The sequence below is a fragment of the Sorex fumeus genome, unplaced genomic scaffold (assembly GCF_029834395.1).
Source record: "Sorex fumeus unplaced genomic scaffold, SorFum_2.1 ptg000002l, whole genome shotgun sequence".
NCBI lineage: Eukaryota > Metazoa > Chordata > Mammalia > Eulipotyphla > Soricidae > Sorex > Sorex fumeus.
The window spans coordinates 10,674,721-10,963,078 of record NW_026606059.1 but is presented as its reverse complement, the minus strand read 5'-3'; the positions used below and the strand labels follow the sequence as shown (position 1 = coordinate 10,963,078).

Genomic DNA, 288,358 nt, shown 5'->3' with positions numbered 1-288,358 from the left:
GGGACACAGCAAGAGCTGTGTTAAGAGGAAAGTTTATAGCTCTGCAAGCATTCCTTAGGAAGGAGGAGAGAGCCCACATAAGTAACCTAACTTCACAGCTTAAGAGCTTAGAAAAGGATCAACGAAAGGAGCCCAACCCAAAAAGGAGGAAGGAAATAATAAAACTAAGAGCAGAGATTAGCAAGATGGAAACCAAAATAAAAATCTGAAAGATCAATGAAACCAAGTGCTGGTTTTTCGAAAAAACAAGCAAGATTGATAAGCCTCTAGCAAAACTCACAAAGAAAGGAAGAGAGAAACCCCTAATAAACCAAATCATAAATGAAAAGGGGGTCATTACAACAGAGAGTACAGAAATTCAAAGGATCCTCAGGGAGTAGTTTGAGAAGCTTTATGCCACGGAACATGAAAACCTCGAGAAAATGGATAAATTCCTAGATTCCTATAGCCTCCCAAGGCTGAACCAAGAAGACCTGGAATACCTGAGAAGACCTATCACCATCAAGGAAATTGAAATGGTAATAAAAAGTCTCCCCAAGCACAAAAGTCCTGGCCACAGTTAGTTCTTCCAAATCTTTAAAGAGGACTTACTCCCAATCCTCTTTATGCTTTTCCACAAAATTGAAATATCAAAAACACTTCTGAACAGTTTCTAAGAGGCAAATATCACCTTGATACCAAAAGCAGACAGAGATACCACAAAGAAAGAGAATTACAGGCCAATATCCCTGATGAACACAGACGCACAGATCCTCAACAAACTATTAGCAAATAGAATCCAACGACTCATCAAAAAGATCATATGCATGACCAAGTAGGATTCATCCCAGGGATGCAAGGATAGTTTAACATTCAGAAATCTATCAACATAATCCATCATATCAACAAAAGAAAAGAAAATATCAAATGATCATATCAATAGATGAAGAGAAAACATTTGACAAGGTCCAGCACCCGTTTATAATGAAAACCCTTGCCAAAATGGTTATAGACGGGACTTTCCTCAATATAGTTAAAGCCACCTACCACAGGCCTACAGCAAGCATCATACTCAATGGGGAAAAACTGAGAGCCTTCCCTCTAAGAACAGGGACAAGACAAGGATGCCCACTCTCTCCACTCTCTTCAATATAGTACTGGAAGTACTTGCAATAGTGCTTAGGCAAGAAAAAGATATTAAGGGCATTCAGGTAGGAAAGAAAAAATCAAGCTCTCACTATTCGCAGATGATGTGATATTATACTTAGAGAACCCTATAACCTCTACCAAAAAACTCCTAGAAAAAATAGACTTGTATAGTGAAGTTGCAGGCTATAAAATCAATACCCAAAAGTCCTTGGTTATCCTGTACCAAACAGTGAGAGAGAAGAAAGTGACATGAAAAAAATCCTGTTCACAATTGTGCCCCAGAAAGTCAAGTACCTAGGAATCAGCTTAACTAAGGAAGTAAAGGACCTGTACAAAGAAAACTACAAAACGCTACTTCAGGAAATAAAAGAGGACACGAGGAAATGGAAAAATATTCCCTGTTCATGGATGGAGAGAATCAACATTGTCAAAATGGCAATACTTCCCAAAGCACTGTACAAATTCAATGCAATCCCTATAAGGATACCCATGACATTTTTCAAAGAAATGGAGCAAACACTCCTGAAATTCATATGGAAAAATAAGCACCCACGAATAGCTAAAGCAATTCTTGGGGAAAAGAAAATGGGAGGAATCAACCTCCCTAACTTCAACGTCTCCTACAAAGCAGTAATTATTAAAACAGCATGGTATTGGCTCAAATGCGGAGCTGCAGACCAATGGAACAGGGTTGAACATACTGACATCTCCCCCCAAACATGTGATCATGTAATCTTTGATAAGGGAACAAGAAATGTGAAGTGGAGCAAGGGAAGCCTCTTTAACAAATTGTGCTGGCTAAACTGGACAGCTACATGCAAAAAAACGGGCTCAGATCTCTGCCTAACACCATGTACAAAAGTAAGATCAAAATGGCTTAAAGAACTCAACATCAGACTGGAATCCATAAGGTTCATTGAAGACAAAGTTGGCAAAACCCTCTATGACATTGGAGCTAATGGTATCTTCAAAGATGTCACCCCACTGTCCGAGCAAGTGAAAACAGAGATTGACAAATGGGACTATCTTAAACTAAGGAGCTTCTGCACCTCAAAAGAAACAGTGACCAAATACAAAGACACTCTACAGAATGGGAAAGTATATTCCCCCAATACACATCTGACAAGGGGTTGATATCAAGGACATACAAATTACTGGTTGAACTCCACAAGAAAAAAACATCCAACCCCATCAAAAACATGGGGCAATGAAATGAACGGGAACTTTCTCAAAGAAGAAATTTGAATGGCTAAAAGGCACATGAGAAAATTTTCTACATCACTAATCAGGGAGATGCAGATCAAAACAACAATAAGATAACTTCTCACACCACAGAGACAGGCCCACTTACAAAAGAACAAAAGCAACCGGTGCTGGCACAAATGTGGCGAGAAAGGATCCCTCCTTCACTGCTGGTGGGAATGCTGGCTGGTTAAGCCCTTTTAGAAAACAGTATGGACGATTCTCCTAAAATTAGATATTTAGCTCCCATTTGACCCAGCAATATCACTCCTGGGAATATATCCCAGAGAGGCAAAAAAATATATTCGAAGTGACATCTGCACTTGTTTGTTCATTGCAGCACTCTTTACAATAGCCAGAATCTGGAAAAAACCCGAGTGCCCCAGAACAGATGACTGGTTAAAGAAACTTTGGTACATCTACACAATTGGGTACTATGTAGCTTTAGAAAAGATGAAGTCATGAACTTTACATACAAGTGGTACTACATGTAAAGTATCATGCGAAGCAAAATGAATCAGAAAGAGAGGGATAGGCATAGAAAATTACATTCATCTGGGGAATATAAAGTAACAAAATAGGAGGCTAACACCTAATAATAACCGGTATAAATACCAGGAGGTTTACTCCATGGCTTGGAGGCCAGCCACACATGCTAGGGGAAGACAGCTCAGATAGAGAAGGGAGTACCAAATAAAGGATGTTGGGAGGATCCTCCTAGGATGGGAAAAGCATGCTGAAAGTAGACTATAGACCAAACATGATTGCCACTCAATGTCTCTTCTGCAAACCACAGCACCCAATAAAAGAGAGAGAACAAAATGAAATGTCCTGCCACAGATGCAGTGTGGGATGGGGGAGGGGAGTGGGAGGAATACTGGGACCCATGGTGGTGAAAAATGGGCACTGGTGGAAGGATGAGTACTTGATCGTTGTATAATTGAAACCCAATTACAAACATTTGTAAGTCTTTAACTGTACCTCATGATGTTTCACTAATAAAAATTAAAATAAAAAAGCAGTTTTATTGGATCACCAGTAGATACAGTTACAAACTCACATGATTGAATTTCAGTCAAACATTTCGTGAGCAGTCATCCCTCCTCTAGTACACATTTCCCACCACCATTGTTCTCAGTGTCCCACCCTCCACCCCCACCCCATCCCACTTTCTGCCTCTGTGGCAGGTACAAACCTTCTTACTCTCTCTTTAATTTTGGGCATTATGATTTGCAATACAGATACTAAAAGGCCTTTGTGTTTGGTCCTTGGTCTACTTTCAGCACACATCTCCCATCCTAGGTGATCCGTCCCATCATCTGTTACTTAGTGGCTCCTTCTCCATCCCAACTTCCGTTCCCCCCAGCACATGGGTCCGGCTTCTGAGCCATGGTGTGATCCTCCTGGCCCTTATCTCTATTGACCTTAGGTGTTAGTCTCATTTTATGCTACTTTATATTCCACAGCATACTGTTTTCTTCTTGAGGTTGACTCATTTACATTCCCACAATGTAAAGGATTTTCTTTTCTTTACCCTGATCTTCACCAACATTAGTTTTTTCCAGTCTTTTCCCAACCATTCTCACCAACTTGAGTTATAATGTCATTTTCATTTTATATTTTTATTTGCCTACGAAGTGATGCTGAGTGATTTTTATGCCTTTTTGTCTTCTTTGGAGAAATGTTTATTTGCTCATTTTTTGTTACTTCCTGTTTTGTTCTTAACTGTGACTTCTTTGAATATCAACCTTCTATCAGACAGAGGATATGCAAATATCTTCTCATAATCGCTGAGAAGTCTTTTTATTTTGGTAATAAGTTCTTATTGTGTAGAATTTTTTTTAATTCTGTGGGGCTTGAGTGATAGTACAGCAGGTAGGCAGTTTGTGTTGCACGCAGCTGACCTGGGTTCGATCCCCGGCATCCCAGATGGTCCTGCGAGCACCACCAGGAGTAATTCCTGAATATAAAAGTTAGGAATAACCCCTGTGCATCACCGGGTGTGACCCAAAAAGCAAAAAATAAAAATTAAATTAAATTAAATTTTTTTTTAAATTCTGTGTAGGTCCATTTATTTCCCTTGCCAATGGAATGGTATCTTTAAATTTAACACTGATGAGGAAGCCGAGGAAGACATTATCTGGGTCTTCTTTTACAGATTTTATATTTTGAGTATTTTGAGACTAAGGGCCAATACTTTTATCCATTAATTTTGTGTAGGGTATTAGCTATCTCATTTATCTGTGGTGGGTATTTTTCCCAAAACTATTTATTGAAGTCTTCTGCCCCCGCGCCTGGGTGTTCCTTCCTGGAGCCCCTTGGAGGGGAGCGGGTTGAGCTTTCCTCCCCGCCCCGACCAGGGCTCCGGCAGTCGAAGACCTCCAGGACCAGCCACCACCATGCTGAGACCACTCTCCGCACACATGAAGGTACTGGCAGAGGGACAAAGCCATGCGGGTTCCGGGGCCGAGACCTCCAAGCCTACTCGAATTGGAGTCGAGCATCTTCCACCCAGATCCTCCAAATTCCAGTAGGCGGGGGTCACACCCACCACCTGGCCCCCTGGCGCCGTGTAATCCCATCAGCGGCCAAGACTCAGAGACTATAAAATCCAGATCCCGGAACCGCGTGGCCGCATTCGCGGCCGAGCGACATCTTATCAACCTTTTTTTTATGACATCTTATTGTCGCATTCCTACTTTGGACAAACTTGCAGGCTATCGAATGTAGCCTGCCCACAGGGCAGAGTCTGGCAAACTCCCCGTGGCGTACCAAATATGCCAAATACCAGTAACAATGATGGGTCTCATTCTCCTAAGTAGCCTTGAATATAATCTCAGGGCTAGGATGAAAGAGACGTTACTGGGGCCTGCTCGAGGCAATCGACGAATAACAGGATGATGAAATGAAAATGAAATGAAATGAAATTTATTGAAGAAACTTTATGCATGTCATGAAATTGACTTCTTTGTCACACAGTAGATGTTGATGTATGTATGAAATTAGTTCCAGCCTCTTTATTTTATTCCATTGTTCTTTGGACACATTTTTGTTCCAATTCCATCTGTTTTAACTGCTGTCATTTTGTTATGTAGTTGGAATTCAGAGAACATGATACTGATGTTGGTGGACCCCATGGGTGACTCATATGAGTTGGGAGGAGAGAAAGATGGTCACCTTCTCCCCATCTGCCTCTGCCACCTGGGACTCAGGCTTATGGGGTTCTTGTCTCGCCTCACAGAAAAGAATTTCAGGAGTAGACGGGCAGTGAAGTAAAACATATTTATTTGGAGGTTTTGAAGGGAAGGAGGAAGAGAAAGTGGGAGAGAGTATCATAGTCAAGAGAGAACCCGAGCTTCTCCAAGGCCGGAAAGAGCCCCTACACACATCCCAGCATTAGACAGGAAACCATGGAAGTACACATGTCAAGAGGGGAGACACGGGTGAAACATTTGCTTGGGCGCCACATGCGCTCAGCCATGTGGGCATAAGAAGCACATGGGCTCAGCCAGCATATGTTCGCCCTTCCTTTGTTCAAGGTGGCCTTTATAGGGTTTCTCCAACCTGCCATGCGGGGCTTCTACCTAGGTCAGAGTCTGTTGCCAAGGAGGTTGTCAAGGGGGTAGAGTTGGGAGTGGTGATGGTCTTCTTTGAAATTCCTTTCCTGGCCTTTTGTTCTTGATGGAGCTTCTGTTGGAGGGGGAGTCCTGCCTCCTCAGGATCTGTTATGAATTGGCACCAGTTCTCCATGAGGCCAGGGCTATGGATTCCCAGGAAATTTACTGCCATTGCCTTGGGAGAGGGCCTTCCCTATCTGCCTGCCTGCCTACTTCAATACCTCCACTTTGTTCTCAGAATTTCTTTAATTGTTCCTTCATTTTTGTGGCTCCACACACATTTTATGGTTATTTGTTCTATTTTCTTGAAAATGCTATTGGGCTCATAACTGTATCAATCACAATAGCCAAACATAGAATAATCATAAAATGTTTATTGGCAGGTGACAAGACAAATAAACTGAGATAAGCTGAGTAGGAATACTAACCAATGTAAAAAGAATGATGAAATTGTGTCATGTGGGACAGAATGTATACTTTAATGTATCTTAACGTAATCATGCTAAGTGACATAAAAAAGGAAATAAGAGATAATTATGAGATTTTGTGGGGGTTTGGGGGAGTGGTTCTTACATAGTGCTCAGGAGTTACTCTTAGCTTTGCACTCAGGAATTAGTCCTTGGAGTGAGGGACCATATGGGGATTGAAATTGGGCTGGCCATGTGCAAGTCTGTACTTGGCTCTAGCCTCAGATTTGGTGGCTTTCTAGCTGGTAGCTGCAGGGGTAAAGAGAGAACTGAAAAGAATGGGTTGTGGGGTCTTTCTGGTGCATGGGTAGCACTAGACGTTTGGTACGTTGTGGTGAATCCTATATACATAATGTGGTATTAATTCTAAATCATATTTAAAAAATCATCAAAACTGAGTTTAAAGCATGTCCTAGAAAAGTAAATTCACATATAGCTTAAAATTGGGGGGAAATAAGTTGGTTAAATTACTAAATTGTGGATCTCAGAATTTCTGTGTACACAGTAGCCACTGACCATTTTTTTTAAAATTCTCAGGTTCTACTTACTCATACTTTTATTTTAGTAATTCTAGGCAGAGACCAGGACGCTATCATTTAAGGAAATATTCCAGGCATTTCTGATGCAAATCTTCCATAGGTCATACTTTGAGAATGTTTGACTGCAGAGTATATTAAGATATTTCCAGAGAAGCGCTTGAAAGGTCACTCTGGAGTGTTTCCAGACAGTGCTGGTTTGTGGTTATTAAAAAAAAAAAGGTTGAGAATCATTGGAAACCAAGGGGGAGTTTCCACTTCTTCCAGATCTTTCGCATTTACCCCAGTAAAGGATTGTCAGATGCTGAGTGGGTGTCAGTAATTCCATTTAAGTCTGGAGATGAGAAAATAAAGAACCAGAAGTACCATGGCCCTCACTATTTAGATTGTTCTATTTTTTATGTTTTGTATATTTTATGGGCTGGAGCACAGTGGGTAACAACAGTAACAACAAGTCTCCCAATTTGTTGTGAGACGTTACTGGTGCCTGCTCGAGCAAATCAATGAACAGCAAGAGGACAGTGACAGTATATTCTATATGATTCTCTGTTTTATATATGTATATATGCATATATTTTCTGATTATATATGATTATATGATTATACATAACCAGAAAATATATGCATATTTATGTATATACATATACAGAAAAATATATACATATTTATTTATATATATATATGGGCTGGAGCGATAACACAGCAGTAGGGCATTTGCCTTGCACGTGGCCGGCCCAGCTGACCTGGGTTCGATTCCTCTGCCCCTCTCGAAGAGCCTGGCAAGCTACTGAGAGTATCTCATCTGTGCCTCAAAGCCTGGCAAGCTTCCTGTGATGTATTCAATATGCCAAATACAGTAACAACAAGTCTCACAATGGGAAGTTACTGGGCCTGCTCGAGCAAATCAATGAACAATGGGAGGACGGTGCTACAGTGCTACATATATATATACACATGTATGCAAACAATTTTTAATTTTTTTTATTTTATAAAGTAGTTCCCAATATCTGATTACATTTAATATTCCAACACCAATCCATTACACCTTCCCACCACCATATTTTGGATGTTTCCATCCTGAACCACAACCCTGGCCCCAAAGGAGAACTGAAATAATTTATTTCTTATTGTTGGTTATGGAAAACCACTGAAAATATTCCATAAAAGTTTCCTTAGGGGAAAGAGTGTGAAGATTGTTGTATTTCACCTAGGGACCTTTAAGGCCTTCTATAAAAGATCACTAACATGTTGTTAACGGTTGAACCTTGCAAACACACACACACACACACACACACACACACACACACACATATATGTAAAAAAAATTTTTCCTCTAAGATTGGTTGCCTCCTACTTTAAACCCCATGGTGTGGTACTCTTGGAGTATGGATGGTGTGAGGTATGATTCAGGCTGCTCTATCACTGTCACTGTCCTCCCATTGTTCATCGATTTGCTCGAGTGGGCCCAGTAACTTTGTGAGACTTGTTACTGTTTTTGGCATATAGAATATGTCATGGGTAGCTTGCCATGCTTTGTCGTGCAGGCGAGATACTCTCGATAGCTTGCCGGGCTCTCCAAAAGGGGTGGAGGAATCAAACTCGGGTCAGCCATGTTGACTGTGTGCAAGGCAAACAAACGCCCTACCTGCTGTGCTGTCGCTCCAACCCAATTCAGGCTGCATGTTCCAGAAATACATTCCCATCTGGGTGAGGCTCAGCCGAGCATGTGGAGAGTAGATGTGAGTGTGGCAGCGGTTGAGTTCTGGAGGTTTTTGGCTGCTGGGGCTGGATCCCTTGAGGCCGGGAGGGGTCTTACCCATCCCACTCCGGGATGTCCCATGTGAAACAGCCTGATGCATGATCTGGCAGCATGGCTATGGCCTGTCATGTTATGCTCCCTTCCAGGAGAGGAGGACATGCGACTCCACATACAATTTTTTGAGAAGAGTCTTCCAGCTGCGTTCAGGAGGCCCAGACTGCCCTGTGAGCCTCAGCCCAGCCCTCAGTTCAATGCAAGTGTCCAGGGATTTGGTGTCTCTCAGCGTGGTGGTGCTGGGGCTTACCCAGGCCCCCGTGGTAGTGATCAGGGGACTCCTGATCTGCATGTGGCAGTGACTTGAGACCATACGGTGCCTGGGATAAAACCTGAATTAGGCACATGTCAAGAATGTACCCTAACCATTGTACTGTCTTCTGGTCTCTGTTTTTCTTTTTTTATGGTTCATTCTCCTGGGCTGTGCCGACTGGCGGTGCTGAGAGACCCCTTACCTTCTGCAGCAAAACATATTCCGCAACCTTTGGAGCTCTCTCTGTGGCCCGTTTGAGGATATATTAAGCAACTTTCACATAAATGCATAAGATTACTAAAAATGAATCACAAGTGCTGGAAATCCACTTGCTCAGAAATTACCTTGACAATCATGCTTCATATTTTAATTATAGGTGTTTAATTTCTTTTCATTATTAGTTCCTTTCTCAAGATATCATTACAGATTAGAATTTTTCTTCCAAAAACACTCAAGAAAACATAATCAAGCTGCTTGAATTTGAAACAGTTTTCTGAATTGTAAAAGAGTTATCTTTGTGCTGCATAGATAAATATGGAATTCTTTCTCTCTCTTCTTTATTTTTTGGTTTTGGGGGCACATCAAGCAATGCTGAGGGTTTTCTCCTGGCTCTTCACTCAAGAATTACCCACGGTGTTGCTTGGAAGACAATATGGGATGCCAGGGGTGAAATGGAACCCAGGTTGACCATGTGCAAGGGAAACCCAGATTGCATTTGGGCTTTAAAATGAATCAGAGTACAAAAAAAGGTCTCCATACTGATCAGCGACCAGTTTAAGAAATCAGAAAGAGGGCTGGAGGGCTGGAGTGATAGCACAGTGGGTAGGGCATTTACCTTGCAAAAGGCAGACCGGGGATTGATTTCCAGCATCCCATATGGTCCCCAGAGCACCGACAGGAGTATTTCCTGAGTGCACGAACCAGGAGTAACCCCTGTGCATCGCTGGGTGTGACCCAAAAAGAATAAAAAAGAAGAAAGGACGAAAGAAATCAGAAAGAAATTCTACTTTGAAGCACCACTAAGGAGATATCAGAAATTATATTATTCCCGAGTCCACTCTTGTTGTGAGAAGATTGTATCTGTCATAAAAATTGAAGTAGGCCTTTCCTGTGGGAAATATCATCTTCCCCACCCAATCCATTTGTGTTAAGACTGATGATGCATCTGGTTTTGATGCTAACTGGGAAGACATATAAGAGGTCTGAGCCAAAGTTTCAGAAACTGTTCTATCTCTGCTCATTTTATCCTCTGCTTCTAAGACGACATTTGCCAGAGACAGTTCTTGCAGTATGGATTCTTTAATAAAAAAAAAGACGTTTGGAGCAGACATGGAGATAATCCCAAAATGCTATGCATCATAGGAAGTAAATCTTGCAGCTCTAAGCACTTAGGTGTAAGTAAAAAATCACTTTGCTATTGTGTTTTTACTATAGTCTATCTTAATGAAAGCTAAATGATGCAGAGTGAAAACTTCAATCGTTATGCTTTCTGCAGGAACATTAAAGATGAGAAAAAGGAAAGGAGTAAGACAGAAATTCCTCTGCCAGCTACTTTGTTCCCTCAAAGGAGGACGGATACTTCATAGTACGATTGGCTTCCAGTTCAGTGCGCCCATGTCAGCTATGGCTGGATGAGTGGCCTGGGTATCTCAGCTTAGATGCCTCTCCCCTTGTCCTTTTGAGTTTGCAGTGTAAATATCTGGAGCTCAGAAAATGTGTTTGGCCAGTCATAGGGCACAATCGTCAAAGCAATGGGAAAATACTTGAGTCCTCTGAACTCTGTAGAAGGTATGTAGATATTTTCAGTTAGAATGTTGTTTACCTTGGCAAGCTTGACAAGCTCTTAAACATCTTCTTCGTAGGATAACACTGTTTTGTCCTTCCTCAGGTAGCTTACGTTTAGTGAGTCACACCCCTCTAAGGACAGTGAACTTGTATTGTAAGCAATGTCCTTTCTGTATGGACACAGGAAGACAGTTAATATTATGCTTTGTAACTTGGGAGTTGATTGACTCAGAATAATATTTACTCCTGGGTATCTGATTTCTTGACTCAGTTGCCCTTAGTTCCTAGCACCCCAAGAGCAGGGTCCCAATGATGGACTGAATGGACCCAGGGCAAGCTGTGAGCTACCCTGGCATCAAAATGGGCCAGGCCAAAGTGCCACGATACTCAACTATAAGTTGAGGGTATGATCATGGACAAATGCTGTCATGATCCAAAGTAAGTAACGACGAGACTAGGACCCGACTAGGGCTAGGAAAACTAACCTGGCCTGAGGACTGCGGAATGTATGATGAGATGTTTATATCTCTTACTGTGCTCACACAGAATGACATTGCTAGAAATATTAGAAGTAGATTTACTACAACTATTTAATTAGATTACTAGCTGAGGAAAGAACACACCTCTGTTAGGATCCCATCTTTGAGCGGATCTCCTAGTAATCTGGAGTAATCTCTTTAGATGAGATTTTATCCTTGAGTTAATCTCCTGGAGGAATGGTCTTACCTCTCATTGTTTATCTGTCAATATTCAACCCACCTTATGTCACCCCTTACGTGATTGCTATATAAACTAAGACTGTAAGCTCAGAGAGGAGAGTCAGAAGCAAGAGGGCTCAGACTCCAGAGATCCAGAGTCAGAGCCAGAAGGAGAAAGGTTTGAGATTGAGGCCCAGGAGAGAAGGAGGCAGAGGAGAGACAGGAATGAAGAGGATTGGAATAAACTATTATTGATATTGACCAGCCTGGCCCTCGTTTCTTCTTCTGTCTGCCCTTAGCCAATAGCGGTCCCTATCCAGGCCACATACTGCGGCTCAAGAGCACCCAACGCGGGTGTGAGACAGTGCCATCCAGTGAGCCGCGAACACACAACCTTTGGAGTGTTAATATTTTACATTCTTAACATTATCTGGGTATTTCCCACTTGCAAAAGTAGTGAGACCTCAAACTTGGAGAGCAGAAGGACGTTGACATAGGTCAAAGAATACATATGAGAATACATATCAAGGACCAGATAATAAATCATGTAAACAAGGTTTGCATGCTGGTCACTTAGGTACAACTACTTAACTTTGCTATTGTACCATGAAGGCAATTGTAAATAATATGCATGTGTGGAATAAATAATTGTGTTTCAGGGGAATTTTATTTGTATAAATATATAATAGACTGGATTTGACCTGTAGATAATTTTCAGCCCACCTGGATATAAAGGGGAAGAAAATAGAATTTTATTCTATCAATATCACACTTTGAGTAGCTGCTGTGAAAGCGAAGTTGTTGTACAGATCACACCCAGAAAAACTTAAAATGACCTTGCTTATTTAAAAAGTCGTACTGAAGGGCTTTACCTTGGAGAAATATTTGAAATTCTCAGTGGCGAACATTGTATCATCAAACACTATGAAAGATTGGTATCAGTGGTCTATAGACTACAGAATTTGAAGCCGTAGAATCACTAAAGTATGCAAGAACAAAAAACACATCATGGCAACCATTAATACAGGTTCTGGAAGCATGAAAATACAGAGGTTGAAAAGTCAGTAAGAGATCACCTGCCTGCCCCATATCACTGTGAAATGTATGTGCATATTCTATATAGGACTTGTCAGAAAGAACATTGACTCAGTACGTATCAAGAGAGTAATTTTGAGTTGATTTAGAAAAGGGACACTAAAACAGAGACTGTTCCACTGTATCTTAGCCTGTTTCAGTTCTTGAGAAAAAAGTAATTTTATATTCCAAGGAAAGTTTCTTTGTTTACTAAGAAATAATTTCAGGTTTGGGGAGACGGTTCAAAGGGCTGCATGCCTTCCATGTAGGAACCCCTGGTTTGAGCCCTGTGTGGCTTAGTTCCCCCGGCACCCCCAGAAGTGCTCCACTTTTCTTTTTCCAAGAAAAAAAATGGAGCTAAATTTTTTTTGGGGGGTCATACCCAGCGATGCTCAGGTGTTACTCCTGGTTTTGCACACAGGAATTACTCCTGGTGGTGCTCAAGGGACCATATGGGGTGCTGGAATTGAACTGCGTCAGCCGCATGCAAGGCAAATACCTTACCAGCTGTACTATCGCTACAGCCCCAGGAGCCAAATAGTTGATATCAAAATATTCAAATACAAGTTTTTTGGTGGTTTTGATTATAACTCTATTGCCATTATGGACAAAAATTGGTTGGTCTTTGGTTTCTTTAGGAAGAATGCTATTTTTAAAGAATCAGAATAGTATTTTCCATTCTAGAGATCCACAAATAATAACATGGGAGCTTTTGTTTTTGAAAATTGTAGACTTAAGGCCTTTCAGAGGTTCTATTACTTAAGGCATTTGGTTGGAAGTATGCACTTGCACCAGTAGAACAAGCTTTAGAGGTGCAGATCATCTGCCAGGCCCGAGAGAAATGTAGAAACACGGATTTGCTCTTACTGAGTAACTGTTAAGTTACTCTTTCCTGAGTAACTGTTAAGTCCTTCTTACTGTGTAGCAGCAGAAGCTCAGAGATAAAGTTCTGCATGTTAAGAGTGTGATTCAGTTGCAAAAAAGGCCAATAAACCAATAAACCACATGAAGTTATCTTTGATTTATTTATTGGATTTTATTATCTCCTGCTGACCAGAGGTCTTAGAATTAATTTAGGAAAGTAAAGTAAAAAAGTAAAGACCCTCCCATTGATCATCGATTTGCTCGAGCAAGCCCAGTAACATCTCCATTGTAGACTTTGTTGTTACTGTGTTTGGCATATCGAATTTAGGAAATATAATTTTAATTATAAATGGATAAGTTGATCACTTCATCATTTGACATTCCATTACTCATCGATTTGCCCAAGTGACAGACTGTAACGTCTCCATTTGTCCCTGTAGCGTGCTAGTGTAGCCCAATGGTGTCTGTTTGTTCTAGGTACATGAAGACCCTCAAACTGATAATTCAGAGTCTTGACGAAGAAGTCTGACCATCTCGTAGGTGGGCAGCCACACGATCTTTTGACATCCCGTGGAATCCAGTCAGTAATGGTTCTAGTCCAGCGGTCATCTCCAAATCTTATTATGTGCCCAGCCCATCTGATTTTCAACGCCTTGGCAAATGAGACAGTGTCCCTGATTCTTGACCATCAACAGAGGTCAGAACTCCAGACTCTTTCTCTCATTTGAGTAAAACGTGATACTCCAAGCATAGCTCTTTCAATTCCTCTTTGGGAGATCCAAATAGCGAATAGTGTTCTCATCCTGTTTGCGTAGGGCCCAGATCTCTGAGGCATATGTTAAGGCAGGAAGAACAGTGGAATCGAAGAGATGTGCCCAGAGCTGGAGGTTTTTCATCCTCTTAGCTATTTCTTCGACGCTCTTGAAGGTGTTCCAAGCTGCTCTCTTTCTCCTGCACAATTCAGGTGCCAGGTCATTTGTCATGTTGACTTCTTGACCTAGGTACACATAACTGTTGCATTCAGAGATGTTCGTTCCATTGAGAGTGAATGGAACATCAGGAAAAAGACTGTTTCTCATAATCATTGTCTTTGTGAGATTTAGCTGCAGTCTCACCTTTCCACACTCATGGTTGAGGTTGGCCAGCATTTGTGCCGCTTGCCTGATGTTTGGTGTTATTAAAACAATGCCATCAGCAAAGCGGAGGTGGTGTAGTTGCTGACCATCTATCATCACTCCCATTTCTTCCCATTCCAGTCGTCACATGACTTTCTTGAGGGTGGCACTGAAGAGTTTTGGTGAAAGGGTATCATCCTGCCGAACCCCTCTCTTGACATGGATGATCACTTCCTTGTAGAATGGTGAGATCCTGGTAGTGAATCCATAATACAGATCACAGAGTATCCTGATGTATTGAGTTTGAATGCCCTGTTTGGCTAGGACTTCGATGACTGCTTCTGTCTCGACAGAATCAAAGGCCTTCTTTAAATCAATGAACATTAGACAAAGTGGTATCTTAAACTCCTGAGAAACCTCAATGAGCTTGGTTATCATGTGGATATGGTAGATCATGCTGAATCCTTTGCAGGACCCAGCTTGCTCACATGGTTGTCCTTCATCTAGTGTTCTGCCAATCCTATTCAGGCTGACTCAAGTGAACAGCTTGTAGATGACAGATCATGGGCAGACTGGGCGATTGTTGCCAATGTTGTGGATATTTCTCCTTTCTTGTACAGTAGCACAGTCCTGCTAGTACCGACGGCAGATTCTTTTTTTTTTTATTTTTTCCCCTTTATTTTATTTTATTTTATTGTTTTTAAAGTTGTAGATTTACAATTTTTTGTGCTTTGGTTTCAATCATACAATGATCAGATACCCATCCCTCCACCAGTGCCCATTTTCCACCACCATGGATAATATCCCTCCCACCCCCATCCCCCCATCCCCCCTGTCTCTGTGGCAGGGCAATCCCCTGTGTTCTCTCTCTCCTTTTGGGTGTTGTGGTCTGCAAAAGAGGCATTGAGTGGCAAACATGTTCAGTCCATAGTCTACTTTCGACATGCATCTCCCCTCCTGGGAGGATCCTCCAAACATACTTTATTTGGTGCTCCCTTCTCTATCTGAACTGCCCTTTCCTCTAGGATACCTGGCTGGCCTCTAAGTTATGGAGTAATCCTCCTGGTGCTGATCTCAGCTATTCTTGGGTATTAATCTCATACTTTGTTACTTTATATCCCCCAGATGAATGCAATCTTTCTATGTCTATCCCTCTCTTTCTGACTCATTTCACTTAGCATGATACTTTCCATATTGTACCACTTGTATGTAAATTTCATGACTTCATCTTTTCTAAGAGCTACATAGTACTCCATTGTGTAGATGTACCAAAGTTTCTTTAACCAGTCATCTGTTCTTGGGCATTCAGGTTTCTTCCAGTTTCTGGCTATTGTAAAGAGCGCTGCAATGAACAAACAAGTGCAGATGTCACTTCGACTATACATTTTTGCCTCTCTGGGATATATTCCCAGGAGTGGTATTGCTGGGTCAAATGGGAGCTCAATTTCTAATTTTTTGAGAATCGTCCATACTGTTTTCCAGAAGGGCTGAACCAGTGGACATTCCCACCAACAGTGAAGGAGTGTCCCTTTCTCGCCACATCCACGCCAGCATTGGTTGCTTTTGTTCTTTTGGATGTGGGCCAGTCTCTGAGGTGTGAGATGGTATCTCATTGTGGTTTTGATCTGCATCTCCCTGATGATTAATGATGTAGAGCATTTTCTCATGTGCTTTTTTGCCATTCGGATTTCTTCTTTGAGAAAGTTTCTGTTCATTTCATTGCCCCATTTTTGGATGGGGTTGGATGTTTTCTTCTTGTGGAGTTTAACCAGTATTCTGTATATCCTGGATATCAACCCCTTGTCAGATGTGTATTCGGTGAATATCCTTTCCCATTCTGTAGACTGTCTTTGTATTTTGGTCACTGTTTCTTTGGAGGTGCAGAAGCTTCTTAGTTTAAGATAGTCCCATTTATCTATCTCTGTTTTCACTTGCTCGACCAGTGGCGTGGCATCTTTGAAGATACCATTAGCTTCAATGTCATGGAGGGTTTTGCCAACTTTATCTTCAATGTACCTTATGGTTTCTGGTCTGATGTTGAGGTCTTTAATCCATTTTGATCTTACTTTTGTACATGGTGTTAGGCAGAGTTCTGAGCCTATTTTTTTGCATGTAGCCGTCCAGTGATGCCAACACAATTTATTAAAGAGGCTTTCCTTACTCCACTTCACATTACTTGCACCTTTATCAAAGATTAGATGAGCATATGATTGAGGAGAGATGTCAGTGTATTCAACCCTGTTCCATTGGTCTGCAGTTCTGCCTTTGTTCCAGTACCATGCTGTTTTAATTATTACTGCTTTGTAGTACAGTTTGAAGTTCGGGAGGTTGATTCCTCCCATTTCTTTTTCCCAAGAATTGCTTTAGCTATTCTTGGGGGCTTATTGTTCCATATAAATTTCAAGAGTGTTTGCTCCATTTCTTTGAAGAATGTCGTGGGTATCCTTATAGGGATTGCATTGAATTTATACAATGCTTTCGGTAGTATTGCCATTTTGACAATGTTAAGTCTCCCGACCCATGAGCAGGGGATATCTTTCCATTTCCTCATGTCCTCTTTTATTTCCTGAAGTAGCGTTTTGTAGTTTTCTTTGTACAGGTCCTTTACTTCCTTAGTTAAGCTGATTCCTAGGTACTTGATTTTCTGGGGCACAATTGTGAATGGGATTGTTTTTTTCATGTTGCTTTCTTCTCTCTCACTGTTTGCGTATAGGAAAGCCATGGACTTTTGGGTATTGATTTTATAACCTGCAACTTTACTATACGAGTCTATTGTTTCTAGGAGTTTTTTGGTGGAAGTTATTGGGTTCTCTAAGTAGAGTATCATATCATCTGCGAATAGTGAGAGCTTGATTTCTTCCTTTCCTACCTGAATGCCCTTAATATCTTTTTCCTGCCTAATCGCTATTGCAAGTACTTCCAGTACTATATTGAACAGCAGTGGAGAGAGTGGGCATCCCTGTCTCGTCCCTGATCTTAGAGGGAAGGCTCTCAGTTTTTCCCCATTGAGGATGATGCTTGCTGTAGGCTTGTGGTAGATGGCTTTAATTATGTTGAGGAAGGTCCCCTCTATACCCATTTTGGCTAGGGTTTTCATCATAAAGGGGTGCTGGATCTTATCAAATGCTTTCTCTGCATCTATTGATATGATCGTATGCTTTTTATCTTTTCTTTTGTTGATATGGTGGATTATGTTGATTGATTTCCGAATGTTAAACCATCCTTGCATCCCTGGGATGAATCCTACTTGGTCATGGTGTATGATCTTTTTGATGAGTAGTTGGATTCTATTTGCTAGTAGTTTGTTGAGGATCTTTGCATCTGTGTTCATCAGGGATATCGGCCTGTAATTCTCTTTCTTTGTGGTATCTCTGTCTGCGTTTGGTATCAGTGTGATATTTGCTTTGTAGAAACTGTTCGGAAGTGTTTTTGATATTTCAATTTCGTGGAAAAGCTTAAAGAGCATCGGGAGTAAGTCCTCTTTAAAGATTTGGAAGAATTCACTAGTGAATCCATCCGAGCCAGGACTTTTGTGCTTGGGGAGACTTTTTATTACCATTTCAATTTCCTTGATGGTGATAGGTCTGTTCAGGTATTCCAGGTCTTCTTGGTTCAGCCTTGGGAGTCTGTAGGAGTCTAGGAATTTATCCATTTCCTCGAGGTTTTGATGTTCCGTGGCATAAAGCTTCTCAAAGTATTCCCTGAGGATCCTCTGAATTTCTGTGGTTTCTGTTGTAATGACCCCCTTTTCATTTCTGATTCGGTTTATTAGGGTTTTCTCTCTCCCTTTCTTTGTGAGTTTTGCTAGAGGCTTATCGATCTTGTTAATTTTCTCGAAGAACCGGCTTTTGGTTTCATAGATCTTTCGGATTGTTTTTTGGGTTTCCATCTCATTAATCTCTGCTCTGAGTTTTATTATTTCCTTTCTCCTGTTCGGGTTGTGCTCCTTTTTTTGGTCCTTCTCCAAGCTCTTAAGCTGTGAGGTTAGGTTACTTATGTGTGCTCGCTCCTCCTTCCTGAGGAATGCTTGTAGAGCTATAAACTTTCCTCTTAACACAGCCTTTGCTGTGTCCCATAAGTTTTGGTAACTCGTGTTCTCATTTTCATTCGTTTCTAGGAATCTTTTGATTTCCTCTTTGATTTCCTGTCTAATCCACTCGTTGTTCAATAGTGCACTGTTTAATTTCCAGGTGTTTGATTTAGTTTTCTGTTTTTGTGTGTGATTTACTTCTAATTTCAGCGCATTATGGTCTGAGAAGATTGTTGATACAATCTCTACCTTCTTAATTTTATGGAGGCATGTTTTGTGGCTCAGCATGTGGTCTATCTTGGAGAATGTTCCATGTACGCTTGAGAAGAATGTGTATTCAGCTTTTTGTGGATGAAGTGTCCTGTATATATCTACTAAGTCCCTTTCTTCCATTGTTTCCCTCAAATGAAGTATGTCCTTGCTAAGCTTGAGTCTGGTTGATCTATCAAGAGGTGACAAAGCAGTGTTGAAGTCTCCCACTAGTATTGTGTTGCTATTGATGTCTTTTTCCAAATCTATGAGTAGTTGTTTTAAGTACTTTGCTGGTCTCTCATTAGGTGCATATACATTTATTATTGTAAGTTCTTCCTTTTGTACAGATCCTTTGATCAATAAGAAATGGCCTTCACTGTCTCTTATGACCTTCCTCACTCTGAAATCGATGTGGTCTGATATAAGGATGGCTACCCCAGCTTTTTTATGGGAACTGTTTGCCTGTAGGATTGTTTTCCAGCCTTTGACTCTGAGTCTGTGTTTGCTTTGACTATTGAGATGCGTTTCTTGCAGGCAGCAGAATGTTGGGTTCAATTTTCTAATCGATCCTGCCACTCTATGTCTTTTAATTGGTGCGTTTAGCCCATTGACATTGAGAGAGATTATTGTTATGGGATTTTGTCCCATTGTTCTGTTAAAGTTTGGTGTATTTGAGGGCCTTTCTTGCCTTAAAGTAGCCCATTTAGTTGTTCTTGTAACCATGGTTTTGAGTCTATGAAGTTCCTGAGCTGTTGTTTGTCTGTGAAACTGTGTGTTGTTCCTTCTATTATGAATGAGAGTCTTGCTGGGAAAAGTATTTTGGGGGAGGCATTTATTTCATTGAGTTTTTTTACGATGTCCCACCACTGTTTTCGGGCCATGAGGGTTTCATCAGAAAAATCAGCTGTGAATTTTAAGGATGCTCCTTTGTAAGAGATTTCTTTCTTCGATCTTGCTGCTTTCAGAATTTTGTCTCTGTCTAAGGTTTTGGTCATTTTGATCAGAATGTGTCTTGGGGTATTTTTATTCGGATTTCTTCTAGCTGGTACCCTTCGGGCCTCCTGAATGTGGTCACAAGTTTTCTTCAGCTCTGGAAATGTTGTAGCAATGATTTCTTTGCCAGTTTCTTCTTCATCGAGGTTTTCTTCCTGTCCCTCTGGGACTCCAATAATTCTTATGTTACCCCTCTTGGCTTCATCACGATCTTCTCTTGCCATCTGTTCCCGAATTGTGAGTCTCTTTTCCATTTTCTGCTCTTTTCTGGAGAGTCTCTGAACTTCATCTTCGAGCTCACTGATTCTGTTCTCAGCTGCTCTTACTCTGCTGCTGAGGCCTTCCACTGAGCTTTTCAATTTGCCTACGAGATTTTTCAGGTCTGACATTTCTGATTGCATTTTCCTCATTTCTGCCTTCAGATCCTCTTGTCTTCTATTGGCATTGTTTTCCATTGTTTCTTTTAATTCCCTAAGCATCCTAAGTAGCTCCCTTCTGAATTCCTTGTCAGAGAGGTTGTCTAACACTACAGTACTGTTGGTGTCATCTGTGCTAGACTCCTCAATATGAAAGTTTGATGGGCTTTTGCGTTGCTTTACCATTGTGAGAGGTGTGGTTTAGTCCTTCACGTTCACTGTTACTATTCTGCTTGATATGCAGTGTGAGTTAAGATAGGCTTATGAGTTATTGGCTACTGTGTTTCTAGTGGCTGAGCTAAAATAGAGAAGTTTCCATCTAAGAAGTTAGCTTATGGTTCCTATGGCATAGGTAGTGGGAAAATATTTCGCGGCCGCGTTAGCGGCCGCGGCTCCGGAAACAGTCCCTGGCACTGGGCGAGGAGTTGGGAAGGTCTCCTGTTTGGAATTGGAGCCGTTCAGCTTTGTTGCCCAGAGCTGGGCCTCTGTGCCCGTCCCACGCAGATCAGGGGTTGAAAACCGGCTGTCTAGGGGCTGTTTCTAGCTGCGCGTGCCCAGAAAGGAACCCAGGCCCTTGGGGGCGGGCTGTACCTGTTGGAATTGGAGCCGACGGCAGATTCTTTAGGTGTTCGGATCTGACCTTGTCTGGGCCTGGTGCTGTTTGCTTCTTTACCAAAGAAATGGCATGCTGGATTTAGGAAGGGAGGTTGTTGGGAATGACATATTCGTCCCGCAAAATTTCGTATGTGGGCAGATAGACTTGGCTATCAAAGAGATCTGAGTAGAAGTCATGGAAAATCTTCTCCATTGCTCTTCTGGAAGATGTGATAGATCCATCAGGACGTTGGAGGGCAGTCATCATGATTGTGAATGCTTTTCCCAGCTTCTGCCGCATCTGCCAGCACTGCTGCTCTTCTTTCTTGAGGTCTTCCTTTATTGCCTCTCGGAACTGCTTTGTGAGCTCGGATGTTTTCTTGGAGTTGCCTGAGGCTTGCACCAATCCATGTTGGCAAATAAGCTAGAGAGTTTTCAAAGACAGTCGTCTTTTTGTGGCTATCTCTTTCTCAGCATTCTTCGCACAATCATAGAGGTGCTGAACCAGTCGATCATATTCCTCGTCAATGTTGTCAACGATGGCGTCTTCCAATGTTGCCGCAATAGTGCCAAAGAGATCCCAGTTGGTGGTCGTTCTGGGAGTTCTCTTCTTAAACTTTTCAGCCCTTTCTCCCTGCTCTGTGAAGTAGAATTTTGCACAAAGGAGACGGTGGTCCGGTCCTGTTTGGAATTTTGGGACAACAGCGACATCAGTCAGGCAAAACCATGACCAATGATGTCGTTCTTGGTCTTTTCTACTTGTACCATCAGGTCCTCGATGGATGCATCCAATGCCAGCATACATACAATGAAAGTACAGACAGTCCTTTTTGTCTTTCTTTGTTTTAGCAGCCTAGTTCAGCCTTGAGATTTTATCAGCCTCTCCTTCCTCATCCTTCTTAATACTGCTGTATTGGTGGCTTTTTCAGGGTCAGGTGAATGAGACCCATTGTATTTACTGGTTTTGGCATATCAAATACCTCTACTACCAGCCGCTGCCTTGCTCCAGGATGCTTTCTGGATGCTCTAGTGGAAACTCACGCATGAGTAAAGCCCCACAGAACCAGGTAAGTGGAACTCTGAGACTCTGGATTCCAGGCTCAACGGACCCTGGAACAGAGATCCTCTGCCTGCTTCCACCAACCACAGATGACCAAGGGATTAAAACCAAAAGCCCTACCCTACCCTGCCCTGTCTGCTTCCACCAACAGCCAGTGACCCAGGGATTACACACAGAAGACCCACCCTACTGGTACCAGATAAATACCTCAGTGGCAGACCTCCACTACCAGCTGCCACCATGCTCCAGGATGCTTTCTGGTCACATAATAAGACACTTAATACCCATCTTTGATAGGTTTAAAATATGGTTTGAACTATGGGAACATCTGCAAGGGTGATTAGAGGCCACCCTAAAAGCTTCTATCCCTCTTGGAGAGCCTGGCAAGCTATTCATGGCATATTTGATATGCCAAAACTGGCGTATTTGATATATGAATAACAATTAATATAATACAGACTCATTGTGTGTATTTCGGTTTTTAATATGAGAGAGGGGCTAATATTCTTAATTTATACTGTAACCAAACAAAGCATTTTGGCTATTTTAAAGGAGAGTCACATATTTCAGGCGAGAAAAATGTTACCTGCTCACAGGATTTTTATGATGTTTGATCTTATATTAAAGATAACTTGATCATAAAACTAAATCTGAATTGTGCTCCTTTTTATGTTTTTTATTTTTTTGTTTTTTATTTTCTAATGTTACATCATTTCTATTGTAGCCTTTGAATAGAGCAAAAGCCAAGACTTTAGATCAGAGTATATATATACCATAAACTTTAACATATCAAGAAAAAATTTAACTGGAGTCATATACTATTCAAATACAATTGCATTTGAATGAAGTATGCTTTATATAAATAAAGTTAGAACTAATTTTTATTTATCTGTGATGCTTTCCACATTGATATAAAAGTGGTATCTCATTATTAGTAAGGTGAAACCCAAACGTGACTGGTTCCAAGAAGGAAAATTGGCTGTAAAAACAAAATAAAATCACCAGGAGGCTTCAAATATATACAGACCTGCTTGTTTATTCTGTCATTCACTATGAAGACAGTGAATGACAAAATATTAACTAATAATATAATTTAATAGTAATATTAATTTAAATTAATTTAATTTTACAAAGTTCTTTGGCTCACACAGCAGTGCTCAGGACTTACTCCTGGCTCTGTGCTCAGCTCTGATAAACTCAGAGAACCTCTAGGGGTTCTGAAACTCAAACCTTGCAGCTGAATTCCTTTGTTTCCCCATTGTTCTTAGAGTTTTATAGGTTCTGACAGTGGAGTTTTAGGTTCCGGATCATCTGAGTACTGACTGGACTCATTATTTCACACTAACAAGATATTGCTTATGACACTATTGTTCTATCTCCATTACCATGGTCTAACATTTCATGAGAATATGCAGGTGTAAGCCGATTTTTTTTAATTGAATCACCGTGAGATAGTTACAAAGCTTTCTTGTTTGAGTTTCATTCATATAATGATCAAACACCCATCCCTCCACCAGTGCACATTTTCCACCACCAATGTCCCCAGTGTCCCCCCTCTTCCCCGCCATCCCAACCCTTCCCCTGCCTCTGTGGAAGACAATTCCCCTAATACTCTCTCTCTACTCTGGGGCATTATGGTTTGCAGTAGAGATACTGAGAGGCTATCACGTTTGGCTCTTCATCGACTTTTAACACTCATCTCCCATCCCAAACGATCCCTCCAACCATCATTGACTTAGCCTTCTCTATACCAGTTGCCTTCTCCCCCAGCTCATGAGACAGGCTTCCAACTATGGGGCAATATTCCCAGCCCTGTCTCTGCTGTCCTTGGGTGTCAGTCTCATACTATGTTATTTTATATTTCACAAATGAGTGCAGTCCTTCTATGTCTGTCCCTCTCTTTCTGACTAATTTCATTTAGCATGATACTCTCCATGACCATCCAATTATAATAATCAAATGTCATGACTTCATCTTTCCTAACCACTGCATAGTATTCCATTGTGCAGATGTACCAAAGTTTCTTTAACCAGTAGTCTGTTCTTAGGCACTTGGATGAAAGCCTATTTCTTTACTTTCAGTTGCCTGTGCTTTTACGGGGATGTTCTAGCACTGACTAGACCTTGTAGTTCCCTGTCAGCTCTTAGAGTGTGTGAGGTGGTGGCCTACAGCTCTGTGGAGGCATGGCCGCTCTCTCCCCAGACTGAGGCAGTTGTCCTGCTTGTCTCTGCATACCTGAGGAGGGCACAAGGTGAGCTCTGACCCTGAGCTGAAGTGACCGGGCACATGGCCTAGCCAGTGAGAGCAGCCGCAGGGCTGTGGTGCCTCTGAGCAATGAAAGCATTTAATTGTTAGGGTCCAGCTATTCATTCTAGAGGGGAAGGGGAGTCAGACATGGGGTAGCCAGCAGGCCCTGCCACTCAGCCCAAGACCATTCTATAATTATTTCAGTTGGAATATTGCATGACTGACACTCAATCACAAACAGCCTCATAACTGTACCTCATGGTGATTCAATAAGAAAAAAGAAAAGAGATTGTGAAAAAGAAAATAAAATTACTGTCACGTTTATTTGCAGGTTCGACTTTATTTGATAAATCTCTGATATCAATATTTAGATTATTTATTTATTTTTGTTAGCAATATACCACCATTTGTGTCCATCTTTATAAACCTATTTCCTTGGTTTGAATTTTTAGGTGTAGAATTACTGCCTGAATTCCAATTCACCATAAGCTTTCATACAAAGCCTCCTATCCAATTTTCCCACTAGAGTCTTGTTTTCTTTTCTGCTTCTTAAAGCACAACTAAACAGATGCCAATTCCCGACAGGAAGCAATGCAGACATGCACTATGTAAATTCTTTGTAAATTCTTTTCCCACTGTTAATACTTCAGAACACCAACCTCCAGTTAATTCTATTAAGACTTTTTTTTTAAAGGTTGTCCAAAATAAAGTTAATCACTATTTATTTGATTATTTATTAAAACAGTAACTGAAATTCTAAACTGACCTTGTCAGGGAGGAAAAAAAGAAAAATGTACACAAATTTCACTATCAGTTATGACTTATGTGATGGAACATGATTATCCTGTAGGTCTGTGAGAGGGTTTCTGTGAAGGTGAATTCTCCATTGAATATCTCCATGGCCTTTGAACTAAATCTTCCACCCGATCTAGATTCTAGAGATTTCCCTGTCAGCACAGTGCTGGGTATCATGTTCATATTCCTAAGCCTTTGCCTGTTTGTTCCCAGCAGTCTTCATACTTGGCAGCTTCTAGAGTTTCAACCTTAACTGACCTTCTAACTGGCTTTGTATCATACTGGACTGGCTTTCACTCTGTTCAATGCCTTCCAACACTCAGCCTTTAATTAATTTTATCAACATTTTTTGTAAACAATAGTAACTGTCACAGAGTTATTAAACTCCTTCAGCTCCTTAATCCAAATCACTGACTCATATAGCGAGATCTCTAATACGGAGAGCATGAGGTTTGCTTGGACAAAATGGTGACCAGAACCAAATGGAGACTGCTGATGAGAGCACAATATTCCCAGAATCAGAGACTACCCTGTCCCCAGTGAGATAGACAGGACTAATAGTCCACCTGGTGACAGCAAGCTACAGGCTGCGTTCCATGTTTCCTCACATAGAATTCCCTTCAGATAACAGGCTGGCCCAAGCACACTGGCTCCCCTGGTCTTTGTTCTCTTCTCCTCTTTTCTTGCCCAAGGAAACTCAAAAGCCCCCTTAGTCTCTCCCAGAGCATGGCTTTACCCCAGCCTCACCCAAGGTTCATAGAATCCGGGGCGTCTCCCAATATACTCCCCCTATTTCCCTCACTTGAGCTGTCTCTGTCTCTCTCTAGCTGAGGTCACAGACCAATCAGAGAGATCTCTGATTTGGGGCCACTTGGGCTACAAAATCAGAAATCTCTCAATCTAGTCCATTTCCTTCTTGGAACTTGCATTTACATATCCATTCTTAATAGAACTTTTTTTTTCATTTAATTTTCAATACATTTTCAGGGTGTTTGCCTTACACACAGCCGACCCTGGTTCGATTCCTCCGCTCCTCTCGGAGAGCCCAGCAAGCTACCAAGAGTATCCCTCCCTCACGGCAGAGCCTGGCAAGCTCTCCATGGCGTATTCGAGATGCCAAAAAAAAAAACCAGTAACAACAAGTCTCACAATAGAGATGTTACTGGTGCCCACTCGAGCAAATCGATGAACAACAGGAAGACAGTGTTACAGTGCTACATTTTCGAGGATACTCACTCTGTGTTAGGTGCAGAGTGAAGAGCCCGGGGGGGGGGGGGGGGGGGGAGGATATCTCCCAAAGTTACTACATCATTTTAAAGCAAACAGTCTCAAAGGGAAGAGATTCTTGCTCTTTTGGTCGCCAGCACCTTTCCCCCAAGAATTTGTCAACTGCAATGGTCTCTAAAGTTTGCCTTGCAGGAAGAGCCAGAGAAGGAACGTGCCTTGCACGTGGCAGTGAAGGCCTGCTTTCTGGCACCATATGTGGTTCCCTGAGCACAGACCCAGGACTAAGCCCTGAGCATTGCCAGGTGTGACCCCCAAACCGAAGGAGAGGACAAATTAAAAAGAAGAAAAAAGAAAAGCACCTTACAATGCCGAGTATGAAGGTCTGTAACCAACAGCACAGCACGCAGATAACGTAAACTACTGCCCTCTCACTCCTGCTCCTCTCCGTCAGATTCAAATGATGATTTTGTAGCATAGAATATTGTTGGCTGAAGGTGTGTGTGTGTGTGTGTGTGTGTCTGTGTATGTGTTGTGTCACACCCAGAAGTGTTCAGAGGCTATTCCTGAATCTGTGCTTGGAAATGACTCCTAAGATGCTAAGGGAGCCATATGTGGTTTTTGAGATTCAAAATAGGGTCAGCCATGTGCAAGGCAAGTCCCTTAAACCCTGTGCTATATTTCTGGGAGGTTTTATCTCCTAGAATTATCAACTTATCATACTTTACTCTCTTAGCTTGAAGGTTTTCTGTTGAGGATGCTAAGGACAGAGGCAGGAAAGATAGGACAGTGAAGAGAGCACTTACCTGGCCTGCGGCCAACCAGGGTTTGATGATTGGCAGGATAGTATGGTCCAGTAAACTTTGCCTGAAATGATCCCTGAGCACAGAGCCAGGTATAAACCCGACAACTTCTAGGTGTGGTCCAAAGTCAGAAAGAAAGGAAGGGAGGGAGGGAGGGAGGGAGGGAGGGAGGAAGAGAGGGAGGGAAGGAAGGAGAGAGGGAGGAATAGCCTGTCTAGGTCCCTTTACACACCATGTCCCCCACACCCCCAGTCTCTTAGTTGTTTGGAGAGGGGTACATAGAAAGATTTCCTCTCAAGGAAATCCTGAGAGGAAGGCAGGCTTCATATAAAATACTTTGCTCCCTCTTCTCTGATGACCAGATCGTTTCTCTCTCTGAACTCCACAGACCTTTTCTCCAGGCCCCAACAGAGATGTCTGTTGCTGTATTCTACTGATAGACTTGCCTGGATTTTCAATAAAGCAAAGAGTTATCTAAGACTTCCAAGTTTTTTGCCAGCTCATCTCTATAGCACCAATTTACAGGGTGGATTTCTCTGGCCCAAGATTCTGGCTCTGCTGATTGCAGATGCTGCTTCTCAGTGATGGTTAGCTAGTAGGAAGAGGTTTCTTTTGCCTGTGGATTCATCTGAAATTAATAGGACTTTTATATCCCATAGATTCCCACCAGATTCCCACTTCTGGCATGCTTTGGAGACCATATGGGGTACCAGGGATCGAACCAGGTTCGGTTACATACAAGGCAAGTGTCCTGCCTGCTGTATCTCTCTCAGGGTCTCATGAGTCATCCATTTCTGAAGCGGTCTTACTTGGCTATTAACTATCTGCTAAGGGGTATCAGAATCTCTACACAGTGGGCACAAATCCTACCTGTGATGAATCAGAGAGACTTGCTTTTAAAGAATGCAGGGAAGTGATGTAAGACCTTGATGCCTGGAATTGAGTTACAGAATCTAGGACAGTCTTTGCAGTAACGCCAGACTCTGATCTGTTTGCTGAAACATCCAAATGAATATGTGTGGAATCAATGCTGAACCAACCGATTAGTAGTGCTGATGTCAACTTTTGGCACAATGTTGCATAAGTCACTGCTTGTCTCTCTTTAAAAATTCATAGGACAAAACTTCAGTGATTTATAAAATATATTGAAGCAACAAGTCTTTTTAAATTTAAAGTTAGAAAGTTAATAGCTAAACATTTCAATTGACTCTCCCATAATCCAATCTATATTATGTCTTCTATGACATTTTTGTGTCATAGGAGACATAAATTATAATTTAAATTAAAATTTTCTTAACAACCAAAGTATTACCATTATGGCTGTATTTGTTGGACTACAGTGACTATCATTTTACGTATGGAAGGTAGTATGAAATATTGGTCTATATATTGTCAAGAAATAACAAAGATGTATAGAAATAACATTCTTAAATTTAGCTAATGAATGTACTACTTTCATCAATACGAATTTCTGAAATATTTGAGTATAGAGCAAACAATGTATTTGGATCACTGTCACTGTCACTGTCCTCCTGCTGTTCATCGATTTGCTCGAGTGGGCCCAGTAACATTGTGAGACTTGTTGTTACTGTGTTTGGCATATCGAATACGCCATGGGTAGCTTGTCAGGCTTTGCCCTGTGGGCAAGATACTCTCAGTAGCTTGCCGGGCTCTCTAAGAGGGGCAGAGGAATCGAACCCGGGTTGGCCATGTCGGTCGCATGCAAGACAAACAAGCCCTACCTGTTGTGCTTTCGCTCAATTTTAAAAGTTTTTACATGGAACAAATATACCAAATTTTATGGGGAATACTTGTAAGAGGGAAGTAACTGTTACATTATTTTTAATAATTTTAATGCTTTTTAATTTCCTAGGGCTGGAGCGATAGCACAGTGGGTAGGGCATTTGCCTTGCCGGTGGCTGACTCGGGTTTGATTCCTCCGCCCCTCTCGGAGAGCCCGGCAAACTACTGAGAGTATCCGCATGGAGAGCCTGGGAAGCTCCCCGTGGCGTATTCAATATGTCAAAAAACAGTAACAAGTCGTCTCACAATGGAGACATTACTGGTGCCCGCTCGAGCAAATCAGTGAACAAAGGGAGAACAGTGCTACAGTGCTTTAATTCCCTTTGGGCAAATTTATTTGATTTCAATAGAAAACTTCTCTATTCAATCATAAAAAAGAGTAAAGTATTTGTATTGTCATATCCACCAGAAAGAAAGTATGAGCCAAATGCAGAAATTATTTCCTCCTTCATCTTACCTTTTAGTGAAATTTTTATCCATCTTTATATTTATTTTTTTATTAATTCAAAAGTATTTACTGAGCATCAACTATATTTCATTCTCTTAGGTTCTGGGCCATTAATGATGATAAGCTAAAACATAGGTGTGATGACTATTCTGATGTTGAACCATGTTGATATTCTTTAAACTAGTCAGCAGATAGTTACCAATTATCACTCTTGCCAAAAAATGAAGTTGGGATCTCATCTGAGGGAACAGGAGATGCTGGCAGCCAGGGAGTAGATCTTACCACAGTCCTTCAAAGAAAGGAGGAATCTAGGTAAAGCAGAGCAAGAAACCAAATAATCTCCTCAAAAATGGGTGAAAAGATAAACAAAAGTTTGCTCAAAATAAAACATGCAGATAACCAGTAAGTGTATGAAAATCTGCTCTGCATCATTTGTCATCAAGGAAACGCAAATCAAAACAACCATGAGAGATCACCCCAACCCAGTGAGATTGGCACATGTCAAAAGGAATGAAAACAACCAACATGGGGAAGAGAGAACCCTCCTCCACTACTTATGGGAATATCAGTTGGTCTAATGGTTCTGGAAAACAACGCAGACACTTCTCAAAAAACTAGGAATCGAGCCTCTGGAGGACCCAGCCACCCTACTTCTTGGCATCTCCCCAGTGCCCAAGTCTATTCAGAAGAGACATTTGCTCTCTGCTATTTATTGAGCATTATTCACAGTAGCCAAAGTCTGGAAACAATCTTTTGTCGAAGAAGAGATGACTGGATTAAGGAACTATAGTACATAAAGACCAATGGTATACTGCTTAGTTTAAGAAAAAGATGAAACCATGCAATTAATTTGGGGATGGATCTGGAGAGTATCGTGCTGAGTCAAATTAGTCAGAAAGAGAGATTGATCTCTGTAATACACGGCATATAAAGAAACATAGTGAGAAGATAACAAATTTCCAAAGGCAGCAGAAATTCAGAATTGGTCTTCAGTAGACAGCTTACCACAGAACAAGGGAGATAGGATGTTTGGTGGAGGGGTGGGGGAGGAGGGGACAGGCGGGAGGGGGGGGGCATACTGGGAGAATGGTGCAGGGAAGTAGACACTTTTGATGTGTGGTGCTGGAATATTCTATGCATAGACCTTATTGTTGACAGCACTGTAAATCATGGGGCCTAAAATAAAATATGGGGGAGGAGGAATTACCAAGGCTTCTCTTTTCACCAGACACAAAACTGCTGGAATCTGTAAGTTTTGGCATTTAAAAAAAATCTAGCTTGGAACATCACTATCAACAGGAAATGAAAATGATTCTCTAGACTGATTAGTGATTTTTAACTTCAATATTCTCTTTTTAGGTTCCAGAACACCTCTTTTAATCAGTTTGGTACTAAGAGTTCTATTCACTCTGGGTGTGCAGAAATCTCTCATACATTCTATATAAGAAAGTAATATTTAGCTAAATTCCTTTATATCTCAGCATATGTTCATTATATTTTTTAATTCATGGTTTTGTAAGTTGAGGGTTTTTTATTTTTTGGTTTTGGGTCACACCCAGTGATGCTCAGGTGTCACTACTGGATTTGTACTTAGAAATTACTCCTGATGAGCTCAGGGTGCTGGGGAGTGTACGTGGGTCCCTGCATGCGAGACAAGTGCCTTCCCTGCTTGTTTCCAGCCTCAGTGCTCCTCAAACTTTTAAAGTGAACATAGACCTTAGAACATCAAGCAGCTGTCTCTCTTGGAAGGAAATTGATTTATTTTTGTTCCTAAACAAAAAATATTTCTATGTTTGTATAGCCAACAATTCTTTTTCTCATTTTTAAGGATTTAGAAATTTTAGAACCAGGTGGGAAAGAGAGGTGTGAAGGATAGGTTATTCTTGTCTTCATTAAATAGAAATGAAATAAGGTAAATAAAAAGTTAACTGTATTTATAAAGATCACATAATAAATCAATGGCAGAGATGGCATTTATTTATTTATTTAGAAGGCCACACTCAGTAATGCTCAGGGCTTACTCCTGTCTCTGCACTCGGGGATTACTCCTCGCCGGTTCCAGGAACCGTATGGGTTACTGGAGATCGAACTTGGGTTGGCCCTGTGCAAGATAAGTGCTCTACCCACCATACTCTTTCCAGTTCCCAGAGATGGTATTTAGAACCACTTTGGTTTTTTTCATAGTTGAATTTTATTTTTATCTCATAATTCTGGTTTTATTTTTTTTTAAATTGAACCAACGTGAGAGACACAGTTACAAAATTGTTCATGATTGGGTTTCAATCATACAATGTTCCAACACACATCCCTTCACCAGAGTGTATTTCCCACCATCAATATCCCAGTTTCCCTCCTGCCACCCCTCTCCCACACTCCTGCCAGCCTGCCTCCATGGAAGACACCTCTCTCTCTCTCTCTCTGTCTCTGTCTCTCTCTCTCTCCCTCTCTCTCTCTCTCTTTCTGTTTCCTTTTGGGCATTATACTGATATTGAAAAATCCAAATTTATTTACTCCAAAACTTGTATTTATTTAATAGTTCATCCAAATCAATATTTATATCTATATTAACATTATATTTTATGCTTGTCTAGATTTATTCAAGAATGCTTCGGTCTACCTGTGAAATGACATTTTGACAAAGGTTTCCTTCCTGCTACACTGAGCTCACTTTATGTGATCAAACATCTATAAGTAGCTAGTTTAAATTTTTATGCTTGATGTGTGAATAGATACTTGCATCATAAGTTAGATGAGTAATGTCTCTGAAATAACAGTAACGTACTAACTACTGATGTCAGGTATTCTCAAATAGTAGAATTATATTTAGACCAGAAGAGGGCATAAGAACCATAGCAATGGAAAATTGGACACAACAGATCGTGATTTTCTTAAAGAATCGTGTTGAGAACTAGTGTATGCTCTATATAACTCTCTTTTTTTTCTGATAAAGAGTAGTGGGTTTTCACAGAAACATTTTCTCTATGAAAATCTCTGTGAGTAAAGAAAAATTATACCAAGATATATGAACAAAAATTAAATTAAAATAACTCCAATGTGACATTCCAAAGACAACAAACATAATGTTTCATGCCTGGGTGTCCAAATTTTGTGCCCTGGGTTATTTGTCTCCAGTCCTCTGTGGAGAATCAGATCTTATGCCTGGAAAGATAAGATTCATAACCAAGAGTCAAAAATCAATCCTGACAGTACAGATTTTTCTCACTGAGTTTCTGACATTGAGTGTTAGTTCCTAACCAGGTTGTATACTTGGAGATCAACAATCCACTTATGGATTTTCTATTTCTGTGTCAAGGAGACAAGACTCTGTTCTAGGTGGATGATATTCCTCTACAGAGTAACAGCTTTCATAATTGCAAAATCATGTTCCACTTTTAAAGACTGAGAGTCTATACATGGAATGCCAAATTTCAGGCTTAGTAAATAAGGCTCCATGATTTAGGGTGGCATAATCTAGTGGATTAATTTAAGGAATGTGGGACTTATAAGGAGATATGATATGATATTTCCACAGAAAAGGTAATAACTCCCAACAAACTTTATTGTGCAGTATTTGGACAGTTACATGACAATAGAATCTCTTCCCATTGTGAGTGCATCCAGAAGTTTATGATGAGTGGACCAGTACCCAAGGGGGAACCATACAGTGAATTTCCCTGGAAAGAGGGAGAGTGAAGCAGGAAGTTATTGGAGTCTCTAGGCGATGTCACTCAGTAGCATGGCAAGAAGTCTCTGGGTTAGGGATCTCGAAAACCAGCTGGGACCTTGCAAATGTATGAAACACAAGGCAAACATTTTTCTTGCATGTGCTATTTTATAAAAAGAAATCTATGTGCAAAACTTAAATGGGATACCAGTGGGAATTTGAGCTCAGCCTATAGTGAAGAAATAAATAATGTAGAATCTCAAACCCAGGGGCTGTCTATGCTGTTGTTTACATAAAACAACATGTCTAACTGAAATCTTGGTTCTATGTCTAAAACACTAAATTCTACACAAGTAGGACCATATCTTATCTTATGTTTGATTCTGGTCATGGAATTTCACAATCCATAGAAGCCCCTTTTACTTATAATAAGGATTCACATTTTATGAAACTTTCTAACACTGAACAAGCTCATATCAAATGTGGAGCATGAAATTCCACATTTGCAATGTCACCTCTCCATATGTAGTGTAGTGCATGCCACGTATATAGGAAATTTAACATGTATAAAACTTGAGATGTTATGAAAAGTGCTAAGCTCATATTTTGATAGTTCCATACTTAGAAATTGAGATTCCACACAGGAACAACGACTGTTCCATGCTGAAGATACTACGTTAAGGATGGCTAATTTCACTGTCTGGGGAGAGGTTTTTCTAAACTCAGAAATTCAGGTTGTCACTATATATGGTCAGTTCCAACCATGGAGGATCAGAGGCCACATCTAATGTTTGAGTGTTCTTTATTGTTCATTCTAAGAAGCTCCATTCTATAATTTCAGTCTGAGATGAGCAGATTTCATTTAGACTGCATCTTCTTTAGGTTTAGTTTTTACTTCCAAAAGAGTAAAGAACCTGAAGTCTGAAGATATATCATATGGGAAAGAAACTGAGATTTGGCTGGAAAACAAAATTCCATGTCTTGAGAGTCCTTATCCAGTTAGAAAAACCTAAGTTTCGTTCCTAAAAAAATGATACTATGTAGGGAGAAATGACTTACTTTTGTATTGCCTTCACATGCCTGTTATAGCAGATTTTCTACTTAAAAAGTTAGGACCCACATTTTTATAGCTATAGTCAACACTTGAGGGTGAATACTCATTTACTGAGGACTTACTTCTATTGGGCTGATCGATAGCACAGTGGGTAAGGCATTTGCCTTGCATGTAGTCAACCCAGGTTTGATTCCTCCATTCCTCCCACACAAGAGTGTGTACCAAAATACTACACTCTTGGTAGCTTTTGGAGAGCCCAGAAAGCTACCAAGAGTGTCCCGCCCAAACAGCAGAGCCTGGCAAGCTCCCTGTGGCTTATTTGATATGCCAAAACAGTAACAACAAGCTTCACAATGGAGATATTACTGGTGCCCGCTTGAGCAAATCGGTGAACAATGGGAGGACAGTGCTACTGTGCTACTTCTATTAGAATATTTAGGTTCTAAGACAGTAGGCTCAAATGATAAGCCAATATTTATGCCAAAACAGGAAGAACATCCCTATAATTAAATTGATGGGCTGATTGATTCCTTGTCTGAATTTTGTTGGAGTACACGGAGCTTAGGTTTATCAGATTGTACCCATCACAGTGCTCCCGAGTCACTCCCATTACTTTGTCTGTCTGTAACCTCTTCTATGCTCTCTTCCCCAACCAATTTGTAAGGTCTCATCCTTCTTAGACACTGAAGCTGTACTGTAAGTCAATATTGCCTTTCTCCTCTCCTTATGTCTTTGAGCAGTTTACTTTAATGCAATGTCCTTTTGTATAGATACAGGAAGACAATTAATTAATATTATGCTTTATAACTTAGGAATTGATTGGCTTTGAATATTATTCACTCCTGGGCATCTGCCTTCTCAACTTAAGCCTCAGTTGCCCTCACTTCCTAGCACCCCAAGGGCAGGGTCCCGACGTGGGACTGGATGGAACCAGGGCAAGCCGGTAAGTTATGTGCTACCCTGGCATCGCGATGGGCCAGGCCAAGGTGCCACGATTCTTAACTATAAGTTAAGAGTTTGATCATAGGCAAATGATGTCATGATCCAAAAGTAACGACAAGACTAGGGCCCTGCTGCTAGGAATAGGAAAGATATCTGGCCTGAGCACTGCAGTCTGAGATCGAGATGGCCCTAGGAGAGCAATTCTATAAGCTCAAAGTATTTCTTACTGTGTCCATACGAAATGATTAATATTATGTATGCTTATATGTTGGTTGGACAAGGAGAGGAGAAACAAGGAGAGGAGAAAACAGCAGTTTTCTGTGTGTCCTGACTAGCTTGGATGAGACTGCTTTTTTGGAGATGTAGATTCCAAGCTCTAGCAGACTGGTCTTTGTTGTGCTAATCTAAGTACTTGTAGCTTGTGAAAAGGTGAGGCCAGGATTACTGGCCTGCGGATGTAAGGAAACAATGTATGGTTTTCCGCCTCAACGTTCTTTCTGTAACTCCTTCTGATGACATCATTATATTGCGCCCTTTAGAGGTACTATGATCTATATAAGGGAGATTCCAGGGCTCTCTGGGGGGACACGTGCACCAGAGAACGGGGGGACACGTGCATCAGAGAACCTGGGAAGATGGGGCTGAGGATAGAAGCTGAGAGAACAAAGGCGCACGTGCTCGAGGATTCCTGAGGCCTCCATGACATACATCTCTTCCTTGTAATAAACGGCTACTAAGACCAACCAGCTTGGCCTCGTTTCCTTCCTTCGCCTGACCATCGCCATCGACCTCCCTGGAGTGGGGAAACGGCAAGACCGCCGGCCGTTTTATTTTTTGTGTGTTTATACAGAATTTCACATAAGTAATCTAGGTTACAAGCTTGAAATACGTAGCTCTTTCTAACGTCAACTTCTATGATTAAAAGACCAGGTGACAATCTGGCTGTTACCGTGTCCTATACTCGAAAAACAATGTGTAATGCTTAGTGGATAAAATTCCATGTGTGAAGCACCAGGTTTTATTCTTGTACAGTCTTCATGCTTGGAGATTTGAGATTTTAGAGATGCAGTGCCAAGTTGCTGCCAAGTTGTTATCTTAAAGATCCAATTTTGGGTCTGCTCTTTTTTCTCACATTAAGGGAATGTTCCATGCTTAAGGAATGGAATTGCACAACACAAAGGATTTTAGTTTTATTTCTTGCAAAACTGAATTCCTTTTGGGGCTGAAGAGAGTATAGTGGGAAGGGGGCCGCCTTACCCACTGCCAACCCAGGTCCAATCCCCAGCACCCATGGTAGTCCCCCAAGCCTGACAGGAGTGATCCGTGAGCCAGGAGTAAGCCCTGAACACAACCAGATGAAACCCCCAAACAAATAAACAAACAAACATGAAAACCAAAACAACCCTAAAACTGAATTTCTTTGTTAGTAACTGAGACTCCATCATACTCTAGACTTCTAGGGTGGGGGTGCACGTTGTGAAATACTCCTCCTTCGTGAATTGGCTGCATGGAAGGCCAACGCCTAATCTGCTGGACTATCTCTCCAGCCATTGATTTATCTTTTTTATTGTTATTGGGCCATACCTGGCTATATTCAGGGCTCACTTTTGGCCTTGCACTCAGGGATCATTCCTGGCAGGGCTCGAGGAACCATGTACAGTACCAGGAAATGAACCTGGGTAGACCAGATATAAGGCAATTCCCTTAATTCTGCACTACCTCTCTGTACCCTACTTATTATTTTTTTAATGAGTACTACCTTTCTGACTTGTAGATAGCTTTAGTTTGGTTATACTTTCATAGGACATTTTATCTGTGCATACATTAAGAATGATCTCTCATATCCCTTTCTTTGTCAATGCTACTGCACTAGTGTCTTACCATAAGACTCATTTAGTCCCAAATGGCCTTTCTTTCTTTCTTTCTTTCTTTCTTTCTTTCTTTCTTTCTTTCTTTCTGTCTCTCTCTCTCTTTCTTTCTCTTTCTTTCTTTCTTTCTTTCTTTCTTTCTTTCTTTCTTTCTTTCTTTCTTTCTTTCTTTCTTTCTTTTTGCGTCATACCCAGCGATGCACAGGGGTTACTCCTGGCTCTACATTCAGGAATTACTCCAAACGTTGTACAGGGGGACCATATGAGATGCTGGGAATAGAACATGGGTCGGCCCCATGCAAGGCAAATGCTCTACCCACTGTGCTATCATTCTAGCCCCCTAATGGTCTTTTTATTTTATTTTTTTATTTTTATTAGTGAAACACCATGAGGTACGGTTGTAGACTTACAAATTTTGTGCTTGGGTTTCAGTTATATAATGATCGAGTACCCATCCCTCCACCAGTGCTCATTCCCCACCTCTAATGCTCCCACTATCCCTCCCACCCCCCCACCGCCATCCCACCCCACCCCTGTGGCAGGGCATTCCCTTTTGTTCTCTCTCTCTCCTTTTGGGTGCTGTGGTTTGCAAAAGAGGCATTGAATGGCAATCGTGTTCGCTCTATAGTCTATTTTCAGCATGTATCTCTCATCCTGGCAGGATCCCCCCAATACCCTTCACTCGGTGCTCCCCTCTCTATCTGAGCTGCCTTCTCTCTAGCATGTGCGGCTGGCCTCCAAGCCATAGAGTGAACCTCCTGGTATTTATCTCGGCTATTCTTGGATGTTAGTCTCCCAATTTGTTACTTTATATTCCCCAGATGAATGCGGTCTTTCTATGTCTGTCCCTCTCTTTCTGACTCATTTCGCTTAGCATGATATTTTCCATGTAGTACCACTTGTATGTAAATTTCATGACTTCATCTTTTCTAACAGCTGCATAGTATTCTGTTTAGTAAATGTATCAAAGTTTCTTTTACCAGTCATCTGTTCCCAGGCACTCGGGATTTTTTCCAGATTTTGGCTATTGTGAATAGTGCAGCAATGAACATAGAAGTGCAGATGTCATTTCGATAGTACCTTTTTGCCTCTCCAGGATATATTCCCAGGAGTGTTATTGCTGGGTCAAATGGGAGCTCAATTTCTGATTTTTTGAGAATCGTCTCAACATCAGGCCAAAACCCATAAGATACATTGAAGACAAGGTCTGCAAACCCCTCCAGGATATTGAGACTAATGGTATCAAATGGCCTTTTTTAAAGGCCCTATTTTCAACCACTCACTTTGGGATTAGGGATTCATCCCAGAATGATGAAAACGCACAATTCAAGCAATGGCATGGCAAGTGTGATGCCTTGGAGAGATGTTTCCATGTTTTGGAGAGCTGTTTTCTCTGAAATACCAAGTTCCGTATCTGGGATGTCATATTTTAAGAATGCCTAGCTAAGCCTCATTCTTATAAGCCACACACTTACTGCCTGCTTCCATGCTTGGAAGTATGGCCTTCATGCTTAGAAATCAAAATTTCATGCCTGAAATATCAACTTCAACATTAGTAGGACCATAGTCTCCTCTTGGAAGTTGAGATTCCACATATGGAATTCCTGGTTTCTTGTTAGAAGACCAAATTCCTTCTATGGAGATCCAAAAAATTTTTGCGAAGATACAGGTTTATGTATCTTATTTATTAAACCCACATTTTGAAGTGGGTCATATAAATTTAGGATTTTTATATGTTGTGCCATTCTCCATGTTTGAAAGACTAGGGTTCCTGCTGGAACATTCAGATTATATACACAAATCCATGGATTCACTTTTAAGATGCATAATAAATATGCAATTTCCCAGGTTTGGGGGAGTCCATGTGTATGTTTGAAATATAAGACACAGCTATGTTCCACACTTGAAGAGCCAAGTCCCATGTTTTGAAATCAGTGGTCAGTGGAAGACACAAATTACATAGTTGCCTATACCATTATTGTTGTGACCATTCAATTTTGTGGCTACACCAACATACTGAACACTAAATATGTACCTGAATTATTTAATTTAATTCTGTTGCCTATTTCTCATATCTGACAGATGAAAAAAGTGGCACAAAGAGTTTTGGGGGATTCCCCAAGTCTCTTAGTATAATAACATGAACTTTTTAATATGTGTTTTGCTCGAGCGGGCCCAGTAACGCCTCCATTGGAGACTTCGTTGTTACTGTGTTTGGCATATCGAATACATCACGGGTGGCTTGCCAGGCGCTGCCATGTGGGCGAGATACTCTCGGTAGCTTGCCAGGCTCTCCGAGAGGGGCGGAGGAATTGAACTCGGGTCGGCCATGTTGGCTGCGTGCAAGGCAAACGCCCTACTGCTGTGCTAATAAAATGGCTTTCTTGCACACTTCAATGAGACCAGAACTAAAGTAGTGCTAATTTCCTGTCTGTACAACCAGCTCAGCTATCTCTGTGGTATAATATACACAACCTGTATTTTGAACTGTGTATAAATTCTAAATGGTACATAAAATAAATGGTATGTCAACTTCAGTAATACTTCTTTATGGAGTAAAAAAAATAAGTTCCATTCAACATCAGTGGTAGAAACTCATGGCATGCACATCAATGTGATATTCATAATTAGTTCTTCTAAAGTAATTTTCATTCCTGAAGCATTTTATGAAATTAATTAATCTTCCTCCTATCCTTTATAGGGAGATAACTACTCGCTCTGCAAGAGCCTCTAATCATGAAACTCAAAATGCTTTATGAATATTATATATAGTGATAAGCAGACCCCAGGCACTTCAGAAATACACAAGCTGGCACCAAAGAGATTAGGGTTCATTCATTGACTAAGCAAATGTTTATTTAGTGGCATTACTAGAAATCTTATCTCTGTGGAGTGATATTCCCAGGACACACATTGTTGGACTGAATGGAATAGACATTATATAGATGGGATTTTTTTTCCCTAAAAGACAACAAATTCCTCTTGACTGCTTCCAAGTGTAGAATTGGTCTCTTAAGGGTAATTCACCCAAGTGTAAAGGTTTTCACTTCCTTCAGTTCACATTTTTTTGAACTTGGAGTATCTATTTCTGGCTCGTTGCAAGTCTTGGCATAGTTTATCTTAAATTTATAGTTCAGTCTACCAGTGTTTGCCTTTGGTACACACTGTGGCTACTGCACTGTTGATCACCGTATCTCTATTCACTTTCAGCAGTAAATCTTGGTCTCCAACACCAGGCTGTCATCTAATTTCAAGAGACCTAAACAGCTCTGGCTCAGAAGTTTGAAATTCAGTTTTTATTGGTAATGCTAGGCAAGCATTAGTTGCTTTTCAAATCACTGATTTTTGGGGTGCCATGCTCAGCAGCATTTAATGACATCTAGGTCAGTGGTGGAACACACACACATACACACACACACATACATATAGTGGTGGAACCAACAGACTAGTCACATAACCAATGTGTGTAGAAGGCCAAACCATGTAGGGTTGTATAGTTACATGCTGTGATGCTTACATAATGAGAAAACCACTCAAAGATTCATTTCTCTGAATGTATCCCAATCATTAATGCTGTATGACCATTTGATGATTCAGTATTAGCAGGGCCTGACTGAAGAGGCCACATAAGTAGCAACAAGAACAATGGAGTGTGTCTAAAAGCAATTCTGATGAAGCTAATTAATCTAGTTGGGAGGCGGGAATATTACTTTGGGCTCTAGATATTGTCAACATGGGAGACTCTCCCAATAGCCAGAACTCTATGCCCTAAAAGAGTCCTGTCAGACAGTTCTAATAAAAGGATGCTTAAGGCTGGAGCAAAGGAATGATGGACATGAAAGCAAACATGGAGGGTAGAACCACTGTGATGCAGATCTGCCTGGATCAACCATGCAGCAAATTCAAAGAGCGCTTGAGATGATTTAGCTTTCTGAGTGTTTATGTTCTTGTGAGTAAGTTAGGAATATAATAATAATAATAATAATGATAACAAATACTACCTAACTCAGAGTGTGTGGATATTAAATGATTATATATGTAAAATGGGCTGGAGCAATAGCACAGCGGTAGGGCATTTGCCTTACAAGCGGCCAACATGGCCGACCCGAGTTCGATTCCTCCACCCCTCTCGGAGAGCCCGGCAAGCTACCGAGAGTATCTCGCCTGCACGGCAGAGCCTGGCAAGCTACCCGTGACGCATTCGATATGCCAAACACAGTAACAACAAGTCTTATGATGGAGACGTTACTGGGCCAGCTCGAGCAAATCGATGAACAACAGGAGGACCGTGACCATATATGTAAAACATATTTACTATATATGAAAAGATATATTTTATGCACAAATTATATATTATAATATATTCAAATATGTATTTTATATATGTATATGTCTTCTGCATAGGGTGTGGAATTCTTTTGGCAGTATATTTTACTTTATCACTTTTTAAAGAAATCTCTGACGTAGACTGAATGTTGCTGCTTCCGAATACTGCCTTTTCTTAGATTCCTCACTACTTACCTTAATCTATGTGTTGGAAATCGAAGTTTTTCCACACCAACTTCATATTGAATCAGTGACCTTGACTGTCTGTGAGACTCCCGGTTTACAGCTGACTTAGCACCAGGTTTAGTTCTAATCCAGTCCTCTCATCTGTCTATTACTTGCACCCTGCCTGCATAGGCAGAAAGTGAACCTGCCTCAGGGGGAACGCGATGGTGGTACTAAACTCTCCGTGTCTTGGAATAACTGCATTATCAGGCATTCAAAGATAGTAACAACTGTCAACATGGAGATGTTATTTCATCTATCCAAACTTAGTGCTTTAGACCATAATTTTATTACACCACTGCTTCGTTTCACAGCTGAATATCATTTCAAACAGGATTTTTTCCCTGTCACATGAAATGATAAATCTGTATGTTTACAACTGCAAATCTAGTTATTCATGCTTTATGTAAGCAAATTAAAATATTTCCTAGGGAGGATTGACAATATTGAATATTATGAATTCTCTTGAGATGCTGAGGAACTGGTGTAACGGATCCAGTGACTTCAGGAGTAAACAAGAACAGTCTTGAAAGGTATATATACATCATGGAATATTACTTGACTATAAAAAAAAGGTGAAATGATGCAATTCCTTACTGTGTCAATGGAACACCATGCAGAATAAACTCAACCAGAAGGACAGGTACAGAATGATCTCACTCATATGTGTGATGTAAAGAAGCGTAGTGAGGGAATAAAAAATAGCCAAGGGGAATAGAATTGATAACCGGTCAACAGAACTAGTCTTGCAATGAGGAGAGGGTCAGAGTGGTAAAGGGGAGACCTGAGACAATGGTAGCAGGGGGAGCAGAGGTATTGGTGGCGGGTGTGAGATTGGAACGATGTAGTAGAAACAGTAGCAGAAATGGGAAGTTCCTCCATTCCTCACACCTGAACTGTGGCTCTTTTCTCTGGTGCCGTTCCCAAGTGTGGGGAAACCCAGCTCAAGGCAAAGCCCTCTCTGGCCCCTGTGGGAGAATCAAGCCCATTGTTTCCTTTCTGCCCTTATCCCCCAGGGCCCTGCCATCACGTCCATGAGATGGTGCCTTTCCCACACTTTCTTGCACTTTCTGCTGCTTTTTTCTGCAGAGGTCAAATCCTCCTCAAAAGCTGTTGCTTCGCTGTTTATTGTAAGTGTGGGGAGGAGGTGACTCCAGGATCTGCTTGTTCACCTTATAGAGATTACTCTTAAGCTTTCCTTTTCAATGGAACTGTGGCTGGCTTTGCAGTCACCCCATCTCCTTGCCCTGGGGAGTCTCTGGCTCCCCTGAAAACTGGAGTTACCTGGAAAGAGCTTTGACAGGTAAGCCAGCCCTAGCCGGACTCGATATGATGTGCAGAGAACCTGACTCCTTCCACCATTTTCCAATCCAGTTGGTGTGTAGTGCGGGGGCTCTTCATGGAGAAAAGTTTAACTCCTTCCTAGGCTGTACCATGAGCCAAGTAACTCAACTGTGAAGCACAGGAGGACTTAGCCTCCAGGGGATGAGAGGAAGTTGTGTGGAAAGACAGAAGATTCTACAGTCAAATCAGACAATTAGTATGAGACACTGATGCTGTGATTTTTTTGTGCATCAGTGTCCACCAGTTCACTAAGAACCACTTTTGATGTCTTTCCTTTCCTCCCTACTTCCCCTTCCCATCACTTTTGCCTTCTAGGGAATTATACTCCAAATACAGCTTGACTGTGTAAATTTTTCCTAAGACTCTTTTCTAGCCAATATGGGCCAAACATCTTTATAATATTGGCTGCTTATTCCCCAAAAGAGAAGTGCTCAAAAGTGAATCCACTAGGGTAAAGGGCACAGAGAATGAACGATTATTGGAGCTTTAATTTTTTCCTCTTTTTTGCAGAGTTTAATTGACACTGGCATTTCTTACACAGAGTTGTTTCTTTGAGTCTAACCAACTCCCCTTCCTTTTATCCATCAGACAAATTTGAAGCCAGAAGGAAATTGGAAGGAAGAAGTTATTGCTGTTGCTGAGCTCTGAGAACTTTCTCAAGTGTAATTCAGTTTGTAAATTGCTTTCGTAAATTTGACTTGAAAATCTTCTAAAAGATGTATGTAAAATGGTATCTTTTATAAGCCAGTTAAAAGGTTTGACTTTTCTTCTATCAAGAATAGACCCTGGTTCAAAAGGGTTCGTTTTCTTCAGAAAATAAATTAAAAGAGGTTTACATTGTGGATTCTGAAATGCTAGCAGGAAGAGCAGCTCTATGACTAGAATATGATTTCCAAGTCTTCTGCAACAAAAAGCAGTTTGATAAATTGAATAAAATGATTTCTAAATTTGTTTCTGATAACCTTGAATTGGGGCCAAGACCATAACTCAGGCATGAGATTATGTTGTATCTCCCCACAGTGCATACACGAAAGCTTCAAATAACTCGTTACACACAAGCTAGGAACCATTTAAGCTTCGAGTGGGTCTCTTGTAGAGATGTTCTTGATTAACCAGATAATTCTTACTTATTTCCCCAATTAGAAACTAATTTGCACTATTTTTAAAAATTGGGATTAATGAGTTTTTTCCATCTTCTAGCCTGTTTTGAATTTATTTTCATTTATTTTTGTCATTTTTAAAATTTAGGTTCTGGGCCCTACCAAGGTCACGAGTTGCCCCCCACAAGCAGCTCTCGGGAATGGCCAGGGCTCTAGAGGCACACAGACTTAATGCAGAGCCCAGCAGCTTGCAGCAGAAAAGTGAATGGACTATGCGTTAATCCATGGTACCATGCCTCCCCGGGAGGGAAGGTGTGTCGCTCCCTTCCGCCTTTTCCCCCCAGGGCAGCAAGATGGCAGCTGCCTCGCAGCTTTTTGGAAAGCCAGGTATGAGCTGGCGGTGACGGGGCAACTGCAAACTCATGGGAAGGCGGGGCATTCCCAGCTCGTCCTTCACATCTGACCTAGGTCACGAGTTGCCCACCACGAGCGGCTCTCCGGCACAGCCAGGGCTCCAGAGCCACAGAAACCAATCTCATAATTATCTGGCTCTTGGCAGAAATTCCTCCAGATTTAATAAGTAAAATATCAGAAATCCAAAATCGCGTGGCCGCTATTGTGGCCACGCGACATCATATGGTTCTCATAACCAGCTATAGAAAAAAATTATTTCACAATGCCTTTTCAGCAGTTCTGATTGTTGGGTGTAAACTCTAAACAATAATGGTGCATCTTTTGTTGAAATAATGAATGTAATCAAAGTAGATAGAGAGTTAAGTGAATTCATCTTCCTCACAGGCATTGCGAGGGGTGAGAGGGGTGTATATTGGGGTTCTTGGTGGTGAAAAATAAGTACTGGTGAAAGGAAAAGTGTTTGATTATTGCATGACTGAGACTTAAACCTGAAAGCTTTTTAACTTTCCCCACAGTGATTCAGTGAGTAAATATAAAAAAAAACATAAAATGTAGGTTCTGTAATTTACAATACTGTTAATGTGGGTTCATGTATACATAATTCCAACACCACATCTATTACCTGTGGATACCCACTTTCCCTATCAAGATCCCCAAAACCTCTCCCTTTTAACCACACCCCCACCAAACAAAACAAAACAAAACAAAATTTCCATTCTGTACAGCAATTCTCCTGTTCTGTTGCCTTTGACCCTTTGTTGCTCTCTTATTGTGTATCTCATATTTTTCACATATGAGAGAGATCATTATGTACCCACTCTTTTCCTTTTAACTAAATTCTAGTTCTATCCCTGTCAAGGCAAATTTCATAATATTGTTATTCTTTAGAGCTATGTAGTATTCCACTGTGAATATATTACCACAACTTCTTGATTCATTCATCTGGAAGTAATTTCCATATCTTGCCTATGGTATTAAGTGCTGTAACAAACATAGAAGTGCATATATTCTTTTAAATGAATGCTTCTGTGTGTGTGTGTGGGGGGTAGGTGCCAAGAAGTGGTATTGCTGATTCATATGTGAGTTCTATTCCTTTTCTCTCTCTTTTTTTTTGTTTTGGAAAGACCCTAATATTGTCTTAAATATAGAGATTGACCCAAATGACATTCCCGACAATGGATGAGAGTTCCTTTCTCACCACAACCCTGCCTACTTCCAGACCTCTTGCTATGTGCCGTTCTCACTGTTTTGAGATGGCATCTCAATGTTCTTTTGATTTGCATTTTCCTAATCTTGAGTCACTATGAGAACTTTTTCATATGCCTAATGACCATCTGTGTGTCTTCTTTGGGGGAAATGTATGTTCATTTCCTCTCCCCATTTTTGGACTGAGTCGGACTTTTTTTTGCTAAATTTTGTGCGTGCTTTATAGATCTTAGATATTAACCCTTCATCTGAGCAAGTGTGTGCAAACATCTTCTCCCATTCAGCTTACCATTTTTTATAATAGGTTGAATTTCTTTTGATGCACATATTTTTATTTCATGCCTTCCATTTGTTCATGTTTGTTTTTGTTATCTTTAATTCCTGACAAATTTCACCAGTATCACTGAGAACTTGAGAGCTGGTTTGGAGGTTCTAGCAGGGGAACGCAGCTACTCATATACCCTCGATTGAAGACCGGTCCATCTCTATTCAGGGAAGGCCGTCCACTTTGACCTAGCCTTGCAGCTTAGGGACGGATGCAAATGGCACATGACTGACTCAGCTGACCAGGGTTTGATTTCTCTGCCCCTCTCAGAGAGCCCGGCAAGCTACCGAGAGTATCCTGCCCACACAGCAAAGCCTGGCAAGCTACCCGTGACGTATTCGATATGCCAAACACAGTAACGACAAGTCTCACAGTGGAGACATTACTGGGCCAGCTCGAGCAATCCATGAACAGCAGAAGGACAGTGGACAGTGGACATTGAGAACTTACTCTGTGTCATGAACAGCAGTAAATGCTGGGATTCACTGATGAGCAAGGCCTTTAGTATCTGCCCATGATGGGCCCACAACCTAATTCCTATCTATTTTCGATAATCAATCTTTACTGAATCAATGTCAAATCTCCTAAAGATGAAATGATTTGCTCTGGTCTGCGTGACAAATATAAGCGACAAAACTGAATTTTCCAACTCTCTCCTACTGGCTCCCCAGGAACTAATGATACACCCTCAGGAACTCATTTTGCAATCCCACAATTTAGAGCCTGAATAAAATACTAGGCGTATCAATACAGTCATCAAGACCCATTTCTCACCTCACTGCAAGCCTGACATTGCGTGTATGTATGTGTACAAGTATGTACACAAAGCTTCTTGAGTGTTTTCCCCCCGCAGATTGGAAATTCTCACTAATATTCCTGCATTTGACAATAGTAACAAAATCTTCAACTGTCTAGCTCACATTAGACAAAGAGGGTGTGTGTGTGTGTGTGTGTGTGTGTGTGTGTGTGTGTGTGTGTGTGTGAAAATTCCTATCTAAGAAAATGGAAATTGAGGACCTGAGCAATAGTACTGTGGGTAGGGTATTTGCCTTGCATGTGTTTCACCCAGATTAGATCCTCAGAACCCTATTTGCTCCCCAGAGCCAACCAGGAGTAATTCCTGAGTGTGCAGTGGTAGAAGCACTGCCCGGTACGGCCAAACAACAACAAAATGGAAATTGAAATGGGAGATCAAGTGGGAGATCCAGAAGTCATGCACAATGGCAAATGGTGGGGGTAATCATTTATCTTGCTCCCCCCTGAAGGTGAACCTCACCTTCATTCTCATTCTCATTTTAACATAATTCATGGGGACCATGAACCTGTTTTTTGTTTGTTTGTTTCTTTTTTAACATACTGATGGTTACTAAAATGGAGAGCTGCTTTCTGTATTTTCTCCTTGTGAAACAGTAGCTGAGTTCATCGAAGACTGGCCTTTCTGTGGTGAGGGTGCTCCTCTGTCAGTGGTGCCTGGCTTTTAATATTATTCACTACTTATTATTCTGCTCCAGGTTGTGAGGTTCTCTCTTCTTTCTCTCCGTATCTGTTTTAATCATCGACTTATGTAATTGAATATTATGACAAGGAAGCAGTTACCATCCTTCACTCTCTCACTCTGATTCCACACTCGGGTCAGAATGTATTTCATCCTTCCTTCTTGCATTCATTCCGCATTTACTGAGTGCCTTTCATGTGTCTAGCAACTGATGAGACATAAAGTACAAATGAAAAATATAGTTCTTATGCTCTAGCATCTTAGAGTGTAGATGGGCAGTCAGAAAGGATACTGAAAAAAAATTTTTCCGAAGTATAATAAGAGACATGAAAGGGGTGTGTGGAGAGTGTTATGAATATGAAGGCGGAAAAAATCATCCTACCCTAGGGATTGGTGGGGGCAGAAAGAAGAAGCAAGAAAAATGCCTGAGCTGATTCTTAATACTCAGCTGAGGGGCAGGTTGACTGTACACGAAGACCCTGTATTCTAGGCAGAGAATGTCAAGGGCAGCAACGCAGGGTGAGCAACACACTTTCAAAAATCTGCAAAAATAATAGTCATAACTCTGCGCCATTACTTCCGTGCAAAGTAGCTGCTAAGTGTTTTATATGCATTATTTAACTTCTGTTATCCAAACCCCCATCTGTGCAGGCAGAGAACATTATTATTTCTATTTGAGAGTCGAGAAAAATAGGATCTAAGTAGCCTGCCTTAGCATTGACATGATTTAGTCTCCACGGATAATTAACAAAAAGAAAGTCTGGGACCTGAGCCCAGGCCTTTTCCATATCAGAATTTTTCTGATTATTCACTCTGGTCATTCTGCACAGCCAGAAGGTTGAGGTTTTGGGGAGACTGGGGTGGAAAGGGGGGACGAATGGGAAGAATGATAAAATTGAAACAGCAAAGGTGATTTTTCTCTTGAAGGCTCCAGTGAGTGTCTGAGATTTGGGACGATGTGCAGGGTGTCCAGACGTACATTTTAAAAGGCGTTTTAAAGGAGCATCGATCGGAGGACAGACCCAGGCCAGGAAACCAAGAAGAGGGTGGGGCACTGGTACAAGTGATCAATGGCAGTTTTCTGATCTCACGTGACATCGAGTTTGAAAGATGGTAGCTTCCAAGATAAACCTTGCCATTGCAGTGAGGAAAAGGTCAAGGCAGGGGAGGGACATGGAGGAAATATTCTGCTTTTTCTCAGGTTCTTCTTTTGGACGGGCTGGAGTGATAGCACAGCAGGTAGGGCATTTGTCTTGCACACGGCCAACCTAGGTTCGATTCCTCCACCCCTCCCAGAGAGCCCAGCAAGCCACCGAGAGTATCTCGCCCACATGGCAAAGCCTGGCAAGCTACCTGTGATGTATTCAATATGCCAAAAATAGTAACAACAAGTCTCACAATTTTTTGTGAGACGTTACTGGTGGCCACTCGAGCAAATCAATGAACAATGGGAGGATAGTGCTACAGTGCTTCTTTTGGATGAACTGATAAAGGAGAATACTCTTCAACAGGCTGTAAGCGAATGATACAGGGAATTAGGAGAGTTTATGAAGTCAACCAAACAGAATAAACACAGCCAGTGCAAGAAAAGGGAGGCAAATGGTCATTTAGTGGTGTCCAGGCTGTGAACTGCAACTTCAAGTAGCCTGAGCAGCACTGCTCACCAGATCCCAGGGTCAGACATCAGCCTATCCAAAGGTACAGAATCTTTGCATCTTACAGGGTTTCGAAGTGCTGGTGCTGATAATGACCTCAGGTGCTGAGCACAGCTCTGAGTCCAGAATTTGCACACAGTAGTTCACTGTGAGAAGACTACAGATGAGGCACACTGCCTGGAGCAGTGCATGATTCATGGAGCCTTCTTGGTGTGTGACTTCGCTTTTGCCAGCAAGATACCAAGATAGAAGAGTCCAAAGTTCAATAAACCAAGAAGATTTTAGCTTTATTACTCATACAGTTTAAAAGCTCTCTCTCTCTCTCTCTCTGTATCCTAAATGTGTGACCATGTCCTAACGCATAAAATATAACATGCAGTATATGATAAGTCAAAATATTACAGATATCCAAAAATATGTATGGGGCTAGAGCCATAATATAGTGGGTAGAGCATATGCCTTGCATACCTGGGTTCGATCCCCAGCATCCCATATGGTCCCCTGTGTACCGCCAGGACTAATTCCTGAGTGCAGAACTGGGAGTAACCCTTGGGCATCTCTGGGTGTTACCCAAAAAGAAAAACAAACAAAAATATGTATGGAAAAATAGCCAATACTGGTTAATTATCTGGGCTCAAGGTACTCACCTACCCTTGGGACTCCTTCTGCCTGCTGTGGTTATGCAAGTATCCGGCAGACCAGGCACTAATAAGGCGCTGTGCTCTGCTTTGCCCTCCCTTAGCTCTCTCTGAAAATCACTTGTCTTATTGCATTAAAATTATCTACTAAAATAGTGCCACTTAAGTCACATCTTCTTCAAGGGCAAGGACAATTCCTTTTCATCATATCCTGAACCATGCTTGTCCTGAAGCAGATACTGCACAAATGTCTAAATAGGGTATTTTTTTTGGTCACACCTGGCGATGCACAGGGGTTACTCCTGGCTCTGCACTCAGGAGTTACTCCTGGCGGTGCTCAGGGGACCATATGGGATGCTGGGAATCAAACTTGGGTCGGCTGCGTGCAAGGCAAATGCCCTACCCGCTGTGCTATCTCTCCAGCCCCAGGGTTTTTTTTTTTTTAAATAAAAACAAAAACCAGTTTTCCCAAAGGACAGATTTCTTGGTCTCCCTGTCTGTCTGTCTCTGACTTTCATTATTGTTGTGGGACCAGTCCTGGCAGTGTTCAATCCCCAGCAGTGATCAGACCTTATGGTACTCAGGATGTGGCAGTGCTCTGGAAGGGGATGAAAACTGGGCCTGCATGTGCAATGCCTGTGCACCCCCCACACAGAACCACCCTTGGGTCTAGCCAATGGTTGTCTTTAACAGATAGAAGTTTAGTTTCAGTTACTAAGAGTTTGGGTATAAAAACTGACTCAATAGTTTCTGTCATTTTCTAACTTTTCTACTTTAGAAAACAAAAGGGAATTTCCTGGAAAATTAGGAACAGAATTACCAAATGGCCTAGTGATCTCAATTCTGGGTATATAATAACAGAAAAGGAAAATGGGATCTCAAAGAAATATACACACTCTGGTTTTCACTATAGAATCATTTGCCATAACAAGGAAAGGGAACAATCTAAGTGTCCTGCAATAAATGGATGGAAAAAAATTAGATGGAGAAAAATATCTATGTATATACATACATATGGTACATATATCATTTCATGCAATCAAATTCTCAATCGTGAGAAAGAAGAAAACCTTGAGGACATTATGCTAAGTAAAATAAGCTAGACAGACACAGAGGGTCAAACTCCTAACAACAGAGTAAAAAAGCAGCTAGGAAAGTAGCTACCAGAAGCTGGAGGAGGGATAGAAAGCTGCAACTATGAAAACACAGAAAAGAACAATTCCAGAAGGTAGCCTACCTGTGACTCCGGAAGTTGCCAGGAAGCTGGAGGCCAGATTGCTGCAATCATAGCCATCATTTGGATCTCTTAGTCTCCACATGATCTATGAAGTCCCAAGTGAAGATCTCAGCCTCTCCTGCAGCTGCCCGGGACCAAGGTTTTGGTGACGAAAGGTTCTGTTTTCCCTCATTGGGATATGTGAGTCCAGCTCTCATCAGAACCTACATCTTTTTTTTTTTTAATGAATCACCATGAGACACAGTTACAGACTTACAAACTTTCATGATTACGTTCCAGTCATACAATGATCGAGTACCCATCCCTCCACCAGTGTACAGTCTCTACCACCAATGTTCCCAGTATTCCTCCCACCACCCTCCATTCCAATTTCCCTCCCCCCCCCACTGCCTCTATGGCAGGCACATTCCCTTTCACTCTCTCTCTCCCCTTTTGGGTGTTATGGTTTGCAATACAGGCTGTGGGTGGCCATACTGTTTGCAGACCCTACATCTTGGTCCCAATATGAGGAAAAGATTTAGGCTGCCAAGCAATGAAATTGTCCTCTAAATTAACTGAAAGGGTTAGGAGTCAATACCCAAAATGATGTCCTGCAGAATCAGAGAGGGAGATCGGGAGAGGAGGGAGGGAGGGAGGGAGAGAGAGAGAGAGAGAGAGAGAGAGAGAGAGAGAGAGAGAGAGAGAGAGAGAGAGAGAGAGAGATTCCTGGCTGTCAGAAACACTTTAGATAATAGTTCCTCCATGGAATATAATACCTTCCCACATGGGTATCTTCTCCCAGTATCCTAGAAATACCTTTTATGTCAAAATCTTATCACAAGAATCCTAAGAGCTGGAATCTAGAATTACGTTCCCCTTCCTCCCGCCCAAGACTGAGCTATAAGGAAGTTGGTAAGAAGATCTATTTTCTCCCTCAAGTCAGCTGTCTCCTGTCTGTGACTGATACTACACACAACAGTGAAGCATCTGTGTTTCGGGGAAACGATGTGTGAAAACAGTTTTCAAAAATGCAGACTGTCTACAGAAAAAGAAAACCCCAAATATGGTGGGTTACCACTTTGGAGAACCGACTGAATTTGGCTGTGAATGGGAATCTAATTGCCACCCATTTCTCTGGGAGCCTTCTACGAATATTGTGTTTCATTTAACTAGAGAAAGAGCCACATTAGCATGATGTCCTTGTGGAACTTGTTTTTTAAAAATTAACTGGTTTCTTAATAATTTGCATTTCTTCTTGACAGTCCATTAGAGAAAAATAAGTAAAGCCACAAGTACAAAAACTGTCATTTGTTTTGGCAGAGAAGAGAGGAAACTTTATACTCAAGTGTTACAAATAGCTACTTGTATTTGAATTATGACTACTGATGATTTCTCTTATTCATTTATAATCAGAGAAAGCTTTCATCTGCTCTTGCTACCATGGATTGCATAAAAATATCATCAGCAGAGCTGAACTTAAGGGTTGTCGGACCCACGGGGCTGGGTTGTAGGAGCTAGAATCACTGTGCCTGTTGCAGAAAGTCTTTTCAATCCTCCATCTCATCACGCAAGAGCAAACAATGTATTTCTGTAAACTGGGGAGCTTGATATGATGGGAAAAACCTTGCAGTTTTTCTTCTTCGATAACTTAAGTCACCAGTTTCCATCTGATGGTCTGTTTTTGATGATCTTATAAATTGTTTTGATGAGCAGCTGTCAAAGAAAAGTTTGGCTAATGAGAGTTTCTATCATTAAGGTAAAAAACACACAAAGCTGCCAGATTAATATTTCTAAAGTGCAGCTCCAATCAACATTTGCTCTGATTAATTCTAATGTCCCTGCCTCCGTCTCTAATTAACGCTTGAGTCGCATCCTTGGACTTCAAGTGTCTTCACCCTATAGCCTATTCTCTGTATGTTTAGTATAAAGCAGGTCAGGGGTAGTTAATCCAGGATGCACATAAAACCACCTGAAAAACCTTTTTTTAAAAGATCAGTGTTCAGGGCCCATTATGTGCTAATTAAAAATTAATCTGGGGTAAAGCATAGGTATTATTTCATGTTTCTACTGCATTTAACTAGTTCAGTCCACAGTAGTTAGAAAAAAAAAGCTTATTTATTTATTTATTTATTCTTTTTGGGTCACACCCGGCGATGCTCAGGGGTTACTCCTGGCTCATGCACTCAGGAATCACTCCTGGTGGTGCTCGGGGGACCATATGGGATGCTGGGAATCGAACCTGCGTCGGCCATGTTGGCTGCGTGTAAGGCAAACGCCCTACCCGCTGTGCTATCGCTCCAGCCCCTATTTATTTATTTTTGATGTCTTTAGATTTATTTGTACAGAACACTGACTTTTTTGCTGGGGGAACACCCTGCAGTGCTCAAGAATTACTTTTGGCTCTGCACTCTGGAATCACTCCTGGCAGGCTCCTGGGACCATATGGGATGCCAGGTATGGAACCTAGGTCAACTGCATGCAAGGCAAACGCCATTCCTGCTATACTCTCTGTTTGGTACAGTGAACATTTTTTTTCAATACTCCCAAATTCTGAGTCAAAAATTCAGACAGGTTGGACGAATCATGCAGGGGTTAAGTCCTTTGCTTGTACATGGCTGACCTGGTTTGATTCTTGGCACCCGAATATGGTCCCGAGCACTAGCAGGAGTGATCCCCGAGCATGACTGCTGTTGGTCCTCAAATAAGCAAACAAACAAATTCAGACAAGGTACATAGCAATGAGGGAAATTAGAGTCCTGTCTACATTTCAAACAGACTAACTAGAGGAGCAAATGCTTCCAGGGATAACTGAGTCTAGGTGGCATGATATAACTACTGATTGATTCTGAATGTCATAGACTTGCCATATAACCACTGTGAAATGTCCTTCAAATGTGTTCATGTCCTTGAGCTAGCCTAATCCTTGCTTCTTAAATGGCACTGCTTGAGAATTTCTGTTCTTGGTCTTCCTATCAACTACCTGCAAATTCCCCTCCCCCATCAGATACCCTATAAAATGATGTTCTTTCCTTTCCTCTTTCTTTTTACTTTTTCTTCCTTTTTTCTTTTTCTTTCTTTCTTTCTTTCTTTCTTTCTTCTTTTGGGGGAGGGGTACCCCAGGCTCTGTGCTCAGTGATCAGTCCTGGCCAAGCTGAGGGGATCATATGTGATGCCAAGGGTTGGCTGCATGCAAGGCAAGTGCCCTGCCTGCTGTCCTATCTCTCCAGCCCTAAGGTGAAACTTCTGATTTCTTGGCAAACCAGTCTTTGGAACAGGAAGTCAGCTGGGTCATCCTGAGTAAGAAACCTAATTTCTGCCCCATTCTCAGAGCTGGCCGCTTGGTTTTAGCTGGCACATAGTGAAAACATCCTTGACAACAGCACTGCTGGTGTGTGGCTTCGCTCTGTGCCAGCTGGGGTCTTAACCAGGGTGGCACAAAGAGCTGGGCATGACTCCAGTGGTATTGAGATCACCTGGAGAATGGCTTCATCAATCAGGTATTCGCTGCATAGACAAGGACTCAGGGTTGGACTCAACTAGGCTGCCACATGCCACATGGTCTGGAGAGGAGACTGCCTTCCACACAGCAGGGGCCAGGGATCAAATTTCTTGCAAGAAACCCCACACTCTAGGAATAAGCATGGTCAAAGAGGGTGAAATGGTGAGGCCTTTCACCCACCTAGCAGTAGAAGAGACTCACATCACTTTTGTTTTCATTCATCCCAACCATCACAACAATCCTTCAGGGGCAACCTGCCTATTCTCCACTGGAGAGTGCCACTGAATTTCTGGCCGGGTGTTAAAATTGTGTGGTCATCCCTCTCTGGCCTTTTCAACTACACAGATAGCACTGAAAAGTGCCGGGTGCATTTCCTGCAAACAATTAGTGTCCTTCATTTTGTGCCTTAAATGCCTTCCTCTTTCTGAGTCCAGGTGAGCTGCCCTGCAGCTCCTTGGGGTCAAGGCAGGCTGGAATCCTTGGGTCTCCTTCTTGAAAGCTCTGCTTTCAAACCTGGGGTGAGGGTGTGGGACTTTGCATATTCACAAAGACTCTCCGGGGATCCATGGCTACAGGTTGGAGGGGGCGGGGGAGGGGAACAGCCACATTCCAGCCTGGACCCTCTGAGGTTATCATCATTTTCCCCGGTAAGGAAAAACGGCTGCTTCAAGATTCAGCCACTTGTTAGAGCCCAGAAAACAGATGAAGTCAATCCCAGTGGTGGCTCGCCCAGAGCTTTCCAAATTCCTCGCGGACCTAAGGCCGACCAGAACACAGCCCTTAGCCCACCGGCCTGTCTCCAACAAGTCTGTTTGGGGGTGGGGTGGGGGAAACGCTCGCTCTTCGCTCTTTCATGCAGTTTCCAGCACAGTTAGCGCAGGGCTGCCGGGGAGAAAGAAACAGTTGCAGGTTCCCCCAAACCTCCGTCTCCACACGTTTCTCTCCAAACGCGGCTCCCTCGTCGCCTGTGGCCTTGCCTTGGGGTCGGCTGGGCCCCGCGGCGAGGCCGGGGGTCGGAGCCGCACCCCAGCGCGGGGGGCTGCGCGTTGCTAAGAACCGCGCGGAGCCCGGCGCGGGCGAGCAGGGGCGGCGCGCGGAGAGCGCGGGGCGCGCGTGGGAACGCGGGGCGCGCGGGGCGGGCGGCTCGGCGGAGCGCGGCTCGGCGCCTGCTGCAGCGGCCGCACCCTCGCCCGGCCGGCCCGGCTGCAGGATGGAGGACTCCCGGGAGACGTCGCCGTCCTCCACCAACTCGTCGCAAGAGCTCAGCTCCGCCCTGCAGCTGTCCAAGGGCATGTCCATCTTCCTGGACGTAAGTACCCGAGCGGGCATCTGGGTTCTGCGCTGCGGGGAGGAGGGTGGCCCCCCGATGCTCCTCTGCCAGTGCTGGCCTGGGGTCCTCACCCCCTTAGCCCCCAGACCTCCCCCCGCTCACCCTCCCGGCCCCTGTCTGGCCCCCGGGACCTCCCCGAGCGAACGCGGGCGCCGGGCACCCGACAGCCACGCAACTTGGAACCCGGCTGTCCCGCAGCTGCAGCGCGGGGCAGAAAGTTCCGATTCCCCCCCATCCCCCCACCCCCGCTACTCCCAGTCTCGGAGCCAGGCCAGAGCTGCTCTGTCCGTGAGGGTCGGTTCCGAGGACCCCGCCAGTTTGCAGGGGCGAAGGTGTCCTGCGCGCTGCCCCCAGCCCCTTCCCTGCGCTGTTGTTACTTTGCAAGCAAGCACGTTGACCGTCTTTGCTTTGCTCGCCTTTTATTTTATTTTATTTTATTTTATTTTTTACACCGAGACGGCCAGGCTCTCCTTTAAGATGGTTCTGTTCTCGCTGACACCTCCTTCCCTCCTGTTTTTCTTCCCTGTTCCTCGCCTCCCCGGTCCCCCTCCTCCGAAGTGCAACGACTAGTGTCACGTTCTTCACTCCTGCCTTTGGGCTGCTCCTCCACGGGTCCTTCTGTATCCAAGACTCCTTCCTTCCATTTGTCTGATCTGAGGATTTTTCTTTCTTTGACCGCCCCACCCCAGATTTCTTTCTGTGCTGTGGTTTCTAGCCTTGGAGCATATTTTTTTCTTTCCTCTCCACCGCCCCCCCCCCCCCCCAACCTTTTACTTTCCTTCGCTTCCCTGCTGTTTCTGTCTTATTTGCTCTCTCCCGCCCAGGTCTTTTCTTTACCTTTTGATTCTGTGTTTTTTCTTGCCTCCCTGGGCACCCCCAGTTATCCCATCCCCGCTATGTCCAGGAGGGCGAAGGTGGGAATAATTCTGGTCACTTCTTAGAATTCTGTTTGGGCAACATTGGGAACTGGTGAAGGGGATTAAGGAAAGGAGTATTGAACGTTTGTTCCTCCCTGAGTTATGTCCTTTGAAAATCAAGATGAGGACCCCAGAGGCTATGCGTATTTGTGGAAAGACAAAAATTATGGGGAAATACGATTCTCAGTATCAGTGGGTGAAGCAGAGCTGAGAGGGATGAACAGAGAGACCCTCCTAAACCTATTTTCAATGTTTTTTTTTTTTGTGGGACTCTTTTTGTATAGGGAACAAAACCTAAACAAAAAATTAAAACCTGCTCTAAAGCCAGGGTTAGTTAATGATGGGGATAATGCAGAGTCAAATCACCTAGAAGATGTGTCTGGATATCCCGGCATTCTTGAACTGCCAAATCTTCCCACCCAAATCCAAGTGTTCATTCCCATTTTCCCATTCCTTCACTCTGTAGGATGGATTACATTACACAGGAGCAATCAACTCTGATTTGCTTGGGTCAATTAGATGGTGTTATTGGTGCTAATGGTTTAACTGTTCCCTTGAATTCTGGCCATTCCAGATCCAAAGCTCCAGGAGAGCTGAACCTTTGCTCTCCTGGGAAGGAAATCCTCCTGGGCCTGAATCCCAGCAGTTTAGGGGGTCAATAGCTAAACTGCTGGGAGTTGACTCTGAGACCACCTTCCATTCTTTCTCACTTCTGACACCAACTTCCCTGTGGCCCCTAGATCACGTGCTTTTTAAAAAGTGGCTAGTAAATAGTAAATTCTGGGGATGCTGTGAGGATGAATGCGTTGTAGCTATCTCAGTGAAAAAACATCTTCCCTGAAACACATACTAAGCTTAGCCCGAGGGTCCAAACTGTGACTTTTTTCTCTTTCTTTCTTTCTTTCTTTCTTTCTTTCTTTCTTTCTTCCTTCCTTCCTTCCTTCCTTCCTTCCTTTCTTTCTTTTTTTCTCTTTACCATTTTTTGGATGAGATACTGTGATTTACAATATTGTTAATTCACCTTTTTGGTCATGTCATTCCAACACCACACCCATCAACCAAGCACCCAGAATTTTGTCTCAATTCTATAGAAATAAACTCAAGATCTGAGGTCTTTTTCCATTTATTATTCCATTACTCAACTGTAAAGAGAAAATAACATCTCATTGTATATTCATGTATATAGGTTTTTGGACCACAACTAGTGATATTCAGGGAATATTCTTGGCTCTGCCCTCGGGAATTACTCCGGGCAGAAATTTGGGGACCATATGGGATGATGGAGGCCCAACACGATTGGCTACATGCAGGGCAACCAGCCTACTCACTGTTCCTCACTCTGGTCCCTCATTTCCTATTTTATATACATTATTGTTCCCAAATTTTGCAGTTCTAAAGCATGAAATTCCTGTCCTGAGGAGATGAACATTCTCTAAACTGGAACTCTTGCTTTTCTATATCTATTTCTAGAATTCAAAAATAAAAATCTGGGTTCATATGAGAATGAGAAGTGTTAACATGCTTGTATGTTAAAGTCTAAAAAAAAATAAACCCTGCTGTTGGATGTTTTTCTCAGATACAAAAAATTTTGTTTACACTTTTCTTCAATATACTTTGTGAAAATTCTACAACTCTAGTGAAATAAGGAAAAGGTTTTTTAACCTAGGAATTTTGGAATTTTTATTTCTAGATCATATTGCTTTTAGCAGAAAAGAAAATGTAAAATGCAATTTTATTTGATTACTTTTAATGTATTCTAATAGCATCGCTAAGGAAGATTGCTTTTTGAATTCTATTCTGATTATAATAAATAGGTGACAAATATTTCCTATTCCAAAGAGTAGCACAAATGTTACCAACTAGAATTTTCTTTGTCACACAGACCAGTGTCCAAATTTCAGCAAAGCTTTGATTTCCAGGGTTTATATTCTAATTCCAATGAATAATTAATCTTTCAAGACATCTTTATGGTTACTATTATTGACATGAGTAGACATAGTCAGCTGGTAGAAACCAGCCATCACCAGAAAGTCAGAGAGATTTACCATGTATACGGCCTTTTGCTTCTTTTTTTTTTTTTTATCTCCAAATCCTTACCAGTAAGAAGTGTGACACGAATTCTAAAGGTGGTTGTTGTGAATATTAAATAAGACTTCTTAGGGTAGGAAGCTGGAAATGTACATTTCCATTTCCTCCTCAGCTTCCTACTATATATATATATATATATATATATATATATAGAGAGAGAGAGAGAGAGAGAGGTCTTTATCCATATATATGACCTTTTACCATTATATCAGTGTTCTATGCCAAATCCATAAATAACCAGACACAGTAACAACAAAGTCTCCAATGGAGACGTTACTGGGCCCGCTCGAGCAAGTCGATGACCATAAATAACAATAGCCAAAATCCAAAATCAAAACTAAATATGGGGCCTGTTTCTTTACTTGGCCATTTTAATTGCTTTTTCTTCCTAAAAGAATGATTTCATTAAGTCCCAGTTCACGTGAATATTCTCAAATATCTACGGACGCATTTGGTAGCCTGGTGCCATCACCAAAGCTTGTCCCTGTGTTAGTGCAAAAGTGGATTTTCCAGCGCTGGTGGATCCTTGAGAATTGCGTGAACATCTGCATACAAAACTCTGAAGATTAAAAGCATTTACGGCACAGTTGAAGAAGCTGGGAAGGGTCCCTCCCCACACGCCCGGGCTTCCCCCTGGCCCGTGGGCACCATCGCTTGCCCTAGCACTGCCCCGTCCTGCCCACGCGCCCACTCTGCTCCAGGCCTGCGCGCTCTAGCCCAGCTGCGCGCTCCTACTCTGGAATTGTGTCTCTGGGACCTCCCTGGCCTGTGTCCCCGAAGCCGTGTTCTAGCTTACCCTCACCGGTGGCCTCGTGCACATGGATGAGACTCCTGGCCTCGCCTGGATCTGAACTTCCCTGGACATACTGGCTTTTGCCTGGATTCTGTCTGGGCCTCTGATGCCTGCTGCCCTCGGCCATTCTGTCTGGGTGCACAGCCCTACGGGGTCCTGCAGTCTGCAGGCAGTATGGGAAGAGAGAAGGGGGGACAGGAGGGGAGAGAGAGACAGAGACAGAGAGAGAGAGAGAGACAGACAGACAGACAGACACAGAGAAAGAGACAGAGAGAGACAGAGACAGAAAGACAGAGACAGAGAAAGAGACAGAGAGACAGAAATAGACAGAGATAGACAGAGACAGAGAAAGAGACACAGAGAGACAGAGAGACAGAGCCAGAGACAGAGAGACGGAGACCGCTGAGTGTCTCCTTTTATCTGTTGCCATCGCCCATGTGCAGCCCTCAAATTTGGTTGACTCCCTGTTCCCGGGTGACATTGACGGTGACCGATCAAATTCACCACTGTCCACTCTGGGCCCCTGAGTCCAGAGAGCAGCTTCATGGAAGGACGAGGAAGGTGACAGTTATTTTCTTCTTGCAACTAGTCCCCAGGTTGCTGCCTGGCTGCATATCAGGAAGAGCCCCTGTGGGTGTTTAGACCCAAAAGGGGCAGCAGGGAAGAACATTCAGCCCATGTTCCAGCGCAAGGGACATTCCAGATCAAGTTCACTGCAGCTTTGCCCACATCTCTTCATTGCCTTTACCCAGACAGTGGGCTGGAGTGATAGCACAGCAGGTAGGGCATTTGCCTAGCAGGTGCCCAACTGGATTCTATTCCTCTGCCCCTCTTGGAAAGCCTGGCAAGTTACCGAGGGTATCCTGCTTGCAGGGCAGAGCCTGGCAAGCTCCCCATGGCGTATTCGATATGCCAGACACAGTAACAACAAGTCTCACAATGGAGGCGTTACTGGACCTGCTCGAGCAAATCGCTGAATAACGGGAGAACAGAGCTACAGTGCTACCCAGACAGTTTTGCTGTGTTTTTTCTTTCTGTGGAGCATTTGTCCTGAACTACCATACCTGGAGGTGCTCAGGGACTATTCAGGGCTCTGTTCTCAAGGGTCATTCTGAAAGTGCCTCCAACGTCACTGTCACTAATCACTCAGTCACTCCGCAGGTACCCTGACACTTTTCCTATCTCCTTGGTCTTCTTTTGACTTTTAAATGGAAGGGGTAGGTGAGTTGCTGGTGGTGCAAAGCTGTTTGGGGAGACTCTATGATCTGTCTTTTTCTTCTTCCCAGGTCCAAACATGCATGCCCCCCTCCCCCCCACACACAAAAGGCATAAAGGTAAAGGTAAAGGTAAAGGCCCTCCCGTTGATCGTCGATTTGCTCGAGCGGGCCCAGTAACGTCTCCATTGGAGACTTTGTTGTTACTGCGTCTGGCATATCGAATACTCTCGGTAGCTTGCCGGGCTCTCCGAGAGGGGCGGAGGAATCGAACTCGGGTCGGCCATGTTGGCCGCTTGTAAGGCGAACGCCCTACCCGCTGTGCTATCGCTCCAACACAAAAGGCATAGAACTGCAAAACTAGGGATTTCCTGAAAATGAAGCCCAGTTCTCTGTGCAAAGACACTTTGTTCCAATGTCCGTAATATGCTCATATGTGTGCTATGTAGGTGGACCAGAATTATGCGGTGGAAACAAATTTCCAGGCACACTGGTTCTGGGATAGAATTCAGTTACAGCCACGTACCCGTTTCACTTCCGGCACACTTGCTGTCTTGAGAATCTTCTGTTGAAAGAATGAGTGGCAGTGGAGCCCATTGTTTCCTCCTTATTGACAAGGCAGAGGTCACTCTTCTACTTTGCACCAGTTGAAATAAAGAAAACATAGTTGGATTGTATTATACATTCAAGATTGTTTGACCGAGGGAGGGAAAAATAGAGAAATGGAGAAAACGGAGGCCTGAGAGGTAGTACAGCAGGGAGGGAGTTTGCCTTGCATAATTTTTTCAACCCTACTTGCCACTTATTTCCATGCCTGTTTTCCTACATTTTGTGCCATGATGCCGAGTGACCTGGAAATAAAACTACCCTCTGGATATGACTATACACTTAGTTGGAGTTTACTTCCCTGTATTTACTCACCTCCAGATTCTCTGGAGTCCTCTGACTGGTCAGTTATCTTTTATTTTAATAAGATTTTTAAAGTACAGTTTAAGTAATAGTATTACGGTAGTGTTCAAGTTTATAGAATTGATGTACAAAGGTCCTGCACCCCACCACTCCCAAAATGCCCTTGACCTTATCCCCTCATTACTTTATCACCTCTTGACCTAGACTGGATTATTATTATTATTATTATTATTATTATTATTATTTTGTCTTGGGGCCACACCTCACAGTGCTCAGGACTTACTCCTGGCTCTGTGAATAGGGATCATTTGTGTCTGGTTCAGGAAATCATATGAGGTACTGGGATCAAACCCGGGTTGGTCGCAAGTGCTCTACCCACTGTACAATCTCTCTGATCCCTCCTGAACTAATTTTAATGGTACATGGAAGTGGTGTTTAGCAAATACTAGTTTAGTGAGTTATGACTGCATCAAAATTTTATAACACCTACCTTCAATAACTTCAGGTAGGAACTAAGTAATTTTAGTTCAGATTATCAGTGAATATATTTTGAAGTCGGAGAGTGGTCTCAGCATGCTGGTGGCTGGTTCTGGAAGTCTTCGGCTGCTGGAGCCCTGGTCAGGCCGGGAGGAAAACTCAACCCGCTCCCCTCCAAGGGGCCCTGACGAGGACAGCCAGGTGCAGGGGCAGGAGACTCTGCGCTGTTCTCTTCCGGGAGCTGGGTTTTATAGTCTCTGAGTCTTGGCCGTTGATGGGATTACACAACGCCAGGGGACCAGTTGGTGGGTGTGAACCCCGCCTACTGGAATTTGGAGGATCTGGGTGGAGGATGCTCAGCCCAGATCCGAGTAGGCTTGGAGATCTCAGCCCCGGGACCTGCATGCCTTTGTTCCTCTGCAGGTACCTTCATGTGTACCTTCAGCCTACTCGGATCCAGGCTGAGCATCCCCCACCTAGATCCTCCAAATTCCAGTAGGCGGGGCTCACACCCACCAACTGGCCCCCTGGTGCCGTGTAATCCCATCAACGGCCAAGACTCAGAGACTATAAAACCCAGCTCCCGGAAGCGCGCGGCCGTGAATTATGACATCTTATTATCTCATTCCTACTTTGGACAATCTGGCAGGCTACCGAATGTAACCTGCCCACACGGCAGAGTCTGGCAAACTCCCCATGGCATACCCAATATGCCAAATACCAGTAACAATGAAGGGTCTCGTTCTCCTAACTCTGAAAGAGCCTTGAATATGGCACTTTTTAAAAAAATCTCAGGGCTAGGACGAAGGAGACGTTACTGGGGCCTGCTCGAGGCAATCGACGAATAACAGGATGGTTGTGATTGATTGCGATTATTATTTTGAAGTCAATTATATTATCTAAAAATTGTTGTAGGGGCTGGAGCGATAGTACAACAGGTAGGGTTTGATCCCTGGCATCCCATATGGTCCGGTCCTCCAAGCACCTCCAGGAATAATTCCTGAGTGCAGAGCCAGGAATAACCCCTGAGCATTGCTGGGTGTGACCCAAAAAGCAAATAAAATAAAATAAAATAAAACTTGTTGTAAAGACACAGCATCAACTGCATTCATAATAGTCTGATAATATATGTAAGCCTCTTTACTATGTATCTTGTGATAGCAACCAGTGAGATAATCCATGGTATCATAATGTTATTAATTCAGTTGCTATCTGCAGTGCACTTTTTTTTTTATATGACTCTGTGGACACAGAGGCAAACTTTGCAATAGCGGTCTTTTTATATTTAATTACAAAGAACTGTCTTAATTGCAAAAGCTTCTGTCTTAATTTCTTCCCTCACTAAGAGTCTGAATGCTATTTAAGATTGCTCTTGATGAAAAGAAATGATAGAAGTGTGAAGTCCAGGTTTCAGTCTGTGTTTTTCCTATTCTTGACACTTTCACCCCATAAGGACACAACAGAACTTGGAACAGAATCAGCATTTGTCAAAGATAAGGAATAGTGTGTTTTGGTCTCCCTGATTTAAAACAGAGACTTTATATTTTTGAGGGAGAAATTGATAAATAGAGGTTCTTCCCCTAGATTCCTACAAGAAATTGTCTGTGTTGTAACAAGTGTGTGTTTTCGGGCCGGCAGAGATAGTACATTGGGTAAGGGGCTTGCCTCACTCACCAGTGATGCAGGATCAATCCCTGGTACCCCTTGTGGTCTCCTAGGCTCTACCAGAAGTGATCCCTGGGCAGCGCCAGGAGTAGTGGCCCTCCCAAAAATGTGTGCTTTGTTCTGCTTTAAACACAGACATTACTTACTATTGAAAACAATCCTACTGCAATAATTAAATGAATTATTTCCCAAAAATGGCCAACTTCCTATGCCACATGTACAGTCAGGGTAATAAAAGGCTATTGTTCGAAAATTTTAACAGGTGAGATTTCTAGTAATAATAGTAGTATTTTTTTAATAAAGCACACTGTAGTAGTGAATTCATCACTCTTCTCCATGAAGTGAACAGAAGGAAGGGAATATTGTGTTTCTGTAGTAGCAGGCAGCAAAACAGCACTTTGGTAATGAAAGCTCTTCGTGATTCATGCTGGCCACCAAGAAGTAATGAGTTAAAAGTGAGCAGCTCTTGTACTTATTCATAATTCCACATAGTTTAGGTAAAAGATCCTCAAGTGTCCCTTTTACCCCGTTTAAAGGTTGTACTTACAATGTGGTGAAGGAACGTGTTCTTTGATGTTATATAAGACATCATTGTGCATTTTATTACCATATTTTCCCTATAATTAAGGACCCATTTTTTAGTTACCAACATAGAAACCAATCTAGCTTCTCTTTGCAAAGATTTCAAATAACAGTTCATTCCCTCCTGTAGTGAAAGGCGGAAAGCATCTTTTCAGATGTCCTAAATAGGGATTCAAAAAGTGTCCCCCAGGATCTACCTTCCTGTAGTTTCTGGACACAGCTTTCTCCAGAGATGTATATTTCCAGGTTATTAGATATTGGATTAATTTCCTCAGGGTGCCATAACAAAGTGCTACACAAAGGGTGGTTTAAGCAGTAAAATGTATTCTTTTGACAACAGGTGAGAGAGAGGGCTACAATTACGATGTGGGGAGAGCCATGCTTCCCCTGAAGCTGCAGTGCTAATGTGTCCCTCGCCTCTCTCTAGCGTCTGGGGAGGCTGTTTGCCCCTGGAATTTCTTTGTTTTTTAATTTTTATTAGTTAAACACCATGAGGTACAGTTGTAGACCCTGGCATTTCTTGGCTTGCAACTCCAGCACTTTTTCATCTACCTCTGTCATCACGTGACCTCTTCCTTTCTCTCTTCTACCACATCTCTGAATCTCACCTTAGAGAAATCGTAAATGCTTGAATTTAAGGTTCAATTCAGTGAGATCTCCTCTTAGTTTAATATTAACATAATTTCTATTCCTAAACCAAGTCACATTCAGAGTTAATGGGGCTTTGGGTTTCAACACAGTTCAACCCAATAAGATAGCAAAAAGGTAAACAGCTACTCATTCACTGTACCAGATTCTGAGTCAACTGGTAACTCTATAACTCCAGGAAGACCACCAGCTGCGGGGGCCAGAGAGATAGCAGAGCATGTAAGATGCAGCCAGTCTGGGTTTGGTCTTCGAGACTGGCCAGGAATGAACCCTGAGCATAGAACCTGGAGTAAGCCTGAGCACAGAGCCAGGAATAGGCCCTGAGCACGGATGAGTGTGAGCTCCAAAGCCAACAAAATACATGCCTTTTTATGTGCTTTTGCTTGAGTAGAGACTATGTAGCCAGGGGGTGATGAAAGCTTGTTGACCAGGCTAAGCTCACTCTGCTTAACTTTGATAGCCTTAGATGGAGAGATAGTGCAGGAGGTAAGACACTTGCCTTCCATGAGAATGGAGCATCTGTGATAGGTTTTGAGTTTCTGTTTGCATATGGTCCTCCACACACCACTCCTGAGCAAAAGAACCAAGAGTACCACCTCCCAGGATGGGAGATGCATGCTGAAAGTAGACTATAGACCGAACATGATTGCCACTCAATGCTTCTTTTGCAAACCACAGCACCCAAAAGGAGAGAGAAAACAAAAGGGAATGCCCTACCACAGAGGCAGGGTGGGATGGGGGGGGATGTGGGGTGGGAGGGATACTGGGATCCATGGTGGTGGAAAATGGGCACTGATGCAGGGATGGGTACTCGATCATTGTATAGTTGAAACCCAAGCACAAAAATTTGTAAGTAAGTCTACAGCTGTACCTCCTTGTGTTTCACTAATAAAAATTTTAAAAAATAAAAAAGAAAGAAAGAAAGAAAGAAAGAAAGAAAGAAAGAAAGAACCAGGAATATCCCCTGACACCTGCTGGGTATGGCCCCCAACCCCTCTTCCCTGCCAATACAAGTAACAGAGTAGGTTCTAAATAATATAGTTAGTGCATAGAAGCAAAATCATAGTGCTATACTTACATACAAATACTTGTTAATCCACAATAGATTTTTTGACTTTTTTTAAGTTTTATTAATATATGATTAACTCACATATATGATTGGGTTGCACATATTTAATCTGGTGATTTGTTACATAAATGTATCTATAAAGTCATCATGTAGCACTGTCCTCCTGTTCATTGATTTGTTCAAGTGGGCACCAGTAACATCTCCATTATGAGACTTGTTGTCACTGTTTTTGGCATATTGAATATGCCAAGGGGAGCTTGCCAGGCTCTGCCATGTGGGCAGGATACTCACAGTAGCTTGCTGTGCTCTCCAAGAGGGATGGAGGAATCGAACCTGGGTCGGCCGTGTGCAAGGCAAATGCCCTACCTGCTGTGCTATCGCTCGAGCCATCATCACTATTGACTATAAATCTAACATGGATAAAGTGTCTTCATGTCCTCTGGTAATCTACCACTTTGCCTGCTAATTCCTAAACAACTCTTGATCTATTACAATTTCCCATATTTACATAAGTGAAAAGCATTTTGTAGATATTATTTTATCTAGATTTTTTTACTCAGCATGACTACTTTGCAATCTATCGAAGTTATTATTTGCACCCGGAGCTATTCTTTTTCATTGTTCAGCTCTGCTCCACTGTGTGGATATATCAAAATTTGTTTGTATATTGATTTATTAAAAAGGCCGGAGCGATAGCACAGCGGTAGGGCGTTTGCCTTGCACGCAGCCAACATGGCCAACCCAAGTTCGATTCCTCCGCTCCTCTCGGAGAGCCCGGCAAGCTACCGAGAGTATCTCGCCCACACGGCAGAGCCTGGCAAGCTCCCCGTGATATATTCGATATGCCAAACACAGTAACAACAAAGTCTCCAATGGAGACGTTACTGGGCCCACTTGAGCAAATCGATGATCAACGGAAGGGCCTTTACTTACTTGATTTATTAATGGGCATTTGGGTGAGTTTCAGTTTTTGACTATTATGGTAATATCTTATTTGGTAGATTGATACTTATTTAAAGTTGGATTTTCTCTTATTTGAAAATGGGTAAGTAATCTGAAAGTGGAATGTTTACTACAATATCTTTTAAAAAATCATGATTAATTTTTTTATTTTTCCTTTTCAGATACTGAGGCGAGCAGACAAAAATGGTAAGAAGAAAAATATATAGCTTTTGTTCATTAATATTTTACCTTTTAAATCAGTTTTTAATGAATAATAAGGCAGAGTGGAGAAATTGACACATAAAATGTTAACTTTTTCCACCAAGAGATTTAGGCAAGTTCATAGCATCAAATATTCACGAGAAGTTGAAAGAACTATTTATATTTGATGGGAAGGGGGAATTTATGCCTTAGAAAGAAAGAACCATCTTATTTAGGTTCTGAGTTTCCTATTGCTGCTTTGATTTTAAAGTACTAATATCTTCTAGTTTTGAATATTTACTGTATACAAGGTATCGAACAAGTGCCTTGCATGCATTATGCTTTAGATTTAACAAGATATAATGCTGAAATTAAACAATAGGAACAGATCTGCAGCTAGTCTGCATGAGTATTCAAACTAAATGTAGTAGAATCATTGGGGCTGGCTTCTGCACTCTAAGACCTTTTTCTGTATCCATTACCAGATTTAGTTTTACTCCTTGAGTCTTGACCTTGAAATAATAATGTACCGAGACTAATAATCTACAGAAAGGGAGAAAAGAGAAACTAACAAGAAAAAAATGTGTAAACCAACTACCATATAAATGATGCATCTCTACGCTGTCATAATCAATAATCTTTGACCCTTTGACTCCAAAATAAATTTTGTTCTATGGGTACCAAATCAGAGCTTATTGAGTTTATGTTGCTGTGATAGTAGAAGGACACAATAGACATTTATTGTTGACAAAGAGTTTCCTGGCAAATTTAGTTTACCAGAAGTCCTTTTCTTTGTTTAAAATACGATTTCTTATCTAGGGGAGATTACAGACAGAATCCAAAGCAGGCCGTTTAAAGACGCACATTACAGCCTAGTTAGCCGCTACACAGCCGAATCAAGAAAAGCTTAACTGGTGCTATCAGCATTTTAACTCAAGAGAAAAGATGTTAATCCACGGAGAAATAAAAGTGTCCTAGATCCTTCTACTATTTAACTTTGTATATCCATCAAAATGCTTTCTCAAACTATGTCAGAGTGATTGGAAGCTTATCAAGTCAGTGGCACTTTTCCCCTCTGAATGACTTGATTTAATGTTAAGACAGCCATAATGATGCGATCACCCTTTCTCTCACCATCAGCCTTCTGCCCGACAGTCACGGTGCAGTGTGAATAGCCCATATATTTCCATGCCACCAGCCTCGCATCTCCCTCCTTATTGCTAGCTCATTAATGCGTGTTTTCTTCCTCTGTATACAAACCCCTAGTTCTCTCAGGTCATACTGCCCATTTCTTGGATCAAGTATGGAAGGTCTTTATTATCTTGACATTTATCACTCTTCTAGGCATTAAAACATGTCCTATATAAAAAGACTTCAAAATAAAAAACCCAGAATGATTTAATGGACTTTATGATGCCTTCATACATCACGTGGTATAGAGTGGCTACTTGCTCTGACTGTCCCAAGTAGTCCTGTGCAGTCCCATATTTCCTATTCCTGGATATCCTGGTATTTCACTTCCACAAGGCTGGAGTGATAGCACAGCAGTAGGGCGTTTGCCTTGCACGTGGCCGACCTGACCAACCAAGGTTCGATTCCTCTGCCCCTCTTGGAGAGCCTGGCAAGTTACCCAGAGTATCTCGCCCACACAGCAAAGCCCAGAAAGCTACCTGTGACATATTCAATATGCCAAACACAGTAACAAGTCTCACAATGGAGACGTTACTGGGCCCGCTCGAGTAAATCGATGAACAATGGGAGGGCAGTGACAGTGACCCTTCCACACACCTTGAAGCCTGTCCTTAGCCCCAGGTCTAATATGCGGCCAAAGCTGTCACTTGTCCTTATTCCTATCATCTCCACCAGTCCCCCGAGACACTGGGCGTTTGTACTGGCCACACTTACAGAGATGATTCCTGCTTGGACGTGTACCTGCTCTAATCTTTCATCTCCTAACCAGCTGGGAACCCTCATTCTCTTTCCTCACAGGAGGCTGCACCTGAGAGGTCAGTGGGATCCCCCAGGCTGGGTACCTCCCTCTCTCTGTGCTCTCCCCACTTGGACATGAATTGATTGTTGCCCCTTCTGGGGATAAGGATAACAGTCACTTACAGTCACTTACACACATGGCTCTCAAGGGAAGGGAACTTGTCTTATAGGAACCATTATGGCCCGCCCCTAGACACTCGTTGAATGAATTTCTAATGACAGAGGACCTTTCAGTTCCTCTTCATCCCCCTTCTCTCTGGCCACTCTACCCCTGTCTTTTGCCCTTTTCCTTCCTCTTCTCTGTATAAATGGAGGGGAGGGGGGATCAGGAAGTTTTGGCAAGTAAAAAGCTCTTCACCCTTAACATCTCTTCTATAAAATGGAGATAGTGGCTTCTATGTCAAGAGGTTTTTGTGAATTTTAAAGAAGGCAATACATATATGCACCCAGACTAGCACCACACAGACATAAAATATAATTTGTTGTTTTGGGACCACACCTGGTCATGCTCAGGCTTACTCTGGGCTCGGCACCCAGGGATCACTCCCGGCGAGTTTGGGAGACCATATGGCATGGCAGGAATGAATCTAAGTGGGCCGCAATCAAGCCAAACACAGCCCCCACTGCTGCCCCCGAGATTTACATCTGTAGATGTCCAAACTGCCAAAGCCAACAGGACTGTATGCATGAGACACAATCACACTTCAAAATGTGCTTTGAAGGAGGCAGGCTGGGGGGTGGGAGGGGACCTGGAAGACGGTGGGACATTAACACTGGTGGTTTGGTGTTGGAACATCGTCCGCCTGAAACTCTATCATTGACAGCCTTGTAAATCATGGTGCTTAAATAATTAAAAAACCAAACCAAACCATTATACTGCTCAGTTTGCTGTTGTTAGGATTCAGCATTGCTATCACTGTCATCATAGAAAGCTCGAAACTGCTTTTTGAGCCATTGTGCCTTGACTGTTGGACATTTATAGCGACATTCCAGCCGTTTCTGTTCCAGTGGAGATATTTGCTGTTGTTGTTTTGTTGGGGAGAGACTATTTACTATGCAAACTTGAAAAAAAAAAAGGAAAAGGGATACTGGATAATCAAATGTAAATGAGAAAATATCAGCTTAAAAAAACATCTTTCTGCACCATGTGTTCATCACATTCTGTATTTGCAAAGAAGCAGCTGCTACATTCCTTGATCTCTGGGTAACAGACCCTCATGTGATAGAATCCCTTGTGGACTGCAGAACCTGTGACACATTTACCAAGGGAAGACGGGTCGATAAGCAGTTTGATGGCTGGCCTGCCGGAGTACAGAATTAGCCTTTGGAGTCTATCTGGCATGAAAGAGAAGCTGCTGGGAAAATTTCTATTTTACCAAATGCCCATTTTCCAGTGTTAATTTTACATGAGTGATGACTAGCTAGAATAACGGGGTCTTGGAGAGATTTTTGATTTGGGTTATTTTAAAATTTCTGCTTCTTTTAGGGGATGGTGTTTGGGGGGGGTACATGCCTGGCTATGCTGAGGGTTTATTCCTGCCTCTGTGCTCACAATCACTCCTGATGGGGTCAAGGGACCTTCTGGAGCACCAGGAATAGAATCCAAGTTAGCTACATGCAAGGCAATCAACTTACCTTCTGTGCTATCACTCTGGCCCCTGGTTTGGGGTGTTTTAAAATCACAGGCTGGAATCCTGGATATAAAGATAGACCTCAAAATAGGACTGCTTAGCAGAGACAGAAATGCTTTGATTGAAAGAGTCTAGAATTAAAGTTAGAAATGCAAAACTCCAGGAGAAGCTTACTTATATCCATGTAGAATTGAGATTGGAAAATAGGCATTTGGAAAATCTGCTAAAAGATGATTTTTAACCTTAGAGAAAGACATAATGAAAATGCTTAGGGTAATGAATTAAATCTTTGAGTTCTGCTTTGGATATGTGTCAGCTGCATTCCTGGTCATCAAATAGGTACATTGTATAGGAAGCGTCTTGATCCCCACTTAATGATTAATTAAGATGGCCTTCCACTCCTCAAAGAACTTTAATTCTCTCCACTTTCCTGTCCTTTGTAGCATGTCAGGGCAAAGACCACTCCTATTTCTTTCCCACCAAAAATGATTAGCAAAATGCCTGTCACAATGTAGGTGCTCAATAAATATTTGTGACCTTATTATTAGAGGTTTATTGTCAACAATTGACCTGGAAAACTGAAGAAGATATAATCAAGTTAAGCATTGTTATTATTTATCTGATATGTATTAGTTAATAGTATTATTTAAATCATATTATTTGTCTCCATTCTATTATTGCTTTGGTAATTCTATTAAAGTCTACATAATAGATAACTTAGAACAGTAGTGAGAACATAAATCCTAGGAATATGACCTTAAACACATTACTCCACTTCTCCTTGACTCAGCTTCCTCATCTATGAATGGAGGATAATATTTTTTCTCTTACAAAGTTGACTTGATAATTAAATGAGATTATGCCTATAACACAGTCTTTATCTCACAAATTGTAGTAATTGCAGAAGTAAGTGCTCAACATTTTAACTTTTTAAAATTTATATCATCATCTTAAAAAATGAATAGGAAAGAGAGGTTAAACAAATTTTTTTCTGAGTTACATTGTATGCTAAAGAGGTAACCAGGATTCTTTCTTTTTCAAGCTACAATAACCAAACTTTATTTATTTTTCTTTTATTATCTACCTGCTCTTTTTTAAAATTTTTTATTAATGAGACATCCTGAGGTACAGTTGCAGACTTACAAATTTTTGTGCTTGGGTTTCAATTATACAATGATCAAATACCCAAATCTCCACCAGTGCCCATTTCCCATCAACACGGATCCCAGTATCCCTCCCACCTTCCATCCCCCCACCCCACCCTGCCTCTGTGGCAGGGCATTCCCTTTTGTTCTCTCTCTCTTATTGGGTGTTGTGGTTTGCAAAAGAGGCAATAAGTGACAATCATGTTTGGTCCATAGTCTACTTTCAGCATGCTTCTCCCATCCTGAGAGGATCCTCCCAACACCTTTATTTGGTGTTCCCTTCTCTATCTGAGCTCCCTTTTCCCCTAGCATGTGTGGTTGGCCTCCAAGTCATGGAGTAAAATTCCTGTAACCAGGATTCTTGAACCTCAGTCTGACTACTAATTTGTTGAGCTTTTTATTTTATATTATATGCAAATATGTACTTATATTATTCCACACGTAGATAAGTATAGTTGAAACTATAATTTGACTCTTTAAAAACATTTGAATATAATCTTTTGATTATTCAATGTAAAGTAGTTTTATTGACTTAGTACATTAGATGTTTCTTGGTAGTCTAAAAGAATTTTGACTCCATTTTTTTTGGGGGGGCACACTCAGAGATGCTAGTGACTCACAGCTGGCTCTATGCTTAGGGATCACTGCAAGTTGTGCTTGGAAGACCTTGTGGGGGTGTTGAGGATCAAACCTGGGTTGGCTGCATGCAAGGCAATCACCTTACTGGCAATATCTCTGTTCCCAAGAATTGTAGCTCTTACAATAAACATTCCACTTCAAGAAAATAACTCTGGCAATAAAACTCTAGTCTAAGAGAAGTTCACATTTGGGAATTTTTTGAAAACTTCATTGGATCACTATAAAACCAGTGTTAACACATTAAGTGAGAATTGTGAAGTACTTTTCAATTTCATTGTTTAAAGTTTGATTTAGTCAATTAACACATAAAAATGTAACCTCGGTTAAAGGGGTGAAATAAATATTCTGTAAATTGGAGTATTTTCCTTAAAGACAGAACATTTCAACGCCTTTTGGAAATCTGTGATTTTTTGTTTTTCTGCATCTTGATGTGTTACTTAGTCAGGCATCATTAACCAACCTCCAGTGTACCACAGTCCATTTTGAGAGTCTAATCAGGGATTCTAACTGCACAGAAAGATCAAAATGTGAAAGACTAAGCCCTGGATATGCATATTGACGTAAAGTTGATTTTCATTTCATCATTTACCACTAATTTTTCACTTGGGGAAAATGGGTGAAACAATCAAATCACAAAGCTATTGGCTACTCAAAGAGTCCTATTCCCTTCCCCCCCCCCCCCCCGAGGCATATGTAAATTCACCATTTCTTTGATTAGACATCTTCTGGAATTGCAATAGAGTTAGATCCTGGTGAACCTACATAAAGTTGGAATAAACATGAATTTTTAAAATGTGTATAATTTCTCCAACCTAGTGAAGATCACAGCTAAGCCTTTTTTTTTTTATTAGTGAAACACCATGAGGTACAGTTATAGACTTACAAATTTTTGTGCTTGGGTTTCAGTTATACAATGATCAAGTATCCATCCCTCCACCAACACCCATCCTCCACCACCACGGGTCCCAGCATTCCTCTCAACCCCCCATTCCCCCCATCCCACCCTGCCTGTGTGGCAGGGCATTCCCTTTTGTTCTCGCTCTCTCTTTTGGGTCCTGGGGTTTGCAAGAGAGGCATTGAGAGGCAATCATGTTTGGTCTATAGTCTACTTTCAGCATGCTTCTCCCATCCTGGGAGGATCCTCCCACACCCTTTATTTGGTGCTCCCTTCTCTGTCTGAGCTTCCTTTTCCCCTAGCATGTGTGTGGTCTCCAAGTCATGGAGCAAAAATTCCTGGTACTAATCTCGGCCACTCCTGGGTGTTAGTCTCCCATTTTGTTACTTTATGTTCCCCAAATGAATGCAATCTTTCTGTGTCTATCCCGCTCTTTTGACTCATTTCACTTAACATGATACTTTCCATGTAGTACCACTTGTATGTAAATTTCATGACTTCATCTTTTCTAACAGCTATATAGTACTCCATTTTGTAAATGTACCAAAGTTTCTTTAACCAGTCATCTGTTCTCGGGCACTCAGGTTTTTTTTCAGATTCTGGCTATTACAGCTAAGCATGGTTTACCTTAAAGATTCACATGTTAGTTTTTAGTTGGCTAAAATCATAAAGTGTTGACTATCATGTAACTTATTGTACTGAGAGTGAGATGAAAAATGGTGGTATGGACTTCCAACATCTGTGAACACAACTGACAACAGAAATTCTGGAGTATCAGTTGTTTGCCCCCAAGATCACTGGGCTGATTGGGAGGCAACTGTGTGGCCTCAGGATACACTCAACCTGAATAGTACTGATTTCAGAAAAGTAAAAATTTCAAAATTCCAAGTACAGTTTCTCCTGAATACAGATCTGTTTGCTCCATCTTAAAGTTATTTTTTTGTTTCAACTTTGCAAGTGGAACCATCTTAAATTGGAGACTGTATGTGTCTACCCGCTTGAAAGTCAAAGCAGACTTTTGAGTGAATCATCAAAAAAAAAAAGTGCCTTCTGCCCCAACAGTCACCTTTTTTTGACAAAGAGTGCTTATCAAGCATCACAGGGTGTGGGAGGTAGGAGTGGGCGCTGGATTGGAATGATTTTTTTTCTTTAGTAAAAGCAAACAAATGTTCTATTTCCATAGTATTTATTATTAACATCTAAAGTAGTTATTGCTTATAAATGAATTGTTTTTCTTTCAACCACCAAAAACTATAAAAATTCATAACTTAGCAATACTTATCAGTTAGAGAAATTTTAGATTGAAATTCCTGAGCTCATGATGAGGCTACCTTGGACCGCCAGGGGCTCTGTTGTCAGAGCTGGTCTGCAGTTACATCCTGGAAGGAGCAGGAAAAGGACCTGCCTGCAATGTGGCTTCTTCAAGAAAAGTTTCCTATGACCCAGATTCTTGGATTGGCAGCCCAGAATTCCTTTCCCTTTCTGTTTCATCCAAAATCGTTTTCTGTGCTCCAGGAGTCCTATAATGTTATAGTTAGTCTTCTCATTTTGCTGTCAGATGACCCAATTTCAATTCCGTTTCATTTCCTCTGTCATCTGGCCAAGTGCTAACTTAAGTCGTTCGTCTGTAAAATGGAAATAAAAACACTTTCTTCTTTGGCTTGTTGAAAGACTACTTACACACTTACAAAGATGAACACGTTTACAAGGGTGTCTGACCCTTAGGAATTTATTAAAGGTATTAATAATTTTTACATTTCATTTGAATTTTTATTCTTATTTGCAGTTTGGAATGGACAATCCTGTCTAGTTTTAACTCATTCTGAATTCTCCATCTGTCATTACCAGATAGTCTTTTCATGATGAGTTGACTAAGGCCTCTGAGCATCCCTGGTGTTTTCTACCTTTGTCCTGGTAGTTCTGCCTTGCCTATGTTTATAGATCAGAAATCTTATCATAATTTTCTCCATGTGCTTGGAGTTGGTTCTGTATGTCTAAGACATCTTTTGAGTTCTAACCTTCACAGTGGAAACTAAGAAAGAAATCTGTCTTTATGTATATAAAGTAAATAAATAGTTTAGGGCTGGAGATAGCTCAAAGGATTGAAGTGTGTGCTTCACATGCAGGGGGCCCAACTTGATTCCAGGAACCATATGATTCCCCAAGAAGAAGAGTCGCAAACATCAACCCTTTGAGCACCAATGAGTATAGCCCCCAAATAAAATAGTTAAAAATAAGATGACATAAAAGGATAATTAAAGTAATAAAATTATGTTATACATAATACATCAAAGGCTGTCTTTGACTTTAACATGCTGCAGTGCTGGTTTATGTTGACCTTGTATTCCTAGTGTCAAAATAACCAGTGGGTCACTGCATTCCTTCCAAAGTAGCAACCATTTGGTCTGGGGTTGATTCATCAATAGACTATATGCTTACCATGTGTGAAATGCTTGATCCAAGTGCTAGAATGGAAAACAAAATAACACAGTTTGATTTTTATTCGGAGAAATGGTTCAACCAGTCATTATTTACAGAGGTTTAAAAACTTTTTATGAAAGGAAGGGAAACACTGCATATAAATGATAGTGTAAGTTTCTATAGTGCAAGAGAGAATATAGTAAATTCTTGTCTTCTTCCATCTTTCATTCATTTTGCTACTATTAGGCAATGCTCTGAATTGCTACACTCTATACCAGGCACTAAAGATATCGAAGTAAATGAGACAAACTCAAACTCCGTACGATATGCAGTGTGTGTGTGTGTGTGTGTGTGTGTGTGTGTGTGTGTGTATGAATTGCACTGGGGGGAGATAAACATGAACTACAAAGTAATACACACTCCATTGTATGCTGTGACGTGTCTGCATAGAAAATCTATCAGAATAAACTTTATGTAGTGTAAATCTGAGCTTTCTGTTAGAAATCCATCTTTTGCTACCTATGTTTTACCTGTACGCAAAGCCTAGACTGCTGAACATGAATTTACCTGACTATAGTTCTCTTCATTATCATTAAAAGATATGACTTCTAAGTTTCTCAGCCCCCAATCTCTGTCTCCACACAGCTTACCCAGCTGAATGGGCTTGGATTTAGTTAAAATTAATCCATCCAGTGAAACCTGTTCAGAATTTAGTTTGGCACAGAAATGGCTTGGGAGTTACGAATTGATTTAGAAGCGAGTTTTGTTACATGGAACTGTTATTTTTGGTGCTTACTAAAATCCTCATGCTTGACTTCAAGGGCTGTTATGATGAATGAATAAAACAACACTACACATGCACGTTGTGTATATGACAAATACATACCTTTGCCTAATTTCTCACTTTTCTGCACTTTTATAGTTTCATAGCATATACCACACAACGCCACTTATCACAGTTACACAGTTTGTGTATATTCCTTTCCCTTATTTGAATGCAATTTTTTGAAGGCAGTAACTACGTTATTTATCTTTATGTACTTATTGACTCACACATTGCTTGAGTAATAGTGTTTCATAAACATTACTAATCATTACTAATTCATTGCAATGTATGCGGCCATAGAGAAAAGTAAGTCAAATTCTGTCCTGGAAATTGAGAAAACTTCGTGAATTGTAACTCATCCAGGTAAACTCATGTAGGCTAAGTGGCTGTCAGAAATTTTAAGAAAAAAGAAAAACAAGGACAGAGCCTGAAAGGAATGCGTAGGTATTAGTTACTAAACACAAATCCTCGATTGGAACAAATCTCTCGCATGCATTTTACCATGCTCAAATCTACCACCAAGTACAAATTTCAGAGGCTTCTTTCTCTAATAACTTGACATCTAATCCATTAGCAGCCTGTCTGTTTACTCCACTGTTAGAATATCTTTGAAGCCTAATTATTTTTCATTACTTCCAAATCGCTATTCTCGTTCAAGCCTTCATAACCTTGCATTTACACTATTGAGAAATCTCTTATATTAGAGGAATAAAAGGACTCAATAAATCCACAACAAAGGTGAGTCAGATAAGAAACTGGATTAGATATTTTTAGCTGGATAACTAGCAAAGAATTGGTGATTATTTGGAAATGTCTAATGACAGAGAGGGAGGTGCCTACTTCTGCTTAGTGGAGGTCAGACATCGAGGCTTGGCTCACTGGGTAACAGTAATCTCGATTGATAGTGTTTTCCATATTGAAAGCTTCATTTGTTGTGATTTGTTTTGTAGTCACATTTAATTATGAAAAGTGATGAATGAATATCTGTTTCTTTGCTAAGAAGTAGACTCTTTCTTCTCCTTTAATATTCTAAATCACATCTGTATTGTTAAAGTATATGAAAAATTTAATAGACTGTATATTAAATTTAATAGGTTGTCTTACATGGCTATAAGAAAATTGCTTCAGATTCTAAAAGAAATTAATATTACAGTAATAACAATAAATAATTCTGGCAAGGGATTACTGTGTACCAGATGCTGTGCCAGGAATGATTTTATTGTATCTTCATAATAATCAGCAAGAAGGATAATATCATTATCCAGTTTTATCAGTGAGTAATCTGAAATATAAGAAATTTGTTCAATGACATAAAGCAAGTAAATAAGACACATTCAAATTCACCTCTAATTCAAAAGTTTTATAGAGTACTTAGACTAGGATGCTTCATTTTGCTCTGCTCTAGATCTTATGCTCTTGAAATCTAGAAATATAAACTTTTCCATATAAAAAATGTTATGTGACTAAGTGTCATTTAAAGAAAATGACAAAAATATATGGAATAATTGCCATTGAGTCTGTTTGAAGGCTGCATGGTATAACAAAGGTTTGGAACCAAAAGAACCATCTTGACACTAGCATTTGTTCTTTAATCATTTGCCAAATATTCTCTGCTAGGAACTGTGGTAGGTGATTGTAGATATATAGATATATGTATATATATATATATATATCTATATATGCATATGTAGAATTATATGTTTAGTGTATAGTGGATATTCAAAGGATTTAAGTTTCCCTGGAGGGTATCATGTTAAGTGAAATAAGTTATAAGAAGAAAAACTGGATGATCTCAGTCATCTGTATATGGAGAAATACAAGGGAATAGACAGTAATGAATGATGACTAATTTTTGGCCTTTGAGATACTGTTGGAGTAGAAGAGTGGAATGCTGGATGAATTTAGTTGGTCAGTTTGAATTTTAGCCATTGAAAATGTATTCAAGACACTTGTAGAATTATATAAGAAAAAAACCTCCAACCCCATCAAAAAATGGGGAGAAGAAATGAACAGAAGCTTCCTCAAAAAAGAAATACAAAAGGCCAAAAGCCATATGAAAAATGCTCCACATCGCTAACCATCAGGCAGATGCAAATCAAAACAACAGTGAGATATCATCTCACATCACAGAGACTGGCACACATTCAAAAGAACAAAAGCAACCAGTGCTGGGGGGCATGTGGGGGAAAAGGGACGCACTTTCACCGTTGGTGGGAATGCTGACTGGTCCAGCCTTTCTGGAAAACAATAAGGACAGTCCTTCAAAAATTAGAAATTAAGCTTCCATATGAACCTGCAATACCACTTCTGAGAATATATCCCAAGGGTGCAAAACAGCACAGTAGAAATGACATCTGTACTTATATGTTCATTGCAGCACTGCTCACAATAGTCAAAATCTGGAAACAACCCAAGTGCCCTAGAATAGATGACTGGTTAAAGAAACTTTGGTACATTTACACAATGAAATACTATGCAGCTGTTAGGAGAGATGAAGTCATGAAATTTTCTTATAAGTGGATACACATGGAGAGTATGATGTTAAGTGAAATGAGTCAGAAAGAGAGGAACAGACATAGAAGGACTGCACTCATTTGTAGAGTATAAAACAACATAACATGAGGCTAACACCTAAGGATAGTAGATACACGGGACAGGAAGATTGCCCCACAGCTGGAAGCCTGCCTCATGAGCATAGGGGAGAAGGCAGCTGGAATAGAGAAGGGATCACTAAGAAAATGATGGCTGGAGGAATCGGTCAGGGTAGGAGATGTGTGCTGAAAGTAAATAATAGAACAAACATACCTCTCAGTATTTGTATTTCAAACCATGATGCCCAAAAATAGAGAGAGAGGGAGAGAGAGAGAGAGAGAGAGAGAGAGAGAGAGAGAGAGAGAGAGAGAGAGAGAGAGAGAGAGAGAGAGAATATGAGGAATATCATCTGCCATGGAGGCAGGGGGAGGGCAGGCAAGGCGGGGGTTACTGGGTATATTGGTGGTGGGGAATGTGTACAGGTGGAGGGATGGGGGTTTGATCATTGTGTGATTGTAACCCAAACATGAAAACTTGTAACTTTCTCATGGTGATTCAATAAAATAAAAAAAAACCTTCTTCATATTGAAAAATAAAATCTAAAAGCCCCCCCCCCCCCAAAAAAAAAGAAAATGTATTCAATCAAAAGAGTAATTCGATGGCAGGGGATAGCAGCAGATAAATAGATAAATGGAAACCTCCAGCCATTCTCTCTGTCTGTCTCTGTCTCTGTTTCTGTCTCTCTCTCTCTCACTCTATCTTTCATATTTTCCTTTCAGACATTATTATAGCTTGCAATACTGTTATTGAAAGGGCATCATGCATATCACTTTACCTCCTTTTCAGCACTCAGTTCTTGTCCAGAGTGATCACTTCCTACCATCATTGTAATGATCCCTTCTCTGATTTCACTCAGCATGATTCTCTCCATGTCCACTCATGTATAAGCAAATGTCGTGACTTAATTTTTCCCAACAGCTGCGCAGTATTCTATTGTGTAGATGTACCATAGTTTCTTTATCCAGTCACCTGTTCTTGGGCACTTGGGTTGCTTCCAGATTCTGGCTATTGTGAATAGTGCTGCAGTGAAGACGGCTTTTCTGCATTATGTTTTGAAACCTCTAGGGTATATTCCCAAGAGCAGTATTGCTAGATTGTATAGAAGCTTCATTTCTATTCTAATTTATTGAGGAATGTTCATATTTTTTTCCCAGAAAGTCTTTCCAACCAGCAGGGAATAAGAGTCCCTTTCTCTCTGCATCCACACCCGCACGGGTTTTTCTTTTTGATGTGTGTCAGCCTCTGTGGTGTGAGATGATAACTTATTGTTGTTTTGCTTTCCCTGATAATCAGTTATGTTGAGCAAAAAAATAACATAATTCTTTTGGGAGAAGAAACTAGCTGGGAGAGGAATGATTTTCCAGGGGAATAGAAGTGAGGACAAGGAAGCAATTCAATTATATATAGTATTCTTTTTCTCTAATGCTTATATTACAAAATTTTTTATTTTGCAGCACAATTTGCCTACACAATTCTTTGCATTGACAATCTTGAATCCATATTGTCTACAAATGCTAAATGTTCCTCCAACAAATGTTTCTTCTGGCATTCTATGAGAGGCTGAGTAATTGGGGGTGTGTTTTCTTGTTTTTCTCTCAGTCTTGCATGAAATGTTATTGTTAATTTCCCATGGAAATGACTTAAAACAATTTTTACTAAACTGGAATCACATCCTCTTTTAGTTATGAAAAACTAATCACATTCATTCCCTCAAGATACGTTTTTTCTTTTCCAAGTGATAAAAATACTTTTATATGAGAAAAAAAAAGCTTTCTGATCAAGTCAATATTTAGTATCAAGTCAGTGAAGAGCCAGACACTTAGCTGGGTTATTCTGTTCTCTTCTAGATATTTTTGGCAGTTAGTAGATTTTTAAACCAAAGGCAACTGTAATGATCAGCACCCAGAATTGTGTACCAGGTTCTGTTTTTCAGGGATTTTAGCTGAGTTAATTAACCATTTTATTTGCATGTTTGGGGGCCACATGTGGCTGTGCTCATGTTTTATCCCTAGCTGTGTAGTCAAGATTACTCCTGGTGGAGTAATTATGGTTCTGGAGGAACCATATGTGGTGCTGGGGTTCAACCCATGTAGGCTGCATGGGAGACAAGTGCGTTACCTGCTGAACTATCTCTTTAGCCCTTGAATTAAGTAGTATTAATGTATTTTAGTTTTTTTTCTGTCTTAGGTATCTATATATATGCATATATATAACAGAAAAGAATTTATAAATGCCTATGAAGTTATTGTGATGAATATAATCAATGAAATACCAGTAAAAACCTGCTTGATAGATAACATTTTTATTATATGGGTAACACATAAAACAGTCTTTCAATTAATTTAAGAAAATATGAGAATAAAGGTACCCATGTCTGGGGGTTGAGAAAATAAATCTGCTGGTCTCATTATAGCAAAAAATGTCTGTTTCAAAATATATCATAAGTAAAAATAATGCATGATGCAATTTATTCACATCATGTTATATGTTGGACTCCCTACCCTAAAAAATGCCCCAATAACATATCTCTCCTCTCCAACAATCCCTTTTCTTCTGAAGTCGTGGAAACCATTGATTAGTTTTACAATATTAACAACTGCATCTTTTCTAGAACATTATAACACTGGAATAATAAAGTTGTCTTTCAGAGTGGAAATTTTAGTTAACAGTACACATTTAAAACTTATCTATGCCTTTCTATGGCCTGGTAACTCAATTTTTAAAATGATGAATCCCATTGTAGATACATGAGTATACTGAAAGATATCCTGGTTATTTCATATATTTGATGATTATGGGTAAAACTTTATAAAAATTTAAACACAAGCTTTTGTATAGATATTAATTTTTGGTCAATCAAGTAAATTCCTAGGAACATTATTACTGTAAAAGAAGATGGTAGAATTTCTTTCGAAATGTCTGTAACATTTATTTTTCCAAGAACCAAGAATACATATCATGTTGTTCCAAATCCTAGAAGGAAGTTAGTAGTATCTGTTGTGTGTGTGTGTGTGTGTGCATGCATATGTGTGTGTGTGTGTACACATGTGTATAGAATGAGTTCAAACTATTCTGATGGGTACATTGTAATATCCTCTTACTATTTTAATTACTAATTCCTCTTAACTAACAATATTAAAAACATTTCCAAATGCGTATTAACTATTTTAGTACGTTGCTATTGTTTTTAGGATTTTTTGGGGGGGTATAGTGTTTGTTATGATTTTTTTTGTCTTTTGCTTATGTTTTTTTGTTTTGTTTTGTTTTTCATTTTTTGTTAATTTGGGGGCCACATATGCCAATGCTCAGGGCTTATTCCTGGCTCTGTGCTCAGGGATCACTCCTGGAGAGGTTCAGGTGACCATTTGGGGTGCTGGGATCATGTCTGACCTGACTTTCACATTCTTATTCTTGAACTCGTTGCAAATCATTATGCTCAGATACAGGTTTTACAAATATTTCTCCTAGTCCATGACTTTTCATGAAGAATTAACAGATATAAAGATATTTTAAATGTCAATTTTTTATATTTCTTTTTATTAAAAACTTAATTATAATTGCTGTAATAAAGTTTAGGGTATAGAGGTACAAAATTACTGCAAACCCGCCATCATCAGGGTGCCTCTGCCACTGTCCTCTGTTCTTCTTACCCACCTTCATTCCTTCTCAATCCAACCCCACTGCTTGGTAACCAGGTTTGTAATTCAAAAAGGGTTTGTCACTATTCGACCTGTCTATTATTTGATAGACAGGATTTATCATTATTCGATGCTGTCTGTTTCCTTAAATTGTCCCCCTATATTCCACAAGTGAGTGAGATCATCCGGTACTTGTCATTCTCCTTCTGACTTACTTTACTCAGCAAGATGCCCTCCAATTTCTTTCTTTCTTTTTTTTTGTTTAATCAGTTTTTATTTTTTTAATTTTTATTTTACTTTTTAAATTTTTATTAGTGAAACACCATGAGGTACAGTTGTAGATTTACAAATTTTTGTGCTTGGGTTTCAGTTATACAATGATCCAATACCCATCCCTCCACCAGTGCCCATTCTCCATCATTTACATTTTTAAAAAAAAATTTTGTTAGTGAAGCACCATGAGGTACAGTTGTAAATTTACAACTTTTTGTGCTTGGGTTTCAATTGTACAAATATCAAACACCCATCCCTCCACCAGTGCTCATTTTCCACCACCACGGGTCCCAGTATCCTCCCACCCCCCCATCCCCCTGTCCCACCCTGCCTCTGTGGCAGGGTATTCCCTTTTGTTCTCTCTCTCCTCTTGGGTGTTGTGGTGTGCAAAAGAGGCATTGAGTGGCAATCATGTTCAGTCTAGAGTCTAGTCTCAGCATGCTTCTCCCACCCTGGGAGGATCCTCCCAACACCCTTTATTTGGTGCTCCCTTCTATATCTGAGCTCCCTTTTCCCCTAGAGTGTGTGGCTGGCCTCCAAGCCATGAAGCAAAACTCCTGGTACTAATCTCGGCCACTCTTGGGTGTTAGTCTCCTATTTTGTTACTTCATGTTTCCCAGATGAATGCAATCTTTCTATGTCTATCCCTCTCTTTCTGACTCATTTCGCTTAGCATGATACTTTCCATGTAGTACCACTTGTATGTAAATTTCATGCCTTCGTCTTTTCTAACAGCTACATAGTACTCCATTGTGTAGATGTACGGAAGTTTCTTTAACCAGTCCTCTGTTCTCAGGCACTCAGTTTTTTTCCAGATTCTGGCTATTGTAAAGAGTGCTGCAATGAACAAACAAGTGCAGATATCACTTCGACTATACTTTTTTGCCTCTCTGGATGCCCTCCAGTTTCATACATGTTGCAGCAAACTGCATTTTTTCTCTTTTCCTATCTCAGCATAGTGTTCCATTGTATATATATGCCACGACTTCTTTACCCATTCACTGGTAATTGTTCAAATGGGTTGTTTTCAGATTATGGCTAGAATAATTGCTACAATGATTATGGCCCCTCACATATCCTTTCAGATGTTTTGGTTTTGTTTTGATTTTTATTTTTGTGTCACACCTTGCTGTGCTCAGGGATTACTTCTATTTCTGTGCTCAGGGATCACACCTGGTGAGGCTTGGGAATTGTAAAGCTGGGAATCAAACCCAGGTAGGCCACAAACAAGACAAATGCATTAGTCCTATACTATCTCTTCGGGCCCAAACTAGTATTTTTATATTTTGGGGTAGATGCTGAAGAGTGGAATTGCTGGATCATATGGGAGTTCTATACGGGCATTTTTTGAGAGATCTCCGTTCTGTTTTCCATAGAAGTTGAACCAAATGATATTCTCACCACAATAAATGAGGGTTCCTTCCTCACTACTTCCCAGCCAACATTGACTGTTCCAAATTTTTTTGACATATTCCATTCCCAAAGGTGTGAATGTTATCATTGTTGTGATTTGTGTTACCCTACGTACAAGTGATGGCAAGCACTTTTTCCTATGTCTATTAGCCATACATAAATATTCTTTGAGGAAGTTTCTGTTCACCTCCCTATTTTTCCATGAGTTAAGGGATATTTTTATTGAGCTTTGTGTTTTGTAAATTTCAGATATTAAACGTTTGTCGTATGTATTGTGTGCAAATATTTATCCCATTCAATGGGTCTCTTTTTAGATAGCTTGAGTTTCCTTTGCCATGCAAAGCTTTTAATTTTATGTAGTTTCATGTATTTACTTTAAAATTTTTAGTTTGCAATGATGATAATGACAGGATTTCATCAAAAAATGTTCCAACGCCAAACCCTCCGCCATTGCCTCACCCTCCATCTTTCCCTCATCCTACCTCTCTTCCTATAATGATGTGCTTCCTATTCAAGACTGGTTCTCGGTTTCCATTGCTTTTGAATATTTGCTTCTTTGTTACACTTCTTTATATCCCAATCATGAAAATGTGTTCTGTGTCTATCCCTTGCCTTCTAACTTCACTCAGCATGGTACTCTCCAGATCCGTCCACATAGAAACAAATGCGATGCTTTTGTTTTCCCTTGAAGCCAAGGAGTATTCCATAGAGTGGATATGCCAGTTTCTTCATCCACTCTCCTGCTCTTGAACATTTTGGAGCGTTCCAGATTTGAACTCTTGTGACCCTGTGCTTCCATGAACCAAGGGGTGCAAAGGTGTTTTCTGAATAAAGTTTTTGGCCCTTGTGGTAAATACCCCAAAGTGGAATCGCTGAATCGTATTGAGAGACAGGTAAGAAAAGAACTTTTAGGGCATCACCCTGTTCTCATATGTTCTGGTTTTCCTTTTCCTAAAGTAAAAGTTTCTTTGCCAAACCTTTCAAGTCATTAATTCTTCAACTACTTGTTTGTGGCAAAATGTCTTTATTGAGGCCCTAAATATGAGTCAGTGGTAGAAGACCTGCAATGAAAACTTCAACTTTATCCCATTGCTCTTCTGAATACTGAGTGGCACGCTGGTTGGACTGCCATTTCTGGGGCTTCCGAGCTACAACAAAGTGTGCAGTCTCTGCTATGCCATAACCAAGTGGGTGCAAGTACTGCTGCTAAAGTTTGCAGTCCCTGGCCAACACCCTGACTAGTCTGGGGGCAACAGGGCCAACTGAGTGAAACCCTGGTCATTGCAACAGCAGCAGCAGCAGCAAAAGGAAAGCAAATATCCTTCGTAGTATTCTTCTGTTCTGATAGTCTATTCTTTAAGTTGTCTTTTCTGCTCATAACTTTCTTTTTTTTTTTTTGCCTTTTGGGTCACACCTGGCGATGCACAGGGGTTACTCCTGGCAGTGCTCAGGGGACCATGTGGGATGCTGGGAATAGAACCCGGGCCAGCCGCATGCAAGGCAAATGCCCTACCTGCTGTGCTGTTGCTCCAGCCCCTCTGCTTGAAACATTTTTATATTTTCTCTTTGTTGTAGTTCTCATTTCATGGCATTGACTTCTTTTCTTATTTCAGTTAACAATGTTAAGACGTTTGCTTTGACTTAGTTTTCAGGTTAAATTACCTAGTTCTGTTTATTACATCTGAATTTCCCTGGAGTTTTACTTTGTTTCATTATTTGTAGCATAACCCTCTGATTCTAGATTTTAAGAATAGAGATCAGCATCTGTGCTTTGGGTTAAACAACTGTCACTTCTTGCTTGTCGTGTGAGGATTAGAGGTTGCAGAATATAATTCTGGTTTATGTATCCCAGAAATCGTGGGGTCTGTAGCTTTGAATAGTGAAACATTTGTGCCTGTTTAGACGGATGGAGCTTGGGTGCTCACACAGGGTAGCAAATGAGTGAGCAGAGTCCTGTGATGCTATTAGAAGGCTCTGCAGATTCCAACCTCCTTATTGAGGCCACCAACACTGGCCTAGGGTGCTCAGGGGCCCTTTGGATGCTGGGACTCCAGCTTGGGTCCTTGTCCATGCTTTGACCTCTGGGTTCTCTCAATAGACCTGCAAAGTGGATTTCTTTAATGCCAGGGCTGCTTTTTCTACTCCTGACCCCTTTCTGCCCACAAAGTACAACGTGGATGAGCATTGCCAGAAATACCTTAGATACATTATGTCTTTGACTTTTTAAAATTTTAGCTTTTTGGGTCACACCCGGCAATTCTCCTGGCTCTGCCATTCAGGAATTACTGCTGGTGATGCTCAGGGACCATATGGGATGCTGGGAATCGAACACGGGTCGGCTGCCTGCAAGGCAAATGCCCAATCCACTCTTTCATCTCTCCAGCCCCTGCCTTTGATTTTGAGTCAATTTTTTATCACCTGTATTCAGGAAACTTCTTACAGTATCCAACCTTTTCCTTGGACCTACACATTCTGTCATGTAGCCCACAGTTTAAGAAGATAGATTATAACAATATAGATAGCTCTTGTTTTGTGTTGTACTTGATCAGTGTACTGTTTGGTTTTCGGACCACACTTGGTGGTGTTCAGGGCTTACTGCTGGCTCTGTGCTCAGGGACACTCCTGGCAGTGTCCAGAGAACCGTATGTGGGGCAGGTGATGGGAGCTGGGTCAACCCTATGCAAGGCAATTCCCTCACCCACCATACTATCTCCCCGGCACAGTCTGTCTTTTAATTGCTGTATTTACACCATCTGCACATAAAGAGAAAGCTGACAATGTTGGATTAACATCTACCCGGTTGGTAGTTATTTTCTCTTGCTCTCTCTGCCTTACCTGGTTTTAAGCAGTAATTTGTATGATTCTATTTTATACCATCTCTTAGCAAATTAGTCACATTTCTGGAGCGATAGCACAGCGGGTAGGGCATTCGCCTTACAAGCGGCCAACATGGCCAACCCGAGTTCGATTCCTCCGCCCGGCAAGCTACCAAGAGTATTCAATATGCCAGACACAGTAACAACAAAGTCTCCAATGGAGACGTTACTGGGCCCGCTCGAGCAAATCAACGATCAACGGGAGGGCCTTTATAAAGGGCTGGAGCGATAGCACAGCGGTAGGGCGTTTGCCTTGCACGCAGCCAACATAGCCAACCCGAGTTCGATTCCTCCGCCCCTCTCGGAGAGCCCGGCAAGCTACCCAGAGTATCTCGCCTGCACGGCAGAGCCTGGCAAGCTCCCCGTGACGTATTTGATATGCCAAAAACAGTAACAACAAAGTCTCCAATGGAGACGTTACTGGACCCGCTCGAGCAAATCGATGATCAACGGGAGGCCTTTACTTTACTTTACTTCCCTCTGTTTATAAAATTTAGTGGTTGCCATATGCCATTTTCACTAATGTAAGTTTGTAGCATTTAGTTTTTACTAATACATCTTCAAATTATACTCTACTACTTTGTGGGTATAGCAGATATAGGAGAATATTGCAGATCATTTTGTTCATTATAAAACTAATATAATTTATTTCAATTGGTCATGTGCTATAATTACTGATACATTTTAATATTATTCTCTAAACACATATCTCTTAGATTAATTTAGACAAGAAATATTTTTTAATTTCTTTCATTTACTCTTCCAATGTTATTCTTTCTGCAAATTAAGTCTCAGCAAAATTACCACTTTTCTTCTCCCTAGAGAACTTCATTTAACACTTCATGTAGGAATGAGCTGGTGGCAATTAACTCCTTTAGTCTATGTGAGAAGGTTTTGTTTTTCCTTCACTTTAAAAATAATTTAACTACATATAAAATTCTGGATTGTGTTCTTTTTCCTTCTACATTTCAAATACTTCAGTCTCTACTCTGTGCTTGTGTGGTTTCTGACAATAAATTCATTGTAAATTGCAATTCTTATCACTGGCCCCAGTAGATGTTTTCCTCTATTTCTTTCTGAACTTTCTCTTATTCTTTTCTATTCTGCAATTTAAATGTGTGACATGTTTAAATAAGCAGCTAATATGTCTTTAGATTGTTATCTGGGAATTCCAAGGAGTAATGTTGTTTAATACTCTCACAGCTTTCTATACCTGTGATTTAATTTTTCTCATTAGCTGTGGAAACTTCTTGACTCATTACTTAAAGGTATTTTGTTGTTGTTTGTTTGAGTTTTCTTTCTTTGGGTATTTCACTTATGTGTATGTGACACCGTTTGAAGTTTCTCAGAGTACTTAATATTTTTATTTTTTTCTTATTTTTGTTATGCATTTCAGTTTGAACATGCCCCTGATTTTTTCTTTGGATCTGAAAAGTTCCCTGAGCGTCCATCATAGACATTCTTTAATTAAATTACAAAACATTTTCTAGTATTTTTTCTATTCTCTCTCTCTCTCTCTGTCTGTCTGTCTCTCTCTCTCTCTCTTAGCTTTTCCCGCTCATGGAAACTTCAGCTTCTAGCAACTTATCAAAATTAGTATTTCCGTGTTCATATCGCCTCATGACTCTGGTTACTTTTGCTCTGGATTAACCACTGGTGAATAAGATTGCCCTTTTCCCCACTGATTTGAGATAGTCATTTGACATACAACTTCAGTTCTGTGATGAATCCAAGAAAAGTTATAGAGCTTTCATTTTGTTCCAATTTTTGTTGCCCTGAAGGACAGGCTGATGCCCAAGGAAATGGTGCTTCCTCTTTACCTATGCCCTAAGATAGGAATTGGTCTGCTTTTGTTTTCAATGTAGATACTATCAGTGAGTTGTTTAGAAGCATGTAGTATTGAAAGCCTGAAGAGGAAGAGGCTCTTATTTAGAGATGAGGAAGTTAATGCACAGTGATGTGGAATGACATGCACAAAGTGCTCTGTATGTTTGACAGAAAGTGTTTATCTGTTAAATTGAACAAAAAACAACGCATTGGAACGTCTCTGAATATAGAAGCTAAGAACTTCATTTCAGAGAGAAGGTGCCATTTCTGTTCCCGCCTCTACAATTTGCAAATGTGTGCAAAGATGCGCTGTCCTTTGTCTGCGAAGCCCAGTAATGCATCCCAGGTGTTCATTTGTACCAGGACTTGGCTGTTATAATTGATGATGATCACGTTTTGTTTTTGATCTTGTAAGCTGCACTACTCAAAGTGTTCCAAAATGTTCAAGTAATGCATGAAATAAAAGCCATGTTTTGAAAGGATAATTATTTTAAAAGCTTACAAAAACTAAATTAAAATTGTGATAGAGGGAGGAGAAGCACTGAGATATAGCGCTTTAGAGGTTGGCATATTGATGGAAATAAAACTTGAAGAAGAAACTAAATCAGTGTAAAACGGCCTCCCCCATCCCATAGAAACACCAGACTTAGACGTACAAAAGTTGATTACCTATAAATTAAAATTTCTATTTTAAGACATAATAAATATTATTTTTGCTTGTATACAATATTCTTCAAGGATAAAAGATAGGTAACAATAACTTATATATTGTCTTCACTTAGCAAGAGACCACTAATTAATCCTTCCAAAACAGTATCTACAGCATGGAAACCTGTGTGCAGTTGTGTTAACCTCTTTCTTCTTGCACCAGAAAAGTATTTGCAAACTCTGAAATGTAAAGAACTTTGTTGACACTCCTAGTCCTTTTCTTTCTCAATCTAAGCCTTTTTTCTGGGACAACAAACTGACTTCTAGAAGTCCTCTGTTCCTCTGTGTTCATGAAGCCAGAAATAGCCTCTTCCACCTTCTCTTTTGTCCTCTCCTACCCTCTTTTTCTCCTCTCCTCCCTCTCCTTTTCTAGACTCATAAAATCCTCTGGTCTGCTTGATGCCTTATTCCACTGCTATATCAAATTTTAGCAAGATGGAAACTGAATTTTTTTAAAAAAATTTATTTATTAAATCACCGTGAGAACAGTTACAAAGCTTTCAGGTTTAAGTCGTGGTCATACAATGATCAAACACCCATTCCTTCACCAGTGCATGTTTTCCATCACCAAGAATCCCAATATATCCCCCATCCCACTCCTCCCCATGCCTGTGAGGCAGATGATTTCCACTTACCTCTCTCGACTTTGATTACATTCATTATTTCGACAAAAGATTTTACCCCAACAGTCAGGCCTGCTGAAAAGTCTGGTGAAATAATTTGTTTTCTATTGTTGGTTATGAAGACCATATGATTTTGGATTTCTGATATTTTACTGATTTAGTCTGGATGGATTTCTGCCAAAACCCACATAGTTCCGAGATTGGTTTGTGTGCCTCTGGGGCCATGGCCGTGCCAGAGAGCCACTCATGGGGGTGGGGGGGGCAATTCATGGCCTTGGCAAGGCAGGAAGGATGTGCCGGTTCCACCCACCCCCCATTCCATGAGACCGCAGTTGCCCCGTCACCCCAGTGCATACCTGGCTGTCCAATAAGCTCAAAGGCAGCAGCCACCATGCTGCTGGGCGCGGGGGGGGGGGGGGGGAGGCAGAAGAGACAGACACCCTTTCCCTCTGGGGATTGGGGAGCACGGCACCGTAGCTTAATGCATAGTCCATTCACATTTCTTCTAAAAGCTGCTGGGTTCCTAATTAGGTCCATGTGCCTCTGGGGCCATGGCCATGCCGGAGAGCCACTCGTGTGTGTGTGTGTGTGTGGGGGGGGGGGGGGGGCAACTCGTGGTCTTGACAGAGCAAGAAGCAGAAAGTGAGTTCTTTATTTCACCCCTTACCTTTTTTAAGGGGAAAGAGGTGTCACATCCAGCTGTGCAGAGGGCATAATGACTGTGCCAAGGATTATTTGTGGCAGGGATTATTTGATGCTCAGGGGACCATCTGTGGTGTTAGGGATACAAGTGACATTGGTCATGTACAAGACAAACTCCTTACCCTGGTCTATATCTTGGGCGCCCAATCTCTGCTTTTAGTCCTGTGTTCTTTCTTGCAACGAATGAAAACATCATCCATCTGACTGCTCAGAACTGGAAAGTGTGTACCAACCTGTATTTCTCTATCACTCCAAGTTAATCACAGTTCCTCTTGATTATATTCCCTAAGTGGATTACAAACCTATCCATTTTTTTATCCAACGTTTTTTCGTATTGTCACCACCGAAAATGTACATCACCATTCTATTATGATCACGATCATCCTGTTGTTCATCGATTTCCTCAAGCAGGCACCAGTAACGTCTCCTTTGCCCTAGCCCTGAGATTTTAAAAAGTGCCATATTCAAGGCTCTTTCAGGGTGAAGAGAATGAGACCCATCATTGTTACTGGTATTTGGCATATTGGGTACACTACGGGGAGTTTGCCAGACTCTGCCGTGTGGGCAGGTTACATTTGGTAGCCTGCCAGGTTGTCCAAAGAATGAGATAATAAGATGTCATGCACTTCTAGGAGCTGGGTTTTACAGTCTCTGGGTCTTGGCCGTTGATGGGATTACACGGCACCGGGGTGGGGTGGGGGGTAGTTGGTGGGTGTGACCCCTGCCTACTGGAAGATGGAGGATCTGCGTGGAGGATGCTCAGCCTCGATCCGAGCAGGCTTGGAGATCTCAGCCCCGGGACCCACATGCCTTTGTTCCTCTGCCGGTACCTTCATGCGTGTGGAGAATGGTCTCAACATGATTGGTCATCTCAGCATTGATTTCTTTAAATACTAGGAATTGAGCTTCCATATGACCTAGCAATCCCACTTCAGTGCGTCTACCCTGAGGGTTCAAAAACACAAGTTAGGAGCAACATCTGCATTCCTGTGTTCACTGCAGCACTATTCACAGTTGCCCAAATCTGGAAACAACGCAAGTATCCAAGAGCAGATGAACTGTGAAAGAAACTGTGGTGTGGTACATATACACAATGGAATACTACTCAGCTGTAAGAAAAGATGAAATCACGAAATTTACTGTCACATGGGTGGAGCTGGGAGTATCATACTAAGTGAACTTAGAAAAAAGAAGGAAAGGCACAGACTGATTTCTCTTATCTGTGGGATATGAAGAAACAAAACAGGGGATTAACTACTGTCCAATAGTAATAGAAACTGAGAACTTTTGTGCTGTCGGCAGCTTACCACCGGAAGGAGGAGGGGGAACGACACTGGGACAATTGTGGTGTGAAGTGGATTAGCTGGATGGAGGGGGTGGTGCAGGAATACTTCATGTATGACACCCTATGAATAACAGTCATAAAGTGCAGTACCCCAAACAAGCAAACAAGACATCCCAACAGACTTTGAAAATTCTTTTCCGGGGCTGGATTGATAGTACAGCACGTAGGGTGTTTGCCTTGCACACAGCCAACCTCAGTTTGATCCTAGGTATCCCATATGGTCCCCCAAAGCACCACCAAAAATAATTTCTGAGTGCAGAGCCAGGAGTAACCTCTGAGCATCACTGGATGTGACCAAAAAGGAAAAAAAAAGAAAAACCTCTGTAAAAAAAAAAAAGAAAGAAAAGAAAATACCCTTTCTATCCTTTCAGTCAGGCATGTAATTCAGTACCTCCTTTAGCTTTTCCATAGTTTCTCTGAGAAGAAAAGTGAAAAACGAGGCTTTTAGCCACAGAGTCATCAGAACACTCATTATTCAGTATTTTCATTTAGTAATATGTACATTACTGCTCGAACTCAGTCACTCTAGTAACTGGAGAAGTCTTACCCTGTCTGTCCTGCCCACATGAAACTGTAGTTCTGTTGACTCAGCTCACAGGAGAATGATGAAATATTCATCTAGGAAAACATATTCCACTATAAAATATGGATGTACTACATTTGTTGCAGATCACAGTGAAAGAAATGGAAATGGTGGATTGATTTTACTTTTTCTCATCCCTTTTTTTAAAAAAAATGTAGATGAAAGTGTCTTTCTCCTTCTCTCTTTGACAGACACTTAGATCTGGCTTGTGTCCAGTTCTCCTGTCTGGAAAGAATATGTATTATATAAAAGGAGGTACACAGTAGATATACCAAATTTAGTTTGATATATATAGCAAGTTACATGGGGCTAATGTTTAAAATAGTCATTTGGGGCATGACACTAAAATAGCCCATTCAAACAGGAACTCAAAATTGGCACCAACAATGAATGAAGGTCCCTTTTTTCTCCACATCCATGCCAACACTGGTTGTTTTTGTTCTTTGTGATGCATGCCAGTCACATCCAAGTCTGCTTTACAACATGGAGGACTACTGAAAATCTTCAATTTAGGCTGTCGCACTTTTAAATAAGCAAATGCAGAGTTCCTTTGAAATATTTTTAGATTTTAGTCTTAATGTTGACATTTTATTATTGTGTTTTATTAAGGGAGTGGAAGAAAAATCCTGTTGCAATATGGTTCTGCACTACTACTATTATTTTATTATTAAATAAAATAATAAATCACATTATTTTATTTCTACTTCATTTTCTTGTTTACATTTTTTTAGAAAAGGACAACACAGTTAAGTCTTTTTAACTGACATGACTTTCAAAATAGCAGAATTCATGAGCTCTAATCTCCTATGATAGTAAATCTTATTTTTTGCTATCAAAAAGGCAGCTTGCAGTTTTTCTATCCAAATTGCATGTTTTGCCTGAGTTTTTCCTCAACAAAATTGTCCTCTGTCTGATTTTATCTTAAATTATACTCTTTGACCCTAGACTCTAAATACCACTGTTATTATTATTATTATTATTATTACAATTGAGATAGAGGCAGCAGAGAGAAGTTGCCTAGAGCGGACTTAGAACCTAAAAATTATCATTTGCATCATGACACTGAAACAGGAACACAAAATTAAGCAATGTATGAACCTTTGATTTAAACTTCATTTTGTAATGAGTTGCTGTGCTGTTGAGTGGCTGAGCTGATCTGGCTTAGGGGGATGTGTCAGTAACTCCTTCAGTGCTGGATACAGATCAGAATGTTAAGACCGGTTATGTTATGCATCAATCTACCCAGTTAACTCTTAGCAGGAATTAGTTGGACATTTGGTTTAAGATACCTATTAAGTTTAATAGTGAAATGAAAATCTAAAACTCTCAGAAGGCTTTATGCTTTAAAAAATTAGAATTGAGTCAAGGTAATAGTATAATTGTTAGGGTGTTTGCATTGCAGCAGAGGTATTCATTTGTTTAAACAGTAAAGGAATATGTCCAGTTTGCTGAAGTGTGTTAGCAATCCCACATGCTGTAATCTGCTTGATCAATATATACCTAATGTTCTGCAATCTTTGAGACCCTGTATATGGAAGCAAACCTTTAAGTAATTGCATCTTTCTTGGACTTTTATCGATTGTATAAATATATTTTTGGTACGGCCAGTTAAGTTGCTTATTAGTTGTTTGTCATACCTTGTGATAAGGAAGAACCCAAAATATTCAAAACCATCTAGACATTTTACTAAGTGTACATATTCAAAATCTCCTAACTATGAAGATATGTTAGATTATTTGTTTTCTTTAATACCTTGAATTGTTCTAATTTTGAATATATGTGTACTCAAGTCAACCTGCACAAATATATAAGCAAAGATTTTTTTTTAAAGAGTAAAAGATAAAATAATGTGCAGTGTTAAAATGATTTGCTTCTTTTCTGCTTATGCAATTTCAGATGATGGAAAATTGTCCTTTGAGGAATTCAAAGCATATTTTGCAGATGGTGTTCTAAGTGGAGAAGAATTACACGAGCTCTTTCATACCATCGATACCCACAACACCAAGTAAGGAACTTTTTCAGCATTTGGATTTGCGAATTAGGTAGACTGGAATAAATATAGAGCAATAAAGAAGAGAAAGAAGAGAGTTCTGAAATTCCCCTTCTTTAATAATTTGAAAAACTGAATATGGAATTAAAAATTACCTTCTATAGAAATTTCTTCTAAAATAATTTCAGATAAAACAAAAGCATAAATTATATGTAATTCTAAGTCTCTTCCTTATCAAAAGAGAAGAATTTTATCCTGTTTCCTAGGTTTTAGATCAGATTGTTTCACTTAAAAAAATTGTCCTCAGTTCATACTTGAATTACTAAAGTGGAATGAAGAATTGCAACTCTTATCTGGACAATTCAGATGTGCTGAAGTCTCAGTCACTGTTACCTGAGAACTGTAGACAATGCAGGATGTAGAATTTTCTCTAAACTACCAGTGCATACAGGGATCTGATTTATTTATGTTATGCATGCAGATCTCCTCTTTGCAGTAGTATAAGATTTATAAAGCTTCTATTATATTCTCCTGCAACTTAAATAAGTAAAATAATGAGAAATTGTGTATATTGAACAGCAGAAAGATGATGCTTGATTTGGGTAATTGATCCAAATCACATTATTTGTGTTGGCTGTGTTTACAGAATTTTAATGTGAAAATACACCATTTCAACCTTAATTTGAGACCTGTCAGCTTGACTCTTGCTTAAAATTCACTGTCTTGCTTCAGGCAATTTTTGAGATGGCTTCAGTGTGTTAGCCAGCACCCCAAGAAAATGTTCTTGGACTATCTATGCACCGACGTTTTCTTGAGGCAAAATAATAAGACAAATTTAAAGATTAAGTTCACTTTACTCAAGCAGCTGTCAATTAAAAAAATCAGATTGTGAATTTGACTGTTATTGGGGTTTCCCATCTCTTCTGCAGTGGCCAGTGACTTTTGTTGTCGGAAAAGATACTAGCAAGATAATTTGCTTTATGTTGCTTGTTATAATCAAAGGGTGAAATGAATAATCAAAAATACTCAGTAAAGGGGCTGGAGCAATAGCACAGTGGGTAGGATGTTTGCCTTGCATGCGGTCGACCTAGGTCCGATTCCCAGCATCCCATATGGTTCCCTGAGCACTGCCAGGAGTGATTCCTGAGTGCAGAGCCAGGAGTCAGCCCTGAGCATTGTCGGGTATGACCCAAAAAGCAAAAACCAAAAAACCAAAAATACTCAGTAAAAGAAAATTTGTGAAAATTGTTATATCTCACCACGAGATTGTGAAGTCTTTGTCTGAGGATTAATAAGTTGTTTGTCTTTAGTTGAGCATTTATTGTGTACTGCTCAGAAGGCAGGTACGGGGGTGGAGGGGAATGCAGACATGGTGGAGGGAAGGTCGCTCAGGTGGTGGGATTGGTGCTGGAACATCAAAAGTCTGTAATAACTGTATCATGAACAATTTTGAAAACCATGGTGTTTAAATACATTTTTAAAAAAGATACGTGCAGAAAAGAGCATCAGAAGTCCTTAAGTAAAGTAAGTAAAGTAAAGGCCCTCCTGTTGATCATCGATTTGCTCGAGCGGGCCCAGTAACGTCTCCATTGGAGATTTTGTTGTTACTGTGTTTGGCATATTGAATACGTCACGGGGAGCTTGCCAGGCTCTGCCGCGTGGGCGAGATACTCTCGGTAGCTTGCCGGGCTCTCCGAGAGGGGCGGAGGAATCGAACTCGGGTCGGCCATGTTGGCTGCATGCAAGGCAAACGCCCTACCGCTGTGCTATCGCTCCAGCCCTTATTCTATCCAATAAATCCTAACATGGCTCACCTCTGGTGGGGGCTGGCAATACATTGTGGAAGCAGTGTTTAGTGTATAGAGAAATAGATACAGTAACTGGCATTTCACTCAAATAGATAAAAGCTCTGATTTGATGGATGCCTAGAATGTTAGAATGACTAAGGGCTAGGCTTTGGTATGGTTGGCTCAAGGAATATTCCTTGGGCAGGTGAGTTATAATTGACTGAGTCAAGGAATGGATGGAAGAGTTTTCCAATCAGAGGAGAAAATACAAGACAAACTCTGGAAGCTGGAGGTGAATGGGCGCAGGAAGTATGTTCTCATTACCCGAGTGAAAAACTCATCTGGATAAAGAAACTATGGTACATCAACACAATGTACCTGAACAGCTCAAGGGAAAATGAAGGAATGGAATGAAATTTGGACATGGAAAGTATGATGCTGAGTGAAATGAGTCAGAGGGAGAGTGACAGACAGAAAATGATTGCAATCATTTGTGGGATATGAAAAAAATGTTGTATGAAATTAATACCAAAAGACAGTGGAAATGAGGGTCAGGAGGTCCATGGTTGGAAGTTTTCCACAGGTAGGGTTGGGTGGGTGGGGGAGGGCAGTTAGGACAGATGGGCGCCAAGAGGACAATGGTAGTTGGTAGTTGGAAATGACCACTCTACACAGGAACTGAGTGCAGAAAGGAGGTAATAAACTGATATGCATGATAACCTGATAAGCTTTCATTTCCTCTAATGTAAACCGAAACGTCTAAAAGGAAAGTGGGATAGAGAGAGAGAGAGAGACAGACAGACAGACAGACACAGACAGAGAGAGACAGAGAGAGAGGGAAAGAGAGAGGGAGAGAGGTGTCTGCCATAGAGAGGCAGGCTGGGGGTGGCAGGAGGGAAAACTGAGGACATTGGTGTTGGTGGTGGGAAATATGCACTAGTGAAAGGATGGGTGTTGGAACATTGTATGACTGAACCCCAATCCTGAACAACTTTGTAACTTTATCTTAATGGTGATGCATCAGAAAGGAGGGGAAAGACTAATCTGGAGAGAAGAATGAAAAGGAAGCGATTTTCATCCTGAGATTGCAAAAGTACAATGTTGGCACCTAGAAAACCATGAGAAACTGAGGAATGTCTTTGCATATTATTGTGACTCTGCCGAAGGATAATTTTAAGGGCACGAAGATAGAAAAAAAGAACAAATTGTAGCTAATCCATAAATGACTGCTGGGCAATGCTGTTTCTGTAGGGAAGAAAGGAAGAAAGGTCCTATTGTCACTTCCTGAGAAATGAGACTTGAGTGAGAAAAATAAAGATCAGAATCGTCCTTTGAGGTTCAGGCGTTGACATTCAAATGCTAATACTGTCATATGTGCTAATCACAGTTGTTAAAGTTTTGACAATATCCAGATTTGGAATGATTATTGAGAGTTTAGAACTAGGTGACAGAGGTTTCTAAGTGTGCATTTGCTGGTATTAGTAAAAAAATCGTTTCAATAGATCTTTTTGATGATTTTACTATTTTATGTGTGTGTTTTCGTTGGAGTTCCTTGGACTGCATAGCATTATATTAGTTTACATAAATGTTAATGATTTGAAGCAATGATTCATATGTTAAGCACATAATAATATTTATCCACATTTTTGCTTATATATATCAATAATAAGTGTTTTCTTAAAATACTGGTGTTCAAGTTAATTTAGGGTTTGCATTATAATAGATATTATAGTCCAAAATTCCATTGTAAAGGATCACTGTCAGAAGCTGGAGAGATAATGTAGATCGTAAGGCGCTTGCATTATATGGGCCAACTGCAAGAGTAATTCCTAAACTCAGAGCCAGTCTAAGCCCTGAGCACTGCCAGGTGTGACCCAAACCACCGGCCTATACCCCCAATAAAAAATATTGATTCAGTCATTGGCACTACTTCCACTACCCAGCCGTCGCCACACTCCAGAACGTTTTCCAGACCCGCGCGGCCGCAAGCGGCCGCACAACACATCATAAGACACTAAATACCCATCTTCCGGAATTGTCGTACCATATTTGATAGGATTCAAATATGGTAACACCTACAAGGGTGATTAGAGGTCGCCCCAAAAGCCTCTATCCCTCTCGAAAAGACTGGCAAGCTACCGAGAATATTCCGCCCGCACGGAAGAGCCTGGCAAGCTATCCGCTGTGTATTCGATATGCCAAAACCAGTAACTACAACTGGTCTCATTCACCTGACCCTGAAGGCTTCACCGACATAGCAGCACCGAGAAGGATGAGAAAGGAGAGGCCGACAAAATCTAAAGGCCAACCTAGGCTGCCACAATGAAGGAAGACAAAAATGATCGTCTGTACTTTCAATGCATGTACGCTAGCATCAGATGCACCCATCGAGGACCTGATGGTACAAGCGCGAATGATCAAGTACGACATCATTGGTCTGACCGAGACAAGAAGGCACGAATCTCACCATGCCGTTTTCGACACTGGAGAAGAATTGTTCCTCAGAACATGCGATAAAAGAGGTGTTGGAGGCGTTGGTGTCCTTGTCAACACAAACTTGGCCAAGAGCATTGATTCATTCGAATGCCTAACAACCGGAATCGGACGTTTACATTTGAATAGATGTGACTCACTGCCTGCAGTTTCTATCTTCGTTGTTTACGCACCAACATCTCATTATGATGAAAGAGAAATCGAGAAGTTCTACATGGAGCTAGAGAAGCTCTGTAAAGAAGACCACACCTTCTACAAGATCATTGTGGGTGATTTTAATGCCAAGATAGGACCAAGAAGATCAGCTGAAGAACTTTGGGACCCATGGCCTAGAATGGAACGAACAGGGTAAGAGACTGAGTTCATCATGTCGACCAAGACCATTCATGGTAACTCACAGTTCCAGAAGGCAGAATCTAAACGATGGACATGGGAGTCTCCCGGTGGACGATTCCACAACGAAATAGACCACATCATATTCAATCGATGGTTTTGCCTGACTGATGTCGCTGTTGTCCCAAAATTTCGAACAGGATCGGACCACCGTCTCCGTGCAAAATTCTACTTCACAGAGCGGGGAGAAAGTGCTGCAAAGTTCAAAAAGAGAACTCCCAGAATGACCACCAACTGGAAACTCTTTGGTACTATTGCGGCAACATGGGAAGATGCCATTGTTGACAACATTGACGAGGAATACGATCGACTGGTTCAGCACCTCCATGAATGTGCGAGGAACGCCAAGAGAGAGATAGCCACAAAAAATCGCCTATCTTCGAAAACTCTTGAGCTAATTCACCAGCGTGGTTTGGCGCATGCCTCAGGCAACCGCAAGCTAACGTCCGAGCTCGCAAAGCAGTGCAGAGATGCGATCAAGGAAGACCTCAAAGAGAGAAGAGCAGAAGTACTGGTAGATGAGGCAGAAGCCGGGAAAAGTATTCGTAACGCCCGCCTGTCCTTCGCCAACTATAAGACCAAGATGACTGCCCTCCGACGTCCTGATGGATCCATCACATTCTCCAGAATGGCAATGGAGAAGATTATCCATGACTTCTACTCAAATCTCTTCGATAGCCATGTCCACTTGCCGACATACCGAATTCCACAGGATGAACATGTCGTTCCCAACATTCTCCCTTCCGAATTCTGACACGCCATTTCGTCGGTAAAGAAACAAACAGCACCCGGCCCAGACAAGGTCAGACCTGAACACCTGAAGAACCTGCCGTCAGTACTCATCAATACACTGGCTCGGCTCTTCACTCGCTACCTGTCTGAATGCAAGGTTCCGTCCCAATGGAAAACCAGCAGGACCGTACTACTGTTCAAGAAGGGAGACATACATGACATTGGCAACTATCGCCCGATCTGCCTATTGTCTGTCATCTACAAGTTGTTCACTCGAGTCATCCTAAATAGGATTGGCAGAACACTAGATGAAGGACCACCATGCGAGCAAGCAGGGTTCCGCAAAGAATTCAACACCATCGACCATATCCACACAATAACCAAGCTCTTTGAGGTTTCTCGGGAGTTCAAGATGCCGCTCTGTTTAACGTTCATTGATTTAAAGAAGGCCTTTGATTCTGTTGAGACGGAAGCGGTCATTGAAGCCCTAGCCAATCAGGGCATTCAAGCCCAATACATCAGGATCCTCCATGAGCTGTATTGCGGATTCACTACCAGAATCTCACCATTCTACAAAGAAGTGATCCTTGATGTCAAGAGAGGGATGCAGCAGGGTGATACCATTTCACCGAAACTCTTCAGTGCCACCCTCGAGAACATCATGCGACGACTGGAATGGGAAGGAATGGGAGTGAAGATAGATGGTCGACAACTACACCACCTCCGCTTTGCTGATGACATTGTTTTAATAACACCAAACATCAGCCAAGCGGCACAAATGCTGGCCGACTTTGACCGTGAGTGTGGAAAGGTAGGACTACAGCTGAATCTTACGAAGACAATGTTTATGAGAAACAGCCTTGTTCCTGACGCCCCATTCGCTCTCAATGGAACGACCATCTCCGAATGCAACAGCTATGTCTACCTAGGTCGAGAGGTCAACATGACAAATGACCTGGCACCCGAGCTGCACAGGAGGAAGAGAGCGGCTTAGAACGCCTTCAAGAACGTCGAAGAAATAGCTAATAGGACGAAGAACCTCGGCTCCGGGCACATCTCTTTGATTCCACTGTTCTTCCTGCATTAACATATGCCTCAGAGACCTGGGCCCTACGCAAACAAGATGAGAACACTATTCAGGTCTCCCAAAGAAGAATAGAAAGAGCTATGCTTGGAATATCACGTTTCACTCTAATGAGAGAAAGAATCTGGAGTTCTGACATCCGTCGACGATCAAGAATCAGGGACACTGTCTCATTTGCCAAGGTGTCGAAAATCAGATGGGCTGGTCACGTCATGAGATTTAAAGACGACCGCTGGACTAGAGCTGTTACTGACTGGATTCCACGGGATGTCAAAAGACCATGTGGCCGCCCACCTACCAGATGGTCAGACTTCTTCATCAAGATCATGAACGATCAGTTTGAGGCCCTTCATGTTCCCGCAGCGAACAGATGCCATTGGGCTACACTAGCACGCGACAGGGACAAATGGAGACGTTACTGGCGCCCGCTCGAGCAAATCGAGGACTAACGGGAAGTTAAGTGATTAAGTGATTAAGTGATTAAGTCTTTGATCTTTAAAGGATGTTAATTCAGACACTGGTATAGAAATTTCAGTTTAATTTTATGCAGTTTTAACTTTTTATCTTTGCATAGTCTATTTTTTTGTTATCTTAGTGGTTGCTATATACTTCCACCATCCACTTATTTTCTGATAAAATAGACTTCCACATATACTCAGTATCCCAACACTCTGACTGGATTCAGGCAATGGTGTGGCCGGGAGGAGTCACTTCAAAGTCACTTCAAAGTCACTTCAAACAGGGGCTGACAAGGCGGACTTGTCTCATGCTCACAGAGAAGCACAAGTGTCAGGAACCTAGAATATTCTCTGAGGCCAGCCAGGCTGCTCTGGTGGCCTAACATCTGGTGACTTAATTTAGCCATAGAGTCATGAAGTCATTATCTTCCAGAGCTCTGAATTTTTTTGTTTAATTGAATAAGATTCTCTGCCTTGCAAAAAGATATTCGAACACAATATTATATAAGTTCCTTCCTCCTTTCTATATAAATTCAGGTCTCTTTGTTATAACTGTGAATTTTGCCATGTTTGTTTTTTCAAGGAGGGTACACTTGTTAATGTTTGGAGGATCATGCATTGTCAAATTTGAAAAGTAACACACACACTGGTAATCTTTGTAAAAGAAGAAAATATAGTGAGAATATTTTTTGCCTATCAAAATTTCTCCTCATAAAAATATTCTTAAATTTTAATTTATGGGGCTGGAGCGATAGCACAGCGGGTAGGGCGTTCGCCTTACAAGCGGCCAACATGGCCGACCCGAGTTCGATTCCTCCGCCCCTCTCGGAGAGCCCGGCAAGCTACCGAGAGTATTCGATATGCCAAACACAGTAACAACAAAGTCTCCAATGGAGACATTACTGGGCCCGCTCGAGCAAATCGACGATCAACGGGAGGGCCTTTACCTTTACCTTTTAATTTATGATGATGAGAAATAAATATTATTATAAAACACAATTAAAGCTGTTCCAGTAATGCCAAGGTGAACATTTCAAGTATTCTGAATATCAAAACTCAGTAAATTATTTCCTCTAAAATAACCAGAAAGAAAAGCAGCTAAAGTTATACAACTGTTCAGAGGTCATATTTTTATAGTTTCTTTTAAAATACTTATTTACACAGTTTTATTACAGTTTAAGTCATAAGATTACAATAGTGCTTATGTTTGTAGTATTGATATATAAGGTTACTGCACATTCCTGCCATCCAAGGGCTTATGTCTTCTCAGGTTCAGTATTCCTTCCCTCCACCCTTCCTCCCACCGTTTGTGGGTTGAAAGTTATAGATTGGTGCTAATTCTTTTTTTTCTTTTTGGGTCACACCCAGTGATGCACAGGGGTTACTCCTGGCTCTGCACTCAGGAATTACTCCTGGCAGTGCTCAGGGGACAATATGGGATGCTGGGAATCGAACCTGGGTCGGCTACATGCAAGGCAAACGCCCCACTGCTGTGCTATTGCTCCAGCCCCTGGTGCTAATTCTTACCTCATTTTACCACACCAATGTGCTTTGGACCCTCTATCTATGCTCTTGTGTTACGTCCAACCTGCTTCATCTTCCCCCGGCCTCCCCCTACCCCACCCCCAACTCAGCCACTTCTTCTACAACCTGATATTCTCAGCTCTGTAAGCCAGTGCCCAAGCGGCTTATTATCAATTGAATAATTGATAATTAATTTATCAATTTAATTTGATCATTTTAAAACAATTATCAAATGTAAAACAACTCCTACTTTGTTTCCCTATATACAACAGATGAGAGGTTATTTGTCCTTCTGTGTCTGGCTTATTTTGTTCATCATGAAATAAGTTCCATCCAAGTTACTGCCAACTACATGATTTTATTTTTCTTGTGACTGCATAGTGTTTCATTGTGTATATATACCACAATTTCTTTTTTGATTGATATTTTGTTAGATATTTTTGTTGTTTCCATATCCCAACTATTGGACAAGTGATGCAATGAACATAGGTGTACATATATATTTATAAATTAATTATTTTGCATTTTGAATGTGTTCTAGATGCCTATAAGAGGGATAGCTGAGTCATATTCAATTCCAGTCTTAAATTTTTGAAAAATTTCCATATTGTTTTCCATAGAGACTGGACCAGATAACATTTCCACCAATAGTGAATGAAGAATCCTTTTTTTGCCACATTCTTACCAGCACTGGCTGTTTTGGGTTTTTTTATATATAGGTGTTTCTCACTGGTGTGAGGTAACATCTTATTGTTGATCTAATTTTTATTTCCTTAATAAGTGACACTCTTTCATGTACTTACCGATCATCCTTGTGTCTTCAGGGAAATATCTGTTCATCTCCTTTCCCATTTTTGATGGGATTTGAGTTTGTTGTTGTTGTTACTGAACTTTGTAAGTTCTTTATACATTTGGAATATTTATCCTTTACCTGATATACTATGTGCAAATATTTCTCCCAGATGGTAGAGTTTCCTTTTACTTTAGACTGAGTTTCTTTTGTTTGCCATGCAAAAACTTTTGAATTTCATATAGTTCTACTTGCTTTCTTTGTTTTGTTTCTTTATCATTGCTAGTGGAATTAAGTCATTGAAAATGCCTTTGAGGTTCAGATCTTAGAGAGTTGTAAGGTTTATCTCAATATGTTTTATTAGGTTCAGATTCTAGAGAGGTCTACATTTTCCTCAATGTATTTCATTATTTCTGGTCTAATATCTAGTTGATTGATTCCCTTTGAATTAATAATTGAGTATGGTATAAACTATAGATCCAGTTTTATTATTTTGTAACCGGTTATCTAGTTTTCCCCAGTATTATTTGTTGGAGACTTTCCAGTCTCCACTTCATACACCCAGCTACCTTGTCATAGATTAAGTGCCTCAGGACTTATCTTTGAGTAACCAATTATAATCTTTTAGTCTGATGTCCTTATGAACCTCATGGTTTTCCAATTCGTTTGTCATCTCATTTTAAATATTGAGGTCTTTATTCTGTACTTTTCCTAAAATTAAAAACAATAATGTCTCATAATTTTATTTATTTATTCATTTTTGGTTCAGTTTTGCACATATGCTGAGGATTGAGTCCAGAGCCTCATATATATAAAACATGCAGTCTACTTCTGAGCACCTAATTATCTTTAGTAGCCTTATCATGTCTCTTCCAGCTTCATTTATTTTTTAAATATTTTGGAGGAAAGGAAATACACCATCATTTAATATAATCAATCATATTTATAGTGGCTGATATAAATATGATTGTAGAGGAATCAATCATATTTATATTGGCTGATATAAATATGATTGATATAAATATGATTATAGAGGACTTTTGGTTTTGTAATAACATCTGTCATAGGCAGCAGATTCCATCAACTCCAGTTCATTTCCATTGATGCTCACTGTGCTGCCCTGGGTGAAACAGGCCTGCACTAGAGTTGAACCCAAGTACCTTTCTCTTTCATTTCCTTTTTCTTCTGATCATTTCCCTTCACATGCTTTAGGAAGTTTTCTTGACTCAGTGCACTTCATGTGTTCCTTCAAGAACTCAGACATGAATTGTCTTGTTAAGAGTCTTGCCCTCATGTTTGGTCCTTAGTCTACTTTCAGCACATATCTCCTATCCCAAGTGAAATGATCCCACCAACCACCATTTACTTAGTAATTCTTTCTCCATCCCACCTGCCCTTTCCCCCAGAATGTGAGGCCATCCTCCAGACCATGGAGTGATCCTCCTGGCCCTTATCTCTACTGTACTTGGGTGTTAGTCTCATATTATGTTACTTTATATTCCACAAATGTGTGCATTCTTTCTATGTCTGTCCCTCTCTTTCTGACTCATTTCACTTAGCATGATACTCTGCTTGCATGGTGGAGAGACGGTTGCTCAATCATTGTATGACTGAAATGTAATCATTAAAAGTTTGTAACTATATCTCATGGTGATTTAAGTTAAAAAAAAGATTCTTGCCCTCTACTTGTTCACTTACAACAACAATGGTAAGCAGCATGGTGCGTAACATCATCAACTTCCTGTTTTGCCATAGGCACGTTTGTGAGACATTTCTTTCTTAGCTGTACCCATTCTTTTTATGTCTACAATATCACCTTTCTTCCTTTCTTCCTGGTAGGCTACCAAAAGTATCCTGCCCACACAGCAGAGTCTGGCAAACTCCCCGTGGCGTATTCAATATGCCAAAAACCAGTAACAATGATGGGTCTCATTCTCCTGACCCTGAAAGAGCCTCGAATGTGGCACTTTTTAAAATCTCAGGGCTTGGACGAAGGAGACATTACTGGGCACTGTTCAAGGCAATCGAGGAACAACAGGATGACAGTGATACAGTGATCACCTTTCTTGTATATTCAAATGTACTCTTGAGAACCTATATTGTAAACCTATCTCCAGCTTCCCTTGTATTGACTTTTCTGGGAATTTCCTGGAAAAGAGTGAGTTAGCCAAAAGAAAGCTCATTTCATTACATATTTTAAAAATATTTTTCTAATTAGTAAAATATCAGAAATCCAAAATCACACAGGCACGATAGCAGCCACACAACATCATATGGTTTTCATAACCACTAATAGAAAACAAATTATTTCACAATGCCTTTTCAGCAGTTCTGATTGTTGGGGGGGGGGGGGAAATTCCAAACAATAATGTTGCATCTTTTGTTGAAATAATGAATGTAATCAAAGTAGAGAGAGAGTTAAGTAAAAATCATCTGCCTCACAGGCATTGGGAGGGGTGTGAAGGGGGGGCTATATTGGGGTTCTTGGTGATGAAAAATAATTACTGGTGAGGGGAGGGGTATTTGATCATTGTATGACCGAGACTTAAACCTGAAAGCTTTGTAACTTTTCTCACGGTGATTCAATAAATAAATTTAAAAAAAATAAAAATAAAAGCAAAACAAATAAAAATATTTTTCTTTAGTTTTGTAAAAAAAAAGCTACTTAGAAAAGAATATGGATCCCACATTTAATTTTGAGTTTTTAAACATCCAGAATAAATGAAATTAAACACAAAACTTTGATACCTTACAAATTGAAATCAATCACACAGATAACAGAGGAAAGATTGCTCACTAAAGAGAAAGCTTCCATGGTTCATCAAAAGTGTTCCTAATTTTTAGTTAGAGAAAAACATGAGTAAGTCACCATAATTCCCCAAGTATCATCCCATACAAGGACAGAGGGAAATATCCTCTAAAGACTAAAATGAATCTCAGTGTACTATACTGTAGAGTTCCAGATTGTCAAGATAGACCAAATGGTAGAACAGATGGATATTTTGCTCTTAGGTCAGAAAGAGAATAGGCAGGAAAGTTTTCAGGGTCTACAAATTGAGCTGTGACTAGAGATGGGCAACTAATGTCTTTAGGTCAAGTATTTTTTTTCTAGACTAAAATATTTTTTGTTAAGTGCTAACCATTAATTTCAACCAAGCACTTGCTAAATAACTGAAACTCATGAAAATGACAGAAATATCTCCACCGACTAAAAGAGCACAGTCCATCTTGGCCAGTTCTGAAAGCCTAAAAACCATCTTATTAAACTAAACAAAAAACTTCTCCCTAAATATCTACTTATTTTTTCTTTAGTTCTGCTTCTTGGAATCATTCTGGATACGAATTTTTTAGCAAAAGTCTTTCCAATATTTGAAGGGAGCTCTTATGCACTCTTAATGAGATAAAACCCTACAATAGTTGGAGAATGATGATTTTAAAGGGTGCATCCCATATGTTTTTTTTAAGTAAAAAATGCTGTTTACCTTATGTTTCTGTATGCCATTTATATTCTAAAGCATGATAATTTTGTTGATAGTCTTCCTCGTATTCAATTATCCACTGGTGTGCTTAAATAAAGATATTATGTCTGCTTTTGACGGCCACACCCAACAGTGCTCAAGAACTTCTTCCTGTTTCTTTACTCAGGGTTGGCTACTTGTGGTATTCTGGGGTCCGTATGTTGTGGTGCTGGAAATCAAACTGGGATTGACTTTGCGCAAGGCAAGCACCGTAAACCATAGACTACCTATGTCCCCAGCAACAAATAAATACATTTTATTGACAGTTGGAAAAATAAAGCAGAATTGATACTTAACAAATGAGTAAGTTGGTCTGAAGAGAGCAAAGCAAGTCTACACTGACTAAGAAGTTTCATCCGCGTGCAGGAGAGCACCTAAAAACATGACCGGTCCCATCTTCAACTAGAACTAAAAAGACTAGGAAGGGAGCACCGAGATCTATATATACCTGGAGAACATGGCAGGGTCACAGCTCCAGGTAGGCAGGGCATGACTTTGAGGTACAGAGTCAAAACTCAGAAAAGATGAAGAAATGTGGTAGAGCTAAATGTCGAGAGAGTGAAGTGGAAATTGAAGTCTAAAGCAGTGTTTCTCCACCATTTTCCAACTGTGGCCTCCTTCCAAGCTTATTTCCTTCTTGTGGTGCTCCTGTCCTGCTCTGGTTAGCCCTTTAGTTCCAAAATGTGGCCCCCTAGCTATGTTTTGTCCCATGGGTCCTCCTCGGGATATCCCAAATACTCACAGTGGTTTGCATGGGCCCAGTTGAGAAGCACTGTACTAGAGTATAGCAGACTTAACTGCACTGGGCAAAAGAATGTGCCAGGGTTAAGTTTGAGCAATAACTTAGGGTTGAGTTTTAGCAATAACTTAGGTGAAGGAGTTTTGCCAACAGAGTGCTGTGCATAATCTGACAAAGCTAACTGACCATCAGCAAACCAGACAAGAAAACAGTCTAGACGGAGTATGTGTTTTAGCTCCATGAGCAAGGTTTAGCTGTAAAAATTACACAGTATCCAGGCATTGCAAAGCTTCCCTAAGCAAAGGTCCAAAGGAATATGCTGCTTTCCAGAGAGAATTAGCTGACACCTGTGGCCAACGATTGAAGTTAGAATATTTACACGCTGAATGGAGACACAGAGGCTGTAAATCTAAGGCGGGAGAAAATAATAGTCTTTCAACAGAATTTTCCTTAGTTTCTCCTGGGTTTAACTTGGCCAGAAATTAAAGCAGGGCTGAAGATAATGTAAGCCTTGACTTTAGGTTGTGAAAGATAGAAGTACAAGTGGACTTAAAGAAATAATTACCTGACTTGTGTATTTGAACAGGTGTGAGATAGATCAGCTTTGTACACACGAGACCAAATACTTTTAAATGGGAGCTTTGGCTGGAGCCTGTTTACCGTTATCTTTTGCCTCTTCTTTTTCTCTGAGCTGCCAGTGCTCTTGGAAAAACCCTTTTGCTAAGAGATTAAGTTGCTCACTAGAAGGTCAACAAGGTTCGTAGTGTAACTACTTGGCTAATCCCCGGTGACGGTTTTATTTCCTAATAGTCCTAGCAAAATTCTGGTCTTGGATTCCTTCCTAGTCTCTGAAAATCACTGTTTTCAGGAAAACCGTGAAAGGCAACCAGAGTGCTGTTATTAGAATGGCAGGGAATAGATGCTGTGTAGGCAAAACTTGACACCCCTGCAGAGCAAGGAACTGCCTGCCCAGCTTCAAAGTCTTCCCTGGAACAGCTCAGGGTTTTAGAGAGGAATGACCTGTTTTTTCCAAACACACAGGACTTTTAATGGAATCTGAAATCCGGAGTGTTCTGACTGTGTGAGGTCAACCCGGAAAACGTGAAGACCTCTGTGAGGGCAGAGATTCTAGGGTAAAACAGGTATCAGCTGAGCTCTGCAGGCATCCAGCTCTCTTCCTGATCATCTCTGGAGTCTGTTCTCAGGGCTCTGCTTCCAGTGCTCTGACACTAGACTCCTGGTACAATGCTCCCTACTGCTTTGCCCCCATGGCCTTGCCAGTACCCTCTCCCTAGACTGCCAGAACTTAAGACTTAATGAAGAAAACCTCAACATTATTCTCTTAGTCTTTCTCCATATCCTCCTACATAGTTTAATCAATTGGTTAATTAATTGATTTGGGGGCCACACTTGCTGATATTCAGGGGTTCTTCTTGGCTCTGCATACAGAAATTGCTCAAGGGACCGTGTGGGATGCTGGTAATTGAACCTTGGATCTGCCAAATGCAAGGCAAATGCCCTACTTGCTGAACTACTGCTCCAGCCCCTCACCTCCTTAGTTTGTAGTTTGTACCCTGGGAAGTTTTCTCATATCATGTAGTCCTTGTTTTTCTTTCTTTCTTTCTTTCTTTCTTTCTTTCTTTCTTTCTTTCTTTCTTTCTTTCTTTCGTCCTTCCTTCCTTTCTTTCTTTCTTTTGAGGGGGCAGAGTTTCTGGACCACACTCAGTGGTACTCAAGGCTTACTTCTGCCTCTGCTCAGGGAACACTAGGTGCTCAGGAGACCGTATCTGGTGTCAGAGACTCAAACTAGGGCCTGCTGCATGCAAGGCACTTGCATAACTCCTGCATTATCTCTTCCATCTTTTTTTCAGTGAAAGTTTTGTCTTAGTTATTCATTGCTCAGAAAACTCATTTTTGACTGGATTCAGACTTGGAGGTAGAAGCTCTCAAAGAAGACAGCCTGCATCTCTTGGCAATCTGCTCCTGGCGTTTCTCTTTTGCCTCCTTCATTCTCTTCGGCAGCAGTTTAGTGTACTCTGCAGCCTCTTCCTTGTTTTGCTTGGTGCGCTGTTTCTTCAGTGCAATGCCTCTGCGTTTGTGTTGCAGAACACGTGGAGTAACAAGATGCTGAATCTTGGGTGCTTTGGTCCTAGTTTTCTTACCTTCTTTATTTAGGGGCTTCTTCACAACATACTGGCAGACATCATCTTCTTTAGAAAGATTGAAAAGCTTGCGGATTCTGCTAGCTCTTTTGGGCCCCAGATGCCAAGGCACAGTGGTATCAGTGAGTCCAGGAATATGCTTCTCCCCTTTCTTTACAATGACCAAGTTGAGAACACTCAAATTGGCATCCACAATGCAACCACGCACAGATTTGCGCTTTCTTTCTCCTGGTTCTCCACGGTCTATAACAGGAATGCCCCTTACTCAGCAGCAGTCGGACCCGGCCGTGGATCAATACCCCCTGCTTCATGGGGAAACTTTGCTTATTACTCCCGCCACTGGTCCGGACCACGTAGCCCTTCGGTTCTTCTTCCAGAGCGTCAGCAGCAACTTCGGTTGCCGTCCGCTTCTTGTAAAAGGTATGAAGTTTGCATTCATCGTGACTTCAGTGAGTTTCTGGCAGACAGTGGCTGGGTAAGAGGTGTTCAACTTCATGTTCAGACAGCCCAACACCTCTTATCCGTCACGGAAAAGAGTATCTCTTCCATATTGCCTTCCTTTCTTAAGAACTAAAACCTGATAAAGAACTAGGACTATAACTAAGAGCACTGTAGCACTGTCCTCCCGTTGTTCATCGATTAGCTCGAGCAGGCACCAGTAACGTCTCCATTGTGAGACTTATTGTTACTGTGTTTGTCATATTGAGTACATCAGGGGTAGCTTGCCAGGCTTTTCCGAACGGGCCAGATACTCTCAGTAGCTTGCCAGGCTCTCCAAGAGAGAGCGGAGGAATCGAACCTGGGTTGGCCGGGCCGGCCACGTGCAAGGCAAACGCCCTACCGCTGTACTATCGCTCCAGCCCATATCTAAGAGAAACATTGTAATAACTTCCCATACAGCTGCTCTTTTTTGCTAAGTTTTAGACTGAGACTGTTCCTGTCATCTCATCAGGAAATTCTCCATCTGTGACAAGTTCCTGTTGGTAATACCATTTGGGCATTAGATCTAATCTAGGGCTGTCCAATTTCTTTTGGATTTTACCAGTTTTACATGTGTCGCCTACTAATTTCTAAAACCCATTTGCATTCTTTGTGTATCTCTACTTCATGAAAAATAGAGAAAAGCAAACTCATTCCTGAAAATGTGTTTAAACATTTAAAAATAAATAAAAATAAATTATTTAATTTAAAAAAATTCTTTTCTTTCCAATAAAGGCATTTGATCGTCAGCATCACTATATTCTAAACCGGGCACAGTTTTCAATATGGTACAAAAGATTCTCCCATAGAGGAACAGTACGTTTCAATAAGGTCGACTTCATGATGAAGAAGCTGATCATAGTTTTAGAGATGTACAAAGGAGATACTCTTACAGAATTTTTTTTCAAATGGCACAGAAATGATTTTTTTATTTTAATTTTGGAATGGAGAGATATCTATAATTTTTTCTGACGGAAGTTTCTGTCATATTTGTTCATATTTGGTGTTTTTAAAATATTTCATTGCAGAGCTGGATGTAAGTACTTGATTTGCATATCACTGACCATCATTTGATCTCTGATATCAAATGTAATCCCCTGAGCACTGCCAAGAGTGCTTCTCGAGCACAGTGCCAGGAGTAAACCCTGAGCACCACCAATGTGGCCCCAAACATCCCCCAGTTTTGAAAAAGTTTTGCTTGGTTGAAAACTTAGAATTCTGTTTCTTTGTGATCATCTAAATTTGCTAAACATATTACTATTTCTCTTATACTCAGTCGATGTTGGATCCTCAGGGATAAGTTTGGCAATAAACCTGGTACCAATTGAGTCAGAGAATGGAAGATATCTATTTGCTAAAGGAAATATTTAATTTTTAATGGTGAAGAGAGATGTATTTGTTAAATGAATAAGTACCAGGCACTTCTTTCACTATCTTATTTAATCTCTGCAAAAAGAAAGTAAATAAAAATGTCTCCTCATCGTAGTCCTCCTCCTCCTGCTTCTTTTCTTCCTCCTCTTCCTCCTCCGCCTCCTCCTCCTCCTCCAAATTGAGTGCCAAAAGGTATTCAACTTACATGGGTAGTATAGACAGATATTTACAAAGGCCAGTGTTTGTCTGAAGGCAAAACTCAGATTCTTTCCGCCATCAAAGCCACTTCAGGAAATTTCTCTGAATTTTAGCTATTGACTTTTGAGAACAGAAGCCAAAATATTTTAAGACTAGTTTTAAACTTCATTTTCAGGTATTTTATTCTTGGTGAAAAGGTGGTTAGTTCTCTTCAGCAGTAGAATATATTTGGATGTACGGTATAGAGGTAATTGCTTTAATTGCTGCCTTTATCTCTTCTCTTTTTATATCCATTATGTAGGATTCTTGCATGTGGGAGTTGCTACAATGCAGAAACGTTAACTTTTTCTCTGTGGACATTATTTCCATTCTTTGCACATTTTCCTTCCCTCCACCCTAACTTTATTTCTCGTTTGAACTTAGTTCCCCAACCGCCCTCCATTCCGTTGCTTTGCGTTTCCTTCACTCTCTCCATTGTTCTTCCGAATGCTTATGGAGTTTCACTGCTGCTTATAACCGTTCGTATTAAAGGTCTTTGTTCTCCGACTTCCTCAGATCTTCTGATACATTTCATCTTATCTAGATAATTATTTTCTGGTTGTCACTTACTCTTTATAATGATGAACTTGAATTCTCTTTGTAATCTGCAATGAACTCTCATCAACCACGATGCAGTTACTAATGGGAAGCAAAATTGATTACTGCTGGAAGATAAAAACCGTCTGCTGGGGAATCCAGGGGAATCATTTATTCCATAGATGCATCGTTCTTTTTTTTTTTTTTTTAGCCTGGGCAGTATCAATCAAGTATATGAAATCAAACCAGTAAAATTTAAATCCTGTTTTTTTTAAATAGTCACTTTGGGGACCATTAATTCTCTCTCTTTTATCCCCCATATTCAAATACACATATCAAATATGTTCCTTTTTTTCCTGACCTCTTTATCCTATGAAAGCATCTATTTTTTCATCATTTCCATCACTATCTGAGCACAGAGTTTCTCTGATTTCCAACTATGTTATTTTCGGGTGAGGTAACCTGCCACAAGCATGTTATTTTCAAGAATGGTCAGTTTGGTGGAACAATAACTTGTTTTTCTCTGTGACATCTCAATCTGTAATCTGTTGTTTACAGATTACAAAAAAACAACAACAAACAACAATCCGTTACTTTTGAAATGAAATTTTTTAGTTTTTAAAAATAAATTCAATCATTTCTTTAAAAAATTATTTTAATGTAAACAAAAGCAGTAACTGTTGATACAATTCTTGAGTTGAAATTGATTACACAACAGAGTTCCGATAGAAAAATCAATAATATAGAAAATCAGTTTTTTTAATAGAAAATCAGTTTTTAATGTGAAAATTATTATATCTGACCACTGGATTGGTAAATCCTATTAAAAATGTATTAATCTGTTTGTTGCTAGTTGAGTCTTCTGTGTCATTTTTTTAGTTTCTTTAGTTGGCTTCTATGTAATTTCCAATCTAATTTGGTGTGCTCCAACTGGAATTTCAGTATTGAAGAACTAGGAGGAGTCGTGTGGTCCAGAGACTTCAGGATCTATGGTCTGGGTCATTGAGTTGAGCCCCAGGGCCTGTGCCCCTGAGTTGTAGCTGCATGGCATGCATCTTCTCAGAGATTTTCAGTAAATGGTAGGGCCCGGTGGTGGAATTGGGAGGTGGGCCTGAAATAAATGCATTTAAAGAACAATTTCTTTAAGAAAATATTTGCTCCACAATAAAAATTACATAAGTATTGTATTTTTCTTATTAAAAAATTCTAACAAGTTAGAACTCTCGAGAAAAGGCATAAAAACACCTGAAATTCTACCACTTTGAGATAGTCATTTCCAACATTCACTTTATGTTTTGTGTACATTATCAACATTTGCACTAAGTATTTCCAGCACCACTTCTTTTATGCTAGTCTCAGAGAATTCTTTCTTTTCCTCTTCCCATTCACTCCTCTGTCATACCCCTCCCCACCATCCCCCCAAGCACCAAAGCCTGACCACAGAAATTTTGGTTTTCTGTATTTTTTCTTAATTCCGTGCTTATATAATCACACACACTTTTTTTTCTGTTTTCCAGAAGTGTTCTCTCTCTCTCTCTCTCTCTCTCTCTCTCTCTCTCTCTCTCTCTCTCCCAGCAATCCTCAGGGATTACTCCTGGCTCTGCACTCAGGAATTACCTGAGGGGGGTTGAGTCTTCTGTGTCATTTTTTTAGTTTCTTTAGTTGGCTTCTATGTGGGATGCTGGGGATTGAACCTGGGTCAGCTGTATGCAAGGAAAACGCCCTCCCCATTGGACTATCGCTCTGGCCCCAAACAATCCCTTTCTTACTAGGACAGTTTTCTCACATCCTGTGTTCTTCGCGAAGCAGGAGTTTCTTTTCTACAGCAACTGTATTTGTTACCATTTTCTATCTGTTCTGTGTCTATTTAGTGATCGCCTACTCCCCTGGTTTAAAGTCTGTGATGGTAGAGGTCATGCCTGCTTTGCTTTTCCTTGATTCCCAGGACCTAGCACAACGTCTAGTACATACTACAATCTCCGACTAGATAGAGAGCAGCTCACAGCTTCTCGCTGAGTTTCCTGCTGTTCCCTTGGGTGAGCAGACTTCCCCTTCCCCTCATTGCTGCAATACAGAGAGAACTCAGGAACTGCAGGAAGTGTGGCTTCCATCCTCCTATTACTGCAATATGGAGAGAACTCAGAGGCTATAAGAAGTGTGGCTTCCATCTTTCTACTAGCTGCAGTGTTGAAACAATAATGCATAAGCCACTTTAGAGACAGTCATCAACCTTTCACTCTTTCCTGATCACCCTTCTCCAAATGCCTACCATTATTCTTTATGTTTTCATAAAATAGCTTTCAGTTATATAACATCCCCCGTTATTGCTCAGGGTTCCATAACATTTCACTGGTTAATCTATCCAGATTCAAGTCAGTTCCTTTGGGACAAGGATGCTGTTCACACTAATAATTGCTCTTACACATCCAATAAGCCTTTCATTAATTGATTGCTAGAAGAGAGGGGTATAATGTTTAGATAGAGTGAGGGAATGCAAAGCCACTTTGCTAGGGACTTTTAGAGTGTAGACCTGGACTGATTCTTCTTCCTGATGCCATAAAACCAGTCCTCTCAAATAAAAAAGAATTGCTTTTTTTTTGATGATGATGAAGTAAATAATAAATCTGGGTTTGGATTCCCAATTTAAACTTAAATAGTAATAATTATTATTTCTCTTTTGAAATAGTTACTGCACGAATGAATTAAAAGCCAGAAACTGTAACTCCTGGGAATATATCCCAGAGAGGCAAAAAAGTAGAATCGAAGTGACATCTGCACTTGTTTGTTCATTGCAGCCCTCTTTACAATAGCCAGAATCTGGAAAAAACCTGAGTGCCGAGAACAGATGACTGGTTAAAGAAACTTTGGTACATTTACACAATGGAGTACTATGTAGCTGTTAGAAAAGATGAAGTCATGAAATTCACATACAAGTGGTACTACATGGGAAGTATCATGTTAAGAGAAATGAGTCAGAAAGAGTGGAATAGACACAGAAATATTGCATTCATCTGGGGAACATAAAGCAACAAAATGGGAGACTAACACCCAGGAGTGGCCGAGATTAGGACCAGGAATTTTGCTCCATGACTTGGAGGCCAGCCACACGTGCTAGGGGAAAAGGAAGCTCAGATAGAGAAGAGAGCACCAAATAAAGGGTGTTGGGAGGATCCTCCCAGGGTGGGAGAAGCATGCTGAAAGTAGACTATAGACCAAACATGATTGCCACTCAATGCCTCTCTCGCAAACCACAGGACCCAAAAGGAGAGAGAGAGAACAAAAGGGAATGCCTTGCCACAGAGGCATTGTGGGATGGAGGGGAATGGGGGGTGGGAGGGATGCTGGGACCCGTGGTGGTGGAGGATGGGCGCTGGTGGAGGGATGGGTACTTGATCATTGTATAACTGAAATCCTGGGCTGGAGCGATAGCACAGCGATAGGGCGTTTGCCTTGCACGCAGCCAACATGGGCGACCCGAGTTCGATTCCTCCGCCCCTCTGGGAGAGCCCGGCAAGCTACCGAGAGTATCTCGCCCACACGGCAGAGCCTGGCAAGCTCCCCGTGACGTATTCGATATGCCAGACACAGTAACGACAAAGTCTCCAATGGAGACGTTACTGGGCCCGCTCGAGCTCGAGCAAACTGAAACCCAAGCACAAAAAAATTGCAAGTCTATAACTGTACCTCATGGTGTTTCACTAATAAAAAAGAAAAGGGGGGGAGTCAGGAACTGTACAGATGGACTAAAAAATGTTTTTTTAATAGATCAAAGTATGTTCAAATGCAGAGTTTGGCTTTGTCTCAGTGTGATTAATGGGACTGAATTTATATGTCAAACAAAGTTTTCAAGGCTTAAAAAAAGAAGCACTAGTGCATAGAAATAAGATGTTCTCTTTCCTGATCCTAAAAGGTTTTTCAATTGAAAAAAAATAAACTAATGAGCAAGAGCTTTCAGTGGTTAACTCAAATTGTAATAAGAAAGCTAAATATGGGCATCAACTGAACATTATTTTTCTTGACTTAATTGCTAATAGGGTTGATGATTTCATTTTAATTTTTGCCTGGGAATCTATTTTAATCGACTTTAGATTAAAAACAATGATTCTGAATAATTAAATATCTACCTTCAGAAGACCAGGAGGATTTTGAGCATTTGCATAAATAATCATTCTTCCATCTGTCTATCTCCACTGTCATCAGGTTGAAGTTAATAACAACTTGAGATTGGCACCGAGGTTTTCTTCTTTGCTTTCTCTTTTTGAATCGTGAATAGTTTTCAAGTGGAAACTCCAAGTGTCAGACCCGACAACCATTACTCCAGATGACTTTGCTGCCTCGAAGAAATTATTCATCTTCCCATGCTTACTCATTTATTAATTCAATAAGTACTTCATAATCATTTATGTAAATAATATGTATTATGCATAAATGAATAAATATCATCTCATCATTATGGAAATTCTACATGTTAGTTCATAGAAAGCTGTTTCCAAATATCTGGAAAGCAGGGGAATTTTTTTTTCTCCAAAAGTCCTGTCTTCTTCTTTCCTGATTAAGAAAAGTGAAAAGTCACTTTTCTGCACTGATACTTTCTTTTATTGTGTAACCAAGGACTTTCCAATACTTAATTCTTGGTAAAAGATAATGTGGTAGCATGTTTACATTACTGCTTGGACACCTAATCTTATATTAAACATTAGATTGAATGCTAGGAGGAGATTAATTATTTTTTTAAGAATGATTTCCCCAAATCACAACCCCTGACTTTTGTGTTACATGGAAGTGAGCTGCCTTACTTTGGTCAAAGGTCATCTCTTAAGGGCATCAGATAGATAGGTGAATGAATGAAAAACCTATTACTTGGGAAATAATAGATCAAGACTCTCCCTGTAGCCTCTCCAGCTAGGGAGAATTACCATCTGACCTTTAATTTTAAAATGTGAGAGGAGATAATGAAATTGTGCGAACTCTCTCTGAGTCTTGGTCTCTGTCTGGTTTCTGTCTATCTCTTGCCTTTGCTCTCTCTCTTATTCTCTGCCCTATCTTCATACTTAATGTTGAAAATTTGTGATGTTTATACTAGGCTCATTTTTCATTAGAATGAATGTATGTGATTTCCATTTTATAAATTTTGGACTATTATTTATTATATATTTTTGACATTTTTACTTGCATTTTTAAAAATTCTGACCTCAGATTTTGACTTTTGAGAGTTTACATTTGAAAATCTATAGTTCGGAGAGCTAAATATATCTATGCCCTGGCTGATTTATCAGAATTGAAAATTATGTATTTAAGTTAGAGTAAATTAAAAGAAATATATTGTCAAAATATCACTACTTTTAATTTGCTTTTGTTGAATGCATAAAGAAATATTATTATTTGATGATAACTTATTTAGAGGGATGAAATAATCTGTATTTCAAAGTCCATCATAGAATTTCCCCTTTCACAATTATAGACCACTCAAGAAACATCTGTCCATAATTTATTAGTTGAACTCTTTGGCACAGAGCTTCTTAAACTGGGTATCATGAATCATTGGAAATTTAATTTTTAAGATGAATATATGTCTGAAGATGCTGCATGTTTTTTATTTTGGTGGGAAATGAGGAAAGATAGTTGATACCTTAGTCAATGGTCTGTACCAAAAGAGTAAAGAACCACTTACACTAGACTCCTCTTCCCCCTTAATTTCTACATCAATTAAGTCATCAACCCTTTATAAATAACATATACCAATATAGCAAAAAATTATAAATACTTTTAAGATGACCAGAAAAATTCGCTGACAGTTTCTTAGGTACTTTTGAGGGAGATCCTAGAGAGTAGGAGAATAAGGAACACTGAAGTCTTGGGGCTGGAATGGTAGTAGAGTGGGTAAGGCACTTACTTTGCATACGGCAGGCCCAGTTTGATCCCCAGCATCCTAGGGATTTCCTGAGAATCTCCGGGAGTGATTCTTGAGCACAGAGCCAAGAGTAAACCCTGAGCACTGCCGGGTGTGACCCAACCCACCTGCCCCCTTAACTAAATTAAAAGGGGCCAGAGAGTACTGTGAGTAGGGAACTTGCTTTACATGCAGCTGCCCCTGGTTTGATCCTCAGCATCCCAAATGACTCCCAAGCCAGGCCAGGAATGATTCCTCAGTGCAGAGCCAGGAGTTAGCCCTAAGCACCACCCAGTGTGGCCCCCTAAACCAAAAAAGAAAAAAAAAGAAAAGAAAAAATAAACACCGAAGTCAACCCTTGTCCACGATTGTGCTTGGCCTATCCAAATGGAGTATTCCGTCCTTTAGAGTTTCTGAGTGTGTACTATGGGCCAGATACTGTGCTTGGTGTTGGGAGGTTAATGCTGAGCAGGGGTTTAGAGATGAGCAGAGCATCTAGAAAGTAATCACATCTAAAGAGTAATAACAACTTATGACAGAAAACAACTACTTTGGAACTAAGCATGGTGGTGAACCTTTTAAACCTTTCAACCTTTCTAAAGGAAACTTTTAGAAAGAGTAACTTTTATTTTGTTGTATTTATTTATTTATTTATTTATTTTGGTTTTGGAGTCACATCCGGTGGTGGTCAGGGCTCTTACTTCTGACTCTGTACTCAGGGGTCACTTCTAGTAGTACTCAGGGGACTGACCATATGCAGTGCCAGGGATAGAAGCTGGGTCAGGTCATGCAAGGAAAAATGTTTTGCCTGCTCTATGCTCTCTCCAGACCCAAAAAGAAACTTTAAAATGGAGGCACCATCTTTTGCAAACCACAGGCACCCAATAGTAGAGAGAGAACAAAAGGGAATGCCCTGCCACAGAGGCAGGGTGAGATGAGGGGGTGGGGGGTGGGAGGGATACTGGGATCCATGGTGGTGGGAAATGGGCACTGGTGGACTGATGGGTATTTGATCATTGTATAACTGAAACCCAAGCACAAAAATTTGTGAGTATACAACTGTACCTCATGGTGTCTCACTAATAAAAATTTAAAAATTATAGCAAAAAAATAAAATGGAGGCACCAGATGCTATCAAGATTTGTGGATGTAGGTGGGAATGGGGATGGGAGATTTCCCATCAGATGTGTAAGAAAGTCTTTTTTTAAATCTTTTTTTGGCTCTTTGGGTCACACCAAGCAATGCTCAGGGCTTACTCCTGGCTTTGCACTCAGGAATTACTCCTGGCAGTGCTTGGGGGGACCATATAGGATGCTGGGAATCAAACCTGGGTTGGCTGCATGCAAGGCAAAAACTCTACCCATTGTCCTATCACTCCAGCCTCATGTATGAAAGTCTTTAGGTGAAAGAGCGTGAGGGGTTGGGGACCTGAAGGCATTAGCGTATCTGTACCATCACTTCAGAGGATGAAGGGGAAAGGGCCCAGAGAAGTGCATCAGAGCTCAGCTTGCGAAAGACCCTGTAGACCAGTGGGGCATTTGCGCTTCTACCCATGAGTTGCTGGAGCGATAGCACAGCGGGTAGGGTATTTGCCTTGCATGCGGCCGACCCAGGTTTGATTCCTCCATCCCTCTCAGAGAGCCCGGCAAGCTACCAAAATTATCTCACCCACTTGGCCGAGCCTGGCAAGCTACCCGTGGAGTATTCAATATACCAAAACCAGTAACAACAAGTCTCACAATGGAGACGTTACTGGTGCCCACTCTAGCAAATTGATGAACAACATGGGGGAGGACAGTGCTATAGTGCTACCCTCGGGTTAGAGCAGAGCTCTTGAAGCTCCTTCAACACAGGAGTGACTGCATTAGGCTGTTTTTCTCTCAAAATGCCTTGTTGTGAGGTGACAAATTTGGACACCGAAAGGCCAGTGTAGAGGTTGCTTTGAGTTGTACCCAAAAAGAATAAAAATGTTTACCGGACTCCCATGATTCAGCTTTGATTGGCATTTCTTTTTTCTTTGTATACTTATTATTTTTGTTAGTTTGTTTTTGATGCCACACCTGGCAATGCGCAGGGCTTACTCCCGGCTCTGAATACGGGGGTCTCTCCTGGCAGTGCTCAGGGGACCATATGGGATGCCGGGGATCAAACCAGGGCTGGCCTCGTGCAAAGTAAGCACCTTTCTGTCTCTCCAGCCCCCTGAATCGCATTTTGAGAGTCTGTACCTACTATTTTTTAATTGGCTTCAATATTTATGATTCGAAAATAGTTGAGTTGATAGCTCCTCTCATACTGCAAAGTAACAGCAGTGCTTAACATTTATGAAACATTTGTCATGTTCCTGGCCCTATTTTAAGCACTCTCTACTCATTAACCTATAATTCAGCCCATTTCTCACATGAAGGCACTGAAACACAGTCAGATTAATTCTACCAAAATCACACAGAGAACAAGGGTGGGATCTGGAAGCCCTGGCTTTTAGCTTTCCCTTGTTCTAACCTCTGTTAAAACTGCACACAGCCGTCATCTTCATTCTGCCTCTAAAGGCCCTGGCCAAGTAAGACTTTCAACGCTTTACTATCACTGACTATTAAGTGGAGCTAATAATATTTTCTGGCAAGAAATTATGAAAATTCATGAAACAAATGTTAAGCAGTTGAGTCTGCCAGGCGAGGAAGGTGCTACGTAAACATGTGAGATTTGTTTGACTTGAGCAATAGTACTTGTTTGGGCAAAACCATATGAAGGACAAATTCATTGCTCACTGCTCACTTCCGGCTCAGGAAAATAGGGGCAGAGGGGAATGTCGGTGACTGTGAAACTCTGCTGTTCATTTGTTCTCTGCATATTCTCCTAACTCTTCTTGGGGCAAGGAATGTTGCTGGTATGTTGGTGCAGGCAATTTTGCTTTCAATCAATGGAAAGCTAAAGTTCAAAAGCTGTTGCTGGAACCATAACACCCAAAAGGAGAGAGAGAACAAAAGGGAATGCCCTGCCACAGAGGCAGGCTTGGATGTGGGGTGGGATGGGGGGTGGGAGGGATACTGGGATCCGTGGTGGTGGGAAATGGGCACTGGTGGAGGGATGGGTGTTTGATCATTGTATAACTGAAACCCAAGCACAAAAATTTGTAAGTCTACAACTGTACCTCATGGTGTCTCACTAATAAATACTAAAAAAAAATAATAATTTTTTTTTTAAAAAAGCTGTTGCTGGGGTTGGAGAGAGAGTACAGCTGATAGAACACATGCTTGCATGCAGCTGACATGAGTTCGATCCCCCGTCACAGCTATGGTGCTCTGAGCCCATGCCAGGAGTGATCTCTGAGCACAAAGCCATGAGTATCCTCTGAGCACTGCTGGGTGTGGCCAAAACCAAACAAACAACCAAATGGTATTACCAGGAAGGAACAAAATGGCAGGGATCAACTTAACTATGTCATGATCAAAGTAGTTTATTGAAATATAGCACTGTAGCACTGTCCTCCTGTTGTTCATCAATTTGCTCGAGCGGGCACCAGTAACGTCTCCATTGTGAAACTTGTTGTTACTGTTTTTGGCGTATCTAATGCGCCACAGGTAGCTTGCCAGGCTCTGCCGTGCGGGTACTCTCGGTAGCATGCCAGGCTCTCCGAGAGGGAAGGAGGAATCAAACCCAGGTCGGCCGCATGTAAGGCAAATGCCTTATCCACTGTGCTATGGCTCCACCCATATACTTTATAGAAATGCTCTTCATTGGTTAGAGAGTCCACAATGATTAATCAGTCTCTTTTTGAAGAACCTTAGATATGTGAACTCCAGTTGTCAGGAATTATTTCTCTGATCACCATGTCTCAGAATGCAGCATTGCCGGAAACGTAGGCTTTCTTTCCAAAAGGAGATTCACATAGACAGAGGGCAGAGGACTTTGACCTCGGTAATAAGAGAATATTGGAGGCTAATGGAGCTTTTAGGCTTCATCTCAGTGTTTAATTTCTCCACAATGAAACAAGAGCCAAAGGATTCCCGAGAACAGTGAAGAAAAAGGGATCTGTACGCATGGGGTTGTGGTCCTTTCAAAATATCTCGTCTTCTTATTTCCTTTGTTGTTGCTGCTGGTGTTTCTGCTGCTCACACACCTGGCTAAGATGTTTGCATGCTCAAACGTGGTGTTTGCTGAGGCCACGCTTCATAATTGTAGTGCTTGCACATGTACTCACCGGAGCCAGATTCCTGGCGGTAGTGCTCACAAGTCTTGTCACTGCACTGTTCAGTGTAGTGCTCACCCAAGCCATAGCCTTACAATGCTCATACATGCTGTGTTGTGCTGCAGCTACATCGATCTTGGCCAACAGAGTTGCCAGCCTCAGCACATGTGGTGGCACTAGGGATTGAACTCTGTCCCATTGGACCATTTTCTGCTGCTTCGACAGCAAAAGAGAGAAAAGAATCTTTTTTTTTTTTCTTTTTGGGTCACACCCAGCAATGCACAGAGGCTCCTCCGGCTTTGCACTCAGGAATTAACTCCAGACGGTGCTCAGAGGGCCATATGTGATGCTGAGAATTGAACCTGGGTCAACCGTGTGCAAGGCAAACGCCCTCCCCACTGTACTATCGCTTCAGACCCCGGAGAAAAGAATCTTACTGCATTTCTCATTCAGTTCTTTAATTCCAGAAGCAGTTATGATGAGCAGAATCTTGAGTGAAGCTTTCAATATTTTTTTAGTGTGTAGGAGAAATATGAATTTGATGACTTCTCATTGGCCCTGTTGTCTCTCGTTAGGAAAAAATTATTACATGCTCACCAAGCAGAACAGCAAGACATAATGAGATGACAAGACCCTGAGAATAAATTCAATGCTGAACTCTAAATTGTTTCATTCCACTCACATATTTACCAAGATCGGCTCAGGGCTGGAAACCATGGAAATGCAAAAACTGGCATAACTTTGGAGAAGAAGCTCTGAGCTGAAAGTTTGTTTTTAATTTTTAGGTCACAATTCATGTCAAAGAAGAGGGACAGAAACCTCTTATAACTAAAGGGTAATTCTAATTTACATCCTCATTTTACATTTAGAAAAACTGATCGCTGGATGGAAATCAGCAAGTAAAGCATTTACTTTGCATGCGGCCAGCCTAGAGTCCCACATGGTCCTCCAAAACCTCCAGGAGTGATCCCCGAGCTGAGCACTGCTGGGTGTACCCAAAATCCCAAAACAAAACAAGTTAAAATAAAACAAACAGGGCCCGGAGCAATAGCACAGCAGGTAGGGCATTTGCCTTGCACGTGGCTGACCTGCTTTCAATTCCCAGCATCCCATATGGTCCCCCAAGTACCACCAGGAGTAATTCCTGAGTGCAGAGCCAGGAGGAATCCCTGATCATCGCCGGGTGTGACCCCTCCCTCCAAAAAAAGCAAAAACCAAAAAACAAACAAACAAACAAACGAAAAACGCAAGCCATAAACTGATTGCAACAAAGATAGGTAATTCCCCTCATTTATGACAGACAGAACCTAGACTAGAACTTCTGTTTGCCAAATCACTCCTCCCCCATGCTCCAGCCTCTTTACCTACAGGTCTAGCGGATCATAAGATCAGGTGAAGGGGAACTAGAAAAGGGAACTTTCATTTTTCTGTAATTTCACAGAATTTCCTTTTTTCAAGCTCCTTTTGTATCAGAAATTTCATCTGCCGGTTCAGAGTCATGCTCCTCTATTTCTTGGGGTTCTGACATAATCACTGTATCACTGTATCACTGTCATCCTGTTGTTCCTCGATTTACTTGAGCGGGCACCAGTATTGTCTCTACTCATCCCAGACTGAGATTTTAGCAGCCTCTCCTTACTCGTCTTTTCCAATGACTGGAGGCTCTTCCAGGGTCAAGGGAATGAGACCTGTTATAGTTACTGTTTTTGGCATATCGAATACACATCAGGGAGCATGCCAGGCTCTGCCTGTGCGGACAGGATACTCTCAGTAGCTTGCCGGTCTCATATATATATATTTCTCTATGATTTGTTGCCTACTGTATGAACTCCATCAAACATGGTATGGTAATTGGGTCAGAAGTGTCTTTTGATCTGGAAAGCAGCCTGGAGTGTGGCAGCGGTTGGGTAGTGGAGGTCGGCTGCCGGGGCTGGGTCCCTTGGGGTGGGGAGGGCTCTTGCCCGCCCCTCTCTGGGGTGCCCTGAGTGAAAACAATCTGGCGCAGAGTCCAGTGTCATGGTTATCAATTGAAATAATCAATTGAAAAATGTGTGGGAAGCAGAGCATTTGTTCCCTTTCATGCTATATCTTTAGTAGGTATGTGTGTGTGTGTGTGTGTGTGTGTGTGTGTGTGTGTGTGTTGGGCCACGCCTAGCTGTGCTTAGGATTTACTTCTGCCTCTGTGCTCAGGGGTCACTCCTGGTAGTGACAGGAATTGATCAGGGTGCTGTCATGTGCAAGGCAAGCACCTTACCTGCTGAACTATCTCTACACCGAATGTTTAGATGAACAAGTGCATCCTGCGTGGTTCTCAAACCCAGGCCTCTGTGCGTCTTCTGTCCCACTGTGCCATTTTCTGCTTCTCTCACACCGTGAGGGTCCCTGCAGGATTCACAGATCACTCTGTGCGGATAACTCTCTGCTGCTGCCTCAGGTTCTTCTGCCCAGTCATACCAAACTGATGTGTCTGCCCTCCTTTACACACAGAGCGAGGACAACACTCTCTTTCTATCTCGACAAGGCCACACCTCTTCTTAATGTTTCTCTCAAACTAGAAAACCAGAATATAAAAAAAAAAAACAATACTGTATGATAGATGATTCTTTATCTAACCAACAATCATTGGTCTATGTAATAATGGAATACTATGCAGCTATAAAAAATGGAATCTTGCAATTTGTTACAACTCAAAGCACCTTAAATGAAAAAAAAATCATAGGGAGAAGAACAAATACCCAATGACCTCCCACACCTGTGGTATAACAGAGAAACAAAACATAGAAATAGAGAATATAGAATGACGACAAACGCTTGGCACTTGATTGTAAAAGTGTGATTACCAAGAAGTGAGAGAGGCAACAAAGAGAGAGGCAGGTTGGAAGCAACACAGGATAGTCATGGAGGTTCTTAGACACCGGAGATGATGAAAGTGCAATAACTTTATTTATAAAAAAAACTGAAACTTGGGACCAGAGCGATAGAAGAGCAGGCTGGGTGCTTGCTTGAACACAGCTAACCCAGTTTCAATCCCCCGCATCCAGTATGGTCCCCAGAACACCGTCAGGAGTAGTTCCTGAATGTAGGACAGGAGTAACCCCTGAGCACACAGCTTGTGTGGCCCCCAAACAAAAACCAGATCAAAAGAAGGCAGAAAACCCAAGAAACTTAACATTAACCATGATACCCAGACTACAAAAATTTTAAAAATAAGTAACAAATTAAAAATAATGAAAAATGGAAAGTAAAGATTGACAGAATTTTTAAAAGTTATTTCCATCTAAAAATGGCCTCACAGAAATATACAGGATACTATTTGACCTTATCTATAGGCATCATGGTCTAGACAAGTCAACACATTAATTAATCCTCTCAACCTTCTCTTGCATTTTCTTAGGAATATAAAGAAAGAAATAATGCCACGTTCTGCGAGAGTAAAAGCTAGTGGGAAACTCTGGCCTGTATTTTTAGAAAATAATGGATAATTATAGTTATTTATATATTGGATTTAGTAATCAGAACTTTTAGGTATGTCTCTTGAAAGTTTGTTTTTATTTTTTTATGTATTTTTATGTATTTATCTCTTTTCCTTAAAAAGCAAAGGTCTGAACTTAAGGACTGAATTATCTGCCACTAATTACAGTTTACATATAAATATATATATATATTAGTAATAAATTTCAGTAATTGAAAATCAGTTTTGTATAAGAAATGGTATTATACATTTTGGTACTAAACCATCACTTTGCAGATAACATTTGTTGCTGAGAAAACTTTTAAATATAGCTACTTTTAATTCACTTGAGGTTTTTAATTTTCTTGGGATTTTCTTTTTTTCATATTTATGTAAAATTAAAGTACATTAGGAAAAGTTCTGGACAGTTTTTCCAAAATGAACAATAGTCTTTGCTTCCAAACAGTAGTGAAGATTTTGAATACTATCTGTGTTCTTAAGTCAAATTTATTTGTAATTATTTACTTTTTTGGGTTCCCAGAATCCAAACTAGTGCCTTGTTTTCATATACTCTCCCATCCGCAGTCCCATGTTCTGAAATTTTAAAGTAGATTTTCCATGAGTGAATTTTAAGAGATAAAAAAATTAAGCTGATATCTTTTTGTTAGTTACTGGGACACCACAACATTTTTTAGATTTATGTAACTCGGTTTATATTAAATTCTGTTAAGCAGAAATCAAGCTGTGCTAAGTGACATATCCCTAATTATTATAAAAATGGTACCTAATTATACTCATGCCAGCTTTAATGTAACACTGACATAGCCAAGTCAGTGTTTGATTTTAATGTGACTTACTAAAGATAGCCTTTTAGAATTGGAATGACTCCACCAATTCCCCCATCTTGCATTTTAATGGGAATCCTTTGAGTATATAAATTGCCAATATGGCTAATCACATTTTGGTTACTTATATTTAATATTTTAATAGATTCACTATTATAATAAAATATCTTGTGGTTTACTATCACTATTTAGGAGTGATTATTTCACTATGTGCTTAAACTTGCTTTTGGAACTTGGAAAAAATACCTTATTGTCATCAAAATGGAATCTAATCTTAATTATGTCATAATGGATTTAATCTGTGAATTTTGCTTGTTCTCTCGTGGAATTCTGTTAATACTAAAAACCTGGGAAAATGCTGTAATAAATGTTTGGAATTTTCATTTTGTAAAAGATTGTCTTTTATTACTGATCTTTGGTATTTTGTAGCAAAATATTTGCAATAGAAAATTTAGTTTTAATTACCTTGCATGATGAAAATGCATCAATTAAAAAAACAGTTTTCAGTTCCTGCTATTTTTAATTTGTTCATTCTTCCACAAGTATCTGAGTGTTTAGTATGTGTCATGGCAAGATTGACATATACCTAAAGCAGTAAAATAATTTAGGTTGTTATTGTCAGATTTTTAATTTTTATGACAGATAAAAACCAAGATTTTGCTTAAGAAATTTACAGTACACTTAATTTTCAGAATAAATTATTTTAAAAATCATCCATATTTGATCATTATAACTTCCATTTTATGATAAAATAATGTGCTTTTGTATCAAACTCTCCAATGCAGAAAAAGAAGAAACTAGAATGTACCCGAATTAGTCTGGAATTAACTTAATATGCCGAAATGTAAGAGTGGAGAATAAAGCAAAGTTCAGAATAACCTGTCAAGTAGAGTAGTAACTAATTAACCTCGAATTATTTAAATTTTACTCTTTGGTTGTCAGGAAGGAACAGAGAATATAAAAATTGATATGTGGAAAGGAGAAATTAAGAGGATAGGAGAAAAGTACAGAGGGTAGGGCTAGTATGTGTAGTTACATGTTTGTTTTTAAAGCTCTTTTGATGAAATGTGAAAGTAAATTTATGAAATACAAAAGACAATCTTTTACAATATGAAAATTCCAAACATTTATTACGGCTTTTTTTTTTTTTTGGTTTTCAGTATTTTCAGAGTGCCAGCAGAGATCAAGCAAAGTTCACACTTCAATCTATTATGACATAATTAAGATTAGTTTCCATTTTGATGACAATAAGGTATCTTTTTTTCCAAGTATCAATAATTGGTTGAGATAGTTGCCCTCAAAGGAGAAAATAGAAACAATCTTCTCTCATACTCATACCTTTGTGAGTCATCCAATAACTTAATAAAGGACCCCGTGACTAGCTGCACATACTGCCAAGCATGTTATGTGAGGAATCAGTAAAATTCATGAAGAATGGGAGAAAACATTCAAGCTGGAAAAAAAAAATTGATGTCAGACATCTGGGAATTCAGCAGTCCGTAGCAGATAGCAAACCTTGGAGATCAAAGTCAGTGAATCAGACAAAGATCACTTGTTACAAATGTGGAGAGCTGATAAATAATGTAGCTTATGATCCCCAAAGACCAGAAAACCCCCAAAGCGTGCTTCTGACAGCTGCTCAGAGCAAAGGGCAGGGGTTAGAAGAGCCAGAACTTGGTCCTGTGTCCGGGTCTAATTCATATACATGTCTTACATCTTTGTTGTCATTGAAATCATTGAATTTCTATTTGGTGTTTAACTTTATTTATGCCCTGAGTCCTCCAGTACTGCAAGATCCATTGTCACCTTCACCAAAATGAATAAAAATGAATTAGCATATTTGTTATAGGCATTTTCATGTTATTGTAGGTAAGGGAATGTTTTAGGAGGAATGCATGAATAAAAAGTCTTCCCTCGGGGCCAGAGAGGAGTACAATGGGTAAAGCACTTACCCTGCATGCAGATGTTCTGGGTTTAATTCTGGCACCAACTATGGTCCTTCAAGTCCTGCCAAGAGTGACCCCTGAGCACAGAGATGATAGTAAGCCCTGAGCACAGCCAGGTGCCACCCAACTTCCCCCATGCCAAATATTTCCTTGATTTCCTGTATGCTCACTTTTTAGGGAAAATAACTAATTTTCAACTTATATAAATATCAGTTGTAGTGCAAAGCTGTGAGCTGCCAAATTCCAACAGTGTGCAAAGCACGCTTTTAAGCGTTTTGTGCCGTGACCTCCTTGAAAATGCCCACCATCTACCAAAGGCCAGTCTAGTTCCGAAACTTATTCAGGTCACGTAATTCATGAAGAATGATCAGGGAATCAAGCCAAAACTTTGTGTCTTCAAAGTTTGAATTGAATGTTCTTATTATAGTATGTCTTTCCACATGCCCCTAACCCATTTTAGGTTAGAGGACACTGAGATTTAGAATGAATGTGTGCATCAGTCATGCTTTTTTATTTATAGTAACTCAGTGATTTCTTTTGTAGAATAGCTGACTGTTTTTTGTTGTTGTTTTTCATGTTTTTTTTTAATCTTTTGAAGGGAACAAATACAAAGTTAAAATATTTTCTTTCTGGAAGAGCCAGGGAGATAATGCAGCAGGAAGGGCACTTGCCTTGCATGTGGCTGACCCAGGTCTGAACTCTGTCATCCCGCATGGTCTGTATCCCTTTGCTCAGGGCTCCCTATTCCCCACCCTCAACCACCTCAACCTTCACCTCACATTTTTTGTCTTGTCATCAATATACTTTCACCATTTCTGTGTCCATTTAACTTTGCAGTTACCCTAAAATAAAGGTCATTCCATTGGAACTTATATACAGATTCTAATTGGACATGAATTCTATTTTTAAAAATTGTTATTAGTGAAACCTAGGTACACATAGCTGTTGCATTCGGAGATGGTCGTTCCATTGAGAGCGAATGGGGCGTCAGGAACAAGGCTGTTTCTCATAAACATTGTCTTCGTAAGATTCAGCTGTAGTCCTACCTTTCCACACTCACGGTCAAAGTCGACCAGCATTTGTGCCGCTTGGCTGATGTTTGGTGTTATTAAAACAATGTCATCAGCAAAGCGGAGGTGGTGTAGTTGCTGACCATCTATCTTCACTCCCATTCCTTCCCATTCCAGTCGTCGCATGATGTTCTCGAGGGTGGCACTGAAGAGTTTCGGTGAAATGGTATCACCCTGCCGCACCCCTCTCTTGACATCAACGATCACTTCTTTGTAGAATGGTGAGATCCTGGTAGTGAATCCGCAATACAGCTCACGGAGGATCCTGATGTATTGGGCTTGAATGCCCTGATTGGCTAGGGCTTCAATGACCGCCTCCGTCTCAACAGAATCAAAGGCCTTCTTTAAATCAATGAACGTTAAGCAGAGCGGCATCTTGAACTCCCGAGAAACCTCAATGAGCTTGGTTACCGTGTGGATATGGTCGATGGTGCTGAATCCTTTGCGGAACCCTGCTTGCTCGCATGGTTGTCCTTCATCTAGTGTTCTGCCAATCCTATTCAGGATGACTCGAGTGAACAGCTTGTAGATGACAGACAATAGGCAAATCGGGCGATAGTTGCCAATGTCATGGATGTCTCCCTTCTTGAACAGTAGTACGGTCCTGCTGGTTTTCCATTGGGACGGAACCTTGCATTCAGACAGGTAGCGAGTGAAGAGCCGAGCCAGTGTATTGATGAGTACTGACGGCAGGTTCTTCAGGTGTTCAGGTCTGACCTTGTCTGGGCCGGGTGCTGTTTGCTTCTTTACCAACGAAATGGCGTGTCGGATTTCGGAAGGGAGAACGTTAGGAACGACATACCCATCCTGTGGAATTTGGTATGTCGGCAAGTGGACATGGCTATCGAAGAGATTTGAGTAGAAGTCATGGATAATCTTCTCCATTGCCGTTCTGGACGATGTGATGGATCCATCAGGACGTCGGAGGGCAGTCATCTTGGTCTTATAGTTGGCGAAGGACAGGCGGGCGTTACGAATACTTTTCCCGGCTTCTGCCGCATCTACCAGTACTTCTGCTCTTCTCTCTTTGAGGTCTTCCTTGATCGCATCTCTGCACTGCTTTGCGAGCTCGGACGTTAGCTTGCGGTTGCCTGAGGCATGCGCCAAACCACGCTGGCGAATTAGCTCAAGAGTTTTCGAAGATAGGCGATTTTTTGTGGCTATCTCTCTCTTGGCGTTCCTCGCACATTCATGGAGGTGCTGAATCAGTCTATCGTATTCCTCGTCAATGTTGTCAACAATGGCATCTTCCCATGTTGCCGCAATAGTACCAAAGAGTTCCCAGTTGGTGGTCATTCTGGGAGTTCTCTTTTTGAACTTTGCAGCCCTTTCTCCCCGCTCTGTGAAGTAGAATTTTGCACGAAGGAGACGATGGTCCGATCCCGTTCGAAATTTTGGGACAACAGCGACATCAGTCAGGCAAAACCGTCGATTGAATATGATGTGGTCTATTTCGTTGTGGAATCGTCCACCGGGAGACTCCCATGTCCATCGTTTAGATTCTGCCTTCTGGAACTGTGAGTTACCATGAATGGTCTTGGTCGACATGATGAACTCAGACAGTCTCTCACCCTGTTTGTTCCATTCTAGGCCATGGGTCCCGATGTGAAGTTCTTCAGCTGATCTTCTCGGTCCTATCTTGGCATTAAAATCACCCACAATGATCTTGTAGAAGGTGTGGTCTTCTTTATAGAACTTCTCTAGCTCCATGTAGAACTTCTTGATTTCTCTTTCATCATAATGAGATGTTGGTGCGTAGACAACGAAGATAGAAACTGCAGGCAGTGAGCCACATCTATTCAAATGTAAACGTCCGATTTGGGTTGTTAGGCATTCGAATGAATCAATGCTCTTGGCCACGTTTGTGTTGACAAGGACACCGACGCCTCCAACACCTCTTTTATCACATGTTCCGAGGAACAATTCTTCTCCAGTGTCGAAAACGGCATGGTGAGATTCGTGCCTTCTTGTCTCGGTCAGACCAATGATGTCGTACTTGATCATTCGCGCTTGTACCATCAGGTCCTCGATGGATGCATCTGATGCTAGCGTACGTGCATTGAAAGTACAGACGATCATTTTTGTCTTCCTTCGTTGTGGCAGCCTAGGTCGGCCTTGAGATTTTGTCGGCCTCTCCTTTCTCATCCTTCTCAGTGCTGCCATGTTGGTGAAGCCTTCAGGGTCAGGTGAATGAGACCAGTTGTAGTTACTGGTTTTGGCATATCGAATACACAGCGGATAGCTTGCCAGACTCTTCCGTGAGGGCGGAATACTCTCGGTAGCTTGCCAGTCTTTCCGAGAGGTATAGAGGCTTTTGGGGTGACCTCTAATCACCCTTGTAGGTGTTACCATATTTGAACCCTATCAAATATGGTACGACAATTCCAGAAGATGGTTATTTAGTGTTTTATGATGTGTCGCGTGGCCACTTGCGGCCGCGCGGGTCCGGAAAGCGTCCTGGAGTGTGGCGACGGCTGGGTAGTGGAAGTAGTGTCGAGAGTGGAAATCTGCCAGTGGGGTATTTATCTGGGTAGGGTGGGTCTCCTGTGCACAATTCGATCCCTGGGTGGTTGATGGAAGCAGACAGGGCAGGGTAGGGTGGGGCTCCTGATTAGAATCCCTTTGTCATCTGTGGTGGTGGGAGCAAGCAGAGAAGCTCTGTCCCTGGGTCCGCCGAGCCTGGAGTCCAAGGTCTCAGAGAGTTCCACTTATCTTGTTCTGTGGGTCTTCAGTTGTGCGTGGGTCTCGGCCGGAGCTGCCGCGCGGGTCCGGAAAGCGTCCTGGAGTGTGGCGACGGCTGGGTAGTGGAAGTAGTGAACAACAACATGACAAATGACCTGGCACCCGAGCTGCGCAGGAGGAAGAGAGCGGCTTGGAACGCCTTCAAGAACGTCGAAGAAATAGCTAAGAGGACGAAGAACCTCTGGCTCCGGGCACATCTCTTTGATTCCACTGTTCTTCCTGCATTAACATATGCCTCAGAGACCTGGGCCCTACGCAAACAAGATGAGAACGCCATTCAGGCCTCCCAAAGAAGAATAGAAAGAGCTATGCTTAGAATATCACGTTTCACTCAAATGAGAGAACGAATCCGGAGTTCTGACATCCGTCGACGATCAAGGATCAGGGACGCTGTCTCATATGCCAAGGTGTCGAAAATCAGATGGGCTGGTCACGTAATGAGATTTAAAGACGACCGTTGGACTAGAGCTGTTACTGATTGGATTCCACGGGATGTCAAGAGACCGCGTGGCCACCCACCTACCAGATGGTCAGACTTCTTTGTCAAGATCATGAACGATCGGTTTGAGGCCCTCCATGTTCCCAGAGCGAAGAGATGCCATTGGGCTACACTAGCACGCGACAGGGACAAATGGAGACGTTACTGGCGCCCGCTCGAGCAAATCGACGACTAACGGGAAGTTAAGCGATAAGTGATAAGTGATTAGTGAAACACCATGAGGCACAGTTGTAGACTTACAAATTTTTGCGCTTAGGTGGAGTACTATGTAGCTGTTATAAAAGATAAAGTCATGAAATTTACATACAAGTGGTACTACATGGAAAGTATTGTGCTAAGCGAAATAAGTCAGAAAGAAAGGGACAGACATAGAAAGATTGCATTCATCTGGGGAACATAAAGTACAAAATTGGAGACTAACACCCAAGAATAGCCGAGATAAGTACCAGGAGGTTCACTCCATGGCTTGGAGGCCAGCCGCACATGCTAGGGGAAAAGGCAGCTCAGATAGAGAAGGGAGCACCAAATAAAGGGTGTTGGGAGGATCCTCCCAGGATGGGAGATGCATGCTGAAGGTAGACTATAGACTAAACATGATTGCCACTCAATGCCTCTATTGCACCCAAAAGGAGAAAAAACAAAATGGACATGAATTCTTATCACATGAAGGACCGATACCTCAGAGTAATCATCTCTTCTGAAGCCAAAGTTCCAGATCAAAGGAATCTTAACCAAACTTAACCAAAGGAATCTTAGGATGTGCCTTGTAGACAAGTGGTCTGTGGGTGCACTTGGCCCGGGACATTTCACCAAATGGTGGTGCCATCCAGTAAAGTCAACTCAGCTCTTACTGGGACGGATACGGGCAATGTCCCAGCTTCTTTCGCTTAGCATCCGTTCGTGCTTTCTCTGCTGTTTGTCCTCTACTATCCAGACTCAGCTGTGACCGCTAATCTGTAGCACCAATACACAGAGACGGCTCTGGGAATAATTGCTGAAAGGGAGTCATTTGGAATTACCTGGGAGGCTCTTGTGATCTTTTGGAAAGGTCCAGACCTTGGTGATAGTGCCTGTAATATCTGTGTACCAGTATGTTATTTAAATTCACATCAGCAGCTAATATTTAATGAGTACTAATTCTTTGCCTGACACTGCCAAATAGTTTAATATTTATCTCCTTTATCCCTCAAAACAAGCTTTGCAGCTGAATTTACTAAGGTCTTTTGCTTTATTTTGAGGAAACAGCCACAGGGATAAGAAACTTGGCTTAGGTCATGTAGCTAGAGGGTGTGAGAGTTCAATTCTAACCTCATCAGCTTGATTGGGGAGTTTATTATGAGTCTCCTGTCACTGGAGATCAACTTCTACATATTAATCTTCTAGGAGCCTGAAAAAAGAAAGAGCCCACAGGTTGCTTTCCTGCATGCTGCCCATTGGTTCCATCCCTGGCACACCAAATGGTCCCCCAAGCACCTCCGAGAGAGGTTCCTGAGCCCAGAACCCGGCCCCGAGCACTGCTCAAAAACCAAGCAAAAGGGGAGTGAGGAAAAAAAAAAAACAAACAAGCGAAAGAGTCACTACTTCAAGACTGTAATAAAGTCCAAAGAACTGATAACTCTAGATACTCTAGATATTAATTTAGCATAAGTTTTTTCTACATGAATTTTTTTTTTGCTTTTTGGGTCACACCCAGCGATGCTCAGGGGTTACTCCTGGCTCTGCACTTAGGAATCACTCCTGGCGGTGCTCAAGGAACCATATGAGAGGCTGGGGATCGAACCCGGTTCTGCTGCGTGCAAGGCAAACGCCCTACCCGCTGTGCTATCACTCCAGCTCCTCTTAATGAAATTATTTCTGTTTCTGAATATAATGTACAGACGTTTTTACAAAATTATATATTATAAAGTTTCTGAGTTAAAATCTCCCAAAGCGTGCTTCTGTTTTCAACCAGGATGATAGGGATAAAAGTTGTGGCTTGTTCAGAGCTCTGCAGTCATCACAATGGAATACAGGTGCTGGGGCTCTCGGTAGAGCACGGAACTGCAGGATGCAGTCCTCCTTCAGTGCTCACAGTAGAAAAGCCATGTCCTCAGGAACCAGCCAGGTGGACTTGATTTCTTTCCTGGAAGAACAATTTATGGTCTTTTCTCTTCAGTGTACACAGGAAAAACCACGCTGTGTTGTTGTTGAAAATCAAGGTACAATGGCCCGTTGTTTGTTTATTTATTTATTTATTTATTTATTTTATATTGAATCACTGTGAGCTACAGTTACAAAGCTTTCATGGTTGGGTTTCAGTCATACAATGATCGAAAACCCAACTCTCTCTCAGTGCACATTTTCCACCATCAATGTCCCTAGTATCCTCTCCCATTCCAAACCTCCCCCTGCCTCTGTGGCAGAGAGTTTCCCCCATACTCTCTCTCTACTTTGGGGCATTATGGGCTAGAGCGATAGCACAGCGGTAGGGTATTTGCCTTGCACGCAGCCAACATGGCCAACCCGAGTTCGATTCCTCCGCCCCTCTCGGAGAGCCCGGCAAGCTACCGAGAGTATTTCGCCCGCACGGCAGAGCCTGGCAAGCTCCCTGTGACGTATTCGATATGCCAAACACAGTAACAACAAAGTCTCCAATGGAGACGTTACTGGGCCCGCTCAAGCAAATCGATGGTTTGCAATATAGATACAGCGAGGCTATCATGTTTGTCCCTTTATTTATTTTCAGCACATATCTCCCACCCCGAATATCTCCAACGGTCCTTGACTTAGTGATCCCTTCTCTATTCCAGCTGCCTTCTCCCCCAGCTTATGAGGCAGGCTTCTAACTATGGGGCAATATTCCTGGCCCTTGCCTCTACTGTCCTTGGGTGTCAGTCTCATATTAAGTTATTTTATACTCCACAAATGAGTGCAGTCTTTCTATGTCTGTCCCTCTCCTTCTGACTCATTTCACTCAGCACGATACTCTCCATGACCATCACAGTGGCCCATTATTTATTCTTCATAACTCCTGAGAGTTATTTGTATTTGGGACCTATTTCTAGGACACAGAGAATGCCAGTAAGTTAAGAAATGTCTTGCCTGTATGCTTCAGAATTTACTAGTCTGGATGGGAGATAATCCATTTATTGTGTTTATCACCAAGATACAAGTACCAAGTTGTGTTAAGTGCTTGTACAGTTGGCTCAGCACTTGCTACCAACAGTACTACCGAGTTGCCTTGATTTAGAACAAAACGCTCTACAATTTAGTATTTCAAGCATCACTACAAGTTTTTAAACCACCAAGCAAGCTTCTGTGAACACAATTTCTCAGATTACGAACTGAGATGATGCACGGCATTAATTAATTAGATTTCTGATGGCGTCAGCTATGGAGAAAGGGCTGAGTTTCACAGCTTAGTGTTTGGAAAAGGGAAGATGAGGTGGGTTGGTGTGGACAGAAGCACCGCTGGGAAAAGAAGCAGACTAATGTGACAAAAGGAGAGAAAGGAAGGAAGAAGACAAGCTTTGGAGGGAAAAATACGCTCACTAGGGTTTGCATGGTGAGAGAGAAATAAGACTCTTTGGAAAATAATTTTTATTACTTGTAAAGGCTAATTGTTGTCTCTGTTTCAAGGTTTCACACTAATGAATAAATTTCTTTAGGAGACTATTAGTAAAAGATTTGGAACTCTAAGAGATGTCAACAGGATGTCAGCGGAAGAAGAGGATTCTACTTCTTTATTTTCTGTTCAACGTAATATTCAGTAACAATCAGCTTTTACTTGCACTGGTTTTCTGATTTCTACAAGGTCCCTTTCTCTGCTCTTAGAGGGGGAATTTAAGAGAGATTTCTCCATAATCAAACATTAAAAACAGAAACTTCCAGTTTCTCTCCCTGATAATAACCCAAGGGACCTGGCGGTGATAACATACAATTCCATTTTTCCCTTTCTTGGTTAAGTAAGTAAGTAAGTAAGTAAAGGTCCTCCCGTTGATCATCGATTTGCTCGAGCGGGCCCAATGACGTCTCCATTGGAGACTTTGTTGTTACTGTGTTTGGCATATCGAATACTCTCGGTAGCTTGCCAGGCTCTTCGAGAGGGGCGGAGGAATCGAACTCGGGTCGGCCGTGTTGGCTGCGTGCAAGGCAAATGCCCTACCGCTGTGCTATCGCTCTAGCCCCTTGGTTAAGCAAGATTGCAAAAACTTACCTTCCATAGGGCAAGAAAGAAATAAAGAGAAAAAAGGAATCAGGTGCATTTCTTCTTGGTTCCTTGTCATGGAATAAGCCATCTTTTGGAAATAGAATACAGAATCCTCTCAGTCAAAGAAAATCCTTTACAGGGGCTGGAGTGATAATATGGCAGGTAGGGCATTTGCCTTGCACTCAGCCAACCCGAGTTCAATTCCCAGCATCCCATATGGTCCCCTGAGCTTCGCCAGGAGTAGTTCCTGAGTGCAAAGCCAGGAATAACCTCTGTGCATTGTTGGGTGTGATCCAAAAAGGAAAAAAAAAAAAGAAAGTCCATTCCATGTGTCTACAGGTAAAGGAAATTAAGATACTCCCCACCCTTTAAATTTTTGATCAATAGGGTTACTATTGGTGGTATTTTAATCATGCATCAGGCTTTTAGATAAAGGCACTGCATATGTTTGAAGGTGATTTAATTTTTCATTAAGAAATGTATGTCATACATACATACATACATTTTATGACATCTCATTCCTACTTTGACAAACTGGCAGACTACCGAATGTAGCCTGCCCACATGGCAGAGTCTGGCAAACTCCCCGTGGCGTACCCAATATGCCAAATACCAGTAACAATGATGGGTCTCATTCTCCTAAAGAGCCTTGAATATAATCTCAGGGCTAGGATGAAGGAGACGTTACTGGGGCCTGCTCGAGGCAATCAACGAATAACAGGATGATCTGTGATCTGTGTGAAGAAATGTATAATTATTATTTTCAAAAAACTTACTCATTAAGGTATTCTAGCTTAAAATGTAAAATCTTGCCCAAGTGTACCTGTCTAGGTGCAACCAGATCCAAACATCCACATCTCCTATGGTCAGCCATGATGGCACATCGCTGCACAGAACAGATTTAAGCCCAGATTTGAAGCATGAGAGTGTGCATTGAAACTGACAAGAAAATTGTCAGGGCTTAAAGTAGTTCCAAGCAAGCTTACTGACATGGCATTATTCTCTCTATTCATCTCTCTCGATTCATTTGAAAGTAGTCTTGGGGCTGGAGCAATAACACAGCAGGTAGGGCGTTTGATTTGCACACGGCCAACCTGGGTTCGATTCCCAGCATCCCATATGGTCCCTGAGCACCGCCATGATTAATTCCTGAGTGCAGAGCCAGGAGTAATTTTTGTGCATAGCCTGGTATTTTTTTTTCCAAAAAGGAAAAAAAAAACTAGTCTCTCTTTGCATTTATACCCATTCATTATGGACTTTTTAAGTTAACTATGGCATACATTAATTTGGTAAAAAACCTATGTAGTACTGTCCTCCCATTGTTTATCGATTTGTTCCTTTATCAGTTCATCCAGAAGAAGCAACTGTGCTCCCTTTGTGATTGATTTACTCGAGCGGCCACCAATAATGTCTCACAACAAATTCTGAGACTTGTTACTGTTTTTACATATCAAATATGTGACGGGGAGCTTGCCAGGCTTTGCCCTGCGGGCGAGATACTCTTGGTAGCTTGCCAGGCTCTCTGAGAGGGGCGGAGGAATCGAACCCAGGTTGTCCGCGTGCAAGACAAACGCCCTACCCACTGTGTTATCATTCCAACCTATATAACTGTTGAAAAAAGTCAGGTAGGGGCTGGAGAGAGGGGACAGTGAGTATCTTGCATGTGGTTTACCTGGTGAGATCCCCAGCACAACCATATGGCCCCCAATCCTTGCCAGGAATTATTCCTGAGTGCAGAGTAAGGAGTAAGCTCTGAGTTGTGGCACAAAGAACAAACAAAAAGTTCTCCAGGTAAATCAAGCAAGATATGAAACAGTCTGTTCTTTGGGCTACATTTTTATTTAAAAAGAAAAGTATATATGTGCATGAATTTGTAAGTAAATGTAAGACTATTCTTGGAAAGGCACACATAAAATTGGAAATAATAAACAGTCTGTTATAAGGGAACATTATGGTTAAGGCGTAGTTGAAAGTGTTACAGACACTTCTTGAAGGCGCCATCTTATCTCGTGAGTGTTATGGCTGGGAATATCTATTTTCATGGATGTACGTGTTCAAACAGGTGGTTTGTACAGTAAAAATGAAGTTCTTAGTGTTAGCAATTATGTTTGAATAAGAATTTAAATTGAGCTTTAGAAATCTTAGTAAAGGAAGGCATTTTATTAGCCAAACAATTCAACAAGTTTATTTATGGATTCTGAAGGGACAATATCAAACCTTTGGAGGAATAGATCAGTTAGCATGTATATACACTTTGTTTGAATTTCTGTTTGAATTTGTCAGTTTCTTTGAGATTTTTAAAATATAAGGTCACTGTTTAGCTATATTTTTGAGTTAATAAATTGGTAAGCAAAGTGAAAAGACAAGGATAACAATGTCTTTTAGATATTTGAAATATAAAATGTATGTCAATGTTTGCATAAAATATATTCCTTACATCCCCTCTTGCAATTCATATACAAAATTCAGAATATTCCAATATTCTGATAGTACACAAGAAAGCTAGAACCAAGCTTTTTATTCGAACCAAGTTTCTTGATTGCATGCAATCACCTTCTTATCACTTGTAATGTACATTTTTGCATTTTAATTTAATATAATACTTGTTTTGCAACTTCTTCCCCTTTTACTAACATTCACTTATGTAAACCGCAGAAGGATTTATTTCCCCATATTCATAGTCAATTTAAATTCCCCTTTCACACTCCCCAAACTATCTTTTCTCCATAGTATTTAGTAATTATCTGAATATTTTTTTACTTGTCTTTGTTATACTGCCTACCTGAAGACAAAGATTGAATTCTCAAAAGCAAGGTGATGTTTGAAATAAGCCCATATAAGATTAAATTTTAGAGAGAGATCAAGCATTTTATGAAGCATGATAGATTCAGTAATGTGCATAAACAGTATTTCACCACATCAAAAGAAAAGTATAAACATGCTGTAAACCCATCGCTTTTCCTGCTCTCCAAAGTAACCTTTCTGTTTCTCTGAGTTCCTTTTTGAAAAGACTCAGACATTCCCAGTCATATCAGAGTTCCTTAAATTAAGATAATTTTCTTGTGCTTTTTATGTATTTACCAAAAATTGTGAGTTTTTCTCAGGCATCTTTTGGAATGCCCCTATTTAAAAAATCATTTATATAGTGCTGAAACAGACTACATTATGTGGAAAAATAATTAAGTATATTCAAGATATATATGTTATGTATAATGAGAGTTTGCATTATATAATGAGTGAATTGATGTGTTTAATATTTTCTTGATGGTATTTGAAAGGACTTTTCTTAACTAAGACTTTTCTTAATTTCTCTTTATTTTAATTAAGAATGGATTTTTCCAATATTTCTTTTTTAGGGTAAAATACAGTTTTATATTTTTAGAAGCCTGATCAGATTTTCCCTTAAATTTTTCTCGCTTTTCTCACTCTCCTAACTCTCCTTTTCTCACACTCACAAAATTGTATGCTTGTAGTATTTATCTATTTCATGTCAATTTTTAAATGGATTAGTATAGAATTATTCATGCTAATAATTTTAAAATTTATGTACCTCAAAAAAGAAAAAGGGATGTAATTTTTGAAAAATAATCTCTACCAACTTATATTATTTATAATTTTGTGGAATTTCAGAAGTTTAGTTTTATCTTATATGTGTGGTATTGTCACCATCTTCACAAAAAGTTGTTTGTTTTTAAATCAAAACCTTTTTCCTAAGTGAGATATCAAACCACATAGTAAGAGAACAAATGGCAAAAGTTGTCAAAACTAATTTTGTCGATAGAACTGAGCATACAAGGGAGGGGGTGGTGGAAGGGTCCTTGGAACACTGATGGAGGAGAGCAGGCTTTCTGGAGTCTGGTGTGGTGATGGAATGAGAATGGCTAACACCATCATTAACAGTGTTGTAGATACCAGGGACATTGGTGGAGAAGAACTTGCACTGGTAGAGGGTTGGGTGTTGGATCATTGTATGACTGAAACTCAAACATGAAAGCTTTGGAACTGTATCTCATGGTGATTCAATTTAAAAAAACAAAAGAGTATATGCATCTTTTATTACTATTTTTAAGTTTGAAATATATTGTTTTATTCAAGAAAAAACAGTATTGTAAATCCTGATACACAATGGAAGTTGAAAAAACTTTACATAATAGATATAAGAGGCATATATGTAACAGATTAAAGTGATGCCTAAAAATGCCCAATTACTTGAGATTATGTAGTAAGATTCTGATTTCTTTGTGTCAGAATCCTAAGTAATACCCAGGTCTTGTCCCATGCTGTGCTGCTGTTTCTGATACAAGTGCATGTATTAGAAGTAAATTCTGAAAATTTAAATGGAAGCATTCTAAACTTGTACCATAGCAGCTGTCTGTGAGGGCACTCAGCGTGGAGGCCACAGGCTGATGGCCACCCAGAAATTGGTATCTGTCCACACTGAGATAAGAAAGCTTGGAGCATTTTGAAGCTTTTCTAGCAATTTGGTATTGCTACAGCTTCCAAGTACAGATCTAGAAATTCATGTTTGGATGGTGTTTTGTGGATTTGGTTTTGTGTTCCCTTCCCCCACTCCTCTTCATTGCTCTCCTTACCCCTCTACTCCAAGACCCTCCCCACTCCCTTCTCTGCCTTCCCCTCCCCTCCCCTCCTCTCTGCCTCTCTTCCTCTGGGTAGGGCATTGGCCTTGCACACAGCCACAGACCTGAGTTTGATCCCCAAGCATCCCATATGATTTCTGAACCCACCACGAGTGATTCATGAGTACAGAGTCAAGAATAACCCCTGAGCACCACTAGGGTGACAAAAAAACAAATAAGAAATGAACAAAACCCAACCAAACAAAATAAACCAAAACAACAGCAAAGAAATGCCTGACTTCTAATTCTATGTTCTTTTCAGTGGCGGACTAACGAAAATGTCTCACTGGAAATGAGTTCACAAAATAGGACTGTCCCTCTCAGTGTCTGTATTGCAAACCATAATGCCCAAAAGTAGAGTGAGAGTGTATGGGGAATCATGTCTGCCATGGAGGCGGGGGAGAGTGGGAAAGGGGGTTATACTGGGGATATTGGTGGTGGGGAATGTGCACTGGTGGAGGGATGGGTGTTTGATAATTGTGTGTATGTAACCCAAACATGAAAGCTTGTAATTATCTCACAGTGATTCAATAAAATTAAATTAAAAAAAAAAAAAGAAATCCCATCCCTCCTGACTGGAGAAGCAGCGCCCTTGGAGAAGGTCTGTGAGACTCCTTCCCAAAAGAATTCTCAATGGAGAAGCTGCAACACAAATCACTTTGGGTGGAAGAAAGCAGGAAAGAGCTTGAGTTAAAATGACTCAGCAACCGACATAGCTCACACAACTGTGTCCTGTGAAAGGGAAGGTGATTTTGTTCCAGGTAGACAAGAAATGCATTAATTGGCTGCTGAGTTTGCTATACTAGTCTCCTTTTAGCCACGGGTGATGAAAACCCAACTACAGTTAGCTGTGGCTAAGCGTGGCATGATCTGGGGCCATTGACCACAGCCAGATGAGCAGCCTACTTCAGAATGCCAGTCTATGCCCTGACATTGGCATGAGAAAGGGTGGCAATGAGCTCCTCTGATCAAAACCCCACAGTACTTAGTCAAGAAGTGCCCCAAAGATAAGGAAAGATGTTACTGCAAGTGGAAGAAAACTAGAACAAACAAGGGATGCCTCTACATTGGAAGGTGCCTTTTTTTGTTTGTTTTTGGCCCCCATATAAAACTAAGACAAATGAGGTGCTGGAGAGATAGTATAGTGGGTACTGCACTTGCCTTGCACATGTCTTACCTGTGTTTGGTGCCCAAAACCCGATGTGGTCCCCCAAGCCTGCCAGGACTGATCCTTGAGCACAGAGCCAGGAGTAAGCCTTGAACCAAACAGCATGACCACCCCCACTCCCCGCAAACAGAAACAACCCCAAAAAACAAAAGCTAAGAACAATGAGATTCGGTAGAAGACAAAATTGATGTTTTAAAAATGGTGACACTGAGCAGAAAAAAAGAGAAGGAAAAGAAAGCTGCCAATAACTTCTGGAAGTTCTGATGGAAGGTGGGTCTGGTGTTGAACAGCAGAGAATAATCAATGAGTAAAAAAGGGAAGAAAAATAGAGAGGTGGAGAGTCATATTTTCAAACTCTGAGGTCCTCGGGCATTGAGACTGATTTTTTGTGCAAGAAGACCGTGGGTGCCAGTCAGACAATTAGAGCTAAAAATTCTCCAGCAGTTAATAATGTAATCTCATCCACAGCAACTGATCCGTAGTTATTTTATTTCTGCAGTTATCCAGCACAGTATGATTTTTTTAAAAAAGTGTTTGGTAACTTTTAAATTATTTTAGAATTATTTTCCTTACTCCAATTTCATCAAATTGATATAGCTATAAAAAGTCGATTTTTTTCCCCCCTGAATATGAAATACCACTAGTAAAGAATTTCTGTTAAAGATCTGGCTTCATGCACCACTTTTAGAACAGACAGATGCGGTTTTAAGCATTACTTATGTTTTGAAGTCTGCCCAAATCAGAGCTTTGGAGAAAACTGTCTTTGACAACTTATTTAATGCCAAATACCTGCAGTAATTAGGGAAGCTTCTCATTTTGTGTTGAACCAAACAAGCTGGTATAAATGAGGCCAGGGCATTGTAGACTCGAGAGATTTTACTGGTGATTTATGGTATTGTGGTTGTCAACCCCGTCCCTGAAAACTGGGAGCTGAGGCTGGAGCGATAGCACAATGGGTAGAGCATTTGCCTTTCACGCGGCTGACCCAGGTTGAATTCCCAGCATCCCATAGGGTCCCCTGAGCACTGCCAGGAGTGATTCCTGAGTGCAGAGCCAGGAGTAACCCCTGAGCATCGCTGAGTGTGACCCAAAAAGCAAACAAACAAACAAACAAAAAAACTGGGAGCTGATCTCAGGGGACCCTGTTTAACGGTCAATCAAAGCTGCTGAAATTGTGAAGTTGGAACCGCTCCAACTGGGAACTTGAGAGTCACACAGACTTGTGGATCCAGCCCCCACGGATGCGGGATGTGCATCCTCTTGGCATGGATTTGGAAATCTTTGGGTTTTTTTTTTTTTGCTTTTGGGGTCACACCTGGCGATGCGCAGGGATCTTACTCCTGGCTCTGCACTCAGGAATTACTCCTGGCGGTGCTCAGGGGACCACATGGAATGCTGGGAATCCAACCCAGTTCAGCTGCTTGCAAGGCAAACGCCCTACCTGCTGTGCTTTCACTCCAGCCCTGGAAGCCTTTGTTTAATAAACTCCAGGTGCTTCTCACATACGTGGAAGGTGGAACAGCTTTTAGCGCTGGCCTGGCCCGGCCCAACTCCCTGGAGGTTAATGCCTAGAGCAGAAAGAGGACTGAGGTTGGAGGATCAGACTAGATAAAAGCAGTAGGAATTTTAGTAATTGACGCTACAAAGAGAACAAGCGCTAGAAAAAAGGATGATGAGGGGCCTGAACACAACTCTGGGGGAGAACTTGGGGGAAACGGTTCAAAAGCAGTGGGCTAAAGGGTCCAGTGACAATTCTCTGCCAGCTGGTAGTGGGCTCAGCACAGAGGCCCAAGCGTGCCATGCTGCTGGGGTCCTGCTAGGGCCAGGGGGACCCAGGCCACCTCTGAGCCCACGGCTGCGCCCGACAATGCTGGAAGGGTCACGTGTGCGGAGAATCGAACCCAGGCTGGGAGGAAGGTGCCCAGCCTCTGTGCTAGCTCCCCGCGCCTTGCCTCAGGGGCTGTTCACTAAGGCGGCTTCTCTTTCAGCCTTTCTGCTCAGCTTAGAATAGAACTAGGTCAGTGTCTGCCTTTCACTGGGAGACTGACCTTTCCTCAGACCCCGAGCATCAAACAGAAGAAACAGAAGAGATCACTGCGTAGAGAATGATTGAGCTTATGCCGCTCCCATGAGCTCCATAATTAGAAAACATTTAAGCCACCGGTGAGGGTGCGGCAGATACTGTTTGCAGCGTCTGCCTTATTTTCATTATAGGGGTTCAAGCTGAGAGATAATTATGGAGTGTGGAAAGGAAGAAATTGATTATCAAAACCACCTTATAATCCTTAATGTAATTTCTTTTTTTTTCTGCTTTAATGTCAACAAAAGACATAAATATATTTCTGAACATGGCTTGGAAGCTTCCTTTCTAAGGTTTGGGTCTTACCATTGATATTTAGAAAATGTCCAATCTGGTTTGGATGCTCAGCCAGATGGAAAAAAATCTCCCAGGAGCTGGGAGACGGTTCAGTGATAGGAGTACTTGTTCTGCAAGCGTCAGGCTGTAAGTTCCTGGCACCATGACTGCGTATGAACTCTATAAGCTGACCTGTGACCCCAGACAAGCACCATAAGCAAACTTTGAGCCCTGTTGCCCTTCTGTGTGCAACCTCAGACTCACACAACAGCAGCAGAGGGAGAGGAAGTTGCAGAGACCTATCAGCTAGAAAGCAGGTGTCACTATGGCCTCGAATTTTGTTGTTTGGGATTGGTTTGGGGTTTGAGGGCCACACTGGGCAGTACTTAGGGCTGATGCTGCCTTTGTGCTGAGTACTCTCTTGTGCTGCTCAGCGGGCCATAGGAGAGCTTGGGACCCAACCTCAGTCAGCTGTGTGCCAGCAAGCGCCCTGCTGTGCTGTCTCTCCAGCCCCAGACACTTCACTTTTTTTTTTTTAATTTTTATAGTGAAACACCATGAGGTACAGTTGTAGACTTACAAATTTTGGTGCTTAGTTATACAATGATTGAGTACCCATCCCTCCATCAGTGCCCATTCTCCACCACCAATGATCCCAGTATCCCTCCCATCCCCATACCCCCACCCCACCCTGCCTCTGTGGCAGGGCACTCCCTTTTGTTCTCTCTCTCCTTTTGGTTGCTGTGGTTTGCAAGAGAGGCATTGAGTGGCAACCATATTCAGTCTATAGTCTACCTTCAGCATGCATCTCTCATCCTGGGAGGAACCTCCCAATACCCTTTACTTGGTGCTCTCTTCTCTATCTGAGCTGCCTTTTCCCCTAGCATGTGCGGCTGGCCTCCAATCCATGGAGTGAACCTCCTGGTACTTATCTTGGCTATTCTTTGGTGTTATCTCCTATTTTGTTACTTTATGTTCCCCAGATGAACGCAATCTTTCTATGTCTGTCCCTTTCTTTCTGACTCATTTTGCTTAGCATGATACTTTCCATGTAGTACCACTTGTATGTAAATTTCATGACTTTATCCTTTCTAACAGCTGCATAGTACTCCATTGTGTAGATGTACCAGACTTTCTTTAACCAGTCATCTGTTCTCAGGCACTCAGGTTTTTTCCCAGATTCTCAGCTCCAGACACTTTAGATGTCTGGGTTTGGGTTCTATTTTTCTGTACAGGGATCACTTCCAGGAGTGCTCTGGGGACTAATTGGAGGCCATACTTGAGCTCAGTGCTCCAGCATTGGGAGCAGAACATTTGTTCCTGCCCTTAGAGCCGTCTCTTGGGGTCCTCTACTTTAGTCAAACAAATGGTAGTCTTTTTCTGTTTGCACGTTTATTTTTCTTTGGAGCCACACCTGCAGTGCTCAGGGCTTACTCCTGGCTCCGTGCTTGGCCATTTCAGGCAATGCGCAGGGGACCAATTGAGGTGCCAGGGATAAACCTGGGTTGGGCACTGCAAGGCAGGTGCCCCATCTGCTGTACTATCACGCTGGCCCCAAGAAAATTGTAATCTTGAGGAAAGATTCTTCCTGCTCCAAGACTCCCCTGCGACACCAGCCCACTCTTTTCCCTGTCCACGTGCCTCTCACCACCTGTTGCCTCCACTTTCCTCCCAGGCTCCAGCGTCCAGCCTGGAACTAAGATTTTCTCCTTTCATTTGACCTCCCCTCATGTCTCCCAAGCCCTGCTTAGATTTTGTTTTATGCCACATTTGGCCCAAAAGTCTGGTTGCTCTAGCAGCACCGAGACAAACCAGCTCCCTTCTCTGATGACGTTGGCAGGTCTGGCTTGAAGGTTTCTTTTTTTTTTTAATTTTTATTAGTGAGACACCATGAGGTATAGTTGTAGACTTACAAATGTTTGTGCTTGGGTTTCGATTATACAATGATTAAGTACCCATCCCTCCACCAGTGCCCATTTTCCATCACCATGGATCCCAGTATCCCTCCCACCCCCCTACCCCGCCAACCCACCCTGCCTCTGTGGCAGGGCATTCCGTTTGTTCTCTCTCTCCTTTTGGGTGCTGTGGTTTGCAAAAGAGGCATTGAGTGGCAATCATGTTCAGTCTATAGTCTACTTTCAGCATGCTTCTCCCATTCTGGGAGGATCCTCCCTTTAGTTGGTGCTCCCTTCTCTATCTGAGCTGCCTTTTCCCCTAGCATGTGCGGCTGGCCTCCATGGCTTAAAGGTTTCTTTCAGAACAGGTCAGTCAACCCACTATCACTCAACAGAACTTAAATCATTGGCTCTGTGCTGATCTGCACAAAACAGGGTCGTGAACGCCGTTGGTCACTGAGCTGTCACTGTAGTTCTCTCGGTCAGGGGTCTTTCACCTTTTCCCACTCGTCACCCCTTTCTGCCATACAGGAGCTGTCAGAAGTGCCTTTGATTCCTGCCAGTTTATTTTAAATTAAATTTTGGTGATATGCCTTTGGAAATCTTTTACTTTTGCTGAATTTTTCACCATCTCCACTCAGTTCTGAAACCCATAGTTTCGGAAGCTAGACTTGAAGTTGGTTCTGGCTCAGAGAAAGCCCCTCTTTCTACTTTGTGCTTTCCCAAGGAAGCATCCCATTCTGTAAGCCTCTGCTTTTTTGTTTTGCTTTGTTTTGTTTTGAGTCACACCTGGTGATGCTCAGGGGTTACTCCTGGCTCTGAAGTCAGGAATCACTCCTTGCAGTGCTTTGGGGACTCTATGGGATTTCAGGGATTGAACCTGGGTCGGCCATGTGCAAGGCAAACACCCTGCCCGCTGTATCATTGCTCCAGTTCCTCTGCTCTTAACGAGACTCTTGTATGACAGTTTCCAATAGTTTTTGGAGTCAGAAACCTTCCCAAATGTTTTCAAGGTTAAGACTCATTTATTGATTTTTGCTTCTGTTGATTTCCATTTATGCATTTTTCTGGGCATGTCAGCCCTAGCTTAACACTCCTCCCTGAAGAGAATGGAAACATACTCTGTTTGTATTGTCTCTAATGAATTGGGAGATGACAATATTACTTTGTGAAGCAAAGAACACAGTGATGGTCAGCCAGTGGTCACTGCGGGCATCTCCTCACCTATTCCCTATGGGCGCTATGAGCATGCCCCTTCAGTCTCACTCTTTTTGCCTCAGTGACTTGCTCGAAGCAAATATCTTTATAAGACAAAATGAACTTTTCAGACTGCTGAGGAGCTTGGAATTATATTCACAGACTTTTTTTTTGGGGGGGGTCATACCCGGCAATTCTCAGGGGTTACTTCTGGCTTTGCACTCAGGAATTACTCCTGGCGGTGCTCGAAGGACCATATGGGATGCTGGGGATCGAACCTGGGTCAGCCCCGTGCAAGGCAAACGCCCTCCCCACTGTGCTATTGCTCCAGCCCCTATTCATAGACTTTCGTTGACTTGAGTAAACTTAGTTTTTTCGTATTTTTGGACTTCTTGTTGTTGCCGTGGGTGGTGTCTGGGGCCTGTGCTCAGGGCTTGCTCGCGGCTCTGTGTCAGGAATCACACATATCACCCACAGAGATGTGTGTCGTGCCAGCTCCCTTCTCTGATGATGACCCAGGTTCCCGTCTGGGTAAACTGTCTCCAAGTGAGTGCCCTCCCTGCTCCACTGGCACTCAGGCCCTGGTCTTACTATTTTATTTTCAGGGCCACTCCCAGCCAGGCAGTGAGGATCTAACGATTGAGGGCTCAGCCTGACAGTGCTCAGGGGCCATCAGGGTCACACCCAGTCATGCTGGGGAAACACGTGGTACTGATGTCAGTGGGCCCCACGGGTGGCTTATGTGAAGTGAGGAGGAAAAAGACAGTCACTTTGTCCCGATCTGCCTTTGTCATCCAGGACCCAGGGTTACTGTGTTCTTGTCTCACCTCCCAGAAAGGAATTTCAGGAGTAGGTGGGCAGTGAAGTTTCACAGTTTTTATTTGGAGGTTTTGAAGGGAAGGAGGGAGAGAAAGTGGGAGAGAGAGGAGAGTAATGTGCTCAAGAGAGAACCTGGGCTTCTCCAAGGGTAGAGAGAGCCCCTACACATACCCCAGCATTAGACAGGAAAGCATGAAAGTCCACATCTCAAGAGGGGAGATGCGGGCAACACATGTGCTCGGGCACCACATGCGCTCGGCACCATAAGAAGCACATGGGCTCGGGCAGCGTATGTGCACCCTTCCTTTGTTCAAGGTGGCCTTTATAGGGTTTCTCCAACCAGCCCCCACTTGGGGCTTCTACCTAGGTCAGAGTCTGTTGCCAAGGAGGTTGTCAAGGGGGTAGAATTGGGAGTGGTGATGGTCTTCTTTGAAATTCCTTTCCTGGCCTTTTGTTCCTGATGGAGCTTCTGTTGGAGGGGGACCCAGCCTCCTCAGGGTCTGTTATGGACTGACACTAGTGACAGACAGTTCTCCGTGAGATCAGGGCTATGACTTCCCAGGGGTATTTACTGCCATTGCCTTGGGAGGGGCCTTCACTATCTGCTTACACTGCCTACAGCAGTACCAAGAATCTAACTCAAAGTTCTACACATGTGCTCTCGGCCAAGCTGTCTTTCCAGGCCGTCTCTTCTGCAGTTAATGTTCAGAACGGCTGGGGCACTATCGACCTAGCTCTCTGGTGCTGCCGTTAATGAGTAGATGGTTATTGATTCGTTTCCTCTTTTATTGAGGTACAATGATCCAACATGACCTTTGGTGATACTGTCACACATCCGTCACGCAACCCCACATCTTCCATGGGTGTCCGCTTCCACGAATGTTCCCTGGCTCCGCACATCCAGCCTGTCAGTTCTCCACAGTTCACTAAGTTATTCAGCTCATGAGCATTTTGTTTCTTTCCTCTTTTTCACTATTGTCAGTCAGGTGAGAAGTTTTCGCTTTTGCTCCTCTTTGGCTTACAAAGGAGACATTCTCAGAACAACACCCCTTTACTTGCGTCCGGATAAGAATGCGTTGACAGGGCCTGTGTATGGTTCAGCGGCCAGAGCAGAGGCTTTGCATGCAGGAAGCGCACGCTCAGCTGTCAGCTCTGCGTGGCCAAGTACCACATGTTCTTCCAAGTATCACCAGGAGCATTCTCAAGCCCAGAGCCGGCAGTACAGTCCCCGAGCACTGCTGGGTGGGCCTATGAATAAAAAAACAAGAGGGTGTGTACATACAGTGTAGATGACATCTGAAAATAGTTTTTTTTCTTTGCCTTTGAATATGAGGGAATAGCTAAAATTTTAAAGCATTACTTGCTCTAAAAGGGCTGCAGCGATAGCACAGTGGGTAGGGCGTTTGTCTTGCATGCGGCCAACCCAGCGAACCCAAGTTTCGATTCCTCCGCCCCTCTCGGAAAGCCCAGCAAGCTACCCAGAGTATCCCACCCACATGGCAAAGCCTGGCAAGCACCCTGTGACGTATTCGATATGCCAAACACAGTAACAAGTGTCACAATGGAGACGTTACTGAACCCGCTCAAGCAAAATCAATGAGCGATGGGAGAACAGTGACAGTGACCGTGACTTGCTCTAAACATGAAAAGAAGCAGGGAAATATCACATGCCTACAAGTAGACACTCTAGACTTGTTGATAACTTAATATATCTTCAAAATATCCTGTCATGGGATCCAGAATGTTGCTTGAGTGCTCTCTCTCTCTGTATAGATAGTTAGATATAGATATAGATTGATGGATAGGTATAATATTTGTGTTACATATAATAGAAATGTATCTCAGTAAAATTCACGGCTACTGAAACCCGTTCACAGAAGCTCAGAGCAAAAAGCCCAGCCCTTCCCTTCCCACTACAGATAGCTCAGCACAGGCGTGCAACGGTGCTTTATAAACATGGTCTTTTATTAAGGAACAAATGGAACTAAGCCATTTAAATTATGTTGTACCAGTATATTTTATTTTCGAGTAATTTTTCAGTAATGGACTGGAACTGTGTCTTCTTTCGAAATTCAAAATCAATCTCATTATGAACTTGTGAGTCATTCTGAGGAAAACAAATACAAAACCAAAATGACCTTTAAATGTTCTTTCAAGTCTGAGGTTCTGAGAGAACACTGTGCTGGGGAAATGACATGTGTTTTAATGGCCCGGATGTTTGAAATGGCGCTTTTAAAAATGCCTGAGTGCCCTAATTCTGAATCCACTCAATTCCCAGTTCCATTGGCTTCGCCTTATACTCTGGTTTATGTTTCTTTCTACCCTCCTCCCCCCACCTGCCCATCATTTCCAGACAACACTGAAACTTCTTAGGCTATCACATGAGGCTTTTTACTGGTTGGTTCCATTTCTTTTAAAATTTTAATTTATTGTAGCTTGGGCAGGGCTGGAGCGATAGCACAGCAGTAGGCGTTTGCCTTGCACGCAGCCAACGTGGCCGACCCAAGTTCGATTCCTTCGCCCCTCTCGGAGAGCCCGGCAAGCTACCGAGAGCATCTCGCCCGCACGGCAGAGCCTGGCAAGCTAACTGTGATATATTCGATATGCCAAACACAGTAACAACAAAGTCTCCAATGCAGACGTTACTGGGTCCGCTCAAGCAAATTGATGAACAACGGGAGGACAGTGACAGTGACTTGTTATAGCTTGGGCTGGAGCAATAGCACAGCGGGTAGGATGTTTGCCTTGCATGCGGCCAACCCGGGTTTGATTCCTCAGTCCCTCTCAGAGAGCCCGGCAAGCTACCAAGAGTATCCCGCCCGCACAACAGAGCCTGGCAAGGTAACCGTGGTGTATTCAATATGCCAAAAACAGTAACCACAAGTCTCACAATGGAGACGTTACTGGTGCCCGCTCGAGCAAATCGATGAACAACAGGAGGACAGTGCTACAGTGCTATTGTAGCTTAGGAAATGACATCCGTGTTCAAATTTATGATGTTGATATACAAACATACTTCAGTCACCACCACAACCACCGCAGTACCCCCCACCCTCTCCCAACAGGTGAAGGTTCTTTTCTATTTTGGTTTGCTTTGCCTCCCTGCCCTTCCCATCTTGTCTTGTCCTTGCTTCTGTATTCCAATGTCAAGTGTTTGTCATTGTTCCGTACTGTCTGCGTTATTTAGACTTTCTGTGATCTCTAGATAAGTGAGATCATCCAGTATTTATCTACTTCCCTCTGATGATTTCACTTAACGTGACGCGCTCCAGTTCTATTCATGGTGCAGCAAAGCTCACGGTTTCATCTTTTCTTTCGGTTGCATAGTATTCCATTTTGTATATATACCACAACTTTTCTATCCATCTATCCATGGTCAGGGCTTCATTCTGTTTCTTCACGGATGACCTAATTTTGGCTAGAGGAGTTACTGTTGCCTGAAATTTACTGACACACTCTTTACACTTTAAATTTCTATTTGGCTGCAAATAGCAAGTTTTAAATTTTTTTCTCTGTCTTCTGTATTCATATAAAACCTCTTATTTGGTCCTAAATTCTATGTTATTGTGTTAATATGTTTTGTGACTTATCCTCTTCCTGGATAGCAACATTCATCTTGAATTTTATTTCTTTTCTGACTGAGTCTAGCTCAAATTGTGCATTAGAGACTAGAAATATGACATTCATATTAGAGTCTTTTGCAATTTGATATGTGTAAGGTAGTTAAATATTTCATGCCTGACATGTAAGTCTGCATAGTGATGAATGAGTAAAGAGGGACTCACACCAAATTTACTGCAAAAGAATTTGCATATTCTATTTGATGGCAAATACAGCTTTAATGAAAGATCTGTGTGAGTCTGGAGATATCCTTTATCCAAGATAAAATATTTGTCTTAGGATAAAATTCTGAGTTTGAAACTAAATTGAAGATGGATTTGGTGAAATGATTCAGTGTTTGCAAAGCTTGTGTCAGTATCTGTCTCGTCCAGTGATTCTGACTGATCCTTAAGAGGAAAAGAGACCATGAGGCTCATTAACCTTGAACTTTGACGTGTAACACCTCATACAGACATAGGTTTTCAGTTCATTGATATTTGCAGTTGATTTTTGTCCTTTCTTTAAAAAAAGAGTTTTTAAGAGGTTTACTGCAATTACAATTTTGCTTAAGTTTTTTAGAATTAAGAATGGGGGCTGGAGAGATAATACAACAGGTGAAGGCTCTCTCCTTGCATACAGTTGACACAGGTTTGAGTCCCAGAACTACATTTGGCCACTGGCATACTGCCAGGAGTGATCTCTGAGCACAGACCCAGGAGTAATCCCTGAGCACTTCCACATGTGTCCCCAAAACAGCAACCATAAAAATTAGGAATGGCTATAGCACTGCACTGTAGCTCTGTCCTCCCGTTGTTCATTGATTTGCTCGAGCAGGCACCAGTAACGTCTCCATTGTGAGACTTGTTGTTACTGTTTTTTGGCATATAAAATACACCACAGGGAGCTTGCCAGGCTCTGCCACGTGAGCGGGATACTCTCAGAGAGGGACGGAGGAATTGAACCCAGGTTGGCCGCGTGCAAGGCAAACGCCCTACCCCCTATGTTATTCCTTAGGTCACTGTCACTGTCCTCCCATTGTTCATTGATTTGCTTGAACGGGTCCAGTAATGTCCCCATCATGAGACTTGTTGTTACTGTGTTTGGCATATTGAATACATCATGGGTAGCTTGCCAGGTTTTGCTGTGTGGGTGAGATACTCTCGGTAGCTTGCCGGGCTCTCCAAGAGAGGTGGAGGAATCAAACCTGGCTTGGCCGGGCCCACTGTGCGCAAGGCAAATGCCCTACCGCTGTGCTATCGCTCCAGCCCCTTAGGTAAAGAGAAGGAAATATATAATAATAAAAATTGATATTTTCACTTGGGAAAGACAATCTGTAGTGCACAGATGAAACTTCTATGAGAAAGCTATTTGCAAAAATGGCGAGGCCACATACTGTGGCTATTGGATTTAATTATACTTCCATTAGTTTTTGTTTATATGCTGTTTTTCTACTTTATAATCTAATAAATTTTGATGCATCTTCTGGCACTGGGCCATGTTTTTGTTCCTGTCCCATCTCTTCTTTTGTCACAAAGCATTGCTTTTCTGACAGCAAAGCGTTACATCTGCTAACATTTTATCTAGATTTTCTCTAGATTTTATCTAGATATTTTATCTAGATACTTTATCTCACATTTTATCTAGATATTTCACAAAATATCATCATAAGAGTAAAGGAAGCTAGTTGTATAGATGTAAATACTGAATAGCATAACTCTGCATATTTTAGAAATCGTTTGAAATAGGCATTGAATCAAAAATCTCAAAGACTGAATTGAGTATGGAAATACTGGCACTTATATCAGCTTTGGAATCATGGTATCTAACAGCTATTAGGTGTTTACTTTGTGCCAACTATTATTTTAGTATATATATACATTTACATGTATGCATATATACAAATGTGTGTATACATACACACACATACATATATATATATATGTATACACACACTTATTTAAATACTGTGTCATTCCCATGAAACAGAAAGCATCATTATCATCTTGGGATTGAGAAATGGAAGCAGAGAGTCAGTAAGAACTCAGTCATATACGAGATAAGAGGTAGAGCCAGATTTTGATTTTGAGCATTCTTGACTTTAAAGCAAATGTTCTTCATCACTATGCATGATACTCGAGAAACACAAATACAGAGATTTCTGTTCAAACACAGAATCTGGTAAAATTATTGTCAATAACTTCTTATTGACTATTTAAGTACTATAGAATTTATAAGAGAAATGTCGCAACTCTATCATTTATTTACATAATAATGTAGATTGGATGAACTAGTGCATTGAACTACTTTAAAATATTAAAAGCGTACTAAGGTTATAACACTTTTTTATTTTATCTTTTCAGCAATCTTGACACAGAAGAACTGTGTGGTAAGTTTTTGTTCTAAGACCAAATAAATGCATTATTTGCTTTAAAATATAAAAAAGAACAATGGTACCTCTTTCTACATGCCTTGAAATTAATGTTACATGTTAAAAATGCTGGATTAAAATAAAAAATCGAGATCCCAAGAGATTTATCTTTATTCTGTGAGCTTTGTTCAAGCACATATTTCATAGAAGAGTCAAGCTTCATTCATGGGCAAAAATTTATTGACATGATTAGTTTTCTAAGAGCAAGTTTTTCATCATTTTGAGTATTTCTAAATATTCTTGAACATGGCACTTAATGCAATATTGCTATTCTCATCTAATATATTGTGCAATTACTTTGTAATCATTTTGCAAAGTTGACTCCTTGGCATGTACAAACAACTTTGTCCCGCACTTGCTCGAGCCATTCTGGAGTTGAAATGTCACTTACGAAACAAGGGACTTAGTGAGAAGAGAGAAATCTTTGCAAATTCATTATATAATGACCCTTTTACTTTCAATATTTGTTGTTGGAAACAAAAGTCACAGGTTACAAATGAGGCAAGGTAAATCTTTTTGTTATTCATTTCTTTTCATGAAAAAAATTGCAAGAAAAGAAATTAACCTTTCTTATGAGTAGCAGTCATTGTAAAGTTGCCATGACCATCTATATGCTGAAATCCCTGCCGATGGCAAGATGAAGTAGAGAAATAAGAAGATAGTTTTTGGAATTTCACAATTTTTTTTCACAATTTTCATCTCTCTCTATGAAATTATTCATCTTGAAATAACTATAGATTTTCTCTTAAAATTGGAAGGTTTTTAATTTTGTCTTAATATAAATGCATAAGGAATACTTGTCCAAATATAAGCATATTGTCTAGGTTACTTAGTTATTTTGGTAGCTAGGGATGCATTTCTTTGAAAACTCTTAACTGAAATGGCAGTTCTTTCTGAAATATGTAAATTCTTACATGTTTAAAGTTCGCCAAAGACATTAAAAAATCTTTTGTAATATCCATGGTGGTAGATCTATATATATACAGCATGAGATATTGTGCCTGGAAAAAAATTCAGAATATAGGTTTGCCAGATGAATATGGATAGTCAGCATAACAGAATGAAAATGATAGTCATCAATTTTCAATTTCTGAACTTAATACTTTTTCAATGATAATATAAAACTATTTTCTGTTATGGTGCTAACGTTATAGCTTGTTCACTGAGAAGAATCCAAATGAAAAGCAGGTGTGCTTGTTCATAGTGAAGGCACTTTGGTACACACATAGGTCATGCTTTTGTTCATAAGGAGCAATGGCAGATAATATTGAAGATAATGCAGACACACTCTCAGACACATCAGACATAACACGTGGGCACCGCTGTGCTAGCTGGGCTAATGTGCAGGTGAGGACTCAGAACCGTTAATCTTTTGATGAGTAGGAGTCACTGGAAAGTTGTTGCCCATGATCATCCATGCGCTAAAATCCCTACCAGGAGGGAGATGAAGCAGAGAAATGAGAAGAGAGTCTTTGGAATTTCACAAGATTGGGAGGCTCTTTGCCTCAAAGGTGTTAGATGAGAGCAACCATTCCCACACATCATCCAGATAATTTTGTTTTTAGTACTAAAGCCTACATGATGTGATGCATGAAAATGCAAATGCATAGGGGCTCTTAACAAAACATTTAGAGCTTATCTATCATCATTAAAAATTATGTACCTGTCAGAACAGATGAAGTCATGAAATTTACATACAAGTGGTACTACATGGAAAGTATCATACTAAGCGAAATGAGTCAGAAAGAGAGGGATAGACATAGAAAGATTGCATTCATCTGGGGAACATAAAGTAACAAAATAGGAGACCAACACCCAAAAATAGCCAAGATAAATACTAGGATGTTTACTCCATGGCTTGGAGGCCAGCTTCACACTCTAGGAGTAAAGGTAGCCCATATGTAGAAGGGAGCACCAAATAAAGGGTGTTGTTGGGAGGATCCTCCCAAGATGCATGCCGAAAGTAGACTATAGACAGAACATGATTGCCACTCGATTCCTCTTTTGCAAACCACAGCACCCAAAAGGAGAGAGAGAACAAAAGGGAATGCCCTGCCACAGAGGCAGGATGGGATGGGGGGATGGGGGGTTGGAGGGATACTGGGATTAGTGATGGTGGAGAATGGGCACTGGTGGAGGGATGGGTACTTGATCATTTTATAACTGAAACCCAAGCACAAAAATTTGTAAGTCTACAATCGTACCTCATGGTGTTTCACTAATAAAATTTTTTAAAAAATTATCACATATCCTGAGGCTTGAGGGATGGTCTAGGGGATGTGGTCATTGCCTTGCAGGGTACCAACCCTGGCTCTATCTCTTGCACCTTATCCAGTCACTGAGTATCTTCAAGACTGATCCCTGAGCACAGCACCAGGAATACACCCTGAGCAGCATAAACCCCCACCGCCCCAAATTATATATCCTCTATCTTTTAATTTCTTCCTCCTGTGTCTTATTATAATAGTATATTTATACCCAATTCACTAAACGTGCTTTGAATTTGTCCTCTATAATAATGAAACTAAATTAGGAAACAACTGTGTAACGTATTGAAAAAACTTAGTCGAGAATTACCCTTCTCGCCTCCGATGGTTTGAGGGAGCTAGTATAATTCAATAAAGTTGCCCTATTTTTAAAGCCAGTGCTTGTACTCCCAACCACACATTATATTCCTCCTCCTCTCTGTCCCAGAATATGATTTAAATTTCCAAAGTGTAGTTGCATTTTTCATTATTTTGCGGATATAATGTAAATATTTAAGCTGTAGTCTAATCAAAACCAAATGTCTCAGTGATAGCAAGAGAGATGTATCGACTCACCTGCACCCTGCAGAAATTGCCCTTGTGTGGGTGGGACAGCGCTTGATTGGCACGGAATGCAGATTTAGTGTGCTCTTTCTTCATACCCTATTAAAGAAGGTTTAGGCGTCCAAAACCTTTTCATGCTTTTTCTTATTTTGCAAACAGTATAGACCTAGCATTGAAAACCCACGAAGATGAATCATGCATTTTTTAAAAAAAAAAAGGATTTTCATTTCAATCATGAAAATAGTACTTAACAAATTTAACAATGTGGAATTATGTAGATGTATAAGACAAAATGTCAGAGTCCTCCTTTGTCATTTCTCCTTCCCTACTGGTGTCTGCTGCTAAATGCCTAAAATTCGGCCTTCCGACTTTTTTTGCCTGCCTCAGCTGACACTAATATATGTATGGAGCTATTTCCGACACTGAGCTCATACTGTGGGATCAGTACTCTGTGCTCTGTTGTCAGCACGAAGATGGTTTGATTCCTGGATGGCACCTTGAGTGATGTCTGAAGGATTTGCAGAAGTTCATGAAGTTTTTTGTTGTCCAGCTTCAGTAGCTGGTTCGAGGATCACCTCAGCATCTTGGTCTCTCTTTTTTCACCTATGTTTGACACCATTGGTCCTGTCCTTCACTGCCTTGTCTCTCACTGTCTACTTGTCCCGGGTGTATCAGGGCCTGTCCTGAGTACTGAGGTCTGCACCCAGAGCTCTGAAACCAGTGTCGCTGGGGCTGCTGCCCCTCAGGCTCCTCTCGATGCCCCGTGCCCAGCAATGCCCTATGCTCAGACACTTGCTTTGTTTTCAGCCACGTGAGAAATGAGGCTTTCTGCCCTCTGCCTGGCACAGGTGAGGGACCGAAGAGAAAGTTACCTGGCCAGGGGCTCCCTTTTGGATATTACTCTCTCCCACTCCCAGCCATTTTCTTATCTCTACTAACTGGCTACACCTTTGATGGAGTGAGAGTTGAAAGGACCAATTCAGTGAACTCAGTGATTACCTCACACCTCTTTCCTCTCCTCCACTTCCATTGTTAATACTGCAGCATCTCACTATAATAACTAAAAGGCTACAGGTATCCCCAGCGACTACTTTATTTTTTTTTCTTTTTGGGTCATACCCAGTGATTCACACGGGTTACTCCTGGCTTTGCATTCAGGAATTACTCCTGGCAGTGTTCAGGAGACCATATGGGATGCTGGGGATCGAACCCAGGTCAGCCACGTGCAACGCAAACACCCTACCCGCTGTACTATTGCTCCAGCCCCTACTTTAATCTTTTGACTCAAGTCCTTTTCAGTAAGTTTCCAGGTTGTTTCCCACATTTCAGAGACAAACAATATTGAAGTAAACATTCATTTCTAGTCCCTCTGTGCTTTGTGTGAGTAGTTGTGGATGGTCCTTAAAAAATAAATTACTCAAAGTTTCTTCAGCTGGGTACTGTGTTGGTTGTGCCAGGATTTTTCACTCTTTCCACTTTTTTGCTCTGTTTTGGGGGGAGACCACACCCTGTGTTGCTCAGGGCTTATTCCTGGCTTTGTGCTCAAGGAATCCCTCCTGGAGCTCAGGAGACCACCTGGGATGCTGGGGACTGAACCTGGGTGAGGACCATGCAAGACAAGTGCCCTACCCACTGTACTATCTTTCTAGCCCCTATACACATTTTTTGAAAGGCCTTTATTCTTATTAGTATATAGCTCAATTTAATTAGATGCCTGTGTTCAAGTTCTTGCATGGGGGCTGATTTTCTGTCCATGTCTGTATAGCTGTGATCCACCCTGGGATGTTATTACCATTTTTCTATCCCTACTCAGTTGATAACTGGGTGGTTTTTTAACCTTATTCATTTTTTTTGCTAAATTCTTTTGCAAATTGTGAACTTGGCAGCTCAGTGTTTTGAGATATTTATAGATGGGTGAAGACTAATTGCAATGCAAGTTCATGTAGCTAGAGTACTTGATCTGTAAGCAAATTGGCAATAAAGCTTTATGAGCAAGATTAAATATATTCAATCGTCTAATTTTTCATCTGGTTGTTGCCTACCAAATTTTAAGCTTTTAAAAGTTATACAAAGTCTGTACTTAAGATCTACAAAACCTAGCAGCTAATTCCGTAACAAAAAGCTTACTTACTTCTTACATAAGATGCAGTTCCCAAGCTGCCTGGGGCTCTTCTCATCAGCTCTGGAGAAGAGCTTTTGTGCTGAAGGACCTGTACCCAGCCAGCCTAAGCGCTAGAAAATCAAAGTCTCTGCTCCTGAGCTGTTAAAACCATGGATACCAGAAACATAAATACAAATGTATATATAATATTATATATATATATGTATATATGTAGCACTATCCTCCCGTTGTTCATTAATTTTCTCAAGTGCACCCAATAATGCCTCCATTGTGACACTTGTTACTGTGTTTGGCTTATTGAACACGTCATAGGTAGCTTGCCAGGCTTTGCCGTGCGGGCGAGATACTCTCGGTAGTTTGCTGGACTCTTCGAGAGGGGCAGAGAAATCAAACCCGGGTCACCCGGGGTTGGCCGCATGTAAGGCAAGTGCCCTTCCCACTGTGCTATTGCTCCAGCCCATATATATATATATATATATATATATATATATATATATATATCTGCATCCATTCAGAATAACCCATATTATTAAATTGTCAGCAGGTGCCCTATTGACTATCCTTACCCTTTTCCCATTTTCTGCTCATTCCTGCTTGTCTGTCTCCTCCTTTCCTTGTCTTCTACCTCGTCTTCCTTTTCTGTATACATATTGCTTAGGAAGTTATAGCAAAATGCCTACTACAGAGCTCATCTATCTTTTGTGGGGCCTAGGATTAAGATTCATTTCTGGTCCATTTTTGTGGCAGTTGTAGGTCTCCTCTATCTGATTTTGGAACTCGGGCCAAAACTCAGAACTCAACATCTTGGAGGGAGATGCACACTATGACAAGAACAAAACAAAACTATAATCCAGTGATGTCACCACTACTTTACAGGGATAGTGGACAACACTGTCCTTGATTTAGCATTTTATTAGAGACGATACGTTGAATATTCATGAAGATATTATTTCCTTTGTCTCTAGTATCTGTTTTTAAATCCTCTGTAACAGATCTTGTTCTACTCTTTCTTTCCAACTAGTATCTAAACTGTTTTTTTTTTTTAACATTTCCACGCTTCCTTTCTTAAAACGAAGAGAATTGGGTCTCAGACATTTCCACAGGAGTGATCCAACTCTATTTTGCATTAATCACGGAGTTCATGTGTGAGTTTGGGTGCAGGAACTGTGGGTCTCTGCAGTAATCAGTGTTTTTAATGAAAATGCTGCAATAATTCCTCCAGACTTGACATCTGCAGCAGGCAGGGAAGTTTATTGGAAGTAAAGGAAGAGAAAATGTCTCCCCTCAGGGAGTGACCTAGCAGAGGGACTAAGTCAAAATACAAGCTCCCTGTACACTTTTTCAGGGGCCCTAGCAGTGTAGGGGATTTTAAAGATAAATGAGTCACTGTATTTTTAATCAGGCCTGCTGGGCTGGCAAGAAGCCACACGAATTCCTACTTGTCCCTCACAGATGTTCTGCCAATTTTGGGCCCTTCTTATTTTGTCAGAAGACAGAAAAGGTACCGCATCCCGTATTTTCAGTTAGGCTAGTAGACCTGTTATTTTCCACAGAACTTTTTGTTATTGAGGGTCATTTTGTTATTTATCCTAATCACCTGTCCTGTTTCTGTTTGCTACTACCCCTTGGCCTCCGGCTTTCTCATGATCCAGCTCAAGACTCAGGGTGGAGTTCCCTCATTTGCCTCAGATTATGGCCTGGGAAACTGTGAGCTCCCTCGTCTCAGGCAGACCCAAGACCCTGCAAGAAAACAGAAACTTAGAATAGTGGGTGTTAAAATGGGCTCACTCCTAACATCGGGCAACCAGAAGTGCTTGGATTTCTCTTTTAGCTACAATTAAGAACTTCTTTTCTTTGAGAAGTTATTCTAGTATCCAATGGACTTGAGTTTTGGGGGTTTTTTTGGGGGGTGCCTATTTTTAAGTTAAAAACTGTGATTTTTAATGAAATATTTTGTTATAAGAATTATAGTCTTGTAATAATGAGTTTAATATATCACACCTTAATTCAAAATGATATATTCTAGGGAGACAAATAATTTGTCTATTTATTTTTACTCATATTAAAATAAGACCAATTCCATTAAAAAAAAAGAACTGTGATTTACAAAGTCATTGATAGTTGTGTTTTAGGCATATATTTCAACATCTATCTCACCACCAGGGAACACAAAAGGGACATGAGGCTTTGGAAGCTTTTTGGTTTGTTTTATTTTTGTTTATTTGTTTGTTTGGGGGCTTGGATATCCCTGACTGTGCTCAGGGATCACACCTGGCGGTGCCCAACCGCATGCAGTGCCAGGGATCAAACCTCATGGGTCACATAAAGGCAGGTGTTAATCCCTGTACTACCTTTCTAATCCCCAGGCAAGAGTACCAAAGCACCAATATTTGTTCTGAATCTTTTCTTTCTATTTTTATTACTTGTGGATAAAACACATTTGCCCAACCCACACTTAACATCACATTATGAGTCAAATGAGAAGAGTGAGTCATAATGACAAGAATAAAGCATTAGTGCAAATTCGGCCACTCAGATGCCATCGCTGGCTTTCCTCTCCTGCTGGTGACCTCCTGGGATATGCAGATATGTCGCTGAAATTTCAGACTCCTCCCCTCTTCTTTCTTCCAACTTTGGTCCTTGTCTTTGATGAAATCATGATGGCAATTGAGGCTACTTTTTTTTTTTTTTTTTTGCTTTTTGGGTCACACCCAGTGATGCACAGAAGCTACTCCTGGCTCAGGCTCATGCACTCAGGAATTACTCCTGGAGGTGCTCAGAGGACCATATGGGATGCTGGGAATCGAACCCAGGTTAGCTGCGTGCAAGGCCAACACCCTACCCACCGTGCTATTGCTCCAGCCCCTGACACTACTCTTATCTCTCCTAATGTTGTCACCATTTATTCCACAGACCTCTCCTGTAGATTCCGGATCCTCTTTACAATAGGAAAATCTGAGAATGAAACACTCTTTTCCAAAATTGTCCCATGGATCTCTGCTGCCAACAGTGTTTCTCAGTTAATCTGCATCATAATTTCCTAGCAAGCCTATAAAAATAATGATGCTTGGTTTCAATCCAAAAATTCTGATATGGTAGATAGATTCTTAGCTTTCATTTCTAGGAAATACTCTAGAGTAATGCATCTCAAACATAGAGCTGAGGGCTTATGAAAACTTAATTTCCAAGTCAGTAAAAGAAGAGCCAACTTTAATTAATTTTATTTATCTATTTTATTGAATCATTGTGCGATACACAGCTACAAAATTGTTATTCACGATTGAGTTTAAGTCATATAATTTTCCTCACCTCAGAGAAAATGACATATCAAAACAGCCAGAAGCAAAAGGTACAAGTGAAGATGTGAAAAAGAAGAATCCTCATTTATGGTGGGTGAGAATATAAACTGGTTTAATCTCTATGGAAAACAGAATGGAGATTTCTCAAGCTGTTAAAAAAAATCTGCTCTGTAATACACCAATTCCATACTAGATGTCTATTCAGAGAACACAAAAACACTATTTTAAAAAGATTAATGGCTGGACCGATAGCAGTGTGGCAGGGCATTTGCCTTGCACACGCGGCTGACCAGACCAACCCGGGTCCAATTCCTCCGCCCCTCTCAGAGATCCCGGCAAGCTACCAAGAGTATCTCGCCCGCTCAGCAAAGCCTGGCAAGCTCCCTGTCATGTATTCAATATGCCAAACACAGTAACAACAAGTCTCACAATGGAGACGTTACTGGGCCCGCTCGAGCAAATAGATGAACAACAGGAGGACAGTGACAGTAACAGTGACAAATGTACAACTATGTTCAGTGCAACACTATCTACAATATCCAGGATATGTCAACAACCCAAGTGCCTAGCAACAGGTGAGCAGATAAAAATAATAAAAAGATGTGCTATGTATTCAGAATGGAATACTACTCAACTATAGGAAAAGAAAATATCCTGCTCTTCCCTCCATCATAGGTATGACTTTGGAGGACCATGATAAATGAAGTAAGTGAGAAGAAGAAAGACAAAAACTGGATGATCTCACACATGTGTGGGATACAGAGAAGCAAACAAAGAAATAGAGTGTGTCTAATGAACACAAGACTCTGACCAGAGCTGTGATTACCACAGCATGACTGCAGGGTGGAAGTGAATGGGCTAAAATGGTCCACGGGTCTGTGAGGGAAGTATAGAGGCACTTTGGTCATTGACCTAATGCATATTCACATTTGCAAAATTGTACTGAACTGCACTGTCCTCCTGTTGTTCATCAGTTTGCTCGAGTGGGCCCAGTAATGTCTTCATTTTTTGAGACTTGTTGTTACTGTGTTTGGCATATCTAATACGTCACGGGGAGCTTGCTAGGCTTTGCCGTGCGGGCGAGATACTCTCAGTAGCTTGCCGGGCTCTCTGAGAGGCGTGGAGGAATCGAACCTGGTTTGGTTGGGCTGGCTGCACGCAAGGCAAATGCCTTACCACTGTGCTATCACTTCAGCCCCACAAAATTGTAAACCCAATAAAAAGAATTTTAAGTTAGAGATTCTGTCTTTTCCTCTTAGTATTCAGCACTCCTTACATGGCCTCTGACTCATTAAATAAATGCATGTTCAGTGATGCAGTGAATAAACAAAACTTCCCCATGATGGAGTGAAGGGGGAATTATTCCCTTCTTCTGTATTTAATGTCCTGTTTCTTTTATCTAATTCCTCTACATGAGCTCAGTGCAGCTGTACGTACCCTGACATTCATCCCTTAGGGAGTATTTTTTTCTAAACCACTTTGATACTAAGCTTCACCATCTGAAAATAATGCTTACACTTAGACTCACAGCATAAGTTCCAACCTAGAGCTTTGGCAACATGCTGTTAAGAACAATTTTATTTTAATGGAAATTATAAATTCTGTAGAACCAGATTAATTTCTTATTTTCTTATTAAAAATTTTCTTTGAGAATAATAGCAATTAACACACTTACCATTTAGTAAAATGGTGATGGTGATACTTTAATCTCATTTGAGAACCTTCCAGTTTTATTTGTTTTACTCATTTATGGCGTGCATGCTCTGGGTTTTTGTTTGTTTCTGACTGTGTAAATGGGAACGTGAAATTATTTCAATATTTTTACTTTTCAGAATATTTTTCTCAGCACCTGGGAGAATATGAAAATGTGTTAGCAGCACTTGAAGACCTGAATCTTTCCATCCTGAAGGCTATGGGAAAAACCAAAAAAGTAAGAAAATGATTCTTTTCTTTAAAAATCTTTCTGAATTTTTTTTCCTTGAAAATCTTACCTGTTCCTTGTGGTTTCCTGGATACCTCTACTTTTATCAATGAGATTTACTGTTCTTGAAGCTGAATAAGTTGTTGTATTCATTCATAATGCAACCCTAAACTATTTTCTACTTGAGGCCAGAAAGATTTCACAGTGGGTAGGGCACTTGCCTTGCACTCAGTCAACATGGGTTCAATACCTAGCATTCCCCAAGCATTGCCAGGAGTGATTCTTGAGCATCACCAGGTGTGGCCCAAGGGAAAAAAAAATTATTGCCTACCAGATGCTATGCTTCATGCTGAGATACAAAGAACTAGTCAAGCTGCTCTTATTTTGGTGGAAAGGTAAGTTTATGCATAAGCAATTGCAATAAAGCACAGCGTTAAAACACAAGCTAGAACATGTTATTCTCATTCATACTGTGGAAGATAAGACCTGAGCCACAGGAGATAATGGAAATGCTTGTAGCTGGCCCAAGGAGACCCAGAGATTACGAAGAGTAGAAGTGAAAGTCCTGTGTCCACAAAAGAGGCATTGAGTGGCAATCATGTTTGGTCTATAGTCTACTTTCAGCATGCTACTCCCATCCTGGGAGGATCCTCCCAACACCCTTTATTTGGTGCTCCCTTCTCTCTCTGAGCTTCCTTTTCCCCTGGCAAGTGTGGCTGGCCTCCAAGTCATGGACAAAATTTCTGGTACTAGTCTCGGCCACTCCTGGGTGTTAGTCTCCCATTATGTTACTTTATGTTCCCCAGATGAATGCAATCTTTCTATGTCTGTCCCTCGCTTTCTGACTCATTTCGCTTGACATGATACTTCCCATGTAGTATTACCTGTATGTAAATTTCAAGGGAATGCCCTGCCACAGACGCAGGGTGGGATGAGGGGATGGGGGTTGAGAGGGATACTGGGACCCGTGGTGGTGGAAAATGGACACTGGTAGAGGGATGGGTATTTGATCGTTGTATAATTGAAATCCAAGTGACAAAATATGTAAGTCTACAACTGTACCTCATGGTGTTTCACTAATAAAAAAAAAAGTCCTGTGTCCACAGACCAAGAACATTCCAGGAAGTACAGCTAGTCTGTGAGGCTGAACTCTAGGACCTGAGCCTGTTGAGGATGGGGAGCATGTGCCTTTCACAAAGTTGTTGACAAACCTAAGGAATTAGGCCAGTATTTTTAATGCAAAGAATCAAGCATATTTTAAGCAGGAATCTGAAAAATCGCACAGTCTTTTGCATCCGGACTAGTTTGGGATTAGGGTGAAAACTGTGGAAAGATTGAATCAGAAAAATGCAGGGGGCCCCAGTAACCACTCTCCGGCCCGTGGAGGTGGCCCGAGGATTGATCCGATGGTGCAAGGAGGGACCAACAGAATGAACACGAGACACAAGAGACAGAGTACAGTTTAGAAACAGAGAGAAAAAGGGACAGACTTTATTGAGGGATACAGGCTGTTTATATAGGGTCCGGGCAGCTCAGTCAGGAGCAGAAGCAATATAACCGTATATGGTAAGGCCAGCAACAAGAGCTTTACCTAACATTCAAGGTAGACATTTGTACATCAAAGGGTCTTATGGCAGTAGGTGCATCCTGAGCTTTACATTTGTATATCAAAGGGTCTTAGGGCAGTAGATGCATCCTGGAGGTTACCTTAGATAAGGCCAGATTAGATAACTGTCAGCCTGATGTTATTTGCTATAGATCAGGCATCCACTGAGGTCAGGAAGCCCTGGGAGACTGTCACCAATGTCTGTCCCAAGCAGTTCCTAACATGGGAACCATGGCCAGGGTCTATGAGAGGGCTCTTGGCTTCCCACAGAAAAACGAGTGAGGAGGGTTGCAAAGTAATCCAAAAGATGTCAGAAGACAGAGTGAAAGGTATCTGGATCATACACATCTTTGAGGTCATATCAATAGAACTTGGGAAAAAATTAGATTCAGGTAGGAGGGAATAAATTGCCTAGATGAATCTGTTTTTCAGTTGTGTACCTTCATTATTTAGGTCTCATTTTAAATACCATGCTTCTGGAAGGTCTTCTCTGACCACCTCACTAAATTTCATTTTTTCTCCTCTTGTTAACTATATTTTATTTTCTTTTCTCTCTGATAAATGAACACTATCTCTCTGACCATTGGTAATTATCAGAATGAGTAACTGTATTTTGTTGATTTGTAGTCTGTATGGAGGGAGAAGGGCAATACCATTTTTTTTTATTACCTGGTTCTTAGCATCACTGTATCACTGTATCACTGTCATCCTGTTGTTCATCGATTTCCTCGAGCAGGCACCAGTAATGTCTCCTTCGTCCTAGCCCTGAGATTTAAAAAAAAAAGTGCCATATTCAAGGCTCTTTCAGGGTTAGGAGAATGAGACCATCATTGTTACTGGTATTTGGCATATTGAGTACGCCACGGGGAGTTTGCCAGACTCTGCCGTGTGAGCAGGATACTTTTGGAAGCCTGCCAGGTTCTTAGCATCAGCCCTCATAATTAAAATGTATCAATAAAAAATTGTTAATTGTTGAAGACTGAAGAGATAGTGCAGGGGTTAAGGCAGTTGTTTCACATGCGGCCAATCCAGTTCCTCCCCAGCACCCCAGATGGTCCCCGAGCACATTTCCGAGTACTGCTAAGTGTGACCCAAAGTCACACACACAAAGTTAACTGGCTAAATATATTGAATGAGTGCATACTTTTACAGCTCCAAAAGTAAATGCTTTTGCTCCTGAAAGAAAAATTTTTTCTAAATCCATTTTAAAAACTTACCATTTTTTTAATGAAAGCAAAAAAGTAAGTAGTCTTTCTTATTTCCTCACAAATAGCACTAATATTGTCTTTATCTTGTATTCATACAGGCTTTCCCAGTAAATTTTTTTATTTGTGTGTGTGTGTATGTGTGTTGGGGGGAGGGTGCAGGGGATGATCCACATTCAGTAGTGCTCAGAAACGATTTCAGGATCTATGCTCAGAAGTGACCCCACTTGCAGTGCTCAGACCATATGTAGGGATGAAATTAGACCAGAACTCACTAAAAGTGGTCTCATGCACAGCAAGTGCCTTATGTTGTAGGATGTCATTGGTTAGTACTTTCTCCTCCATACTTTCTCCTTTGCTGAAGGGAATTTAGGTTTATTGGGTTGCACCCATCACAGTGCTCTCGGGGCACTCCCATTCCTCTGTGTTGATCTTTAACTTCTCTGTGCTCTGCTTCCTCTAACTGTTAATCACCTATGTCCCAAATCAGATTCTGTGACTTGTAAGGTCAGATCCTCCTAAGGACTCTGGATTTTGCAAGGGAAATGTTGCTTTTCTCTTTCCCTTATGTCCTTTGCATAATTTGCTTTAGAGCAGTGTCATTTTGTATAGACACAGGAAGACAGTTAATTCTATGCCTTAGGGACTGTAAGCACCTTCACACTATGAAGCAAGTCTGTTGGATGACCAACTGTAGAAATAGAGAAAGTAAAATGACAAACCTGTTGGTTATGATGACATTCCAAAGTCAAACAGGGGTTCTGCTTCTATCTTCAGAGCTTTCAAATGACCAATGAGTTTTGTCCTTTCCTAAAAATAAGTGAAGTAAAATTATCTGTCAACCAAAGAACTGAAGTTCTGGCAGAAAGAAGAGGTGGAGGAGGGGGAAATAAGGATGACAAACTCCGTGGTGAGTCACCACCAGGAGTTTAAGTTAAGCAATTGGAATCCATCTTATGCATTCTCTGACAAAAGAGAGATGTTCTGCCCATTAAGACAGGCTGCAAATAGCTCTCATTTCATTTTTCATGAAAGCCTAGAACAGTCAGTCCTCCGTATCGAGACAGGACTTTTTATCTAAGTAAAAATACATATATGAACGTTGTATTTCTCACCCTGAATGGTTCCTAGTGTTGGAGAAGAAGGTGTCAGTCAACAATGATTTGAAAAAAAAGTCAAAACTGTGACAATGGTTTGAAAAAAAAATGTCAAAATTATATGCACTAGTGCTTTGCATACTAATATGCAAAGTATTTATATCATTTTATTTTTGACCTTCTTTTCCTTTAAAAATAGTGAAATTATCCTTGATTAAGAAATATGATGATATAGATCAAATGTTTTCTAAGGTAGGGATGCACCCAGTGGTATTCAGGGCTTACTCCTGGCTCTACACTCAGGGGTCACTCCTGGCAGGCTGTGGGGGGCGGGCATATGGGGCTGTCTCAAAGATGGGTTGGCATGCACAAGACAAGCATCGTTTCTACTCTATTGCTCTCGCTTCTCAAATGTATTTTTAAGGGTCAGTATAGAGAAAAATAGTTTTGTAATTAAGAAACCAAAACAACAGGCTAAGGGACCTGAGAAATAGTATGTGATATTATGTGTGTTCAGTAAGAGTGTGTGTGTGTGTGTGTGTTTGTGTGTGTCTGTGTGTTTGCTACATAGAGTTCAGTGGCCATGAGCTGCTTCCCACCAGGGCTGCAACCTCCACCAACAGACGCATGAAGGAGGGATCAGGGCCGCCAGGCTGGCTGGTGATCAGTCACCATTTATTCCATTCTCCCCACATGCCTGTTCCAGTCTCACTGAGCGCCCCATTCCAGGCTCACTCTACCCCTCATTCCCATGTCCTACTGTCCCCATGCAAGTCTCCCTGTGTCCAGTCTCGCTGACTACATCAAGAGCCCAATTCCCTGGGGGGTTTTTTGTCCAGTACTAGCACAAAGGAAACCTGAACTCCTTGGAAAGTCTGCTCCATTGAGTGGCAGAAAATGGGTTCCCTTTCATGAACTTGTAGTACTTTATCCCTTAGTGAAGAATCCTAGACAAAGGAGCTCATTTTTTTTCTTTTTGGGTCACACCCGGCTATGCTCAGGGGTTACTCCTGGCTTTGCACTCAGGAATCACTCCTGGCGGTACTCGGGGGACAATGTGGGATGCTGGGAATCAAACCCCAGTTCAGTTGCTTGCAAGGCAAACGCACTACCTGCTGTGTTATTGCTCCAGCCCCGGGAACTCATTTTTTCATGTGCAAGCAGGGCAGGTCTTGTGGAAAGGTGAGAAATGTCTGACACAGTTCAGGACTTCGGGTTGTTTTAAAGGTGGGATGAAAACACCAGGAGGTTATCAGTTGTGTTTAAATAGTGGTGTTGCGTGATTCATCCAGGCAAGGACCATCAAGAGTACACTGGTGGAGGGACAGATGTTGGAACATGGTAGGACTGAAACCCAGTCACGGACAATTTTGTAGCTGTGTATCTCACGGTGGTTTAATTTTTTTTTAAATAAAAGTTCTGGTTTGAAAAATTAGCTTGTTCTTATGGACAGAAACTCACAGTGATGTCTGGGGGATTCAGGACTTAAACTGGCATCTGCCTGGCAACACATTATTAGTTTTTTGTAACCCTTGTTGTAGCTTCTCCAACCTCCTATCGGGCAAAGAGGCTTCCCTGAGCCAAGTTCTAAGATAACGCCCAGTGTCTGTCTCTGCCAGTTTAGGAGGTCATGAACACATAACACACACACACACACACACACACACACACACACACACAAAAATGTGCAATAACTGTGTTAATTAACAAACATTTACATAATGCCTCAAATTTTCCACATAATTTCATATATATTACTTTTTTCTTCATAGAATTCTATTGAAGAACATTAAGAAAATGGGAATATACTCACTCCAAAAATGTGGAAATAGAATCAGAACGTGATGTTGATTTTTATTTACTGGCATCATAGAGTTGATAAGATTTAAAGCAAGAGATTCTCATTGGGAAGATGTCTGGTATCAGATGCATTTGGTCTTTGAATTAGTTGAATTCTTCAGACTAAAGACTTCCAGTTTCTATGGGATATTCTATTTTCAGTTTTGAATTAGGCAAACACACTAATGGATGACCAGAGACTAGTGTAATTTGTGAAGAGTATATGAAAGAAATTATAGATAGAAGTAGATGGTAATTAACTACTGAATAATAATTAAACATTGGAAAATTTGAAAATGGTTCATAGACAAATTTTTCGGTAAGGAAATTCATGCATTTTTAAATACATAATCTAATGCCATTAGAAAATAGGATGGAAGTTTAATTAAGAAAAAGGGAAGCTACATGCTGAGAAAAACAAGGTGTACTTAGCTTTTTCCTTACCAGGAGATTGAAATAAATTCAAAAGAACAGCTAATATTCTTGAGAACAGTAAAAAAAAACTTGGTGGCCAAGCTCTGAGTAAATTTATAAAAGATCCCAAAAGGACTCTAATTAATAATTTCCAGTTTCTTTAGCACTCCTTTCTGTTATTCACTAACTTAAAATTCAGTATTTACTTTTTGTTACATACTTATGCTCAGATTTGCATCAGCACTTACTGTGTTGTTCTGTTGACAAAATTGACTTTCTAAATCATTAATTAGGTATTGTCTTAATTCTAGAATTCTTAATACTTGACTGTATTAAGAATAGTGAAACTAAGTCTACCCTTATTGTCTTTCTTTATAACAGAGTGGGGTTTTTTTTATTTTACATTTTGGTAAAAGTATTTTTAGTGTTTTTTTTTCTTTCAGATTCTATGGGATAATCCTTGGGAATTTGTAAAAAAGATTTGGATTATATTCATAAAGAGAGAATTGTCCTCTTGCTAATATTATTCCTTCTCATGCATGGGCACATATACATATGTGCATATATACATATTTCTCTACTTATCCAGGCTGGGTTTTTGTCTCATTAAAATTTTTATTTGTGTATAGTTCACTTGTTTCTGAATAAATCATTGCATAGATATTTATATATTTGTTGGTTTTATAAATTATCTGTCTTCCCATATTCCTAAATTAATATCAATGGAATATTGGAAAATGACTGATTTTTGAAAATATATCTGGTAACTAGGTTAACTACCATATTGAGTAGCTACTCTCTGTGATATGTCATTTATCTCTGTTTAATGATATTGTGGGCCTGATCAATGATATGCATTGCTACTTATTGTAAGAAATGACGTATCTCATCTGTCTTCTAGAAATACTAACCATTGTTTTCATAGTCTTTTGCTTTCTGACTTACCTCCTTATAATTTTCTATTTTTAACTTTGAAACTATACCTTATACTTGCTGTTATATAAGTTTTCAAATTCTACTTCAAGGGCACAAAGCCACAATAAATTGTGCCCCTGTATTTTAAAATCTTATATTTAGGGGAGCAAGAATTTTTCTCAACACCAAATAAGCTTTAAAGGTTATGTCACAAAATGCTACACATACGAACCTATAAAACATTAACATATTTTTGATATATGTTTTTATTTTAAGATAAAAACAGAAGCAATTAAAAAATGGACAACTGGCATTTCATTGCCAATACAATGATATAGGCTGTGAATAAATTTGACACTCAGAAAGATTTAATCAAGAAATTAACTGACCACTTAAAAATCTTTTGTAGCAGATAGACTAGATATCCCTAATAAAAATAATACAGACGTGGGGTTAGTAGAGACAGTACAGTTGATAGGGTGCTTGTTTTGCATGTGGCCTACCCGGGTTTAATTTCTGGAACCCCATATGGTGCCCTGAACTTTGCTAGGGGATATCCCTGAGCTTAGTGCTAGGAGTAAGCCCTGAGTACCACCGTTTGACCCAAAACCAAAATAGTAATAACACAGACTTGCCTGGGCAGGAGGAAAACTGTGTTCTGACTAATAGCTAAAGAATGGAATAAACAACCATCTACTGAGTTTTGGAGGAAAAGGGGGAAAAAAAAAAAGGAAAGATACTTATGGTGACTGATTGCTCAGATAAAATTTTAGGGAAGTAGAGACATATGACAAACTTCAGAGATTTACAGACATTTCAGGAGAGGAAAATAGAAGATCCAGTAAATAATGATCCTTCTCCGGCCTTATAAGACAGTTGTGTTGCAAGAGGCCACCCTGGCTACGAACCTGGTTCAATCCACAGCACTGAATATGGTTCCGGAAGCACTTCTGAGAGCGGCCCTGTGCCCACACCATGAGTAAGAACCAAGCACCAACCACGAGGCCCCCAACGAGAGCTGAAACAGGAAAATAAAGTTGGTTCTGCCAGAGATTCTGCTGTTCCAGTCCAGGAGAGAATATTGTGTGTGCGTGGACATGGCCGTGTTGTGTTAATTCATTTGCCTCCATTTATTTTACATACTGTTTCTGGAATGAGTATATTAATAACAAGCGGTATATCTTGTATATAATCTTGAATTGAGAGTATATTAAAAGACATACAAAGGTTCCTAAAGCTTTCATATTAGAGTCTTAGTGAATTTCTGGTGTAACCCTGACCCAAAGGGATCCCGACTAACTCATTTTATGTGATCACTTTCTAATTTCACATAATCCTATCTTCCCTACCCTTTGTCATACTTCCTTACCCCTTCCATAGATTGAACAAAAAAAGTTATTTTCTGAACTTTCTATAGTTTTGAATAGTTGTTTATTTCCTTTATGACAATAATTTAAGTTTTGTGGCCACTCTTAGCCATACTCAAGGCTTACTCCTGGCAGGACTCAGGGGACCATATAGGGTGCCAGGGACTGACCCTGATTTAGGGAGTGCCAGGCAAGCACCCTATCTATTGTACTGTCTCTCTGGCTCTGATAATCTCTTATTGATTATTGATTATCTTTTAATCTCTTACTGGAACACTTATGTTCCTAATAGAAATTTGGATTTAATTGTCCACTTAATAGTGAAATGATAAGCACAGAGTATACTGCTTAAACAAAAAGAGTAATTTTGCTAAGGGATTAAGTTCTGAGCTAGTAACCTTTGTGGAGTTCTTTGTCAAAAAACTGAAAACTGAAATGTTAAAAAATTAATTACGAAAACAGATAAGGGAAAAAGGAAAGTGAATGCAAACATTTCTCAGGGAATACACAGCATTTGATTCCTTCTGTCATGAGACTCAAATCTGATGTGACTCATGTATTTATTTGAAGAAGAAAAGTACAGAGTAGAGAATAAAATTGGATGTGTTGTATTTCTTAGGTCTGACAGGCATAAATTTTCATTCTGGTGAGGAGTTGTTTTATTTTCTTGTTTTTGCTATTGCTTGAAAATGAGAAAAACTAAATACGATTGAGGATTTATTTTTGCCAAAATCTTGTGTAAGTAGAATATTCAGAATTGAATTTGAATTTATGGAGTAATTTTGCCTCCAGAACAATAATGCATAATGCATATGGCCACTGACTACTGCATGATATCTCTTGCGGGCACACCTACAGTGCCCCAGGTTTTATTCCTGTATTCATATCTGCTTCCATTTAAAAATTCATGTCAGTTTTTATAACTGTCTTGTGTTCCCGTTGTCTTCATCATATACTGTTTTGCTTAGAGAACCATATCTTCCTTTGAATTATAATTCTACTCACATGAACAGCACTGTAGCACTGTCCTCCTGTTGTTCATCAATTTGCTCAAGTGGGCACCAGTAACGTCTCACAACAATTTGTGAGACTTGTTGTTACTGTTTTCAGCATATTGAATACTCCACAGGGAGATTGACAGGCTCTGCAGTGCGGGCTGGATACTCTCGGTAACTTGCCGGGCTCTCCGTGAGAGACAGAGGATATGTGAAATAGGTATAGACTCAAAATGTGTGTGACAAGATTGAAAGGCTATTTTTCTATGGTTATGCTTAAATAAATAACCTTTTCCAGGTTATTTGCAAAGAGGGTTTGGTTGCAAAGAGGGTTCCACTTACGTTTATAGCTAATTAAGGAATAATCAACTTACAAGTTTAAGTCATATATAAAATATAATGATTTGGTTTATAGACATTGTGAAATTAGTATCACAAAAAGTTTAGCTGACACCCATCATCTCAATGTAGATAAATAAGAAGAAAGGAAAGAAAAATATTTTCTGACAGTGAAACTCTTAGGTTCTAGCCTCTTAATATTTTTCTTATATAAAATACAAGGCCAACTGGCGCCCTGGTGCCGTGTAATCCCATCAACAGCCAAGACTCAGAGACTATAAAACCCAGCTCCCAGAAGAGAACAGCGCAGAGTCTCCTGCCCCTGCGCCTGGCTGTCCTCACTGGGGCCCCTTGGAGGGGAGCGGGTTGAGTTTTCCTCCCCGCCCCAACCAGGGCTCCGGCAGCCGAAGACCTCCAGAACCAGCCACCACCATGCTGAGACCACTCTCCACACACATGAAGGTACCAGCAGAGAAACAAAGGCATGCGGGTCCCAGGGCTGAGATCTCCAAGCCTACTGGGATCGGGGCTGAGCATCCTCCACCCAGATCCTCCAAATTCCAGTAGGCGGGGGTCACACCCACCAACTGGCCCCCTGGCGCCATGTAATCCCATCAACGGCCAAGACTCAGAGGCTATAAAAACCAGCTCCTGGATGTGTGCAGCCGCATTTGCAGCCGCGACATCTCATTATCTCATTTCTACTTTGGACAAACTGGCAGGCTACCGAATGTAACCTGCCCACACGGCAGAGTCTGGCAAACTCCCCGTGATGTACCCAATATGCCAAAAACCAGTGATGGGTCTCATTCTCCTAAAAAGCCTTGAATATAGCACTTTCTTAAAAATCTCAGGGCTAGGATGAAGGAGACGTTACTGGGGCCTGCTCGAGGCAATCGACGAATAACAAGATGGTAGTGATTCGTGATTCGTGAAATACAAGGAGCAATAGGACAGTGGGTAGGGCATTTGCCTTGCATGTGGCCGACTTGGGTTCGATTCCTCCATTTCTCTTGGAGAGCCCAGCAAGCTACCAAGAATATCCCGCCCACACGGCAGAGCCTGGCAAACTCCCCGTGGCATTATTCTATGTGCCAAAAACAGTAACAAGTCTCACAATGAAGGCGTTAATGGTGCCCCCTCGAGCAAATTGATGAACAACGGGAGGATAGTGCTACAGTGCTAGTATTGACAATAATACCATTGTATCCCCACAACTTATCTTGTAACTAGAAACTTTTACCTTTCTTCATTTCCCTACCTGTGTTAATCACAGTTTGATGTCTTTTTCTGTGAGTTTAGGTTTTTTTCCGTCTCAATTGATTTGTTCAGATATAGAGATAAATTTAATTCTAAGAATTTTTTAATAAAATTATGAATACAATCCATCTGTTTTGAGAAAAGTCATTGTTAGCATATGAAAAGTACTGATTTATCAGCTAATCTTGTATCCTGTAGTAACTGAATTCGTTGACTAGATCTAATAGTTCACTTTGTGGAATCTTTAGACAGTTCCATATGCAAAATTATATTGCCTGCAGGCCAGTGTGATAGCACAAAGGTCAAGACACCCAGCATGGTGGCTGTGCTATAACCACTAGTTCAAATCCCGGACTCAGGTGTGGCATTGCTGGGCATGACTCACAAACAAGTAAATATATTGTGTGCAAATAAAGACAATTTTATTTATTTTTCAATTCTGGTCCTTTTATTTCTTTTTCTTGTCTGTTGCTTCTAACTAGAAATTCCAGTGCTTGTTGACTAAGAGTGGTAAGAATGTACATCCCTATCTTGTTTGTGACCTTCTAGGAAATGCTTTAATACACTGTAATACGCTGTCCTCCCGTTCTTCATCGATTTGCTCAAGCGGGCCCAGTAACATCTCCATTTTTTGGAGACTTGTTACTGTGTTTGGCATATAAAATATGTCACAGGTAGCTTGCCAGGCTTTGTCGTGCGGGCGAGATACTCTCAGTAGCTTGCCGGGCTCTCAGAGAGGGGTCGAAGGAATCGAACCCGGCTCAGCCGGACTGGCTGCGCACAAGGCAAACGCCCTACTGCTGTGCTATCTTTGAGTGTATTATATGCAGACTTTTCATATGTGGCTTTCATTATGTTGAAATATGGTTCTTTAATGACTAACTTGTTGAGTTCTTACCATGAACATATGTTGAATTTTGTCAAGTCAAGATAGGATTGTATCACATAGATTTTAATCAGTTGAACCGTCCTTCCATCACAGATAAACCCACTTGGTCATGATGAATATTATTCTAATGTGTTTCTGAACTTTGTTTGCTTGTACGTTATTGAGAATTTTGACATCTGTAATGATCAGGGAGATTAGTCTGCTGCTTCCTTATAGTGTGTTTTTCTTGCTTTCATGACAGAATATGCTGGATATGTAAAATGGGTTGGGAATGTTTCTTTTCTTCTCTTCTTCTTTTTTTTTTTTGTTTTTTGTTTTTGGGTCACACCCAGCGATGCTCAGGGGTTACTCCTGGATCTGCACTCAGGAATTAGTCCTGGTGGTGCTCAGAGACATATGGGATGCCAAGAATTGAATGTAGGTCAGCCACCTGCAAGGCAGACACCCTCCCTGCTGTATTATTGCTCTCGCCCTGGGAATATTTCTTTCTCTTCAATTTTTTGGAATAGTTTTAGGACTGGAGTTCATTCTTTAAATGTATGGTAAAATCCACCATGAAATCATTATTTTCTGCCTTTTATCTTTGTCAAAATTTTGTATTACTTTTCCACTCTCTTTATTAGCAATTTTCTCTTCAGATTCGTCTAGTTCTTATTGAATTGGTCTTGCTAGTGGTTTCTAAGAAGGCTCACATTTATTTTAAGTTGTCCCTTAGGAGACAACTAGTTATTGTTGGCTCCCAGTTGTACCTTCTTAAAATCCTTTGGATTGCTGTGTATTGCTGTGGTATCGGTTGTAACAGCTCCTTTCCACTTACAATTTGTTCACTTTGGTATTTTCTCATTTTTATTCATTAATCTTTAGGTTTCCCAATTTTATTTTTCTTCTGAAAAAACAGTTCATAATTTGATTAATCTTTCTGATTTTAAGTCCTCTGTTGCACTGATTTTTTTGCTAAAATAATTGTTTTCTGATGCAAATTTTAAGATCGATTCATTCTTTCTATAAATCTTTAGGATCTAGCTTTAGTCTGCTTATTTGGGATCATCTGCTGCTTCGAAATGTGTTGCTGTATATTGTTGCTAGGAACTTTCCTCAAAAATAAGTTTTTGCTGTCTCCTATAGGTTATGGTATCATTGGGCTTCAGTTTTTATTTGCCTCAAAAAGTTTTTTTTAATTTTTCCCTCAATTTATTCCTTATCTATTCGTTATTCAGAACAGTTAATTCTGAATAACTCTTGGCTCTCTGCTCAGGGATCATTTCCAGCAGTGCTCAGAGGGGAACACATGTGTTACAGGATCAGCTGTAAACAAGAAAAGCACCTAGGTGAAAAGGAAGCTCAGATAGAGAAGAGAGCACCAAATAAAGGGTGTTGTGAGGACCCTCCCAGGGTGGGAGAAGCATGCTAAAAGTAGTCTATAGACCAAACATGATTGCCACTCAATGCCTCTCTTGCAAAACACAGTACCCAAAAGAAGAGAGAGAGAACAAGGGGGAATGCCCTGCCACAGAGGCAGGGTGGGATGGGGGGGATGGGGAGTGGGGGGGATGCTGGGACCCGTGGTGGTGGATGATGGGCACTGGTGGAGGGATGGGTACTTGATCATTGTATAACTGAAACCCAAGCACAAAATTTGTAAGTCTATAACTGTACCTCATGGTGTTTCACTAATAAAAAAAGAAAAAAAAAAAAGAAAAGTACCTTAACCCTTGTAGTCTCTCTTCGGAGCCCAGGATTTTTTTTTTTTAATGATTAAAAAATTCGTGTCTCTAAAGAATGACTCAGTTCAGTCACTGATTTGACAGAATTGTTGTACTAGAAAGGAATCTAAGTTGTACAGTACTTTTTTTTTTCTTTTTGGGTCACACCCGGCTAGGCACAGGGGTTACTCCTGGCTCATGCACTCAGGAATTACTCCTGGTGGTGTTCAGGGGACCATATGGAATGCTGGGAATCAAACCTGGGTCGGCTGTGGGCAAGGCAAAAGCCCTACCCACTGTGCTGTTGTTCCAGCTCCAAAGTTGTACAGTACCTTTTAAGAGGCTCCTGTGTAGACCAGAATAGCTAATTAATCCAGGAGCATCTACAATATAGTGTTTTAAACAGGAACAGTTCAAACTATGGACAGGAGGGCTAGAACATAGACTGCATTGCTTTCCACAACTAATCTGGAGACTTGTCAAGAAGTAAATAGAATTTGGGCTGAGCTTCAAAAGATGGGCAAAGGTTTAGGAGCAGAGATGAGTGGAATCTAATAGGAAGGGAAGTCCCTCTTAGGGAAAACAACATAAAGAAATTGTGAAAACAATTCATTTTTATGACAATTCAGGAAGTGCTGCATGTTGCAAGCTTAGAGCTATTTTGAATGTTAATTGGATATTCACACTGAAAGGCAAATAGGCCAGGAAATTTAGAGTTTAATCATCAAGCAATAGAGGTTCAATGAAAGAATTTTAGCAAAGGGAATAGGGACAGCTACATGGGAGTCAGTTAAGTGAGTTATTTTTTTTTGTACCTGTGTGGCTTCCCCATTGTCATCTGTGTGATGTTCATTTCAGTCGTACTGCTGGTGTTTACTCTTTGGCTGTGGTGGTGAGGGGTGTGGGTAGTGACCAACACACCATACATCAAGGGTCAGGGTCTTCACTTAGCAGTTTTGTGACCCACTCACAGATCAAATCCAAACATCTAAAGCACATGCTCTGCTACTTGAACCATAACTCAAGCCTGCATCTTTATTCTTGGAATGAAAAGCGACTGCATATATTAGACAATTTTGTACATAGTGACACACACCTTCGTCGAAGTAAGTCATTGTTAGGAATGTCAGAAAGTTTCCTATTTTCAGTGAGCATTTCTTATTACACATGAAAAAATACCTCCTTCAATTATTATTATTATTATTATTATTATTTGGCTTTTTGCGTCACACCCGGCAATGCACAGGGGTTACTCCTGGCTCTGCACTCAGGAATTACTCCTGGTGGTACTCAGGGGACCATTTGGGATGCTGGGAATTGAACCCAGGTTGACCTCATGCAAGGCAAATGCCTTACCCACTGTGCTATCGCTCCAGCCCAATCTCCTTTAGTTATTAATGGGTTTTGTGTGTGTGTGTGTGTGTGTGTGTGTGTGTGTGTGTGTGTGTGTGTGTGGTAGAGGATACAGTGACATGGCTTGGAGGCAAGTAAGTTGGTGTTCTGCTGTACCAGGGATCAAACCAGCATCCTGCATGTGCGAAGGATATACTTCACCTCTTCTGCCAGATCTCTGGCCCAGTTTACCCTTTTATTTTTCTAAGTTCTTCTTTTTTGGCTTTTTTGGGTCACACCCAACAATACTCAGGGAATACTCCTGGTTCTGGCTCTGCATTCGGGAATTACTCCTGGCGGTCCTAGAGGGACCATATGGGATGCTGGGGATTGAAACTGGGCCAGCCACATGCAAGGCAAATGCCCTGCCCGCTGTACTATCACTCCAGCCCCTTCTAAGTTCTTTTGATCTGATTCTATTTTAGTTGTTAACCATCCAAATAAATTAAATATGAAACCAAGGTTGCCAGCACGCTTTTCTTCTTCCAGTATATTTTTACATGATTTGCTCTAAACATAGTGGATAAAGGCCAAGAATTTTTGGCTCCACCAAACAAAATGGCAGTTGTGCAAAATGTTCAAAAATATTTGTATTTAAGAATGTTACTTTATTTTCTTGGGACCATCAAAATATTTAGCCTTTTGATCCTTTTATATTTCCCTAACTTTTAAAGTTAGGTTCACAAATAGAATTGGGGCGAGTGAGGGGTTATTTCACAGGCATCTTGTCTGTTGAGAGAAAAATATTTTAGTTGCATTTTGATTCAGCCAAATATAAGCAAAAATATCTTATTTTAGTATCATGGTTTTAATAGCATTTTATATTCCGGTTATTATTTTTTAACCAGATCATTAATTGTCACATCCACCCCATTTCTCTTTAATCTGTATCACTGTATCACTGTCATCCTGTTGTTCATCCATTTCCTCGAGCAGGCACCAGTAACGTCTCCTTCATCCTAGCCCTGAGATTTTAGAAAGTGCCATATTCAAGGCTCTTTCAGGGTCAGGAGAATGAGACCCATCATTGTTAGTGGTTTTTGGCATATTGAATATGCCACAGGGAGTTTGCCAGACTCTGTAGTGTGGGCAGGATACTTTTGGTAGCCTGCCAGGTTCTCCAGAGTAAGAACTAGATAATAAGCTTCCGGGAGCTGGGTAGTTGGGAGCTTTTATAGTCTCTGGGTCTTGGCCATTGATGGGATTACCTGGCGCTGGGGGCAGTTGGTGGGTGTAACACCTACATACTGGAAGATGGAGGATCTGGGTGGAGGAGGCCCAGTCCTGATCCGAGCAGGCTTGGAGATCTAAGCCCTGGTCCCGCACACCTGGGTTTCTCTGCCAGTTCCTTCATGCGTGAGGCTCGACCAAACGTGTGGAGAGTGGTCTTAAGCATGGCTGTGGCTGGAACCAGGGGTCTTCAGCTTCCAGGTCTCTGCTCAGGGTGGGGAGGGAAACTCAACCTGCTCTCCTGCAAGGGGTCCTGGTGACAGACAACAGCCAGGCGTGGTGGAAGGAAACTGTACAGTGTTTAAAATATATTATAACATTAAAGAAACATTTTGTTTTATATTTTAACTGCCTTACAAATTTTTATTGAAGTAGAATTGATTTACAAGGCTGTGTTTTCAGGGTACAATTTCACATCTCTTCTAAATATATGTTACTACATCACATCCACAATCAAAACATTCTACACTTCACTGGTTTCCTTTTCCTCTCTCTGCTATGATGACCTCAATTCTGCCCTCTGAGTTCAAGGGTTCGCTTTCATTTGACTTTGTAATTTCCCTTGTTTTGCTTTCTCGATTCCATATATAAGTGATATTATCAGCTATTTTTCTTTATTTTTTCTCATATATTCATTTATTCTGACTCCTTCACTCCCATCCATGTTGTAACAAAGATATCATCATTTTATAGCTGAATAGTATTCCATTGTCAACATTATTACCACATTTTTTCTTCACTCATTGTTTCTGGGTACTTGTGTTGTTTCCAAATCTTGGCTATTTTTCATAGTGTTGCATTGAACAGAGGTATTTGTATATCTTTTCAATAGTGTTTATGTTTATTTGATAGATACCCAAAACTAGAGTCGATGAATGATACGGTAAAGGCAAAGGCAAAGGCCCTCCCGTTGATCGTCGATTTGCTCAAGCGGGCCCAGTAACATCTCCATTGGAGACTTTGTTGTTACTGTGTCTGGCATATCGAATACTCTCGGTAGCTTGCCGGGCTCTCCGAGAGGGGCGGAGGAATCGAACTCGGGTCGGCCATGTTGGCTGCGTGCAAGGCAAATGCCCTACCACTGTGCTATCGCTCCAGCCCATGATACGGTAAATTTATTTTTATTTTATTTTTGTTTGGGGTTCATAGCTGATGTAACCAGTGCTTACTCCTGAGCTGTTCATATCTGTGGTGGTTAGTGCTTACTTCTGAGCTCATGCTCAGGGATCACTCCAGGTGCTGATTAGGGGTATGTGTGCAGTGATGGGGATTGAGTCTGGGTTGACTTTGTCCAAGGTAAGCTAATCGTCTGTTTTGCTATCACTCTTGCTCCTGTTTTAAATGTTTTGAGAAATATCCATACTGTTTTCCATATGGATAGGATCAATTTACTTCCAACCAACAGTGTATCCAGGCTTCCTCTTTCTCCTGCCAGCACTTGTTTGTATGATTTTTTTTTTCAATTTAGACCAGAGGATCGTAAAATTTTTCCACTTGACCTACTGAGCACATGCCCGGCATGCTCGCGTTCAAGTTTGTCTCCTGTCACAGCATGGCTCACCAAGAGTTGGAAGTAGCCCTTGAGCACTTCTGAGTGTTGCCTAATCCCTGTCCCAAATACAAACTTTTGTCCACTTGAAATGCCTTTTGTCCAAGAAACGTGTGTTCACCACACTTTTTTTTTTTGGCTATAGCTTCATAGCATAATTTGAAGTTGGGGAGTCTGATGCTGCCAGTTTTCTTTTCAGGATTTTTTTTTTCAAAGAAAATTATCCAAAAATTTTATTTTTTATTTATTTTTTAATTAATTTATTTTGAATACCCATCCCTCCACCAGTGACCATTTCCCACCACCGCAGATCCCAGTATCCCTCCCACCCCCCACACCCCCCAACCCACCCTGTCTCTCTGGCAGGGCATTCCCTTTTGTTCTCTCTCTCCTATTGGGTGTTGTGGTTTGTATAAGAGTTTAGCCTGATTTTCAGGAAGAGACGTTGGATGATTTACTTTCCATTAATGACTTTGTATATAGGGAGATGTCGCGCAGCTGCTTATGCGGCTGCGCAGTTTGGAGGAAAAGTCCTGGTTCCCGCATACTCGAGCTATGCTTGTAGAGGTTCCTGGTCACCGGGGTTCCATCTGGAGGAGGCAGGATGCGGCACCTACCCCATCTGGGACTTCCCGGTGGTTTTGGCTCTTTTTGGGACCTGGTGCTTTCTCCAGGAGCTGTCAGGATTATTTTTGACTGAGTATTTTGTGGTTCCATATAAAGTTTAGTAATACTTGTTCAGTTTACTTGAAAATGTTATTTGGAGTTTGATAGAGTTTGCCTTGAATCTATTACAACGTGTCAGAGTAGATTCTTCTAAGGCATAAATGGATCTTTTTTTCCATCTCTGTGTGTGTTCCCTTTCAACAATGACTTGATCACTTGACTCCTTAACGCTCCGGTGTTGGTAGCTCTTTCAGGGTCAGGGGAATGAGACCCATTGTAATTACTGGTTTTGGCATATTGAATACACCACGTTTAGCTTGCCAGGCTCTGCTGTGCGGGCAGGATACTCTCGGTAGCTTGCCATGCTCTCCAAGAGAGATAGAGGCTTTAAGGACGGTCTCTAATCGCCCTTGCAGGTGTTCCCATGGTTCAAACCATATTTGAACCCTATCAAATATGGTGCTTCAAACCTGCAAGATGGGTATGAAGTGTCTTATGATGTGTTGCGCAGCTGCGAAGCATCCTGGAACGTGGCGGCAGCTGGGTAGTGGAGGTAGTGGAGGTAGTGGAGGTCTGCCAGTGAGGTATTTATCTGGTACCAGTAGGGTGGGTCTTCTGTGTGGAATCCCTGGGTCTCGGTTGGTGGAAGCAGACAGGGCAGGTAGGGTGGGTCTCCTGATTTTAATCCCTTAGTCACAATGACATTGTTTTTAAATGTGTCTTTCATATAATTGTTAAATTTATTTCTAGATACTTAAGCACTTTACATGGGATAGAAATTACGCATAAGAAAAAAAAGAAAAAAAAACAAAAAATAATAAAAAAATTAAAAAAAAAAGAAATTACGCATAAGATTATTATCCAAATAAAAAGTCACATACGTATGTGCCTATATTCTTTACAGAGCTTTGTTGCTATTGGTGCTTTATCTTGTTCCCTATGGTCCAGTTGATCAACTGATCCTGATGGCTTCATCTATTTCCTTTCATTCATACTCTTACTTTTCTCTCAGAATCTAGTTGTCTGACCAGTGCAGACAGAAACACCACAAATCTCACCAATTCACCTTCATTTCACCACAATGGCAGGGATCAAATCCAAGACCTCTCCCATGGAAAGCAAATTCTCTACCGCTGACCTACATCCTGAGTTCTCTCACAATGCTTCTTTACCACAGACACCTACCCCACCACTGAAACATTCATTGTTATCTGTAGACCTTGCTCTTGTCAGTGAAATAAAAATATTTCCAAAAATGAAGCTTTCATCTGTCGAAAACCTTTAAGTGATTCTCCATTGCCCTTAGGAAAAGAATCTAAGCTTCATCCCCAGAGCTTTGAGGTCCAGCAAAATATAGAACCTCCTTGCTCAGCTGGTAGCCTTCCCCGTCTCTCGAGTCTCAGTCTTTGGTCGACCTTACAATGTGATTTTTGTCCCACTTACACTCATACAATTTTTGTTCACTCTTAGTTTCTTTCTCCCATTTGTACTAGCCCTATAACGGTCCTTTTGTGGAGATGAATCCCTTTTCCCTCCTCAGGATCAGGAGTTCTTTGTCCAGTTACTCTTTCATCTGGAAGCTCCTATTTCTGGTGACACCATGGGACTCACCTTAAAAGGCACTTCTCCTGAGAAGGTTGCCTTGGCCCTTGAGTGAGAGTTGAAAGCTGTCAAACCTTATACATCACCCCTATCATAGGTTCCATTACTTGTCTGTTGTCCCTGACTTGAGGTAACTTATAGTACTATGGCTGATTAAGGCAGAGAATGATTTTTAAATTTTTCTGAATCACAGCGAGATACAGAGTTACAAAGCTGTTCATGATTGGGTTTCAGTCATACAACGTTCCAAACCCCGTCCCTTCACCACTGTACATCTCCCACCACCAATGAAGGCATAGAACATGGTTTGAAAACATATGAATATATGTTAGCACCCAGGATCACTGAGTTATGCTGTCAATCATTGCTGATCTTGAAGCAGCTGGAATGAAGGATAGGCTCCCTGAGTGTACTCCAACTCCGGATTGGTTGAATACTCCATGATTACTCTCCTAAGAACTAGAGATACAATGAAGCTGGAACAGATCAATGGACTCTCCACCAAAGATTGTTTCTGAAATTTGGAATGACTGTTTGCCTAATGCAACAAATTGTTTTCTGTGTTTACCAGTGCATATAATGAAAACAACTGATCTGTTAGTCACGTGGGTCCTTCTGGTCTGGGGGTGGCCAGTGCCCTGGGCAGGGGTCCAGATGCATTTTGTGACCAGCTGCAGAAAATCAGACAAAAGAAAGGGATTGACGGTTTTAACTATAGTGCTCATACAATTGTGAATTTTGTAAAGGATCGTGATTTAGGGGGTGATTTTGTTTTTTTACAAAATTATAGGTCAGCATCAAATTTTCTCACTGCTGGATTATTTTCCTTACTCCATTATGCTGAATTTGTCTCTAAAATGCTTTTATCTACGACACATCTTCAGTTCATGATCTTCTGTTCTGACATTTTGAAAGCTGTAACTAAGATTAAAATGTGGCAGAACACGGTACGTGCAGGTGAGTTATATTTTTAGAGTTTCACAGGAACAGAAGTTTATATTCATGCTGATACTCTAAAGAGCATCAAAAAAAAAGAGACAAATATCTTATTAACTGTGGCACTATAGCACTGTCCTCGCATTGTTCGTAGATTTGCTCAAGCGGGCCCAGTAATGTCTCCATTGTGAGACTTGTTACTATTACTATTGTTACTATTTTTTGCATACTGAATATGCCACGGGGAGCTTGCCAGGCTTTGCCGTGTGGGCGGAATACTCTCAGTAGCTTGCCGAGCTCTTCAAGAGGGGCGGAGGAATCGAACCCGGGGTTACTCCTGGCTCATGCACTCAGGAATTACTCCTGGTGGTGTTCAGGGGACCATATGGAATGCTGGGAATCAAACCTGGGTCGGCTGTGGGCAAGGCAAAAGCCCTACCCACTGTGCTGTTGTTCCAGCTCCAAAGTTGTACAGTACCTTTTAAGAGGCTCCTGTGTAGACCAGAATAGCTAATTAATCCAGGAGCATCTACAATATAGTGTTTTAAACAGGAACAGTTCAAACTATGGACAGGAGGGCTAGAACATAGACTGCATTGCTTTCCACAACTAATCTGGAGACTTGTCAAGAAGTAAATAGAATTTGGGCTGAGCTTCAAAAGATGGGCAAAGGTTTAGGAGCAGAGATGAGTGGAATCTAATAGGAAGGGAAGTCCCTCTTAGGGAAAACAACATAAAGAAATTGTGAAAACAATTCATTTTTATGACAATTCAGGAAGTGCTGCATGTTGCAAGCTTAGAGCTATTTTGAATGTTAATTGGATATTCACACTGAAAGGCAAATAGGCCAGGAAATTTAGAGTTTAATCATCAAGCAATAGAGGTTCAATGAAAGAATTTTAGCAAAGGGAATAGGGACAGCTACATGGGAGTCAGTTAAGTGAGTTATTTTTTTTTGTACCTGTGTGGCTTCCCCATTGTCATCTGTGTGATGTTCATTTCAGTCGTACTGCTGGTGTTTACTCTTTGGCTGTGGTGGTGAGGGGTGTGGGTAGTGACCAACACACCATACATCAAGGGTCAGGGTCTTCACTTAGCAGTTTTGTGACCCACTCACAGATCAAATCCAAACATCTAAAGCACATGCTCTGCTACTTGAACCATAACTCAAGCCTGCATCTTTATTCTTGGAATGAAAAGCGACTGCATATATTAGACAATTTTGTACATAGTGACACACACCTTCGTCGAAGTAAGTCATTGTTAGGAATGTCAGAAAGTTTCCTATTTTCAGTGAGCATTTCTTATTACACATGAAAAAATACCTCCTTCAATTATTATTATTATTATTATTATTATTTGGCTTTTTGCGTCACACCCGGCAATGCACAGGGGTTACTCCTGGCTCTGCACTCAGGAATTACTCCTGGTGGTACTCAGGGGACCATTTGGGATGCTGGGAATTGAACCCAGGTTGACCTCATGCAAGGCAAATGCCTTACCCACTGTGCTATCGCTCCAGCCCAATCTCCTTTAGTTATTAATGGGTTTTGTGTGTGTGTGTGTGTGTGTGTGTGTGTGTGTGTGTGTGTGTGTGTGTGTGGTAGAGGATACAGTGACATGGCTTGGAGGCAAGTAAGTTGGTGTTCTGCTGTACCAGGGATCAAACCAGCATCCTGCATGTGCGAAGGATATACTTCACCTCTTCTGCCAGATCTCTGGCCCAGTTTACCCTTTTATTTTTCTAAGTTCTTCTTTTTTGGCTTTTTTGGGTCACACCCAACAATACTCAGGGAATACTCCTGGTTCTGGCTCTGCATTCGGGAATTACTCCTGGCGGTCCTAGAGGGACCATATGGGATGCTGGGGATTGAAACTGGGCCAGCCACATGCAAGGCAAACGCCCTACCCACTGTGCTATCGCTCCAGCCCATCTAATTAACTAGATTTGATAAAATATTCAGTTATGTGTTTGAGGAGTTCCACTTTTTTATCTCCATGTAAATATTTTTAATAATTATGACAATAAATGGGGCATGGTTTTCTTAGTATACAAAGAAATACATAGCATTAGAAAGAAGAAACCTGTTTTTATGTTCTTGTCAATTCTAACTTTGAATTCTGAGTAGTTCACTTCAAGAACTACTTCTTATAGAGAAAATTATCATTTCCAGTAAACAATAGCCAATGGTAACTGGCTGTGAGAGTTTGCCTAGAGAACTCACTTTGCTAAAACGGGGTGTGGAAATGGGGTGAAAGGGAGCCCAGTGGTGGAAGGATGTAGGTACTCAGGTGATAGATGTGGTAGATGTTACCATAGCAACATGGTAATCCTGAAACATTAATATTTAGCAGTACTGTAGATATAATACTTATATAAATAGGAGTACAAAGAGAGCAATGTATGTCATTAATTATATTTGTTTGTTTAAGGGCCACACATGGTGGTGCTCAGGGTTTACCCTTAGCCTGTACTCAGGGATCACTCCTGGTGGTGTTCAGGGGCCCATATGGAGTTCTGGGGAATTGAACCAGGGACAGCCTTGCTTAAAGCAAGCAAGCACCTTCCCCTCTAGACTATATCTCTTGCCCTATTTAATTAATTCTTAGTAGAACAACAAGAAAACATTATGTTTCTACAGAGTAGAAAGAGAATTTGCCAGAACTGAACAGCAGCTTGGAATATTGATTCTGCAGAGAAAAAATTAACATTAAGTCAGAAATTTACCATCGCTGGAGCGATAGCACAGCGGGTAGGGCGTTCGCCTTACAGGCGGCCAACATGGCAGACCCGAGTTCGATTCCTCCGCCCCTCTCAGAGAGCCCGGCAAGCTACCGAGAGTATTGGATATGCCAGACACAGTAACAACAAAGTCTCCAATGGAGACGTTACTGGGCCCGCTCGAGCAAATCGATGATCTTTATATTGAAAATAATATGTTTCATGAAACTCTCCTTCGTGAACGGATGCACCCTTTGTTGGCCTCTGCAAACCAAATAACTCATTCAAGCAGACAGTCCTGTTTCTGGTAGGCCTGGGGAACACAGAAGGGGCATGAGCGTCCCAGGGTGGTCAGCCACACTGCTAACTCTGGACAGAGACATGTGATGGGTGGAGCTGCAAATAGGTATCAATAAAAGATTTATCCAACTGTCCGCATTAATTCCTGATAATACAGGGAACAACCAAAAAGGAAGCACGGCTCCTAGTCAGCCATCTCCTCATTAATATGATCAAAACAGATCATCTGCAGCGACAGAACATACACTCCTACAGCCGCCTCGAAGCACAGAGGAGGGCTGTGAAGCCTGCCTACTGCAGTTATAAATAGCTCCGGCGCCTCTGAATCCTAGAGAGAAGACTCAGAAGTAGCCGCGACACTGAGGAAACACTCTTCTTTGGAACAGCTCCTGACGAAAGGGTGACATGGAGGCAGTGAAGATGCTGTCTGAATCCAGTTTAATAGGCACGCAGGTAGCTTCTGCTGCAGGCCAGCCACTACCAATCGTCCCACACCAAGAGGACTCTCATGGGGACCAAAGGGGACCCCCGCCCCCAACCATGAGGTGACACAGTCAAAACCCGGTTTATCAATGCTGCCCTCTTACTCTGTCATGAGTGTCAGGGCTTGTTCAGTGGATAGCAAAATCTTTTCTCAATTGGGCAGAGAACCAGAATAGAAATGATGGGATTTCACGTCCCAGAAGACTTGATGTGAACTGTATCTTTGACTTCTGTCTTAGGGAGGGCTGCAGAAAGGGACAGATCTGAGGCCATCGAAATGGGAGAGGAGTTGGAAAGGGCTGTTTTCCTTTCATTTCTCTCTGTTCCCTTCTGTTTATTCACAAGCAAATCAGAGGCACAGGAAGATATCAGTGAGCTGATCCTTGTTAAGAAGACAGTTTCTTTCATTTGTTCATCTTACGAAGGTGTAAACACAGTGCCCGTATTTACTGAAGTCTAAGGACCTTTTTTAAATGAATGCCTTAAAAACGTTCAGGTAAAACAACAACAGTAAAAGTCCCCTATTTCGATATGATAGCCTTTCATTACCTATATTGCAAATCGTACTGCCCAGAACGAAGAGGAAAGGGGGAGATGGAGAGATGAGAGAGAGAGAGAGAGAGAGAGAGAGAGAGAGAGAGAGAGGAAAAATTGCCTGTCGTAGAGGCAGGCTGAAGTCAGGTGAGCCTGGAGGAAAACGGGCATTAGTGGTAAGAAATGTATATTGTTGAAGGGACAGGTTTTGGAACATGAACAGCTTTGTATCTGTGTATCTCATGGTGGTTCAATCACCGTCACTGTCTTCCCATTGCTCATCGATTTGCTCGAGCGGGTCAAGTAACGTGTCCATTGTGAGACTTGCCGTTACTGTGTTTGGCATATAGAATACGTCACGAGGAGCTTGCCAGGCTTTGCCATGCGGGCGAAATACTCTCAGTAGCTTGCCGGGCTCTCTGAGAGGGGCGGAGGAATTGAACCCGGGTCAGTTGGGTCGGCCTTGCTCAAGGCAAACACCCTACTGCTGTGCTGTCACTCCAGCCCTTGATTTTAAGCTATATTCTTGGCAGTTCTTTCTCTCCTACTCACACACTTCTCATGAGAATTGTTCAGGAAAGAATCAGGGTGCAAATTTACTTGGTATCTGAGGCCCTGCAGTCTCAAGATCTTTTGCACCAAACTTATTTTCATATTTAGGACTGAAGCACAAAAAATTAATATGATATTGGGTACTACCCTGGATTCTGTTTTATTGTATAATATATGTGATATGTTAGGTATTGCCATTCTAGATTCTAAAAAAAATCTGAATTTGGAAACACCCCAATAGATGCAATAAATTATTGAGTTAAGATGACGGTATCGTTACATGTGGTATGGTTTACTAGCTATCCTTCTAGTTCTTCTTCCAAACCATCAGATTTTATGATTCAGTGTGCTGAAACTGTTTTTATTTTTTTTGAAACTGTTTTTATTTTAACATACTAATTTTTTCAAAGAACTGCCGAACATATCAAGTATAAACACTGAAAAATTGGCCTCTAGTGCTCTGGGAGAAGTGTAGATATATATTTATTAACGTCTCATAACTGAGGTTGAACTAATTGCATTTGTGGCAAATGTACCGGAAGGTAGTGAGTCTGAAATGCTTTCACTTACAGGCTTAATTCACTAGGAAGAATCAGAGGCTGTCTACCGAAAGCACTATAGGCAGATGATTTAGATGGCTTTGAGAATAATCAATTGGTAGAAGTAATAATTCCCTTTTGTAGCTACTGCTGCTACCGAATGGGAGTAATTATTGTTTTCTTACAAGCCTTTTATGCTCTGCAATGTTCTCTGGAGAGTTCCTAGTTTCTAGAAATGCTACAAAACATCCATAGGAAGATATCTTAATCTGTATCTTGCTAGGAGGTATAGTGCAGCTTCAAAATTGTGTCTTTTGCTGTTGTTTTTTGTTTGGGGGTCACACCCAGTGGTGCTCAGGACTTACTCCTGGCTCTGCACTCAGGAATCAGACTGGTGGGCATGGTGATTATGTTCCCAGGGGTCAGTATGAGATGCCAGAGATCCAACCCAGTTTAGCTGAGTGGAAGCAGACTCTGCTTTCTCTCCAGACCCTCAAAATTGTGTCTTAATCAAATTCATTTTTTTCCCTTCAAACTGCAGTTAGAAAATTCGGTCATCACACACTGAACTTAAGAGTTTTTTTTTTTTTGTTTTTTTTTTTTTATGTACCATACTCAGCAGTGCTAAAGACATATTCCTGGCATTGCACTCAGGGGTCACTCCTGGCAGTGCTCAGGGGACCAAATGGGGTGCCAGGCATCAAACCTGGGTGGGCCAAAGGCAAAGCAAGAGCCTTATCCACAGTACTATCCCTCCAGCCCTAGAGTTTCATCTATTAGGAGGTGGGAAAACTAAGCATCCACCTTGGGACTTCCTTGTGAGAATAAATTCAGATCTAATAAAAGTCAAATTCTTTCCCCTTGACTTTGTCTATTCTCACCTTTGCCTAGGTCCTACCGCTAATTCTCAGGACCTCAAATCCAAGTTTAGAACCTGACTTTGTTTATGGGCCAGAATAGGCCATCTTATGGACCAATATCAATAGTTCCCCATTTCTCTATGATCAGACATTATGCACACCACACAGACAAATGAAGAGTCAAATGAATTGCCCCCAAATGAAGAGTCCCCGGTTGGAGAGAAGGGCTCAGCTCTCCACTGTCACTGCACTGAATCACTGGGTGGGGACAATCTGAGGAGCGTGTGGGCATCTCTACGAACACGGCAGAGGTCCTGCAATGGACAGCAGCTGGAGTTTTGCTGTTCATCTATTAAGCACCATTCTTTTTTTTTTAATGGACAGGCAATACAACTTGAAATTGAAGAGATAAATGATTATTTTCTTATCTCACTCTTGAGTACATGCATTCCTTACCTCACAATGTGAGCACATACATTGCTTGTTCTGGAAAGACACCGAAATGAATGTTCCCATTTCATAAATTTGAGGGGGGAAAATTAACACAAGAGAGTTGATGTTCTTGCCTCAAATTACACTGTTGGTGGTGAGCCTGCCACCCAACATAGAATCACATCATCTGTAAAGATAAAAAAATATTCAAAGTGGGATGGAAACAATCAAACTAGTTTGTTTCAGTCCCATCTCTAAATTGTCAACCCAGGACCTCTTCTGAACATAATGAAGATTATCACTGTAACCTCCCAGCTACAGCCTTGTGTGTCTGTTGCCATGACAAAGGAGCAAAATCTAAGTGTGTGATTAGCCTGAATCTCTTTTGTAAGAAACAATCAAGATTCCTATCAGAGTTTCATCACTGTCCTATAGTCATTTCATTTTTTTTCAGAGTTCCCCACGCCCCGAGCTCAAAGTGCCTACTTGAAATTTGATTTCTGTTGTTTACATAATAACTGAATTAATTATGCCTTATACAGTTTCTTGATTTCTTTTTCAGCGACATAAAATATATTTTAAATCATTCTGATTCTTTTGAATGATTTCATTTCAGCGATGAAAAATAAGGTCAAAGAAGCATAAGCTTATAATTCACATTTGTTTCTTCTAGAATATAAATTTTACCTCTCAATATTAATGTGCCTGTTTGACTCCATGCAAAATACAGAAAATCCATCTCAAATATGAAAAAAAATAGAAAATTACAAAGGAAATAACTGGGATCCTGGAAACACACATTCCACCAGAGGCCTTGAAAAATCCTTACCTGGAGGCCATCAACATTTATGAGAAAAACTATCTGAATCTGATGTATTTTAGCATCTCTTCTCAAGTAAAACTGTATTTTAGAAATTATTCTGCCTTTTTTAAAAACCACTACAAGCTTAAAGAAATTCAGCTGAAATTTACATAACATTCCTCTTCCTTTCACACTGTTCACGTTCTGCATTGAAACTCTCCTTACAAACAGTGCTCTTAAGGATCAAGTTTTACAATCAAGAGTCTTCTCCCCTCTTGAATTTGGAACCTTCTGTGTCTTGCCATCCACCTGGAATAATCAAGAGGCTGTTTGTGTTTGAAATGGGTTTTTGCTAAAAGAATGCAGAGAAAGGACACCTGTGTCCTGGTTTCACCTAGGAGAGTTCTATGAGGCTTCATCTATCTACCTGGAAACTCACTTCAGAAATGAGGAGTTTGCAGTCAGACCTGTAATACATCATCTTCGATTGTAAGCTCTTTGCCTGCAAAGTTTGGTGGGTTTCTGATGCTGAATTTGGTTTACCACATGAAAATCTTTCATTAAATATATCTCTTTCACTTCAACTTTTTACCTACACATCTGTATTGAGAGCAGAATTATTTATGGCAGAATTATTTATTATGAGTCCTGATTAATTATCCCCATTTGTATTAGCATCTAGCTCAAACCCTTAGTGACACTCTATTTCATTTGCATTTTAAGGCTTTTGTTGACCAAATGCATTTTAATGGAAGCAACTTTGAAAACAGGGTGATTTGCTTCCATGTGAAAGTACCATAGTTATACTTACAGAGGGATAGCCAGTGCATTGTACAGTATCTCCATTTTTTAGGAAGGAAGGAAGGAAGGAAGGAAGGAAGGAAGGAAGGAAGGAAGGAAGGAAGGAAGGAAGAGAGGGAAGGAGGGAGGGAGGGAAGGAGGGAGGGAGGGAGGGAGGGAGGGAGGGAGGGAGGGAGGGAGGGAGGACTTACTGCTGAGAAAATTTGATAATAGCTTGTAAATATTTGCAATATTTTTAGTATTTCTCAAACTTTGTTGTTATTTTTACATATTCATTTATTTTGCTAGAGTAAAAATACTTAACATAAACTATATCTTTGATTTTTGTTTTAATTTACATTGTGTTGACTATGTATCCAGTGTTTACTACAGACCTCCAGAGCTTACTTATCTTAACTGAGATTTAAGCTCTCATAGGTAGCTCCTCATTTCCTTCTTCCCGCAACTGCCATTCCACACTTGGATTCTGTGAATTGATTTGAAATAACTCATATAAATGGAACCATACAATCTTTATCTCAGTAACTATTATATTTCATTTGCATGTCATCCTCAAGGTTCTTCTATGATGTCACATACTCAATCCTACAGAATACCGTTAAGAAATGTGCTGAAAATATTTTTGTTAATATTTTAAGTGGCTGGAATGATAGTACAGCAGATAGGACACTCCCTTGCACATAGCCGACCCGAGTTCAATTCCCAGCACCCATATGGTCTGGAGTACCACAAAACTACAAAAAAAAAGAGCATTTAAATTTGTTTTATTTGAGGCACTGTAATTTATAATGCTGTTAGCGATAATATTTCATGCACGCAAAGTTGCAACACCACATCCTCCACCAGTGTCTGCCTCCATCCACCGCTGAATTGGTGTCTTCCCTCCACTCTACCCCCTCTGAAACCCCCACTGTGTTTTATAGACCTCTCTACTCACAAATGCACACACATACACACTCTCACACACACACTCATACACACACACTCACACACTCATACACATACTTACATACACACATACATACTCGCACACACACACACTCAGTTCTCTAGACCAGTTGTTATTCAAAGGCTGAATAGTATTCTATGTATATTCTATGTATATGTTCTATGTATATTCTATGTCACATAGAATATACATAGAACATATATATTTGTATATACATATACAAATATGTTTACATATTTCTCTATCCATCTGTCTGTGAACAGATATGTTTCACATTTGGCTATTGTGTCTAAAGCTACATATTCATACTAAAATAAATATGAGAGTTCCAAGAGCTCTTCAAGATTATGGTTCTGAGTATTTTAGAAAAGACACAAAATCCTACATGAGATTTATGTGACATTGGTGACATTGCCGGGTCATATGTAGCATTTGTTTTAGTTTTGTTAACTCCCTCTATACTAGTCACCAGAATGGTTCCATGCTTTTGCATCCCTGCCAACAGTGTGCAAAGGCCCCGGTGTTTCCCTATCCTGCTCACACTTGCTGCACACATTTGTTTTGGTTTGGGTTGGCTTTTTTTGTTGCTTTGTTATTTGCTTTGGTATCATACCCAATCATGTTCAGGACTTAATCTTGACTCTGCCCTCAGAGATCACTCTGGAGAGATGACCCTGGAGAGCCTGAGTGACCATACAGTATGCCAGGGATTGAACCTGGGTCTGCCACATGCAAGGCAAGCACCGTACCTATAGTATTATCACCCTGACCCCATGCATACAAATTTTTTATTATAACCATCCTGACAGGCATAAGGTTGTATCTTTGCGATTTTGATTTGCAGTTCTCCAATGATTCGTGACATTGAGCTTTTTTTTTTTTCACATACACCTATTGATGTCTTCTGTTGATGAAATATCAGTTTAAGTTCTTGGCCCACTTTAATCACATATTCATTTTTGTAATTAATTTGTAAAACTTCCCTGTGTGTTTTGGAGATTAACCATTTATCAGATATATGGTTCAGGTATTTTCTCTCATCACATTTCCCTGAACACACATTTTACTTCGTTGTTTTCATTGCCATGTAGAAGCGATTTAAAAATGTCATCTATTGGGGGCTGGAGCAATAGCCCAGCGGGTAGGGCATTTGCCTTGCACGCGGCCAATCTGTGTTCGATTCCCATATGGTTTCCTGAGCACTGCCAGGGGTGTTTCCTGAGTGCAGAGCCAGGAGTAACCTCTGTGCATCCTTGGGTGTGACCCAAAAAGCAAAATAAATAAATAAATAAATAAATAAAATAAAAATGTCATCTATAGCGATAGCACAGCGGGTAGGGCGTCTGCCTTGCACGCAGCCAACATGGCCGACCCGAGTTCGGATCCTCCACCCCTCTCGGAGAGCCCGGCAAGCTACCGATAGTATTCGATATGCCAGACACAGTAACAACAAAGTCTCCAATGGAGACGTTACTGGGCCTGCTCGAGCAAATCGATGATCAACGGGAGGGCCTTTACTTTACTTTACTTATTCACCTTGAAGGTACAAAGTTATTCATGACAGGATTTTAGACATATACATTCACAGGTGTCCACTTCCTGCAATCAATGCCTTACACCCCTGATTAGCCTCCCATACCCAGTCAGATTAGATAGATAGGTAGGGAGACATCTTTCTATCTCTATCTGCATCTAACTCTACATGGCTTGCCCTGTGGTTAAGAGTACCATTGCCAATATAGCTTTATGCATAACATTTTGCCAACTTTCAGCACCACCTCCTCTTCCGCCCACCATTGGCATTGTACCCCCCTGCCCACACCCTATGCCCCAACTCCTTTGAGTGGTATGTTTCCTACTGGAGGCCTGTTCTCATGTTCTTTATTTTCATTGTCTTTGGGTATCCGTTGTTCCCCCATTACGTTCCTTTATACCCTCCACATGAGAAAGACCTACACAGAATGTAGGTTTCTCTCACTCTGGCTAACTTCACTCAGCATGATCCTTTTCAGGTCTCTCTATGTAGCAGAAAATTGCATGACTTTATCTTTCCCTATGGCTGAGTAGCGTCCCATTGTGTATGTGTACCACATATATATTAGAAACTAAATAGCTATGGAAGTCAAAAGCCAGCTTAAGATAGTTTTTTTTTTCTCTAAATACTTAGGTCAGCCACATGCAAGATTTTGTACTGTCTCTCCAGTCGTGCCTGGAATATTTATTTCTGAGTAAAATTCTTTTTCAAAAAATGGCACTCTACTTAAAAATTGGCCACAAAAGTAAATTAAATTAAAAAATATGTCAATGTTTATATATCAACTATCTGCTGTTTCCCATATATTATGCTGTTTACAAATGCTTATATTTTAATGCCTCTCACACAATTTGTTTAGATTGGGAAAGCAAAAATAAACTATCTTTGAAAGCAGAAAGATCAGAGATGATGAAATTAAAGGGTATTTGGCTCTGGAAAATTTACTAACAGGCATATTAGCTCAACATACTAGGAGACTGGTTAAAGCAGAACTTGTCTTCTGACATATTCTGGAGAAAAATCAAATTACTAGTTACTGTTACACCTGATCTACTTAAAAATGATATTCAAAAAAGAGTGTGTGACTAATAAGATGGAAAGTACCATATTTTTAGGAAAGAAATTTTCACTTTCTCAGATCAAGATTAACAAACATAAATTGAGTCTAATATATTTATGAATATAGCTCTGTGCTCTTTGTACTGACAATGTGATGTTCTGTTCTGTTACACTCCAGAAGATTATAGCAGTTGAGGGGATTGTGAATGAAGTGATACATAAACTGCTAATTGAAAATGATTGCACATTTTTCCCTACTTTCAGCCAAAGAGTAGTTTTTTAGCTGTGTCTCTACTCCAACAACTTCTCAAAAATATCAGCACAGTGTGTCTCTCTCAAGCTTGTTTCAACCCATCTTAATACTTTTGTTGTAAAATAAAATTTAAAAGAGGAAAAATACACAAATCAATTCTATAATGATTCCAGGAAGCACTCTCTTAAAGTCACCCAGATAAGGATAGTAGATGCACGGGACAGGAAGATTGCTCCATAGCTGGAAGCCTGCCTCATGGGCAAAGGGGAGAAAGCAGCTGGAATAGAGAAGGGATCACTAAGAAAATGATGGCTTGAGGAAACAGTCAGGATGGGAGATATGTGCTGAAAACAGATAAAGGACCAAACATGATAACCTCTCAGTGTCTGAATTGCAAACCATAATGCCCAAAACTAGAGAGACAGTATGGGGAATATTGTCTGCCATGGAGTCAAGGGGGAGGGTGGGAAAGGGGGTATACTGGGGATATTGGTGAGGGGAATGTGCACTGGCGGAGGGATGGGTGTTTGATCATTGTGTGATCGTAACTCAAACATGAAAGCTTGTAACTATCTCACTTCACTTAATCACTTAACTTCCCGTTAGTCGTCGATTTGCTCGAGCGGGCGCCAGTAACGTCTCCATTTGTCCCTGTCGCGTGCTAGTGTAGCCCAATGGCATCTGTTCGCTCCGGGAACATGAAGGGCCTCAAACCGATCGTTCATGATCTTCAGGAAGAAGTCTGACCATCTGGTAGGTGGGCGGCCACGCGGTCTCTTGACATCCCGTGGAATCCAATCAGTAACAGCTCTAGTCCAACGGTCGTCTTTAAATCTCATTACGTGACCAGCCCATCTGATTTTCGACACCTTGGCAAATGAGACAGCATCCCTGATCCTTGATCGTCGACGGATGTCAGAACTCCGGATTCTTTCTCTCATTTGAGTGAAACGTAATATTCCAAGCATAGCTCTTTCTATTCTTCCTTGGGAGACCTGAATGGCGTTCTCATCTTGTTTGCGTAGGGCCCAGGTCTCTGAGGCATATGTTAATGCAGGAAGAACAGTGGAATCAAAGAGATGTGCCCGGAGCCGGAGGTTCTTCGTCCTCTTAGCTATTTCTTCGACGTTCTTGAAGGCGTTCCAAGCTGCTCTCTTCCTCCTGCGCAGCTCGGGTGCCAGGTCATTTGTCATGTTGACCTCTCGACCTAGGTAGACATAGCCGTTGCATTCGGAGATGGTCGTTCCATTGAGAGCGAATGGGGCGTCAGGAACAAGGCTGTTTCTCATAAACATTGTCTTCGTAAGATTCAGCTGTAGTCCTACCTTTCCACACTCACGGTCAAAGTCGGCCAGCATTTGTGCCGCTTGGCTGATGTTTGGTGTTATTAAAACAATATCATCAGCAAAGCGGAGGTGGTGTAATTGCCGACCATCTATCTTCACTCCCATTCCTTCCCATTCCAGTCGTCGCATGATGTTCTCGAGGGTGGCACTGAAGAGTTTAGGTGAAATGGTATCACCCTGCCGCACCCCTCTCTTGACATCAACGATCACTTCTTTGTAGAATGGTGAGATCCTGGTAGTGAATCCGCAATACAGCTCACGGAGGATCCTGATGTATTGGGCTTGAATGCCCTGATTGGCTAGGGCTTCAATGACCGCTTCCGTCTCAACAGAATCAAAGGCCTTCTTTAAATCAATGAACGTTAAGCAGAGCGGCATCTTGAACTCCCGAGAAACCTCAATGAGCTTGGTTATCGTGTGGATATGGTCGATGGTGCTGAATCCTTTGCGGAACCCTGCTTGCTCGCATGGTTGTCCTTCATCTAGTGTTCTGCCAATCCTATTCAGGATGACTCGAGTGAACAACTTGTAGATGACAGACAATAGGCAGATCTCATTATGATGAAAGAGAAATCGAGAAGTTCTACATGGAGCTAGAGAAGTTCTATAAAGAAGACCACACCTTCTACAAGATCATTGCGGGTGATTTTAATGCCAAGATAGGACCGAGAAGATCAGCTGAAGAACTTCATATCGGGACCCATGGCCAAGAATGGAACGAACAGGGTGAGAGACTGTCAGAGTTCATCATGTTGACCAAGACAATCCATGGTAACTCACAGTTCCAGAAGGCAGAATCTAAACGATGGACATGGGAGTCTCCCGGTGGACGATTCCACAACGAAATAGACCACATCATATTCAATCGACGGTTTTGCCTGACTGATGTCGCTGTTGTCCCAAAATTTCGAACGGGATCGGACCACCGTCTCCTTCGTGCAAAATTCTACTTCACAGAGCGGGGAGAAAGGGCTGCAAAGTTCAAAAAGAGAACTCCCAGAATGACCACCAACTGGGAACTCTTTGGTACTATTGCGGCAACATGGGAAGATGCCATTGTTGACAACATTGACGAGGAATACGATCGACTGGTTCAGCACCTCCATGAATGTGCGAGGAACGCCAAGAGAGAGATAGCCACAAAAAGTCGCCTATCTTCGAAAACTCTTGAGCTAATTCGCCAGCGTGGTTTGGCGCGTGCCTCAGGCAACCACAAGCTAACGTCCAAGCTTGCAAAGCAGTGCAGAGATGCGATCAAGGAAGACCTCAAAGAGAGAAGAGCAGAAGTACTGGTACATGCGGCAGAAGCCAGGAAAAGTATTCGTAAGGCCCGCCTGTCCTTCGCCAACTATAAGACCAAGATGACTGCCCTCTGACGTCCTGATGGATCCATCACATCCTCCAGAACGGCAATGGAGAAGATTATCCATGACTTCTACTCAAATCTCTTCGATAGCCATGTCCACTTGCCAACATACCAAATTCCACAGGATGGGTATGTTGTTCCCAACTATCTCACAGTGATTCAATAAAATCTTAAAAAATAATAAATTAATTAAGAACCACCAAGTGTCCTGAACTTTCTTGTACCTTGTGCCAATTATAGTCACATCACTACTCAAAAGTAATAGTTCCACTGATAATCATTTCTTTTCATTTTCCTATAGTTTTGCTACACTGTCAATCCCTGGAAACTATAGCTGTGCCCACTGTTTACCTGTTCCATCTCTTTTAGTTTCCATATTAGCCTGGAATCCTTTTGAAAGTGCTCCTCTTTTAGTCTTCTCCTAGTGTAATTCAGTTTATATTCTGAGCTTCATTTCTACTACCAATTGTCAACTGAATTTAGAGACTGTTTTGGTAAAACTATTCAATAGTGTGTTCTTTATCAGAATGCATATATCATTATCTCTCTTTTTCTGCTGTTGGCGGTCTTTGATTTTTTTTTATTTAATGTAGGAGTACTGCTATTTATTCAGCCACCGATTAAGCTGATTGAATTGGGCATGAACTCCACCTATCTTTGATATTTTTTGCTTGGTTCAGTGATCAGAACATCTAACCATGAACCAAATTCTGCCAACCATGTGTTTTAGATGATCTATGAACAAGCAAGTCTCATTTAACTGCCTTCTCTGTCTGCTTTTTTGCTACAGTGTGGCAAGCTATGTCACTGTGAGGTTTCACAAAATCTAAAATATTCACTCTACAATAGACCTGTGCAAGCCCCTCAAAAAAATGTCCCAATGCATAACTCACATCATCACTTGATCACTTGATTACTTGACTTCCCATTAATCGGCGATTTGCTCGAGTGGGCACCAGTAACATCTCCATTTGTCCCTGTCACGTGCTAGTGTAGCCCAATGGCGTCTGTTCATTCTAGGAACACGAAGAGCCTCAAACCGATCGTTCATGATCTTGATGAAGAAGTCCGACCATCCACCCATGTGGGCTGCCACACGGTCTTTTGACATCCCGTGGAATCCAGTTGATAACGACTCTAGTCCAGCGGTCATCTCCGAATCTCATTACGTGTCCAGCCCATCAAGGAAGACCTCAAAGAGAGAAGAGCAGAAGTACTGGTACATGCGGCAGAAGCCAGGAAAAGTATTCGTAAGGCCCGCCTGTCCTTCGCCAACTATAAGACCAAGATGACTGCCCTCTGACGTCCTGATGGATCCATCACATCCTCCAGAACGGCAATGGAGAAGATTATCCATGACTTCTACTCAAATCTCTTCGATAGCCATGTCCACTTGCCAACATACCAAATTCCATTGGTATGTTGATTTTTGATGCCTTGGCAAACGAGACAGGGCTGGAGCGATAGCACAGTGGTAGGGCGTTTGCCTTGCACACGGCCAACATGGCCGACCTGAGTTTGATTCCTCCACCCCTCTCGGAGAGCCCGGCAAGCTACCGAGAGTATCTCGCCCACACGGCAGAGCCTGGCAAGCTACCTGTGACGCATTCGATACACCAAACACAGTAACAACAAGTCTCATGATGGTCTGGAGATGTTACTGGGCCCGCTCGAGCAAATCGATGAACAATGGGAGGGGCGTGATGAAGGAATTTAAAAAATTTTAGACCAAACTTGATTGCCACTCATTGCCTCTTTTGCAAACCACAGGACCCAAAAGGAGAGAGAGAGAGAGAGAGAGAGAGAGAGAGAGAGAGAGAGAGAGAGAGAACAAAAGGGAATGCCCTGCCACAGAGGCAGGGTGGGATGGGGGGGATGGAGGTGGGAGGGATACTGGGATCCGTGGCAGTGGGAAATGGGCACTAATATATCTCTTGGCCATCTGTATGTCTTCTTTTAGGAAGTTTGTTTTCTTCTCTTCTCCTCATTTCTAATAGGATTTTTTTTAGTGTTAGGTTTTATCAGTGTTTTCTGTATTTCAGAAATTAATCATTTTCAGATGGATGGTAGGCAAATATTTTCTTCAAGTCAGTGGATTGTCTTATTATTCTGGTACTCTTTTCTTTTGCAGTGCAGAAGCTTCTTAACTTAATGTAGTCCAACTTGTTTAACTTTTCTTCTGTTTCCTTGATCAATGGCACTGAATCAGCAAAGATATCTCTAGATTCAATGTTATGGAGGATTCTGTTTGTGTTTTCTTCACTGTAACTTACGGATTCTTGTCTGATATCAAGGTCTTCATTCCATTTTGATTTGGCTTTTGTGCATGGTGATAGATAAGGTCTGAGTTCACTTTCTGTTGAAGTCTTTCTAGTAATACTGTCTGCTCGAAACTTACTCGTTGATCAATTCCTCCAGAAGGCTTCATGTGAACAATATGAGCTGAGGTTTGCTTATTGACAATTTTTTTGTGCCCTTCATGCTCAGATGTCACTTTTCCTGATAGTAAGTCTCTCACTTCATTTTCTTATTTAGGTTTTCTTACATCATTTTTCTGTCTGGAATATAAGTGCTGATTTTAGAAAGTTTCATGATAATATAGCTTTCTTTTTTTATCCCATGCGTTGTTTGCTCTTTATGTCTAAAATACACAAGAATTCTGTCTTTTAAGATCTACTAATTTTACTAATGTATGTCTTGAATGTTTGTGTTGATTTTATGCTCTTAGATAAGGTATACTTTTGATACCTAGATTTGACCTAATACTACAAATTCTAATTTAGACCTGTAGCACTGTAGCACTGTTCTCCCGTTGTTCATCAATTTGCTCATGCGGGCACCAGTAATGTCTCCATTGTAAGACTTATTGTTACTGTTTTTGGCATATCGAATATGCCACAGGAGTTTGCCAGGCTCCGCCGTGCAGGCAGGATACTCTCGGTAGCTTGCCGGGCTCTCCGAGAGGGATGGAAGAATCGAACCCGTGTCGGCTGTGTGCAAGGCAAAAGCCCTATCAACTTGACATTAGTTACTTTTGGGGAGGTGAGTCACACCCAGTGATGCTGATGACTCATTCCTGGCTGTGTGCTCAAGGTTCACTCCTAGTAATGGTTGGGAACTTTGTGTGGTGTTGGGTACTGGGACGAGGTCGATTGCTTATTCTCTGTATTATATCTCTGGCCTGGCATTGATGACTTTTAAGAGAAAAAACATTCTAAAAAGGGGTTAATGTGGGAATACTAAAGTTTTATCAAATGGAAAACAAAATTTGTTCTTTTCGCCCTGACGGGGGCTGTGGAGATGGATTACAGGGTTGGAGTACCACACTTTGCATGCTGGAACCCCCAGTTCAATCTCCAGCATAGCTTGGTTCTCTGGGCACTTCTGAGAGACTCTCAGGAACCCTTGGGTATGATCCCAAGGTCAAAAGTCTCCTCCCCAAAACCAAAAGTATATGACTAACAGACCATCATGAAGTGAATTCCAAATAAAATTGGTGTGGTCATAGATTAGAATACTACATACCAATAGAAAGGATACCAATTTAGACCTAATAAATAATAAAGTAAATTTTAATGTAGGACAATTACAAGGATAAAGCTATTTAAGAAAATGTAAACTTTTTTTTGTTTGTTTATGGTGCCACATCCAGCTGTGCTCTGGCTCTGCACTCTGGAATGACTCCTGGCGATGCTCTCAGGTTCCTCTGGGGTACCGGGATGGAGCCCAGGTCACCCCGCTTCAAAACAAATGCCCTATCCACTGTACTAATGCTCCCGATCCCAGAAAATTTAGACTGTTTGTTTGTTTGTTTGTTTGTTTGGGGGAGCTGCACTTGGTGCTTAGGGTTACCTGGCTCTGTGCTCAGGGATCATTCCTAGTGACCTCAGGAGACCATATGGAGTGCCAGGGATCAAACCTGGATCAGCAAATTTTTACCTTACCTGCTGGACTATCACTGTGACCTCAAACATTTAAACTTTTAGTATATTTTCTAGTATTTTTTTCTGCTACTTTGTTGTAATCTACAAAACTTCAGAAATTCTAAGCATGTTAGTCTTTTCTATCTTAAATATTTATATCTAGAATTGACTTCAGCTTATTTTTCATGACTTTAAAAATTAAGTACCATTTCTCTTTTTGGTCTTTATTTTGGGGGGGTGCCATACCAGAGGTACTTAGGGCTTACCCCTGGTGGGGCTCCAGGAACCAAATGGGGTTCTTCTGGGTCAGCTGCATGCAAGGCAAGTGCCCTGTCCACTGACCTATCACTTCAGTCTATCCTCTATGCTTTTAAGACAAAATTAAGATGGTGTTCTAGCTTTTTAAATTTCATTTAAAATAAAAATCTAAGAATTTTTAAGAAATAGTCTAGATAATACAGTGTAAGCCAGTTGTATTTGTATGTGTGTGTATGTGTGCATATATATATATATATATATATATATATATATATGAAAGCAACATTGTGTGGATATAATGAAAGCAAACCCAGACAATCTTATCTTTGTCAAAGTGATTTTTTCCTAGAATAGGAGCCAGCACAGATGTCTGTGAGAATAGTGAGATCTGCAGGGGCTGAGATGAAGCCAGCCAGAAGCCCTACCCCTCGGCTCAACGTGATTGTCTGATCTCATAAACAACACGACGCTGAGCAGAGATGTCATTGCTTTGATTAATTTTCAAGCAGAGAAAATACAAACAGGGAAGCCTGATGCTCTGATTTCCCTAATTAGCTCGGATGATTCATGGTGCCTAATAACCAAGATCTCCACTCTTTCATCACCTAAACGGGCCAGATCTTACTTTCTGAGAAATGATCTGACATCCAAGATGCAGAGGCGGCCCCCTGAGACGCCTGCTTTTCCAAGCACCGTAGCTTCGCATGCTATGCTCTTTTGTGGCGGTTTGGTTTGGATGATTTTCTACTTTGTCTCAAACTGCCATTGCATTATTGCACTTTATAAATTTCAGGTGTTCAGCATTCAGAGCCAAATTGTACATCCCATTTGTCCAGATTAATCCCCCCACAACCACACACACACACACACACACACACACACACACATTCTTGAGTGTTTATTTGAATGAACACTAGCTAGGCCTGTTTCAGCTCCATACAAAAAGAAATATGCAGATTAAAATGATTGCATTCTTGATCTTCAAAGCCACAAATGAAAATATTGTTACTTTTTAATTTAGTTCTATTTGTCAATTAATGTATCTGACAATTTTCGATGCATAGACACTGCTTGGAATCTGAGAAACATGAAATTCCGACTTCATTTGCCATATCCACTCAAGGAGCCCAGGAGCTCCGGGCTGGATTTGAAAAAAAAAAAGAAGAAGAAGAAGCATCAGAACACCACCTACAGCCTGTGCATGTTGGCTGCTTTCTAGTTCAAAAGAACTAGAATAACTAGTCCTTTCTACCATTCTCTTTAACTTCAGGTTTTGTCCAAAGGAACGCACTCCATAAGCCAGCAGATTCATCTTCCTTGGAGTTTAGCATGCAAAGAAAATTTTTTGTACCTTCACAGCCACACACTTGTTGAGACTAAAAAGGGGCCAGACTTTGACATTTTCCAACTTGTTATCTATTTAATTTTCCATCTGCTTCTTTTGCCACTGCCTTCCAAAAGAACATCTGCTACATAGCTGAGAAAGAAAGGAAGATTGGAGCCTTGCCACTTGGATCTGCCATTCTAAAACTTAAGATCCAGAGTAAGGGAAGAGAAGACTGAGGCTGACAGTCTGCTCAGAACAGTCTGGATTTGGGGTTGGGCGCTTGTCTTGCACACGCCAACCTGCATTCAATCTCCCGCACTTCATATGGTCCTCTAAGGCCGCCAGAAGTGATCACTGAGCACAGAGTTGGGAATAAACCCTGAGGACCATTGGGTGTACCCATAAACAATTTTTTTTATTGAATCACTGTGGGAAAAGTTACAAAGCTTTCAGGTTTAAGTCTTGGTCATGCAATCATCAAACATACTTCCCTTCACCAGAACTTATTTTTCACCACCAAGAACCCCAATATACCCCCTCCAAGCCTCCCAATGCCTGTGAGGCAGATGAATTCTAGTTAGCACTCTATCTGCTTTGATTAGATTCATTGTTTTGACAGAAGATGCACCATTATTATTTAGAGTTTACACCCCCAAATCAGACCTGCTGAAAAGGCATTGTGAAATAATTTGTTTTCTACAGCTGGTTATAAGAACCAAATGAATAGCAGCCACGCGATTTGGAATTTCTGATATTTTACTTATTAAGCCTGGAAGTATTTCCGCTGAGAGTCAGATAACTATAAGATTGGTTTCTATGGCCCTAGAGCCATGTCCGTGCCGGAGAGCTGCTCATGGGGGGAAAACTCGTGACCTCAGTAGGGTGTGAAGGACAAGCCAGGAACACCCCCCTTCCCATGAGATTTCAGTCTCTCCGTCACGACCGGCTCATACCTGGCTTTCCAGAATGCTCCGAGGGGACCACCATCTTGCTGTCCAGGGGGAAAAAGACGGAAGGGAGCAACACCCTTTCCCTCCCAGGCAGGCACGGTGGCGTGTATTAACGCATAGTCCATTCACTTTTCTGCCGCAAGCTGCCAGGCTCTACATTAAGTCCTTGTGCTTCTGGAGTCATGACCATGCCAGAGAGTCACTCGTGGGGGGGCAACTCGTGACCTCGGTAGGGCGTGAAGGATGAGCTAGGAATGCCCCCCTTTCCATGAGCATAAACAAAATTTTTAAAAATTTTGTATTGCCCTTTATTTCAGAATCCATATCACTCTTCACACCCCCACCCCCACCCCCATTGGTATTTGGCAAATGATAAATACAGGTGAAAGAAGCTAGAGCAATGTTGGCTAAGGCTGAGTGGTTAGAAGCTTCTTGATCCTTGCATATTAGTCAAGCATTTGTGGGTCTCAGGTACGCTTTGTCATGGGCATCCTGGAGGCAGAGATAACCAAGATATATTCTCTACCTGCAGAGATAATCAGGATATATTCTCAACCTTTATAGAACTATCCTAGGATGGGGAGAAAGAGAAGAAAACAGTAAGTAACAATATATAATGATGAGTCCTGTACCTGAACAGGAAAATGGTTTTACGGGAACACTCAGAAAGAAAAGAAGTGCCTGATGCTCTAAATGGAAGTGGTGATTGATACTGGGTAGGAAATGCTACAAAAAGGCATTGGCTTGAGCTGAATTTGGACATTTAAATATTAGCCAGAAAACTATTTTTTCTCTGTCCTTATCATCAAGGAGCAGCATATAACAGCAAAACTTCATAAGTGACTCACAGTAAAGTAATCTCCCAAATCCGTGGACCAGCTCATTTCCTCTCTCCATGTCAAGGTATCAACACTCCTATCTAAGGAGCATCTGGGTTCTGCTAGTTTTGTAATATTACCTAGGGAGACTCCAACGGAGGAGAGCAAACCTTCATCAGACGGAGATGAAAGTCTCAGCAGAACAACAATTCCTTAATTGACTCTACTGGAGCAGTGGTAGAGTAAGCAGCTATCTGATGGCAAGTCTTCGGAAATATCCAACATCGCTGAAACCGTTTTATTAAAAGACCACAATAGCAAACACGACAAATTGTTAGAGTTAGGAGTTTGTCTTGCTAATGTCAAACAGAAAGAGTCTATGCTTCAGGCACCATGAGGCAAACAGAGAATGGAGACATGACCTTTATGTCTAAGAAGCTAATATCAAATGACTGGAGTGTTTAGAGTGGAAAATGAAAAAAAGTAATCCCCTTCCGTAGTTCTTCCATGGCAAATATTTAACATTTATGTGAGAAAAGAATAAGCCCAAGGCCAATGTGATGCCATACTGCTCACAAATGTGTTTTCTATGATTTTCAAGCTATTTACAAAGAGGCAAAAACACATACTTTCATGCCAATATAATTGGTATAATCTACACAATTACAGCTTTTCAACAATTTAATAAAAAAACATTTTAGATTATTTTTAACACTCTGTAAATGACTAGAGGAAGAACCGAGTGCATCATTTTTTTCTTTTTTTATAAATTATTTTATCATTCTATTAGTGCATGATTCTTTTGGTTATCTTTCATTGTACTGACTTATCAGTAGTTTCCGACGTAGCATTTCTGGGGTTTTGCCTCATATATGTGTATGAGGCAAATGTATGTGTATGTCATCTAGCAAACTCCAGAGTTACAGGGCCACCCCACAACTACAAAGGTCCCATCACTAGTGGGCAGGAAGTTGGCCAACCCCCTTTCCAAGTGTAAAAACTATATATTTTTTCTATTTTAATTGTTAGTTTAAGCCTCGTATTTAGAATAGTGTTAACGTTTATGTGTATTGTTTTGGTTTGGTTTGGTTTGGTTTTGGAGCCATATCCAGCAGTGCTCAGAGCTCACCCCCTGGTTCTGTGCTCAAGAATCACTCCTGGTTGGCTTGGAGGACCATAAGGGGTTCAGGAGATTGAGCCCAGGTACTATTGTTCTGGCCTGTGTTTATGGGTATGTATATAGTCACTGTACTTCACCACCCCAACGTGCCTAAGATCAGCCACCAGTGTCCTTTTGTTACTTTGGCCACTTCTTTATTTTTTCATCATCTTCCCAGCTTGATTGATAATCTCAGTTTTCTAATCCAAGGCCCAAGGTTTTTTTCACTTACTACTGTGTAAAAACATTGTGGTTTTTCACTGAGTCTAGGAGTTTTTGTTGACGCATCTCTTTTTGTTGTTGTTTTGTTTTTGCTTGGGCACATCCAGCTGTGCTCAGTGTGACTCTGCACAAAGGCGCTGCTTAGGGCACCAGACTGAGCCAAGGGTGGAACATGTTTTTCTGCGTATAAGACAGGTATACTGCCTGCAGTACAGATCAGGCCAGCTCTGAGACATCTCTTTTCTATTATCACATTTCATTTTCATTTCAAGAAAAATGACTCAGTTTTTCATTTCAGTTGAGAAATAGTTTTTAAAGCTTTAACTGACACTAAATAGTAAGTTATTTGATCAAAATTAAGAATATAATACATGTATATACATATGTATTTATTTATGTATATACATATATATATATATAGAGAGAGAGAGAGAGGCTTGAAGTAACTCACTGAACACCTTATTGTTACTAGGAGAACGTAATGTTTTATGCTTTGCTTCTTAGACAGCACTTAAAAACATTAGAGATTTTCACTTGTAAGTAAAGTCTTATTAAATATGTCCCAAAAAATATGTCCTGTTTTGTTTGCCTCTGAAGAATGGACACTAAAAGAACTAATGAATAAGACCTCTCACAATTTCAGCTCTGGAAAGAAAGATGGCGGCCGCACAGGAGCCTTGTGGACAGCAGGTTTGAGCCGGGGGTGGTGGGAGCGGCAGGGACCTCATGGGAAGGGGGGCGTAATGGGCCGTCCTTCACGCCCGACCGAGGTCACCAGCTGCCCCCCACGAGCAGCTCTCCGGCACGGCCACGACTCCAGGGCACAGAAACCAATCTCTTAACTATCTAACTTTTAACAGAAATTCTTCCAGGGTTAATAAGTAAAATAGCAGAAATCCAAAACCGCGCACGCAACATCATTTTATTCTTAAACCAAGTTGTAGAAAGCAAATCGTTTCACAACTTTCAGCATGTCTGATGGGGGGGTCGTAAAGTCTAAACAATAATTGTGCATCTGCTATCGAAACAATGTATCTAGTCAAAGTAGAGTATTAACTAGAACTCATCTGCCTCACAGGAATTGGGAGGGGTGGAAGGTGGGGTTCTATTGGGGTTCGCGGTTAAAAATAAGTATTGGTAAAGGGAAATATGTTTGATATTTACATGACTGAGACCTAAACCCGAAAGCTCTGTAACTTTTCCCACAGTGATTCAGTAAAGAAATAAATTATAAAAAAAAAGACCTCTCACAATTTCAAATTAGAAAATGTACAATTTTTATGACATTGAGTTCTGCTAGAAACAGAACAAGTTTCTTGTTCTTATTGGAATTTTGGAATAAAAATCCCAAAATTGGTTATTAGGAGCCTGAGAGTTTAATTTTTTTCTAACTGTGAATTTATAGAAATATAGAATGATTTTTAGTTAGAACGTGGGCTGGAGTTACTTGGTCTGATGGTGAATAAAAAGGCTGAGACAAATATTATTTTAGTGAACTACTTAAATAAAATTCTGCTTACTTGGATTCATCATCATGCCCTAAGGCTGCCCAGTACATTGTTTTTGACATTTTTTATCACTATTGTTCATTTCAGCTTTAGGTTTCCATTCATAAAGAAAAACATTTTGCTTAGGAACGAACCAAATAAATTATTTTTATTAATTTACTGCTACTGTGGCATATTTGATATGCCAAAAACAGTAACAATAGTGGGTCTCATTCCCCTGACCCTGAAAGAGCCTCCAATACAGCATCATTGGGAAAGACGAGTAAGGAGAGGCTGCTGAAATCTCAGGTTGGGGACCAATGGGGACATTACTGGCTCCCGCTCAAGTAAATCAATGAACGGGATGACAGTGATTCAGTGATATAGTGAACTTACTTTTTTATGAACGTGTGTCTACTACTACCGTACAAGACTAGAAAATCAGATTTAGTTGACTCATCTATGACCTGAAAAGGTGTGTGAGTCTATTTCATTCCCTGCTGGATTTCTTCTTTCTTGGGAGCGATAGCACAGCGGGTAGGGCGTTTGCCTTGCACGCAGCCAACATGGCCAACCCGAGTTCGATTCCTCCGCCCCTCTCGGAGAGCCCGGCAAGCTACTGAGAGTATCTCACCCATATGGCAGAGCCTGGCAAGCACCCCGTGATGTATTCGATATGCCAGACACAGTAACAACAAAGTCTCCAATGGAGACGTTACTGGGCCCGCTCGAGCAAATTGATGATCAACGGGAGGGCCTTTGGTTTTCCCTGAAACTTTCGAACTCTTTAGCAGCAGGTGGCAATATCCACAGCCCTCCTCTCTACCTAGAGGAAGCTTAGCAAGTTTAGCTTTTATGTTTGTGGAGAGGTGGGGCAGTTTGAATGAAGGGTACTTTTATGGCTCAAATGTACTGTAAGTTAGATGCAAATGAGAATGTCCTTAAAGCTAATGAAAGAGGGACATTCATAAATTTAGTAAATTATGTTAAGCCATTTTAATACCCTAACACTAAAAGTTACTGAATTTTTTAATAACTATACATAATTTCCTTTGGCTTCATATTAATACAGATCAGGCATAATAAATACACCAAGAAAAAAGGAAGCTGATTACTAAAGCGTGACAGCATTTGGTGATAGAGAAAATACACAGTGGCATGGTCATCATTTATGTACTTATTTTTATTCCAGTGGTTTTTATTCAGCAACAGTTAAATGACAGACACATAGAACATGTGTGTTGGGGAGTAGAGCTTCTGTAGCCTTTCCGGGGGTGTTGTTGTTCTCCCCAAATCTCCAAATTTGCAAGCCTGGAAGTCTTTCCAATCCCCCATTTTTGAGTCATTATAAGGCTTCATTCTATGGGCAAGATTCATGCGTCATTGACCCACTACTCCATGAAGGTGTGTGGGGGGGTTGGGGAGGGATGAGGGGGAGTTGTTTGCAAGTTCTCTAGTCACATGGTTGATTTACCTGGCAACTAGCCCCCACTTATGGTACTTCCACAGTCCTTGAACAATCGATTCCTTTAACACTCTCAACACCTAGAATACTTCGTAATGGTCTATCTCACGGATATCCAATTAAAAATATACATCTAAAGTAATGTGGAGCTCATGCCCAGTTCATCAGCTTAATCAATGGCTGAATAAATAGCAGTACTCCTACATTTAGAGAGAGAGAAAGAGAGAGAGAGAGAGAAGTAAAAAAGAAAAAAATCTCGGATTAAAGACTGGATTCCTGAAGTCTGGCAACGCCATTCTGTTTTGGGATCTTCTTCACAGAATCTATGTGTCAGTTGCATGTGTACAATAATTTAATAAATATAAGTGTTTTACAAAAAAAAATTGCTGAGCTATTATCTAGAAGTGAAGAATTGTCATGGATGAAGCTTAATATTATTTCCTCATATTTACAATATAATAATTATATTGTAAATATAATTTTAATGATCTGATATGCATGAAATTTTATGATAACCATAATATTTTTGGTTAATATGATGATGGACATATCTTGATCATTTGCTATGTCTTAGAAACAAAATGCAAAACAAACTCTGAGTCAGTCGCATTCAACTTTTTTTTCACATAGCAACGTTTTCTCCTTTAATATGGGAATTTGTTCTATAACCTACTGAATTTCTTTCCTTTTTCCTAACCCTGAGGCAAATATCAGAGGACCTTAACAGTCCATCCACAGAAGTATTACTCCCTTTCCTGTGGGTGGGGAGAGACCTGTTCCAGCCTCTAACGAGTTTCATTTTCTCTTTGTTCTACTTTGATTTTGATAGATCATGGGAGAAAATTATTGCTGCTCATTTTTTCCTATCACAGTTCTAATTGCATCTGTTTGGTCATCCTTAGGGTTACCAAGAGGCATCCAATTTGGAGCAATTTGTAACTCGGTTTTTACTAAAGGAAACCTTGAACCAACTGCAGTCTCTCCAGACTTCACTGGAATGTGCCATGGAGACCACGGAGGAGCAAACTCGTCAGGAAAGGCAAGTTAAGAGCTTTTATCTAAATTCTCTATGTTTCTAGAAGACTAGTTAAAGGCATCTTTCTTAAACTAGTGAAAACCAAAATTGAAATTTCATAGATTATAAGGGCTGGAGCGATAGCACAGCCGTAGTGCATTTGCCTTGCACACAGCCAACATGGCCGACCCGGGTTCGATTCCTCCGCCCCTCTCGGAGAGCCCGGCAAGCTACCGAGAGTATCTCGCCCACACGGCAGAGCCTGGCAAGCCACCCATGACGTATTCGATATGCCAGACACAGTAACAACAAAGTCTCCAATGGAGACGTTACTGGGTCCGCTCGAGCAAATCGATGAACAACGGGAGGACAGTGACAGTGACCATAGATTATAAAGAGAATGACTTCCACTGGGCATTTACTTTATTTGCTCTTCTAAAAAAAATGAAAATTCTACTTTTACTATTTATAATTTAGTCAACAAATGTTATTGGTTATTACTTGCTGAGAGATACCAGGTCAATAAACAGGTCAGGCAAGTGTTTTTCCTTTAAGGTATCTCTCAGATCCTTATACAACAAGCACTGTAGCACTGTCCCCCCGTTGTTCAATGATTTGCTCAAGTGGGCACCAGTAACATCTCCATTGTGAGACTTATTGTTACTGCTTTTGGCAAATTGAGTACGTCATGGGGAGCTTGCCAGACTTTGCCATGTGGGTGAGATACTCTCAGTAGCTTGCCGGGCTCTCCAAGAGGGGCGGAAGAATTGAACCCGGTTCGGCCACATGCAAGGCAAATGCCCTACCCGTTGTGCCATCGCTCCAGCCCAATACAACAAATTTCCGTTAATTAAGAAGTATTTAAAAGACACCATGTGAAAACCGTTAAGTAAGCTGAAGTCTATTTCATAAATGAGACATGGAGAATTTAAAATGTAAGGTGTCGTGATAGATACGAGATACATACGAGAGAGCAACTAATTGCTAAGAGATTTCAGAAGACTGAAACATTAGCTATGGACAGAGGATAAACACAACCTCATGTAGTTTCCTGATGACATTTGAACTCATCCTACAAATGGCTATTCATGGGTAAGGAAGCTCACAGGTTAAGTGAACCTAAATATAAAGGGAACTTGAATAATAAATCTGATTATTTGAGGAAATAGCAAAGTAAATAAAAGACTTCAAAATCTGGTCATACCAATTAATATCACTGAGAAAAATAAGTAGTTATCCAATATTTATATAGCTCAAGATACTGATAAAACACAAATTAATTAAAAATGTGTGAAACAGAAAGGAACGATAGCACAGCGGTAGGGCGTTTGCCTTGCGCGCAGACAGCCTGGCCAGGCCGGGTTCGATTCCTCCGCCCCTCTCGGAGAGCCTGGCAAGCTACTGAGAGTATATTCAATATGCCAAGCACAGTAACAAGTCTCAAAATGGAGACGTTACTGGGCCCGCTCGAGCAAATCGATGAACAACGGGAGGACAGTGACAGGGACAGTGTGAAACAGACATGAAAATTATTCCCACAACAGTTGTTACTTCTTGAATTACACTGTTTATTCCTTGGAAACTAGAGAAGGATTTGGCAAAATTCTTGTTTTTACAAAAAAATTTTGCATGTGTTTCTGTAAACCTATAGATATAACTTAAATAACTGATTCAAATTTGGGAGAATCACAGTAAGTTTTTTCAGCAGATTGATGACAGGCACTTCTGTAGAAGCTGATTTTTCTCAACAAATTAATGGATATATAATTATTAGGACTTTTCCAAAAAAAGTTGAATTTTCAAGCATGTGTTTACAGCGTCAAAATGAGTGAGTGCTACCAAATGCGAACAAAAAAGCCTGTAATTTCAGATCTAATGAGCAGGCATGCGGTGGATGAACCAACATGTGTGCTCTCCAGCGTGTCTTGTGAGACATTTCCGCATTTAAACTTCCTATTTTTCACTGCCTTGGACAGTTCGGTATAAACGGCAACACGAAACAATTAGTTTAAGGAAAGCAATAATCCTGCTCCTCAGGTTTTAGCAGAATACAACAAATGTCTTGAATACAGTGAAATTGATTTCAGCTTTCCTAATGAGAAAAATGAGCTTCCTTTTCTCATTTCTTTTGTTTGGATTTCCTTGACACAAAATGGATTTTCTTCCTTTTTAGAATGAGTCATTTGCCACCTGAGAAGAGGCTTTGAAAAGAGTTCTGCTCCTTTTTTTTTTTCGTTCTCCCTTTTTCCTCCTACCCTTTCTGTCGTTACCTCCCGCATCGTGAATGGTAATAAGCAACCATTCTTTGTCTTGGGCCAAAGGCTACTCTTGAACTCTCATGGCTGCTGCCAACAGCTGCCTTGCAGCTGTGTTTAATGAGAAAGAGTTTAATGCAGTGTTTAAGGAAAGAGGACGCTGGAGAACAGATCTTTTCTTTGTAGCCAAAAAAGAAACAAAAAACCCCAAAACACCCAGCTTGTAAGAACGGGAAATATAAGTACGATGATCATTTGGAGATTGCTTTCAAATATCCATCGATGCGTTTTTAAGGTGTCCATCAAATTCCAAATCTCACCTCAAATTCCAGAATAACCTTTTGGAGGGGAAGGGAAGAGGAGAAAAATGACAAAATCAAGAAAATAGAAAATTAGTCCCTCTGTGGGTTTGTGCCCTTCATAATCACGTGAACTCTCTGGCGTACCTCCCTGGAGCGTCTGGTGTGAAAGAATCTTCCTTCAAGTCTTCCCTACCACTCCCTTAGAACCAAAGGAGAAGCCCTGGGCTCAACAGAGGCGAGAGGAAGACGGGGGCGCCCTGTAGACCTCGTGTCTATTCAGAGAATAGTGACAACTATGGGAAGGACTTTGAACCGGGCCTTTGGCTGGATTTGATTGATCAGAGAGGCCAGCTCAAGCAAATCGATGAACAATGGGAGTGACAGTAACAGTGACAGTGATCAGAGAGGATATTCTCCCAACAGTGGGGCTAGAATTTCTTTTCCCCTTTTGCTTCTGCCTCTCTTCCTCTTCTCTCAGCTGACTCTCTCCTCCTGGGTGTTTAAGTCACTCTTCATGCAGCCCTTTCTCTGGGAAGTCATCACGGCATTCAAAACCGTATTTTTACCTCCTAGCCCAGGCCATAGGCTTACTCCTAACATTTATTTTAAACAGATTTATTTATTTATTGGGCTGGAGTAATAGCACAGAGGTAGGGCGTTTGCCTTGTGCGCAGCCAGGCTCAATTCCTCCTCCCCTCTCGAAGAGCCCTGCAAGCTACTGAGAGTATTTCGCCTGCACGGCAAAGCCTGGCAAGCTCCCCATGACGTATTCAATATGCCAAACACAGTAACAACAAGTCTCACGATGGAGACGTTACTGGGCCCGCTCGAGCAGATCAATGAACAACGGGAGGACAGTTATTTATTTATTTATTTATTTTTGCTGAATCACCATGAAGTCCAAAGTCACGAAAATATTTGTGATTGAGTTTCAGGCACCAGCCCCTTCACAGGTGTCTGCTACCCTCCACCAATGTCCCCACTCTCCCTCCCGCGCCCAGCCTGCCTCTGTGGCCAGCAGAGGCATCCCCCTCTGCGTGTGCAGGAGTCCCCTTCCCTAACTTATCACCCCCAGCCCTGCCCCAGTGTCAAGCTTCCTAGTGAAGGCCAGTTCTCCTGCTCTTCATAGCACAGCGGATAGGGCGTCTACCTTGCACGTAGCCAACATGGCCGACCCGAGTTCGATTCCTCCGTCCCTCTCGGAGAGCCCGGCAAGCTACCGAGAGTATTCGATATGCCAGACACAGTAACAACAAAGTCTCCAATGGAGACGTTACTGGGCCCGCTCGAGCAAATCGACGATCAACGGGAGGGCCTTATTGTTTTAGAGCATTACAAAGTCATTCGTGATTGGATTTCAGTCATACAGTGTTCCAACACCCATCCCTCAACCAGTGTACATTTCCCAGCACCCAGGTTCCCTCCCATCACCCCCCACCCTCATACCCCACTCCACCCCCCGCCTGCCTCTTTGGGAGTTTGGCAGTTGCTCTCTCTCTCTCTTTCTCTCTCTCTCTCTCTCTCACTCTCCCTCCCTCCTTCCCTCCCTCCCTCCTTTTGGGCATTGTGCTTTGCAGTATTGATACTGAAAGGTTATCAAGAATATCCCTTACCTACTTTTACCTACTTGCAAATCTATTGCCTTTGGGCATTTGATATTCCCCCTGATGCTTTTTTACATCCCACATGTGAGCGAGAACATTCTGAGTCGGCTTCTCTCCCTCTGATTGGTTACTTCTGTCTCTTCACAGTCTCAATCTTATGGACCGCACTGAATTTGAAGTTTCTGGATGGCAGAAGCTTTGCCCGGTTTCCTTCTGTGTGGCTGTCCCTCATGTCACGTTCAGGGACAACCAGTTGGAAGGAAGCATGGACCTGAGAGAAGAACATGACAGGCCTAGATATGATCAGAGGTTGCCACTGAGAGCTATAGATACAAATATAGTAAAAATACACACTAAATATATAAAGAAAAATTAGTCCCATGGTGGTATGTAGTAAAAAGATCTAAGAAAGAGAGCCAACTTAAGGAAAAAGCAAATCAGTGTATCCAAAATATTCACTAATATTTTATATCATGAAGGAAGTTTCCATAATTGCCCATTCAATAAAGAACTGTAATGCACGAGAACTTTAAAATGAAAATTAGGAGCTAGAGAGTGAGTATAGCAGGCTGGGCACTTGCTTTGCATGCAGATAACTCAGGTACGAGCCCAGACACGACATATGGTCCCCCCAGGAGTGATCTCTGAGCACAGAGAAAGGTATAATCCCTCTGAAGAGCTGGGTATGAACCAAATCCCAAAATATTAAAATAAAAATTAAAGTGTCAAAAGATAGGGCAGGGCTCAATGTGTTTGCCTGACATATGGCCAAGCTTGGTTTGATCCCTGAGACCACACATGGTCTCCCAGGCCCTATTGGCATGATCCTGAGCCAGGAATAAACCCTGAGTATCACTAAATTGGCCCCCAAACAAAAACCAGAAATTAATTTTCAAATTCCAAAATTCAGACCGAGGAGTTCATGTTGGAGGTAGAGTAGAAGCAGGTGTAAGTGGTTCCAGCAGGAGGAGGCAGGCTTGCCAAAATATTTGACATCTTTGGCTTTTGCAGGGGCCGGAGTGAACTCCGCATTGCATGACATGGAATTGAGCACAGAATTGTTTTATATGACAGGTTCGAGCATGTTTTGGCCATTGCAGGAAGGGAAGGAATGCACTTTCTCATCCCTTGGGGACAGAAACCCATTACCTTTGTTTTGTTGTTGTTGTTGTTTTAAGAAGTTTTATTGGAACATCGTGACATACAGTTACAAACTTGCATGATTATGTTTCAGTCACACAATGCTCGAGTACCCATCCCTCCACTAGAGCACAATTTTATCACCATTGTTCCCAGTATTCCACCCGCCAGCCAACCTCACTGCCTCCCCCTCCCCCCCCCTCCTCTGTGGCAGGTACAATCCTTCTTACTCTCTCTAATTTGGGGCATTATGGTCTGCAATACAGATACTCAGAAACTATCGTGTTTGGTCCTTAGTCTACGTACAGCACACATCTCCCATACTGGGCAAACCCTGCAATAATCACTTAGTAGTTCCTTCTCCATCCCAGCTGCCTTTTCCCACAGCACATGGGGCCAAGAAACCCATTGCCTTTGAACGTCACACTCAACCACTAAAAGTTGCAGAGATCCCTGGCAACGAAGACTTAAAGAATGCAGTATCTCCAGCTCCCCTCTGCCTGGACCAGCGTGAGAGAAGACTGGGACCAGCACATTTCCGTCCATCACTGCAGAAACCGTCAAGTCCCTTGGATGCCGGAGGACTATCACCCTACAGACTTGAGCAGGAACTTCTGGCCTCATCTGGGATGGGCTATCCCGGACTCCAGAAGCCACAGAAGCCAAATCAGCAGCTCCGGGAAGCAGAGGGGCCCGGATCTGCGGTGGGAAGGTGAATAGCAGTGGCCAGCAGCGACGCCACGGCTGCAGAACCAGTGTCCAGCACGCTGGCCCCTGGCTGGGCTGACCTGATGGAGCTGCGCAGGCCGGAGGCCACAGGGCACTAGTGGCCCAGTCTGCACGTTTGCAGCATCCTGGCGAGGCAGGGCCTGTCTGAGCCGCAGAGTCAGACCTGCCCCTGCTCCCCTTACGCCCTGGGATTGGACCTCAGCCTCCAGGACGGGCCACACAGTCTCTCTTCTGCTCCCTCCCCAGAGCTCATGCCGGTTCTCGGATCGGTTTCAAGTGAAGGCAATAACGGTTCAAGTCACATTTCAAATGTTTGAGAGTTGTAATAACTTGACTTCCCTGAAGCCTCTGTGTCCCTTTAGGCTTTATTATTTGGGACTCCGAGGGACACAAAACCTTGCCGGAATGGAAAAGGGTTTGAGACATCATCTCCTCTCGCTCTCAGCCCCGGGGCGGGCTGACACCGCATCCTTCATCCTCACTCATCGGTAATGAGTTAGACATGCCAGGTCGCGCCAAGTGTCTGCGTCTATTCATGGGAAAACGGCAATTTCAGCCAGAAGGGATGCGTCCAGCTGGGTAGGCCACGGAGGTGAGACTTTCAGATTATATTCTAGAACGTTTTTTTGAAGATGTGCTGGAAACCGGCTATATGGGAGCCACTTCAATTCCACATCTCTGAAAGCACCTAATAGCCAATGACAAGAATAATCATCACTTGACGCTGCAGATTCCCCCTGGAGGATGCCCGTCGTCTCTCATACAGTTCGCTCTCCACACAAACAAGATTTCTGAGAACTCAGTTTAATTATTTGTGAATTTTATTTTTCTAATTTTATCTGCGAGTTTGCTGATTTTTTTTCCCAGTATGCTTTGTCCAGATGGATGACAGATTTCTTCTGGGCTTGGAAGTTATTTTTTTTCCTTCTGATGGTTGCCTATAATAGAAGTAGAGGCATAGCTTTCATTTCCCCTATGACTATAAATGTTTGCACAGCTTACATTTCCTTTGCCTAAACAGAGAGGGCTGCTCTGATGACATATTTAGTAGCCACGAAAGACTTGAGAAAATTGTCCAAGAGAGGATTGAATATTGGAGAGCAAGAATATATCGATTTATTTTGCTTATTATTTAAACCCTTCAATAGAATGGCATCAAAATTGACCTCATGGTGTTTCACTAATAAAAATTTTTTTTTAAAAAAATTGACTGTGTTTAAATTTTTTTTATTATTTTTGGGTCACACCCAGAGATACTCAGGGGTTACTCCTGGCTCTGCACTCAGGAATTTCTCCTGGTGGTGCTCAGGGGATATATGAGATGCTGGGAATCGAACCCAGGTCAGTCGCGTGCAAGGCAAATGCCCTACCCGCCGTGCTATCACTCCAACCCGAATATTTAAAAAAAAATGTAAAGGAATAATAAAGCCACATGATAAAAAGACAAGAGCTATAGAGTCAGAAATTTGGCAGCTAGAAAGGTAGGTCTCATGAGAACTTATTTTGAAATGCAGAGCCCAGGGCTGGGAGGAGAGCCCCAGGGATGGAGTTCAGGCTGGGTGTGCTCAGGCTTTCAGCTCCAGCACACAAGGCTCCTCAGCTCTGCAGCTGTGACCTCCAAGCCCCAGAGTACTGCAGGGCTGAGCACTAAACTGTCAGGTCACATCAGTGAGCTGAGCATTTCCAGAGTTACAGGTGCCTGAGGCCCCTATAAATATAAAAAATACAAAATATGAGTAAGAATCTAACTAGAAAGTTGACATGTTTTGTCGTTGGTATCACAAAACCTCAGAAAGTCACGAGAATTAACCATTACCTTGTGCCATTAAGACTAGAGATTGGCGGCCTGGGGTGATCGTACAGCAGAAGGGCATTTGCCTTGCATGTAGCTTACCCGGGTTGATCCCTGGCATCCCATATGGTCCCCTGAGCAAAGCCAGGAGTAACCCCTGAACATTAAAATAATAATAATAATAATAATAATAATAATTAATACATCACGATCACAATCATCCTGTTGTTCGTCAATTTCCTCGAGCAGGCACCAGTAACGTCTCCTTCTTCCTAGCCCTGAGATTTTAAAAGAGCCATTTCAATGCTTTCAGGGTTAGAAAAATGAGACCCATCATTGTTACTGGCCTTTGGCATATTGAATACAAAACGGGAAGTTTGCCAGACTCTTTAATACATAATTTTTTAAATTAAAAAAAATAAAGCTAAAAAAAAAAAGACTAGAGATGGAGGGTCTAGAGCTATAGTACAGTGGGTAGGGTGTTTGTCTTGCATGCGGCCAACCTGGGGTGTGACCCAAAAAGCTAAAAAAAAAAAAAGACTAGAAAAAGAGACCAGAGAAATAATGAAGGCACTTGCCTTGAACATGGAGGATTCTGGTTTGATCCCTGGCACTGCCTACACACTGCCAACCGCCAAGCACCACCAGGTGTGATCCCTGAGCACAGAACCAGGAATAAGTCATGAACCCTGGTGATATAACTCAAAATGTCCCCCACAAAACACTTTTTAATTAAAAAAAAAGAATGGGGTGAAGATGGGCTGAAATACTGTTGAACCCTCAACAATAAGATTATGGCCCCTGTTTAATCCTTGACGAAGCCTAGAACTGTGCTATTTGGAGAAGGTGAATAGATGGACCCTGGGCACAACTGGGAACCAGCATGTGATCGTCCAAAATGAGCCATTAAGAGCAAGTCTACAAACTGAAGAATGAGTATTGAAGCCTGTTAATAGACTTCCAGCATCTTGACCAAGTGATATAACTTTTAAATAGGGGGTGAGAGTGTGCTTCTTGGAAAAATTTCACTAATTCAAGGAAAATACTTTAAAAGACAATTTAGCCAGATTCTTTCACAGTAGAGCAGTGATTGGCATTGCCTGGCAGACACAGAAAATCTGATCACACTTGGGCTCTTCTCTTGTGATAGGCAACAGCTATCAAGCAAACAAACCAAAGAAAAGGAAAAAAAAACTTAGAAGAAGAGAAATAACCCAAAGAACAGGGAAAAAAGTTAAAGGCCAAAGTGATAGTACAGCAGGTAGGGAATTTGCCTTACATGCCACTGACCGAGGTATAATCCCCAGCATCCCACGTGGTTCCCCAATCCCACCAGGAGTAATTCCCGCGTAGTTTCCCCAAGCCCACCAATAATTCCTGACCTTGAAGTCAGGAGTTACCTCTGAGCACCGCTGGGTATGGTCCCCAAAAAGAAAAAAAAGTCTAAAATTAAATAATAATAAGGGTTTCAATTGTACAATGATCAAACACCCATCCCTCCACCAGTGCCCATTTTCCACCACCACAGGTCCCAGTATCCGTCCCACCCCCCACCCCCCCACCCCACCCTGCCTCTGTGGCAGGGTATTCCCTTTTGTTCTCTCTCTCCTTTTGGGTGCTGTGGTTTTCAAAAGAGGCATTGAGTGTCAATCATGTTTGGTCTGTAGTCTACTTTCAGCACACTTCTCCCATCCTGGGAGGATCCTTCCAACACCTTTATTTGGTGCTCCCTTCTCTGTCTAAGCTCCCTTTTCCCCTAGAGTGTGTGTCTGGCCTCCAGTCCATGGAGCAAAACTCCTGGTACTAATCTCAGCCACTCTTGGGTGTTAGTCTCCTATTTTGTTATTTTATGTTCCCCAGATGAATGCAATCTGAGAAAATGTCTCTTATATTATTAAGGACAAGATGCTATTTTAAAATTATCAAAGCATTCAAATATCCCTGAAAATGATTTGTTGCCCAAATGAAAACTTATGATGAAGATTTAGAAATAAGTGTGTAATGATATTTTTGCCAAGAGAAGAAAAATAAGAGAGAAAAACATTTAAGTAACTGCAAGGTGTCTATTGTTTGAAAGATAGTTATTCTAGAAAGAGAACTAAGGAGAAAATCATCAAAACAAGTAATTCTCAGAACAAGGTAATGAGTCTCCAGGCAGCTATAACAAACTGAGAGACCATTACAGTGAATAATAAAAATTCCAAAGCATGCCATTATGAAATTTCAAATACTGGAGACAAAGAGAGATCTCTGAAAAACCCCAGAGAGGCAAGTCAAACAATAAACAAAGGACCCTCTCCCCAAAATAGATTTTTCCATGGAAATGTAAAGTAGAATGTAATAAAGCAATGATTTCAAATTGGATGAAGAAATTACATATAACCTAAAAATTAGTTACTCAGTAAGCAAAGCAGAAGTTTTTACATACTGCCACAAAGATTTTCTCTTTCATGGTGAACCCTTCCTTGTGAAATTTTTTGATATTAGTTTTTACTAATGCTAAGTAACTGATAAATCGGCAGTATGATGCCAATTAGTACACATGACAAGAAAGAAAATGGATTCAGACATAAATAGACTTATCTCCTATTAAAAAGTCTACTGGTAGATATCTTTAGGCATGAGTGACAATTCTGTAGGTTTATCATAGACCTCCTAGCTTTTCCATTTATTAAGCCTATGTATTACATTATCAAATTTATCTCATGATCCCACTAGTAGTTAAAATTCCATTCATCATGTCTTTATTACAACTAGAAAAGTATAAAGAAAAACTGAAGTCTTACCATCCAAGCCGAATCCATCTTTTTAAACATCCATCTTGGAAATTTCTTAAAACACTTTTATGTATATACATTGGCCCAGGTTTTTTATATTAGGAAGGTAATAGATTAAAACTGGGACACAAGGAGCAAATTTAGCATCTTATATATATATATACGAACATACTCAAATTCCTGTGGTGCAGTATTGCCTCTGTATAAGTCTTGTTTGGAATAGAAGCTTCTGTTTTATTAAAATCACCTTTGCCAAATTCTTTTACTTTTTAATATAAACAGATTCTGGTTTTGATTTTTGAAATCAAATTTAAAAAGCCATTATATAACTTGAAGACAGTGCAAGAAATATAGAATATTGGCCCCTTCGGTAAATGGGGAGAAGAAATGAACAGAAGCTTCCTCGAAGAAGAAATACAAATGACCAAAAGGCTCATGAAAAAATGCCCTATATCACTAACCATCAGGGAGATGCAAATCTAAATAAAACTGAGATACCGTCTCACACACAGAGACTGGCACACATCAAAATAAAACAAGAACAATTAGTGCTGGCACGAATGCAGGGAGAAAGGGACTCTCACTCATTGCTGGTGGGAATGCTGACTAGTCTAGCCTTTTTGGAAAACAGTAGGGATTTTGCTCAAAAAGCTAGAAATTGAGCTTCCATTCGACTCAACAATACCAATTCTGGAAATATACCCTGGGGGACCAAAAACACACAGCAGAAATGCCATCTGCCCTGTGCAGCAATATTCACAATAGCCAGAAACAACCCAAGTGGCCTGAAAACAAACAACTAGATAAAGAAACTACAGTACCTCTACAGAATGGAATACGACGCAGGTGCTAGGAAAAATGAAGTCATGAAATTTGCTTATAAGTGGATGGACATAGAGAGTACCAAGATGAGTAAAGAGGAGAGGGACAGACATAGAATGACTGCACTCATTTGTGGGATATTTAATAAAACAGTAAAGGTAAAGGTAAAGGTAAAGGCCCTCCCGTTGATCGTCGATTTGCTCGAGCGGGCCCAGTAACGTCTCCATTGGAGACTGTGTTGTTACTGTGTCTGGCATATCGAATACTCTCGGTAGCTTGCCGGGCTCTCCGAGAGGGGCGGAGGAATCGAACTCGGGTTGGCCATGTTGGCCGCTTGTAAGGCGAACGCCCTACCGCTGTGCTATCGCTCCAGTATGAGACTAATATCCACAGACAGAAAAACCACAACACCCAAAAGGAGAGAGAGAGAACAAAAGGGAATGCCCTGCCACAGAGGCAGGGTGAGATGGGGGGGGGGGGGGAAGGATACTGGCACCCATGGTGGTAGAAAATGCGCACTGGTAGAGGAATGAGTACTTGATCATTGTATAACTGAAACCCAAGCACAAAAATTTGTAAGTCTACAACTGTACCCCATGGTGTTTCACTAATAAAAATTTAAAAAGAAAAATAGGGCAAATAAAAAAAAGAAAATATGGGGGGAAAAAACAGGGTCTAGAAGAACTGGTGCACAGTTGGAAGCTTGCCACAAGTGTGTGGGGAGCAGGGGACAGTTAGGATAGAGAAGGAGCCACTCTAACAATAATAGTTGGTAATGGTCACTCTAGACAAGAACTGAGCACTGAAAGTAGGTAAAAAGGATATACACGATAACCTTTCAGTACTTGTATTGCTAACCATAATGCCCAAAAAGAGAGGGAGAGAGGAGGTGGAGAGAGAGAGAGAGAGAGAGAGAGAGAGAGAGAGAGAGAGAGAGAGAGAGAGAAAGTGCCTGCCATAGAGGCAGGTTGTGGTGAAGGGTAGCAGAAGGGAAAGTGTGGACAACAGTGGGGGGAAAGTGCGCACTGGTGAAGGGACAAGGTTGGAACATTGAATGGATGAAGTGCGATCATGAACAACTTTGTTGCTGTGTATTTCCTTGTGATTCAATTAAGAAGAAAAAAGAAATACAGAATCTCATGGAATGATGGAAGGTAATAGATTATATACATGAAGAGGAAAACTAATCACTTTCCAAGTAGAGAATATATTCGACGAGGTCTCGAGTTTCTTAGTCCAGGCATCGCATCGATTCACTTGGTGATTAGGTTATTGGTGAAGATACACGAGGAAAAGTGGAAGGCAGGAGTAGTCTGAGCAGTAGATTCAGAGCTCGTGAGAAGGGCAAAGGAGGAAGATCAGAGACTCTGGCTAAGGAGTTGCAAATCTCCTGGTTCCCCTAAGTTAGACTGTCTTCCTTTTAGTGCAGAGATTTTACAATATCCATTTCACTTTTGTGTTATTTTATTTTTGAGTAACAAAAACTTTTAAGTATATGTCATGTATACATATATATAACTAAGCAAAAGGATATTTTTGTTAGTAATCAATATATAGGGTATTCCCAGAATTCCAAAGTTTCTATCACATCCTTTCCAACCAACACTCACCCCACAAAATAGTGACGATCCTGAACTGTCCGTTTGCCTGTCTGAAGTTTATAAGAATGTAATTATATGATTAAAAAATCAAAGTAAAAATTAAATGAAGAAAAAAAACCAGAAAACTCCATAGTTGTTCTCCAACTAAACAAACTATGATGGCATGGCTACACAAAACCATTTTTTTCCACAAGAATTTTTTTTTATACTGAAATTGCAGGTTAAAATTTAGTTTTTACCAAAATGTGTCAAGAATGAAAAAAGGTCAGGGTGTTGCTCCTTAGTCTCGCGTGTAATAAATTCCACTGGATCTCTAGAGCCTGCTGGTAGAATTCTTGTACATTTTCCCATTAGGCATCTTCGTGAGTGTTCCGTGGGGCAAGCAGCATTGCCCTGGCTTTGAGTTAAATGTGGTCTCTGTTGTTCCAGGAAAGGGCCCACGAAGCCGGAAGTCCTGTCAATTCAGTGGCCTGGAAAGCGTTCAAATCGCCGAGTTCAGAGACACAACAGCTTCTCTCCCAACAGCCCTCAGTTCACCGTCGGCGGGCCAGGTAATGCATCTTGGTCTTTTTTCTTGAAAATTGACTAAATTTGTGTTTCTACATTGATTCTTTATAGAGCTAAAGAAATGCAATAAAATGCTTTCTTTTATCAAATAAGTTTACCAAGACCAAAGTGGCAACACATTGAAGGTTTGAAAAACCAAGATAACAAACCTAGTTCTCACTTCTGTCCAAAGCCTGGCGGTTGTGTCCAGCCAGGACACAGCGATGGAAGATAGAACTGAAAATAGTTTCACCTCCTGATAAAGGAAAGACAGTGAAAACCTAGAGAAACCCATTTTATCTCCAAGCAAAAGGAGGACCCGTTTTAAATATTGTAGATATTTGTATGTACAAATTTATGTACAAAAGATTTTCAAGGTCACAAGGCATACATTAAATTAATTTAAATTAACAGTAGATTATTTTTATATGGGCTCTATTTTCTTCACAAATTAATTTTTCTCTTGTAAAGCACAATGATTCTAATTTTGGCAATAACTTCTTTGTGGAAGTACAATTGCTTATTTTGACATCAGAATTTATTTGGTGGGTTTTGAGAGATGTTTTGCCCAAGATCTCAAAGCCTGCTTGGATTGGGACTGGGGTCTCCTCCACCCAGATCCCCCATCTTCCAGTATGTAGGCGTTAAACCCACCAACTGCCCCTGGCGCCGTGTAATCCCATCAACGGCCACGACCCAGAGACTATAGAACCCTACTCCCAGAAGAGAACAGCACAGAGCCTCCTGCCTCCACGCCTGGTTGTCCTCATGGGGGCCCCTTGGAGGAGGATGGGTTGAGTTTCCCTCCCCACCCCGAGCAGAGTCTGAAGACCTCTGGTTCCAGCCACAGCCATTCTTAAGACCACTCTCCACACATTCGGACGAGCCTCACGCATAAAGGAACTGGCCGAGGAACCCAGGTGTGCAGGACCCGGGGCGTAGATCTCCAAGCCTGCTCGGATTGGGACTGGGGCCTCCTCCACCCAGATCCCCCATCTTCCAGTATGTAGGTGTTACACCCACCAACTGTCCCTGGCGCTGTGTAATCCCATCAACGGCCAAGACCCAGAGACTATAAAACCCAGCTTTTGCAAGCTTATTATCTAGTTCTTACTCTGGAGAACCTGGCAGGCTACCAAAAGTATCCTGCCCACACCGCAGAGTCTGGCAAACTCCCCGTGGTGTATTCAACATGCCAAAAACCAGTAACAATTATGGGTCTCATTCTCCTGACCCTGAAAGAGCCTCGAATGTGGCACTTTTTAAAATCTCGGGGTAGGACAAAGGAGACGTTAATGGGGCCTGCTTGAGGCAATTGATGAACAACAGGAAGACAGTGATACAGTGATTCGCCCAAAAAGACTGATAGAAAGGAAAACTCTAATAGGACAGACATTTTTGGTTTTTGGTTTTTGCTTTGCTAACATTCAAAGCTAAAATAAAGCCTTCATAGTCTTGAATTCAAGAATATACTCCTATCAAAGAAATTAAATAATACCATTTTTAGAAAATATTGTAAGCAAGTTATTTGGGGGATACACAAGGATTTCAGGCTGTTCGTGTAGGAACTCAGGTCACTATTCTTTCTCTTACACCTTTGCATCATATTTATAACAGCAGCAACAATCCAAACTGAATTTTTATGTTTAACCTGGTGCTATATAGAGATTATACATATATATCTATAGTGATAAAGATGCAATTAGGTATACAGGCACATACACATGTAAATATACGTGAATATTTTTGAGTTTATTTTACTGTGTTCTCATTTAATCTTCATAATGATTATGAGAATGGTAATTTTATTATCATTTGTAAAATAAGAAAGCCTGAAGTGTTAAGTAATTGAACAAAGCTCAGTAGCCCCAATCTGCCCTGTTAACTGGTGTGTCGCAATTACAGTGCTCATGAATATTCAGGCTACTTGTTACGAAGGTTGGCACTAGCTACACTGGTCCTTATACTCACAATTTTTATTAAATAAATTATTTGTTTGCAACAACTTCACATCCTTTCATGTGTACATATTAACTGTGCCCATACCAAAATTCCAAAGGTTTACATCATAAAAATGACCCCCCTTGACCCATTCTTCCACCCATCCTCCCCTTTTTTTCTCTAGTAATTGCCATGTCTTTTATAGTTTAGGAATGAGAGTGTGCATGTGTGTGTGTGTGTGTGTGTGTGTGTGTGTGTGTATTGAGTGTTTGCTTTGGTTATTTATGTCACAAATATGAAGGAAACTACTCAATTTATTTTCACTTCCTGTCTTATTTTGATTAGTATAATCACCTCAAGTTTCATCCATGTTGTTGCTAAAGCAGTTTCAACTATTTCAGTAGCATCAGTAACATTTCAGTGACTTAGGCATTTTTTACATGCCACAATTTATGTCTTGCTACCGTCAGGGTTATGCATTCTCTAGTCTTTGCCCTAGAAACTTAGAATTATTGATTTAGAATTATTGTTGGATGCTTTGCTTTATTCAGAGAAAAATTGGCTAACTTTTTTTGAGTTCCAAAAATAGCTCTGCAGGATCAGTTTTTTGAATATCAAAGGCTACATAGGCAGCAACATTTAAAAAAAAAAAGAAGAAGAAGAAGAAAGAAAAGACTCATGAAATAAATCCACTGGGATGCATGCATCTGTGGAAATCAATAACTTAAAAAGCATCCTGTGAATACTTTTAATGCATAGATTAGTGGCCAATATTGCATGTTTCCTTCAGGGGAAATGGGAAACACTGAGGTAACCAAAACATTCTGCTCTGTCTAGAATTTTACATGTTGCACTAATGATTTCCCCCCAAAGGCTTGCTAGAGGAAGATAACCAATGGATGACCCAGATAAACAGACTCCAGAAATTAATTGACAGGCTGGAAAAAAAGGTGAGTGCTTCTGTTTTTTCTCTCCTCGCCCCTTTCAGTGGATTCTGACCTCATTGCCCCTTTATATCCATGGCTGTGTCATGCATGGAATATCAGTCATAATCCCAATACTGAAGCTCACATTAACTCTCATCCCCAGCCCTGCTTAAATTTATATAGTATGTAAGACTGAACTGAGAGTTAAATAAGTCTGCATGGGCTCTCAGTGGCCTTGCCCTGTGTTGAATGGCGTAAATGGCAACTCTTTGTCATGCCTTGGTTGCAGTCTTAGAAATGTTTCAAAGTTATTCATGAAAACTAACACATCTTGAAAATATGAGATCACATGCAAGCTTCTAGGAATTAGTATATATATTAACTGATGGTTTGGGGCATTACAACTGCCTTTTGTAGCAAGCAAACTCCAATGTGGAAAGGAGTTCTATGGGGCTATATTTTATGTTTCAGATCACTGTATTTTTTCTTGACCGATTCCAGTAGCTCCAAGTTGTCCTGATGTTGTTGTGATATTTCCCTCAAACAATTTTGATGAAAGAGCAGCTTTGTCGGCCAATAAAAATATGTTTTCTGTGCATACCAGACATCAAGGAATATTATATTTAAAATAGAGTTGCTGATTATAAAGAATTGTTTAACCTTAAAAACATCCCTCCAGAAGAGAGTTATAATTTTTGTCATATTTGTGGCAACCTATAATTAGGTTTCTAGTTAATGCTCAGTGAATACTGCAGACTAGCTGGATCCCAGTCCGCAGGAATGAACACTGTGTGCAGTGTTTGGGAAGCATTTCATGTGGAAAGATGAGCTTAAGTCACTGTCACTGTCACTGTTCTCCCGTTGTTCATAGATTTGCTCAAGCAGGCACCAGTAACGTCTCACAACAAATTGCGAGACTTGTTGTTAATGTTTTGGGCATATTGAATACATCACAGGTAGCTTGCCAGGCTTTGCCGTAAGGTCTTAAAAATAATGGCAAGTGAGAATTTTAATTAACTGTAACTGTTGTCTTTTTTTGGGGGGGGGGGGTTGAGGGCCACACCTAACAGTGCTCAGGGATTACTGCTGGCTCTGTGTTCAGGGATAACTTCAGGCGGGGTTCAAAGTACCATATGGGCTGCCAGACATCGAACCCGGGTTGGCCATGTGGAAGGCAACTGCCCTCCCCATTGTACTATCTCGCCACCCTCAATATTTGTCTCTTTAATCAGAAAGACATTTTATTTCTCCTGGAAGGATATGAAAATTCTCCCAGAATCTGGAGTCCAGCCTGGAGCCCAAAGACTCAGAAACAGTCAGGAGACAAAAATCACTCTAGCCATCTCAAATAAGCAAGAAGCATGTGACTGTCTGAAGTTGTATGCCCTGGAGTAAATGAATTCCAATCTTTTCTAGTGAATTGATATTCTATCTAAAATTTCAGGAGGTAAAATCTAGTTCATCTTGTAATGATTCTGTCATGCTTTGGGGATAGAGAGAGGAGAATACCAGGATAACGAAGGACAGCCTTTATTGAGGGGTCACACCCAGTGATGCTCAGGGATTGTTCCTGGCTCTGCACTCAGGAATCTCTCTTGGTACTTGGGGGACCATATGGGATGCTGGGAATCAAACTCAGGTCAGCCGCGAGCAAGGCAAATACCCTACCCACATTGCTCTGGCCCCATGGCCTTAAAACATTGTATCAAAAAAAAAGAAGAAAATTCACTAAAGGTACTGAATTGAATTAAAGGTAAACCATCATGTTACCATTTCAATATAATATTAAATGCTGGTAAGCTAATAAATATTTGTATTAGAAAGTAAAATTTTATTAGATATAAAGCATGTGGCAATAGTCCCCAGGAAAGATGATGGCGTGATCAAAGGTTAAGTGGACCCGTGTGAGTAAAGTGTTTCATTTAGAGAAGTGGCAATGAATAAAATTGTGAAGGATGGCGTCGCATTATGGATGATCTTTAGGAGCAGACAAGGAATTTGGACTTGGTTCTGGAGATAGCTGAGGGCACTTATTAATTTTTCCCAACAGCCAACTGACATACCAAAGAGATTTGTTAGATTAAAATCCAAAAATGTTCATCAAGATGCAAAATCAGTTGGAACAAGAAAATTCAGTCAGAGCTCTCCGAGCCACCTCAAATAATGGCAATAAAGGGCAAATTTTAGAATTGAACATGTTAAGGGCGTTTGCCTTCCACACAGCGACCAGGGTTCAATCCCTGGCATCACATATGGTCCCGTGAGCTTGCAAGATGTGCAGGAGTAAACTCTGAGCATCACTAGTGTGGCGAAACAATGGAAAAAAAATAAAATTGAACCTGTTTCTTTTTCCACATCTGGAAGCAGATTTTCTCTCCTAAAACAAAAATTTTAGATAGAATATCAGCTCACTAGAAAAGGTTGAAACACATGTACTCCGGGGCATACAACTTCAGACAGTTCTTATTCATTTGAGATGGCTAGAATGATTTTGTGTAATAGTAATGAAAAGTAATCACGAATCATGAATCACGACCATCCTGTTATTCTGATATTCGTCGATTGCCTCGAGCAGGCCCCAGTAACGTCTCCTTCATCCTAGCCTTGAGATTATATTCAAGGCTCTTTAGGAGAATGAGACCCATCATTGTTACTGGTATTTGGCATATTGGGTACGCCACGGGGAGTTTGCCAGAGTCTGCCCTGTGGGCAGGCTACATTCGGTAACCTGCCAGTTTGTTCAAAGTAGGAATGAGATAATGGTAAAGGCCCTCCCGTTGATCGTCGATTTGCTCGAGCGGGCCCAGTAACGTCTCCATTGGAGACTTTGTTGTTACTGTGTCTGGCATATCGAATACTCTCGGTAGCTTGCCGGGCTCTCCGAGAGGGGCGGAGGAATTGAACTCGGGTCGGCCATGTTGGCCACGTGTAAGGCGAACGCCCTACCCTCTGTGCTATCGCTCCAGCCCAGGAATGAGATAATAAGATGTCATAATAAGATGTCCGGGAGCTGGATTTTATAGTCTCTGAGTCTTGGCTGTTGATGGGATTACACGGCGCCAGGGGGCCAGTTGGTGGGTGTGACCCCCGCCTACTGGAATTTGGAGGGTCTGGGTGGAGGATGCTCGGCCCCAATCTGAGTAGGCTTGGAGATCTCGGCCCCGGAACCCGCGTGGCTTTGTCCCTCTGCCAGTACCTTCATGTGTGCGGAGAGTGGTCTCAGCATGGTGGTGGCTGGTCCTGGAGGTCTTCGGCTGCCGGAGCCCTGGTCGGGGTGGGGAGGAAAGTTCAACCCGCTCCCCTCCAAGGGGCCCCCGTGAGGGCAGCCAGGCGCGGGCACAGGAGACTGCCATGAAAAGTAATAATTTTAGTTAAATTTAATGACTTTAATTAAAAAAATAATAAATAAAATAGCATCACCAGGGAAGTGAAGCTTCAAGTCCTGTGATAGATCTCTGCAAAGGGGCCTCTACAGTGAGCCAGGCTCAGGGAAACACCTAGGAGAATCCTGTCCCTTTGCATCACTGTTCCCTTTGCTTAAATTGGACCTCTTTGAAGACAAATAACTTTAAGTAAGAGCTAGCTCTAATCAGAGATCCCAAACCTATTTGGCCTACCCCTCCCCTCATTTTCAGAAAGCAACTCTGCACCCACTGGAAATGGACCTTCTTTAAATAGAACAAACAGGAAACACCCCCACAATCCCAGTCTAGGAGGCCACTACCATTGCCCTGAATCTTTCTAATCAATCTACAACTCCCTCCAGTTCCCTCAAACCCCAGGAAAGAGGGGATAGCATCACCCACTTTGAAAAGTACAATTTTCAATCAATTTTTCTTCTTCCTCATCTCATTAATTGATATGAAAACTGAATCCAAAAAATAAAAACATAAGAAAAAATAATGGCTTCAAACTTTATTAACCTGCCCGATATAGGGATCTTAAGACAAGACTCTTACTAATTTACATACAAGTGCTACTACATGGAAAGTATCATGCTAAGTGAAATGAGTCAGAAAGAGGGGGACAGATACAGAAAGATTGCATTTATCTGTGGAATATGAAATAAGAAAATAGGAGACTAACACCCAAGAATAGTCCAGATAAGTACCAGGAGTTTCGCTCCATGGCTTGGAGGCCAGCCGCACATGCTGGGGGAAAAGGAAGTTCAGATAGAGAAGGGAGCACCAAATAAAGGGTGTTGGGAGGATCCTCCCAGGATGGGAGATGCATGCTGAAAGTAGACTATAGACCCAACATGACTGCCACTCAATTTCTCTTTTTCAAATCACAGCACCCAATAGGAGAGAGAGAACAAAAGGGAATGCCCTGCCACAGAGGCAGGGTGGGATGGGGGGATGGGGGAGTGGGAGGGATACTGGGATCATTGGTGGTGGAGAATGGGCACTGGCGGAGGGATGGGTATTCGATCATTGTATAATTTAAACCCAAGCACAAATATTTGTTAAGTCTACAACTGTGCCTCATGGTGTTTCACTAATAAAAATTTAAAAAATAACAATAATAAAAATAAAAATAAAACAAGACTCTTACTTAGAAGGCTTGTTGCTACTTTAACATTTCACTGCTGTGTGATATTTCAGTATTTTCTTACTAAGTTTGAAAGAGCACACGTATCTATTTTTAAAGAGTTTTGAAGTTGTGTCTTGATGGTTCTTTTTAAAGGAATCCAACTTGGCTCACACCCTTTTCCCACCCCAACTCTTAAATCAAGGTAACGATGTCTCTTTTGTTCTAGGTCTTTTTTTTCTCCATCCCCTTCTTCCAGTGAAAAGGGTTTTATTTTTAGGACAATGTCTAAGAGACTTGCTGAAAGGACAATGTGAGGCTGTACCTTGGGCAGGCCTGCTGTGTGGAACTCAGTGTGATCGGTGTTAATGAATAGGAAAGTAGTGCAAGATCAGTTTGCTTCAACAATGGCTTCTGTACTGTGCTGAATTAAGTTTTTAGATTAAAGAAACTACTCCGTCACCGCCCAGAAGCTAAGCATGTGTCATTTCACTGCTGGCTGTCTCGTCACCTGTAGTTGGTAGCACATGGCTTGAGCTCCCTTTTGAAGAGGTGTACCCATGGTAGAACACGAGCTGTCTTTTCTCTCCATTGAGTTTTTTGTTTTGTTTTGTTTTTGCTTTTTTGGGGGTCACACCCGGCAATGCACAGGGGTTACTCCTGGCTCATGCTCAGGAATTACTCCTGGTGGAACTTGGGGGACCATATGGGATGCTGGGAATTGAATCCGGGTCAGCTGCGTTCAAGGCAAATGCCCTACCTGCTGTGCTGTTGCTCCAGCCCCTCCATTGAGTTTTTATACTTAATCTCCCCTGTGTTGTCAAACCAAACTCAGTACTACTCAAGTGGGATTGGAGAAAATAAAACTTGAAATCTCTACAAGTTTCTCCAGGTATTCCTTCTTTCCATCTGAGCTTCTGTAATAATCTATTGAGACATATTGGATTTATATCTCCCAATTTGCTTAAATTCTGCAGAAAACATGTCTTTTGTTTGAGGGCCACATCTGGCGGTGCTCAGGGTTTACTCTTGGGTGTGTACTTAGGGGTTATCCTAGGAAGGACTTGAGGGACCAGATGGGGTGCTGGGGATTGAACCTGGGTCAGCTGCATACAAGGCAAACAATATGCCTTCTATATTATCGCTTCAGCCTCGGCAAAAAAATATGTAATGGTAAATAACACTAGAATAACTGTTTTATTCTTTTCTTTTTAGAGTTTAGGTAATAAAGTAATACAAAACTGAACTCAACCAAACTGACTACTTTTAACTTACTCAATGGTAAAAACTAATCTTTATTCGAACAGCCTAATTTTAAGTCAGAATTATTTTATCTTCTTTCACATAATGAGTTGCTTTTAATATATACCATAAAATAGATATCATTTTAGCATATAGTGTTTCTTTTCATCTTTTATTCTGTCTTGTCCCCTCTTTTTTTTCACAACCGAAGGATCTCAAACTTGAACCGCTAGAAGAAGAAGTTATTGATGGAAATACCAAATCAGTAAGTAGTTTTTGAGGTTACTTTTAGAAATGTGTACTACAAAATGTTTATTTTCTTCAACATTATTGTCTCAGTGGAAATTGGAAAAAGTAATACTTCACATACTTTACCTTGTCTTTTCTAAATCGTGATTTGCAGAAAACCAATGTCTACTCAGGAATTTTATAAAAGCAAATGGTATGTAATCCATGCACAATAAACATTTTGTACACATGTAAACTAATGATTTATTGCCTTATTTATTTTATGGATGCCAGGGAAAAAATATCAAATTGTATTATAAACACATTTCATAAACCTTGCTATGCTGAGCCAGGCTGAGGCAAGATGTGCTGTATTTTGTGACTGGGTTGCCATGTTGCCAGCATAGAGCCCCGTGTTGAGTGCATGGTAAAAACCCAGATAGAGTTTCCAAAGAAAATTCCTCTTTACAGACATGAAACATTATATGTCTTACTGAAAAGAAATCGCCAGATTGGTGGCAATTTATGGAGACTTTAAAAAAAAAAAGATCCTAACAGAGATGACAAGGAGAAATTAGTGAGTAAATCAACTAATTGAAAAGGAACACATGTCACACATTAGTGAGCTTATTTTGAGGATTTATAGCACAATCTCTTGTGGGAAATTATATGTTTGCATTTACATTCGATGGAAATTTGGATTTTAAAATATGGAATACCTGTAGACAATCATTTTTCTTCTTAAATGCATTTTCTACTGTATAGATCTTAAAGGGGTAATGATAGTCACATGAAACAAACAAAAATACCTTTCTCTGCACTGTGCATTTCTTCCGAGATATTGCCTACATGATACTTCTATTCTAAACGCTATTGTGAGTCTCTGTCAGACACTGGCCTGTGTGTCCTGTCTGAACTCTGAACAAACATAAAGAATCACCAGAGAGGAAACGAAGGGAGTTCTCAGAAAAGCTTAAAAATGATTTGATAATTAAAATCTTAGAGATGCAAACACTTTACCTGATAAAAGCTGTATTTGCACTGCATGATCAGTGTTTGAATTCACCTTACCCCAAACATGAACATGATCTGAATTTACATCAGCTTCTAGAAACTTTAAGTGGTGAGTTTCGGTGTGAAATAGAGTCAAAGCAGGGTGTCCAGGAAACCTACTAGGATTAGTAGCACTGGGATGTCCCTTAAGGCACAAGACAGTGTCCTTATGATCTTGCATGAGTATCATCTCTTAGATTTGCATTTAAGGGTAACTACCCTCCAACTGAGAAAAAAGTAAGTTATGATTTGTTTATTCTTAAATAATTCCCTAGCGGAAGATGGTTCTCTCTTACTAGCAATGAGGGAAAATTAGGGTCAGGATTGTACAATGTTTTATTCTCTTCTTCATGACAGTGGGAGGTGGAGAGAGAGAGAGAGAGACAGAGAGACAGAGAGAGAGACAGAGAGAGAGAGAGAGGGAGAGAGAGAGAGAAAGTGTCAGCTTTAAAAAAAATCTATCAGACCACACAGCATTATTATTCAGTTGTGCATAGAACTATTTAAAATAAATAAATAAATAAAAAGAGCTGCAAGGTGATTCACTAGTCAGTATTATTTTAAAAGGTAAATGTAAAGGCCCTCCCGTTGATCGTCAATTTGCTCGAGCGGGCCCAGTAACGTCTCCATTGGAGACTTTGTTGTTACTGTGTCTGGCATATCGAATACTCTCGGTAGCTTGCCAGGCTCTCTGAGAGGGGCGGAGGAATCGAACTCGGGTCGGCCATGTTGGCCGCGTGTAAGGCGAATGCCCTACCTGCTGTGCGGAGCAATAGCACAGCAGGTAGGGTGTTTGCCTTGTGCGCAGCCAGCCCAGCTGAGCTGGGTTCGATTCCTCCGCCCCTCTTGGAGAGCCCGGCAAGCTACCGAGAGTATTTCACCTGCACAGCAAAGCCTGGCAAGGTACCCGTGATGTATTCAATATGCCAAACACAGTAACAACAAGTCTCAATACGGAGACGTTACTGGGCCCGCTTGAGCAAATCTATGAACAGTATTATTTTAAAACAGGAAAAAAAAATTCTTTAATTCGCAATCATATGTAAAATCTTTGGAAATACATATACACTAACGCTTTTAATTTGTGGGGTTTTTTTTACCCCAAGTAATGCCAGGAAACATTTGACATGAAAACTTAAATTATGGGGGTCAGGGAGATAGGGCACTTGCCTTGCATGGGTCAACTTGGTTTTGGGTCCCAGCACTACCTATGGTCCCCCAAGTACCACCAGAAATAATCCTAGAGCAGGCAGAAGCTCTGAGCACTGCCGGATATGATCCAAACAAGCTCTGTCACTGTCACCGTCTTCCTGTTGCTCATCAATTTGCTCGAGCGGGCCCAGTAATGTCTCCATTGTGAGACTTGTTGTTACTGTGTTTGGCATATTGAGTACATAGTGGGTAGCTTGCCAGGCTTTGCCATGCGGGCAAGATACTCTCAGTAGCTTGCCAGGCTCTCTGAGAGGGGTGGAGGAATTGAACCCGGGTTGGTCAGGTTGGTGGTGTACAAGGCAAACACCCTACCGCTGTGCTATCACTCTAGCTGGGGCCAAACAAACCACCCTTAAAAAAGTTTTTTCCTTAGTATTAAATCATGAGTATAAAACCTCCCATATTCAGAATGACAAAATAGTTACTATTAATTCACTTCAAACTTCCATAATTGTATCCTACTGTATGCTCAGTGAATTAATCAGGTTACCAAATCTGCTTTTAGAATGTATTGACTAAAATATATATTTTCTTTTTTTTATAGTGAGTGAATGAAAAATATGTCTCAGATCAGAAGGCAGAGAGTAAATTTTCATTTTCTAGCTTGTCTTTTAAAGCTAATCTTCACTGACTGTGAAGATTATGTGCCAAGTGTCCCAAACACACGTATATAAATCTCTTAATCCTCCCAATATCTGTGCAAAGTGGTTCTTTTGCTAAGCCCATGTGACAGATTAAAAAATTAAAATGTAGAACGGCTTAAATATCACAGCAACCCTGCCACTTCCACGGCAGAACTGAGCTTGTCATCACTCTATGTCTTTCAAATCTGGTGTGTTGTGCATTTCTAGGTACTAAAGTAGAGCTGCTCTTTGCTAGAGGGGTTGTGAGCTAACAGATGTCTCAATTTCTTGAGATTTTCTACATTACAGCAGAGCAGATGATCTGTTTAGCTTATTTAAGCACAGCTCAAGTCCTGGACCGAGCAGGAGCCATATCTCGTTTTCTTGGATTTGAGCCATTAAATAATGATAAATCTAGCATGAGATTACTTTTGGTCCTTTAAAAAAATTAGGCTGAAATAAGAGAAATGACATGTATTGACTATCACCCCTAATAATCGTTACATAGATAATTCCATCTAATCATTCCCCAAATGCTCTGATATGACAACTATTATTCTAAGTTTGCATATCAAAAGACTGTGATGAGAATGATTAAGTAACCTGTTTAACATTAAATAATCAGTTTTAAAATAAAAAGGAGTCTAATTTTTTTAAATTTATGACCTTGTTCAGAAAGGAAAGACAAGAAAGAATCAGACCTTGGAGATAGCTAAGAGAGTTCCTTCTAATTCTGCAGGGTGCTACAGTTTCTGGAATCACCCCAGTCTCTTGGAATTAATATTGTGTAAATAAAATTTATTAAACAGAATTTTAAAAAAACTGTCAATGACTAAAATACACAGCATTTTTTTCATTTTATTTGGTTTTTGGAACACACCCAACTGTGCTCTAGACACATGTCTCCACGCTTAGGGAATTAAAACCAAAGATAATTTTTCACCTGTTTATTCTATAAATATACCTTGATCACCAGTGAAATGCAGACCCTGGCAAGTGGATGCAGTGGACATAGAGATGTAATGGTGAATATTACAGGTTAGATGGTAATCCAAAAGAGAATTCTAGGCAAAGCATATCAAAATATTCTTAAAGATTTACATCAAGCTAATCATAAAGACAGCATCCCTAGGAATTCAGTTTTATTCTTGGCATAATAAAATGACACATTTTATGATCTGTTGAAAATTGATTCATATCCACAACTTAGAACTTGACAGCCACACTAAAATGTCAGTATGATTTTTAAGGGCAGTTTTCCCAACCTGAGAACTCATCCTGCATCTCCCAGTGAACTGATTCACTCAAATCCTTTCTCCCTGGTGCCTCATCGCCCCTGTGGTACTTCTCAAACAACTCAAGAAAAGATTATTATATTCAAAATACTTCCCATATACTAAAGGATTTTGATAATATTTTAAATAAGTTTTGATCATATTCTCATATTTTTTCAAAAACACTAACTTCTCTTGAGTCATTACCATTTTATATGCTGAAATAGTTTATTACATCAATTAATACAAGTAGCGTTCTGCCTTTCTAAACTCTTCAAATGATTATTTGTAGAGAACTTAATTATTCCGTACACTTTTACACTTTTAAGGACCTATTGCCAGCAAATACATCAAAGATATAAAAATGTAAACTTACTTTGCAATAGCAATTAAGTAACTAAAAGCATAAAGTAGGCTATGATATTTCTGAAGACGTGTTAGTAATAGTTACAAATGAAGTAAACATAGTCAATAAGCATTAAACAAGTTAGTTATATTTAACATTTTTCTGATAAGAGACATAACAGGAAAAAAAGTAAAACAAAAAAATGATTCTGATAAAAGACATTTAACTCAAAGGAAGAAACTGTCCAAATAGAGGGAGTTAATCTAACACTCTCCCTTATATCTTTATTAAAAACTGAGTTAAAAACAGAATGCTGACTGAGTTCCAACCATTCCCATCATTGAATCTAAGGGGGCTTTTAGGTGAAGGACCCCATAGTACAATTACAGGCCATGGAAGGGTTCGATGTGCAGGACAGGAGAATGTTGAGTATCTCTGTGTGGAACCCAACAGTCTAGGATAATTGTCCAGCCTCAGGCGTCCAAGGTACTGGAAAAAACACAGTGGGGGTATTCTAAGGACCCAGGTTTTCCAGCGAAGGCCCTCTATCTCCACATTCACTAAATCGGGACGCAAGTGAGTGAGAACTAGACACTTGAGTCAGAGCTAATGGCAGGCGTTTTCTCTGTTGTCACTTGTGGTCTGCTGATGGCCACCATTTGTGAGGGTAGTCCACCCATCTCAGGCCCAATTTCAGAGCAAGTCCATGACTGAAGGACCCTTGCTCAGTCATGCTCACATACTAAGCCTTGCTCAGCCTGTCCGGGGCTACTAGTAAGAAGGCGACACCTTCCAAGACCTATTCAGCAAGCAGGAGGCTCAAGTGTACTGTGCAGACATTCATCTCCCAAGTTTGCCTTATAGGTAACTTATCCACACACAGACCTGTGCCAACACAGACTCTCACAACAAAGAGCCTCCAACTGCCACTCACACACACCTTTCACATTCAAGAGCTAAGGCACCCAGGGATAATTGTGATCTGAAGACCAGTCCCTGGGACTGGAGGGATAGCACAGCAGGGAGGGTGTTTGCCTTGCATGTGGCTGACCCAGGTTCGATCCCCAGCATCCATATGGTCCCCCAGCACTGCCAGGAGTAATTCCTAAGTGAAGAGCCAGGAGTAACCCCTAAGCATAGCTGGATGTGACCCAAAAAGAAAAAAGAGAGACCAGTTCCTGATGTATACATGACCATAATTCCTAGTCATTGCTCAGGTCAAAAGACTGGATTCCTATCTTCTGCCAGGTATGGGCAACTCTGGGTCAGGCCCAGAGCTGTTACATCTCAATATTGCAGCAATTCCAAGAATTGTCGTAGGCACTGACTTGGTTTTGCAAGTGTGGGTCTCTGATTGTCATTTAGGTCAGTGTATACTTGGCTTTTTACCCCTGAGTCATGTAGAGTAATGAAGACACAGAGGAATCACCTCATCAGTGGATGAGAACAGCAAGATACGTGACATTTGAAACAGCAGTAAATACAGAACAAACAAAATAAAGAAACCAAGAGCTCCTAAAGGCAGCAAAGGAAAAGCGAAACCAAGCAAGAAAAGGAACCCCAGAGATTCCCAAGGCATTTCTCAAGTGAAACTGTACATGCCAGAAAGGAATCATTAGCTATCCAAAACACAGATACAAAGTGAAAGTGGAGGAGCTGGAGCGATAGCATAGCAGGTAGAGCGTTTGCCTTGCACGCAGCCGACCCGGGTTTGATTCCCAGCATCCCATATGGTTCCCTGAGCACAGCCAGGAGTAATTCCTGAGTACAGAGCCAGGAGTAACAGAGTAGCCCCTGTGCATCGCCGGGTGTGACCCAGAGAAAAGAAAAAAAAAAGTAAAAGTGGAGAAACTGAAGGAATTCCAAAAATAAGACAATATAAAAGCACAAAAATCTTAAATGGAAAAATAACAATAAATGCCCTAATGTCAGTGATCTCACTGAATATCAGTGGAATGAACTCCCCAAACAGAAGAACAGAGTGGCTGAAAGGGTCAGGAAACAATGCGACCTTCTGTTGCTTATAAACTTGAATTCACAGAACTGGAGCTATAGCACAGCGGTAGGGCGTTTGCCTTGCACGCAGCCAACATGGCTGATCCGAGTTTGATTCCTCCGCCCCTCTCAGAGAGCCTGGCAAGCTACCGAGAGTATCTTGCCCGCACGGCAGAGCCTGGCAAGCTACCCGTGATGTATTTGATATACCAAACACAGTAACAGCAAGTCTCATGATGGAGACATTACTGGGCCCGCTCGAGCAAATCGATGATCAACGGGAGGGTCTTTACTTACTTTACTTAATCTTGGAATAAACAGGTCACCTTAAAAAACAGGGATAGTGCGAATGGCAGGGACTATATGGGTGGCCAAGTCTAAACTATTTACTATCAAACACTTTGCTGACCCTGCTCTAATAGGGTTTGTTTGCATGACAGTCTTGGAGAGCCAAGAGAAAACGAAGAAACCCCTAAGGCCTCTGCAGTCCTAAGCTTCCCAGGGGCTGATTCAAACACTTGCCCCTGTCCATCAAAGCAAGTTAGAAGGCCAGCTCAGATTCAGAGAGACAAACACAGAAATCATATCTTGGTGGAAAGGACTGAAAATGTATCTCCAAAGGCTGAGCTCAGAGAAATGAAGCAGTGAAGGATTTCGGTCATTTTGCAATCAACCCCACTCGTTCTTGTTGCCTTCAGCCTGAGAGCATTGTGGTGGTGGTGCCTATGTTTATCTCCCTTGGAAGGGCCATGAGAATCAAATCATCGAAGGCATTGTTGCAATCACTTTATTACAATTACAGCCGAGAAATCCCTGTAGATTTCTTTCGAAAGGACATGTCCGGAATAATTTTGGCAGTGATTAGCATATTTAGTTGTTGATATTAACACTGGCTCCTGAGAGAGTCATATAGGAAACTCATTATAGAGCCTTACAAGAGAGAGTTACTGACTTCTGTCGACTGATACTTGATCCTGAAAGAAAATAAAAAGACCTCGGTTGACATTACTGATCCCATTAAAGTGATTAGGCTATAGAAACAAATAATCCTAAAACACAAAAGGTTTTTATACAATGGAAGTTTATATACAGTGATTTGGCGACACTGACAAAGAAATCAAAAGGTCAAAACTAAAATAACAAAACAGGTAAGTCATGGTATGTCATGTATGACATATGACTAGTCAATGACACTGTGTTGCATACATGAAAGTTGCCAAGAGAATCAATTTTTAAAAATTTAATTACCATGAAAAGTGGTTTATATAAAGTGAATTTAGAATTGCAATATTTGCATTATGCAGATATTAAATTGTTATATTGTGAGTCTGATTTTACTAACAGTTGACATGGCTGAATTTGGCGTAGTTATGTCAATCATGTCTGTTTTTAAAATACTGTTTTAAACTAAAAGTGGTATTGAGACAGGAGGAGAAAACTCATTCTGAAAAGTCATAAAATGGGAAAAACAGAATTCCATTTTTCATTGAAGTAAAGGATTCAGTATGAGGGGGGGTGCTTATTTGCCATGTAAGGAATTTTTGTAATTAACACTGGACTTCCATTGTGGAAGGAAATTTACTGTCTGCTATACTTTGGAGAATTTCTTCTTGGTCCATTTTTTTCTGTGAACACAACAGCAACAGTTCATTGGAGAGTTTTCATCAATATTCATAGTCTGCTTCCTGTCAACTAGTATTTTTGTTTGTCTCATCTTTTTAAATTTAACTTTTACTTAGACACTATGATTTGCAAGGTTGCTTGTAAATAGGAGCTTGAAGCATACAGTGTCATGACCCCATCCCTCCCAGTTAAGGCTAAAACAGTCTCATTTTGTTTTTGGCTGGGGGCTGCACCCTGTGTGTTCAGGGGGATGTTGCTCAGGGCGGTCAGTCCCCTCAGTGTTCAGGGGGAACATGCCTCATGGTGCATGGGATCAACACCTCGGCACTGGCCTGCAAAGCATCAGCTGCAGCCCTTTAAGCTGTTTTGCCAACCTGGTCCTGTTTTTAGCTGTTTTTAGTTACTTTGGGGGGAGAGGTGGGACGAGCGGTAGCTTGGCGTGAACGAAGCAGCAGACAACACAGTAACCTGCGCCCTGTCCTGACAGCACATCATGCTCGTGCAGCGTCAGATGTCCGTGATAGAAGAGGACTTGGAAGAATTCCAGCTTGCTCTCAAACACTACGTGGAGAGCGCGTCCTCGCAGCGGGGCTGCCTTCGGTAAGTGCACGCGGAGGAGGCATCTGCGCCGGGTGTTGCAACCTCCAGGGGATGCATTTGGTGGCGTTTAACCGAGACTTTTCCTTTAGTCCTTGTTCTCTGTGTATACGTGATCATTTGGGACTCGGGGGAGAAATCAAATGAAGAGAACCATTTGAACGAGAGTGGGGTTTCAAACAGACAGAACTCCACCCTTTGCATCCAGGCAAAAATCTACATTCTAATTTCCTGATGTCTCTGGTCGCCAAGGTCCCAATTCCGGTGCATTTTGCTCTGATTATTCCCTTGGCCGTCGCTGCTCTTGCCTTAATAATTGCTCCAGTCGCTCAGAAATTGCACCAACGCTGAAGTCCTTTTGCAGACCTTTGTTATTAAACTGTCCGTGGCCATCCCAGTTCAGCCTTGACTAGTAGCACGGGCTCCTAAGATAGGCGAATTATTTCTCCTCTTCCTTTTCCGCACCCCGAATGGCCAAATACTGGCACAATTACTTCCCAGAAACAATTACTGCAAAACTGATCATAGAATCCCTTTAAAACTTTCATAATTTTCTGAGTATCTTATTAAATTCATTTATCCTGAATTTCTACCAACTGATCCCAAGATCCCAGCCTAGCACCATTTCCCTATCTCTTCAGAGTGAGGTGCAGTTCCAGCTGCCAGTGCTTTCCCTGATTGTTGCATTTCCCTCTCTCATCAGTGAAGTGCAGTTCCAGCTGCCCAGCACCTTCCCTGCTTGTTGCATTAACCCTCTCTCATCAGAGTGAGGTGCAGGGTCCAAATGCCCAGAACCTTCCCTGCTCATCGACAGGCTCTGCAACTACCCTGGGACTCTCCTCCCCAGGAAGTGGGTCTGGCTGCAGATTTCCGCTACCCTAGGCTCTGCCTCACCCCAAACTCACCTGCTCTGCACAACTGCCCCAGCCAAGTTTGCCCCTCCTGAGTTTCTTTACACTTCCTCTGTGTTCTTTAAATCTTACGTTGGGGGAAGTGTTTTAGCCATGCGTGCTTGCACATAACCTCCTTTATAGGGGTGTGCTTCAGTGTTTTGAGAAATTTCTACTCTGCTCCTATGGCTGCAGATGAAGCATTTTTATAATTTTATGACTTTTAGTGTGTGATTTATTGACAGAACTGACTCGGTGCTGTTTATGTTCAACAACTGAGCATCTCCTTTATAAAGGAACACGGGAAATGCTGTTTTCCTTGTTTTTTTATCCTGCTTGATAGCAGGCTTAGGAGGACACAAATCAAAACCACATTTCAATCTTTTTACTTTAAGGACTTATGAGTGACTTTGTTGTGGTGAGAGCTTATGTAGTTTTCAAAATCCTTCTTATAGGTCCAGAGAGCTAGTACGAAGGTAGGACACTTGCCTCGTATCCAGTGACCAGGGTTCAATACCCGGTACCCCATATGGTCACCCGGGCCCTCCAGGAGTGACCCCTTAGTGCAGAACCATGAGTAAGACCTGAGCACCACCAGGTGTGGTCCAAAAACAGAAACAGACAAACAAAAAAATCCTGCTTATTTTTTAAAGTAAAACTGAGCATCTGGAAAAAGCAAAGATGTTGTATTTTCCAAGTGAAATATATTTTATTTTTAAATAGATTTTAAAATATATATTTAGTGCAGTATACAAATATACCTTCATGAACGCTTACTGGTGGTAAAGTGATATCCACAGGGGAAACGGCAGAAAGCAGAGCTCAGTTTTGGCTAGTGAGAACGCGAGATCTGGCTTGGTATTTCGCAACTTTGAGGAATCCTTTCTTAAGGATTCTTCACTCACTTCCAATGCTAACTTTTCCAGTGTTAACTGGAGTATTCAAACGGAATCTGCATCAGAAAAATCACCGCCATGATAGAATACGTGGCATACACATGCCAATGTGGCTGTCTAAATGTGACTCTCTCAGTTCCTCATATATTTTATATTTTCACATTTTTAAAGATTTTGAAGTACCGCTCTAGTGTATGCTAGGAAAATGATCTGAAGATACTGAATCAGCCTCAGGGTAAGGGGTAATAGGCCACAGGAGAGTAAGAGAGTAGATTTGTGATGCTCGCTGCACTGTTCTCTTAATAACCGTGAAAAACTATTCCCTTGGCTCCAGAGGGAAGCAGACTAAAGGAGTGTGTCTTTTTCATGTGAGAACAATTAAAGACCTCACCCTCTCCTTTTGTTTTGTAAGACTTGTTTCTTAAGGATTCTTTACTCACTTTGGATGGCTAACTTTTCCAGTGTTACTGGAATATTCAAAGGGAGATTTTTTTTTTTTTTCAGAAAATCACCATGATAGAATATGTGGAAAATACACATTATGCCTCTGTGGGTGTCTCAGTTCCTCAAATCCAATTTCCTATCAGTGAACGGTTGATCCAGTGGCCCTCATAAACCAGGATTTATACCCCAGTGCAGTCACAGTGACTGCCTCATGCTGGGCTAAGAGCTCCGAGTTCTCAGCATGGTCGTTTTTATTTTCCCTGTCGTGCTTGGTTCTGCTTCCCAATGATTATACAGAAAATGCTGTTGTCAATTAAAATAGAACTTAAGAATTTACTTAACTGATCATTTTGTAACAACTGTCTTTTTGGATCTTTACTGCAAATAATCTGAGGTATAATACTACATGTCACTTAAAATGGACTCAATGCATTAAACAACTTGCCCAAATTTATCTGACTCCAAAAACTCATGCTCAGTTTTTTTTTACCATTGTTTTGTCATTCTTGAATTTGTTCATTAGACTTTCTCTGGTTCAATAAACCAGGATATGTAAGGTTTCTCCTTTTCAGATGACAGATAAAGCTTACTTGCTAGAATCCAGACCAGTGAGCTAGAGAGATTATGTTCTCTCTGTATTTAACCAGGTGACATGGAGATCTGGGGACTATGGATACTTTTAAAATCCGTTTTTAAAATCAGTTGTTGTTGGAAAACCCAAGATGATGATTATGTGACACATATATAATATGAACCCCCCTCTCTGTAGAGTTTAATGCTCTTTTCACTTATTTGGTAGTAATGAAGGCTCATTATCCTATGTTTGACATTGACAGGTATCCAACGCAGTGTCCTATGTGTTGGAATTACAATTAACTCCAAAGAAATAAGACTTTCTGCTTTTAGAGACCCCAGGATTCATTTGGGAAAATAGGAGACTACAAGAAAGATAGAGCATAGAACAAGTCGATCTTGTCCTAAAGTCTTATAGCTATTATGTAGAATGGAATTTCTGAAAACACCGTCTTCAATTTCTAGAAATTATGTGTGTTCTGAACGCCATGTCAAAGGCCCAAGGAACATAGAGACTAATAAGAAATCAACCCTGAGACCGTGACTTTAATAGTCCTGTGGGGCATACTGAACTACACAGCACTTATCAGCATTTATATCAATAAAATGTGGTCAAAACTCAGTGTGGAGAATTGGGGGAGGGAGGTGCACTCCTCTTTCTGTGCATTGTCTGGCAGCTGGACTCTGGGAGGTAAGAGAAAACAGAGAGAAGGGAGGGACCATTCTGAGAGAAGCCTTAAGGAATGACCTCTAACCCCAATTGTTCCTGCATCATCGTTTTCCACCAGAAACCACTGATGTTCCCCAGCAGTTGACAATATTTGGGGTCTGGGATGAAGCCCCTTCTGCCTGCCTGCAGGTGTGGGGAGTTCAGCTTTGTTTTAACCAGGGCCTAAGAGCCACAGGATGTACTAAAGCCAACAGTTCACTAGGGTGTCTCATTCTCCTAAATTTTCAAATAACTAAAATCCCAAAGTCCTTGGTAACAACTGATTTTCTCTGTAAATTCTTCCATGTTTCAGCCATTATTGCCTGAGTGATAGGAATCTCTTCAAGTGCTTTTGCCTTGTGTGTGTGGGTGTGTGTATGTGTGTGTGTGTGTGTGTGTGTGTGTGTGTGTGTGCGTGCGTGCATGGAGTGGCTGTATAGGCACGTGCTTGTTTGTGTTTTTGGTGTGTTTGTGTGTTTCTGGTGTGTTTGTGTGTTTCTGGTGTATGTGTGTGTTTTTGGTGTGTGTATGTGTGTTTGGTATGTGTGTGTTTGGAGTGTGTGTGTGTGTGTGTGTGTGTGTGTTTCACCCTTGCCCAGAAGCATCTAGTCTGTGGAACAATTTTGGTTGGCATCTTCATTTATTTTTCCTTTGGACTTGTGGAATTTTTAGAGGTGTCTTTGTATTTATCACCCATTCTAAATTAAGGTTTTGTCCCTTCCTCTTTTTATTTTGATTTGGCTCTTCAGTGTTTTTCCTAAACTCTCTCTACAAGTGTTTTTTATTCCCTGCTTTCTTCAGCTATGCCAACTGGTTCTTGGCCAGATGGTTTATAGACAGGAAGAAAACGGGGAAGAAATAATACCACCCTCTTGTGTAAAGACGCAAAGACTTCCCAGAAACTCTTGCTTCCTGACCCATTTCCTCAGCATCTCCTTGATCCCGCTTAGGTCACAGTCATTCCTGACTCCAGGGGAGTTTAGGAAACAAATTCAAAGCAGAAATAAGTGGTATTGTCATGATATCTCAGACCAGTGACCCCTGAGCACAGAGCCAGGAGTAAGCGCTAAACACTCCGTGTATAGCTCAAAAATGTAGAAAAACAAATGCATCCCTGAAAGTAAGTCAGTTTTAAACTTCTCTGTTACGCTGCGGCCAGAGCAAAAGTACAGCAGGTGAGGCACTTGCCTTGTACACATCCGACCTGCTTCAATACTGACACCTCATATGGTCCCTACAAGCCTGCAGAGCCAGGATTAAGTCCCCAGCAGACGCCAGGTGTGGCTCAAACAACAAAAGCTTCTCAATTTCATTGTTGTGTTTGGAAGCCCTTTGAGACTATGATGGAACACACACATTAATTTACAGTTTATTTCAGAGATTTCAATCAATTTTCCCCCAAAACCCATCTCTAATCCTCCTACTAGGATCAAAAAATGGAGTTCACATTCTATTTGATTCTTTTATAAGCCTTTACCGTAGGCTAATGCTAAAGTAATATTTACACATTCTACCTTAATAAGTCAAAAAAGAAAAGCAACTCTTGAAAAACACTATTTAAAAGCACTGCTAAAGGAAAAGGTATTAAAATTTCTGTGTGTACTTACCACCACCTACTGGCCACAAATCAGTAAAACCTAATTCTAAACATTTAGCTTAACTATTAGTCGGGCATGTTCTTTATTCTCTATTTAATCAACTCTGTTGCTTTGCTAGCAGGTTATTTTGATTTCTAATCTAAAACTTTCATGAAACACAAGATTTAGTAAGATGGACCTGTGGAATGAAATTTTAGGGACATCTCTGTATTTCCCTCCTATTCTAAACTGAGGTTCTGTCCCTTCGTTTTACCTGGATTTGGCTCTTCATTCTTTCCCTAAATTCTCTCCGAGATTTTCATTTTATTTTTATTGCTGTGTGATTACGCTGCAGAGGAGATCTCACATTGCTAGCGGGGCATTTCCACAATCAGCTTCTCTAGGGTATTCTGTGGACTCCGTCCAAGGATCCATACTGCCCTAGAGTTAAATTCAGTCTGCATCTCAACTGGTCAGGAATTTCCCTTTCCTTCTTCTCCCAAAACTTGGTACAGGTCTGTAAGAGCTCTTGAGCTAGTCAGAGAGCTGGAAGGAACACATGTGTCTTCTGTAAAATAGAAAAATCATTTGGGGCGGGGAAAAAAAGCCTTTAAATCTCAGTAATTCAATTTTAAAAATATTTAAAAAAAAAAGCACCAGGGTCTGAAAGATTGTACAAATTCTGGTGACAATTTTGCCTGCCTTGCATGCTGTCAACACAGGATCAAGGCCTGGCATCCCATAGGGTCCCTGAAGCACACCTAGAGTGAGTCCTGAGTGCAGAGCCAGGAGTAAGCCCTGAGTACTGCTGGGTGTGGCCAAAAAACAATAAAAAAACAAACCAAACAAACAAAAAAAAACCCTTACAATTATGGTTAGAACCGTGGACTCTAAAAATTATAGTCTAGGGGCTGGAGCGATAGCACAGTGGGTAGGGCGTTTGCCTTACACGCGGCCTACCCGGGTTCGATTCCCAGCATCCCATATGGTTTCCTGAGCATCGCCAGGGATAATTCCTGAGTGCAGAGCCAGGAGTAACCCATGTGCATCACCGAGTGTGACCCAAAAAGCCAAAAAAAAAAAAATTAGTCTAGACAAAGAGAACATTCAGACATGGAGTGGCTGTGTAGGCAAGTGCGTGCCTGTCTGTGTGTGTGTGTGTGTGTGTGTGTGTGTGTGTGTTTTCATGGAGTGGCTATGTAGGCACGTGCTTGTTTGTGTTTCTGGTGTGTTTGTGTGTTTCTGGTGTATGCGTGTGTTTTTGTTGTGTGTGTGTTTGGGGTGTGTGTGTGAGTCTTATTACATGCATGTAATAAGACTAAGACGCTGGGAAGTGGCAAACAGCGGGTCAGCTGGATAGCAGCACTGTGGTCCAGGTGACTTAAATGACCTACAGTCAGACTACAAACAAGAGCTGGAAACGGGGGACAGACCAAGAATTTTGCAAGACTTTCGCTAAGGAAGGTGATAGGACAGGTTCAAATAGCTCCATTTGAGAATATCCACTTGTATTTTCTGAACCTGACAGAACAGAACAGTTCATCTTTCTGAACGAAGAAGCGTGAAATTTTACAGAAGTTACATTAATGATGTCTATTAATATAATGCGACAACCTTCTTAATGAAAATTAAGCAGAAAATTAACAATTTGTTCTGTCAAGCAAACTTATTAAACAGTTCTTGACACATCTTCAGTTTTGATGCAGGGCATGTAAGTATTTTGTATAATGGGCAAGTTTCAATGCCGCATACAGAGATGATTAGAAAAACAATACGTAGCTTCACTCCCTGACGACTCCTTGCTTGTTTTGCCTTCTCAGTATTTCCACACAGAAGCTTTCGAATGAATCGCGCTACATGATTTATGAGTTCTGGGAGAATAGCAGTGTATGGAATAGGTAAGTTATGACTTTGTCAAGGAGGTGGCAGTTTTAGAACTTCCATTAAGTGTCCAGGAATTGTTTTCCTTAAAAAAATAAATTTTGTTATTATTGTTTATTAAATAAATCTTGATAATATGAGTTGAAGCTTATTTTAATTGGCATAATTAGTTCTCTAATCAACTTCTTTTTAGCAATAGAGATGCAAGAATGCCTGGATACTTAATAGATACATATTTCAGCTCGTTTCATTTCTGAAGCTCTTTTAAGGCAGTCTGTGCTATAATACATAATAAAAGCAATAGAATTTCGGGCACAAAATAATGTTTTAAAGACAATTTATTTAACTTACTGTGCCCAGAGCCTGTATTTTTAAGATTTCTTTTATTTCTAAAAGATACAAGCTTCACAGTTTCTTAGCTGCACTATTTTGTAAACATCTTGCCAAGAGTTTTCCTTCTATAAAAACGTTTTGCTACAATTAAAGTCTATCTTTTTCAAACGATCTGCAGGTAGCATTTTAAGAAATATGTTTTTAAAATTCTGGTGACAATTGTTACTCCCAAAAATTACTCCAAAGTGCTTTTTTAAGGCTAAGTAACTATAAAATGAATCTTTGTTCAGACATTTTAGTCATCCAAAGCCTTGTCTTTACTGATTTATTCTCTACCACACTCTACCTGGGAAGAAATTTAAAATGTTCTACTTTAACCTGTAATTATTTGTACAGCCACCTTCAGACAAATTATAGCAAGACATTCCAAAGAAGTAACGTGGATTTCTTGGAAACTCCAGAACTCATATCTACTATGCTGGTTCCTGGTAATTATCCTGGGTTCACAATGCTTCTGTGCTTTTGTAATGTTTTGTGCTTTGCTTTTCTTTTTTATTTTTCTAGAGCATTACAAAGACATTCAGGGTTGAATTTCAGCCATACAGTATTCCAACACCCATCCCTCCACCAGTGTACGATTCCCAGCACCAGTGTCCCCAGGTTCCCTCCCATCACCCCCCACTCCTACCCCTTATTTTGTGCTTTTAAAGGATAATGTTTCCCCCTGCCCCATGCATAAACTTTATCAGTGGTGTTCCATTATCTCTTTAAATATTAAAAATTGAGTAGAGATCTGTGTATGTATTCTAGTGCATTTATTTCTTAGTTGGCTCCATTTGTATCACTGGCTATATTAAATCATTAATTATTTGCTGGTCAATTTTAAAAAGTTTAACTACCTTACCATTTTAATTTAGTGATCTGGGCTGGAGCGATAGCACAGCAGTAGGGCGTTCGCCTTACAAGCGGCCAACATGGCCGACCCGAGTTCGATTCCTCCGCCCCTCTCGGAGAGCCCGGCAAGCTACCGAGAGTATTCGATATGCCAGACACAGTAACAACAAAGTCTCCAATGGAGACGTTACTGGGCCCGCTCGAGCAAATCGACGATCAACGGGAGGGCCTTTACCTTTACCTTTACCTATGATACTTAAAGTGACCTATACAGATTGGACATAATAATAATGCTAGAAATATTTATAATAACTTTAAGTATTACTTGTAATTGGAACAATGGAAAGAAAAAACAAATTAAATTATTTTAGAAATCTGGCCTAGCAAATGCTTATTAAAACTAACTGAAAACCAAAATTCTACTCATTCAACTGATTAATTATAATGAGTTACTGCATATTCATATATGCCAGAAATTAGAGTGCTCAGCTTATTTGCAAGCACTGATTGAACTTAAATTCTGAGCACTATATCAGAAGAAATAAAACAATGTAAAAGGCAGTTCCTACCCAGAAAATGTTCTGTCCAGTTGGAAAGACTTTGAAGAAGAAAGTCAAGGTCAGAGCATAACATAATAGTTATTATGGATCAAAATGTACAGTTGGGTTAAAAGAAGTAATTCTTGGGGCTGGAGAGCTAGTACAGTGTGTAAGGCACTTGCATGCTGCTAACCCAGGTTCAATTCCTAGCATCACTTAGGACCCCCTGAGCCCCACCAGAAGTGATCCTTGAGCACAGTCAGGAGTAAGCCCTATGCACAGGTGGGCATGGCCCCAAAACAAACAAAGAAGTTAAAAGAACTGATATTTTAAACCAGATTTAAGATTATTTTTGAGCTGTAGTTTGAAATATGGGATTTGGACAATTGTGAACACTTTCATAGAGGCAAACTGTAGACATGACAAGCAAAAGACCTGTTACATGTGCTTGGCTAACTGATGCTATCAGGGGTGCTGAAGGCAGAGGCTTATGCAAGCAGAAGGGAGGGAAGAAATGTCTGTCATAATGAGGAATTTGAACGTTTCTTTCTTTAGTTAGGGGCCACCCCCAAATCTGCTCAGGCTTACTCCTGGCTCTGTGCTCAGGGATCACTCCTGGCAGTCTTGGGGGGACCAAACGGGGCACTGAGGATTGAACCCAGGTCCACGTGGAAGGCAAGAGCTTTACCCACTGCACTAAACTATTTTCTTAAAATAATACAGAGACATTAAAGAGTCCCAAGACAGTCAGTGAATGTTCTAATCAGTATTAAGTGAAGTTGGAGGAGAAAAGTCAGGGGTATGGAGAGGACTTGGGCAGAGTAATAATCTAGTGAAGGTGAGGGCCAGGCAGCATCTGCAGCAGGAACTAACCAGAGTTCCAGGAATTAACCATATCTAGATGTTAGCAGAGCCTATGGTTAGTGAGGATACAGCAGCACAGCGGCAAACTTTATTGAAGTATTACTTAAAATACTTAGAATTCAGTAAAACTTAGAATTTATATCCCTGATTTACAAAAATGTTCTCTCCCTACTTTTCCGGTCTAAGATTCATATTTTGGTTTTAGTCTGCTTATAACATGAAATAATAATTTAAAAAATTAAGTTCAAAAGTTTTAATTTTACTCAAAATCCAATCTCACTGATAAAATATATAAAAATGAAGAACAGGGCAGCATTTAAAAGGCACTAAATTTAAAAATCACTTTGTGTTAAGTGAAAAACTGGTTTCTGTTTTCATGGATAAACTTTTGTTGAAACATTATTTTAAAAGACATATAGTGAATTCAGACTCAAAGAATGAAGTGACCCAGTTCTATTTGCACTCAAAGTTTTATATTAAAAAATGTTTCAAGAAAGCATAGCAAACACATATGTTTACAGCAATCTGGCCACATAATTCATCACTGGTAGAACAATAAAGTCATATATCCTCATTATTATGTGCAAAGTGTTCAGTGATATCAATATTGACTTAGATGCAAACTTAGCAAATTAATAAGAACTAATTATCTTCAATCCGATAAAAAGTAAATGAAAAAATATCAGCTAGTCTCATCAAAATATTTAAGAGAAAGAAAGGTAGCAGCAGAATTAAAATTTCCACCATCCATAAATAATTATGTACTAAAAACACAAATCTTAAACCTTTCCTATCGTCCATTTCTCAAAGACCAATCATATTTATCACAGTTATATATTTGGGACACTTGTATTCACTGGAAAAGTTTTTCTAATTTTACAATATAAACATGCCAAACAATATTATTTTGAACAAATCCATTTGCTTATAGCCACCGACTCAGAGATCTATACATTTTACAGGTATTTCCAAATTTCTGCCAGTTCTAAGTAGATCGAAAGCATAACCTGATTTTATTTTCAAGATATTTATCATCTCGGGCTGACAGCTCCATGGGATGAGTGCACGCTATGCATGCAGGAGGCCTGGGTTTGATCCCCAGCACCACGCGATCCCTCGAGCTGCACTTGAAACAACTCCTGATCCCCCAAGCACCAGCAAGTGTGGCTGCAAAAATAAAACACTTAAAAGTGAGGGGCCAGAGCGACAGTGAAAGCGGGTAGGGCACTTGCCTTGCACACAGCTAACCCAAGTTCAATCCCCGGCATTCTGTAGGGTCCCCCGAGCACCACCAGGAGCAATTCCTGAGTGCAGAGCCAGGAGTAACCCCTGAGCATCGCTGGGTGTGACCCCGAAAAAAACAAAACGAAACAAAAATTTAAAGTGATATTTATAATCTTTTTACCAAACTTACACATACTTGTGGGCTGGAGCAATAGCACAGCGAGTAGGACATTTGCCTTGCACGTGGCCGACCCGGGTTCGATTCCTCCGTCCCTCTTAGAGAGCCCAGCAAGCTACAGAGAGCATCCCGCCCACACGGCAGAGCCTGGCAAGCTACCCTGGCGTATTCAATATGCCAAACACAGTAATAAGTCTCACAATGGAGACGTTACTGGTGCCCGCTCGAGCAAATTGATGAGCAACGGGAGGACAGTGCTACACATATATATGAACATGTATAATTTATATGTACATATAATTTAACAAAGGAGGTTAGACTAGCATGACATGCCAAAAGGTTAATCTGCACAGGAAGAGGTCAATACTATTTCAAATAGAAATAGACGAGGAAGATAACTGGGCAGGCTAAAGGTGAGAGAAATCTTTTAAGAATGGTTTGGGGCCTTGCACATATTTGTCTGCCTAACAAGCTATCGTCACAGATTTTTAAAAAAATGTTTTTTTCTCTTTTCAGCCTCATGGTGGATCTTAAACAACAATTAGATGCTCCTACACATTTCCCTGATGGTTTTAAGTGCAAGACGCTTATCTAAAGTGTGAACAGTCTCTGTAGTTATTAGTATACCCTGTACTTTTGTTTAATATACTTGAAGGTGTGCATTCTTCTAAAATGTCTTCAATAACTTTATTCTTGAAGTGTGAATTTTAGCTCAGTTTTCAAAGTTCACTAGTCTCAATATTTGCTAATGTTTTGTTGCATTGTAACCTGAAACCATGTAATGACAAAAATCCTAAAATGTGAGAAAAGTTTACACATAACAGATCAAAATTGTGAAAGATAAATTCTGTTGAAGAAAAATTAGGTAAAATCAGCAAATGCTACTTCGTAGAACAGCTTGTGTAGACTTGTCATAAAGGTTAAATCAGTGTATTGTGATTTTCAAAGTAATTTTCTGTGAGTGAAGTTTATTCCTATATCATGCCTATTTCCTTCAATTCCAACTCATTACCGTAAGACCACTTACTTTGTATCTCTTAAAAAGTTAGTACATAAGCATAAAGCAATCTTGGTTATGATCTATGGAATCAATCAGGTTACAAACTGGTATTGTACAAGTGAACAACTAATTCTGAGGCAATCAGTTTTCAAATAGTAATGTGTACAGATAATTCTATCACAGTTTCTTCTGTACACATGTAAAACCATCAAAAAAGAAGAGAATTTTAACTTTGAAATTTGAATCTGATTCGACTTCCATGGCAGGTGACTTAGGTCTGTAATCAAGAGGCCTATTTTTAAGATAAACAAGCATTTACATTTAAGTAAGGATTTCAGGTATTGTTAAAACAAAGCTTCAACATAAACGAACAAAGAAGCACAAACATTTTAGTAATAAGGCAGTAAGGAAAATACGAGAGAGAAGACATTCTGTTTTTCCATTTCAACTTTAGAATGACTATGTACTAGAGCGTAATTATGTACCTTATATACTCTCCATACTACATGCTTATAAATTAAATACTTTCATTAAAATGTTTGATAATAAATGCTGCTAATGAAATGCATGTAGAAAATTGTTAGCATGTTGTTCTCTAGTATGAATTTCATTAAAACTATGGGTCTCCCAGGAAAAAGCTACAAGTTAAATTTTCCGGTGTGGGGGAGTTTCTTGTTTTATTTTCACTATGGAAAACTTAGGAAAAAAAAGTAAAATTGAAAACTTGTGTTTATTTTGGGGCTACAGCCAATGCTATTACTCCTGGCTCTGACTTCAAGAATTACTCCTGGTAGTGCTTTGGAGGACCAAATGGGAGGCCAAAGTCAAATCCAGGTCAGTCATATGCAAGGCAAACGCCCTACCCACTGTACTGTCTCTCTGGTCCAAACACATTTCTTTTTTAAATAATAATTTGACTCAAAATGTTTTCTTGAATTTCTGAAACATTAATCACTGCCATTGTATACCCTCAGTTCTTAAGTGAGCCAAATAAAATTATGATTCCCCCACCTCTAGCGTCTACTAGACATAGGGAGTAAATTTTTAAATAAAATATACACAATATATGCATTTATGTGCATATATACACATGTCTATCTTGCCTTTGGTCATTTCTAAGGATGACAAATACTACAAAACAGCACCTGGCTAAACTCTTTAATTTATATACAAAGAACAACATTGATGGAGATGTACAATGATTATTCAGATAAGTTATACATTTGTACAAAGTCAAATAGATAAAACAGTCTTTGTCGTCTTACTCTGATTATATACAGTAAGAGAGGATCAAAATGCTTTGAAATCGAGGAAAATTTTGAGATACAAGCTCTTCTTGAAAATGTTGGTTATAAATGGTTTCAAAATACAAATAATAGCCAACCAAAACATTGTTCTAGTTAGTTCACTTCAATCTCAGAAAACATGTAGAATACAGTTTCTAAAATAGCATGGTGGTGCGATCTTAAGAGGGTTTATGCTCAGGAACCATGCTTAGAAGCCCAGCCTAAAGATGGACTTTTTAGATTTCAAATTGGAATTTGTTCTATCATATTTTTTTAACTTGGATAGTATCAAAAGAACCCAGGAATAGACTAATAATAATGAAAAACGGCTACATAGTAATTGCAGTGTCAGCTTTTTATACAAGCTACACAAATATTTTATATATTTGTGTGAGGAGAAGATACACACACACATACCCACACCCATATTCACTGAAATCTATAATATAAAGTGAAAGAGAAGGCAAAAAAAAATGGGGAAAAAACTGGGTCCTGGGTATAATCTCATTTTTAAAGTAAGCACTACATTTATATTTACAATGGTTATTGCAATAACCATTGAAGTTTTATTTTTATTTTTAAAAAAAACTATCTATTGGGGGTGAGGAAGGAACAACAATATGAAAAGTAAAGTACTAAAAGACCAAGTTGGGAAATCTACCAGGGACTAAAATTTGAGTCTGGGTAATAAACCAAAGAGCAGTGAAGAAAGAAAGGAGCCGGCTTAATGGTCCTGAGCATCTGAGCAAATCAAAGAATATAAGTAGAAAGAATTTATACTTACCATTATATCATCAATTTTTTGTGCGTGTGCTGCTGGACCCAAAAAAAAAATCAAAAAAAACCTTTTTCTGCAGTAACATCCAAGAGTGACAAACTGCCAGGAATTTAATGTATAAAATTTCTAGAATCTAAAATTATAAACCCCAAATTCTTCATCCATATATTTTCTTGCTTTAAGAAACTACAGATGCACCTCAATTATTTTTGCAAATGCCTAAATTTTCCCTCTTTCGGAAACAAAACTATTGGTTTTGTTTTATAATTGTTGAACTTCTGTTCAAGTGGTTTGATTCAAAGTTAGGATACAAGTAACATCTATTTCACTTTCTCTTCTTGTTTCCAAAAGGTCCATCTCTGTTAGCAATTAGGAATCTTATACAATATTTAGTTGCTATCATACCCTATAGACAACTCCATATATTTGAAAAGATATGACTAGCAAGTTATTCTCTCTTCAGTCCTTAAGAACCACACTGAAGATCCTGAATGGTTCTAAGCCTCAGGAAAGATTGTAAAAAATTCTTTACAAACTTGGTATGAAATCAGTTAGAAACAGAAAAAAAGTAACTTTAAAAGGAACAAGAAATTATGTACCATGTATACACTGTAGCAAAGACTTTATATTTGAGAATCTTTACAGCTTACACTTCCATTCCATTATTACAAATGATGAAAAAAACAACAACAAAATGCAAGTAGCATGAAAATTCTAAGTACAGTTTTCCCCTTTACTAGCCAGATTCCTGCAGTGTGCAGTGTTCATTCTCAATTTATGCAGGAAACTGCCTGCAAAGCTGAAACTGATTAGAAAATTTTTTAAAATATCTCTTTCTCATTTTAGGAGAAACCAATTACCCAACCATCAAAATTAAATTGTCACAGTCCATTACAGTTATTGTCACTAGATCCACTTCATTTGCAGGTGTCCAAAATATAAAATGAAAAATTCTTTATCTTCAGATTCCTCTGTTCTTAAAAATGCTAATTGAAACTTTGGTTGTTTTCCTGTAATACAGAAAAAAAAGTTACCAATTACATGGGAGTTTTTACTAATAGTTAATCAAAGTAAACGCTGTGACACAGATCAAATGCATGTTACTATAGAAATTAATAAGGCAACCGGAATTTGTCAGATAATAAGCACTTCTGCATTTAATAAGGCTTACCTAATTCATTTTAAGTATTGTATTCTAAACCTACTGTTTTGTATTTGTGGTATCTAGTTCTTGAAAAAAAAAAATGTTTCAGTGCATCAACCAAAAATAAATTCTACTGTGTAAAATCTATTCAAAATGTGTGTGAAATTTTATTTTCAAAACAAAAAGTCAAAGATGAAAGAAGTCAAATGAAAAAGTAACTATTTTATACAGCACTAAAGTTTATACTTGTTTTTACAGAACAAAGGAAACAGGACAAGTTCTTAGAATCCTAATGCACTGTTTCCTCTTTAAGTCTTTAGAACATTAAGTCTTTAGAACATTTAAATTTAAAAAACTTGAATAAACGTTATTACCATGCTAAAAATGTTAATTGTAATTAAGCTATATTTGGGGAGGTTAAAGAACCCCCCCCCCCCCCCCGAGATATAGAGCACAACCCATTCACAGGATACCTTCATTTATGAGTTTGTCTCAATAGAATCCTAGTTTCTTTTATCTAAATAAAACAGTGCTTATGAAAACGCCAAAACTCAAATTCAAATTTTGGTGAAAATGTAAGTAAAGGCCATATAGGACAAATAAAAAATTGATTGAGTTCATAATCAGAGGTAAGTGTCATACTAATCACTATTTTTTTTTTCTGTGTTTGAGCCAGTCTTGGTTGTGTGTTCAGGGCTCACCCCTGGTGTGTGCTGCGGTTATATACAGTCCCAGTAAACCGCATGCAAGGTAAGCATCAGAACCCTATACTATCTGTCCAGCCCCACTTCTTCATTTGATTCTGTGAACCAGGTACCTATCATCCTTATCTGCAAGTGCAAAATTGGTCTTAAGAAAGTTAAGTGAATTGGGAGCAAGAAAGAGCTTGCCTGACAAATGGCCAACCTAGATTCAATTCCAGGCAACCCACGTGGTCCCCTGAGGCTCGCCAGGAGTGAGCCCTGAGCTCAGAGCTAGGAGTAAGCCCTGAGCACTGCTGGGTGTGGTTCAAAAACAAGAGAGAGAAAAAAACTCTAAATGACTTGTCTACATGTTTGAATCATGTAGCTGTACACATTAATGCAGATACAATTTCCAATCAAGTCGGATGGCAAAACTCACAATATCCTAAAAGATGCTTGTGTCTGTTTACTGTATGCTTATTTTAATGGAATTCAATACAGTGGTTCAGAAATACAAAGGGCTGAGAACACACACACACACACACAAAGTTAAAGGCTGAAGAGAAGCTACAGGGGTTAAAGTGCTTGCCTTGTACACAACTGACCCCAGATAAGCACCGGGGTCCCCAGAGCACCTTTTGGGAGCCAACTCACCACTCCCTCTGAAAACATCTTGAAGAAATGGGATGCTTTTTTTATGCTTTATAAAAAAAAAACTAGCCACAGTGAGGATTCAGACAACACATGTATTGTCAAAATGTGAAAGAGAATTACACTTCTCAGTAAATAGTGCGAGCTATTACTAGAATCTATGGTTGGGGATGGGGGAAGGGAATCCCTAAACCTCACCTTATATAGTCAAATCCAATCCGGGTGAGTTACAAAATATAATTATAAACCAAAACGACAGAACTTCAGCAATGACTATGAGGTACTTTGGGGGCCTGAGAGCTAGGGCTGCAGGGTAAGCACAGAGCTAGCTGGAGCAACTGAGCAATTTCAGTTGTGACGGGAAAAATGGGAAAAACAATAAAAACATTAATTTGGGGGTCGCTCTGGGGAGCTGAGGTGGTGTTGCCTTGTCTTGATACTCTGGTGGTAGTGAGGTGAGGTAACTGTCTACCAAGACCATTAATGTCAAGAACATTGCAAACACATTATAATAACTTTTTAAATAATTTTGGAATATTTTTTGCATGCCCTTTCAGTAGAAAAATATTTCTGAAACAAAACTGTCATTCTATTTATGACGTGGTAATGATGATTCTGTTATACTTTTTTTTTTCTTTTTTGGGTCACACCCTCTGATGCTCAGGAATTACTCCTGGCTGTGCACTCAGGAATAACTCCTGGTGGTGCTCAGGGGATCCTATGGATGCCTGGGATTGAACCCGGGTTGGCCACGTGCAAGGCAAACACCCTTCCCGCTGTACTATTGCTCCGGCCCCACTGTTATACATCTTTAAATGTACATTTTTCTATATTTTATTGCACAATGAAAGGGATAAAAATGTAAACTAATGAAAACATTTGAGACAAATATTTTAGAATGAAGCAATACAAAATTAGGGAACTATTTACAGGTTATGATCCAGTAAAGATCGGGAAAGTGCTCACTGGCTTTTGGAGAACAATGGGATGATCAGGCAGAAAGTCTGGTTTTCTTCTGCTGATGGAAACACTTGAGAGCTTCAACAGGAAATCTCTGCTGTATTTAATTCGCTCTGTGAAATTTAAAGGTCACGTTAGAAAGGACACAGAACTCACCCAGATCACATTCTGACTTGTTTGTTTTGGGGTCTTCCTCAAATTTCCACTTAGAAACTTAGAGAAAACCTTATAAACTTTAAGAAAACTTTTTCTTAAAAAGTACATCTATTATCTTATATAATGGAGGTAAAGTTTTATTTAAAAAAATGCTTTTTTTTTAATGAAACATCTACTTGGTACCCTTTCAGTAACAGTATTTTGCAAACCACAGTACCTAAAAGGAAAAAAAAAAGCAGCAGCAAAGTGCCATAGAGACTGGTGGGGAGGGGGAGGGGCATTGAACTTGGGACACCAGTGAAAGGATTCAACAATATATAACTGAAACTCAATCATAAACAACGTTTTAACTGTATATCTCATGGTGATTCGATAAAAAAAAAATTCTATGGTATACCTCACTTTGGAATTTCTTCTGAAGATTATAAAACGCATGTGTTTGGAGGAATATGAGAAAAGCTGCTTTGGAAATTTATCTTATAATCTCTAGGGGGGGAAACATTTAAAAAATAAAATAATTTTTTAAAAGTCTACTACCTCCAACTCTCCTTTTACATGAGCAAAGTAGTCACATATTTGGGGAAAAGTGGAAGAATTAGAATGATTTCTTAAAATTGGTGATCAGTCGGGGGTATGGTGCTGCCAGTAGGTCAATCTGTACCTGTGAGGCGAGAGCATCAGCAGCCTGATGGCGACTTCAGACTTCTAGATACTCCAAAATTGCTGCTGTGCCTTTGGCCAGACCCCAACAACTTGGGGCCAAATTTACCAAGAAAGTAAACATCCAAAAGGTAAGTATGTGGGAGGCACACCCACAAATCACCTCCAGCTCAGCTATGTAGCTGGAGGCAAGGCCTCTTGTTCCTGATCAAACTGCTTAATGGCCATGATCCCAGAGACTCAGAAACAAATCTCGGAACCCAGCAGCTTTTGGAGAAAAGTGTCTGTTCCCTGCAGCAGGTTACCAGCACTGGAACACTATAGGGGGCAAAGGGTGCTGTCCCTCTGTCTGCTCCCCCTTGGCAGGTAGGTGGCCACCATCCACCAGAGGTCACTGGATAATCAGGTTTGGGCCCTCAGTGATGAGACACGTGGGGGCCTCACAGGCTGGGGGTGGGGCTGGCCCTTTCCTCCCCACCCCAACGAGACCCCGGGTTGCCACGAACGAGCAGCCTCTCTGGCTCCTGATCAAGCTGCTTAATGGCCAGGATCCCAGAGACTCAGTAACAAATCTCGGAACCCAGCAGGTTTTGGCAGGAATCCCTCCAGATTTAATTGTTAAAATTTTGGAATTCCAAAATCGTGCAGCACGGCTGTGTGATGTCATATGTTATTCATAATCAGCAAAAGAAAACAAATTGTCTACAATTGCCTTTTCGACAGATCTGACTATTGGGGTAAAATCCCAAATAATAATGGTGGATCTGGCATCGAAATGTTGAATGTAATCAAAGTAGAGAGAATGTGGAAATCATCTGCCCCACATGTAGGGGGAGGGTGTGAAATGGGTGGTATACTGGGGTATTTGGTGGTGGAAAATGGGTAGTGGTGAAGGGATGGGTGTTTCAACATTGTATGACTGAAACTTAAGCCCGAAAGCTTTGTAACTGCTCTCACGGTGACAATAAATAAATTTATAAAAAAAGGGGAAAAAAAGTAAGGTGGAGTTCATGCCCAATTCAATCAGCCTAATCAATGGCTGAATAAATAGCAATACTCCTACATTAAAATTTAAAAATATAAAAAAAAGTAAAATTGGTGATCACTGTCTTCTTTCACCTGATTTTCAAGTCTAGTACGATGAAGTGGAATACCAGTAGCCCCTAATGAGCAATTCAGATTCTGCCAAAACAAAATCTAAGTGAATTCAAAGTCAAATTAACATATTAAAATTTAATATAATCAAAATACATTCAAGAAACATGTGCTAGACACCCACCTGCCTATAGGGACTGTCAGGTAAGATAGAACCTGTATCTTTAGTACTGTAGCACAGTCCTCCTGTTGTTCATCGATTTGTTCGAGTGGGCACCAGTAATATCTCCACTGTGACTTGTTACTGTTTTTGGCATATCAAATACGTCACGGGTAGCTTGCCAGGCTCTGCCATGTGGGCAGGATACTCTCAGTAGCTTTCCAGGCTCTCCAAGAGGGGCGGAGGAATGGAACCTGGGTTGGCTGCGTGCAAGGCAAACACCTTACCTGTTGTGCTACTGCTCCAGTCCTATCTATCTACCTAATACCAAATGAAACATCAGCTTTGTGGAATGCAAGAAAAGAAACGCTCTAATAAAAACTTACAAATTTCTCAAATAAAATAAATACCACAACCAATAAGAGCCCCTCCCGTTGATCGTCGATTTGCTCGAGCAGGCCCAGTAACGTCTCCATTGGAGACTTTGTTGTTACTGTGTCTGGCATATCGATAACCAATAAGAGAAATTATCAAAATATAAAAAAACGTGTAATTAAAAAGAAAAATGGAGTTTTTAAAAAAGACATACATAAATCTCAGTTCAATTGATAAATTTCAATTAAAAATCAGGAAAAAATGAAGGAACAGAAATGACTAACACTGGAGTTGAAGGGTTATCACCGCAGATCCGATGGGCATTAACTAGAAAATTAGAAAATGTTATGAGTACTTCAAGCCTTTTGGATCAAAATGGTTAAAAAATGAAATACATTATGCTGTATTATATAGTATATTGTAATCCCTTTTTGTTCAAATACATTTATTTCCCTTTAATAAAACTAGGAACAAAACTTCTGGTTTACATAGTGGAAAAAATTTTAGAATTTCTAAAACTGAAAAAAAATAGTAATAATTGTCAATGCCAACACACAGGCAAGAGTGAGAGCCATTCAATTTGCAAATTTTTCCAGTGATGTTAATTTTAGAATGAATTTTTCATGCGGTTATGCGTTCACCTATTCATATGATACAGTTATCCCTTTTCTAGCCAAGAGAAATAAAAACATATTTGCACATGGAACATTTGTAGAAATCTTCATAGAATTTCTCATGATAGCAGAAACTGAGAACAAGAAAAATGTCCATCAATAGTGAAGAGATACAGTGTTGATACAACACTCGAATGATGGCACTGGCTGTGGTATAGGAACAACGTATGCATGAGACTTTACTAACAATCCTACCACTTATCTATCATATCTCAACTTTCTTGGTTTTGGGTCCACACTCAATGGTACTTCGGGCTCACACCCGACTCTGCACTCAGGGATCACTCCGGACAGCCTCAGAGCTTCACTCAGGGTCCTAGGAAGCAAAACTGAGTTGGCCACATGCAAGGCAAGCAACCTACCTCACTGTACTACAGCTCTAGCCCAATTTTGCACAACACTGTCTAGTATCTCTGGCTTCTGGAATAACTGTAATTTCAATAGAAAACTAAAAGCGGCTCTCGTGGAATACTTATCCACCAAGCAGAGAAAGCAAGCAACTACAAGAATTTCTCATTCTACTACATTCCACGGGGCCGGAGCTATAGCACAGTGGGTAGGGTATTTGCTTTGCACACGGCTGGCCCAGGTGAGCCAGGTTCGATTTCTCTGCCCCTCTCAGAGAGCCTGGCAAGCTACTGAGAGTACCTCGCCCGTATGGCAAAGCCTGGCAAGCTACCCATGATGTATGCCAAACACAGTAACAACAAGTGTCACAATGGAGACATTACTGGGCCCGCTCGAGCAAATCAATAAACAACGGGAGGACGGAGACAGTGACTACATTCCATAGACACTGATTTTCTTTATTGATGTGTGTGATGGTAACCCCCCAAGTTAGGTCTACTAGTGCATATGCCCACTTAAGAGTTTTTGTGTTACATTTTTTGCAATTCTAGAAATATTTTTTTTCTCATTGTATCTGTTATGATGATCTGTGATCAGTGATCTTTGATGCTAGAGGGTTTCTGTTTGGAGACGCCAGGCACTGTGTCCATACTAGGCAATGAACTTAATAAATACGTGAGATGGCTACTCCACACACCAGTGAACAGCTCCTTTAGTTCACGACTTTGCCTCCCTCAGGAACCACAAATTGAAATAAGGCCAATTCATAATCTTACAGTGGCCTCCACGGCTCACGTAATAAAGTTGTATATCTTCCACTACAAATCACTATAAATGATTATGCTTATAATGAAAGAATGTGTGTCCAAAGCCAAGATACGCTGAAATCTAGGTCTTCGCTAAGTTGTTAATTTAGCGAGAAAGTTCCTGAAGGAAATTAAAATTGCCACTCCAGTGAATACATGACGAGAAAGGAAAAAGCAACCTTATTCTGATATGGAGAAAGCTCCAGTGTCCAGAGAGTTGATCAAGCATGTCACAACATTCCTTAACGCCAAGAACAATCAATCAAGAGCAAGATCCTAAATCTCTTCAACTCTGTGTAGGCTGAGAAAAATTTCACAGAATTACAGAGGTGAGGAGGCTGCCGGAGAGAAGTGTGAATTTCACCAAGTTTGGCTCATGAGATTTAAGGAAGAATCCATCTCCGTAACATAAAAGTGCAAAGTGAGGCAGCAAATGTTTATCTGGACTCTAACAAGTCAGAACTTAATTTATAAGTGGGGACTACACTGAACAGCACATTTCAATGCGGACAAAAATGAAATGTTTTAAGCCAGAAGGAAACACCACCTAGAATGTTCATCATGGCTATGGAGGAAGGAGGTCAAAACCCAACAACCACAAGGCGTCCAAGATAAGCCAACTGTCCTGCTCACAGTTAATGCAGTTGGTGACCTTAAGTTATTAAGTCAACACTCATTTGCTGTTCAAAGCCCTAGAATTCTCGAGAATTCTACTACATCGATTTTACTTGTGTTCTACGAATCTGATAACAAATCCTGATAGCTTATCAGTTCACAACAGGGTTCGCTTGAGAACTGTGAAGACCTACTGATCAAAAACATTCCTTTCAAAATATTACTGCTCTTTTGATGATACACCTGGGTCACCACCCAAGGTTGCTGATGCAGATGAAACAGAACATCAATGTTGCTTTCATGTCTGAAAAATGCAATACTCCTTCTCCTTCTAATATATGTATCAATGAGTTATTTTGACTTTCAGGTACTCTACTGTTTAGAAAAACATTTCACAACACTATAGATTATTCTGATGAATGTGGGAAAAGCTTTCCCAGGACCATTTGTTGTAAAAGGGTTGGTTTCCTCGCAGAGCAATACTATGAATATGATTAAGGAGAACAGACTCCTGCAGAAAGGCAAGAGACGGGGCCGGTGCCCTGCCTTGGTTGGGTGGTCATGAGCTATGTTCCAATCTGCTGTTCCAGCCCTCTCCCCGACTCCCCCACAGCCCCAACCATCCCCAACAGGTGAGGTTGTAACTCTTGGTTCTGGGGATGCTGCAGGTGGTGGGGAGAAACATTCTTCTTGAGCCTTGTGTTGGGAGCAACTTACTGAGTTGCTCCCAACATGGGATGGTTGTAACTGCAACTGCAATTGTATTCAGCAGAACCAGCATATCAATTTATTATATTAAAATAAACTCTTCTATGTTAAGCCATTATTATTGCTCTGTCGTTAGAAGTCCCTTGCCCTTTTTTTCAAGGCAAATTGAGAGACTCACTGATAAAACAAACTCACAAAATAATATAGTAAAATTGGGGTCACAGAGACCGTACAAGCATAATAGGCACTTGCCTTGCAAGTGGCTGATGGCTGATGGGTTCAGTTCTTGGCATCCCATATGGTACCCCCCAAGTCACACAAGGACTGATCTCTGAGCACAGACAGAACTAGGAGTAAAGCCCTGAGTACTTCCAAGATGTGTACACCCAAAGGAAAATAAAGTGGATATATAAAAGATATAATGTATCCTAATGTACTGATTATAAAGTTAGGTTTGCAACTAAACTACATGTATATTGACGGAATATCAGTGGCTAAGACATTCCATTTGAGATTTACAGGAAGATGTTTACCTTTTTTAACTGGAGATTGATGTTGCTGTTGTTCATTAAGACCTTGAGTAAAGGCTTGCATGCCATTCGTCTTACACTGGTTGCGGGGAGAGGGGAAAAAAACTCTTAAATCAGGTTTTAAAATTTCAGCAATCCTTTTTTATCCCACCCAGAGACATTTTTCTACCAACTCTTAGTAAGGGAGAGAAATGTCACAGTGATGGCCACATAGTTTGTTTCACAATCCCATAAAACCTGGCAGAAAGCCGGCAGAACACAAGGGTGAGGCTGATGTCCCCTCCTGAACCCCGGAGGCTGAGAGGGTATGTTAGAGAGGAAGAGGAGGAATAGCACATTCCGTGGCAGGGCTGCACTGGCCCTGCAAGAAGGGGCTCTCCTGGGGCAAACAGCCAGCAGGGGCTGAAGGTCAGGAGTCCTACTCGAATCCCACTGTCTGAGAGTCGGGGGGTGGCCCTGCAGGGTTCCACCATGAAAAGCTGCATTTGGAAGCCTGGCTCAGAGCTCAGCTCCATCAAAGCTGTAACTGAAAATCTTGCCTCTCTGGCTCTACTCTGTGGCACTGCCTGTGAGTGGAAGTCTCCCTATAGCTGAAAACAACAACAACAACAACAAAACAGCAGTTGGGGCTGGAGCGATAGCACAGCGGGTAGGGCATTTGTCTTGCACACGGCCGACCCGGGTTCAGTTCCCAGCATCCCATAGGGTCCCCCAAGCACCACCAGGAGTGATTCCTGAGTGCAGAGCCAGAGCATTCCCTGTGCATCACTGGGTGTGACCCAAAAAGAAAAAAACAAAAAAACAGCAGTCGTGCCAATCAGGAAAAAAGTGGCAAACACTATTTATGGAACAAGAGATATGATGCCTCTCAGCAGAGACAAAGCCTTACATGTGTAACCTGACACCAGAAAAATAGTATTTGTTTTAAACAGGATCATTACTGGAGAAAAAAATAAAGACAACTTGTGCTGAGGTCCATGAAATAACAAAGCTAATTTAGGACCTTTCAAGCGCTGCACAGATTTGAGTCAAGCAAATCTGCTGAGGAAACTGCTGGTCAAATCAAGGCTCTTGAAATGTATTTCCAAAGAGTCTACGTATGCATTCCTTATTTTAAAGTGAAAAATAAAATACTGTTACCAGACTCGTTACTTATATATAAATCACTATGATAATAGAGAAAAGTTTAATGCACACCAGCCTCCACTCCCAAAATGAAAATAGAAGGTTCTATCTTATTTTTAAAACCTCAAAGACAAAAAGTAAACAAGAATAAAGACATAACCCATCAGCAGTTTATTTCTGTGATGTAAAATACCTCCTATAAAATATTTTTATTAAAAACCTTTAGAAATATGTGGGGGGGGGGGAAATTAAGAATTCTAACACGGGTGAAAGAAAACAAATTTTCCTTGAGCCGATCAAAAGTGTCCAGTGTCCACTTCCCTCGTCACAGGCCTTATAAAGACATGGTGCTGTGCTCTGTAACAATGCAAGCTGTGAGAGCAGCCATCCCCTGAGTCTCTGGATACTCATTCAAGAGCTTAAATGCATGGCACAAGAAGTCTCAGACAGATGGGGAGGACATCTGGCAACGTCCCCTCCAGGATGGGCAGCAGCTGAACTCCTGGCCTGCAGACAGGAGAGCATGCAGTGCTGAGTGTGAACCATCTGTCAGCCAGCCTGAGGTTTCCCGGGGTCCAGACACATGTCTGACCTGGTGACAAACAGTCACCTGAGCCCAATCAGGTCACAGAACCATGAAAACTCAAGTGCTGCTGCTGTCGCACTTTTCAAATATGTAGTAACTTTTTTTTTTTTTAAGTTAAAATGATGTTCCTGGAAGAAAGAACATACGCCATATGGCAGGGCTGGGGACAGTCCCTCCATATGGCCCACGGGGCGTGACAGGACACGGATACAGGCTTCTCCTTGGTGGCCTGCAGCTTCTCTGCTAATATGGTTCGGGCAGCAAATGACACTAAATATTTCTATCAAGGGCCCGAGACAGGAAACAGATTCCCATCGCTGCCATGCAGAAGCATGGATTCAGGAATAGGGATGAGGCTGAAATGCAGGAGGACAAGCCTTGAAGCTGGGGTCCGATCTCCAACACCATAAGGCCACTCCCCTGAGTACTCAGTAACCCACACACCCAACGGGTTGCCCATGGAAGGAACACCCCCATAAACAGGGTTTCACACAGAGAAATGAAGAGAGAGAATGCTGGAAATGGGTTGGATTACAATCGGATCAACTTTGGATTTCAGCAAGTTTGAAACACAACACACAAAAGCAAAAGTAGAAATGTGTTGTGTAACGCATTTACGGTGCAAGCCACAACAGAGCAAGAATGTGAAAGGATGAAAGGAGAGTCTATTAAAAAGCTGTACGAGGGCATGGAGAATTGATTTGTTGGCTGCCCGCCCTGCGTGGACAGATCTGATTCCCAACGCGTGTCCCCATCAGAACTGCTGACGGACCAGCATGGTGGACCCTGTGTAGCACCAGCTAACAGCACACACAAGACCAGCAGCCAAACAAACGGGTCTACGCAGCCACACAGAGCATTGCCTACACCCCCAAGTCCTCAGCAGTGCTTGGAGCAGCCCCTTATTTTTAAAAATTAAAAGGCCACAAATTCTAGTGAGCTTATATACACCTATATGCACACAGGTATGTAACAGGAAAAATATCGACAGCACATGTGTGTATCACATGGTTAGATGAGAAAAAAAACTGGGCAAGGAATGCCCTGCCACAGAGGCAGGGTGGGGTGGGGGGATGGGGGGTGGGAGGGATACTGGGACCCGTGGTGGTGGAGAATGGGTACTGTGGAGGGATGGGTACTTGATCGTTGTAGAATTGAAACCCAAGCACAAAAATTTGGAAGTCTACACTACAACTGTACCTCATGGTGTTTCACTAATAAAAATTAAATTTTTAAAAAAAAGAGCTATAGTGCATATTTCCTTTGCTCTGTAAGGGCTTGAGACTGATCCTAATGTTTACAAACAACTAAGCAAGGTACCCGGCAAACAATAGCCATCCAGCAGATGTTATTTTTCAGTGATTAAATACTTCATTTATTATCATTTCTAAGACTTACTCTGCTAACTCCACTCTGTAAGCACTGAGCGCTACACGGATATTCATTTTGAAAGTTGAAAGGAAATACTGCTCCTGTGAGGGAAAATAAAAAGGTAACTGTTTAAAATGTCCTTGACTTCAATGCACCAGTCAACACCCAAGACATTCCAGGCAGTTTAAAATTGTTTTCTGATAGCTCAATTATTCAGCAACTGAGACACAATGTTAGAGATTGTATACAAGTGTGGAAAGAGTTTAGAGATCAACGAACTCAAATCCATAAATCATGACTACATGACAAATTCATAAGATATGACCTTAAAAATAAGTTAAGCAGTACAGAGAAAATACTAGGGGAGTAGACTTTGGGGTTGGCAGAGCTTCACAGGAGAAAGTAATTTAATCTGTGTGTTTTTAAAAAAAATATGAAGAGATTCCTTTGGAAACACAAGCTGTCTAGAGAGTATGGGGAAGAAAAAAGGTTAATTAAGATCAAAATTAATTTCTGATTTAATAAAATGTTCTACCAAATGAAAACCACGCCTCACTGGATTTGAAAAAAATAAAATTAAATTAGAGTTCAGGGGCTGGAACGATCTCACAGCGGGTAAGGTGTTTGCCTTGCAAGTGGCCAGCCCGGGTTCAATTCCCAGCATCCCATATGGTCCCCTGAGCACCACCAGGAGTAATTCCTGAGTGCAGAGTTAGAAGTAAACCCTGAGCATCACTTGGTGTGACCCAAAAAGCAAAATAAATCAATAAATAAAATAAATTAGAGATCATCAGGGTACTTGCTCACCACCGTTTATGCTTGTGACATCCTTAGAGGTAAAGATCAATGAAAAACAGGAGGTAAGAGAAGAGTAATTTACACAGGCTAGTTCAAGATAAAATTTTATCCCTTTAGGATAAAATCAGAGGCGTTACACAACTGCTTCTTCAGTGAAGTTTTAGACGAGAGGATCAGCGCCAATAAGATATGGTGCAGTCCAAATAAAGGGTGTTGGGAAGATCCACCCAGGATGGGAGATGCATGCTGAAAGTAGACTATAGACTGAACATGACTGCCACTCAATGCCTCTCTTGCAAACCACAGGACCCAAAAGGAGAGACAGAGAGAACAAAAGGGAATGCCCTGCCACAGAGGCAGGGTGGGATGGGGGGGTTGGGGGGTGGCAGAGATACTAGGATTAGTGGTGGTGGAGAATGGGCACTGGTAGAGGGATGGGTAATTCGATCACTGTATAACTGAAACCCAAGTACAAAAATCTATAAGTCTACAACTGTACCTCATGGTGTTTCACTAATAAAAATTAAATAAATAAATAAATATTAAATTAAAAAAATATATGGTGCAGAAAACCCTTCATTTGTCTAGCCTAAATCACAGCTCACTACCTCCACTACCCAGCTGCCACCACACTCCAGGACGCTTTCCGGACCTGCGTGGCCGCAAAGTGGCCACGCAACACATCATAAGACACTAAATACCCATCTTCCGGAATTGCCGTACCATATTTGATAGGGTTCAAATATGGTAACACCTACGAGGGCGATTAGAGGTCGCCCCAAAAGCCTCTATCCCTCTCGGAAAGACTGGCAAGCTACCGAGAGTATTCCGCCCGCACGGAAGAGCCTGGCAAGCTATCCGTTGTGTATTCAATATGCCAAAACAAGTAACTACAATGGGTCTCATTTGGAGACGTTACTGGCACCCGCTCGAGCAAATGGATGACTAACGGGAAGTTAAGTGATTAAGTGATGAGTGAAATCACAGCCACTTCCAGAGGAGACATGACAAGTGGAGATCATCTTTCTTGAATCTGAGTGGAAAACAATGCTGGATTGAGGAATTGGCATCATTCCTATTTTTTCCTGCTTCATCTTTATACCCAATAAATGGTCTGGTTTTTGCTTTTTATAAGAAGACAGAGGAACAGCAGGTTAAGGAGAATTTAAATGGTTATATGGATATCACTTAATTAAAACACCAAAAGCACTGTGCAATAATAAACAGAATGAAAGGATGAATGCTCTAGTTCGGGAGTTAAATACCAAGTATTTGTACAAAAGGATTTTGTTTTATGGGGGAAAAAATAACTTTAGAATTTGTTCATTTGGGCTTTCTGAAATTAGATTTTCAGAAGTCTCAGAATTACATTTTTTAAGGTTCCAGCCCAAGACCCTAATCAGTAAGTAATGTTCTGCCCTTACACATCATTTTTTTTCTGGCATTAAGTATATCTCTAATAAGGCTAATTCTCTCTGTGTCATGATTGCTCTGCAGTGATTATAATTACAGGGCACAATTTGTACTCACTTTAAAAATGAGACATAAAAAAGTGCAAAGGGGCCAGAGTGACAGGACAGTGGCACAGTGGGCATTCTTTGCATGCGTCTGACCCAGGCTGGATCCCCAGGACACCCTCTATATGGTCTCCCAAGCCCCATCAAGTACTGCTCCTGAGGGCAGTACCAGAAGTAAGCTCCTAGCATCACAGGGTACCCCAACATACATACACACACACACACACACACAAACACACACACTCTTACTCTCAGTCAAGACCTTTGCTTCCATTGTCCCAGACTGTGAACTGGTAGCCTATTAAGAATCCTTTTCTGGGGATGGAGAGTTAGTCTAGGGGTTCAAGTTATCTGACTTATACTCAGCCCCAGTTCAATGCCTAGAACTACATAGGATCCACAAGTCATGCCAGGAGTGATCCCTGAGCATATAGCCAAGAGCAAGCCCTGAGCACCACCAGGTATGGCCCAGAAACCAATAAATAAATAAATAAATAAATAAATACCAGCAACAATTTAAAAAAGAATCCTTGGGGCCAGAGAGGTAGGACAGTGGCTATGGCACTTGCCCAGTACACAAATGACCTGGGTTTAACTCCCAGCACCTCCTCTGGTCCCCAAGCCCCGCCAGGAGTGACCTCTGCGCACAGAGACAGTATTAAGCTCTGAGCACAGCCAAGACCAAAAATAATTTAAAAGTATATAAAACAGAATCCTTTTCTGAATGCAAACCTCAGTAAGCACTGAGGGCTAACATGTGTACAGGACAGCAAAGCGTTTACGTGGCCTTGGTCTTAGGGATACCAAGAAGAATCACAGAGGAAAGGAGAGAGGTTATTGTTGTTTTATTGTTGTTTTCTTTTTTTTTTTTTTGAGGACCATTTTTTGGGGTGAAACTCTGAAGTTCTTCAAATAGAGATCATTATTCTTCATTATTTATGTGCATAGCGACCATCAGCATTCTTTCATTCAGCTCGGCTCTAATTAGTCACTAACCTAGTCCTAGTTAGAGAGAGATAGCCCAGGTTACGAGGTTACTCACCAGGGGGAGAAGCCAGATGACGAACAGGTCTTGCAGGTTGAAGCGGTTTACCAATAAGTTTTTTGGTTTCCATTATCACAAAGACCTTGAGGTTCCATACTTCAAGAAAGGGGAAAATTTTAAAAATAAATAAATAAAACAGGTTTCTCTTTAGAACAACATCATCAGGATGCCTTAATGTCATGATTATTTATTGTCTATTTATGAGTTAGGGTAGAAAACCACTACAAAAAAGTAGAATATGGGGTCAGAGGGATAGTCCAGTGGGGAGAGCATTTGCCTTGTACAAGGCTGACCTAGGTTCAAACCCCGGCAACCCATAGGGTCCTCTGAGCACTGCCAGGAGTAATTTCTGAGTGCTGAGACAGGAGTAACCCCTGAGCACCATTGGGTGTGAACAAAAAAAAAAAAACAGCAACAAAAAGCAGCATGTGGTATGCCTTGAACATAAATATAAGATCCTATGCCTGACATGCCTATTTAGAATCAGAGTTGAACATTCCCTCTTTAAAACAGTTCCCTAAGTATCTCTGATATCCTTCTCTTATGGCCTTTTCTTTTAGCTCATCCACTTGTTAGTAGTTGTGGTTACTATTATTATTAATATTATTATCGGGCTGGAGCGATAGCACAGCGGTAGGGCATTTGCCTTGCGTGCAGCCAGCCTGGCCGAGCCGGGTTCGATTCCTCCGCCCCTCTCAGAAAGCCCGACAAGCTACCGAGAGTATCTCGCCCGCACGACAAAGCCTGGCAAGCTACCCGTGACGTATTCTATATTCAAACACAGTAACAAAAAGTCTCACAATGGAGATGTACTGGGCGCACTCGAGCAAATTGATGAACAACGGGAGGACAGTGTTTTTGTTTTTAATATTATTAGAATTAATTTGGCAGTGTGGCTCCCAACAGCTCTATAATACTGAGTCTGCCTGCATGCTCTCCACCACTCTCCACCAGCAGGATCTCAGCCCTCTCCCCACTTCCTACATCGCTGTCCTCTGGTGTCTTCTAGGACCTTCTTTCCCTTAGGGACTACCCTATTTCTTGCTTTGGTTCTTTATATTCCCCAGGTGAACGTCATCATTCGGTACCTTTTCCTATCTTTTTTGTCATTGTTTTTTTCTTTTGTTTTGGGACCTCAATGAGAGATGCTCAGGGGTTCCTCCTGAGCTCTGCACTCAGGAATCACTCCTGGCGGAGCTCAAGGAACCATCTGGGATGCCGGGGATCAAACCGGGGTTGGCCACATGCAAGGCAAGTGCCCTACCTGCTGTACTACCTCTCGGGCCCTTTTTTCCTTTTGACTCACTTTACTTTGGTGTGATACTCTCTACCTCCATCCTGGTTCCAGCCCACAGCATGATTTCATTATTTTTTAAAGAGATGTGATATTTTACTAGGCAGATATCATTTCCTTTGGTAATTCCTATTTTTGTCTCCAACTAAATGTAGAAATCCTTCTGTCTCCGGCTTTGAACCTCTTAGCTAAACCTCAACTTCTCTCACGAACACGGCTACTTACCGACCTGAAAATTCCACCACAATTTATACATCCAGCTCCTTTTCTAAAACCAGTTCATTTTTAAATTGCCTAAAAATATTTCAGTTAATATCTCATCACAGAGGCCTCAAATGCTATATATATATCCAAGATCATATTAAACGGCTCTGAAAGAAAAAAAAAGCCCTACTCCTGATTTTCTTAGTTTTCACACTCCAGCTTTTCTTAAAGAAACCTTCAACTTGGTGGCAAAAAATTGCACCCTGCCACAATCAGTATCCAGTTCCTGACCATCTACTACTTCCAAAAGACCTCGTGAATTTTTTTCTCATTCTTGTCACTAGATTTTTAGTTTCACAGCAGTTCTTTATTCATCTCTGGGACCACTCCAAGATATAAACATCCCCTTCTCCCCTTTGCTCCCAGCAAATATGCCCACCGCATGACACTTAGAGAACACAGTGCTGTAAACTATAATGGCTGGCTTCTTTTCCGTAAGAATTAAAATTGAAATTTCTTTAAATGAAGGACCTAGACTGGATACAAAGTAGATGCAAATCAAACATTTGATGAATGGGTACATTCAGTTCTTTCTTTTTTTCTTTCCAAACTATGATCCTTTCATAAAAATAATTCTATCTTTGAAAAAAAATTAGAGAGATAATACAGTGTACAGGGCACCTACCTGGCACACAGCAAACCCAAGGTTCTATTTCTGGCACCACACATGGTCCCCCAAGCCCCACTGGAGTGACCCCAGAACATACATCCAGAGTCAGCCCTGAGCATCCCACCATTCCCCTAAAAATTTCACTGTTGGGGCAGAAGAAACAGTACCAAGGTTAAGTGCTTCCTAGCCCACTGCTGTGGCCACACTCCGATTCGATTTTAAGATATGTCTATGGGCCCTGCTCACTGCCAGGAATGGCCCCCACCCCTTCAAATAGCTCATTATAGTCCAGGATATAGCTCAGAGTTCAACTGCATTTGAAGCTCTGGGCTCCATCCCCAGCACTGAAAAATAAGCAACAGAAACACCTTAGTTCCCCATCACCCCAGCATCCTTACGTCTGAAATGGTCAGAAGCCTCTTTCTTCAGATGGCCAACCCACGTGCATCTTATATGACCCAACGCCCCAGCACCGCCAGGAGAAAGTCTGAGTATTACCACATGTGGCACCAAAATTTTTAAAAAAATTAAGTTTCCTTTTGTCTTTTTTTTAATTTGCTTTAGGGCACCAGCTGGCAGTGCTCAGTGATTACTCCGGTGCTGCCTGGGGGACCGTTGCCTACCATGCCAGGAACTGAACTGGGCTCAGCATCATGCCAGGTGACCCTTAACCCCTATTCTAGCTCTCTGACCCCTTAAAATATTGTTTGAAACTAAATTTCTTTTTCATTTGTGTATGGCTATATATACATATGTAATACGTATATATGTGAGTATATGCAAATGTAATATTTATATATGTATACATGTTCAGGGTCACATAAAAAATTCTCATGAAACTGGAGCAATTGTATATGGGAAGGGCTATTGTTTGCACACAACTGACCCAGGTTAAATCCCCAGCTTCCCATATGGTCCTCTGAGCACCACCAGAAGACATCGCTGAGCACAGAGCAAGGAGTCACCCCTGAGCACCCCCAGGTGTGGCCCAAAACACCCTCCAAAATTCTCAGGAGCAAGAACGAGGAGGAGGGAGGAGAAGGAAAGGGAGAGGGAGGCAGGGAGGTGGGGAGACAAGGGGGGGTGGAAGAAAGAGATAGAGGATGGGACCCCTGCCATGTGGGGGCGGGGGGTGGGGGATAGTGGAAGGGAAACTGGGGTTACTGGTGGTGGGAAGTGACACTGACGGAGGGATGGGTGTTGGAACACTGTATGAGTGAAACCCAACCATGAACAGCTTTGTAATCGGCTATCTCACAGTGGGCTGGAGTGATAGCACAGCGATAGGGCGTTTGCCTTGCGCGCAGCCAACATGGCCAACCCGAGTTCAATTCCTCCGTCCCTCTCAGAGAGCCCGGCAAGCTACCGAGAGTATCTCGCCCGCACAGCAGAGCCTGGCAAGCTCCCCGTGACGTATTCGATATGCCAAGCACAGTAACAATATTTAAAATAAATAAATAAATAAAGATTCTAAAAGTTTTTACTTTTTTTAATTTTTAAAAATATTTAAATTCTCTGGGGCTGGAGCAATAGCACAGCGGGTAGGGCGTTTGCCTTGCACGCGGCTGACCCGAGTTCGATTCCCAGCATCCCATATAGTCCCCTGAGCACCGCCAGGGGTGATTCCTGAGCGCAGAGCCAGGAGTAACCCCTGTGCATCGCCAGGTGTGACCCAAAAAGCAAAAAAAAAAAATTAAAATTCTCAGTAAAAATGGGCCATAGGTATGACAGTGGGAAGCGTATGACGGTATAAATAGTATTAAATAATGCCCTCCCCACCCCCGCTTAGGTTTTTTGTTTTGCCACACCTGGCTGTGCTAAGGGCTTACCCTTGGTTCTGTCCTCAGGAATTACTCCTGAAAGTGCTTCAAGGGCCCATATATGGTGCCAGGGATTGAACCCAGGTGAGCTGCATGAAAAGTAAGTTCCGTACTCACCATAAAATCTTCCCCAGCCTCTATATATCCCCACACCCCTTCCTTGTAGCTCCAAAGAAATACATTCATGTATTTAAAAAATATGCCTTTGGACACAATTTTAATGTTTTATCATAAATTTATGAATAATCTCTTGAAATGAGCAATGTAGCTAAGAAATTAGTTATTTTTCTGGAAGTTTGCAGAAAAGCAAGCTGGCATTCCAAGTTAACATCTATCTGCCTTTGTAATGCCGCTCCCTGGTACTTCAGCACAGCTGTTAACCTGCAGGGCCAGGAGTGTGGGAGGCTTACAGGAGGGCTGCAGGCACTGCATCATGGAAGGAATCCTGTCCCAGCACACAAGGTTCTCTGCATGGGGCCAGGAGTAGCCCTCTACAGCCCATATCCCCAAAATTCATTCTAAAAACATGCTGCTACTACTGACAATATAATTTTTATGTAGGGCGTTTGCCTTGCACGTGGCCAGCCAGGCCGGCCCGAGTTCGATTCCTCCGCCCCTCTCGGAGAGCCTGGCAAGCTACCGAGAGTATCTCGCCCACATAGCAGAGCCTGGCAAGCTCCCCATGACGTATTCAACATGCCAAACACAGTCACAACAAGTCTCACAATGATGGAGATGTTACAGGGTGCGCTCGAGCAAAATTGATGAACAACCGGAGGACAGTGCTACAGTGCTACCATAGAAAAAAAAAAAACATTTCAAATATTTATTTTTTACTTTCTATGTGGAAGGGAATGTTTAAAATAAAGGCCAACACATATATAGCTTTAACGTATATTGTTCACACATTTTGTGGAGCAATAGCACAGCGGGTCGGGCGTTTGCCTTGCATGCGGCCGACCTGGGACCCAGGTTCAATTCCTCCCCTTCTTGGAGAGCCCAGCAAGCTACAGAGAGTATCTCGCCCACACAGCAAAGCCTGGCAAGCTACCCGTGATGAATTCAATATGCCAAAAGACACAGTAACAACAAGTCTCACAGTGGAGACGTTACTGGTCCCAACCGCGAGCAAATCGATGAACAACGGGAGGACCGTGCTACAATGCTATAGTGTTCACATTTTGAATTAAGATTCTAATACTGGGTTAAATAGTAACTTTCCATCCTGCTTCCCATATTTAAGCAGCACATCAGAATACAACAGAGTCCAACAGCCAAACTGTCCTCACTCAGCTGAAACCACACCGCAAAGCTCGGAGGTGTTTTCTAGTTGCTGAGCAGTACAAATTCACAATCTAGGGATTTTCCAGAGTTAGGGAGTTACAGAACAATTCTGTGACTTTTCAGAATAATAAATAAATAAAACATAAAATATCTTTTATTTACCACCAACTATTTTCAATCTGTAGTAAGAAAACTAAAGTGTGTGTTTCGGGGCAGGGGGTGGTTGGAGAGATAGTGCGGGGCACTTGCCTTGCATGTTTGTGACCTGGGTTCGATACCATCACCGGCACTTCAGGAGTGATAGCCAAGCACAGAGCCCCGAGCTCAGTTGAGTATAGCCCCCCACCCCAGAAAACAAAACAAACAATAAAATGTAAAGCAAAAGTTGGAGATAAAAATCCTCATCAATCAAGGAGACTAAAATAAGGAAAAGAATAAAGATAAGAAAAAAGGATAAAGAAACTATGGTATATCTACACAATGGAATACTATACAACTACCAGGAAAAAAAAATAAGGTCATGAAATCTGCTTATAAATGGATGGACACGGAGAGTATCATGCTGAGTGAAATGAGTCAGAAGAAGAGGTATAGGAATAGGATGATTGCACTCATTTTGGGGATATAAAAAAAAACATAGTATGAGACTAATATCCTAGGACAGTAGAAAAGGGGTCCAGGAGTACTGGTCCATGGTTGGAAGCTTACTACAACTGGGTGAGCAGTGAAGAGCAGTTAGGATAGACAAGGGACCATTCTGACAATAATAGTTGAAAATGATCACTTTGACAAGAAATGAGTGCTAAGAGTAGGTATCACGGTCACGGTTCTCCCGTTGTTCACTGATTTGCTTGAGCGGGCCCAGTAACGTCTCCACCGTGAGACTTGTTACTGTGTTTGGCATATCGAATACATCAGGGGGAGCTTGCCAGGCTTTGCCATGAGGGAAAGACACTCTCGGTAGCTTGCCGGGCTCTCTGAGATGGGCGGAGGAATCAAAGGCTATACAGTAGTCTATTTAATAGGGTTTTTTTTTTCTTTTAAATTAACAGACGCTACATAGAGACACCGCCTCACAGGTACTAACATTATCAAGAATAATTTTGGGGTCACAATACATACTACATAACACCACCATGTATGAATGAAACATCATTAATGAAAAAAATGTATTCACAACAAAGAATTACTGTCATTCTATGCATAGGAGTATAGTCTATAAAGGACAGCACTCTAAAAGCCTAAGCCTTACTCTCAGTTTAGGTTGAAAAATAGAACTATTCAGTTCATGAAATAATTTGGTCTTAAACTATAATGCCTGCTTCACTTACTCACATTTTTAAAGTGTACTACAAAAGTTTTTCACACAAAAATAAAGTACAAAGATGAACTAAAAATGCTCCAAAGGATTTATATGAAGCTACTGGAAACTATCTTTAAAAAGTATATGAGATAAGAGAAGGAACACATGGAGGGTGCGGGATCCCGGAGGAAAAGAAAAAAGAAAAAACAGGTTCCAAAAAGAGCCGAGAGCACCGGGAAGTTCCAGATGGAGTAGGCGCCGCATCCCGCCTCCCCCAGATGGAACCCTGGTGACCAGAAGCCTCTACAAACACAGCTCGAGTATGCGGGAACGAGGACTTTTTCTCAAATCTGCCGGACTACACCTCCCAGGTAACCTCTGATTCCGGAAGTCACGCCCACAGCCCGCCCCCCAGCGCCATCTTTGAAGCGTTCAGAATAAGAGAAGGAACACATGGAGGGTGCGGGATCCCGGAGGAAAAGAAAAAAGAAAAAACAGGTTCCAAAAAGAGCCGAGAGCACCGGCAAGTTCCAGATGGAGTAGGCGCCGCATCCCGCCTCCCCCAGATGGAACCCTGGTGACCAGAAGCCTCTACAAACACAGCTCGAGTATGCAGGAACGAGGACTTTTTCTCAAATCTGCCGGACTACACCTCCCAGGTAACCTCTGATCCCGGAAGTCATGCCCACAGCCCGCCCCCCAGCGCCATCTTTGAAACGTTCAGAATAAGAGAAGGAACATCTCTCTATATACAAAGTGATCAATGAGAAGTAAACCACCCAATCTTTCTCCCTGAAAATCAGTTAAGTTTGGAGCATGGCCACAGCCCCAGAAACACAAGGACTTAATGCAGAAACTAGCAGCTTAGAGCAGAAAAGTGAACGGACGATGCGTTAACCCAGGCCATCATTTCTGCCCAGAGGGGAAAAGGGTGTTGCCCCATTCGCCCTCTCTTCTCTGGAAAGAAGGATGGCGGCCGCATGGGAGCCTTGTGGACAGCAGGTATGAGCCGGGGGTGTGGGGGCAACTAAAACCTCATGGGAAGGGGGGCGTTCCGGTCCGTCCTTCACGCCCTACCGAGGTCACCAGTTGCCCCCCACGAGCGGCTCTCCAGCACGGCCACAGCCCCAGAAGCACAAGGGCTTAATGCAGAACCCAGCAGCTTGGAGCAGAAAAGTGAAAGGACTATGCGTTAATCCAGGCAATCATTTCTGCCCAGAGGGGAAAGGGTGTTGCTCCCTTCCGCCCTCCTCCCTCTGGAAAGAAAGATGGCGGCCACATGGGAGCCTTGTGGACAGCAGGTATGAGCCGGGGGTGTGGGGGCGACTAAAACCTCATGGGAAGAGGGGCGTTCTGGTCCGTCCTTCACGCCCTACCGAGGTCACCAGTTGCCCCCCACGAGCGGCTCCCCAGCACGGCCACAGTCCCAGAAGCACAAGGACTTAATGCAGAACCCAGCAGCTTGGAGCAGAAAAGTGAAAGGACTATGCGTTAATCCAGGCCATCAAGTCTGCCGGAGGGGAAAGGGTGTTGCCCCATTCGCCCTCTCTTCTCTGGAAAGAAGGATGGCGGCCGCATGGGAGCCTTGTGGACAGCAGGTATGAGCCGGGGGTGTGGGGGCGACTAAAACCTCATGGGAAGGGGGGCGTTCCGGTCCGTCCTTCACGCCCTACCGAGGTCACCAGTTGCCCCCCACGAACGGCTCTCCAGCACGGCCACAGCCCCAGAAGCACAAGGGCTTAATGCAGAACCCAGCAGCTTGGAGCAGAAAAGTGAAAGGACTATGCGTTAATCCAGGCAATCATTTCTGCCCAGAGGGGAAAGGGTGTTGCTCCCTTCCGCCCTCCTCCCTCTGGAAAGAAAGATGGCGGCCACATGGGGGCCTTGTGGACAGCAGATATGAGCCGGGGGTGTGGGGGCGACTAAAACCTCATGGGAAGGGGGGCGTTCTGGTCCGTCCTTCACGCCCTACCGAGGTCACCAGTTGCCCCCCACGAGCGGCTCTCCAGCACAGCCACGGCCCCAGAAGCACAAGGACTTAATGCAGAACCCAGCAGCTTGGAGCAGAAAAGTGAACGGACTATGCATTGATCCAGGCCATCAAGTCTGCCGGAGGGGAAAGGGTGTTGCCCCATTCGCCCTCTCCTCTCTGGAAAGAAAGATGGCGGCCACATGGGAGCCTTGTGGACAGCAGGTATGAGCCGGGAGTGTGGGGGCGACTAAAACCTCATGGGAAGGGGGGCGTTTCGGTCCGCCCTTCACGCCCTACCGAGGCCACCAGTTGCCCCCACGAGCGGCTCTCCAGCATGGCCACAGCCCCAGAAGCACAAGGACTTAATGCAGAACCCGGCAGCTTGGAGCAGAAAAGTGAAAGGACTATGCGTTGATCCAGGCAATCATTTCTGCCCAGAGGGGAAAGGGTGTTGCTCCCTTCCGCCCTCCTCCCTCTGGAAAGAAAGATGGCGGCCACATGGGAGCCTTGTGGACAGCAGGTATGAGCCGGGGGTGTGGGGGCGACTAAAACCTCATGGGAAGGGGGGCGTTCTGGTCCGTCCTTCACGCCCTACCGAGGTCACCAGTTGCCCCCCGCGAGCGGCTCTCCAGCACGGCCACGGCCCCAGAAGCACAAGGACTTAATGCAGAACCCAGCAGCTTGGAGCAGAAAAGTGAACGGACTCTGCATTGATCCAGGCCATCAAGTCTGCCGGAGGGGAAAGGGTGTTGCCCCATTCGCCCTCTCCTCTTTGGAAAGAAAGATGGCGGCCACATGGGAGCCTTGTGGACAGCAGGTATGAGCCGGGAGTGTGGGGGCGACTAAAACCTCATGGGAAGGGGGGCGTTTCGGTCCGCCCTTCACGCCCTACCGAGGCCACCGGTTGCCCCCCCGCGAGTGGCTCTCCAGCACGGCCAGGACTCCAGAACACAGAAACCAATTTCTTAACTATCTGACTTTCAGTAGAAATACTTCCAGGGTCAATAGGTAAAAGAGCAGAAATCCAAAACCAACATTTAATTCTTGAACCCAGCCGTAGAAAGCAAATCACTTCACAATGCTTTTTCAGCATGTCTGATTTGGGGGGGGGGGGGTAAACTCTAAATAATAGTGGTGAATCTTTTATTGAAACAATGAATCTAATCAAAGCAGATAGAGTGTTAACTAGAATTCATCTGCTTCACAGGGACGGGGAGGGGTGGAGGGTGGGGTTTTATTGGGGTTCTTCATGGTAAAAAATAAGTATTGGTAAAGGGAAATGTGTTTGATATTTGCATGACTGAGACATAAACCTGAAAGCTTTGTAACCTTTCCCACAGTGATTCAATAAATAAATAAAAAAAAAAATAAAAAATAAAAAAATAAATAAAATAAAAAAAAAAAAAGTATATGATCTGCTACGAAGGACAGATGCATAAGAAACAGAATTCTATCTACAACAGAGGGTCGCATGGAATGGGTGCATCGTCCAAGCTGGGAGACAGCACCCATGGCTGAAATCCCACCCCAAATGGTCTGGACCCCTGGAATCCACTCCCAAGCATCAATCGAAGAATATCCCCCAACCACTACTGGCTGTGGCTCCCAAGACAAACAGAAAATTAGATGTACAGTTTTTTGATATAGTTTTGCCTCATTGTGTCAAAAATTTCATTGTGTTAACATAGCACTGTAGCACTGTCCTCCCATTCATCGATTTGCTCAAGCGGGCACCAGTACCATCTCCATTGTGAGACTTGTTACTGTTTTTGACACACTGAATACACCATGGGGAACTTGCCAGTTCTGCCGTACGGGTGGGGATACTCTCCGTACCTTGCCGAGATCTCCTAGAGGGATGGAGGAATCAAACCCGGGCCGGCTGCATACAAGACAAACACCCTACCCGCTCTGTTTTCACTCCAGCCCATTTGTGTTAATATATGCTCAGAAAATGTGGCTGAGAAAAGGTGCTTTTTATTCTCTTCAAAGGCTAAGTAGAATCTAGGTGTGCAAGACAGAAAACCTAAATGCAGTTGCTATTCTAAATCTAGCAATACTGAATATATCTCAGGTTCCTTTTCTGTTTTTATATAACTGGATATGAACCCATTCACCAAATAATAGTAGCACTGTTGTCCCGTTGTTCATCGATTTGCTCAAGCAGGCACCAGTAACATCTCCATTGTGAGATTTGCTGTTACTGTTTTTGGCATATCCAATACACCATGGGGAGCTTGCCAGGCTCTGCTATATGGGCGGGATACTCTCGGTAGCTTGCCAGGCTCTCCGAGAGGGGAGAAGGAATCAAACCCGGGCTGGCTGCGTGCAAGGCCAACACCCTACCCGCTGTGCTATGCACCAAATAATAATGAAATTATAAACTAACCTAGAATTTTCTACCACAGAACAATAAGAACCCATACAAATCAAACTGGGCCCAGTCATATTACATAATATCTTTTCTCTATTTATTTGTTGTTAAAACTCCATTTCTTGGGGCTAGAAAGGTAGTACAGAGGGTAGGGCACTTGCCTTGCAGCCCACCTGGGTCCAGAAGATTCCACAAGCCTGCCAGGTTGTGATCCTTGAGAGCCGAGCCAGGAATTAGCCCTGTGCACAATCAAGTGAGGCCCCCTAACCAAAAATAGCAAAAAAATAATAATAACCTCCAGTTCTGAGCTCCTATTATGTGCTTAATGCATTGCACATGTTTACTTCCAAATTTTGAGCTATACACTGTTGAAGAAAATTATGTCACTTCACAAATGAAAAGGCTGATGTTGAGAGAATTTTGAAATGGTCAGGAGCCAGCTCTGTGTTCTGAAGCAACTGCCTCGCCAAAGTGAGTCCACAGGTTTGATCCCTGGAGTTGCCAGCCCACGCTGAACTCAGGTCTGGGTCTCTGCTGCACTGTCCCAAAGGATGCAAGCAAGCACTGCAGCCAAAATTTTGCAAACACTGCAGCTAAAGGTTGTGAACCCCAGCGAACACAGAGATCAAAAGGATGTATGGGCAGTGTGGCCACACCGTCTTCCCAGTCCAAAAGAGCAGCCACCAGCTATGACAAGTGCCTCTAACAGTGGGCAACCCCCAGGGAGCTCTAGGACAGAATACACAGATAGGGAAACCCCAATTAGCATTACAACAACATCAACAGAGAGATGGGAAGGAGGAATCTCTTATTTAGAAGAAAGGCTATTATGGGGCCAGAGATAAGAATAGAACTGGTAAAGTACTTGCCTTGCACTCATCGGACCCAGGTTCAATCCCCGGCATCCCATGTGAACCCCAAGCACTACCAGGAGAGATTCCTGAGTGCAGAGCCAGAAGGAACCCTTGAGCATCACCATGTGTGGCCTCCAAACCCAAATAAGTAAATAAATATATAAATGAAAGGAAATTAAAAGACTGTGCTACAGTTCATTTGGTTAAAATGTCAGGAATTGGGGTTTGACTACAACGTCTCAGCAGGCCCAAGTTCCAAAGGCCTGTGACTCTTCTTGTGGCAACTGCTCTCACGAGTTTTGCCTTGCACGTGGCCATTCCGGGTTCAATCCCAGCATCCCATATGGTCCCCCCCAGCACCGCCAGGGTTAATTCCTAAGTGCAGAGCCAGGAGTAACCCCTGAGCATCGCAGGGTGTGGCAAAAAACATAAAACAAAAGTTGGCAAGTGACAAGAATTTCCATTTGCAGAAAATGTTTCTTAAAAACAAAAAATAAATTATGAATTAGCATGTAACTCTCAATCTGTAATGGAACAGAGTCTTAATCATAGATGACAACATAAGAAACATAATATGTAATATGTATTATTATATATAATACAGTAAGAATGTCCTCTATTCTTATTGTAAAACCCAG

The 288,358-nt window shown here is 41.3% G+C and overlaps 2 protein-coding genes and 1 pseudogene across 2 annotated transcripts; 1 reads left to right on the top strand and 2 right to left on the bottom strand.

Annotated features, from left to right (window-relative positions):
- Positions 1 to 55,355: 55,355 nt before the first annotated feature.
- NECAB1 (N-terminal EF-hand calcium binding protein 1) lies at positions 55,356 to 257,459 on the top strand. The gene is made up of 13 exons (XM_056137282.1): positions 55,356 to 55,537; positions 67,045 to 67,069; positions 95,086 to 95,194; positions 156,335 to 156,360; positions 166,466 to 166,563; positions 214,602 to 214,738; positions 228,166 to 228,287; positions 231,097 to 231,173; positions 237,133 to 237,186; positions 245,763 to 245,875; positions 252,782 to 252,859; positions 253,572 to 253,663; positions 257,391 to 257,459. The coding sequence occupies exons 1-13, from the start codon at positions 55,439 to 55,441 to the stop codon at positions 257,417 to 257,419; spliced, it is 1,059 nt and encodes a 352-aa protein (XP_055993257.1). The 5' UTR covers positions 55,356 to 55,438; the 3' UTR covers positions 257,420 to 257,459.
- On the bottom strand, positions 110,580 to 111,355 carry LOC130044464 (40S ribosomal protein S6-like; annotated as a pseudogene).
- A 3,465-nt stretch (positions 257,460 to 260,924) lies between the features above and the next one.
- Positions 260,925 to 282,669, bottom strand: CUNH8orf88 (chromosome unknown C8orf88 homolog). Its single transcript, XM_056112562.1, has 6 exons — positions 282,553 to 282,669; positions 275,943 to 276,041; positions 272,613 to 272,686; positions 269,507 to 269,582; positions 263,383 to 263,489; positions 260,925 to 260,948 (listed from the first exon to the last, which is right to left on the bottom strand). Exons 2-6 carry the CDS (start codon positions 276,013 to 276,015, stop codon positions 260,925 to 260,927), a joined length of 354 nt encoding a protein of 117 aa, XP_055968537.1. The 5' UTR covers positions 276,016 to 276,041; positions 282,553 to 282,669.
- Between the last annotated feature and the right edge of the window lie 5,689 nt (positions 282,670 to 288,358).

What these genes read in the sequence shown, in the direction of transcription:
- CUNH8orf88 (XM_056112562.1), bottom strand. Translation starts at nt 276,015, where the DNA reads ATGGAAACCAAAAAACTTATTGGTAAACCGCTTCAACCTGCAAGACCT. An exon ending in TACAGAGTGGAGTTAGCAGA is followed by an intron (nt 269,583 to 272,612) that starts GTAAGTCTTAGA and finishes CCCCGCAACCAG; the next exon opens with TGTAAGACGAATGGCATGCA. An exon ending in CCATTGTTCTCCAAAAGCCA is followed by an intron (nt 260,949 to 263,382) that starts GTGAGCACTTTC and finishes TCTGTATTACAG; the next exon opens with GAAAACAACCAAAGTTTCAA.
- NECAB1 (XM_056137282.1), top strand. Translation starts at nt 55,439, where the DNA reads ATGGAGGACTCCCGGGAGACGTCGCCGTCCTCCACCAACTCGTCGCAA. An exon ending in AATAGCAGTGTATGGAATAG is followed by an intron (nt 252,860 to 253,571) that starts GTAAGTTATGAC and finishes TTATTTGTACAG; the next exon opens with CCACCTTCAGACAAATTATA. An exon ending in ATCTACTATGCTGGTTCCTG is followed by an intron (nt 253,664 to 257,390) that starts GTAATTATCCTG and finishes TTCTCTTTTCAG; the next exon opens with CCTCATGGTGGATCTTAAAC.